The sequence below is a fragment of the Centruroides vittatus genome, unplaced genomic scaffold (genome assembly GCF_030686945.1).
Source record: "Centruroides vittatus isolate TY-2023 unplaced genomic scaffold, ASM3068694v2 contig_885, whole genome shotgun sequence".
In the NCBI taxonomy this organism is placed as follows: Eukaryota; Metazoa; Arthropoda; class Arachnida; order Scorpiones; family Buthidae; genus Centruroides; species Centruroides vittatus.
The window spans coordinates 349,255-610,390 of NW_027122577.1; the positions used below are offsets into that span (position 1 = coordinate 349,255).

General features: G+C 29.6%; 9 protein-coding genes and 1 long non-coding RNA gene across 21 annotated transcripts in view; 4 read left to right on the forward strand and 6 right to left on the reverse strand.

Moving 5' to 3' along the window:
• LOC136983724 (phospholipase A2, membrane associated-like) overlaps positions 1-5,893 on the reverse strand; it is a 9,705-nt gene extending 3,812 nt beyond the window's left edge. The window contains exons 1-2 of the mRNA XM_067280550.1: positions 5,710-5,893; positions 2,511-2,661 (exon numbers count right to left, since the gene is read on the reverse strand). Of these exons, the coding sequence (XP_067136651.1) occupies positions 2,511-2,661; positions 5,710-5,776 (218 nt within the window). The 5' untranslated portion in view covers positions 5,777-5,893. The remainder of the gene's footprint in view (positions 1-2,510; positions 2,662-5,709) is intronic.
• A 3,900-nt stretch (positions 5,894-9,793) lies between these two features.
• On the reverse strand, positions 9,794-143,749 carry LOC136983738 (myosin heavy chain, muscle-like). 11 transcript variants are annotated; one of them, XM_067280572.1, is made up of 42 exons: positions 34,701-34,785; positions 33,731-34,023; positions 33,345-33,488; positions 33,108-33,264; positions 30,122-30,149; positions 29,686-29,794; positions 28,739-28,831; positions 27,520-27,583; positions 27,325-27,423; positions 26,409-26,512; positions 25,147-25,404; positions 24,907-25,056; positions 23,924-24,094; positions 22,974-23,153; positions 22,741-22,900; positions 22,379-22,431; positions 21,400-21,487; positions 20,548-20,665; positions 20,070-20,190; positions 18,890-19,026; positions 18,443-18,524; positions 18,106-18,360; positions 16,856-16,984; positions 16,655-16,777; positions 16,483-16,569; positions 16,263-16,408; positions 16,101-16,191; positions 14,580-14,636; positions 14,410-14,496; positions 14,156-14,322; positions 13,740-13,818; positions 13,418-13,663; positions 13,134-13,330; positions 12,925-13,057; positions 12,628-12,844; positions 12,278-12,518; positions 11,871-12,192; positions 11,660-11,791; positions 11,323-11,562; positions 10,885-11,241; positions 10,577-10,648; positions 9,794-10,392 (listed from the first exon to the last, which is right to left on the reverse strand). In XM_067280572.1, exons 2-41 carry the CDS (start codon positions 33,935-33,937, stop codon positions 10,607-10,609), a joined length of 5,871 nt encoding a protein of 1,956 aa, XP_067136673.1. In that variant the 5' UTR covers positions 33,938-34,023; positions 34,701-34,785; the 3' UTR covers positions 9,794-10,392; positions 10,577-10,606. The 11 variants fall into 11 exon arrangements, with proteins under 11 accessions (XP_067136673.1, XP_067136672.1, XP_067136669.1 ...); XM_067280571.1 differs by lacking the exons at positions 23,924-24,094; positions 26,409-26,512 and adding exons at positions 23,550-23,720; positions 25,795-25,898 and having other exon boundaries at positions 34,701-34,782; XM_067280568.1 differs by lacking the exons at positions 10,577-10,648; positions 21,400-21,487; positions 26,409-26,512 and adding exons at positions 21,088-21,175; positions 25,795-25,898 and having other exon boundaries at positions 34,701-34,787.
• On the reverse strand, positions 88,517-88,974 carry LOC136983778 (uncharacterized). The gene is made up of 2 exons (XM_067280625.1): positions 88,809-88,974; positions 88,517-88,743 (listed from the first exon to the last, which is right to left on the reverse strand). The coding sequence occupies exons 1-2, from the start codon at positions 88,972-88,974 to the stop codon at positions 88,517-88,519; spliced, it is 393 nt and encodes a 130-aa protein (XP_067136726.1).
• Positions 114,879-115,859, reverse strand: LOC136983780 (uncharacterized). The gene has a single exon (XM_067280626.1). It carries the CDS (start codon positions 115,857-115,859, stop codon positions 114,879-114,881), a length of 981 nt encoding a protein of 326 aa, XP_067136727.1.
• LOC136983781 (uncharacterized) lies at positions 117,021-118,001 on the forward strand. The gene has a single exon (XM_067280627.1). It carries the CDS (start codon positions 117,021-117,023, stop codon positions 117,999-118,001), a length of 981 nt encoding a protein of 326 aa, XP_067136728.1.
• LOC136983747 (uncharacterized) lies at positions 137,970-158,276 on the forward strand. Of its 2 annotated transcripts, XM_067280587.1 has the most exons (9): positions 137,974-138,475; positions 138,632-138,739; positions 144,705-144,812; positions 144,900-145,039; positions 149,212-149,451; positions 149,531-149,612; positions 157,534-157,637; positions 157,713-157,835; positions 157,902-158,276. In XM_067280587.1, exons 1-9 carry the CDS (start codon positions 138,448-138,450, stop codon positions 157,977-157,979), a joined length of 1,011 nt encoding a protein of 336 aa, XP_067136688.1. In that variant the 5' UTR covers positions 137,974-138,447; the 3' UTR covers positions 157,980-158,276. The 2 variants fall into 2 exon arrangements, with proteins under 2 accessions (XP_067136689.1, XP_067136688.1); XM_067280588.1 differs by lacking the exon at positions 144,705-144,812 and having other exon boundaries at positions 137,970-138,475.
• Positions 158,277-160,254: 1,978 nt separating this feature from the next.
• LOC136983737 (sphingosine kinase 1-like) lies at positions 160,255-203,937 on the reverse strand. The gene is made up of 6 exons (XM_067280562.1): positions 203,187-203,937; positions 173,995-174,150; positions 173,829-173,923; positions 171,411-171,526; positions 166,122-166,342; positions 160,255-161,166 (listed from the first exon to the last, which is right to left on the reverse strand). The coding sequence occupies exons 1-6, from the start codon at positions 203,620-203,622 to the stop codon at positions 160,343-160,345; spliced, it is 1,848 nt and encodes a 615-aa protein (XP_067136663.1). The 5' UTR covers positions 203,623-203,937; the 3' UTR covers positions 160,255-160,342.
• A 10,378-nt stretch (positions 203,938-214,315) lies between these two features.
• LOC136983786 (serine/threonine-protein kinase meng-po-like) lies at positions 214,316-225,398 on the forward strand. Its single transcript, XM_067280630.1, has 2 exons — positions 214,316-214,566; positions 223,275-225,398. The coding sequence occupies exon 2, from the start codon at positions 223,292-223,294 to the stop codon at positions 224,333-224,335; it is 1,044 nt and encodes a 347-aa protein (XP_067136731.1). The 5' UTR covers positions 214,316-214,566; positions 223,275-223,291; the 3' UTR covers positions 224,336-225,398.
• An 11,770-nt stretch (positions 225,399-237,168) lies between these two features.
• l(2)09851 (WD repeat-containing protein 1 l(2)09851) lies at positions 237,169-256,022 on the reverse strand. Its single transcript, XM_067280580.1, has 6 exons — positions 255,828-256,022; positions 253,560-253,840; positions 249,366-249,576; positions 241,775-241,917; positions 239,281-239,478; positions 237,169-237,517 (listed from the first exon to the last, which is right to left on the reverse strand). The coding sequence occupies exons 1-6, from the start codon at positions 256,003-256,005 to the stop codon at positions 237,206-237,208; spliced, it is 1,323 nt and encodes a 440-aa protein (XP_067136681.1). The 5' UTR covers positions 256,006-256,022; the 3' UTR covers positions 237,169-237,205.
• LOC136983727 (uncharacterized) lies at positions 244,063-247,260 on the forward strand. Its single transcript, XR_010882082.1, has 2 exons — positions 244,063-244,218; positions 246,953-247,260. It is a non-coding gene; the product is annotated as an uncharacterized lncRNA (long non-coding RNA).
• Positions 256,023-261,136: the final 5,114 nt, after the last annotated feature.

Genomic DNA, 261,136 nt, shown 5'->3' on the forward strand with positions numbered 1-261,136 from the left:
CATCATTAGTAGGACACATTAATATAGAATATTAATATAATCAATAATGAAAATAAATCGATTTACGTCATTTATGAACGTAAAACGTTCATAAATAACGAATTGTTCAATAAGGAATGTAATCTCCTTAGTTGTATGCAATAAATCCTTGCTAATCCCGATATCTTTCTAGAGATATATCTTACTCTACATCAAGTAAAGATTTATATCATATTTCAGAAGAATTTACAAAATTATCCACATTTCTTAAGCCAATTTTAAAATTATTGTAAATAAGAAAATAAGTGACTGTTATTAGGACAAATTTTTATTCTAATTATTAGAAAGGGACAAAGGTTAATAACTATTGATAAATTTCATCCAAGTTTTCCTTTTTAATTTTCATATACAAAAACAAATAAGGGCGTATACATACATATATACATTAAGAATCTGAAAAACATAATTACGTCTTTGATATATAACCTAACATTTTATATCTGATATGATCGAAAAATTATATTTATTTTTTTCTTTTCAGGTAATCTGTAAAGAAAGCGAATAAAATCAGATTATTACTAAAGCTTTTAATATAGATATTTCGCAACGAATGAATCAAATAAGGAAAAATTCTATTGAAGTAAGAAAAAATATGGAATAACTTTTTGGGATTTTTGCTTTGTGTTCCTAGAAAAACGCATACAAATTTTTCATCGTCATTTCTGGAAACCGTATGTGAAGGTCGACCGCCAATGGCGGAAAGCTGTTTCGGGTAATATAGAAAGGTAATATAAAAATAAAATAAAACCATATTTTTGAAACATGGACATTTTAATCAAGAGACTAAAACAAATATTCTATAATGCAATATCACAAGTAAAGTGTACCAAACAACAAATGAGATGATAAAATATAGTGGTCAACAAAAAATAAACGTATATATATATATATATAAAGCGCTTGAAATATAACCCAAGTTTCTCAATTTATGATTTTTCCAGAAGGATAATAATCAAATAAAAGATAGAATTATAACAAATGCTTCGAGATCAGTCGAGTTAGCGACTGTCTTGTCGTTTGATATTTTATTAGAAGTGAATGAGCATCAATCATCATAATTCAATATCTAATACCTGTTACGACTTTTCGTTATTTTTATTCTAGAAAATAATCTAAAATTTAAATTAATGTAATATTTTCATTTAATTTTATCATACGCTTGATATGCATCAAATCCTTTATATTTGATATTTAATTACTCTTTCTTTGATTTTCGCTACATGAACTATATCTGAACATTCATTTGGCAATAGTGTATTTAAGTTTTTTTTTTATTTAGAATGAAAAAGTTTAAATTATTCTGAGATTTCATTTTTTCAAGTAAAATTTTAACTTTTATTTAATATTTAAGTATATCTCTTTTTTCATACTACGCACTAAGAAACACATTACCTAAATAGAGTGGACGAAAGATTTTAAAAAGCTTAACGTATTCTTTGTTTATAAATTCTTTACAGTTAAAGGAAAATCCGATTCATTTCAATTAAAGAAAATACACAGATTTTAGGTACTATAGATTGTTTGTAAAGATATGGAATCTCGTACAATGTACTTAGTTACTTGAATTATCTAAATACAATACTTGTTTAATATACTTCTGATTAAGAAATTTAAAATTGTTTAAATATCATTTAGTTCAGTGATCCTCAACCCAAAATATATCGCGGACCGGCGAATTTTTCAAATGTTTACAGAGACGATAAAAAAAAACAATAAATTCAGTACATACTTTTATATAGAAATTCATTATCAAAATAAATACAGTAAGGGAACAAAATAAAAAATAGAATTTTGTAAATAAATAAATAAGGCAAATGAAGTAATGAGAAGACTTAGATCGGAACTAGCAACAAACCATATCTTTACTCGATCAATAAACATATTTATTTTTTCTAAAATGTTTATTTCCATCAACACTTTTCTTACGATTACATCAAACAATTTCATTGAATTGTAATTTTTGTAGTTTCAATTATTAAAAACACTGACCAGTTAACACTTTCGGTTACCATTAAAATCAATTATATATTAATATATATATATATACAATACACGTATCAATAAAACATTTTGAGAAAGTTGAAAATTTTCATTTATTTACCATTCAATAAAAGTTTATAAGTAATAATTCAAATGTGTTAAGCACGAAACATACTTCCAGCTTAACTTAAACTTACTCATTTGACCACACCTTTATTAAAAATAGAAATACGTGATAGTATTTAAAATGAACTTGGCAATTTTACACTAACTAAATTTAGCATTCATTTCGTTAATCTAAATGAGACATTTTAAAATTATGGGAAAGAAATTTGTACGAATCTAAATAGAAATCTTAAATTTGAGAAAGATTCCTGTAATGAATTTATTAAATTTCTTTCTTATTAGAAAATCTATTTATTATTTAAACAAGTGAGCATATTGATTGATGGTTTTAATGGTACCCGTTTTATATTATTTTGATCACTTACTCGTCAATAGCATCTAAAGCTTTTCCACTGCCTCCAATCCCGCACCAATTACCATAGGGAACGAAATCCGTTCCGTTTCTTCCTGTTGTGATTTTAACCATTTCTGCTAGATCAATGAGACTTCTTTCTTTTCTTCCCAAACTTCGAAATTCTAGAACAAAAAAGAAATTAATATTTATTCATAATTATAAAAAAATAGAGCAATTTATTAAAATTTCATTTGGTTAATGTTACCTTAGGTAGCCAAGATGGCGGCTCGTCTCTAATTCCAGCAAGGAAACAGTGGGACGCACGTTCTAACCTAACCTAGCCTAACCTATTCTAATAATTTGGTTGCTAATAATTATGGTAATTTATTAGAATAGGTTAGGTTAGAACGTGCGTCCCACTGTTTCCTTGCTGGAATTAGAGACGAGCCGCCATCTTGGCTACCTAAGGTAACATTAACCTTTCATTTTAAATGCTTTATTATTTGTATTACTTTACATTAAATGAATTAATCATATTACTGTACTTTTATAATTAAATTACAAATTCAACATCTCAAATTATGTATCAAATTTCAGTAAATATTTAATAATAACTAACAATTTTCCATCATTACCATGATTAAGATTCTATATAAATTTATCGTATATTTAACAAATTTCAAGAACGAATTAAAATTAAATTAGTAATATTAGAGATAAAAATATTATTATGTCAAGAACGAATACATTCTTGAAGGAGGAAACAATTTCCTGTAATTAGTCATAAGACCTTTAACGTAAATTCTTTTTATTTATTTATTTATTGATTTATTTAAAGAAATCTAATCGTTCGGGTCAAATACGAAATAGGAAATTGTATTTCTTTAGTTTATAATTTAGTTATAAAACAAAATATCTCGTAAGTTTCTTCACCTCGTGGCTATTTTTCCACAAATAACATCGGAGTGTTGCCAAAATATTATTTTTATTAGATATCTTATCTTAAAAATGTTTAACCGCATTGATATTAACGTATTTCACAATCATTTTGACTTTTATATATATGCCTTTATGTGTATAAAACTCAAATAACTCTATTTATTGTATGTAAATTTAATATTTGCAAAATTTTTATCTTGGTAATTAAGATTTAGGATAAGTTACAAAAAATCAATTTTAATTAATTAAAATATATAATATTAAATGTAGATATTTTTAAATAGCATTTTAATCTTTCGTAATGTCATATTCAGGTCAATTAAATTCCGCTGGTACATTTAAAAAACTGGTATTTTATTATCATTATTTTAGTATAAAATAAAATAGAAAAATGGAATAAAAGTCTGAAAAACTCTAGTTTACATTAATATAACAAAATTAAAATACAGTACATCACTTTTGTTATATTAAAGCAACAGGAAAAAATTTAGTTATCAACACAAAATTAGAAAATTAAAATAAAAATAAATTAGAAGACTTTTAAACTAATATTTATAAAAATTAAATTCTTTAAATTAGATTTGAAAATTAATTTTTTTTAAATAAAAAAAAACAATTTTTAATTACATAGTCAAACTATTAAATAATCAAAAATTAATTTTTTATTACACGTTTTAGTGTATTAAAACGATGAATCGAGATTCAATAAGTTCCTTTCGGAAATGGTAATTTTCTTATAATAAAAATATTTGTCAAATGTTTTATTAATTTACTAATAAACAAAAATTCAGCAACATAAAATTACATTTTTAATCTAAACGTATATAAGAATAATTTTTGCATCGAAATCCAACACACTAAAACAAATTATCGTAACAATCACTTGATCTAATTTTTATGAATCCTTGAGTCGACAAAAGCTAATTTTATTTCGAATGGATTGCTGACCTGAAATTTAAGTCTAGACCAAAAATTCAATCTTACAAGAACACTGAGAAAAAAACCTAATGTTTCTAGATTTATAGAAAATGTCGTAAATTACTTTTATGTTATCATTTATAAGCATTTATATTTTACGTTTTCTTTATATATAATTGAGTACATAATTAAAAATCCATAATCTAGTAATGTAGCAATAAAGTAGTTAGATTTTCAAGAGAAATCTAGAACTTTTCCTTTGAAATAATACGTCATTGCAATGTTTAGATATTCTGTGAATAGATATTAATCTATTGATATTATTCAGTATATTAAAAGTAATTGGGGAATTAAAGCTTTTCTTATAAAATGCGCAATAAATTTATAAAATGGATGTATTTAGAATATAAAAAATTTCATTTATGAGTAATTACAAATCAATAACAAAATTAAATAATAAATATTTTTATTACAATACTCAACGTACAATTTCAAACAAGTGATTATAATGCGTTAAATTTATTGTAATTAGATGTTGATTAGTAGAAGGAATACTTTTTGTAATTGTTAATTTAATATTTTTTATAATAATAATAATATTATTATTATAAAAAATTTAATATTTATATTTAAATAGAATCTTGAATTTTAACATAACCTTTACGAAATTCGAATTTACAGAGATAAAAATTTAAATAAACTGTGTTTACATAAAAAATGAAATGAAATGTATTTACATATATAATAATTATATTCTTTAATTTTTATAAATATATTTAAATTATTAATACAATAATTTAAAATAAAATAATATAATATATTTAAATATTTTTACTTTAAAATTTTAGTAATCAATATATTTTCATATTTTCGATTTCTTCTTTACATCATTGATTGACAATAGGAATAGTAAATTTATCCTGTAAAATCATTTTAAAACAATAAAATCACGTCTAGCGTAACTTATCGTAAAATCTTTTTAAAAAGCGCTAATGTATGTATTGTTTTTTTTATTTAATAATAAACTTTCCTACTTTTTATAAAAGAAAAAGATTTAGGCCACCCAAATTCACTCTTATTTAAAAGTTCAACATAGAATACTTTGCAAATTTAATCACAAAATTTTATTATTGAAATATTTTATATTAAATTTTAATAATTACTGTAAACTGTAGAATTTTTGAAATAATTGAATAATTTTGAAATTGTATAATAATTATTTTGATATATGTATTAATCTAATTACTATAATATTCTACTCATACAGATGTTACATTATAAAATTTTCACATGTTAATACGCAACTTTAGAAGTTCAAATCGGATGAGTTTTTAAAAACAAAACAAAAAAAAACGAAAAAAAAACGTTCTTACCGCATATCTGATGACAAGTGGACAGAAGAAGCACCACTAAAATGAAATTTTTTATAATGGATAGCATTGTTCCAACCTGACTTGTGAGGATTATCGTCCTTGGAAAATCTTTAAATTCGAGTAGTTGTTTTCTAATAAAAAGTTGGCACGATATCTAAACTCTGTTCGAAAGGGTAAGTGGATTGCGCCTATCGCTCCTGCGCAAACTGTTAAACCGGTTGAAGGAACACAAATGATTATTATATATTACAGAATAACATTAATTCACGTGGTAAAACGTAATGAAACATGAAACGTTAATATGTCAATTATTTGAGGACGTGACATAGTGTTTTTTTGCATTGTTGTAATTAGAATTTCAATTATTTGTTAGAAACTTATTGAAAATCATATCATAAAACCACTAAGTGGCTCCATCTGTTGCGCTAATCATGTGTATTGCAAATAGATTGTTTATCTATGTAAACAATTTGATCTCTTATGCTATAAGTGGGTTCAAAATTCAGGTAAATTTTAAAATTAATCAAAATTTCATGAATTATATGTCAAAAATTTTGATGTATTATTACAAATTGTTCTAATTTTTTTTTTTTTGTTAAAGACAAATAGTAATATGTAAAAAGTTAAAGGAAGTAATAAATATCAATTTAAAAGGTTTTTCTCTATTCTACTTACAATTTATAATTTATAATATATGCATAATTAAATAAAATGGACAATAATTTATAATAATCTCATTAAGTGACAGAAATTTAATTATATAATAATATTAAGCGAAATTAATTTATGACGTTTTAGTATATTTGATAGAAATTTTCAGTAAATATATGAATTATTTAAACAATTAAACAAAGTTTTGTGAAAGATAAAGTTTATTAAATTATTTAAAATGTTATGTTTGTACATTTCTTTTATCATTAGAATATTTTCCTAAATTATATAACAGGTAATTTTCGAGTGACTTATAAAATAAATGTTTAATTTCTATAATAAATTGTTATTTATTTTTAAATGTTACACTTTATAATAAAAAAAAGTCTTAATGATTTCACTGAACATTTTAACATGTTTCTGTTGTTCGATTTTTTAAATATCATTTAAAACTATATTAAGGAGTTTATAATTTTTATATCATATAACATTAATAAAATATTACAAAATTAGAGTGCGGAAAGCATTTTAAAGTTTTTTATAATGAGTTTTATTCAATTTTATTTTAATTTATCCTTAAGTCTTTTATTTTAAAAATTTATAAAAAAAACACTTTATATTTAGAATATTTATGATTATATCTACATTTTTTATTTTATTCAATTGTTTTAATACAGTTTCTAAATTAAACTATATAAAGATGCTTTAGATATTTAAAATTTAACAGTTAATACACTTAAAACGAATAAAATAAATCATGTTAATATAATGATGATTAATCATAACTTCTATCCAACTATTTAAATTGATGAAACTGACGAATGATGCCAATTTTAATTTCAATACTTCATTTAATTAGAATTAATAGAATTTTAATTTAATAATAATTTGACATTATTTATTTTAATTTCAGTTAAAGGTTTTAAATAATTAATAAAGTTAAAATTGAAACCACGAGAACGAAATTGGAAAAAAAAGTCAATTTTTTTTTTTAAATCCTGAATAGATAAAACTTGTAACTTGATAATTTTTTAAGGTTAATTTGTCCAAAACAAAAAAAAAATAAAAATAAAAAATCTTAAACGGCAGAGCCAACAAAAATATCAGTTTTTAGTGGTAAAACGTCAAAATGAAAATGTGTCATAGTACTCAAGGTAACTCTAATATGTCTTTAGATATCTTTAATGAAAGTTATTTTAAAAACTGTTTAAAGTTTTTTTATTTAAAGAAACCTAACAAAAAATATCAAGTTCAATTAATTTAAATAATGCACAATTATTTAATTTAAAAAAAAAGTTCTTATTGTTATGATTTATAAAATTTAAATTTAGGGGAAAAAATATTTTTCTCTCGTCAAATTGGAGTTGGTTTAAATTCTATTTTTAACACTATTCAGTAGGCTACTCTACACATAATTTAATTTATAAATGTCTAAAAAATGGAATGATTTTTAAAGTAATAAATTAAGATTGGTCTGATTGTTATTTTAATATTATACAATATGAAACATATATAAATTGTAAAGTATATAACATAAAATTATAATTATTTTTTTATAATAAAAATTATTACAATAAAATAAATAAATTATATATATAAATTCAATAAATAATAAAATTGGTTTTGTTTTAAAATGATAATTATCCTTAATATTGAGACTTCTCAAATATATTATTATTATTATTAGTTTTGGGTAGACCCTAAGGGTCTAGGGTCAAGGGTCTAGGCTAAAGAAGGGTAAGATGTATTAAAAGATCAGTAATGTCATTAATAACATCGCTCAAATTTTATATCACTATTATTATGGATTTTCTAAATATCTTAAGCTCTCTTAAATTCTATCGATACAAGAATACTCGAGTGTTTTTTAACCAAAGATCTTGATTTATGTGATATTTTCCATTCATACCAAGATATCATACAAAATGGATAAATGTATTAACTTATTATCCGATTAAGTAAACAACTTAAAATAATTTACATTGAATTGATTATTATAAATATTAAATAATTAAATATTTGCAATATTCTTATTTATTGCATCGCTGATGTATTAAGAGGATAAGAAAATTGGGACAATTTTGTACGCTAAAACAGTAAATGACGTCATGGCATCACTAAAAATTAACATCAAAGGAAGCATTTGTTTTTAGATGGGTGCTATGATGCTATTTCTGTCTCTCGTGACAACCAGGTTCGAAATGACGAAAGAGTGCCTTTTTGGCACAGAATTAAGGTGCGGTTTTACTCTCTGATTAAATATACTCGAACAGAATATTTTCTTAACCTTTTAAATTCAGTTTTTTTAGTGGAAAAGTATAATTTTAATGTCTGGAAAGTTAAAAATCTATTAGCGTTTTTTTACAACCCACGCAATTTAGAAGAAAGTAAAAGAAAACTAATAAAATAACTATCTTATGATACAACAAAGTGAAAAAGAATTTGATTATATCATCCTCTCATCATGCCAATTGAAATCAATTCAAAAATTTAAAAATTAACAGTATACAGACAGCAGACTTGTTTTTTACTACGAGAAATGTGAATAAATCATTCATTTTGGTCGCGATGTGGCTGGGAAAATGTTTTCAAGTTCTAATATTAGAAAAAAAAAATTATGTGAAAATGAGTAGAAAAGAATTTTATATATTGGATTACTGTGTAAGCTAATAAGCTAAACACTTTATATATTTATTGGGATTTATATTTTCAATAATTTAAATTCAAGATCCGTGTAGTTTTATGGATTAACGTCATGAATGTCATCATCAATCACTGTTCATTTGTAAAAGAGAAGTTGTAATGAAACATATATACGAAGGTTTTCATTTCACTTAACCCGTAATCGTTTCTAAAATGCGACTGGTTTAAAAATAACCGATCACGTAAGCATTAATGATATCAAGATTGTTTATTTTTTCAAACTTTACCGATAATATATATATTTTTTCACAAATATTGTCTCTCATTATCTTTATCTTTACTTTTTTTTCCAATATTTACAAATTTTCTTAAATATAAAATTATCAATAATTTGATAATTAATTTTTACGAAAAGATTTAATAATTTTATGTAAAAATATTAAAATGTTGGCTACATTTAAGTACACGCGCCATACTTAATTAAAATATTAATTTTTTCAACAGCGTTTACGCTTTTGTATACGTTTAAATGTATTTAATTTCGAAAGAGTGTAAATTTCACGAATTTCTTAAATATTCTAATTAAAATTATTTTTTCTTCCGTAAATTTATAACTGAAATATATGTTAATAATAATAATATTTTAATTTAGTTTAATTCATATTCTTTACTTTTAAAAATTTTTAAATGTGCTAAACTTAATTAAAGAATGATAATTGATTCCGAGTGTAATACGAAATGTGTTAAAAGCGATTTAAGAGAAGTGAAAAATGAAAAGAATAATAGAGAATTTATAATGTCCGCAGCCTTGTATTTATTTAAGGAAGTGTTCAAAAAGTACACAGGATTATCCAAACACCTCTGCTGGCATATTAATTGCTTCAACAGTATCGACGCGTTTGTTTTCTTTCATCTTCTATTGACAAAAAATGAAATAGAAGAGGGAAGAAATAAAATATCTATTCTAAAATAATACATAAAGCCGCTGGATCTTCTTCCAAAAGCACAATAGACAAGATTTTTCGTTAAAGTGTTATAATGTTGTTTTATTTCCAAATGCAAGAAAAAACAAATAACACAGTTTTCTTCCTTTTCACATCCGATATATATTTTTTTTAACTATTTAAATTATCGGAAGAAAAGCCACGAACGAGAGAAAAGAGGCTGATATTGTAGAATCCTTGTGTGTAGTCCAGCTTCTCATACATACGATATAAAAACAAACACAAGACACAGAAAAAATAGCTTCTTTGACGATGACACAATCTAATTGGCGTAAATGGAAGACGATTCTGCTTCTGCCAGCTGCTTTCCATGAGGTGTTATGGAGAGGAAAGGTGATATCCCGGCTGCAGTATTTAGGAGGGGACGGATGTCGATGTTGGCAGGCTGAAAAATATGAGCAAGTTAAAATCTAATTCATCAAATTAAACTGTAAGGTGTAAAACGGTCTTTTAAAATGTTAAATTATGTGTAAAATATTGTAATTAATAATATAATATCATTATCTCAAGTACATACATATTTTACAGGCGTTAGTTAGCAGATCTTAAATAATAAGGAAGCTGCTCACCTAAGAAATTTATATATGTTTTCGATCGATTTATTCTTCGGCGAGTTTGGATTTAGGACGTTTCATCATGGGCTGCACATAAAATGAGCAGGTAACCAAATCAGATATGATAATCGATAAAATATATAAAAAATATATGCAACACCAGGGAGTCCGAGAGTGGATAAAGACCAGTAGTAGGCAAGTTAACTCAGATGTTCCAATTATGTTTTGATAGGGACGTGTGGAATATTTGGTTTTTGGGAAATTGGATTTTCGGAATGGTGAGAGATGGAGAATCAGATGTTAGGCATTTAGGGTATACTTACACCTGGGCTCATTGCACGACCTACGGATGCTGAGCTGCGATTTCTGGCACGAAGTTTAGAAACAGCGTTCTCTGCCAAGTCTGCACGTTCTTCTGCATCTTCCAATTCTTGTTGTGCCTTACGGAATTTGGCGAGGTTGAGTGCAGCGATTTCTTCAGCTTCCTCGATCTGTCTCTTGTATGTTTTGATCTTTTGCTGCAATTTATCGACCAAGTCTTGCATGCGCTCGTTATTCTTACGGTCTTCGTCTCCTTGGAATTGCAATTCCTTAACTCTGCGTTCTGATTTCCTGGCATTCTTAGCAGCATCAGCGTGACGACGAGTTTCGTTTTCAAGTTCATTTTCCAATTCACGAACCTATGTTGAAAGTGTGAGAACTTCAGTACCGAGCATCTAATTGAACTATATCATTTTATAATTGAGCATTTATAAACAAACCTTCTGTTCGAGTTTCTGGATGATTTTCTTTCCACCTTTAAGAGCAGCTGCCTCAGCTTCGTCCAATCGAACTTGCAATTCTTTAATTTGTTGTTCCAAAGTCTTGCGCATCTTTTCCTGTTGTTGAGCGTGTTCTTGTTCAGCTCTAAGTTCATCAGCTAGACGAGCAGCATCAACCATAGCCTTCTTGGCCTTCTCTTCGCTCTGCTTGGCTTCATTCAACATTTCATCTAAATCAGCCTAAATAAATAAAATTAACATTTATTTTTAATATTGATTTTATAATCTTGTTTAATTGTTGTAAATTGTTTTATTAATTTCTGTCAGAAAATCTTACATGCAATGCTTGCATTTCGCCTTCTAACTTCCTCTTGGCCATAGAGAGAGATGAAGCTTGAGCAGAAGCGTCGTTAAGTTGTTCGTGAACTTCTCCAAGTTCGGTTTCAGCAGATCGTCTTGCTCTATCAGACTGTAATCAAAAATAATCAAAATTTAAGAATTGTTTATATATTGTTAATTAACATTACACAAAATTATTAAATGCTTACTTGTTCCAATAATTGTCTGCTCTCTTCTAATTCTCCATGCATAGCGTTGCATCGTCTCTCAGCCATATGGTATTGTTCACGCATGTCACTGCAAGCTCTTTGTTCATCTTCGAGAGCTGTCTGCATCTCCTTTAAGTTCTGTTGGTATTTCTTGATGTTCTTTTGGGCATCGGCATTAGCCTTATTGGCATGGTCCAAGGCAATTTCTAATTCATTGATGTCACTTTCAAGTTTCTTCTTCATTCGGAGAGCTTCAGCTTTGCCCTTAGCTTCGGCTTCAAGACTTGCTTGCATGGAATCAAGAGCGCGTTGATGGTTCTTCCTATAAAATTTACAAAATAATAACGTTTAATTGAACGTAAAATCAATGTACTAATTAAAGTGTTCTTTAGAATATCGCATTTTACCTGGTGTTGTCGAATTCTTCTTCTTTCTCTTGAAGTCGTCGGTCGATTTCTTGTCTAACCTGAGACAGTTCGAGTTGAGCACGGAGAACTTTGTTCTCTTCTTGTTCAAGAGCGGCTTCAGCTTCCTCTAAAGCGGCTTGGAGTTCTTCCTTCTCCATCTCCAATCGTTTTCGAGATTTTTCTAATTCGTGTACACTGCGACCACCCTCGCCAAGTTGGTCCACTAAGTCTTTTATTTCGTCTGGAAATGCAAATATTTATCATCAATTTCGAGATTTTAAGTGACTAATGATCGTTAAAATATTTTGAATAATATTAGAAGTATTTCTGTATGTAAAATAAAATCTTACCTTGAAGATTCTTATTTTCTCGTTTTAGAGCTTCGTAATGTTCTTGGCTCTCTTCGTATTGTGACCTCAGCTTGAACAATTCAGTGGAATAATTGCGACATTCTCGTTGAGAAGCATCCAATTCAGATGCTAAATCGTCAACTTTCTGTTTCCAGTCAGCAACAATTTTATCGAAGGATTTTTGTTTCTTCTCAAGAGAAGATGCAAGACCATTAGCCTAAAAACATGAATAGTAATTAGATTTATATAATAAATTCATTTTTAAATACTTTGAACAATTAAAATTAATTGTTATACCCTTTCAACTTCGATGGTCATATCTTCAACTTCACCTTGGAGACGAGATTTTGCTTTGTCGAGAGCATTGCATTTAGCATTCAACTGATCAATGGTTTCCATAGCTTCTGCTAATCTGGCATCGAGTTTCCTCCTAGTGTATAAAATATATAATGATAAATAAATCGATTATAATAAAACGCATTAATTTTTACAGAAAAATTATATACTTTGTTTCTTCTAATTCTTCCAGTCTAGCAAGACCTTCGCTCTCGTATTTGCTTCTCCACAATTGGGCTTCGGCATTAGCTTTGCTCATCTGCCTTTGCAGATCAGCTTTGGCTTCTTGTTCTTCCTCTAATTGTTCGCGGAGGCCATCAAGATCGTGTTCTAAGTTGCGGAATCTACCCATGATAGCAGATCGTTCCTGTATTACAAAAAATAAATAATATAGAAATGTAACTTTTAATTCCATAAAATAATTAGAATTTATTTATTTATTTTCTGTACTTACCCTACTCTCCTCATCGGCTGTTCTCCTTGCATCATCTAATTGTGATTGGAGAGATGATTTTAGTTTGCTAAGCTGGCTAACTTGAGATTCGGCATCTTCTAATTGTCTCTGCAATTCGGAATTCTCAACACTTAGTTTTTTCTTGGCGGCATCGTAATCAGATAAGGAACGGTTAGATTCGTCAAGTTTGCCTTGCATTTCTGACAATTGCATTTCTAATTGTTTAGCTTGTTTCTCAGCATTAGCCTGTAAATTATAAAATTGTAAATTATTCAATCATTTATTATTAATTTAACTATTTTCATAAAAATTTCAAATTTACCTTTTCCTTGCCTACGTGGTCCACGCTAGAACGTACATCGTCTAATTCTCCCTTCAGTTGAGCCTTTTCTTTCTCTAACCTATTAAGAAATTATTTCAATATTTCATTACATATTAAAATATCATATATGAGTCTAACTTCGATGTTTTATATAGATCTAATTTACAGTATTTTAAATATTGCTCAATATAGCTTTCTATATTATATTGAATAAGGTTTCTCTTAATCGGATAAACAGCACTACAATAAGATTAATTTAAGGCCAAGAAATGAGGATCGTAAGATAAAATAAAAATAATCTGAACTATGCATACTAGTTTACTCGATCAATTATAATTTTTAGATTTATTGTTACATTTAATTATTATTGGTAAAATAAACTCAATAGTCTATTTCTGAAAAATAAATTTATCTACCTAGCCTTCTGCTTGTTCATTTGGTCGATTTGGTCACTTAATTCAGCAACAACATCGTTATGTTTTTTCCTGAGATTGCCAAGGATTTGTTCGTGTTGCAGGTTAGATTCTTCCAAATCCCTCCTCAACTTGGCCATTTCGGCTTCACGTCTTTTGTTGAGATCGATCTATTTATTTTTTTAAAAAAAGTATTATTTCTAAGCTCCTATTTTAATTTCATAAATCGAAAGTGATTAATTTTTCAATTTAATTACCTGTGCAGATGTAGCACCTCCAGCCTCTTCCAAGCGCTCGCTGAGTTCATCAATCTCTCTTGCTAAGTCAGCACGTTGTTTCTCGGCCTAATTGTTAATAAACAGTTTTATTAACAAAAGGAATTATATTTAATTAAATTATAAAATTATTTAAAGAAGGGTGCAAATACCTTGGCGCGAGATTGTCTCTCAGCTTCAAGTTCTTCTTCGAGCTCTTCGATTCTAGCCTGTTAAAAATAATGACTATTATCAATAAATTATTTAATAGCTACTAATTCTTGAAATTATTCCTAAAAGTTTACAAGATCTTATTGTCAAATTTTCGAATTATTTTTAAGTATTTACAGAATAAATAAATTTTGTATAAATATATTTATCTGAAGAACTAATTACAGCAAAAATGGAATGCATAATACAATAAAAATATACAGAAAATAAATTAACTATGCAAAATTTAGAGAGAAATAGTATACCTATAGCTAAATATAAAAAATTGAAATCGAGATAAGTTTAGAATCAAGTGATATTTAAATTAATAAAATTTTATTTAGCTACTTTTTAATTATCGTATTTAGATTTAGATAAATAGCACTTCATATACATTTCAAATACGATATCAAGCCAAAGTCTCGGTTAACATTTGTTAATGAAAAGCAGTAAAGCTAAAAATAGAGTAACAAGAAGTGGAAAATTAGAACATAGTAGCGCTCCCTTGAAATTGTTACCTGCTATCCTTACTGCCAGACAATAAAGAAGAATGTTGCAAAGTGATGAGGCATGTTAGTCAGAAGACTTATTAACAAAGTTTCCCTACTTCGTAAAGAAAACGAACTGTACTAGTGCAAGTTGCCAACACAGGCTCTTGAGTCTTGCGAATTATTCGTTTACTTTCGGTGCTAAGTCGGTAACTAGGTGGACAGTAAGAAGATTTTTGAAAGGGATAAAAACTATCCTCGGGTGGTTTTAAGTTTGAAATGGTATCACTGTTAGATATTCCGTCCTCGATGGGTTGGGTATCACCATTAACTTGGATTGAGGGATCCATGTCGCAGGTTGGTACAAAAGCAGTAAAGTGACTCTCTTGTATACCGACAACGGATATAGTTGTTGAAATTCTATCCCAGTTAGAGATTCCATAAATGTTCTGCGAGAACCGAAGTGAGTCACATTCCACACACCCGTTTTTGGCAACAGACACAACACGTTAGGGAGGAAACATCGTCTAAATGGAATTCTCGAAAATTGCGGTTGGAAATTTTTTTCTTTCGCGTTATTTTCAGACATTATTACTAGACAGTTAAAAACTTCCCGTCCACTTTTTTTAAAGCAATGAGTTGGATATAAATTTTAAAAGGTTTAGAAGAACACGGCTATTGCATGCACTGCCTCCTGACTCATTGTATATCTGGCAACGGCACAGATGTTTCGACTCGTTCCGCATTCGATTTGAAAGTTTAAGATAAACTAACCGAAGACAGATCGTCTAAAGACTAAATCAATATTATAGGATGGTCTTTATAAGGTAAGTGACACTAATGAATGGACCAATGCCAATGGTAACAACTAAGACTTCCCGAAAATCGCCAAGAAAAAATTCCAAGTATGTTTTAAAAAAATATTTAAAGGAAACTTATTTTTCGTCACGTCAACACGTTTTAAACATAAAAGGCATTCCTCATTAGTTTATATACCTGAAGTTCTTTAATCTGTTTCTGCAGTTTAGCAACCAAACTCTGCTCGTCTTCTAATTTGGCACTAAGACTGGCCATTTCTTTGTCTTTCCTAAATATATTAAATTTTGTTTTAAACATTTACAGTTACAGATTAAATTTATTTATATTTTTCAAGACTACCTTTGGATTGTCTGTTCTAATTCTTTCTTATTCTTCTCTAAGTCAGCGATTGCTTCTTGAGCTAATTTCAGATCACCCTCGACTTTTCTCTTTGATTTTTCTACTTCACCTCGCAATTTCTTTTCTCTTTCAAGACTATCTTCGAGCTATTAGAATAAATGCTCAATTAAGTTTTTGAATATTGAGTAAATAATAATTTATCTAATCTTTTGTTACCTACCTCATCTAAGGTCTGTTCTAATTTAGCCTTGACTTTGTTCAAGTGGTTGACTTTGTCTTCTACAGCTTGCAAATCTTCGCCAGTTTTCTAGAATATAATATTATAATTAGTATAATATTAATAATTAAATAAATTTAAATTTATTTCTTAAATCTGATCTTTTGTAGCTTACCTGACTCATTTCCTGCAATTGTTTCTTTTCCTTGTTGAGCTTATTGATAAGTTCGTCTTGGTGTGCGATTTCATCGTTAAGGTTTCGGATTTGATGGTCCTTACTAGCTTTATCTTGTTCGGCCTATTTGTAATAATAAGTTTAAAATTCATATCTTCAAATAATATTTTTTTAATTAAATCCAACAGAAATTATTTCTACCTTTTGGATGGTCAGTTCCAAATCCTCCATATCCTTTTTCAAGCTTGAAATTTCACCTTCCAACTTCTTCTTGACACTGTTAAGGCTGGAATGAGCATCCTCTTCATGGCTCAACCTATCTTGCAATTCCTGTATATAGGATTCCATGGAATGAAGTACATCATTAGCGATTCCATTGGTCATTTTCTCAATAGGCAGACTAGTGTCGATTCCATCAACAATATCTGCCATTTCGATAGTATTCGAAAATAATTTGGACCGCTAAAATCACAGAACACTTTGAAAACACTGCACGTTCACTTGATTACAAAAACATCAAATTCGAATAATTTTCGAAGGACGAACTAGCGTCTCGGGATGTCCAAAGTCGAATGACTAAGACAATATTTTAAGACTCCGTATATTTCTATCAACATCATCACTTAGATGGGGAAGATGAACACCCACGCTCTGGATGGGAAGGGAGGAACAAAATAAACAGTCTGACGCATGCTCGGTAGAGAGATAAAAAGAGTAATGCGATACCCCATATGGTATTAGTAAGCGGTGTCTGCAGTGTAGCTTTCCGCATCACATACCAAGAATAGGAAAGAGTTGTACCATTGATGCCATTTGTGTCGGAATGATGCATGGATAAGGCACAGTAACAGGGATTCAATCCAAAAGGATTAAATTAGATAGCTCGACCTAATTATGCTGCTAAAACTATCCTCACTAGTTACCTATTAACTAAATGATTTCCTTGTTCACATAAAAATAGAATTTAATAAAATGGAATATATTATTTTAGAAATGAGTGACAGCTTTATTGACACATTTTGTAAATCTCGGATGAAATTCGGTATGAACAATATAAAAATTTAAATTCTGAAATAAATTTTGTAGACACATTTCAAATTCATTCCAATTTCCAAAACTGAAATATTCATTTTGGCAAGGTATGAGTAATTTTATACTTATATCTTACTGCCGTCATTACCTGAAAGTAATATCCAACTCTCCATATATAGAAGCGTCATCAAAACACGATTTTTATTTCCTAGTAATTTATTATTATTTATTTCTTTAAGAAGTTTATATTAGAAATAAATGTTTGCCGAATAACTGAAGATCGAAAGAGAAAATTCAAATATGAAAAAATTTATTGTTTATGACGAAAATACCCAACAGTAATTCTCAGTGTTTCTATTTGTGTGCTCGTTGGTGGTCCAAATATTTTCAAATCTTTTTAACTAAATAACAAAACTCACCTGAAGCTGAGCTTCTAAGTCAACTTTGATAGAAATAGTCTTTTGCAAACGTTCTTCAACGTCACCGCTACCGGCACGTTCGGATTCCAATTGCAAAAACATATCGTTCTTCTCCTGTAACAGTTTAACATTATGCATTTCCAGATCTTTCCTTAGTTTTTCTTCTTTTTGCAAGGCTTCTTCGGCTTTCTTTAATTTTTCTTCTAAAGCTTTTAATTCATCTTCTACTTTAGCCATAGTAAGCAAAGGCTTGACCTGTTCAATTGACACTTCGGCATCACAATCTTCATCCATAGCGAACAAATATCCAAATTTTTGACTTTACTAATATTTTTACCTTAGCGTACAATTTCCACCACAACCAGTTGCGGAGTGTAAGGAACCTTCGTAGATTGCGCTGGATAACCAAAAGGGCAACCCTATAAATGGAGAAATATGTATATCATAACTGTTGATCCATTGGTCCCGTGTTGACTGCTAATGTTTGTAAAACATCCAGTAAGAGTAACCCCATCCATAAGTAAAATAGACTTGAGGGCGGATCTGCACTCTACTAAAAATTAGTTCTCTGCCAAATAAGTAACTAACTACAGAAACTTGGCTTCATTCGCCATATTTCGTATTTAGGGAAATAAGTAATTACTAAAAAAGATACTAGGTCGACTAAAGGATTAAAAAATAAATCTGGGGTTTCTTACTCTTACTAAACGATACTCTTAAACGTTTACTGAACGATATTATTATCGTTTAATAAACTTTTATATTTTTTCTTACAAAAACTCACCTCTGTTCTTGAAGCCTCTTAAAGGTCTTGACGGCATTGTACCAACGGATCCAAGATTGCACCCAGGTGACAATTTTGCCAAGACGATCATCTCGCATTTCCTCAAGACGACCTAATACACCAGCTCTGAAGAATACCTGTTACATTCATGATAGATTAGTACGGTCGTTTTTATTACAGAAAAATTTACCATTCAAATGAAAATATAAAACATTTCACCTTTTTTCTTTCATCTCACGAGTTTCACGTGCCCTTTATAAATATAAGAAATGTTACCTGCCTTTGAACTACCGAATTTAAAATCATTTGGATCGAGCTGGATAGCTTCCAATATTTTTTCTGAGACATTTTTGGCATCCACAAAACCTTTAGGTATAGCATTAGGAGCAAGAATGGTGTATCTAGGAAAGGATATGGAAGAATAAGTAAAAGGAAGGGAAATTTTAGAGGATGGTTTCTTCAGGTCTTCATTCTTCAGATGGATAATGTTAATCATTGAAAAGAAAAGGATTATTTGTTTCTACTATTATTCGGAGGAAAATATTTCTTTTGAAGAAGTATAAAAGGATATTCTTGTAAAATTTCAAGTAGAATATTCTATTTTGGTTAAATATAGATCTATAAGGAAATAATGAAAATTTCTAAACTATTCGGCGAAGAGCATTGGCCATTTAGACGAAGGTATTACTAATAAAATTCTAGATGAAGTTGAAATAAAGGAAGTAAATGTTTCGTGCAATAGTATTGGATAGGAATAAGATTCGAAATAAGAATTCTAGCCGACTATTATGAGAGTATTCATGGAGAAGATAACATTATTATAATTGTGAAGGATTTGGGAAATAAATGATTATTTTTAATTCAGGAAATAAAAGAATAAGATAATACCTAATTGGATCTAATGGGCTTATTTCTATTATCTAGAAAATTGGGTTCTTAAATAAAATGTACTTTTCATATAGGAAATAGACTGGGATATTTTATTTAAACTTTTGATAATAGGATTTCTGAATAAGCAAGAGATAGGCTTCTAGATTTTTTTTCTAAAATTAGAGGAAATATTCATGGGAAAATGATCGAACAGGACTGGATGGGGTATGGACTTTTTTTCCTTACCATTTCTTGCATCAATATTAATTCAATCTAATACCCTATTGTGGGGAGAGGCTACAATACATGCCTTTGTTAAACCAAGACGATAATCATTTTCGTCGAGTTGGATGGTTTTCAATACACCTTCTGCAACTTGTTTGGCTTCAACGAATCCTTTGGGTACAGCATTGGGGGCTAAAATTGTGTATCTAGAGAATGCAAAATGTTATCAAAATACACGGTAATTAATATAAAATTTAAAATATGGGGAAAGAACTGTTGATGGAAAGTCAAAACTGGGTTCTAATGGTCTCAAGATTTGGGAAGTTGCTAAAAATTTCAGGAAAGATGTATGGTATCAAGAAATAATTCACATGGGTAAAATATTAAAGGAATCATGGAAATCATGGAATGTGAAAAATGGTATTCTGTATTAAACTGTTTCATTTACAACTTAGGATAAAAAGGGTAGGGTATAAAATTATACTAATATAAATTTAAAAAATTATGCTAACACAAATTAAAAATAAACTTTATTACAAATATTTTCAACCAGTAAAACTTACCTTTGTTTGAAATCAGGATACACGATTCTGTTGGGGAAACCTTTCCTGCAAATACGGATACCTTCTAGTACACCATTGCAAGTCAATTGATGCATTACCAAGTGAGCATCAATAAGACCTATTAACACAGCTTACTATTAGTCCGTAAATATTTATTACTTTAATTATTTTATCTAAAAGTTTTTATTAATTACTTTTGGCGTTTATTTACCATTATTTTACTTTTAAATATAATTTAATAACTGAATTAAAAATAATAAGCTATAAATCTATTCAAAGATTCAAAAACATATATAAATATATAACTGTCATATGAAACAGAAGGATATAAAAGGGGTAAAATAGAATAGAATAAATATGCATGCTAATTAGCTAACTTAGGATAATGCGGATAATCTGGAAAAATTTATCCCAGACTAATGATATTAAAACCAATTTATATATAGAAAAATAAAAGAAAAATTTTATGAAAATTTATTTTCTTAAATAAATCTTGATAAAAATTTCTTTTTAATTTTTCTTTTTTTAACACCAACTTACCTGGAGTTTTGGTTTCATTAGGGATGATGCATCTAACAAAGTGAGGACTTGTGGTATTAAGGGTACACATCAATTTGTTCAATTGTTCCTGTTATTAAATATTAAGGGAGAAAATGAGGAAGGTTGGAAAACCTCTGGGTAAGATCACAGGACTGAAGAATAGCATAGATGAGAATTATGAGCATCAAACTGCAGAGAAGGATCATGTTTGGTTTTAATTGAATAGTTAAAGAAAAGTGACATGTTTTGACCAGGAATATGAAGAAGTTCAGAAGAAATAGTAATGATAATTTTTGCTGCTTTTATAATTACCTGGTGTCTTCGTTTCATTGGGGATAATGCAACGAATAAAATGTGGTTGAGTGCTGTGTAAACTGGTCATCAGCCTATTTAATTGCTCCTATAAGCATATATATATAGCCAAAGCAAATTAAAACAAGCAAATAGCAAATAATAAATATAAAAAAATTATCTTCATTTTACGGTAATCATTTACATCTTCTCATTCATTCGTGTTATCATTTAAGACTAAAGCAGTTAATAAGATTAATCAGTAATAAGACTTTTAAGCAGAAAAACGACATTTAGATATGTCGAAGTGTAAATAAATATATGGATAAATATTAATTTCTATGGATAAAATAAAGGACTGTGTAATTGAAAAAGATGTTTGAAGGAAATTTTTAGGATATTTAGATCTATCGGGTTCGGTTTTGTTTTTAATTGGACAAAGAGAAGAGGGCCTCGAATAATATAGAATTCATATAGAAATGTTTTAGGTACAGATTCAAAGTATTTATGGAATGAATGTTTTTATTTTAAGGCAGATTAGGAGGTTATACAAATATTCAAACAAAGCAAATATAATAAAATAAAAAATAACTTATTTAATAAGCAACTATTCTACAAAATTAAAATAAAATTATAATTAGATAAAATTCAGATATTTTTAGTATATGTTTCATTATTCAATGTTTCAGAAGGATGTGAAATAATCAGTTGATTCGTCACTTTAATTATCCATAAACTTGGCGCTATTCATCTTTCCTGCTTTGCTTTATAAAAAGTGTCATTACAATTTAATTTAAAAATTAAAATTAAAATTCAAATAAAATTACAATTATTTGAAATTTAGAATTTTAATATTATCTTCAAAATCCTTTTACTTAAATATTTAAAATTTTACAATTAAACGTATTCTTTGATATACTGTAGTATGAAATTTCAAATAATATAGCTTTCAAAATATATAGATAAAATTGGCATTTAAGTTTTTATACTAAATTCTCACCTTGTATAAACCAGATACAGTCTGGAAAGCGGAACCCTTCTTTCTGCCACCACCTGAAATATATGCGAGTAAGAAAAAAAAAAATGTAATTTGAAAATTATTTCATCATTTCAGAAATACCCGATTTCCGAATTAAAAGGAAAAATTATTAACAATGACATTAGAGAGATAAAAATAATTTGGTGCAATTGATTTATCTTTTATTAATTTATACCAATTTATCCATAATTAACTCATGATAACAACGTATAAGGGCAATCAGCACGAAAGAATATATGATATCAGTTAGCTTAAAATTTAGTAATCGCTTAGATGAATGATTAATTTTTATATCTTTGCCTAATTTTAAATTCGAAACTCACCCTTGCCGCCGCCACCGGAGTCGGGAGCAGCACTTTGTCCTGGATGGTCCTCGAAGATCCAATTCACAAGTTGGTTAGAAGCATGTTTTAATTGATCAACGACAGTGTCGTTCAGAGGATCCTTGTTCTTTTCTAACCATCCAGTTAGATTGTATGGTACCTATAATAATTACATCATTTTACAATATCCATCTCCTCATTTTTTAAAATACTTTTGTTAAAATTATACGTACGGTTCCGGCATAATGGGCGATGGAGAAGTGAGCTTCAACCTGACCAGGCTTTGGTGGTTTTGGTTTCTGGAAGTTAGGAGACTTGCCCAAATGGTTGTTCTTCAATTTTTCCTCAAAGGACTTATCAGTAGCCTTTGGAAACATAGATTCTTCTTCAAGGATGGACAAGATACCCATGGGCTATTTTACGAAATTCTTATTTTAGTACAATCTAACTCGCCTTGTAGAGTTTCATTAAAATTAAGATTAATTTAATTATAAACATTTGCTGATTTTATTTTAAACAATTTTCATTGAAATTTAGTTTACAATTAATCGTAGTTTAATATTTAAAATCTTTATTTACTTTTGAAATAAGTAATTTTAAATTTACTTACAATTCGAAGTTACAAATGTTCTTAAATCGAAGAAGAAATTTATATTTCTAGTATTTTTAAATTAGTCACAACAAACAGTTTCTACGTTAACTATTCCAAAATCTACATTTAATATCTAATAGTAATAATTTGCACGAACTAATCTAATTTACATAGTATAAATAAGTGCAGGGAATTAAGTAACATGTAACATTTCTACCTTCTCAATTAATTCGATGCAGGCTTGCAGATCCATACCAAAGTCAATAAATGTCCAATTGATGCCTTCTCGTTTGTATTCTTCTTGTTCCAATACAAACATGTGATGGTTGAAAAATTGTTGCAATTTCTCATTGGTGAAATTAATGCAAAGCTGTTCAAAGCCGTTGAACTACAAGGTTTTAACAAAGGGTGAAACATTTATTTGGTAAAGGAGGGAACATATAAGGTATGATAAGGGAAGAAAAACAAAAATAACTTTTGTTAATAACACATATTCTACTCTAGTCATCACTGCATCTACTTCCACCTATGTTTAGCCACTATCCACTTTAGTCCACTCATGCTGTATTTATTCTCTCGCGAATATCATACCTTCTCGATTAACTCGATACAGGCTTGCAAGTCCAAACCAAAATCAATAAACACCCAATCTATTCCTTCACGTTTATATTCTTCTTGTTCCAAAACAAACATGTGATGATTGAAGAATTGTTGGAGTTTTTCGTTTGTGAAGTTGATGCAAAGCTGTTCAAAGCCATTATACTAGCAGAGGAATAGAGGAAAGGAAAATATAATAATAGGAAAAGCAAGATTGAAAGGGAAGCATTCGAAGAAAATTTTTTAAAACTCGTAAAAAATAAGAGAATTATAAAATAAAATAAAGATAGAATAAAGAAGTCTTGGTAATGTAAAATGAAATCATAAAACATTTTGTAATACTGGAAAAGTTGAGGAAAGTAATTACTCAGGCAGAATGAAATTAAATTTAAAATGTGATTCATTCGTAATAAAGTTGAGAAGGGTTAAAAATCTTACAGGAAAATAGAATTTAAAAAATGGATTGAACAGTTTATAAAAAAATAGATTCATAAAAATTGATTATTTCTTTTCTAAGATTCTATTAAAGAATAAATACAGCTGATATTTTTCAAAAAAGGTCTTAAAAAATATTTATTGAAATAATTTTCTAATATTATATAATTAATTTATATTAAAATATTTAAAACCCCACTAAAAATTTTGAGTTTTATAAAAATTCCAATAATTCAAAAAAAAATTATCAATAATCTATATTTAATTTAATAAGTTCAAGCAAAATAAATTAAAATTAGGCTTAATAAAAATTTAAAATATTGTATATTTATGATTGAAAAATAAAAAAAAACTTTAACAAAAATTTAATTTAAAAAAATTTCAGTTGTGTAATATTTAACTAAAAGATATACAAAGAAATATAATTTTTAAAATATTTCTACTAAAAATATGACATAAAATTTTAAAAGCAGTTTTTATATTTTAAATTTATAGAACAAATAACTTGAAATCTGTTTAAGTAAAAAATTATATGGACTTACGTCGAAGATCTCAAAACCGGCAATATCCAATACACCAATGAAATGTTGTCTCTTTTGCTTTGTATCCAGGGTTTCGTTCAATTTCTTTACCAACCATTTGAAGAGTCTGTCAAAGATAGCTTTAGCCATCGCACCAACAGAGGCAACTACCTGTAAATCGTAATTATAACAATTTAAACTCAATATTTATACATTTTATAATTTAAGATTAAACAGATTTTAATAATTAAAATTAAGTACCTGTGTAACGTTTCTTCCTTGTGTTACCATTTCGTTACCGACTTTGATTTTGGGTTTTACAATATTCTTGTAAAGATCAGCAGCATTGGTACCAAGCAAGTGAGCAATACGCTCACCTTCTTCTGTACCATCAGGTTCAGCCTGTTCTTCTCTGGGTCTTTGCTTAAATTTCATCTCACCAAAATGCATAACACTAGAAGTGATAGAATAAATATCTGCCTTTTCTTGTGGAGTAAAGCCCAATACATCAAAAGCTTCCTGTTTGTTAGAATTATGAATTAGTAATAAATCTTGAATATTTTGATTTTTAACATAATTTATTATGTTAAAAATCAAACCGTTTAATAAATATACTGCGATAAATATAAAGCGATTGAAAAAATAATAGCAATGAAGCAATTAAGTAAATAAAATTAGTGAGCGAATAAAGAGGAATTAGGTAGTTGGGTAGAATAAAAGCAAGGAAATTATAATAAATATAGAAAAATAAATTAATACCCCTAGATGCTACTTCATATACAAAGCTATAAATGCGTTTTTGCGTAAAGCAATTAAATGCGATTTTACTTATTTTATGCAAAATAAAAAAACCAAAAATAAAAATCAGCCAGGCAGCAAAATTGTGCAAAATTCTTTTTAAGTACTTACATCAGTAAGTCTGAATTCTTCAGCATCATCTACATTTGGAATTTCAGTCTTACCCTGAGACACGAAATGATAGTCATAGATATTATCGGAAAGTAGGATTTTCTCTGAGGTAAGGAGAAAGTGAAAAGGAAAGAAAATACTATTTAGTTTTATATTTATCAAGTAAGATATCATAGAATCTAGGATATTAATTAGTTCATGAAAAAGAAAATATAGCTACAGAAACTGTATTCATTGTTTTTAATAATATACATTATAGTGTATGGGTAAATTGGATAAGTGGATAAGACCTACGAAATGGAGTTTGGACATTTGGGTTCAGCATTATATCCAGAAAATATAATTATTGTAGATTGAAGGAAAGTCGTTTGGGGCAAAAGATGAGACTAAATCTGGCAACAGAGTATAAAATTTAGACCTAAAATTCCAAATGATCAAAAATGTGTAGACATTTATAAATCAGACGAAAATTGCATCTAGGCCATCTATCTTGGAATAATATAAAGAGATAAATTTGTAAGAAAGTAAAAGAAAAGTTCTTGAAGACAGTTGAATTTTGGGATATACATAGAGAGAATTCAAGGGGATTCGTGTTTTCTCTAACTTATACTCACATCTGTGAGTCTCAATTCTTCAGCATCATCTACATTTGGGATTTCAATCTTGCCTTGTGATACAAAGTGATAATCATAGATATTGTCGGATAGGAGATTTTTCTCTATTTGGGCAAATTAAATGAACAGGATATGTATAAATAATAAATAAACAAAATAAAAAAAGTATTTATGAAATAACTAAAAATAAATTAAATTAAAAAGAAAACTTAACAAAATAATTATTATATAAATAAATGAATGTTGTAAAACTGTGGAAATGTAGTAACCTATATGAAATAAAAATAAAATACATTTTTACTATTGGTTATGTTATTTAAATTCATGTTTTTTTTTAATTTTTGCAAAGTTGAATTTAATCTCAAAAATGTGATAATTGAAGAAAAATAAAACTTAATCTTTAACTTAAAAAAAATCTAACTCAAGTTTTTGTAGAAAGAAAATAATTTGAAAACTATAATACTTTGAAATACCTTATTATAATATTATTTTACTAAAAAGAAAAACTGTAAATAATCATTCTTAAAAAATATCATTGCGATAAAATTATAAATAAAAATAATATAAACAAAAATATTCCTTAAGAACAATAACAGTTAATAATAATACAGATAAAATCTTTGTGTGATAAATATTACTAATCTGATGAACAATAGCATTTACGATACTATAAGTTATTCGATTAATTTATTTTGACAAAATATAAAATAATAAAAAATGAAACAGTAAAAGTTTTTAAATGTTTGTTTTATATATATATATATATATATCGCAGTTAAGTTTTGTAATTATATTATATTTATATATATATATATATATATATATATAATATTAATCTAATTACAAAAACTTAAACCTGCGACTAATAACTAATCTACACATAACTATGAATTATTCAAATGTCACGAAATTATACCTCTTGTGCCTGGAATACCCTCGGACATTATCTGATAGAAAATATGGTATGATCTTTCCAAAGGCTGTTGAGAGATTACACGAGCCTTTTCTAATAGATCTGAAAATTAAACACACAATTATCAATTAACTAAAATGTATTATCACCATTATTATCATTATTATTTTTTAATCATAATATATTATCAATACTTACATGTTTCAATATCTGCACCGGCCAGTTTGCCCATGGGACCGAAATGAATACGGATAAATTTACCCTATTCGGGGAGAAAATAATTGTTAATCAAATGATATACATATGAAACTGCAGAGTAAATAATTTTAACACATATAATAGATTTAACGGTAACTATTTTTTGTACTAATTTTCGAAACATTAATGTAAACATTTAACGTAACGACATTGTCAATAAAACACTGTTTTTAGTGTATAGTATAGTAAAAAATACAGTATAAAGATAATATTCCTCTTAAATGCTTGAATGTATTAATTTTTCTAAATTATATGTTATATTTTATAAAATAATTTAACATTTTATATTAGAATTACATTATATGTATTAGAAGATATTAGAAAAATAATACTTTAATAAATTTTATTATTAAAGTGTTATCTTTTTAGCTCTTTATACTGTATCTTATATATAAGCCATATCGAATAATGTTAACTAAATGCAATGTTTTCAATGTTTCAAATTCATGTTTGATCAATTCCTATTCTGACAAATATATAATTGCCAGATTCGATAGTTATCATGATATATATTTTAATATAAGTGAGTGACAATTAAAAAAAATGCATAAAAACAATCGGAATAGGCTATAACAAATTATTTATAGTTTTAAAATAATTTAATTTATCTCATGATATCAATATGTGTCTAGTCGGTAAAGAAACACAAATCTTATTTTATTCAAGCATCCAAATAAACATTAGTTAGGCCTATATTAACCTGAACGTCATCTTAGTTTAAAAATTGAACAATGTTGAATAACATTCTGGTAAAAAAAAGAATAAAATAATTTTCAATATTTATTAAAATGAATTAGTTTAAATAATGAAATAGTAATTTATTTGCCAATTTCCTATAAATTTCAAAAATTATACACTTTTAATATTCAATATCCAAAACAAAACATCATCTATTATGCGTATCGTAATTCAATAAAACTATTTAAAATTTCTATATGAATCCTTTAGGATAATATCAATAACTTTTTTGTATCTATATTTCGTGATGTACACAAAGCATGTTAATATTGGTATTAGATATTAAGGATAAAGTGAAACTTTGCATTATTGTGTTTGTTACTTTTGTCTGTATGTGTTTATCTTATTCGTTATATTTTTAAATATTTTTTAAATGTTTAATATTTCTATAAATGATTATAAAATAAATATATATACTTACGAAACGTGAAGAGTTGTCATTTCTTACAGTCTTGGCGTTACCGAAAGCCTCTAGTACAGGATTAGTCTGAACGACTTGATCCTCCAAGTTGGCCTAAACAGAAACATTTAATGTTCAAACACATGACTAAAAATAAGTAAAAATCCTTTATAATCGCCTTCTGAAACGACGTCAAATATGTGTGCTCAACATGCATAAATAAAAGCAGCGATAAAATCCACATCTATTATTTTAAAATACAAAAAGCTACTTGAAGTTTTATTTTGTTGCCTGCCCTTCTAGCAAAATATTAAAATATATATACTAATGGTATTTTAATTTAATTTATAATAATCTTGCTAAAGAATGAGGCTAAAAAATTATAGCCTAATATTATTTTAAAAATTTTGCTTCTTTTCTGCCAGAATCATGCAGAGAAAATGTATGAAATTAAAAACTGCCACGAAATTAATCGTCAGCGATATCCACTTTTAAACTACTTTTGCCATTTATTTAGATAATAAAGGCAGTAAAGCTTGAATACATTTAAATATAAAGAGCACCAAGTTTGAATCGTCGTAACTATAAAATGATAAGTTAATTAGAAAGATGTATAATTTAGTTAGTTCTGTTAAATATTAAAAATAAAGGCTTTTAATTTGCATGCAAGCCATATTAGAATTGATGTATTAAAATTGTGTTTATTCACAAAGTATTTTAGGAAAATGAAAATTATATGATTATTATGAGTTCCAATTGAGGTTCCAATTATATATATTATGAATTCCAATTGGGTGAGGATTTCGAAGTCCTTAGGTATATGGTGTCATATCTGGAAACACTGTATTAAAGGGTAAAACGTAAAGTCTTCCAATTCTTCACTTAGGAAAATATGGTAATTCAACATGCTCAGTTGGGAAAGGGTGGATCTCCGTTCAGGACAACAAAACATTTCATCACAAGAATACCTTTTTCTCTTTTTTTTCTTCTCCTTTTTTGGGAGCGGAAGCACCGACGTTAGCAAAGTAAGCAAGTACTTTCTTCGTGTTTTCTGTCTTACCGGCTCCAGATTCACCGCTGAGTTAGAAAGAAACATTTTTGCATAAAACGCTTACATCCTAAAATAATATCTTAGGGTTTTGGACAGACAGGTGGGATTGGAAGGAAATGAGGTAGAAAATCCGGGAACGTTCTTGGATGTTGTTTGATTGGTTGAACCGGGTGTTATGTATGTAGGATAGATATCAATCGACAGTAAAGGCTGAATCGTTAATAAAAGGCTATACGTCTAAACAGTATCAATTAGCAACAATTTTCCTTTTCCAAATACAGATAATTTCTTACAACGTAAAATTTGGATTTCGTTACACCTTAAAAAATATTTTTATAAAGACATTTACTTACGTAATCAACATGGACTGGTTCTCACGGTCTGCAGAAAGATAAACATTTTATGAATGCGAGAATCATATTTTAAATGATAGTTTTAAAAACGATATTTTAAATTAGTAAAAATATTATTTTTAAAATATTTTCTCGAAAATATTTATTATAATATTAACAATTGGTTATTACATTTCAAGAATATAATTTAACATAAATAGTTAACTTTAAACTAATTAACAAATTGTTTTAAATCAACTTTAATTTAATAATATCCTAAACTTATACAAACTTAGTTCGTTGTTATACGAGTATTAAGGTTAATTTTCCTGATCGAATAATTCTACTATCCGGTTGTTTTGATTAAAAACACGCACGATCGTGTTTTTAATCCAAACAACAGGATAGTAGAATTGTTCGAATACTAAGTTTTGGTTTAAAATACGATCGTGTTTTAAGTGTTTTAAGACAAAAATTAGCTGAATAAATTAAATGTTTATAAAATCTAAAGATCTTTAATGTATTTTTTAAAACCGGATTAAGTAACTTAATTTAACGTATCTAGTCTTACAGATAGATCTATATCTATATATATATATATATAATTACCTATTTTAATTCTAAATGAATGAAATTTAATGCCTTATTCTGTTTTAAACTTTATAGATGTTATTTAAATTTTTTTTCTTTTAACATTTAAAATTGATACCAGAAAAAAAAACGAGCAATTATTCGTAAAGCATGAAGGTGTTGGTTTGATTATTTCAAATAAAAAAAAAATTACTCCATCGATTTACTACTGGTTATACGAAAAATCGTATAACCAGAGAGCGTATGATATTTCTACGAAAAAGCAGAGTATATGACGGTATGTCCTCTACTATTTTTCGAATTAAAGATATCATACCGCCGTATATCTTCCACTACAGCTCTGTCTATATTAAGCGCTCTTATTGTATAGGCTATTATTGCTATTTTTATTTATTTATGCTATCAATTATCTCAGAAATAATTAGCATTTAATAATATTCTTAAACAACGAGAAATTTCTTAACATTGATAATATTTAAAAAGTTACAATATATATATATTTGCTCCCGTTCAAATGTTAAAAATAAAACGCCTAAGTTACAGTATAGGCTAATCTGAAAATACTAAAATCTAAACAATTTGTTTATGTTGCAAAAATAAAAGCTTAGCTTAGCATATTTGTATGTAAATTTATCTTAAGTTATTTACAATCACCTGTTATATACATTTATCTCTAAATACATCATTTATTATTGCCAATTAAATTAATAATTTATGATTTTATGTAATGAAAGTTTAAATCATGAATTTGAAACCTGGTCTCAAACGACCGTCGAGGGGTCGATAAATTACTAGGAGTAGGTGAATAAATATATTTTTGTTATATTTAAAAATATAATAAAACAGCAGTGTATAATAATAGTAATCGTATATCTTTAAATTTTAGTAAAATACAAACGTTTGGATTTTGATTTAGGTTTAATAAAAATAAATACTATCAATTCCTATTTGATTTCTTTATCTCTTCCTATTTGTAATTTATTCATATGTTTTATTAGTATATTGTAGAAAGGGATCGACAAGCAAAGCCAGTTGAGAAGTCCTAATTTAAATTATGTTCTTCCTCTGAACAAATCTAATAAGAATTCCTAAATGTATCAGTGATATAATTTTAAATCTATGTAACCCTATTAATTTGCAAACGTAAATTCACCAGATCATTTGAGAAGATATTCTTTAAATTTTTCATAAAATTTAAAGAATAAAGAAATAAATTTTCTTTAATTATATAAAGATATGGTTTATTGTTTTAACTTTTCGAATGAAAAAAAAATCTTTATGAAATTGAAAATTTGATTTTATCAGAATGAAAATTACAGAAAAATCAAACACAAATTTCGGGGTTATAATAATAATAATAATAATACTGGTAAAAAAAGTAATTTTAAATTAGCCATGGCTCTAATGTATACTACAGTTAATTTAATTTATAGTTGTATTAAATTCTCTTTTCCTGACACCTGCGATCAAATATTTGTTAGGTTAATTCCAAATTTTTAATACAGAAAATATTAATGGAGATATTCTTAGAGTTTTAATAACAATACGTAAACAAATCAATTTTCTACTTTCGTAAAATAATTTCGAAAACTGAAAGTCACTTGTGACAATTAATACAAATTTTACAAAAAGTAAATAAATAAAATTTATTCTGTTTGCAAGTGTAATTAATTGCATTTTATAAATCAAAATAACAGGCTCTTGTAAGAAAGTTTCTTTGAGATTTAGTATTGTATTTTATTTGAAATTAATGTTAACTTTAGAAATTATTGGCCTTCTAAATTGCAATAGGGTAACATTAATATTGAAAATAATTTGAAATTGAAAGTAAAATGTTTAATCATACCAGATGATTTTCAATTTATGCGATAATTTGGAATAATAAGAAATTTAAAAATTTCTGTTTAAATTTAAAACAAAACGTTGAGTTACTATCAATTCTTAAAGAAAACTTATTTATAGTTCCTAGCAAGTATCTGCCAGGAAGCTGTAAAACAGATCTCCTACAACGGATTTTAGCGGAGGAGCGAGCCTATTGTAATGTTCAAGTAATGCAATAGTGTTGTACCTATAATTAACGATGTCTCCTAAAAATAAATGAAAGAGAAGATTACAGTGAAAGACTGTTGTTTAACTTGCCAAATATGGAGTGAAAGAAAGAAGAGACGAAGGGCGAGTCCAAATTTTTATCCGACATTCGCATACATTATGCCGTCCCAGTTGGCACAAGAACATTAGCTGACAACAGCATGTTATTTTCATACTTCTATTTTATGTTTATTCCTTTATATAGTAAATAGTTTACACGATTTATTTTGTTCTGTATTATTAAACTATAACATAACTGCTGATTTTTATGCTAATATTTTTATTTGTATATTTAGTGTAATAATTCTCTTTGATTCGAGTAACTTACTTGTCAACATGTTATTATAAGCACCATCAGCAATAGCAAAAAGATGGGGTGGTACTTCTGTACGCCTTCTGCCTTTGTAAATTTGAACAGCACGGTTTGTGTAAATGGGAAATCTCTTGTAAGGGTTGATAGCAACGCAAAACAAGCCAGAATAGGTCTGTAAAAATAAAATTACTTATCTATTTTTTTGTTTCGATGATATATCATACAGTTATAATCTTTCAGCGAAATACTTACGTAAATAAGCTGAGCAACGTATCGTTGTTTTAAATTATGCAATACACTGGCATCGTTCAGATATGTCAAGTTGGACATATCTTCGCATTTTTCGTATTTGGGAGGATTTACTTGTTGCAAAAGATCCTTCTTAACTTGACGGGTCTAATAAAATGTTTTAAACGTAATTTTAAAATGAATACATAGGTATATTAAGTCATTTAAAAACTGATATTTAATAATGTTAATTGACTTTTTACAAAAATGAGTATGAAACGATAATTTATTTTTAAACAAAAGATATTACTAATTGTAAATAATTTTCTACCAAATTAATTTTTGTTAAAATGCATTTAAAGCTTTTAAATTTATTTTTCTGTTTTATTAAATAAATCTCTTGCACTTACCTCACCGCCTTCAAGTTCAACGGTAACCATGTCTCCTTTTGTGCTTTGGATATTACCAAACAAATAGCACTCTTTTTCATCTGGGATCCATACCATCTTTTTGCCATCGTATGGCTTGGCCTGATCTTTCAATTTCTGTTCTCTAGAAATGAAGAGGTATGGTGTAGGATCAGGATCGTCCCCTACTTGCTCGACCTTTCTCGGCATCTTCCTTCTTGCAGAACTCTGCTTTCAGAAGCTAAAAGCTGGAACAGATTGTGGTACACACAAGGCAGAACAGCCCTCGATATCTCCTATTCAAAAATAATATTTGAGATTTTATAAAGAGTTTAATATTTTAGTATTATACGAGTATTAAAAGAAATTAATTTAATGATACACTATTAGTATAAAAATTCGAAAAATAAAATTTATCTTCTTAAAACATTATCTCTCTGATTAATTTTAAAGGCATCAACTAATTGTTACTCTTCAATATTGTAAGCTAACATCAAGATGTACAAAATAAAAATATATTTCCTGTAAAGTTATTAGTCCTGCTTTAGTTTAATAATTGAATTATTTTAACAGTTAATTTAGAAAGTTAAAATTAAATTATAATAAAAATAAAATAAGCTTAAGTATTCTTTAAGTAAGTCTATCTAAGCCTAAGTATTAATTAAGTCTATTTAAGCCTAACTATTAATTACTAAAAACTAAAACTTCAAAACTACAGAAATCAAACAAGGAGGATATGGACTACACAAGGAACAGATGAGAAAAATTTTGGATGAAGCCGCTCTAATTTGAAGTACGATCAAACTTCAATAGGTGAGTATGAAAAATAGCACAAGCTCTATCCACTATAGAATAGTAGCAGAAATCACTTAAAGTATCCCGGCAGAGGTAGCAGACAATCAACACATAATATAATTTCCGTACAACAATAGTAGGCTTAAAGACAATGCAAGCTACAAGAAGTTTCACTTACGTTCGAAAGCTATTCTGTAGTCACTCATACAAACAGTGGTTTATAAACCCCTGCAATCGGATATCAGCTAGCTTTCGGTAGATGAGTGAACCCATCCAGCTCTCTGATTGGCTGAAGGAATAAGAGGGTGGTATCATTAGAATTTGGTTCAGTCTACCAGTGAATACAATACAGTGGCAGAAATGACGTGACACTCATCATACCTTATAGGGAACAATGGTACGATAGTCACTCGTGGAATCTGCTATTAGCACATCTGACCCGTTCTTCTGTCTCTCTCTATTTCAGTATGGGATCCTCCAGCAGTAAAATAAGCTAAATATAACTATACAATAATTACTTGGACAAAATCTTTGCAATAAGTGTCTTCATTATTATCTACCGTGAATCATCAATGATTTTTTAAAAGCATAAAGCTAATTATTATAGCACTAAAAGTTTTAGCGATTAGTGTTTCCTAGCCCGACATAGCGAAAAGAAAAATATCGTTCATACATAAATTAAGATCACCTGCCGTCAGCCATTTGACTCATTGCCCAAGCAGGTCGTATACTTCTATACAACCGTAAGTTAATGAGTCACGCTCAAATTCATAACTTTTGAGAAGTTCCGAAATAATATCTACTTTATGAATTTAAAAGTTTGATTTACATTTTTAATTCTGTTTATATTTCTTCACGTATATATATATTGTATTAAGCATACTTAGTTTTTAACTTAAGCATCGTTGAGTCCCAAAATACTTTAAAAATTAACTACAGTATGCAGTTTTATTAACGGATTTTTATTCCTGTAAAATTGTTTCAACAGCCTAGCACGAAAGCTATGCAAGGAAATATGCTTTTTTTTATTATCTGTAAAGTGTTTTTTGTTATAAATCATGCTAATAATTTATAAAATAGCTTCGTTTCTTTGAAATTATTGACATATTTTCTTATTTAGATCACATCGTGTAAGCATTATATATGCCATTAAATTTTTAATCATATTTAATTTTTCAATTAAAATTAAGAAATAACCAAAACATAAATATTTAGCATAATAAATCACTTTAAAAAGTATCTTAGAAATAAATAATTGATTTCGTTCCTGCATAATCGTTTTTATCCCAAGGCCAATAATTTAAAAATAGACTGGGATAAAATTTTGAACTTAAACATAATAATAACATGGCTTAGAATAAAACATACCAACAGTTAGAATGTGATTCGTGAAATTCAATAGAAAATATTAAATAAAAAATTATGTTTATAATGGTCTGTTTAAATGTTTTTAATATGGAAATATTACTATTTTCATAGAACATTACATTAAAAATTTGTTTTATTTAAAAAATATTATATCAATATAATCCTAATATTAAATAGCTTATATTTAAACAGTAAATATTAAAATAAAATGACACAATTTCTTTAATTAGTTTTTCTCAATTGATAAATTCTAAAATCACGAAATTAAAATTATCTAAACAAACAATAATTTAACTATAATAAACTGATAAATTTATTACAGATTTCAGTAAACCTTTTTAGTGAATTTATCGTTATATTTTAAACGACGAAAAACAAAAAAATACAATAAAAATAAAACTATTTTTTAGGTCACTGAAGAAAGCAGCAATTAATTTAAAATATCTTATTTTACGATTATCTTAAAATAACTTCACGTAAGATTTATTCACAGAATAACATAAAAATAATTACTATTATATAAAGATGATACCTAATATTTATAAATATAAGATTTCTGAATACGAGAAATGTTTACAGAACACTTAAAAATAAATAAATTTCAAAGCAGTTGATTACCATTCTTTTAATAGAACAATAGCTATTTAATTCTCAAAATATGCTATGGAAAGTACAAAGGGTAATATATGTAAATTTAAATTTTAGATTTAAAGCATCTGGGAAAGAATGAGGTATGGAAGGTGAATACTGATCAGTTATTATTATTTTTTCTTCCTTTTAAGTATGAGAATTTCATTTTTTTCTCCATATCCATTGCTTAGTATAGATCATTTCCAATTATTTTTTTAATAATTAATATCTGAATTTTTATACAGAGAAATATAAAATATCATTATGATTATAATAAAAAGATTAAGTATAATTAAGTTATTTAACTTAATTACAATAAATTCCAAAATATTATAATTAGTGTGAGAAATATCTCTATTAATAGTTCCCATTAAGAATATGACTATATTATTTTATCTCAAAAAGAAGACTAAGAAAAATCTTAAATATTTTTTTTCAATTTGTTGCAATTTACAGAATTTTTCTTGTTTTATTTCTATTCATTGCCAATCTAAACAGAAAATTAAATTTCTATTAGCTTTAAGGGAAAGTTAGATATTTTGCAGATTCTACATATTACAGAAAATTTAAATTAATTGTTTTAATTGTTTAAAAATTAATAAAACGTTAATTATTTTCACAACAGCCATTACAAGAAATAATAATAATAATAATCTTAAATTATTAAAATCAGAATTATATATTGTGTTCTCTTCAGTCTGATAATTTCATCGCTAACAAATGGTCCTCATAGAAAATTGAAAATATATGCTTCAAATTAAATACAAATACCTCCAAATAAAATTTTATTTAAAAAATAATAATGATGTTAATATTATAGCAAAAAAATTTATACTGGAAATCATACAATAAAACTTCATATAATTTTCTGAAAAGTTAAAAGTATTATTTTACAAATAAAATAAATTTGAGTTATTTAAAGTCAAGTTTAATTACAGTAATTAAATATCTTTCTATTGTTTTGTTTCCATTGTTTAAATAAGTTTCTGTGTCATAAATTTTTTCAAACTTAAAATTTATCCTATTAGAGACTATAATAACTAAAAAGTGCCATAGTTAGCTATTTTAATAAATAAACTTTATCTAGTGTTATTTAGGGAATAATTAAATATGATTTTTCACAATATTAATTTTACATGTAAACATACAATTCTATTTAAAGATTATTACACCTCCAAATAGAATTTTGTTTAAAAAATAATAATGATGATAATATTGTAGTAAAATTTTTTATACTGGAAACCATACAATAAAAATAGAACTTATAAGCTCTATTTTTAGGTAGAGATGACCAGGTAAACGTATAGAAAGAACAGAATTTTATATCTGTAACTAGTGAAATTGATACAATTTGAATTTTGCTCTCTACATTAAAACTCTAAATTCTGTTCACATTCAGATATAAGATGGAATATATTTAGGTATGTGTATTTTGACTCAATACATTCTTTTAAATATACATTCCGAGGTTTGGTTAAAACTGAAAAGAAATTAAATTAAAATATATTTATGATATATTTAAATAGCTTAGTGCATAAGCATTTAAAATATATTTGAATTGCTTTTTCTATATAACGTCCAAAATATTGTAAATCTATTTTTAACAGCAAAACTTTATTTCACAGGATTTAAATAGCAAAATAAATAAGATTTTTCTCAAAATAATCCTTATATATCTTTTAAAAACAAATATCTAAGACTACAGGTTATGAAGGTAAATAGACATTATAATTTTAAACAAAACTGCAATTTATCTATTCTTGTTAGTAATGTGATTAATTATTTGGTTAAATATCAATTTAAAAATTTATAATTTAACTACAATACTTTTCAATTGCAGCCCAACAATGAATAGAAAAGAATGTAATTCTAAACTTCACAACTGTAATTTGAATTATTATTAATACCATGCACTATATATACTTAACACAAAACTATTAAGATTTTGATACTTTTTCCCCTATAATATTATTATTATTATTCTTATTATTATTAAATTTTTCTTAAAAACATATATTAAAATTTTTTTAATCCAAATAAATTTGGACAATATTGTGAATATATTTTAAATATTCATTAATTATAGTTAGTAATAATAGCAATTTTGCTATTCAATCCAATGCCACCATATAATTTTTATTTTGAGCAATGACCATTTGAAGGATTTGTAATCGAATAACTTAACATCTGCTTAACGATTTAAGATGTAAAAAAAAAAAAAAAAAAACATTAAAGTAAGCAAAAAAGTTCTAATTTGTTTTTAACATTTCCAGAACTACTGTACTTTAATTCACCGCTTTTAATTCGTACCAATTAAAACTGAATTAAATTGAAATTGAATACCAATTTAAACTGAATTGTAAGCGAAGGTTATTTTTTGGCTTGCTCTGAGGCAGAAATAGGCAAGATGTTTGATTGTCTGTTTTATGGTGTAGAACTGCAAACTGTGTATACATTTAAAAGTCTAAAAAAAGAAAGAAGATAATACTACCACAAATTATTTTAATTGATAGGTAACAACAGATTTATAAAAACTGGAAAATAATGTTTACTTAGCTTGATTATTCTAAACTGTCGACTAAATTTTGGTTGCCTAAATAAACTGTCGTTCGAATTTAAAATAGCCATAATAATGTAAACCAGATTGACATAAGCTTCGCTTCCGTTTGGTCCGTGACCTTTATGTGACGTAATAGTTGTGACATAATTGGACTACGTTCGAGACGACTAATTTGCATATATTTCCAAGCATCAGAATGGAACATTGCTATATTTTGAATGAATTTCGTATTCATTTTGAATAAAAAATACAATTTACCTACTATCGTGATAAATGGATCGTAATTATTTCGTTAAATATCAATTAAAATTTTTAAAATTTATTTTTTTAACAACGAATAGAAAGTAATATTGTAATTTGAAACGTTAAAATCGATGTGTTATCTGATATTTTTAACTAAAGAACAACATGCTGTGAGAAAGCAAATCTGTTTATTTTAAATCAAGCCTTTATTTCAGCATTTATTATTATTATTTTTTTTAACAAATGAAAGGAAAACGTGAGAGTATGGAGATAGTTCCTTTTCAATGAAATGCGGTTTCTACAGAAGATTTACGACTGCAGCATCCAAAACGTCTTATATCGTATTTGTCTGTTGAGAAGCAAAGAGGCGCCTATCAAACAAAAGTCATTTGTTACAATGAGCAGAATCAGTAGCTGATATACAATCGGTAGCTGATCTAGCCAAAAATTAGAGAACTGATATTTAATCCTTATATTTTATACATTTTAATAACGTTAATTTCAATTAAATATAGTAGAAAATTACGTCAATTTTTGAACGTTTTTTTACTTAATAATTTTGTCAAATAATGATAATTACCGTGGCTTGGAACCTATAGTTGACGTAAATTATTTTTAAAAATATCAGAAAAATTGATGTAGAATTTTTAAATTTTTCAATATTTTTAAATATCTAATTAAAATTTAAATAACAACAATAGACCAATATCAAAATATGGTCCAAATTATAACATATTTGAAGAAGAATAGGACAAAATATTTATTCTTATGCTATTTTACTTTGTAATTTCTGTTCGTAACAAATATATTGTATCAAGAAATAAATGTTAGAGGAGGCAAGGACGAAACTAAAATAATACGACTATCCAAAATCGTTTCAAAACTATAACTGCATCCAAAAGGTTTTCTATTACTATGGAAATAAAAAATGAATTATTGCTAGCCAAAAGCTTGTGTATCATGACTAATAAAAACAATTAAAAATAGTTTGAAGGAAAGTAATTATTCAAAATATAAAATTTCTTAAATTCAAAACCTACCCAGAAATAAATTTTGAACACTTAGAAGACTTAAAGAATCAAATATACTTAATAATAAATAATCGGAATCGTTGAATATGAAAGAAACGAAAATAACATTTTTTTTTTAAAAAAAAGCAAAATTTAAAATGTAAAATATAGGAAGATAATTCATTATATGTTAACTGTAGATTAACACACATTTAATTTTATTTTAATAAGACAATGAAGATTAATTTGATTTGTTTAATATATAGAAACTTGTATTCACTTTATCAGTATGTCCCAAACCATTTTCCTACAATATAACAATGCAGTGTTATAAAATGTAAAGAATTTAAAAGTTATCAATCATGCAACTGATAAACGAAAAGAGAAATTAGTACGCGTCCAAAGCACTTCTGACCTTGACAATTTTAGCAACACAAGAATGGCTATATATGGCGCGTGAACTTCCAAAAACATTGTAATTGACATACCTAGCTATTTGAAAACCATTTCGTGTTACCTTAGGGCTGTTCGTATTTTACATCATCAAAAAATGGATCGTTTCTTGCCCCTCTTCCCTTCTGTCACCAAGCATTATTATTGTAAATGTCCCTTTCCTAATATTAAAGATAATCAGCACAACCCACTTTATTAAATTAATAAAATAGATAGAATTAATTCGAATATGAATATGATCAATTCCATATTGCTACCGATATATTTTTTACACTTCTGTCTCACTTCAGTCGCTTATTCCGACTGTTTATGTCGCTAATTGGTAATTTGTCGACATGTTCAGTAATCTTGCAACGGGAGATACTTATCAACCTATTATATATCAGATACCATATTTCAGGACCGTAGGAAGAGGAAAAAGAGGTTCAGTCCATAAAGGAGAGCGGTTACCGTAATTACGACCACGTCTCGTAGTTTCTATATAAAGATTTTACTTTCAATATTAACCAAGTTTTTTCAACTTGGTTAATATTTAAATTTTCCTGGGTACAGACGTGTGTAGTGACGGGAAGGGGAAAACAATACTTTAGGGATAATCATTCTCTCCCTACACAAAAGTCTGATTGAAAAGGGAGAGTAACCTGTACGAAGACCTGAAGTCTAAAAAAAAAGGTTCCAAAATCAAGTAATGTAAAATTTCACGATACAATATATTGGTTGACAATAATATCAACTGTCTTTACAGGTTTGGGATTTTTTTTTTCCCCTTTTTTCGGCATGAGCCTTCGACAGCTATTATCCAATGTCTTTCGTGTGGGAAAGTATAAATTCAGTACTTTTCTTGTGATAGTCATTTTTTGTGATCTCTGAAGACCACAGTATCTCGGCTTTCCAAAAATTTTTAGTTCCAAAAGGACGTTCCCGGTTTTCCGCAATTAAGTTAATTTTATGACTTTTCAAAGCAGCAGCAGAAACTTTTCAGAAACATGATGTAACCATTTTCACTGATTAAATTCGTTTCACTGCGGTTTTCATCCAAAAGAATGTTTCGGGAATGAAATTCATCGGAAGGCTGATGAGATCCTCCACCAAGTCACATACTTCGTCAATATTAATTAATAACGACTTTCTAAGTGTCATGTTTTCTTGGAATAAAGAGGATTCGATTCTTAATAATTAATTATACGAGTTTGAGAACTAAATAATTAATTAACAATAATTTTCCAGAGTTAGAAGAGATGTTGGTTTGACAGTGTTGAACGCTAGCGGTTGATTTGAAATTATCAATACAATTATATTCCTAACATTGATGGGGGGCGCTTAAGTCTACGACGTTACTGACGTTTTTTTTCCTCTAGGCAGTTAAGTTTTAAAATAGATAATTTAACGGTTTTTGTTCTGTTAAATGTAATTAAAATGAACAAAAATAAGTTCATATTAATATTATAGTTAATTTGTGGGATTGAATCAAACTCAGCAAGGGGAGGAAGATCATCTTCAAATCGACATAAACAACATTCGGTTAAAGTGTACCTACGTAATCTCTATGGCGGCACTTCCAGAATCTCGATAGATTTTCCATTATAAATGCAAATTTTTAATGTTGTGGGCCCGAGGACGCACGTTCTAACCTAACCTAACCTAACCTAACCTATTCTAATAAATTACCAAATTATTAGTAATTCATTAGGGAATAGAATAGGTTATGTTAGGTTAGAACGTGTTCCCTGATTCCAGCAAACAGAAGAAAAGAATAATTTGGTAATTTATTAGAATAAGTTAGGTTAGAACGTGCGTCCTCGGGCCCACGAAATGCTATCGAGATTCCGGAAGTGCCGCCATAGTGGTTACCTAGGTACACTTTAACCCAACACTCTAGCAAAGCAATTTCTTCAAATTGGACACGAAATTAATTACCGAATTCACTGAAGTAAGGATATCTGATTCTCCTACTCAATTCCCAGGTGAGCAAACTAAGTTAAATTCCTCGCAAGACTTATTAATAGCGGATAGCGAAGACACCACAACTGCAGATTTATGGACAAAAATTGTTGAATTAATTACCTCTAGTAATGAAAAGTTGGTTAGTCAAATTTCATTAATTAGAGATGAACTTAATATAATACGAAATGATATTAAAGACTTTAAAAATCAACTACAAATAGTTAATGAAAGAAATGGAAAAATTAATCTAGAAATTAGAAAATTAAAAGTTGAAAAAGAATTAATTCAATATTTTAGTAAATAGTACTAATAGAAATAAAATAATATTATATTATTACCCAAGTACGTTTAAGGAAGGAACTAAAATAGCAATATTTAATGTTTTCACAAAAATTCTAAAATTAGAGAATATTTAATTGAAAGATATAGGGTATATGTATACTATACCTAATTAAAAAATTAATATTATATGTTTAGTGTTGCGGTCGGAACAACTAAGACTTAGAATTTTTTCTGCTTTTAACAAAATTAAACAGACTAAGGAAATAGGAGAATGACAACAGATGAACGTCTGCTGATCTAGTCAAAAATTCTCGTAAAAGAAATTATATTCCTAACGTTTGGAAGGAAATAATGGTTCGGCCATCCTACAGATTGACATTTACATTTAAATTGATGAGAAACTAAGTTACACTGCAGAATAATAATTAACTTCTCTTATGTTTACTTCTATTATCAACTTCATGCAACCACTCACTTGTCAGTGAATTCTTGGTTTAATTTATCTTTCTGTATTTTTCCATTTTATTTCTTTCTGTTTTGTGGACACTAAAAGTCTTTTTTTCGTAAATATCGTGGGTTCGACTATGTCCATAATGGGGACGGTCCTAACATCTGGCTGAGACAGACAGATTTTTGGTTAATTTTACCCTTGGTGCCAAGATGGCAGCTCGTCTCTGATTCCAGCAAGGAAACAGTGGGACGCACGTTCTAACCTAACCTAACCTAACCTATTCTAATAATTTGGTTGATAATAATTATGGTAATTTATTAGAATGGGTTAGGTTAGGTTAGAACGTGCGTTCCACTGTTTCCTTGCTGGAATCAGAGACGAGCCACCATCTTGGCACCAAGGGTAACATTAACCTACTCATATTGAAGCGCATTTAAAATGACTAATAACTAATAAGAAGTAAACTTTGTATTGTTATACCTTAAATTTTAAAACTTTAATGATTAGTTAAATTATTTAATTGATTTCCTCAAAATAAATTAAATTTATAAAATTAAAAGACCTTGTTAAAAAAACAAGGTCTTTTAATCATAAATTTAATTACCGAGTAATTAAGTATATTTATTTACCGAAAAATTTTTTAGAATACATAAAATGAGAGTTTAGATAAGCTTTTTATCTTAATTATTGGTAAGGAATCGAATAGAAAAATTTCTGTATAAAATACATAAAAGAAAGCTAGAAATATTTTAAAATAACAAGTAATCTTACTGATATATAATGCAACAATTCCAATCCATTCAATGGTAATCAGATAAAATATTAACAACATATTTATGAATAATTTTAGTCACTTCTATTTCTAAAATTTTCAAGTAATAAACAATAATAAATACATTTTTTATAACTTTTAAAGGTATATTTAAATGAACAATTCGGTGATAAAATTTATCTGGTATAATGAATTGTATAAGATAGTCTACTACAATGACTTTTCCTTTAAAGCAATTGAAAGTGATTTTAATTTCTTTCATAAAATCTTTATATAGTTGAGTCTCGCTCAATTTATAACCATGGTCATTTTTGATAAGCTTTTATATTTTTATTATTCTTAATATAAATATTTTACCATTATAAGCAAAATTATTAAAATGTCTCTTATTTCCTAGGAATAAACAAGAATCCAAATAATTAAATTTGGTACGACTAATATAGGCTATATATATTTATATATCTAGCCTATAAATTTTATTTTCAATTTTTGAAAGAATATTTGTATGAAATTAATATACTGATTTATCAGAAAAAGCATTTATCTTAACTGCACCTTTTGACTTAATGTTTCTTCAGTACTATTTACATAAAAGTATCATCAATATTATAATACTGATGATACTTTTATGTAAATAGTACTAGTTATATTAATTATATATATATATATTATATCCTATAATATATTATATGTAAAGATATCAAGATAAAAAGTACAGTATATTAACGTTTTTAAGATAAAATAATAAGATTATGTAGTGATAATGATTAAGGTAAATGCTTTTGCTAATGAATCAGTATATTAATTAATTTTATACAAATATTCTTTCAAAAAATTGCCGAATATCTCTCGCATTTTGTGTTTTAAATGCATCTTCAAATTATTTAATGGAGAAAAAAACATATGGAATTATCTCCTACGTAACTAGCGATTTAGCTTGAGGTTTTCAAGTGTGATAATCCTATCCATAAGTTCCTTTTTATGTAACTAACACCTTATGAAAACATAATATGCTATTATGAGCAAGACACTGACTCAATTGACTATTTTCTTAGGCGTTACTTTTAACTAACAAATAAAATAATAATTATAATAAAATGTTTCGATTAATCAAATTATTTAAAAAATAGTAATATTAATGATAAATTTTCAAACTTGTAAATTAATAATTTTAAAAAATAGCGGGCATAAAAGTAATTTATATCTGACGAAATAGGGAATTTTATTGATGAAAAAATTGATATACAGGATGTCCGAAAAAAACTGATAGATCACGAAAGGTATTTTGTGTTTAAGGAAACAGATCAACCCGTGATTTTCAGTTATCGTCAGCAAAACTTAAAAAGTTTTTCCCTCATTACAAAAACTCGGCGAACTTTTGAATGAAGTTTTTCCTAACCGATGAAAAGGCGAGATAGGATCAATTTAGTTTCCATCCCGATCTCTTTTCAAAGTATTCTTGAGCGGTTATGTGAAGGGCTTGGTTATTAAAGACCTGTTACAGATATTGAAACATTAAAAGGTTTCATAATAAACGAAATCGGACTGTCACTAAAGACATTATGTAACATCCGGAGATAGATTGAATATCATCTCGATATTGTGAAAGTAACATATGGTGTACTGTATGTATCAGATTTACTAAAAATGAGACATCTTTTTGAGTATTTGACGTATTTGCAGACACTCGTAGTTATTTAAGGAAAATATATCTATTTTCCTTAAATAAATACGAATGTCTGCAATCCGTCTAATTCGAACAAAATGCAGTATAACTGCAATCATCAGGATTTCCCTCCGATTTTGTTAAAAAATAAATAAAATAACAGGCATGTATGCATACGTACTGTATATGCATGAAAATTAATTTTCTTTCTAAATGTAGAAAATAAACTAGGGGAGAGCGAGGGAAGATGACAAGGGTAGAAGAGTAGACGAGGGCTTCTTTTTACAAGTTTTGAAGCAGCTAGCACCAGTTGTCTTAGTAGATAATGAACAGTTAAAAAAGAACAATTATGTAGTTAAATTCGTTTTCGAAATTGCAGTTTTATGCATTTTGGAAAGGAGTTATTTTGATAGCTAACGTTTTAAAGTGTCTGAATTTTTATGCAACTAGCGTAATATTTTCGATAAGTGTATTTATAAATAATAATAATAAGAAGAAAATTGTTGAGGAATTGTTGGTTGATCATAGCCAAGTTGTATTGTTCCACCATGTTTTGTACCGAAAAGTCAAGGTGCATCGTCTCTTCTCTATTCGGAAGAGATGACTTATTTAGAAGTGAGGAGAGAGAACACTGTTTTCATATATATTTTAATATGAGGAGAGTAACTACATACTGCTAACATTGGAGTGTACTGTACATAGTCCAATACTATTCTAGCTGTGTATTTTTATACTTATAGGATAGACTATCATTATGTTACATGTATAAATATTAAATATATTTTGTTTAGATTAAGAATAAAAATGCATTCATTTTCTGCTGACTTATTATCATCTATTTCGGTGCAATATCTACCACACTCATAAAAAACATAAAAATGAAAAAAAAAATTCTTTTAACGTATACGTTTCTAACGTGTTATTAGCGAGGTTGAGGCCGAAGTTTTAAACGCGAAAACGTGTACGTCGGACGTTCAGCGCCGCTTTCCTGTAAGCCTAGAAGTTTGAGAATGATGTTTGGAAAGTCAGTGGAATCATGCTCGACATTCCAAACGCCATTGTCAAACTTCTAGGCTTACAGGAAAGCGGCGCTGAACGTCCGACGTACACGTTTTCGCGTTTAAAACTTCGGCCTCAACCTCGCTATTATTTGTATTTATTTCTCCATACGCCAACTATCTATAATACGTTTTCTTATCAACCCTAGTGGGAGAGATAGAAAAGAAGTACCTAAGATATATTTGTTATAATTAATTTTCTATCATCATGATTTTAAAAATAACAATTTTCCTAAAGAGATTAACAATTATAGAATGTCGCACCATAATCTATTCTTCGTTCTGTATCCATATTATTGGATACAAAACGATTTTCCAAAATATGCGTCCTTTTCCCTCACTTTATCTTATATTCATTAGTAGGTACATTTCCACATTTAATATTTTACTTACACATAATTATGTACATACGTAAAGTACATAACGGGATATTCGGATTGAAAAAAACTATTTTAAGCAAAAATTCAATTATTTGTACAGAGCCGTTTTACCATTAGTCGAACCTAAGTGATCGCATAGAGGCGCCAAGATACGGGAGCTCCAGCCTTACTCGTAAACAAAGAAAAAATAAACTGTTAATTAGTGTTAATTAAGAAAATTTTTTTAAAATGTTCATAATAATATTACTTTTATAAATATCCACATGAATGAGTGTATGTGTGCTTGTATGAGTATGAAAATATATGTATATATACAGACAATGTATAGAGGCACCTAAATTTATTTTGCCTAGGGGAGTCAGATACTCTTGCGCGAGCCTGATATTCAGCATATCTGGACAGCCCAAAGTCCCAATTGATTCGGAAAATTGGAGTTTTACTATATAACGTTTTGACTTATTCTGAAATAAAATCAATGGAAAAAAAAAATAGAACAAAAAAGGAAGGAATTTCAATGTTTGACCCATTAACGTGGAGATTGCTTTTATGGAATTCAATAATAAATAATCACGTATACATTCAATCAATATCGTCATAGTAGAGTATTTCTCGCGTTATGATTTTACGCATAGTAGTATATTATGTATTTAATATATGCAATGCTTTTCAAAAAACACGCTACATTCAAATTTCATATATATATAAAGAAATAAAATTTCTTTATATATCAAGATTCACATATTTTTCTGTGTATAGTTTGTTTAATAAATTATATAGCTTTTTTAATAAATAATAATAAGGAAAGGAATAAACTCATCTTGAAAAGATATTGAATATAATGATCGATATTTACGATATTGTTTAAATATATTGGGCTAACAATAGTGATAATGCCCAATTTCCCAAGGTCTTTGAATTCATATTCACCAAATACGTAAACTATTAAAAAGTGGTTTCGATATCGTAATCAAGAAAACTAGAGCGACTTTTTAGAAAGATCTGTATAGTTACTTTTTATATTCAGTTCATAACTATTTTTTAAAACAAAAATATAGTTTTTAGTAATGATGCGGCTGGATGGTGAGAGGAGATCTGATTTATCTGGATCAAATCGTTTATGAAAATTCCCTGGGATTCTCTGCTCGAATTTGACCCGGATCCTCAAACGGCAAATTGATGCTTCTATCGTCCCAGTCTTTCAGTTGGAAATCATATATTCACAAATGTTTATTTAAAATATAGTATATTAAAAGTTTCCGAGATATAGGCAATATTAATGGTTATGCTTATTTTTTGGACATGAGTGTTCACAGCATATCTGTAAGTTATTTATCATGACTATCATATTAGTCGGCCAGATAGTACTTCTATTTCCATGAGAAATTGTAGTTCAAATCTATTTGATATTTCGTGTTTTTTCATGTATAGTTTGATTCCAGATACCATTTTCTATTCTTTATCATTCATGCTAATTGATCTAATTACAATTAGTCTTGACTCTCAATAAACGAAACTTAAGATGTATAGAGAATATCCAATCGCGAAAAAATTTCATATAATTCAATTTTATATGTTAATATAGTTATTATATATTAATAGTATAGTTACTATATATTACTAGTATAGCTACTACTTACACATCTGTAAAGTCACAGCTTAATTACAGCGTAATTAAAGAATTATATAAAATAAAAATCGAATATATACTTATGCTATTTTCATGTGATAAAGTGTTTTAATATTCAAATTAATACAATACTTTAAGCGGAATTTATTTCAGTTTTTTTTTATTAGAAACGAGCAATTATTTATTGTGAAATTGTCGCAACGCCGGGTTGCAATTTTCAATCATATTTTAAATTTATTTAATTGAAAATATACGCTCTCCATCTCAAATTAGTAATGGCTTACCCTGTACATAATACTTTTCCTTTAACAATAGAGTCGTCCGGTCAACTATCTACCTCTTATCTGTCAGGGGAAAATTTTTGAATTGAAATAACATAATTTTCGGTTTGCATCGGAAGTTCGTATATAGTTAATCGCGGCCTTCTGCCCCTAAAGTTTCCATACTTTTTCTCAGTTTTCATTTATCTAACTCCGTTCTCGAGATTAAGGAAAGACAGACATTGTAGCTCATAAAATCATATTTAACTTATACTTCTGTAGTATTTTGAATTATACAAGAAATGTGTTGTCTCTAATATAATTTTAAACGATCGTGTAGATTTCCTAATAAAACCACTTTCTTTGAATATTATTTATGAGTTATTTTTACTTTAGATCTCTTCAATATTTAGGTTAGTTGGTTAATATTGTGTATAAGGACTGTAACAGGCCAAAGAATACCAAACCAGGTTAGATGTAGTGGCAAGTTATAAATTCATTCATTTTTTAACAATAATTTGAAAATGTTGAAATATTAATTTAAAAAATTGATTAGTTATAATGTATATTATTGTTATTGTTATTTTTATTAAAATCATACAATAAAATAAGTTTTCAAAAAAAATCTGGGATAGAAAACTTATCGTTTTTAAATATTATTTTATTTAAAACTACAGAAATATACTTTTAATTATTTTTATAGATCATATATTATTGCAACTTTTTTACACGATATAGTATTTGTTAATAAAATATAGGTTGCTTTCAAAAGTATTCTTATCTTTCAAATCAATTATGGAACGTTTAAAGAAAGTAAAAGTAATTTTCTTAATTATTTTTTAATTAATTAATAAACTAATTCATAATTATTTTTGCTAATAAATTTTGCAATTATTATTCCATAAGAAGCTTAATAAAAATTTATTTGAGCATTTTTTTTAAATAACAGTAATTTATTACATCTTCTCTCTTACTTTTTCCAAAAACATTGGGAATTGCTCCAAATCTTGCACTTGTTTCAACACACTATTCTAAATCATCATATACTAAAAGAAATGTTAATTATTTTTAGATTTACCTGAAAATACAGATACGACAACAATAAGTTTTATCATGAAATCTCGTGCAGTTCTAAAATTAAAAGAAGTAAAATATAAATTGTTTTTACATTGAAATAATAAGTCAAATAAACTGTGATCAACTTCAATAAACTATTTTTAAATTATTAATAATTTAAAAATAGTTTACTTTTATAAAGGTAATTATAGAAAAGAATGTATACAATTCAATAAAGTTTATTATTAAGTTTTAATGTAAATATTTTACAATATGTATTGTACAGTACGTATATAATATCAGTAAATTTATATTCCAATAGCTTGAAGGAAAATAATGTTTTTCATACCTGAAGTTAATACCTGTACTTTTAATACATTATATTCCACCCACCCACCCATCATTGGCCTAGCCAGGGTTTTGTTATGGGGGGCCTAGTAGAGGCTGTAATTTTCTGGGGAGGGGCACCAGGTTAACTGGGGAGGGCCATGCCCACCCATGCCCTTTCCTGGCTACGCCCATGCCATCCATAGAAAACCATGTACTGTACATGCTACTTCTATATATATCCTTAATACGTATAGAGTTCATATATTGATGTGTTTGTCTGTGTATGTGTATAATCACACAAACACACCATTTATAAGAATGCTTTAAATTGTATTAAAGTATTAAATTATTTATAATTTTAAATTTACACACACACGCGATATTATATATAATATCAAGAAATTATTTTGATTTACAGCAATAAATTATTTTTGGCAAAAATAATTAGTCATATAATTTGTATATAATTTGATCTTTAATTACAATTTCAGGTTTTTTGTTTATTTAATAAGTAATTGTTTTTCCAAAACTTTTTATATCAAAATTACACAATTGATTGTTAATTAGACTTTTAATTATTGAATAAATTGTGTATTTTTTATTTTGAGTTTTCTATGATCAAAGATATTTATATTTAATATTCTTCTATGTTTAACAGAATACTTACCAATATAAAATAAAGTCTCGTGCAGTAAAAATGTCATAAAAATTATTACATAAACAGAATATAATCAATATATGATTTAATCAAAGTAATGTAATTATTTTTATCAAAGAAATAATTTTAATTAAAAAATACAGTAGAAGAAATGTTATATGAATATTTTCACAAAGTCAACGTAACAAAAATAATTAAATTGAATAATTTTACATTGAAATTTGTTAAAATTTAAATTACCAATGACGCGATTAAATCTGTTTGTTATAAATCAAACTATAAATAAATAAATAAAAATTGGATAAAGAAATTTTTGTAACAACTTCATGAATATGAAAAATAGTGTAAATAACCCGCTTTTTGATTATTCTTTTTGATATTCTCCTCTTGTAGCGAGAAAAAATTCTCTAATAAAGACAATAAAGACAGTTTCACTTGACTTAAAATAATTTTTAATCAAAAGTAAATAAAATGACGATATTTTATTAATAGACATCGATAAAATTTCATTATTTTCTATCTTTTAAAATATTTATATTTACTTTATAATTTTTTAAATTTATTTAAATCATACGAAATTATCTTTTCGACTTATTAATATCTTAAATCTTAAAAAAAATATTATTTGGATGAAAAATTAATTAAATTATATTATTCAGCCGATAATCGTAAGCAGACGATGTTTTATTAAAAGAAAAGAAAAGAAAAAAAAAAGCTAGGTGGCACTGAACATAAAAATAGCAGACGAACTTGGACATCGTAAGTTTGTATTAAAATTTATAATTGAAACATTTAGACAAAAAGAAAAAAAAAAAGTATTTAAATATTTCATCTAATTACCTGAGCACTATAAATAGCTGTTTTTAGGACTTATCACACACTCAGAGACTGATATTTTTATTTATCGCATGCAGGGGCGGGTTTAGGTTGTTCCGGGCCTAGGGCTTATTGAAGTCCAATGGAGCCCCATTTTTTGTTAGATCAAGAATCTTTAAATTGGGGTTTAAAATTCATTTTAACAGCATCAAAATCAGAGTTGAAATATATTTATTTATGGAATTAATAAAAACGTATTAAAAATTTATGATGATAATTCAATTTTTGTGAGCCCTCGATACTTGGGTGCCCAGGGCTTAAGCCTTATTAGTCCCTATGTAGATCCGCCCCTGATCGTACGCATGATGTCCTAAAAATAGACTTATGTTGAATAAAATGCTTTGTTACATATCACTAATTTATTGTTATTTTAATAATTTTTATCATCAGGATTTGAACGTATGTTTTCTATAAATAAATAATCCCAAAGAAAATGAAACTCTCAATTCACGTAATAACTTTAAAAATAACCAAAACTATACAAACCTACAGTAATTTTAACTAAGATATTTTTTGAAAGGAAAATACTGTACATGTTGGATTTTACCTTAGAATCTCATGTCCTACAAATATGTTTTTTCTTAAATAATATTTACTAAATTATGGGATAAATGTTATATCTCGGTGCGTCTTATATGGCAGGAAATGTGTAATTAAAATCATTATTTTTGGTTTTATCTAATATCATTATTATATTTTTCATATTATTATTATTATTAGTAGTAGTAGTAGTAGTACAGTATATCATATACTTTTGCTCGAAAAAGTTTATTATGAAATAAAATAATTATAAAATGTAAAATTAATAAATCATTAATAAGACAAAGTCATAGAGGAATAATACAATAGTATCTAAACAGTTTAAATTAATATAAATCTAAATAGTTTATTTTCATTCACGCTAATTTTATAAATCAAAATGAAACTTATTTAAGAATATTTTAATTCATAAATTGCTTTAAAAATACAGTAATAGATAAAGTGTTTAAGAATAGAATAGTAATTTATTTTTTCAATAGTCCATGATTTAACTGTATTTTTTCACATTGCTATGAAATAGGAAAGTAAATGTAATTTCTTACTTAAAAGAAAAAAAAATTCATATTTAATTGTAAATATGATTAGAATAAAACTTAACATATTTTTGAATTTTTAAATGAAATTCTTTTTCGGAAATGAAAAGTAAGTGTAATTAAATAATTTAAATAAACCTTTCTGTTGATTTTTGCTTTATTTTCTTTTCAAAAATAAAAAAAAATTAGATAACTTATTTAAATTTTAATCAAAAATTTGTCTCTTGTAGGACAATTAAATAGTTTTATGATAAATGGCGCAAGAAAATTTATTAATTACTATTGAACATCATACTCATGGTGACAGATGGATGCTGAATCATTCGAATCTTTCTTTATGCCTGGGTTGTTGTGTATTATTATTAGAAGATCCAAATATACCAAATATGAATAAAAAGTTTATCTTAACAGCTATAACAGAAAATCTGCGTGAAGAAAATCAAAATTTTACTCAAGTTATCGTTAAAGATGAAAATATTTGCCTTCGTGTAATGCAGATACTTTTAGGTAAGTCAGCGTTATCCATATTAGCATAAAACAAAATAAATATTAACATGTAGATTTTATAAGTATTGTAAAATATGGAATAACTGAAATAAATGAAAGAAATACAGTATAAATATGAAAATATAATTATAATAAACTATGCGTTCTCTATATTCTTTATCTTCTTTAGTTGCATTTCATCACGTCATTTTAGCTTATTATAATACATTCGCTTTGATAAAAATCATTAATCATAATTTCTTTTTAGTTGAGATGAACTTATGATATATTTTTTGCTCAAAATATATTTTGAGAATATTAATTTTTCGCAAACATCATATAAAACCTATATCTAATCTATTTAAGCATAAAAATGCTTAAATAGATTGCTTAAATCAGTGGTTTCCAACCTGTGGGGCGCGCCCCCTAGGGGGGCACGAGACTGTTGCAAGGGGGGCATGCAGCTGTTTCCAAAATATCATTTTCGAATACAAACCAAAAAAGTCGAATAGGTGTCAAAAAAATGAATCAGCAAAATAGGTATACGTAATCCACAATCCTCGCCGCGAATTTTTCGGGTACAAATGCTAAAACATCCATCCATACTCTTGCTGGAAAGAGAACATCTCGCTTTCGCGTTTGGAGCCGAGCGCGCTTTGAGTATTTATGAAATTAGATTGTTAGAAAAATTAAGGGGGCGCAACAATTTTTTTTAAAAGGGGGGCGCAGGTACAAAAAGGTTGGAAACCACTGGCTTAAATGATGCTTAAATGATTGCTTAAATGATTAGAAAATGCTTAAATGATATAATAAAAATTTCAGATAAAATTAAAATATTTCAATTTAAATTTTGGCTAAATAATTTTGTCAAAAAAATAATCAAACAAAATTATCTCTGCAGTTTATATCTCAATTCAAAAAAGTAAAAATATTATATAAAGTCGTGTAAAAGCATTTGTATATTCTGACAAACTTCAAGAGTAAACAACAACATAATTTTGTTTAAAATTAAACCAAATGCTAATTATTACAAATCGCCTTGATCAGTGAACAGCCAAATAACAAAAAGATTGTGCTTTGTTACTTTGCTGTTTAAATTCAAATTAATTTTTTTTATATATATAACGCTTTTTAATACTTTTTTTCAAGTACCGGTACATTTCAAGAGAGAATTTCTATATGATCGTCATAAATTGTAAAGTATCACTTTCTTCAATATTCGATATTAATATCTATAACAATCTTAAAAATTCTCTTTCCAAAAATGTTTGATTAATATTATTCTAAATGGATCATGTTTAAAATAGTAATTTCCTCTTATACTCGAATATTATAGAAACTCAAAATATAATGTACTGTACTTAAGCATAATGTTAATTTATCAATAGTGTTGAAGTTTTCAGAATTTCCACAGGCTTACCAGACTTCTACTAATTCCCGATTTTAAAAGTAAAAAATCAATTTAATAAAAAATTAAATTCTTAATTATTTATATCAAAATTAATGACAGATTTTTTAAATAAAAAACGTAATCAAAATCACACAATGTTTTTATTAATTATTAAATCTCATACAACTAAAAACTAATTGTTATTAATAGATTAAATAGAAAATTTTATTTAATTAGAATTAATTGGACAAGAAGAAAATATAGCTGCTCCATCAGCAGCTGAATGTAAGTATTTACAGTATTCATTTTCTATGTATTAATTTTACACAAACTTAATTTTAACTAATTATTTTACGAAAACAAGCAATTATATATTTATTATGTGTATATTCAAAGACGGAATTAAAACATAATAATTATTATTAACCGTCTTTTTATTTCCAATTTTTAATTTATAAAACAGACCAAAACAAGATTAATTCTGTAATATAAGTATTGTGTATATACAATTTCAAAACGCAAAAGTAAAATTAGCATTTTCATTTTTATTTTTAAAATTTTTTATCTTTTAATTACATCACATAAGTGCATTTAAATTTATGGCTATCTTGATCAAATCTCTTGGAATCTGATATCATTAGATATCTATATAATTGTATTTGTTTTTCATTAAATATCTTGCAAATTGAAATTACATCGATTATTTTGTTATATATCTACCGGTACCAGTTTTAAGTTAACATATAAGCTGCGACTATTTAACCAGATTGGATAAGGGCCTTCCTACCTGAAGGATCGGAGAATTCTTTCGGTAGCCCTCGAAACAGATGCCTGTAAAATTAGAATAATAATAATAATAATAGTAATAAAGAGGAGGCGATCTGCGTGCATTTTCAAATTGGAGAATTGTGCGAGTGCATCTGTTCTTGTCATTTTTTTTTTTCTTCTTTTTTTTGATGGAAACGCGAAATCACTCTGGTTAAAAGTAACCTTTGATAAATAATGTGAGTCTGCTAAGAGTTTATAAATTGTAAAATATTATTGAAATTTAAATACTGAACCTTAATAATTATCCGAATCTCAAGTATTATCTGAAAATGTTTTTCCAGATATGTTTTTTATTAATCCGGATGACGTAAAATTATAATTAGCATGTTCAGTGTGTTTTATGTTAATATAGTATTGTGTATAATAATAGCTTCTTTTTTTTTATCAAACAGCATTCAATGTAAGTTGTATTAATGTTGCCAGGTCGTGAGGCCTACTGGCAAGACTTTCATTCATCCAAATTATTATTAATGCGCATAAAACGCAGTATTAAAATAATTATGATATAAAACAAAAACTGGAAATACAAATATTTTCGTCCTTTTTAAATAAAAAAAGTAAATGTAAATGAAAGTAAGAGAATTCGACAGGTTTCAAAATTCAGATTTAAGTAGAAACAAATTCGTTTTTCTTATTTTGATTTGTAACTGAAGAATCCTCAAATAAAAAGTGAAGATACTTATATTTCAAGTTTATTAGTCTTTTGTTTGACGTTTGGTTTTTATTATTATAATCAATTGACACTGAGTTTTATGAACTCTAAGTTTGATTAATGACTTCAGCGTGGCAAGCTATAATTTTCGCTCTCAATGATATTAATATGTGTGTTTTGCGTTTTTGTTTTGATATTTAAATTGTGCGAATTACTAAATTTTCATACCAAATGCAATGATGAAGAATGATATAATACTAATTGATAACTAAATTACTGTAAATTACTATTACTTATTATAAATTACTTATTAAATTACACAAACTTTAAATATTTTTTTAATCTGTAGTTTAAGCTTAAATTCAAATTTATAACATAATATTTAGCGATAAGATAGATATTTGCTATCGAATTTGGCAACGATGTTATATTGAACAGTGCCAAACTCATTACACTTGACCTAGAGTAAAAATAAGATTTTTTCGGGAATGAACAATCACAGATTCTACTAGTTTTTTAAATAAAATACATAAGCTTCGCTAAACGTTTATTAAGAAATTACTTAATTGATTATATTGTGTCTAAAAATAACTTTCTAAAATATTTCAGGTCTTCGTACTTCCTAAGTTCTCTCTGTAAACACCTTTCTTCCTGCAACCATTTGGCAGCGTAATAGGTTATTGTATTGTGGTTTCACTAAACTTAGAACTGAAAGAATGACTTAATTTAATTTTTGCGTTCCACATCGACTTGATTTGAAAGGGTTGTGTTTCTTTCGATATCAAAATTGCGTTCTGAAATTGTAATTTTAACATAGCGACATAACTAGAATTGTGTATTTTTAATTTATAAATAATTTTATTTTAAGATAGATTTTTATATTTTACATAATAATTCATTTCGATCTTAATATCAAAAATTGATTTGCTATTTACTCTGTGTGTAATTTGCATTTATAAATTTAATAACAGTATTTATTCTATATTCATTTTCAGGTCTAACGCTTGCATTAGAAAAATTAACAATTAAGAAACTTGATGATTTAATTGTGCAAAATTTAATAAAACGTGTAAGTAGAACAGAAAAGAGTAGCTATTTTTACTTTTAAAGAGGGATAGTTTTGGCTGATGACCAAGTTGTGAACATCTTACAAAATCACGCTTGGCTGGCCATCTTAGAACTTTTATTTACACAATAATTCTTTCATAGAATTCGAAATTATTTAATAGCTTAACTAACAATGTAATTGAAAACTAGATAAAATAATTAACATTAATGATATTATTGCAAATTATTAAATATATATATATCATTATAAAATAAAATTTTCGGATGCTATGTAATAAAAATTTGTTATCGATTTGTCTTTTATTTGAACATATATTTGTATGTAAAATGCATTTTCTTTTTTAATAAAATATTCTCTAAAATAGAATAATTTATATTAGATTTTTATTAATAAAACATATATCGTGATGTGTATGCAAAACAGAAAATGTACTAAATTGCTAATAATATGTGTTTTTTTTTTTTTATTTATTTATTTATTTTTTTTTTTTTTGTTAATATACCAAATAATGTCTACAGGAAACTGTCTACCTTTAAGATTTTAATGTAGACATTTCCTGATTCACTTCACTTTTTCGATATCACTAACTAGCGAATGACAAGATAAGAAGTGACTATGTCAAAAGACAGAATGGCCCATTTTTTATTCGCTTACAAAACCAGACGTTACGATCCGGTAGTTGGTGACTGTGACCAAACATGGCAACCAATTGTAGAAGTTCTCTGACAACAACCAAGAACAAAAGGAGAGACGAGACGACCGAATGTCTCTCCCTTGGCCAAATAGAACATGAATCTGGTTAGATAGAATAAAAATAACTTTCTTTCTGACATCCTCTTGGCTTGGTTGATGTTACAATGTAGGCCTACGTGTCATTTGACTGAATCACCTTCAATTACCTATTCCGGTTTAGTTCAGTTACCGATGTGAAAGGTTTCACACAGGTCTAAATGAAATTTCTAATAATTGTTATTTTATTTTAAATTGCATATATTTTATTTTAAAAATTCAAATATTTTGAATTTTATATTAGTAAAATGTTAAATATATTAGGAATAAAATATTAATATTTAACGTGGACGTATCAGAGAGAGTTAAGATATGAAGATAATTTATATTATATTATTTTAATATATTTCATATTCATAATAAATATAAAAACCAAAGTTTGCATACCCACAATTATATCATTTAAAATAAAATTTAAAAACTTAAAAATTATTAATATTTTTATTTATTTAGTTTTGTTATCTATTCCTGTTATTTTAATTGCTTATTATTTTTAACTAAAATAATGAAATTATTAAAACGTTTTTATTTATTTTAAATCGAAGTTATAATAATTATAATTTTGATAATATTGCCATTTATTTAATGTAGAAAACAAGTAATGCTACGGGATTGTCGATATTTGTTAGTTCCTCATTAAGAAACGGAACATGATGCCAAAGGGTGATGCCATTTTCGTTTGGAAGACAAATATAGCGTATCAAATACGCCACATGATGGCTTTCTCTTCATCAATCAGTTTTCATATACGCATATAAAAAAATTAAAATAAATCATGTATTATATATTTTCGAGGAGAAAGAAAAATTAAACTAGATCTATGAAATAATATGGTTAGATATAAACAATTAGCCAATTTAACAAGAGTATAAAACACGAAAAACTAAGCCATTTTGTTCTGTCCTTGGAATTGAAAATTTGCCAAGACAAAGAGGAGACTTCCGTCCCTGAAATTGTCCATTTCGAAAAGAGGCATATAACCTTGAATGTTTACTTAAAACAAAATCAAATAATTTATTTTAAATGTTCCCTAATATATATTTATATATAAGACGTAAAAATGCAATTATTTTCATGTTTTTCCATTTTGCAGATCGAAAAAGAATGTAATTATGAACATTGTTTAATAAAATTGCATCTTCTTGGGAATCTTTGCATTCGCAGTAACGATATTGTAACATTTATTGTTAATCGAGGTAAGATTAAAATTAACATTCTAGGCAAATTTCATAATAAGTATTTTTGTATTATAAATTATATTAAACATTTAAAAAATATTATTTTAATATGCTGGTTTGTTTGAAACATAAGAAATATATTAGATCTTAATAATTTTTAAAAATTTGAAACGTAAATAAATATATAAAAATATAAATGAATTCACATAATTCGATTTATTAAATAAAACAATTAGAAAATGACTATAACGTTTAATAAAATTTATGTTGTAAGTAAGTAAGTATCAAAATAGTTATGTATATTCATTTTAACAAATCATTTTAATTAATAATCATATGTAAACGAAGATTCTGTCTCTAGTTTTGGACAAGCTTGTATCAATTTGGATCATTTTCAATTGCTCGGTCGCTGACACTAACCGAATGACACATGAAATTTTTGTTTGAAATATACATCTAAGATAAGAGTCAAATTTTGCATACATTTTCAAAAATCTTAGAGATATGTATTGAATGAAAGAAAAAATATCTCATTGATTATAATATAAAAGCTTTCGTAACTATTCAAATTACTTTTTGAGAAAGTAATCGTTTAATAAAAATAATTTCACTGTATTTGCAGATATTAATATGTTATATTTTCATTATATTTTAAATTTTTATTTAAAAATTATCTATTGTAAGCTTTTAGTATTTATATGAAGAAAATAATGGATAATTAAAAATATAATAAAATATAATTTTCTAGAGTAAATTTTTAGTTGACTATTACAATTATATTTTAGTTAAAGCTTTAATTATCCGTGATATTTTTTCAAAAGACATCGTCCCTATTTCTTTACAAATAACTGAAAATACTTATTGAAATCACTATATTTTATTTTGTGTCCTAATGATATTATGTGGTATTCGATACGTCACCATTTGTGGCACTGTGTCGACATATTGTACTACAACGCTAACCAACCCTGACTGGAACGAGAGGTTGGGTTATAAATGGAAAGCTTCTTCAAACCCATTGTAGGTTTATAACTATTAACAAACACATACTCACAAACGAAACAACTTCAATAGCATATCATTCTATAGTACTGTAGCAACGTATAATAAAATAATATTTTAAAATTAATTTTTAATAATAACTAATTATAGCCTAATATTTATAAATTAATTTGAAAAGAAATTCGAAATCATATTAATTCTTTGCGTAAAAATTGTACACAAATCTTAAATAGAATTTTGTATTAAACTTACTTAATTTATAATTTTGGATTTAAATAACTGAAAAATCAATAGCAATATCAATATCAATAATATTTGGTGCAGTTTTTTACATATTGATAAATGAATATTAATTATTTGTAATCTTGAAAATGTTAACTAATAATAAATTAACTAATTAATTTATACATTATAAAAAGTAAATTTGAATTAAAACAAAAAATTTAAAGTTTTCATTTATTATATAATATGAATTTTTTATTTGGTTAAAATCCACGAACAGCAACGACTGTTGTAAAAAAACATTCAAAATATTTTATCTTCTAAAGATGCTCATTATTTTATAATTATCGTGTCTTAATAAAATGTTTTAATTTCATCAGCTTTTATAAATTATAATTAAGTTTTTTATTATTAAATAGTTATGTATATTTAATGTGTCTATTAATAATAATCCCATTTATATATTTTCTAAATTTAGTGTTTTTTTTTTTGTTTTATGTCTCTTATTTGAGAGTTGTAAAATAAATTATGACAAAAAAGAGTGAGTGAGTGATTTAACTTAGATTTTTTAAAATCAAAGTTAAGATTAAATTAATTTAAATTTTTCTAAAAAAAATATTCAATTATAATTATTTCAATGAATACTATACAATGTACAAATTTAAATGTTAAAATTTATTTCTGAGCTTTTATAATAAACCTATATATCAAACTTTATTAACACAGCATGTAGAAGTGCTATGATATACTGTAGCCATGACTGTATAAAGAGCGACTGGATCATTTGAAATCAATTTCTATTAACGACATATATCCAAAATTATCTTAATGTTTTCTTTTTAATTTTAGGGTTTATGAAATAAAAACATTTATTTAAAATTAAAAATATTAAGAAACTAATTAATAAAAATTAAACTATTTATTTGAAATTGTATTGTTTTTTTAAACTAATAACTACATTTTTTAAAACAAAGCTAATATATTACCAAACTTTTTAAAAAATTATTGCCACTATACTTTTTAATTTTATTTATAAAATAACCAAGCAAAAATAAAACATCAAAATTTATTTTGATACTTTATTATTTTTTTATTTTCTAGTCTTATAAATTTCTCATTTGTATGTAATCAAATTGAAATAATAAATACAAACTTTCAAGCATTTTTATTATCATTAAATTTTGCTATAAAAATAATTACTTTTTAATTATGACATAAAATCAATATTTTATTTTAAATTATTATAAAATACTAATATTCTGTAAAAAAATTTAATTTAATAATTCAGTGATGTTTTTTAAAATAACATTAGTAAATCTTTAAGATAAATAAAAAAATAACAGATTCTCTTTATTTAAAAAATTAAAAATATAAACGTTTTCTTTCACAAAATTCCAATTATTATAATTAACAGACAAAAGATAAATTATACGCTTTAATACTATTTAAACATTTATATTTTCAGTTCGATGAAGTTACATAAATGTTTAGCTGAATACAGATACACAGGCACATATTTTCTGAAGGACATACTAGAAAAATAGAGAAGACATTCTCTCCCTATAGCCCTACAGGGTATGAAGGTCAAAGCATAAAAACTATAAGATAGATAAGCCATAATTTACTAGAAAGTTTTGTGTTGAAGTTACAAATGTGACATCATTGACTATCAACTCCAACGATTCATTACTAATGTGGCTGCTCCGCAAACGTCTCAAAACAGTTGTTAGAATTCATATTTTTCGAATTAATTTTATAAATTAAGGTATAAAAAATAAAACGAACAAAGTATGTTTTAATTATTTTAGCGTTAAGTAATCAATATTGTAATATTGATATCATTGAACGAATGAATTACAACAAGACCAACTTCTAATTTGACTAATAACATGATGATACTAAAAACATCTATATTGATAAATCTCATACTATTAATCCCACTTAATAGGGTATTCTATCTTTTGATTTTATGATGATTAGCTAGTATAGTAAATGCCTATTCTTAGTTGTTTTAGGGCATGATATTCTATCTCTAAACCTTCCACTAGAGGCGCTCATATTCGGGTATAGTTCGACGGCTCTTTAGTGACAAAACATTGGATAGGATAGGAAAAAAGAACGAAACAGACGTGCGATTTCTTATCTTTACGATGTCACGTTACTTTTTCATATTATTATAAAATAACTTTATAAGCCGTGAAAAGTAGGTTAAATTAATCAATTTTTTAATTGAAAAAATTGTTTCTCAGTAAACAATTTAAAATTATTTGCATAAAGATGCAAAAGCCAGGATCAATTAATCAGATACACATTTTAACATGAAGATGATTAGTTGAGATTTAGTATAAAATAAGTTTTCCTCAATTACTAAAAACGAAATATATTATTTAGATGTAAATCAGTACCAAGAAAATTATTTATTTTATTATATATTTATTATATATTATTTCTTATAGATATAAATGTATTTTTATACTTGGCTTATCAAAAAATTTCGGTTATTTTTCTGTTAGATACAGAATTATAATTATTTTTACTATTATACGGAAAGATTATAACTATAAGATTATCATTATAATCTTTTCGTATAGTCTACTGTATCTAACAGTATACTGCACTTATTCATATTCTGTATCTAACAACGTTATTAATTTCTATTATTTTTCACGCAAGAAATCAACTTTGACATTTTATAGAAATTAGCCATTCGATAAATACTTTTGATATTTATATTAAAATATCTATATTTATGGAATAGATTTTGTGCAAAAAATATGCAAAGATAAGTTCGTTACAAGGTTTATACATATAAAACTGAAATTCTGATAGTTTATATATAGTATTACTGTCCCTTTGACAACTCATGAAATTTTAACTTGTAAATGTTAATCCATAATAAATACTAATTCATACATTAACATAAAGAAAAATGTTAACATATTGAAAGTAAAATAGACTGCATTTTAAAACAAAACTATATCTTCATTTCAGATATATTTACATTGAGTTATTATAGAACTTAGAATAAAATATATTAAAAATTAAGCTTTTAAAATATTAAATATATTCAATTTATATTTAATATATTGATATTAAAAATTAAATAACAAATAATATCCACTATGATTTTTTAAATTTTTCTTCAATAAATATTTTAATAAGAATATGTTATATATATAACGTATACTTAATTTTTTATTATAATGTTTATTAACTAAAGACGAACATTTAAACATATAAAGATGAAAAGTACATATACAAATAATTGTGTGTGTGTGTGTGTGTATAAAATATATGTATTGAAATCCACCGTACTCATAGATAAGATTGTATAGGCCTAATATTTTTTTTCCCCACACATATAAATAAAAATTAAGTCTACTTTCTCAATAAACTTCATCTACACCTAAGAAGGATATCATTGATGTAAACTAGATAATATCAGATCATAAAAAATTGCATAGTTTTATTTATGCTATATATTGCAAAACAGATTTGGAACAGACTTTAATAAACATTTTAACTTAATGAAGAATATATTATAAAATAACACTAATATAGTTATTTTATGTTTTATTATTTTAGTAAACGTTTGTAAGTATTTATTTCTATTAATTGATCTTTATTAATGTTAATGCTCCAGCATATTGATAGCCATAAAATTAGATTAAATTTGTTTATCCAAATCGCTTTTTGTTCGTCGGACAGACAAACAAACGACAGTGAGAATGTATAAGTATGAAATTTGAAAATTAAAACCCAATAATAGTTATTAAGTTATCACCATTGCTGATAAAAATAAAGGAAAATGGAATATTTAATGCAAATAATATATTTAATTTATTTTTCGTACATTTGTCATTATATTTTACTTTTGTTCAAATAGTACAATACTTATTATGTTTCGTGCTAGTGCACTTGTTATGCAGGCGGACTTATCATACTGGACGGTCACGGAACAGAAAGAAATTGAGACACTTTTTTCATTTCCTAGGTATTTATTGCGAAATGCATTTCGGACCTATCAGGTCACTCATCAGTGTATAGTAACTGATGAAGGACCTAATAGGTCCAAAATGCATTTCGGACAGGGTCAAAGGGAAGTAACTGACGAAACGAAGAAAATGGCAAATTAAAGTAATAAAATCAAGGACACACTTTATAAGAAATTCCTATAACGTAATCTACAGTCAGGGGTCAAGAGGGAAAAGCTGGGGATTTGTCCCCGGTCCGGAGAAAACGTAAGGAGCGTATAATGATTCCAAACAGTATAAAATTAACGTTATTTTTACTAATAAAAATAAAATCTGTAAGACCGTTTATTAATAAAGAAACATTCTATTTCATTTGTTCAAAAAACTAAAGGCTAAATGAGCTCTCTCTAAGGTCTCCTCGGCTCTGTCTACAGTCTATTCCAGATGAATTGTTTCATTCCTTATAGTTTTAATAGTGCAATAGTGTTTTAAATTTTATGGAGACTCGAAATTTCTACAAAACATGAGATTAAAAATGTAAAACTTTTGGACGAGTTTATTTTTTTAAAATGTCGGTGATGTAACACGTTGCATTTTAAAGTTAATAATTTATGCGAAAAAATGTTTAATTTGAAAATATCTGAAAAAAAGAAAGTGCCAACACTGCATAGTAATTTTTGGGACATCTGTAGAATGCAATGCCAAATATGTACAGAATAAATTTAAAACATTTGAACAAAATAAACACATTAATATACCTTCAATTATGCCAGCAAAAATATTTTTATTAAAACAGTATCAGTCATCAGTTTAATTAACTGATGAATTATTGGACTACAATCTTCAAATTGCCGACCTATTGGAGTCCGTTCTCTGTTATTCCTTAATCTCATGAAATGAGTTAAATAAATAAAAGTCGAGACCAGATATAAAAAGTTTAGGCGTCGATTAACTATATACGAACTTCGGGTCTGGACCGGAAGTCTCGTTATTTCAATTCAAAAATTTTCTTCAGAACGGAGTTATATATATGACGGACATGACACTATTGCTAACAGGAATAGTATGATGTACAGGGGCAAGACACTACTAAAATCGAGAGAGAAAACTAAAATTGCAGCCCAGCATTGTGACTATGTCATAATAATTTTTCCTCGTTCTATTATAGCGAAAAATATCTTTATACTTTTCGAATTCTTTTAAAACTGAACTGAATCTTGAAAGTAAGATATAAATGTTTTTATAGTAAATAAAAATAAACTAGATAGTTTGTTTTATTTACTACAAAATTGATTTACCTGAAAATGAGCAATTATTTATTGTGAAATCGTCAGAATACCGAACTGCAATTTTTAATCGTTTTTTTAATTTTAAAAAATCACATGACTTCCGGTCTAGACCGGAAGTTCGTATACAGTTAGTCTGGTTTTCGGACCCTGGGCTTTTTATATCTGACCTCGATTTTCATCTAATTCTGTTTTCGAGATTAACGAAGGACAGACAAACAAACGACAGTGAGAATGTATAAGTATGAAATTTGAAAATTACAACCCAATAATAGTTGTTAAGTTACCACCGTTGCTGATAAAAATAAAGGAAAATGGAATATTTAATTCAAATAATATATTTAATTTATTTTTCGTACATTTGTCATTATATTTTACTTTAATCATTTTTTCAATAAAAATTATTTTATAGATTGAGAAAGTCTATTGTTCATGAGGGTTTTCAGAGTCAAAGCACAAAAATCCATCTATTGTTTTTAAAATATTTCAATTTGTTTTGATGGATTTCATATTTTTTGAAAAATATTAAAATTTATAACTATGCTTTAGGTTTAAAATATTTTGGGATAATAATGAGAAAAGAATGATCCAATTAATTTTCAAGAAAAATTATTATTTGAAACAGATCAGACTATATCTGAATTTAGCTCAGGCGATAATCACTGATAAATTATTAAAAATCATAGTATATACATTTGTATTTATTTTGCAATTTTAATGTTTTGTCTTCTCTTAATAGAATAAATATGATACTTGTATAAATATAAGTTTTCATATTTATATCTGTATAAATTTTAAATGTTTTCTGTCATGTTTTTTAAAATTCATTTTAATCCATATTTGAACTATGAATTAAGCGACTATTTTGTGTTGTGATATGTTAACAAACACTTGTTTTATACTTTTATCTTTATGTTTTTGACAAATAAAAAAGTACTGCAGTTTATGATATTGTTGTGTGAATAGATGGTTTACAAGCAGTGGCGTAGCGTGGGTGTCAGCCGCCCGGGGCGGAGGAAAATTTTGCCGCCCCCTTATTTAGGTATTATTATTATTTATTGTGAAATTTTGCCGCCCCCTTAAAGTGCCGCCCGGGGCGGGCCGTTCCTGCCGCCCCCATTACGCTACGCCACTGTTTACAAGTTTTACGTTATTCATTAGAAGTACAGTATATAACAAGTATGTGTTATCATATCACAATCCCAAAATAGTAATAATAATATACTAAATGATTCCAGAAGAAAGTAAGTAAATTTTTGTTATAGAGATGTTTAATCTATTCGTTTTTTGTTGAAAATAGTTTATTTAGTGTAAAATTAATCTGAAAATGATGAACCTAACTCGTAAGAAACATAACATTTATACTGAATTAATTTTTTATATTTTCCTCGACTAAAATTTCTCATGAACAATAAATATATGTAATCTATGCGAAATCTTAGCATAGGAAATGCCAAGCAAATGAAAGTTAAATATTTTCTAATGAAATCTGGACTCCTTCGGAGTTAATAGCAAAAAGTATTTTTGCAATTAAGTAGGGTAAACATTGGTAAATTCATGATGAAATTAATTATTCTTTGATTATCGGATATATATTTCGTAAATGGACATGTTAACTATACTATTAAAAGGACCATACTCTCAAGATAACAGTATGGCTTTTTATCATTATGAATATATTTATATCTTAGTTTTTAAAAGAATATATTTTTATGTTGCGCACAGGTGGTTATTTCGTGATATCATGGGTAATTTCGTGATAATACATTGCTAATTTCGTGAGAGGGCCCTTTAGCATATATATTTGTATTTGGCTGCAATTTTTAACAAAATGTAGACCTATAAATGCCCACTGTTGTTTGTCGGTATATCAGTCTATTTGTCTGTCCTTAATCTTCAGAACACAGTTGGATAGATAAAAGACGAGACCAGATATAGAAAGCTTCGGGGCAGGAGGCCTCGATTATTTATGTAATAACTTCCGATGCAAACTTGAAGTCATATTATTTCAATTCGAAATTTTTTCCTTGAAAGGAGTTAGATAGACGACTCAATTGCTAATAGGAAGAGTATAATGTACACAGGAGCAAGCCACTACTAATTTGAGGTGGAGAGCATATATTTTTAATTAATTTAAAATATGATTAAAAATTGCAGCCCGGCATGTGACGATGCCACAATAAATAATTATTCGTATAATAAATACTTTCCATCCTTGCGACTTTAAAAAATTTTTCTTTTTTACATTGACGATATTTTGATGGCATCTCGCTTAGTAATTTCGTGATATATTGGCTATTCTGTCGTACCTCATTTTGAACCTAGAAAGTATGGCAGATACTCAAGATATGTTCGATTAACATTATCTGTTAATTATACATATTATTATTTTATTTTTCTAATCGACGATAATTTATCATTAAATCGTCCTTGCGTTCGATATATCTAGAATTTCACAGCGAAAGCTAAGAATGTTGTATTTCATTTTAATTTATTTTATTTAATGCTAAGACTGTTGTCTAAATAACTAAGAAAATTTAAACGCATAATAAAATAAAATAATAACCGTGTGTTTAAATATATCTCCAGTTCTTAGTTTATTGAAATATCAAAGAATACTTCACTTGCCATCAATATTTTGTTTGTAAATTTAAGATAAAACTAGTCCCCTATAACGTTTTTCAAATTTCCAGTCTTCTTATTCTTACAATAGAGATTGTTTTTCTATCAGTTATAAAATGACAGTTTACTCAAACGAACAAAATTTTTTCAAATTTATTATATCCCACGCTATCTTCGAGCAAAATTTTAAATCTCATCTTACATTACGTATTAGATCAAGATGAATTTAAAAAGTATCACGAAATTACCAATGTTTACCCTACAGGATCACACGCAAGTTAAATTATTAACAGATGAATGAATATAACAAGTTACCTTTTCACTGTCCTGTGATTAGTTTCCTTGTTATAATGAAAGATCTTTTTGTATTTAACTCAATATCCTTTTCCCATTTTTAAATTATTACTCCCACTTTCCATTATTAATCAATGCCTCTAGTATAAAATATTTCATATTATCATATAGATGTTAACGCATTTCTAAAGTTTTATTAAATTTTTCAAAAATTAGTTTTGTTTTAATACAATTAGAATGTTTAAAATATTTTATAAATTGTTTTATACAACGAATTATTTTTTTTTCCAGAACAATTTATTCAATTTTTACTTATGGGTCTGAATTATCCAAATAATAAAGTGAAAATTGTTATCGTATCAATCTTTATTGAAATATACAAATCAAATTGCAGTCATATTGATAAAACAAAAATGATTCATACACAGGTTATAAATACAATTTTATCTGAGTTGAAAAATCATCAAACAAGAGATTTACAATTGAAGTCCTTAGGTAAGGTTACTAATAAAGTAATCATACATTTATAGACCTAATTATTATTTAAATTAATAATAATTAATTTAAATAATAATTATTATATTAAAGATTTCGTATTAAATTTAATTTAATATATAAAACAATTTAATCATTTTACTACATTGAAAAATGTTTCTGAAGTCATTGACAAAAGAATTTATTTAATTATAAAAAGTTAAATGCTAAAAATATAAACTCATTTTTAATAACTTTGTAGTATTACTAGTTTTGTACGTGTTACACAAAAACAATTATCATGGTTTATAATCTCATAATCAGATACGAGAAACAATAAGAATAATTATTAGTTTTGTACAAAATGCACAGAATATATTTAGTGAATAACTTGTTTAAAAAAAATAAACTTAGAGAAAACAAGTTATTCACTGAGTTTATTTTTTCTTGAATAAACAGTAGACATGTTCTTCTTTCTGAATTTGTTCGATTAAAATGTTTCTATTTATATCTTTTATAATTTTATTAAATCATTTTTATAGCATAATCTGCGTGTCTCATTCTAGATAGATTTAAAATTTTCATAAAAATAATCATATTCATTTTTCCACACCGTAGAAGTAGAATAGCAATTTTATACCAGTTAGGAATTTTAAATTGTTTTATTAGCGTTATTCTTCTTGATTTATCAGGTAACAATAATAGGAATAACCTAAAAGATTATTACATGATCAGATATAATGCTAACATTTGAATAAATAAATTTAAATGTTAGCATTGCAAAGCCAATATTACTACAGAAATACTTCACTTGAATTTACTTCAAAAATATATTTTTAGTTTAACAACAAAATTGAACATTAAAAAAATCAGAAAAAATTAACTGAATTTATAAGTTCAAAATAAAAAATAATGAGTAAAGTGGGAGAATTTCGATCACTTAAGGGAGAAATGTTAGCGAATGGAAAATTTATTCATTACAAGTGCAAAAGCTATATATAATTAGCAAGCTTAAATCTATATGACTACTTAAATGCTTACGAAATATCAGCTAAGAACATTGAAATTAACCTTTTTGTCAAATACACTTGATCGGATTTCCCCTGACGTGGGAAATTCCAATCATCTGTTTGTAACATATGAAAGTGCTTTTTTATTCCTCAAAATTAATAAAAATAAAAATAAATTAAAAAAGTTACTTCGTTTTACTCTTAATGTATATCACTGCAGAAGTCGCAGATATTCTCAGTTGATTTGAAGTCCGCGCATTCTGCATGAACATAATTTGAACAGGTATCATTGTACGCTCCTCGCCGCATTGGATACAAACATCATATGTATTGCGCATTGCAGGTTCGTTATCATCATATTTGTTGTGATCACAAAGTTCTTCGGGTGCAACATCCTTCTCTGCAATTCCGATCAGTGTTGATCGGTAATCGTACTTGCCCCAAAATGAAATGTTGGAAATTAGCATTGTTTTGGTATGTGGTTATGGTAGTAACCTCTGACATAGATGTAACTATTTAATAAAATCTATGCTTTCATATAATGTGACAATTATTGTTTACAAAATAAATAATATACCTCACAATAAATAATACACTTTTCTTACAGTAAAAATTCACTAAATATAAAAAGTTTGTTCCACTAATTTTATAATTCTTTTATTATATTCTCTTTTTGTGCTAAAGTGCTAAAGATGTCTTCATAACAGATCAATATAGAACAGGCGGCCAACTTTTTTAGATATAGGCTGATCGAAATTACTCCACTTTACCCTAATAATGGAAAATCGTCATTACAATAGAAACAATATACTGTATGAGTATAACGTCCAAACGTATTTTAAAATATGCTTAAAAGCTCTCGTGAAATAATTTAATTCTCCATTCTCATTAATTCTCTTATTGTTACAGAAAATGTTAGTATTTTACTACTAGGTTAATTTCTGCTACTTAAATTTAAAAAATCCTCATCATCTATATAAAATACAGTATGTTCAATTAAAAAAAATTCTGAAATAATACGAAATATATTCTATATAACAATCTTATTTAATAAATTAGCAAATCATAAAATAATTATGATAATTAAATAGTTAATAGTATAAAATAAATTATTATTAATTAATAAATACAACTTTATTTCGTTATAATATATTTAAATAACACATTATAAATAATTTTAGCTTTACTTCACTTAATAGTACGGATGGAAGATATGATGCAATTATTTTTTGAAAGAAATTTAAAAGAAATACTTGCTTTTGCCTTGAAAAAGCTATTATCATCACATGATTCATTAATTCAAGTGTCTGCTACACAGTTAATCTGTCGTTTAATAAAAGGATCTTTAAATTCTGAATGCGTTATTATTTTAATGGATGCTAATATACCAGGTAGAAATTTCATCGTTTTCTAATCAAATTACTTTATTGTTAATATCTTTTAATTTAAAAAGTGTATCAATTGCTACATACAAAAGTTTTAAGTATCCAATATAATTTTATTTTATTTATTAGTTTCTATGATCAAACTTACTACTAGAGATCAGTAATTGGTTTGTCAAAGCTAGTTAAAGCATATATTAGTTTTTCAACATTTATTATTTAATTAAAACACAGTAAAGCTTAGATATTACAGGAAATGTTAATATGTTTTCAATTTTTTAGATAAGATTATTATTTATACTTTTCTTTCTTTATTAAACTTACATATGTATTTTTAAATAAATTTTTTTGATTTTTTCTAGTTGTTATTCATTTCATACGTTAAAAATTTTTTATACGTTTTTAAAGTTTGCTTATTTTTCAGAATTATACATGTTATTAATTCTTTGTGTCTGTATGTCCTTAAATACATTAATTTTTGTTTATATGTTATCCAGTAGACATTGTTTATAAATAGAACTTATTATACTGGTGTAGTTTATAATTAGCAAAAACAGAGGAAAACAGTCAAAAACGAGCAACTATTTATTGACATCGTCACAATGCCGGGCTGCAATTTTTAATTATATTTTTAATTTATTTAATTTAAAATATATGCTTTCTACCTCAAATTAGTAGTGGCTTGACCCTGTACTGTACATCATACTTTTCCGTTAGCAATAGTTATGCTGGTCATCTATCTAACTCTCATCTATCAGGGGAAAATTTTTGAATTGAAATAACGTGAATTCTGATTTGCATCGGAATCGATCAGTTAATTGGGGCCTCCTGCCCCTAAGGTTTCTATATCTGGTCTCGAATTTCATGTATCTAACTCCGTTCTCGAGATTAAGGAAAGATTGACAGACGGACGACAGTGGGAATTTATAGATATACAATTTTTTCAAATTGTAGACCAATAAGACAAAATATCTTTATTTTCACTTGTACATTCTTTTTGTGTGTTTCAGACCTGTAGGTCCCTCCTCAGAAGGTTTACAATATTCTATAAACAAATTTTATAAAGCAGTTTTAAAAATATCTTATAGTATAATCGAGATGAGTTGATAATAATAAAGATAATAATAAGCGCAGAGCCCAAACGGTTAGGAGTTGAAAGTTTAAATTTGGTACACAGTTAGGGTACGTCATGAGAATGTACACTAAGAAGGGATTTTTGGAAATTCTCTCCCGCGGGGAGAGGGAGAGAGTCGAGTATTACTCTGAAGAACTGGGCTTCTACTGTACTATTTTAAATGCGGTTGTTTGCGTTTTTATGGAAAATCGAACATATTTTTAGATCCATCTAAAAATTTTCTAATTAGCCTCGGAATAGGGGAACATAATTCTTGCACCCGGTGAAAACCGGGTAAGATCGGCTATAATCTAATAATCTTAATCTTCGCTATCGTTACTTTTTTGCCCGAGAAATGCCGGGCTCATCTGCTAGTAATATTAAACACGACTGCTTTTTGCTAATTTGAAACTATACCAGTATAATAAGTCCCATTTATAAACAATGTCTACGTGGATAATATATAAACAAAAATTAACATGCAGGTTATTTTTTGAAATATTCTAATAAAACGTTAGAATTTTGTTTTGCAGTTTATAGTTTTTATATACCGGTACTTATTGAATATAAATAAGATAAATTTAATCAAAGAAATTTGCGAAGAATTGGAAAAATTTTTCATCAATTGATTTGAAAAATCGAGAGTACCTAGTATGATAAATTCTGATTCAAAATTCATCTTATAATATGCCTATATGTTGCCAAATTGCCTAATTCATCGTCAGAGAGCTTTTTTATACAAAATTGTGGAATAAATTTGCTCAATGTTTGGAAAATACAAAGTTTTAATTATATAAACAACTAACCATATAAATAATTCAAATAACAAAGGAACAGCCTTGAAAATTCTTTACAAGTAATTCCCCTAATGTTTAAATTATCTTTATATTCTGTAAAAAGACATATAGTAATTTACAATTTTTATATTTTGTTTAATATTTCAAAACATTGGAAAAAACTAATAATTAATTAAAAAGTCACAATTTACAAAATAAATAAATAAACAATTTTTAAAATATGAAATAAAACAAGACTAAAAATTTACTCTAAAATCACAGTTTAAATGAAATAAAATCCTGCTGTTCGTTTGATATTCAAAGTTTTAATTAGAAAAACGATTAATATTTTCATTCTTAATTGCATGTGCAGTGGGTGATCGGTTAACGAACATAATCCGTTCCAAGACTTTGTTCGCTATCCGAATTGTTCGTTAACCGATTATCCATTTACCATAGGTTTTATGGGAATTTGATTAATTTGTTCTGGAGACCCCCAAAAATAAAAAAAATATATAATATTTCTTACTACGTTTATTTATATGTAATAATAAAAATACATATATACACAGTTCGGCATTTTTATTAGTCATGTTTTTTCCATTTGTGGGGGTTAAAGAATCTGTCTAATGTCGATTGCTTTTCTCTCTTCAGGATTTTCAGAAGTAATTAATAGCATTATAATTGTAGAGATCCCCAAACCTATTAACTTCAACCTGGTTTGGATGCCATTCTAAGGCCATTATTCTGATATCCTCCCACTTCAAAAGATCTTTAATAGCAGATGTCGGCATTAATCCTCTTTTTCAGAAGAAAACACATCTCGCCGAGTTTCTTGGTGTTCTTCATTCAAGCGTTCTTGGCATACTTCTATCGTCAGATCAGTTTCATGTTCCATTATAAGCTCTTCAATGTTCTTTATTTTTCAGGTGTGACTTTTGTTACTCCGTAAGCTGCTCGAGTCTTCTTTATAACACAGTATCTTTCTTAAATAAGATTAAACTGCAGCCTACTGTAGACCTGTTTAAAGCCATACTGCCCAGCGACATCAGACATCTTCTGCTATTATACGCTCACCTTTCGAAAATAAAAACTGACGCAAAACTTAACGAGTGCCTACCCAACAGTCTTGCGAATACTATAAAAAAATAAAAATAAATAAAAATTGTTTCTGTCAGAAAAATAAAAGGCTGGAATTACAAGGGAGACTTTCAAAGTTCAGAGGAATACTATCCGATCAGTATATACCGGGTTGAGCGTCGCAGTCGACGTCTCCCGTGCTCCGAAAGGTTTCGAATTGTTGCCCGAAGACAAGGGAAGACCAATCGGTATTCATTATTTTACGTCACTTCTTCTTGTGTTTGTTCTGTGAGGTGTTCGTTGTCCGAACACAAAAATCTTTCGCGAAAGTGTTCGTTAACCGATCACCCACTGTATCTTTATATATAGGCTAATTCCTTAGTCACGAGTAATTGTACAGAAACCAATGGACGGATTTGTATGGTTGATGAACTGATGGAAAGATTTCAGCTCCAGGATAGTGGAAAAAATAAAATAATTTTGAAATTTTTCAAAAGAAATTGTGGAAAATCCATTTTTCATTTTTAAAATTAGTATTTTAACCCAACACGGTGCTATAGTAAAAACATTTTTTTTTTTTTTTTAGTTTGGGGAAGGGAACAATGAAGTAACAAAGGATACGTTTGTAAAGTCGAACAACTTAGACGAGAATGACATCATCGTTACTATTTCTTTCATCGAATATTGTGACCGATTCATTTACCACAAAATGGCTGTTTCTAAAATCGAAGTTGAAATGTTGCTAATATAATACATTCTTATCCGAAATATTTTTGTTAGATTGCTTAACGTGGGCGGTTATTAGTATCATTTCACCTTTTAATTTATACATTCGACCAGATTTAAAAACATCAATATCGCCAGACGCCATTTTCTTCGCGATTTAAACTCTTTCATATATAGTCGGCTTGCTGTATGGTATCACAATGTGGATTAGTCTCTGTAAATCTTGTAGACTGGTAGACTTATCTCACAGCAGGTTTGTGATTGTTAAACTCTCCCCTTTGTGAGAGTTGAGAGTGAGAGTTGCCAACCTTCTGTCATAAAAAAATCCCTAAACAGACCCAAAATTTCCTCTAAAATTAACAAAAACTGAAACAAGTTCCCCGTAAATAGTTTTGCTTCAGGGTGTAATGTATATCAGAAAAATATTAGTCTTTTGACAATCCTGCGAAAAAATTTTCATTGAACATACACATTAACTTTAATTTCATCTCTCTATACTTCAATAAAGAATTATACTAAATAGTCTACATCAGTGATTCTCAAAGTGGGGGTCGCGACCCCCAAGGGGGTTGTGAAAAATATTTGGGGGGTCGCTGAAAAATTGATTCTAGATCAATTTTTTTCAAATATTTTATAAATTTACTATGGATTCATGTTTAGAAATAATAGAAATAAAAACTATATAAAATAATTTTTACTTAAATAAATTGCACATATAAATAATAAAAAGAATACAAATATTTAAATACGAGCCTAACTTCCTCCCTCCGGGATGTTTTTCGACACATACTCATTCTTCGGGGGTCCTTTGAAATTTTTAAGTGCAGAAGGGGGGGCGCGGTCCAAAAAGTTTGAGAAACACTGGTCTACATGATCATGATCTTTATGATCAGCAGCATTAAGTTTCTGATTATACATGGTAGAAGTAAATTTTTTGAGCATTTCATCTGCTGTGATTTTCCCTAAATTTTCCAATCCTGCTGATTTTTCGTACGTTTAAAAGGAAAACCTCTAAATTGTCATCACTAGTTAGTTTCGTTGTAAATGTCATCAACACAAGTTTGTGCAGTGAGTGCAATTAATATTTAGGATAGACTCGTTAGTAATTCGTTTAACTTATTCAACTTTACGGTAGAAGTAGCTTTCGATCCTGGTATCAACAATAGAAGAATTAGTTTTAGGAAAGAAAATGCACCCTTAAAGAAAATGTTTATTAAAGTAAACCACCAGTATGTATATAATATATTTATTGTATATACATACATACTAATTATATAAAATGTTTACTTTGAAAATAAGTTCCGAAAATAAAAATGCTAAAATAATGAAATCAAATATATACAGTCGAGTCCGCATAAGTCGACACCCGGATAACTCGACACCATCGTTTAAGTAGACAGCTTTCTGTAGTCCCGGCCGACTTACATAGGCATTAATGTTAAAAAAAAACTCCGGTTTACTCGACACTACTGGATAAGTCGACATACTTTTGCTGTCCCACACACTGATAAGTCGTCACCCCCTCCTGAAAAAATGAATTCACTCCGCACATGTGGTACGAACTCATTTTTTTTTTTTTTTAGGAGGAGAAGTCGATTTATTTATTAATATATAATATATACATATTAATAAACATGCCTTAACATTTTATGTATTTTTATGTATAAAATAGTAACAGATAAACAAAAAGAAAATATACAATCCACATCAACGTCACACCAGAATCCAATTTTGCATTTTCTCATGCCAGAGGCATTAAAAGAATCCTTAGACGTTACTTGCCAACAGTTGGCAATTGCGAAGATGATGTTTTAAAGACATTCATGATCGTTGAAAAAGAAAGTCGAGACAGTCAAGTGCTTAAAACAAACAACACTAAACAAATTTTTCAGTTTTTCATCTACAGAGTAATTGTAAATGGTGGACACAATGTATTGTAAGCCTATACTACTGTATAACGCACTACTGTATTTTATTAATTGTAGTTTTGTGGTTTTTTTTCAACTTCGCTTTAGTCGTCACATCGGATAACTCGACACATTTCCACTTCCCCTTGGGGTGTCGACTTATGCGGAGTCGACTGTGTGTGTGTGTATATATATATATATATATTATTAAATATATCTAATTAATGAACATTATTATTATTAATATTTTGTATTTGTAGATAGTGTAAGCAGTAATTACAAGTGTATATATATATATATACAAAATTAATGTAAAAATTATTCATTATTTTTTTGATAAATTAAAAAAGTTCAGCTATTTGTTTTATAGGTTTATATATACACAGTATTATAAGACTAAATATATATATTGAATATAATTTTAATGCATTTAATATTATTTTTGAAATTAAAAATGTTTGCTTTAAAGATTTTTGTGTGCTTAAAAGTGAACGAATCAAATAAAAAATTAATTTAAAGTATTCTATAAATTGTATACACTTTTTTAATTTTTAAATTAAAATTATTTAATATTTTTAATTTAGAATTTTTATTTGAAGCACTTACTACACAAAATGAACTTTTGATAGAGTAAGTATAAAAAGTGTTTATTATATTTTATTACAATAAAAGTTTTAAAGCAAGTTAATTATGTCATCAATATTTTATAAATTTATTAAAGAAAAAAAAATCTCATAAACTATGATTCTTTTCTTCAGTCTATTTCATAACTATTATTCTATTCCTTCTTTGTTACAATTGACATAATTTCTGTTGTAATGGTAGGACTTTTATTTCTCTTTTAATTGTTCATTGTTCATTCATTGTTCTTTCACACCTATATATTCATAGAGCCAGTCATTTGATACATGATATTGTATAAATTCTGCACTCATTGATTAAAAAAAGTTACAGGATAAGATGTTGGAATCAAATATCTGTGTGAATATGATGATGATGGCAAAAGTGATTACTATATCATAGCAAAGGAACATTTTCCTGAGGAACAACAGTACAATTTAAAGGACCTTTTACCCTTTTAGTATCTTGTAGACAGTGCTGGATTAAGCCTTTAGTAGGTATTATACAAAATTTAAATTGGGGCCCCATTTAAATAAGTTGCTTCTTAATAAATCTTAAATAATGTCACTTAAAATTTTTATTATTAATAGAGAATACAAACACTAATACAATAATATTTGTACAACAAAAGAGTTTCTGGCACAATGAAAAATGTATATAATTTTAGCCAATTAATCAGCCTTTAAAATATTTAAATTTTTCGATTTTGGATTTTCATTTCAGAAAATTGATCAATCTAGCTGCTTGAGAGTGTCTCTTTCTTTAGTAAGCATTGTTAAAGACAGCTTTTCCTGTCCTATCGAATTTCTTAAATAATTTTTAACTTGTTTTAAAACAGAGAAAGATTCTGCACTGAAGCTGGGCCCCTCTGAATTATGGGCCCTAGACATTTGTCTAATTTGTCTATTGGTTAATCTGGCCCTGCTTGTAGACCTCTTTGCATAGATATATGCATCAATACTGTCAGTCATGGGGGTATACTAGTATAACAGGGAACCCGAGCCTCTCCCTTCATAATGAAAAAGTGAACAAAAATGCTAAATGTAGGAATAATAATTTAATTGTGGAGTTAACTACTGACGTCATAATTTATATATGTTTGTTATAGTCCTGTATGTAAGTATTAAAAGCAAGACTTTATTAAAATGTGTACTGATTCATATTAAATTTTAACTGAGTTTCCCCTTAGCTTCAGATCTGGTTATGCTACTGTCGGGGCTACAATGTGTTATCCTGCAACATATTTGCCAATAAATGTTGCAACTTCTGCTCCAGATCCCTTGAAGTTGTAGATGGCTGATATTTTATCTGATCTCACAAATGTTCATTGAGTAACAAATTTTGAGATTGGACAGGCCAAGGAAATGATAAGTTTCCAGGAAGACATTCATGGGAAATCCTAGCTGCATGCAATTCAGCAATATCTTGCTAGAAAATGGCTGTTTGCAGCTTTACAAACAGCCATCAACTTCATTGACTAGCCACATTTCTTTGCTTTTTACATTGGAATGCAAGACAATTACAAGCTAAACATGACCTATTCAGTAAACAAAGTGACTTTCTTTGTAGATATTCTCTGTATTCAGGAGATTTGGCTCACTACAGATGAGGTGAGATGAGATCACTTTCACACTGGTGGGATACACCATATTTCAGCAGAATCTCATGGATAGCTTAGGCAGGAGTGTCCAACTGCTGTATCCAGTGCCTGGCCAGCATCTCAGGAAGAGATCCCCATCATAGACCCTGAGCTTAAATGCTTGGGAATAAAGTTCCATGGCCACAATTCTACTTACACTATCCTAAATGTTTATACTTCTCATGTCACTTAGACCACTGTCATCCTCAGCTATTTAGACCATCCCTTTGTGGGGGAGTGATTGGAATGCTCATCAGCCCTGTGGGATTCAGGTTGCTCTTGTCTTGTCCTGACTGTCTTCTGACCTGTATTCACTCAATCACAAAGAGTCCATATTGTTCTGGCCCAGTGGCACTTCCACTGTGGAGATCTGTGTACTCTGGTCCTTTTAGAATCTATATCATGGGCAGTGAAAAGAGATGCTTTCAAGTAATCATGCCCCAATGTGCTCATCCTCCCATATTCTTCTGTCAGAAACCAAGTCAGCCTTGCTTGGGTCATCAGATCACTGATTGGAGTAGATACTCTACAATTCTTTGCCAGTTTTGGGGGTCCAAATCAAGCCTCTATCATACATGTGTAGAATTCATAGTCTACATTAAGGCAACCCAAGGTGCTTGCGTAGTCATTGGTTTGTCTGAGAACTCTCCCTTTCCATTTTGGTAGACTCCTAGATGCTACTGTCTGCATGTCCAAAAACATCAGGCATTCAAATTGGCCAGGTGCTTTGCTTCACAGTCTTGGTGGTGAACCTAATGATGGTTAGATGCTCTCTGATGCTAGATTCAACAGGAGCAATGGTACTGGTGAGGTCATTTCTGCTCTTTCTCTCCTACTGTATCTTCTCTCTGCATCTTCCTCTCTGCATCTTCGTCACCATTATGTCACCTGCATCCTAGTCTCTGGGAGTCAGAGACTAGGATGCAGATGACTCCCACCATGTCTTTCTTTCCTTTGACAGGGAACCCAAATAAAAGGAGTTTCCTTTGGTCCAAGGGCAAATCCCTTGAAGTAAGCATGGGCACCCACTGTACAGTACATTTTGGCTGCTTTTAGCTACTCAGCAACTTCACACTGCAGCTGATACCAGTGGTTGTGATAATGATTCTTTTCACCTTTCCAACCTTGAGGTGGTACTTTAATCTTTATGGCAAAACTTCTGTGGACCAGATAAAGGAACCAGCACTTCAAACACTCTGGGGAAGGTGTTTGAAGTGCTGCTCCAGCTTTTCAACACAATTTGAAAGTTGAGCAAGTCCCAGAAATATGGAAAACAGCAGTAGTTGTCCTGGTCTGAAAGCCCAAAGGAATCCCACCAGTTTACCATCTTCAGACCAATCTTCCACATAGTTCTTGCAAAGGCGTTTGAGAGCTTCATGCTGAAGGTGACTATAAGCCTTTTTAACTACTTGTCCTTTTCATCTCATGTACATCAGATTTTTTCTCTGTCAGGGATGATTGAAGCACTGATCACAATTTATCACCATACTATGATGGCCCATACCAGGTGACAATGGATCTAATTTTTGGTCTTAGATCAAGAGGGCAAAAATTAGACCATTATGACCAGTGCCATCTTAATGTATGGGCATGCAAGACATTGTCCAGGGCCCCATGCACAGACTAGAATTTAACACAAATTTTCCACTTACCTGCTAGTTACATAGGGAGGTTCAGATTCAGATTTTTATTAAAACGTACAAAGTACATATCTTAATGCCGCAAAAAGCACAATCAGGAGTAGGGAGGCCCAGTGCACTGCTTTACCAGGGGGCTATAATTCTGGTAAGATGTCTCTGCCTCTGACTGAGTGTTCCAACATGGCCTATTGTGCAGACCTAACAGTTAATGGAGACAAAGCTCATTTTTTCATAAAATTGTCGATTTTCTGGAGAAACTATATATGTTACTATAGTCAGTTCATTAGCTCCTATTCCAATCAGTGATAAAAAAAATGTAATTATATTATTTCATATATTTATTTAGTAATTTATGTATAATATATACACATATATAACTTTTATAAGGAAAGTATTTTGAAAATCATTGTTTTTTTCAAATAAATAGGTCTCTTCTGTGTTGCATTTCTCTTTTTATTAGATATGATGAATTTTTTAAGAGTTGTCATGCAATCTATGGTATGTATTATGAAGTTATTTCTTTGCCTATAATTGCATTTTAATAGATTAAAATACTAAATACAAAAATAAATTTATGTAATGAAACCTGAAATACAGTAGAGCCTGGTTAACTTGAACCTAGACAACTCAAAGTTGCATTTACTTGAAGTCATTTCTTTCCCCAATCATTTAGCATAACGTGTTAAATCATACTGGTTAACTTGATTTTTCAAAACGTTTTTAAAATATTTGACTTTGAATTTTTTTAATTCAAAGTCAAATTTTTTTCCTCAACTGATTCAAGTTAACCAGATTCCACTGTATTATATTTAAGAGCATTAAACTATTTTAATACTTCCTAAACTTTCTAGCTATATAAAATATAATTTATCTTTCCAATTGTTTATCAAAGTTTTAATGTATTAGTATTTCTTACTATCAAATAAATCTTTGAAAAGAACCTTTCTGAAACTTGTTTTAAAGAAATAAGATTATTTTAGATTCCAAAATCAGCATGAAGCAATAAAAAGTATACAATATACAGGGTGAGTCATAAGTCCCTCGCACCCTTTTCATTTCAAAAGTATTGAAAATATATTAATTTTGTTAATATAATTACATAGGAAATGTATGGAGAATTAGATGAGACTTTTTTGGTTGATCTTAAAAATCATTTTCAAAGTCACTTATGTTGTAAGTTTTTAGTGATTAATAATTACATAAAAATTCCAATGACAAAATTAAAAATCACCATTTAATTAGTCTAAATCAGGAATGTCCAACCCAGTCCCAGTCCACACTGCAGTCCGTTTAATATTTTTATGTGGCCCACTGCACCCTAAATTTTTTAGGTACATTTTCATTTATTTTGGTAAAATATGTCATAAACTGGATACACTTTGATGTCGTAATGCCATAATTGGTACTAGAAACTTGTACCACATGCATAGCATACTGTTATGAACAATTCTTTTTGTGCATGAAAAACATCAAAACTGCTGAAAGAAATAGGTTGCATGATTCCCAGGTAACTAACATTTTTAGAATTAAGGCTAGAACCATAAAAGCAAATATTGACAATATTGTAAAAGAAAGACAATGCCAAAAATCACATTGAATTTATTTTTATTTTGTGTGAGTATAATTTTTTTTTACTGTCAATAATATAGTATTTTTTGTAATTGTATATACAGTATTTGTTATTAAAATTTGATATTCACATTTTGAACTTTTTAAAAGCATATATTTATATAAAGTGCCTTTGTGGTCACTGAATATATGTAAATTTTTAATTTGACCCATTAGGAAAAAAGGTTGGACAACCCTGGTCTAAACCATTTTCTAGATTAAAATAAATACATGTAGGACTGCATAGTTGGTAACTTTAAATTCATGGGAGTAAAAGTGATTTCATTTGTGGCACAGGAAATGGTTTTAAGCCAATTAAATGGTGATCTTTAACTTTGTCATTGACATTTCTATATTTGCTCATTAAAAAGTTACAACATAAGTGACCTTGAAAGTCAAGTTCTTAGCAATTATGATAATTTGAGTACTGAGTACCAGTAAATAAAAATTCAATAATTACAGCATTGTTTACTAAAATAACATCTTGATAATTACATGCTTAAAGTCTAAATTTTACATTCCTTCATCTAGTATTTAAAAATAAGCAGGAAAATATTTACATTAAGAAGTAAAAATTATTTAATGTAAAATTTAAAAGAGAGTACAAAATTTAACATTAGAAACATTTAATAATCAGATTTTTTATTTATGAATACTGTATATACTATATGTTTTTGCCTTTTATTCTAGATTACATAAACTTAAATCTTGACTTTATAACAAAGAAATTTCAGAAATTTCTTTGTTATAAAGTCAAGCAATTATTTTATAGTGACATCATCACAATGCAGTAGAAGACAGAATAACAATATGTTGTTTCATATATAATAATCAACTTTTTATATAATACTTATCTACACAGAAAAAAATATAAAAATTAATTATTCCTTATAGCCAATAGACTAGAGCAGGGGTCTGCAACCTATGGCACACATGCCATAGGTTGCTGATTTCCAGTGGCAATCTGATTGAATAGAAATATAGTAAAAGTTATATTTTAATTATTAATTACACATTTAAGTAGAAACCATAAATCAGTGTAGACTAGTACATTAATAACAATCTCTTGCTTGTATATTTATATTACACTGAGTGTATTTACGCTCCATGTCGCCATCTATGTGCTGTGCATGCACCTCACAACTTAACTTCAAAATTATATATTTTTGAAGCCCAAATTAATCAGACCAATTTTGATACTGTAAAATATATAACAAAATTCGTAGAACCATGTCAGCACCCAGAATAGTGTTACCACTAGGGATTGCAATCCAGCAGTGTTTTCAATCCAGCTGGATTTTTGCTGGACCAACATGATTCCAGCTGGATCCAGCGTGGATCCAGTGCAGATGTATTTTTGGTGCAATAAAGTGTTATCTATCTATCTATCTATCCAGCAATTTATGGTTTTTTTTAAAAAAGAAATAAAACATTTTTTTTAAAATACTTAAGAAACTTTTATTATTTAGACTGGTCACTATAAATCAGTAAAACTTACACATTTAGGTAGTAAACTTAACTTTGGTTCGGTTTATCACTTGAGATAGAGATAATTAACTTTAAATGTTTAGTTAGATTATAATTATAATGTAATCTTTAACTTAAATAATAGCAAAAGTAATTCTACTAATAAATTTGTATTAATATATTATTATAATGTAAGGACGGATAATCAGTGGCTAAGTGGCTATCAGTCTTACTAGTTTTCTTATATAGGCTCTACATATCAGTCTGTAGTTATTTATAAGTAATTTAATTATTAGTGTTAGTAAAGTACTGAGTAAGTAATTAGTTATTATTATGACAATCATGAATCACATACATTAATATCATCATATATCTAAGATACTGATACTCATTAATTTAATTAACAATTTACCTAACTAGGTAGTCTCAGTTTCTCACTAATTTTCACAATAAAATTGCCTAGCCTAGTCCACTAACCACTTATAGAATTAAAGTTAAAAACTCTTACTTAATAGAATTAGAGTAGAAGTTATAAAATATTAGTCTTGTCTTGAATAAAATATTTTAAAGGATTAAATAAAATTAAATCAATCACTTCTGTTATTTTTTTGACTTTTCTGGAAGTAGGATCTCAAGAAACAAATGGTATTGATGGTGCTGTCTCCCAACCTACTTCTTAATGAATTGCATATATATCCCGCTGCGGAAAAGGCTCTTTCTGCCTCTGCGCTAGTTGATTTCAGGGTCATTAAATAATCATAAATCGTTCCATCACGTGATTCATTGACGTCACAACCAACCGTAAATTAGAATTATGCACCAGGACTAGTAGAGCGTTTACTTATTTTATTTAGCGCGAAGACACTTTATTTAGCGAGAGCGGAAAGTCAACTGGCAATTAGATCCGCAGAGGTAAAAGGGCGGGCGGTGCGGTGTAGTGAGGAGGTGTAGCACATGCTGCACTGAACGGCAACGTCACTCTCGCCGCCGAACGATAGCGCACGCAGTAAAGCAGCAACGCCGACAACGTAGACTTTTGCGCCATTATTTTAGAAAGTTAATTGAGTATTTGCAGATCCACAGCGCTGGATCCAGCACCTGGTGCTGGATTTAGCAGGCCGAAGAATGCGCTGGATCCAGCTGGATTGCTGGATGAGGGATCCAGCAATTGCAATCCCTAGTTACCACCCGGACAGTCCAGGAATTGACTCGCTGTCCAGGTGAACTATTAATTTTGTCCGGGAATTTCGTAGAAATTGTAAAATTACGATGAAACAAAGTTCTTGCAAATATTTTTATAAATTTACATCATTTGAACAGTGAAAGACCTCACACTCACTGAAACTCATTTGCCATTCTGCCATGTTACTCTGTTTACGCCAACATGTGACACAACCTGCCTCTCAACCTTTTTTTTTTTTTTTTTTTTTTTGCTTATAGGTCCGTACACATCTATGAAGCTAAATTATCTGTTCTTAATTTAGGTTACATACTTCTACGCAAGTCCCTAGTTCCTAACTGTAACTGATTTAGAACCAGCATGCACGTTCTTCACAATGTAAAATGACATTGCGCATGTGTCAGGAACTTCTGTTTGAACAAACCTGACCTGCTGTCCGGGTCAACAATTTTGTAAAGGTGACAACACTAACCCAGAATAATAATATAACGTAGGTTCGGCACAACACTGCTGAAAGGTTGCCAACCCCTGCCTTAGAGAATGTGACTTAGATTAACAAGAACTTTCAAATTGATTTTCTTGTACCAAAGAATGGAATATATGATACATATATCACATTTTGAGACAAAATTTCATATGCAGCAATTCTTTTCGAAAAAAATTTATTTTTTATAATTTACTCAGAAAATGTTCATTTTCATTGGTTCTGAAATGTCTCCAGTTGGATAGTAAATGGTACAGTATGATCTGTCTACCTAAAGTGTTTACAATAAGTGGATCCTACTGCATTAAACTATCTTCTTACCAAAGTTACTGGGATAAATCTCACACAATTAAGAACCTTTAAAGTCCAGTAACACAAATTTTAATAAAAACGAATGTTATTTACCTCTTAAAAAAATATAACTACCCCATATACAATAATACTTTCTATGATTTTTGTAATGTCTACTGTTCAAATTGATTTATATATATTTAGTGTTGTTGCAAATTTTTAAAAATAATTTTTCAAATATGTTTGTTCTACGCATTCTATTTTGGAATATTGATGGTTAAAAACCTGCTGTAGACTGTGGGTATGGTCAAAAACATTTGTTTTCACTAAAATTTATGTTACTGGACTTTAAAGGTTCTACTGCATGATTATTTTTAAAGCAAATTTTGAAAATAATATGCAGTTAGGTAATTATCATATTTTCTAAGTTTTTTTAATTTTAATTAAATGTTTTAGGTATAGATTCAATTTTGCAAAATATCAAACAAATGTTAGAATTAAAAAATTGGAGACTTTCTACAATTGGTTTAAATTTGACTTCATCAATATTAGATAAGTATGTTTAACTATTTGTAAATATATAAATATATATATATATTGGTTTAAGAAGTGTATAACTAAAAAATATTAATACAAGAATATTTTATTTAGGCAAACAATATCATTAAACTTTATGCCAAATAATTCATCATTTAAACTTATGTTAGAGGTTATTAGTAAAGCATTGAAATTTCATCATATTAGTATAAATATTGCAGGATCTAAAATATTGACAAATTTATTGCGGTAAGATATTTTTAATTCTATGGATTACTTTAGTGTATTAATTATTGATTTTATGATAAAAAGTTAAAATAGTTCTGTTAATAGTTTAAAGATATTGCAATTTTTTAAATGAAAAATTATATATATGTATGTATATATTATTATTATTTTTTTAATTTCACAAAACAATATTATTCATGATATTAAGTTCATCTGAATTATTATTAAAAAGATTCACTGAAAATGAATAAATAAATAATGAAAAACACAGTAGTAGGTGATTGTAATTAAAGTAGGCTCTATAGTAATCTCTCCATAAACATAGTTTTCAATCAAGACCTCACAAGAAATGGATGTGGTACAGAAATAAACATAAAAAAACTGGAAAACTTCAGAAATGCAGTCTCCATTTATGCAAATTCACTTTAATATGGTTGAACATTTTTTAAGTTTTAAATAACAACTTTATGGAAATAAATGATAAGATGACATTTCAGGACATACAGAAGACATTTCTGTAAAAAAAAAAAACAAAAATTAGTGCTAAAACTCATTGCTATGGTGCTTTTTAACTTTTTTTTAAATTTATGTAAATGAAAAAATATCCAAACACCATATAATTTTGTCAAAAAAATTTTCTAATTTTTTCATTTTATTTGAATATCATAAATTGAAACTGAATAGTTTGATTAAAATTTACTTGATACCAATGAAACCGTGTTGTGATTTATGTTGCTTTATACTGACACTATGAAGTGACTTTCTTTCAAACACTTGGTGGGTTATTTACTTGTTTCATTCTAGAATATTTTAGAAATGAATGTTAGACTTGGTGCTTATCAGAAAAATTGGTAAAAAGGCAGTTGGACTAGCGTAATTGGTTATGTAACAAAGGAACAAAGAGTGCACAAAGATTACACACAGTCTTGACTCACGGAAGGTCAGCGCTGGAAAAGGGGAGAGTGAAATGAGGTCACCTTCACTGAGGGTCAACAACGCCACCAACCTTTTATTACGTCAGAAGAACATCTACAAAACATTGTGATTGTTGATTCCAACACTCCCCCTCAACGATTGATCGTTAATACAATCCGATATCGCAAGTAAATTTATTAACCTTATTTGCGTCTAGCGGCTTTGTTAACAAGTCGGCCATTATCCATTCACTCGGACAATAAATTACAGTAATTTCTCCCAAATTCTTTAAATCACGTACAGAATGGTATTTTGTGTCGATATGTTTTGTGTGTTGTTGTGCTTTTCCTAATTCTAAAAGTCATATACAAGTTTGATTGTCTTTGAATATTTTGATAGGTGCTGTGATCTGTAGATTTATTTCTTCTAGAAAAAAAGTTTCATCCATACAGTTTCTTGAGTAGCTTCTGCCAAGGCTACATACTTTGCTTCGGTGGACAAAAGTGCTACACACTGTTGCTTTTTACTGACCCAGTGGATAGGACTTCTTTTTAGCAAGAGCAAATATCCTGTGTTTGATTTGCAGTCTATACGATTGCCTCCCAAGTTGGCGTCTACATAACATTTAAGTTCTAATTCTTCGTCGATATTTCCTAATTTAAGTTCTTTTTTGTTGAATTCAGATAATGAAAAATTCTTTTCACGTCCACCCAATCACTTTCCGAAGATTTTGTTACTTTTCTCGCTGATATCGATGTACTTATCGCAATATCTGGACGCGAGTTAGTTGCTAGATATAATAAAGATCCAATAGCACTTCTGTATACATTGTTGTTTTTGAACATATCAGGCATTTCATTTCTTCTTAAGTATCCTGTATCCATAGGAATATTAGATGGTCTTGAATCGGATAAGTTAAATTCTCGCAATTTGTTTTCGATATATCTTTCTTGGTGGAGTGAAAATATTTCGTTCCCGTCTCTTTCAAATTGTATTCCCAGATAATATTTTAAGTCACCTAAATTCTTGATTTTAAACATATCCTTTCATTTCGGTTTCAAATTCTGTTAATGTATGTTCGTCTGTGGCCATTGCTATTATGTCATCTACATGAATTGCTAAATACAAACATCTTTTATGGCCTCTGGTGTAAAGACAGGGATTGGCCATGCTTCTTCTAAATCCCTTAGATAGCAATGTTTCATTGAATTTTTTATTCCATTCATTTGCTCCTTGTTTCAAGCCATATATATTTTTCAATAATTTGCAAACCATGTCCGGTGATCCTTCTTCGTATCCTTCAGGTTGTTTCATGGTATACCTCATGTGATAAGTCTCCATTTAAGTAAGCCGTTTCGATGTCATAATGCTTAACTTTCATGTTCTTAATTCCGGCTATAGTTAGGAGTGTTCGAAGGGTGACAGTTTTGATCACGAGGGCATACATGTCATCGTAGTCGAAGCCATACTTTTGTGTGTATCCTTGAGCAACTAAACGAGCCTTAAAACGGTTAACTTTATTGTTTTCGTCTCTCTTAATTTTATATACCCATCTGCTTCATACTTCAGTTTTACCTGGAGGTAATTTTGTAATTTTCCATGTGCCGTTATTTTTCATGGCTGCTATTTCCTGATTCGTGGCTTCACTCCATTCTTTGGAATGTTTGCCTGCGATTGCCTTGCTATATTCTCTTGGTTCTACTGCATCCTCTGTCATTGATTTATTGATTGTTATTGATTTATTTTACAAATTTATTGTTTCAATTAACTTTATAGGAGATACTCCCTTATTAGTTCTTTCTGATCTCCTTAAATGTATGCCAGATTCTTCTATTTCTTGTTCCCTTGTTTTCGTTTCGCATTCTTCTTTTAAATTTGTATTATCAACTATTGTAACTTGTTTCGAATTTTCATTAGCATCGTGTATATCGATTTCGGAGTCTCTGTGCTTGACGTTTTCCAGAAAGTGAACATTTCTACTTATTATTATCTTATCAGTCTTCGTGTCAACTAATTGATAAGCTTTCAATGCTCTCTCGTATCCACAAAAATTAGTTTTGTGGCTTTAGGTTCTAGTTTCTTTCGATCTCTAGGTTTAATAACATAGGCTGAGCATCCAAAAATTCTTATATGCGAGAGGTTTGGCTTCTTTCCATGCCATTTTTCGTATGGAGTTGTTTCACTCACTTTAGTAGTTAATCTATTCTGTAGGTAATTTGCACTATTCACCGCTTCTCCCCAGTATTTGTTCGGTAATCGAGCATCAATTAACATGCATCTTGTCATTTCTGTCAGATATCTATTCTTCCTTTCTGCTACTCCATTTTGTTGCGGGGAATAAGGTGCCATAGTTTCCCATAGAATACCTTCATTTTTAAAGAACATCTTTAAGTTGGTACTTGAAAATTCACCTCCTTTGTCCGATCTGATTCATTGAGGAGTTCTTCCAAATTTTGTTTGTACATATTTAACATATTCCTTTATTTTATCGGGTACTTCACTTTTATGTTTAAGAAGATATATTTTGGTGTACTTACTGTAATCATCTATCATGGTTAAAATGTATTTGTTGCCTCTCGATGTTGCTGTTTGCATTGGTCCGCATACATCAGTGTGTATTAATTCAAGTAATTGATAGGTTTTGGTTTCCGATTTCCTTGGAAAACTTTTAACAGTCATCTTAGCTTCGATGCAATATTCACAAGGTTTGAATATGCGACATTTCTGAATATTTATTCCTGTAGCCAATTGTTTATTCTGCATCGAAATTATGGAGTTCATGTCACAGTGCCCTAATCTTCTATGCCATAAATGGATGCATTCCTTCATATCACTAACCACTGTAAGCGCCTTATGTGATTTATCAAGTTTATACAAACATGTGTTTGCTGTTGCTGATGCTACTGTTACTCCGTTTTTCTGGATAGAGCAAATGTTCCCTTCAAATTTTATGGTAAACCCTAATGTCATTAGTCTTCTGACTGAGATTAAATTTCCTTTAAGGTGTGGCACATATAGCACATCTTTCATATATATTTGACGTCGTTTGTTATTTTCATCCATTACATTGCCTTTGCCTTCAGTGTATAGGGCTTGACCATTGGCTAGTATTACTCTCTCACTATGTTTACTTTATGGTTTACTATTAATGGTTTACTATTAATGGTTGTGAATAAATACTTCTCACAACACATTGTACCATTGATGAATCTTGTTTTGTGTTCCTGTCTTAAAACATATATAGAATTCCTTTTCCGGGTGTTGTTTATCACTTTCCGCATAAATTTTGTTGATCTGATTTGGATGTTTTTCTTTCCATGTTGCATATTTCCTACATTCTTTCTTTACATGTCCCTGCTTTTTGCAAAAATAACAACTTTTGAGCAAATGCCTTTTCTGAGTTACTGGGTGTGCTCCCACTTTAAATGCTTTATCCACCTCACATTCTTCATTTGATGAGGTCTTTCTTCTTGAGTGTTCTTCAATTAATTTATTACGTACTAACTCCTGAGTTAAATCTTCTTCTGGACAAGTCTCTAGTGCTGTTATTAAAGTGCTATAGCTGTCTGACAAGCTACTAAGTAATAATGCTATCTTTAATTTCTCAGCTAGAGTTTCTCCCAGTGCCGTAAGACGATCAACCATTTCCTCCATTTTGGCCAAGTGTATCTCCATGTCGCCGTTTTCTTCTAGTTTTAAATTGCAAATTTTCTTCAATAGGTAAACTTTATTCAATAGTGTAGACTTAACATGGTGTTTCCTTATGGCTTCCCAAGTTCCTTAAGCTGCAGTTTCCTTTCTTACTAATGGCAATTGATTGTCTTCCATCAGGAGGCCTATCATGGCACGCGCCTTTCTGTCCTTTGTTAACCAAGATGAGTCAGGATCCGAGGGTATTTCCTTTTGTATTACATCCCATAACTCGTCTTTTATCAACAAGAATTCCATTTTATATTTCCAAATGTGATAATTGTTGTTGTTCAATTTAGTGATGGCAACGTAACTTTTATCCGCCATTGTGAAGTCTTTTGTTCTCGCCGAATATTCTTCTTACGTAAATATATTTAGTTTATATTATTCCTTGAATTTACCTTTATCTTTTCCTTATGCTTAATTAGTTGTTGCCATAACTGGGTTCATAACCTGTTAGACTTTGCGCTTATCGGAAAGATTGGTAAAAAGGCAGTTGGACTAGCGTAACCGGTTATGTAACAAAGGAACAAAGAGTGCACAAAGATTACACACAGTCTTGACTCACGGAAGGTCAGCGCTGGAAAAGGGGAGAGTGAAATGAGGTCACCTTCCTCGAGGGGTCAACGCCATCAACCTTTTATTACGTCAGAAGAACATCTACAAAACATCGCGATCGTTGGTTCCAACACTTGGCAGGTTATTTACTTGTTTCATTCTAGAATATTTTAGAAATGAGAAAAATAGAGAAATTAAACTAAAAGACTATATTTGTGCAATAAAATATAATTATTAAAATGATGTATTACATGTCATTTTAATTAATTATAATATTTAAAATCAGATCTAGCTTTAGACTTTTTGCCTTTCCAAGTAAACAATATTTTTTACTGCACTCCTTATCTTTAAATACATCACTCAGATAAATACAAATTATTTACATTTGTTTTAAATAGAAAAATGATTCTTTTTAAAAGTTGCATTTTATTGTTTATTTTACTATATGATGACAGTGTTTCTTGTTTTCTTGTATGTTAATTCTTCTGAAAGTTTTGTCAAATCCAACTTTCTTTCTACTTTGCTCTATAGATATTTAAATTAGATCATATTCTGAATGAGTCTGGAACACAGTAATTCTTAATCAATTGTTAATTAATATCAAATAGGCACTAACATTTTTGATATTAAATTTCTAAGATTACAAATCATTTTAATAATTTGTTTTTATTACAACAGATCAGAGACAGCTGGGTAAGATCAGTATTTGAATTATTGTTATTCTGTAGCAACTATAATCCAAATTGAACTCACATGATAGAGATAAAGAGTTCCTTATGATCACCCAATATGCAACTCAGCACGACTACTCCCCACACACCATTAAAGGTGTTATATGTTGTCTTTCCTCCACCACTTCTGCCTTGCAGATAAATTGCACCCAAGACATAGGTTATAGGACCGTCACTAACAACAGGAAGCTATCCACCCTTTACAAGGAAATATCCAGGAGAAATAACTTTTGTTTAGCATTTCATAGAAGTCTCTCAATTTGCTCCCTCCTCCACAATGCTAAAAACCATCCAGACATGCACCTTCAACCAGGCAGCTACACTATCCCTATCATCAATCATAGATCTAGCCACCACTTAGAATATATAGGTGCTACAACACATCCTTTAAACACCCATCTCAAAGAACATCAGACATTCATCACAAAAGGATTGGCCAACATGATGTTGGCTATCTACACCTCCAACCATGACAATGTCCTGACATGAACAATCCTGATGTGGAATTCTGCAAAGCACACCTCTTACATAGCTCTTCCGGACAACTCTTTCTCAAACATCTTGTGCAGGTGGAAATATATAAGACCACTTGCAATAACACCACTATTAATTTTTGCAATGTTGACTCCTTCTCCACAGCATGGAAGTCTTTCTTTGAACTATAAACCTTGCTATCCTATCCCTCCTCTTTCTCTTGCCATTTGTCACCTCCCCTTACACACATGTTCGGCAATTCTCTGTTTGTTTCAGCTTTTCAGGATTAGTTTGCCTGATGATGCCTGTTCAATATGGGCAAAAATGTTTGCACTTTTTATAAAAATCTGATGGTTTATAGGTTTAGTGTTTTTAATTATGTCATAGAAATATTGTCATAGAACTGATAAATGAAATTAATGGCAAAAATAAAAAACAGTTAATCTGCACTTACACAGAATGCTAACTGATTACAGTTTTTTATTATTTTAAAACATATCTAATTGAATCCTAAAATTAAAATTGTATGTTAAAGCTTAATTTATTTGTTTCAAAATTTCTAAGTTTGTCTTTTCACTTTTATCATTAATTTCTGTCTTCACAAAGTAGATGGTAGTATTGTTAAAATAAAATTATCAATAAAATCAAGAACTGAAACTTCGGGTATTATTTTGCTCCCAGTAGCTTCCAGTTTTCAGAAACTTGAATTAGTATCATATTAACTTGCTCTTAGCACACTATATATTTTATGTATTTTATAAATGGTGTAGTAAGATTTCAAAATTTAAAAAATGCATTTTAATTCCAAAATTGTTGAAATTTACCAGATTATAATTGTTTTAATTAAGCAAATTAGAAATTAGAGAGTTTGAATTATAGGTAGACAAAATTAATTTTAAGAGTGTTAAGAATTTTAGTTTAATAAATTAAATGACTATTTTTGTAATTAATATTGAGTATTTATCAAATTTTTCATTTCTTGTTTTCAGATACAATCATTTATCATATCCTATTCCAATATCTGTATTCTTTTCATTGATCATAATGGGTATTCAGACTATTCACAGAACTTTAAATACTTTTTTATCAAAGAAAGAAGTAAATCATTTTAAAATAAAATTTTCAAATATAAATAATAATAGAAAAATCTGCTTTGTAGAAAAACATATGTTGACAGGATTAGTCCTTCTAGATGCTGCTATCAAGTAAGTTTATAAAACCATATTTAAGTATAATTTTAAATGAATAATTTTAACAAAATAATTGACCATTGTTTAAAAATATATTTATTATAACAAAATTATAATAAATAAAATTAAAGACATTTATAATTGAAATATCTCAAAATTCTTCTACTCCTTTAATACAATATTCAAAACCAGTATTTGACTCAATAAAGTTAATTAGTTTTCAAAAATGTTTATTAAACTATTATCTGACTCAGGATCTGATAAATGCATCCTTAATATTCTGTTATGAACAGCCTATCATTTTGAATCTTTTTCAATATTTTTCAAAAACATAAAAGTTACAAAAATTTTTAAATATAATACTTATATAATGACTATGTACTCAGGTTTAAATAATGTAAAATTTAAATCTTGGGTCTTAACTTTTTTAATTACCATAATCATAGACCTAGATTATTGTTTTCTGTCCAAACACTTAAAACTTTAACAATCTATCACTTATTAATAATTTTTTCAATAATTTATATTAGTATTCTTTTTCTTTCTCATAAATTACTTTTGATCCATAATGTGTTGTGCTCCTTAATATTGTCTTTATCTTTTTAATCTCTTTAAACATCTACTACTAAAAACACCACTCTCACTAAAATTCTTATAGTATTCTTTATGTATTATACAAAATTGTGTCTTATATTATACAAATTTTGTATATAATATAATATTGTATATTATCAAATTAAATTATACAAAATTATAAAATAATTAATTAATTATACAAAATATTAAAAAATATTATACCAAAATTGTCTTTATATTGATATGAAAAATCACTAATATGAAAGTTTAGGATTCAGACCACTGCTTTAAAGTGAATCAAATCGTTTTTCATTAGACAATGCATATAAAAGCTTGAAAACATATTTACACTATTATTTATTAAATGTGCAATAGCACTAGATCTAATAAAACAATACAAAAGTAAAAATAATAAATAAAAGAAACCCATAAAAGTCCCTTAAAATCAGAGGTGAGATTCAAATAACTTAACAACTTCATTGCAATAAATTTAATTAAAATTATGTATAACAATACAATATATATTTATATGTGCAAGATTTATTCAGTTTTATGCCTTTCTTACAGCTAAATAAAAGTAACCTATTTTAACAGAATAATTTTTATATCCCTGTTATGGGTTCAGCCAGACATAGTGGGGTGGCCAGTGGTAAGAAATGGAACCTGATATATCCAGAAGAGACCAGCCATTAAAACTTCCAGATGTTCTCTGCCCATATTCAATCCTGAGTCCCCAGAGTGGTAGGCTGATGCCTTTACTCTCTCAGCTGTTTGTCCAGTCGATTTGAATATAATATAATGAATGATAAATAATAAAATAAATTATGAACATTTAATTTATTTTTATCTAAAACATTCCATAATAACTGTTTGAGAATTAAAAGATTTATTTATCTAATACTTTTGGGTGTTGTGCTCTCTTTGGGCTACAATGTTTAAACAAATGTACTGTAATGCAGTGGTTCTTAACCAGTGTTCTGTGGAACCAGGGCCGGATTATCGAATAGGCAAAGTAGACAAATGTCTAGGGCCCGTAATTTGGAGGGGCCCGGCTTCAGTGCAGAAGATTTCTCTGTTTCAAAACGAGTTAAAAATTATTTAAGAAATTCGATAGGACAGAAAAAAGTAATGTACACCATGAGATCTCTCGCACCATCTAGAAATATTCCTAGGGCCACCTCTCGTGGTAGTACTGATGTATGGTTATGATTTATTTTCTAAATCTAAACTTATACGTCGCGACATCGCATATTCGATATAGCGTTCAAGTTGCTCGAGTGTGAAGATATTACAATTCAATAGTGTTTTATAAAAGAGTTAAAAAGAGTGACACTACGGTGTGACTTGGGGATGACACCGCGATATCCGCACCGGGTGTCACCCATGCTAGCTACGCTAATGTCACATTATATAAGATTTGTTTAGAAGCAACTTATTTAAATGGGGCCCCAGTTTAAATTTTGTCTAGGGTCCGCTAGAGGCTTAATCCGGCGCTGTGTGGAACACAGGTGTTCTGCAAACTTACCTTGAGTGTTCCACAAAAGAAAATATTTTAAAGCTTTTATTCAAATTTATTCTCATTGCTATATTTGTAGCCAATTCCATGTTTCTATTTTATTAAATATATTAAAGTTTATTGCTTCATTGTTTCCTGAGAATAGTAAAAATGAAATTGCTTATCAATTTTTGAATATATTGATGCTAATACTCCATGTAATAAAAAGTGTATGAATGGTGTTCTGTGGCCTCAGAAAGGTTGAGAACCACTGCTGTAATGTCTCAACCTGTAATAGAAATAAGCATTTTTCACTCGAGTCACATCTGCTATTTATATCTGTGGTAAGAGTTAGTTGTTATTTCAGAAATTTAAGATCACATATATCACACCGTAAACACAAATGTAAAGAATAAAATGTTGGAAAACAACTAATTGTTGTTATTAGTTATTATTATTTTTGTACAAATTGTTTAAAAATTTCTGTAGTGTGCAAATAATTTTGTTTTTCCATAATGTTGCCATCATTTTATTATCTTTATTAGTGTTTGGGTTTTAAATTTCTGCTATAATAATCAACTCATAAATTCATATAATTCATATAAATAGCAGGTGTGGTTCTTAGGAGAAAATATTTATTTCTACTATAATTTGAAGCATTGCAATGTGTTTTGCTTAATTATTGCAGTTTGAAGATCGATGCAACAGCACTCAAAAATATTACATGAATAAAATTTTAAATTCCCAAAACTAATTATTGGGCTGCAATTTGAAAAAAATTGTAAACCTATAAATTCCTACAGTCTATCCTTAATCTCAAGAATGGAGTAAGATAGATGAAAGCTGAGACCAGATATGGAAAGATTGGGGGCAGTAGACCCCAATTAACTTTAAACAAAGTTTCGACACAAACTGGAAATCATGTTATTTCAATTCAAAAATTTTCCACTGAAAGGAATTACATAGATAACTAGCATGACTGAATTGCTAACAGGGAAAGTATGATGTACAGAGGAAATACACTACTAATTTGAGGCAGAGAGCATAAATTTTAAAAAATATGATTAAAACTTGCAGCCTGGCATCGTGATGATGTCACAATAAATAATTGCTCTATAGTGATTTAATTGTTAATATAAGGAATTGGGTAAATACATCATAACTTATCTATCATTTAATTCATTAAGTATATAATGCTTTATTCTTTACTGCTGAACTCCAAATTGTTTAATGTAAATATCATGTAATTTGCTTTCACTTAATTTACTTAAATCAGATGATCTACCATCTTTTATAAATCTCTATGTAATATTATTATTTCATAATTTGTTATCCTGAAAAACTGTACTATCTAAATCATAAAAATATAGATGAAGTTAAAAACCAAATTTTTGTTGTGGAGTCATGCAAGTTTGCTTTATTATATTATGAGATAATTGTGTCCTTTTAAAATACAGTAAAACCTCAATTTAATGAATAAAAATTTCCAGTCCATATGTCATATGTGAAAATTAACACCTTGTTATTTTCACATATGACATATGGACTGCTTTTTATATGTAATTCAATTAGCAGTATTTTTTTCAAATCCAAGACTCACTGCTCATAAGTTCATGCCACAATGGGAGTGTCTTGATATATCATCATCTGAATACAAATAAATAGGAAATTCTATTTTGTGTTTTTGTCAAATTTAAATTTTTTTCTTTTCATAAACATTATTCATTTAGTTAAATACAAATAAAGTGTATTTACCAGAAAATGTTTGTTTCTTTGTTTTGATTTAAATCATATTCTGTACTTGTTTAGTGCATTCTCAGGAACTACGGTGAGTGCATAAGTATTATTACATATAGAAAACTTTTCTGTGAAATTAAACTTCTCATACATGCTTAATTTTAATTACACAAATGTATCTACATAAGTAAAACATAAACTAATTAATTTTCAATTTTTTTAATGTATGTATTTAGAAAACCTACTTTATAATATAACAGACTTTCAGCTTTAATGAACACCTCCTTGCCTGAATTGGTCTGTTAAATTGAAATTTTACTGTAACAGTAATAAAAATTATTTGTAAATTATTTTTGAATTTGTCGAATTTTTTAATCTAGAAAGTAAAAGAGCAACTCCTACATTACAAACTATAAAAAATACACAGATTTTATTAGAAAAATAAACCATTAGTTACATTTGTATTTTCGTAGCTCAATAGTTTGTGAAAAAATCCTACAGTTTTTAGTTATAGTATTTGTATTTATTTTTTTACAGTCTATGATAAAATTAATATTGGGAAATTTATAGATACTTATATATATAAATCTATAAAAAATAGTATTCAAATAAATATCTTTGGAAATCAATCAAAAATGAATCATTTGCAAACTTTACAAAATGATTTAGAAATAGATATAAATAAATTAAATATATAAAGGATATAAATAAAATAATTTAGAAATAAATAACTTATTTCTAAAGTTTTTATTTATCTGGCAAGAAAATATTTATGCAACTTATTCATCTATTGAATGAAATTATTTTATCTTATATTTTTTTTCTTTTTGTTAATAGTCCTGGTTTTGAATAATTGAATTAAAATTAGAAAAAAATAAAATTTAAAATTGAATTTAAAATTTCAATTATTAGCTTGAAAAATTAGAAAGAAATAAAATTTGAAAAATTTTTCAAGCTATTTTTCAAGCTATTTAATTTTTTTGTAATTATTTTTCTCTGAATGATTGATTAACATTTATTTAGTCTATATGTAAAATAGTATAGTATCTTTGTTTATTTAATTTGATTGACAGTCTAAGTTCAAAAATGATAAAGAATGAAATAATACATTTTTAAAATTTATTTATGTATGCATTATATTTTCATGTAGTTAACACATAAGTAAAAATGTTAGAATAAGTTTAATTTTGTTGTTATTGTTAATATAACAGATTGCTTAATAAATATAATTCTGATTCCATCATTCAAGAAGAAACATTTAATGCTGTACAGTCTGACTTTAAAACAACTGAAATGACTCAATGTAAAACTCAAAATGATTTATTTGGAATTGTTGTTACTTCATTGAAAGAAATATTTTTGCCATTTTTAATGGTAAGCAATAAATTTTCTCAAATTAAATTTAAAAATTTTTTTATTAAAATTATTTAATTATTTTTCCTTTAAGATAAATATGTTTTGGATATCACTTTTAAAAATTAAAGATAATTAATTCTTACATTAATAGTGTGAAAATTTCTTTAAAAAATTATTTTAATTATTTTCATGTCATTTTAAAAATATAAATATATAGCTCTAGTATGTTTATAATTTTGGAGAGTTTTATTTATAGTAACACTGTAAAATCTCTATTTCTTAAATTTTGTGGTTAATATTTGTCCCTTCGCTATTAATGTGCATTGACTGTTCAGTATTCATATAGCACTTTTAAACTGCCAATTGATATTTACATCTTTATCTTTTTTAATATTATATTTATTTTTATATGTCTACTCAGATAATCCTAGAATCATTTGTTTGTAAACAGATTATGCTGTGTCTAATGTTTTTTCTGATAACAGAATATAATCTAGCAGGAAAGATTGATTTTATATATCTCTTCAAATAACTTCAGATACAATTTGTATCTCATTGATAAAATCAATAAGATACAAATTGTATCTGAAGTTACAGTAGAGCGTCGATAACTGGAACCAATTGGGGACTGGGGTCGTTCCAAGTAGTGATTTTTTTCCAATTTCCGATTATGTACGAAAAAATATATTAACCTGTCCGATGTTCAAATTTTTCTTTGTTGCGTATCGCTTCCTGTTGAATTTTTCTCCGTTGCGTGTCGCTTCGTGTTGAATTTTCGTCGATTTTAAGCCTAACGAAAATTTTTATAATAATAATCGAGGCTATCGTATCGTTAAAAATTATTTCTTTATTTTGTACAAACAAAATAAATATATTGAAGAATATAAAAAACATGAAAATTATACTTTAGAAGTAAATTTAGTATCAAAAACGTTCGATTCAGCACGACACAGTCCGACTGAAAATCGTTCCAGTTTCCGGCCATTTCAATTACCGACGTTCCAATTTTCGACGTTCTACTGTATTTGAAGTTACTATATTTACAATTATTATTTTACATAATATAATTGGAAAAAACTAATTAATATATTTATTTTAAATTTTAGATAATTATTTTTCATTTTGGGAATGCATCTATATTTTAAAAGTTATGTAAGTCATATAATAAGTAAATAAACAGACATAAAAGTTAACTACTTTGTGACATTTTTTTTTCTTAGAATCAATTAATCATGTAATGTTAGTTATCTTGTATATAGTATGTAATAATTTTTGTAAGTTTAGTATTGCTTTTATAATGTGCTATAATTTTGGAAAGAACCTAAATAAAATAATGCTTTGTTAAATTTTCATCTTGTTTTGATAGATTTTGAGATATATTATTATTATTATTAGAAATTCAGAAGTTAAAGTGACAAAAATGCAGATAAATGTCAATGTGATTAGATTAATATTTGTGATCATAATAATAAATCCATTATTTAAAATAGTAACTTTTTGTCTAGAATACAGGTAAAAACTAATGAGAGAAAATATATTTAATGATAGAAAAATTAGGGTCTTAATAATCATTATTTTCAGTTTGTTTAAAATAATTTTACTCAACTTCTATTACAATGTAGTTTGTGACATTTAAAGTAGAGAATATAATAATGGATATAAGGAGAGAGCAAGGATAAAATTCTCTACAATTAAACATTGGAATGTTGATTTACTAAGTTTATATTTTTCAGTTTGATTTTATTGATGATCAGCAATGTTTGGAAATTCCATCAATAAATCTCAACTAATCTTGTTTTTTGTAGGATCCATTTCAATAAATTAGTTTATGTTGCATTGGGTCTTTTTTATTTTCTGTCATATTTTTCTGCTTTTTATTTATGTTTTATTTTCCACCATTTAATTTTCTAGTCATTCACATCTGCCAGTTTATCTCTTAATGACTCTTATCTTAGTGCCTTTTTAAAACTAAATTCATCAATGTCAACCACAATATGAAGCAAGCAGATTGTTGTAAGTTGTGATCTTTTGTTGGCTGTTCTAACAGAAACTCATCTGAACGAATTAGCAATATTTTTTCTACTTATTAGATAAAAAGAGAATGACAGAAATATAAAAGATGTTACTACTTCATTCAATTTATTTCTTGATAATGATGATATCTATTTTTGTAATGAATTAATGTAAAAAATTAGGTATGAAAAATTAATATCTACATCTAGTTTAAGAGTAAAATTCAAGTTATATATTTAATATTATAATTTTGTTTTTGAATTACATGTATATTAAAATCTTTTGAAAAATATTGAACAACTATTTTATCTATTTCTTATTTTCAATAATTTTGTAATATCAATAAAAAATTCATCACAAATATTCATGTTATATTATCTTTTCAGCTTGCTATATAGTTATAATGGTAGCATTTGTTTCGAGCTATGAAAATGCCAATAATATTTTATTTTAATTCAATTTATAAAATGCTTGTAGTGAACAACAGATGTGATGATAATGCATAGAATACTTGCACCCTAAGATGTTTCCTCTCAAATAAGGAGAGCAAGAAAAAGTTTGGGACAGTTCCCTATAAGACATGGTACAATAAAAATTTGTTAACTCATTCATAATGAACACTACAATGCTGTAAATGGTATTATACCTTCATTTATCTATCTACATGACTATTGTTATATAATGAAATGATATATGTTATTTTAATATACGAGGGCAATTTTTTCAACCTCTGATGGTCCATAAAACAAAGACAAGTGTAAATAACAAAATGAATTTATTACCAAAAGTTAGGTACAAACATGGTTACTTTTTGACAATCACACATTAAAAAGTTTCAAGCTGGGTGAAAGTCTTCACCACCTTAACACCCAATGTATAGCCTGAATTTGGCACCTAGTGACTTCCACCTCTTTTCTGAACTGAAAACGTGGCTAAGAGGGCAGAGGTTTGAGACTAATGACAATCTTCAAAACAATGTTGTTAAGGCCATCTCAATTCACTAGCAGCAACATTCTATGAAGAGGGTATGGAAAAACTTGTCCACAGATATGATAAATGCCTCAATCTTCACAGTGATTATGTCAAAAAGTAACAATGTTTGTGCCTAACTTTTGGTAATAAATTCATTTTGTTATTTACACTTGTCTTTGTTTTATGGACCATCAGAGGTTGAAAAAAAAAACAGCCTATGTATATGTATAACATAATATAAAGATGTTGCTGTATTAATCAGTTTTTTTAAGATTAATGATATATGTTATAATAACATCTTCAATATCACGAATAATTCCAACATTTCCAGATAATAATCAAATTAAATGTGAATTATTGCAATTTCTATAATTTTTCTTTTATCTCTTTCAAAAGGTTAATTTTGGTACATAATGCTTATTTTCTACGGCAAATTACTATAAAAATCAGATGCATTAAAAGACTTTGGGTTTACATCTTATCTTCAGGAAACTAAGGAAGCAAAATTCAAAAGAATTTGAGTGTATCTGATTTTTGTATTTTGCTTCAGGAAAACTAAGTATTTTATATAAAATTATACATTTGAGGAGATTTTATGACAAGTGTTCAAAAAATAATCAAGTAATTTTTTAAATTGAAATTAATAATATAATTATTTATAATTTCAGATACAGAGAAATGAATTAAATGAACAAATTATTTTACAGTTATTTCAAACTATTATCACTATATATAATGTCAAATCTGTTACACAAGAAAATGTTTTAATTATATTTAATAAAAACCTTTTAGAGAGACAATTTATGAGTTTTATTTGGCATTGTAGAACTCTTTCAATGAATTTTCTTAAGTAAGTATATGAAATTTAAAACTGGCTGGAATAATTTTTCTGATTTGAAACAAAATAAAATTCAAACTATTGTTTTTATGGAATCATAGAATTATAATCTGATTAATTATTACTTTATTTTTTTTAATATTAAATGTATATTTGTTATGTTCTATAAAATAAAATAAAGGCAACCCATATTTAACACAGTGTACTTCTATAAAATTTTCTCTCTAATGAGGCTAGATAATTGCAGAAATTTTTGCCTAACACAGTATTTTTAAGCTTTTATGTGGGGATTCTCTGCTATTTTGTTTGATATAATTTTACATCTTTTTAATTTTTTTCTTGAATCTTGACATTATATTATGTATAATCTTAACACTCATTACATTAAAATATTGTTACATTGAATTTTGAAGAAAATTTATTCTGAATTTGTTGAGGTGGGAGGCATGGAAACATTTTTCAGTTGTTACAGTCTTGAAATCAGAGCTTTATTACTCAAAGAAGTACAGCCATCAACACTTAGAGTTGCATTAATGCATAGGCATGCTTAGCCATGGATGGGAGGCCCTTGCCTACTTAAAGATCTGATTGAAAATAAGTCTACATATATAGTGACAGTCATCCCATCCAATTTCAGCATTCCTTTCTTTTATACTTTTCTTGGAAAAACTACACAAATGGTGCTTTGCATACTGAAGTACACAAAATAATTTGAACTCACATATATCTACAGTAAACATTAAAATATCACTGGGATGATTTAGATACTGTGTGCGCCCACTTCAGGGTTAAGCAAAATAATTAATTACTAAAGCCAAATTACTAATTATTGCTATTAAAGAAAGCAGACAATACAGTCTTCTAAATAAGTGTGTGTGTGTGTATATATATATATATATATATATAATATACATACCTTATTTAATTTTCTGCAGTCTTTGACTTTCTAAATCTTACTCTCATGCATAATGTTTCAATACTTCAAAATCATTTTTCATATGCCAAATTTGCATTTTGTACTCTTTCAGCTAACTAACAAAAATTTTGAACTATGTAATGGTACTTTCTGCCAGTTTTAGTTTCAAGTAACATCAAACTCATTTTTGAAAATTTTTATTGTTTGTATAATCTGTAGTTTTAATATTTTAAATAACAACTTATGTATTGTGGCACATTTTTGCTATAAGAACAAAAACTTTTCTATCTTACGAGAGATAATTTTTCTTTTTAGTTCTCTGGGAACAGAACTCCCTTTTATCAAGTATAGCTCTATCATTCAATTTTAGTACATAGTTTTAGGAATGCATTAAATTCAAAAGTCAGGACTGCCTGTATGTATCACAGTTTCTATGTTTAGATCTTTGTTCAGTTATTACTATTGTTAATAAAAATTAAGTTTCTGATGCTTATGAAAATGTATATCTGAGTTAGTTTTTGGAATATAATCCTATCTGTTTGTACTGGTTCTTAATCTTGTATAACAGTTTTCACATTATATGAGATTTTATTGGAGTGTAGTTACTGTGTTATATGAGGGTTATCTGTGTATGTATTTATTATTTTAGATAAAATTTAGATAACATTAATTTATGATTTTATATTTAAAATTTTATTTAGTTTTTGTATTTTTATTTTGAAAGCTTTAAGAATATCAGAGATAAGAGCAATATTTTATTAAAGCATTTGTTACTTACTTTCCTCAAAGAAGATAGTGCTATGTTTGAACACTATTTTAAAGATGTTGAAATGGGAATTGATTATTTAGATGGTAGATATTAAGAGTAAACTTTAAATGTTTATATAATTTCAGTATTTATATTTTTAGTCAAAAACCTTTTATTCAAATTAATATTTTTATACTTATTTTTCAGATACATTTGATACTTGCCATTTTATTTTATCCCATTGTGCAATAACAGAAAATGATTCCACATTATTTGCAGCACAATCTACATATCTCTTAATATGTTACATTTGCTTTCTGCATGGTGACAAGTAAGAATTTATCTAAATAAATTCTCTAATTAAATTTTTATATATTTTTTTCATTTTAATGTTATAATAACTGATAGTGTCTTTCTTGATATATTCCATCATCAATTAATATAAACAATATGATCTTAAAAATATCTATTTATTTAAATTTTCTACTAAAAAATATATCTTAAACAGTATGTTTGTAATTTAGCCATGAGTTCTTACATGATTTCATCTTAGCTAATTACATCAATCTTAGCTAAATATAATTACATCTAATTTCATCAAATAAGAAATTTTTTTAAAACCAGTTTTATCAATTTTGAACAAAATTAAAATACTTTATTATAAAACCTTTCTAGAAGTCAGTTTGAAATAATATAACAAAGTTTTTTAAATTTTGTTCGATTATAAAAATATTTTTTAATAATTGAAGAGCAGTATATAAATTTTATCAATTTGATTATAATTTATTAATTTTATATATCCTGCACTAACATCAATAAAACTAAAAAATTTTGTGTTATGGAATTGACTGAGTCTATAGTCAATTGATGCCATTGGAAAGTATTCTCTTTCAATGTTCTCATTCAAATTAGTTAGATCAATGCAAATTCTTATTATGCCTGATTTCTTTGGAATCAGAACCATTGGAGTGCACCATTCTCTAGGTTCATCTACTGCCTCGATTATTCTCTTATTTACCATCTCATCCAAAGTTTTCTTGAGCTTACTTCTCAAGGGCAATGGTGCCTTTCAAGGAACTGCCAGGGCATAAAGATTTTCTTCCAGTTTAAGTTTAATGTGATAAGATTTCTGTACTTTCCCAATCCCTTGAAATGGATTTGGAAATTCTTCAAATGAATTGAAAGCAGAGTTTAGTTCATGTATTCTCTTAACAAGATTTAACTGTTTGCCTGCTTTACAACTCAACAAGGAGCAATTTCGTTTATCATTAAGAGCCATCGCAAACTACAGGAAGCAGGTGCTAGTGTACACTTGGTCACACTCTCAAGTCCCGCCTTTTTTCCCATGGGGCTATGAGCCAGTTTTGCTAGGTAAGCTATGTGGGCATGAAGCAGCCACAAACTACACAATGTTCGCTTGTGTGGCGTAGTCCACATGACGTGGATTCCATGGATGTGGATTGGCTATAGAACAAAGATTTTATTATAACCTATACTCGTAATCAGTCAGTTTACGGTCCGAACTTTGAAACAGCATAGTTTGAAACAGCATTCCCACAACATCCAGTGTTTTCTTTCCAGGGTTGTGTATAGATCTATTTGTTTCTTGTAATTTAACATGGGATAGCACTCTGTTGTATGTGTTGCATGGTATAACTGTGACATATGTACCTGTGTCGATCTTGAAGTTTAAAGGAATGTCTCTCACAAAAGTGTTTGCACTCCACTGATTAGGTTTAACTAGTACGCATGTTTTTCTAAACATGCGTACTAGTTAAACCTAACTAGGCTTAACTAGTAATAAATAGTTATATACAACGTTTATACTATTTTCAATACTTAATGTATTAATCATATAATTTATGTACATCGATAAAATTCTATTATTTGTTTGTCGACATGTAACATGTTCATGTGGTCATCCATCTTGCCCACTCTCTCTTGCTAGCGTGACTGCTCTCACAGTTGAATTCTGTGAACAGCGAGTGTACTCTCGTATTGCTGCACTAGCAAAAGAAAAATTGTTCAGGCAAGAAGAAAGGGGCAGAACTTTGGACGTCATCGGTTGTGCTAGCGCACGTATGCTAGTGTTTTGCTCTTGCAAAGCACTAGTTTGCGGCGGTCTAACATACATGTCTTCTTTGATGTGGAATCTCTTATTTCTTAGCTTCTCCATAAACATTCCCACAACATCCAGTGTTTTCTTTCCAGGGTTGTGTATAGATCTATTTGTTTCTTGTAATTTAACATGGGATAGCACTCTGTTGTATGTGTTGCATGGTATAACTGTGACATATGTACCTGTGTCGATCTTGAAGTTTAAAGGAATGTCTCTCACAAAAGTGTTTGCACTCCACTGATTAGGCTGTTTCTTAACACTACTGTTTATATTACCTAACCATTTAACATGTCCCAAAAATGAATTTTGATCAGGTTCTTTTATTTCATTTATACTCACTTTAGCTTTATAGACCTTTGAATAATGATTTACATTTTTGCATTTATTACACAGTCCCTTATGTGCAGGGCAATTTAGCTTAGTACGTTTTACATATTTTCCACACCAATAATAGGAATTTAAAGTTTTGTGTCTGGTAAATGAACTATCGGCAGCTTCTGGTTTTGAAAATACACTCTTCTACAAGCAGTTTTGCCTAATGCATATATGTTGTTCCCAGAATTGTTCGTAAAAGCTTCCTGCTGCTTTTCCACTATTTCAGTCTGTCTTACGGTGTTTATTGCTTTTTCCAGAGTTTGTTATGTTTCTAGTTGCAAGTGTTCCAAGACTTTTTATCTCTAATGCTGCAAACAATTTTGTCCCTAATCAGTTCATCTTGAAACGGAGCAGGGAAATTGCACATTTTAACAAGACTATATAATGAGGTAATGAAATTCTCCAATGTTTCTCCTTCTTCTTGAAACCAAGAATAGAATTTATATCTTTCATATATAACATTCTTAGTTGGAATTATTAATTTATCTAATTAATTTAGGTAGAGATATATGAAAGTAGTAGAGATATATGAAAGATATAAATTCTTAGTTGGAACAAAGTATTTTTTGAAAGCTGCCTTAACTTTGGAATAGTCATTTCTATCCTCTTCAGAGAGACTAAATGACACTAAAATTTTCTTGGCTTTCTGTCCCATTAAGTACACTAAAGAATTTACCTGGTCAGCAGTTTTATTATGGAGTCCAGATGCTATTTGAAATTATTCAAACATCCTATCCATACTTTCCAATCCTTGGGATAAAAATTAAACACTTCTGGCACTAGGATCTGATACATTATCCTCTACTCTGCCACCATATATTATAAATGACCAGATAACACAGCTAACTCTTTATTAAACATGAGCAGAACACTTGTACATCTCTGGTGCTACAACATGGCTGTTCCTTTCATGCCACAATCCTTTCAACTCATGTTGCCACTTCAGCACATATACAGTTAAATCTTCATTTAATTACAATTTAAATCTCTTCATATATTATATGAAGTAAAAGGTACTCTTACCAAATAACACATTTGATCATAGTGCTTAAACAGTATCACACGTTCTGTCATGTCAAAATTTTTTAGTCTACTGAACAAAGGTCAAAGTGGAAAGAAAAAAAAAGATGTCACTCCAAAAAAGTCTCCAATCTGGAAATGCTGAGTGGCACTGTATGAAAACTGCCTTTGATTCTCAATGTCACTTCCAGCTTTCTTGTCCGAACTTGCTACATGACATAATGACATGGTTAGGTGTGTGGGTGAACAAAACTCCCATCATACAGGAGCTTGATGGGCTGCTGTTTTTCCTGAAGCATGCTTTGTGATTCAATTTCATGCTGAATGTCAAAATAAGTGGACTAGTTTTTATCACCAGTATTATATTTTTATTGTCATTTTAATAAAAATATCACCAAATGGTAATTTTGACACTATGCAGTGTGATCCTTGGTTATGTGGCTAAACGCCATTATTGTAATGTATAGTTTTAATTAGTCTAACGTATTTTATTGTATATTAGAATATATTTTCCTTCCTCCTTCCTAGTACTATTATCTTCCCTTCTTGGTATTTTCTCCTGACCGGTGCATAACGGCTCCGGTCAGGTGGCCCCTTAGGACAATGAACGGTATGCGGCCCTCAGGCTATAACGGGGACGAAGGAGGTCATTCTTTGGCCAAGACTCGAGAAGGAAAGACGCGAGAGGTAGCTCTCCACTACATTTTTGGGACCACGTGGAGAGAACAAAGAAGTACGAAGGAACGTAGAAAAATTCGGATCGAAAGAAGAGAAGATCAAGAATATTTTTTTGTCCCCATCGGTCAAGGACTTTACGTTTTAGGGACGAAGTTACATCGTTCGTGATTAAGAAGAGGTCCACCAACCATTGTATATAACGCACCGTGATAATGTTGTAAAATTTGGGTACCATTTTCTCTTTCAGTCTATTCTTTTACTTTATTCGTCCTCATTGTCCCATTATCCTAATTTAGTTATAATTTAGTTATAATTAGTTATAAGTTTAGTTATAAGGTGTATATATTTATGTGTCGGGAAGAGATATTTTTTAGTATTGCTGGCATCCTATAAGTTCCTGTATATTATCACGCGAATTAAAGGTTCTGTTTTTTTTTTCAAAATCCAAGATTCTTTGTAATCGGTATTCGTGTAGCTCACAGTTAATAAACAAAGCACACAAAATCAATCTCCAGCAAAATTTACAAAGCCATGAGAAAAAATACAGCTATCAACTGTTGTGATGTAACTCCTTCCCTGAGTGGATTCTCTGAAGTCATTCTGCAGAGTTCAATCTTACAACCCTCTCCCCCTCCTCTCTTTCTCTTACATTCCCCTCTTTTAACACATGAATGGCAATCTCCTTGTTTTAACAGCTGCATTAAAACAGCAAAGTTTGAATGCAGATGTTAAATTTAGGTCAGTTAACCTGACGATGCCCATTAAACAGTCAAAAACATTTGCTTTCTTATAAAATTTTGATAGAGATTGGTTTCATGCACTTTATTTTTTTAAATATAAACCTTACATTTATATTTATGTAAAGTAGTTAGTGTTGTGAGTGTTGCAAAGTGTCTCATTTATGAGCAGATACATACTATATCTTTCATACAAGCAAAATTAAATCATTACCAATGGTTCTTGATAAAATACCATGGTCAATAAATCTGCTTGCCAAATATAAGTTTCAAGTGATTGGTATGCCTTCATCTGATCCAGTGTGGCAGCATTAGTTGTTAAAACAAATGATTCATAATGGTCCCATGTTCTATAGTGTGTCGTGTGGTTAGATCATTGGATGAAAAATCCATCAGTTGTATTTCATACAGATCCCAACTAATAAAAGAAATTTTCTCTCTATATTTTTTTGAATAATCATCTTTCAAACACTCACATAGCCAGGCAAGATTCCTTTCTTCTACATTGACATAGAAAATGAGTGAGGTAAAGCAAAATTAGCAACCAATATGGCAGATGATTATTTTGGGGGATTAAGATGTTGTATCATGTGACTGCACTCCTTTTATATTTGGGGCCCAAGGTAGAGTAGACCTCTTTTCCAGTTTTTTAACAAAATGAAGTACATGAAATTTTATTAATAAAAAAACAATCTTAAAGCTTTTATTTTTATTAGTAAAAAATAAAAAAAAACATTAATTTATAAGAGGCTAACCACTAAGGACCCCTAAGTTCATAGAAAACTTGATGGGTCTGGGAAAAATTCTCCTCTCAGTGATGCTATGAATTTGTAAGGATAATTATGAGTGTTAATCATAACTAGAGGAGATATTGCACATTACTCTGTCTTTTTGTAATGTTAATGGCTGATTAATATGGCTATGCATTGCATATATTTATATGGTATGAAAAAAATCTTGAATATTTAATTTAAAACTGATGCTTGTATACTGTTTTTTTCATATAGTTGAATCACTAATTTTCATGTAGATTTTATATAAGGTTTTCTTTTTGATTTTACTTAAAATTTGTTAATTACTTAATTATGAAAATATTAATAAGTATACATTTTTTTTTTAAATCTAGAATTTTATCAACATGTTCTCTTGAATTGCATCTAATTATTTTCATAAGAAATATTTCTGAAGTTTATGTAAATCCATTTCTTTGTAAACTTCTGTTATTCTTAATAGCAGTAAGTAATTTAAAAATAGTTAATAATTAATAAATTATTTGATATTGGGAAAAAAGTAAATATCATTATAAATTTTTGATATTTGCAATATAAAAAAATTCTTTACCTTTCTTAAATATGTTTTTCATTCAAAAATTTATAATGAAATTTTCTAGAATTAAGTTTTCATTATATTTACTTTTGTTTTTACTTTTACTTTTATATGATGATGATATGCTACATCTTTCAATGAATATTCAGTATTCAAAAAAGCACTATTTTTATGTTAGAAATATATGTAATATATATATTTATGTCATGGAGAAAATTACCATGATACAATTAATTAATAACTTTATATACAATGTGTGATCAGTTAACAAACATAATCCGTTCCAAGACTTTGTTCGCTATCCAAATTGTTCGTTAACTGATTATCAATTTACCATAGGTTTTTATGGGAATTTGATTAATTCATTTTGGAGACTCCAAAAAATAAAAAATATGTACTTTCTTACATGTTTATTTAAATGTAATAATAAAAGTACATATATACACAGTGTTGCATTTTTATTAATCATGTTTTTTCTGTTTGTGGGGGTTAAAGAATCTGTCCAATGTCGATTGCTTTTCTCTCTTCTTCAGGATTTTTCGGAAGTAATTAATAACACTGTGTGAAAGTCACGTGAGTGCACAATGGTCCACGAGAAGCAGTACACAGAAAAATATCCACGATTATTTATTTAATTCACATGATTAGTATTATACAGGTTCTTTTAGGATTCCAACTCTTAGCATTATACAATATCCTAAAACTGGGGCAAGGAATTGAGCATGTACAGGTCAATGGAACACGCTCACAACAAGTAAGAAAAGGCAGACTTGTAATCTTATAACTAATACTAACTCTAAATTATACACTAAAAAAAGGAAAGGAAGAATAACAAAAGGTTTTAGTAAGAAGGTGAAGGTTATAAAGGATATCTGGGTTCTGTTTGGTATCAATGCTCTTCTGGTGGGAAACCACTATAAATTGTTTTCCTTTTGATCTTTGTTTGGATCTCTTCGAAGATTCTCGCTATACAAGGGATGTTCTCTCTCTCTCCTTACATTATGAGGGTCCTTTCTTTCTTGTCGGCCACCTTCGTCTTCCTTAGTCTTTCTCAACGACGAGCAGTAGCGCATCTTTTACACATCTGTCTTCACCAAGAGTTCGACCCAAGAATAAACCTTTTTATCATTCTAGTAGCCTCAGGGCTTTCACTTTCCATTGTTAATGTGGTTTGTCGAAAGGGTTACCCCACCCACAGGAAGAAATGTTAGTAGAAAATTCAAGAAAACAAAAGGAAGAATAAAGAAAACTTAAAACTAAACTTATATCTAATATATACATAAATATGGTGTATTGCCACAATTGTAATTGTAGAGATCCCCAAGCCTATTAACCTCATTCTGGTTTGGATGCCATTTGAATGACCATTGTTCTGACATCCTCCCACTTCTTCAAAAGATCTTTAATAGCAGATGTTGGCATTGGTCCTCATTCGTCTTCCTCTTTTTCAAAAGAAAACACATCTCGCTGAGTTTCTTGGTGTTCTTCATGTAAAAGTTCTTGGAGTTCTTCTGTCATCACATCAGTTTCAGGTTCCATTATGAGCTCTTCAATGCTCTTTATTTCTCAGGTGTGATTTTCATTACTCCTTTAGCTGCTTGAGACTTCTTGATATATCTTTCATAGCTAAGATTGTGTCTATTCTAGATCTGTTTAAGCAATACTGCATAGCAACATCAGACATCTTCTGCCCACTCTCCACCTTTTGGCTATTATCTCTTGCTTGGTTTCTACAGCGAGCACAGTTCTTGACACTTCACTCTTTTCAGACTTCATAATATTATCAGTTTCTTTTTTAAATAAAAAGTTCAGAAAAACACTTACAAAAATTCAGAGAACAGAAATCAACTATTTAACAACTATTTAATGCACAAAAAATTATTTAAATGCAAGGCCCAGATGAAATTTTAAATTTGGATTAAAATGTTTATGAATATCTGATGGGACAGTTAAACTCTCGCCTTTCGTAAATAAAAACTGACTCAAAACTTAACGAGTACCCACCCGACAGTCTTGCAAAAACTATAAAAAATTATTTGTCAGAAAGGTAAATAAAAAGCTGGAATTACAAGGGAGGGTTTCAAAATTTGGAGGAATACTATCTGATTGGTATTGAATTGAATGACGATGTCAATGTCTTCAGATAGAACTCTGAAAGGTTTCAAATTGTCACCTGCACACAAGGGAGGACCAATCAGTATTCACTATTTTATGTCACTTCTGTGACGTGTTTGTTATCCGAACATAAAAATCTTTCGTGAAAGTGTTTGTTATCTGATTCGTTCATTGTCCAAATTGTTCATTAACCGATCAGCCACTGATATATATATATATAAAAAAATTACCATATTACAATTAATTAATAACTTTATATATATATATATAAAATTATTAATTAATTGTAATATGGTAATTTTTTCCATGACTAAAAGTTTTAGTTGTAGGTTTAAAATTAAGTAATGCCATATGGATCTAGAATGAGTTTGAAATTACTCCATTCCTTAAGAATTTGAGAATGCCTTAAATAGATTCTAATGTTTTTATGCAAATTATATTGGAGTGTCAAATCTACGTCTGTACTTAAAGATTTTGAACCTGTCTCATCTGATGAAGCATTCCTAGAAACCTGCTTTCATTAATGATAAGCAACTGCTCTAATAATCTCAATATATATTAAAATATGAAGTGATTCTTTCTTACCATGCTTTTTATGATTTCAAAATATAAAAAGATATTAAAAACAGAAAAATCTGTTAAAAATTAGGAATGTGAGAGAGAGACTATATATGATTAGTTATTGAAAATAAATTAAGCACTTAAAGCTGCTCAAATCCTGTTAAATAATATATACTCTTCAAAGACTGCGTAGATTTGCACTATAGACTCTAGTATACCTTTTAAACACAGCCGTTTATTGCTAATATTCAAACGTTTTCGGTTATTTTTAATAACCTTTCTCAAGAACAGTTACATTCGAATGCAGTCGTAAAAATTTGAACACGTCGCCAATCGTAAACGAGCTTTTGAAATGGTTCTATTCGCGATCTCCTAACGGGAGGTTTACAAGCCAAAAAAATTATAAAAATATATCCTTAACTGATTCCTCAGCTTGACCGTTGTTATACGTATTATATTAGTATAACACCCATAAGCAATTTCCTTGCCTGTTATAATGAATATCCCGTTCGTATATAAATCTGCTGTCGCCGGTTTTCTTATCTGGCGCTACCTTTCCTGCGCTACACCACGCTGTTTCTCCATGCTGATGAGATCTTGCTGGCTTCCCTAAAGTTAATAGCCTGTCCTTTGTAGCTGGTTTTGAAGATATTCCATGCTTTTGCATACTTTAGATGTTTTTTGCTGTAAACTTTTTGTATGAGCTTTGCTTTATCCCAATCTGCCTTTACTTCTTGTTGGTCTGCCAGAATATACGTTGCCAGGGCGGTGTTAGGATGTTCGAGTCTTATGTCTCTTTGGTGCTCGGTAAGTCTTTCTTTAAGGGATCTTCCTGTTGCTCCCACGTAGTATAATTCGTTTTGTCGTCTGTTATCTATTACCAGGATTTTGTACACCCCTGGAATGAGGTGTAGGTTCGGTACGTCTTTGTCGGCTCTTAGCAGTTGATATATTGTCGGGTTCCTTTTGTATACTATTTTTTTGTTTGTGGCTGCTCCTATTCTTTTGTATACATTATTTAGTTGTGCTCTGTATTCCATGATTGTACACTCGTCTGCTTTTCTTCTATTTGGCTCTTTGTTGTTAGGCGGTTTGAGGTTGGAGAAAGCCTTGCTGTTCACCCCGAATGACTTAGCTAACATGTTAATATATTTCAACTCTTCGTTTCTATCTTGCAGCTTGCTGCAGTGCGTGTACGCCCTTGTCACTAGTGCCCGGTAGGCTGCTAGCTTATATGATACCGGGTCGTGGGAGTTCCAAGGTATGAACCATGGGGTGTATGTCGGTTTTCTGTATACTTTAGTAACAACTCCATCTCTGGCATCTATTTGTATATCGATGTCCAAGAAATGTACATTTCTGTCGTTCATTTGTTCCAGCTCAATTTCTAGCCCGAAGTTGTTGCTGTTGATATCTTTTACGAAACCATCTATGTTTGGTTTATTCTTCCATATGACGAGAACATCGTCTACATATCTTGCATAGATGAGAATGTGCTGTGCGTATTTAGGTATGATGTTTTCCTCTAGTGTTCTAAGTACCATTTCGCATAATAGGCCAGAGATAGGGCTGCCCATCGCTACTCCTCTTTGCTGCTCATATGTGACGCCAATAATGAAATGCGTCACATGTGAGCCAACATGTGTTAGAAGACGCTAACAAACGGGTCCTAAACCTAGCGAACCAAGTCACTGAAAGGGCTACCATTAGATACAAGAAAAAAAATAGAATGGATTAAAAGGCACCAAGTAAAGAAACGAGAGCCGCAGCTCACGCCTAAAATTATATGCTGGGATGGCATTATACCTCCACCATGTATCAAAGAAGCCTACCAATATGGCCCTAAATACGCACCAAGACCAGCACTGTCGTATGAGAAAATAATACCGGAGGTCGAACATGCTATTGAAGGACTAAGCGAAACAAGAAAAGAAGCGTTCCGATGGGAAGTTGCACTCAAAATCAAACAGGAAAAACGAAAAAATAACGATGGCAGCCCAATATGGAACAGCATTGCAAACAGCAAAAAATGGCTAAAAGCTAATAACTATACCCTTACAAGAGCGGACAAATCTCAGAACTTGGTCATCATGAAAAAAGATACGTATGACGAAATGCTAAGTAAATACATAACGGATACAAACTGCGTAAGGGCGCACCCAAGAGCCCTAGAAAGGATGCAGGCAAGAGTAAAACGCTTTGCAGCTACACCCTTGGCGAAAGAACTAAAGATGAAGAACATAATAATATCCTCACCGGCAGTCCCCAAATTATTCGGCTTCGCCAAAACACACAAAAATGACAAAAGTATAAGACCAGTAGTAGACAAAGCATGTTCGCCCACAATACTACTAGAGAGATTTTTAAAAGGATACATAAGCGCACATAGCTCGCCGCATCAGTTCAACATAAAAAACCCCACTGAGCTTCTGCAAAAAATGAAAAACATGCATTTACAACAAGGGTGCGTTATGACAGTGCTAGACTTTAAAGCATTATACCCATCCATAAACCTGGAGCCGTGCTTCTGCCACCTAAGGGACTTCTTACTCAACAAGATTAGTAATGCAGAAAGGAAAAGGGAACAAATATTGGAACTAGCACATATCGCCACTTTTTCCTCAATTTTCAACTTTAATGGCGTCACATATGAGCAGCAAAGAGGAGTGGCGATGGGCAGCCCTATCTCTGGCCTATTATGCGAAATGGTACTTAGAACACTAGAGGAAAACATCATACCTAAATACGCACAGCACATTCTCATCTATGCAAGATATGTAGACGATGTTCTCGTCATATGGAAGAATAAACCAAACATAGATGGTTTCGTAAAAGATATCAACAGCAACAACTTCGGGCTAGAAATTGAGCTGGAACAAATGAACGACAGAAATGTACATTTCTTGGACATCGATATACAAATAGATGCCAGAGATGGAGTTGTTACTAAAGTATACAGAAAACCGACATACACCCCATGGTTCATACCTTGGAACTCCCACGACCCGGTATCATATAAGCTAGCAGCCTACCGGGCACTAGTGACAAGGGCGTACACGCACTGCAGCAAGCTGCAAGATAGAAACGAAGAGTTGAAATATATTAACATGTTAGCTAAGTCATTCGGGGTGAACAGCAAGGCTTTCTCCAACCTCAAACCGCCTAACAACAAAGAGCCAAATAGAAGAAAAGCAGACGAGTGTACAATCATGGAATACAGAGCACAACTAAATAATGTATACAAAAGAATAGGAGCGGCCACAAACAAAAAAATAGTATACAAAAGGAACCCGACAATATATCAACTGCTAAGAGCCGACAAAGACGTACCGAACCTACACCTCATTCCAGGGGTGTACAAAATCCCGGTAATAGATAACAGACGACAAAACGAATTATACTACGTGGGAGCAACAGGAAGATCCCTTAAAGAAAGACTTACCGAGCACCAAAGAGACATAAGACTCGAACATCCTAACACCGCCCTGGCAACGTATATTCTGGCAGACCAACAAGAAGTAAAGGCAGATTGGGATAAAGCAAAGCTCATACAAAAAGTTTACAGCAAAAAACATCTAAAGTATGCGAAAGCATGGAATATCTTCAAAACCAGCTACAAAGGACAGGCTATTAACTTTAGGGAAGCCAGCAAGATCTCATCAGCATGGAGAAACAGCGTGGTGTAGCGCAGGAAAGGTAGCGCCAGATAAGAAAACCGGCGACAGCAGATTTATATACGAACGGGATATTCATTATAACAGGCAAGGAAATTGCTTATGGGTGTTATACTAATATAATACGTATAACAACGGACAAGCTGAGGAATCAGTTAAGGATATATTTTTATAATTTTTTTGGCTTGTAAACCTCCCGTTAGGAGATCGCGAATAGAACCATTTCAAAAGCTCGTTTACGATTGGCGACGTGTTCAAATTTTTACGACCGCATTCGAATGTAACTGTTCTTGAGAAAGGTTATTAAAAATAACCGAAAACGTTTGAATATTAGCAATAAACGACTGTGTTTAAAAGGTATACTAGAGTCTATAGTTAAATAATATTGTTATATGCAAAAAAGTCAAGATACTCTTTGATTTTCATCCAATGGACCATTTATTTTGAAAGTGGTGTAAGTCCAGTTTTGGAAAAAATTGAGAAATCACATAATATACATACAATTTAGTGTAAACTTTTTATTTATAAATGAGTCACACTTAGCATTTTAAAATAACCATATGCTTTGATCAATTAAAAATTCATTGGTAAATGACATTGCATAATCATTGATTATGAAAGTGGTGTAAGTCCATTTTCTGCGGTGTAATTAAGCACTTGGGCTGTCCATAAATTACATCTGCATTTTCCTTGAACTTTTACTCCCCCCTCTTGTCCCAGTTTGTCCAAGTTTTTGTAACCCTTCCCCTGTTTGGATGTCCAACATAATGCAACCCCCATTAAAACCTTCATCACTTTATGAATGATAGATACCATAAGTGGAAATGAAACATACAAGAAACTTTGAAATAAATATAATAAAATGCATAAACTGTATAAAATTTAATGAAATAAATGGATGTCCACTAATGCTCAACCCCCCTTGTCCGATTTGTCTTAAGGGAGGGGGTTAATTCTCTCTTAAGACAAGTCGCTTCCAGTGTGGACATCATTTATGGATAGCCCTTTACAACAGAGGAATGAAACTATGAATTTTACCAACAAATGTACAATTTGATGGAATGGAAAAAAATTCATGTAATGAACCTAAATGAAAAGCAGTGTCTAATGGTAAGCTCATAATAATAATAAACTTATAAAATAGTTTAATGATAAGTAAATATTTTTAATATTCAGAATAAACAACACTATTTTATTTCTTGTTATTATATATAAACAAAATCAGAATAAAACGTAATGTGTTTCAAGTGAAATTGAGTTTTACATAATAGAAATTTAATGAATTTTACAGTTCAATAATTATGAAAGTGGTGTAAATCCATTTATGGCCCAGAAAGAATATATTAGTTTAGTTAAATTCACATAGAAGTCTTGGTTAATGTTACCTTAGGTAGCCAAGATGGCAGCTCGTCTCTGATTTCAGCAAGGAAACAGTGGGATGTGTTGGAATCAACGATTGCGATGTTTTGTAGACGTTCTGACGTAATAAAAGGTTGGTGGCGTTGTTGACCCCTCGGGGAAAGTGACCTCATTTCACTCTCCCCTTTCCAACGCTGACTTTTCGTGAGTTAAGACCGTGTGTAATCTTTGTGCAATCTTTGTTCTTTTGTTACATAACCGGTTACACTAGTCCAACTGCCTTTTTACTAATCTTTCCGATAAGCGCCAAGTCTAACAGGATGCACGTTCTAATCTAACCTAACCTATTCTAATAATTTGGTTGCTAATAATTATGGAAATTTATTAGAATAGTTAGGTTAGGTTAGAACGTGTTTCCCACTGTTTCCTTGCTGGAATCAGAGACAAGCCGCCGTCTTGGCTACCTAAGGTAACATTAACCGAAGTCTTTATGCAATCAACTTACATATTTCTAAAGTCATAGAAACATTGTCAAACTTAGTACACTTTATTTATATTTTTGAATCAACTAAAACGCAAATGTTTAAATATCTCGAAAGAAGAAGAAAAAATGGACTTACACCACTTTCAAAATAAATGGTCCATATGATGAAGTTGAAACAACATAATCTGCAATGTTGCATACATTGAATTTTCACATATATTGGCTTTCTAATTGAATAAATGGCAGATTATCAGACATCATTATTTTTACTAGTTGAATTAATTTTTAAAAATATATGATCTTAAAATTCTCAAGTGATTTATATTGAGTAAATTCTGAAAAAATTTATTTTCTGTTCATTTCAATAGTGTAATATAAAATAATTTTGTATTTCAATTACATTAACTAATTTTTCATTACTGTGTTACATATTGTTTATTCACAGTTCAGATTGTACTATTTATCTAAATTTTTCATTTATATTTACAGATAATTGTGAATGAAAAAATTAAAACTACAAATACGATAAGTATAGAAATTAAACAAGGTAAAGCATTCATCTAATATTCAATATTATATTATATATATATATGATCATGCATATGGCTAAATATATACTTATATATTTATCTTAATATCCATATAGTTTGTTTGATTTTAATAATAATAATAATAATAATAAGCAAACATTTTACCAAATTTAATAAATTTCTATACAGGGTGGGCCAGTGAAAACGAAACAGCAGAGTGTTCGTGTTCGTCCAAGCAAAGCGCTCGGACAGGTCGATTTTACTCTCGAGGGGACATCTTTTGCAATAAAGTTTTTGCGATTCTGAATACAACAGACAACAAAAAATTTTAAAAAGTCATTTATTTTGTATTAACTAAACAAGCATTTATTTCGAAAAAAAATGTTTGTTTAGTTAATATTCAGAATCGCAAAAACTTTATTGCAAAAGATGTCCCCTCGAGAGTAAAATCGACCTGTCCGAGCGCTTTGCTTGGACGAACACAAACACTCTGCCGTTTCGTTTTCGCTGGCCCACCCTGTATATTTCTGAAATATTCCTAAGTAAAAAAGTTGAAATGTCCAGAATTTTAAATAGAAGTACACATTTCCATTTAAAAATCTCAACTTAGTGTAAAACTTACCATCAAAAAATTTTCTATTTTTTTTAATTAAATATATATTATTCAGAAACTGAAAACATGGAAGAAGTTTCTTCATAGCATGAAGAGGAAAAAATAAAAAAATCAAGTTACATTTTAAAATATAATATAAGTTTAATAATATTTTCAAGATGTAGTTCATCTAAACAGGGACCACCATTTATTTTTCTGTGCTTTAGACAATACAATCCTGGTGACCAACCTTTCCTTGTAGGCTACTAGCCACCAAAACACTAAAAAGTCTGTAGTGCTCCACTACTAAATTTATTATATACTGTCAATGTTTCGTTTGTTTGTATCAGGTTTTGTTATTCTCTTTGTAATATTGTGGCGCTATCATCACGTACCGCCTTTTAGGCTGGTATGTTTTGTACACATTGATTGGCTGGTAGGAATCACGTGTTGACTATTTGCCCGGATGGTGGGAAAATATAAAAGGACACGACATTGTGTGAAAGGAACTTTTTTCTTTTTGGTTCTTCGAGTGTTCGTTGTACGGGCTAGAGGAGTGAGGTGGTCTCCCAAGTAAAGAACAAAGGGAAGGCGAGAGAGACAAAGAGACCACATGAGGATAAGAAAGACAAGAAGAATATTAAGTAGAAAGGCGAGTCAATTTTAACACGTGTTTCTTGTTCATTGGGAAGAGTGAGAGAAAGAGTGATAACCCTGATTGTAACCTTTATCATATATTGTTTCTGAAAGAGGTTCTGTAAATATATTGTAATTTATAACCTTACTTTAGTTAAGTTAGTAATTAAGTTTAAGTTTTGTGTATCCGATTAGGTTAAGTCTTAGTTTTATTAAAATAAGTTTGTGTTTAACTGTTAAATTGTGAAGTCCTCAATCCTTTTCTTATCCAAACTCAATTCGGGATTCGTTTCAACAATTCTCGACACTACAAGTCCATTAAAAAACACAAACTTTTTAACAGACGTTTTAGCGTTTTGATGGCTAGTAGCCTACAAGGAAAGGTCGGTCGCCAGGATTGTATTGTCTAAAGCAGTAATTCTCAAAGTGGGGGTTGTGAAAAATATTTGGGGGGTTGCTGAAAAATTGATGCCAGATCAATTTTTTTTCAAATATTTTATAAATTTACTATGGATTCATGTTTAGAAATAATAGAAATAAAACATATATAAAATAATTTTTACTTAAATAAATTGCACATATAAATAATAAAAACAATATAAATATTTAAATACGAGCCTAAATATAATATTCATCAATTTATGCGCTATTGGGGAATCCACCGAGTTCCACTCTGCCTAAACTATGATAGAACAGTATTGTCATTTGGAACAGTATTTGCTAGCAGCATTGTGTCTGTAGGCAAGTAAAGTTAGAAATACAGTAAAGCGTTGATTATCTGAAAACCGATCAACCAAAAGCGTTTCAGTCGGCAAATTCGAATTTTCGCTAGTTCTGTGGTGCTGCAATATTTGGCTATGTCTTGGGATACTCCAATATTATTTTAGTTGATATGCGTTTTTAACTGGCAGCACTGGCGCAACCATGAGAGGGTACTTAAGGACACGCCAGTATTTGAACGAGACTTTTTTCCCATCGTGAGTGGTAAGTTTTGCTTGTTTTTCTGAGGACTGTTGTGCTGAATCGGAATGTTTTGAGACTAGATTAACGTCCGAAATATAATGTTTTTTGTTTTTATATTTTTCAATATATTTATTTTGTTTGTGAAAAATAAAGAAATAATTTTTTAAAAAATTTCGTTAGTCTTAACATTGACAAAAATTCAATGCAAAGCGGCATGCAACAGAGAGAAATTTCAACATGGAATAGATTAATTAAACAAAAGAAATTAACTCCTCCTGAATTTAAATTAACCCTCTCCCTCCGGGATATTTTTCTACACATACTCATTCTTCAGGAGTCCTTTGAAATTTTTAAGTGCAAAAGGGAAGTTGTGGACCAAAAAGTTTGAGAAACACTGGTCTAAAGCACAGAAAAATAAATGGTGGTCCATCCCTGTTTGGACAAACTACATCTTGAAAATATTATTAAATTAAAAGAACCATCAGAAGAAAGAATTACAAAATATGATATAAGTATTGATGATTTTAGAAACTTGATAGAAAGAGCCTTTTTACTAAAAATTAAAAATATGTTTGAAGGCTGAAGCTTTGCCATGGCTGAAGAAGACTTTAGTATTATGAATAATACTGTTAATATAAAAATAATACCTTTTAACAGTAAAACAATTTATATATACATATTGTAGTAAAACATTTGGTAATATTTTTTAAATGGTACATCACTGCATAAATTTAATCTGGATCCATACATAAAATCTTTTTCCATAATCACTGCTCAGCTAAGAGCAATAACATAAATAGAAGATGATGTAGTAGCTTTTGTATGGAAATGTTTAAATTTTTTGAATATTTTGAAAGTAAAATATTTAAATTGCATTGTGTATACAAAAAATGTTTACTATTTTAAATTAAAACACAATAAACAATTAAAAAAATTATGTCCAAATTCTTAGGTTACAGCTAAAAATGCCACATGGCATTACAGATATAATTTTACATATCTTAAAACATGAGAGCTAGTGTTGGATTTATTACTATCCAAAATCATGTGTTTGAGGATATCACAGGGAAAGTGATAACCTTTCTTAGACACATTTTTCAGGACTGCAGCCAAATGGATTAGATTAAGGGAACCAGAGTTATTGATCTTAATCTGACTCTAATGAAAGTCCATTGCTAAAATATTTACAGATATTTCAATGATTTCACTAATGGTATAACAATAAGATATCTCATGTATCGTCTCAGTCCATATATTGGAACATAATTATAAATAATAGAAAAATTTACCCATTTTATTAATGCATATCAAAGATTTATAACAACTACAACATGGAAAATTAACAAATGCAAAAAAGAATATTGTGACTACAAGGTGATATTAAGGCTATAAATATTTGTGACCCATTGTACTGGAGGGACTGTAGGCTAAATGCACATTGACCTAAAAAGGCTGTTGTATACTATCACATTGTATATAAATTATATTACAGTATAACAGATAATTGTTGTAATTAACAATGGATTAGAAAAATCTGTATCCACTGTCACAGCACACACATTACTGGATATATGAAACTATATATTATTAGGAAATTTCATATCAATCCAGTGGCACACTCAAAGGATAGGCCAAGGGGCCTTGGCATCTCCTAAGGTAAAATGAGAAGAAACACTAGTAAATTTTCCAAAAATATTTTCCTAATCAAAATTCATTTTTTTAGTGAATGATTGTCTCTTTAATTTAAAAGAATTCACCTCAGTAGACTATTTTACAGCAAGTAACTCAGCCTGATGTACAGAACAGTATTTTCCAAGTTTAAAAGTGAAACTGTTGTCCCTGTTGTAAACACTATTACTGATAAACAGAACATTTGCCAAATGATACCATGAAGTCAATTAACATGATTTATTAAGTGACATCTAATGATATGATGTATTCTAAATTTACAAACGTGAAAACATTACAAAAATATTTGATAATTGATTGAAATATGAATTGTTAACATTTGCTTCTACAAAGCAAATGATTTCAAAGAATTTACCATTTGTTACAATTTAACATCATTTCATACCAATTGTCATTAATTTATATCATTTGAAATTATTTGCCATTAGCAAATGATTTCAATTCATTTTTTACTAGGAAAATGATATCTTATTTTGGGAATGTTTTCCTAGTATGACATAGTATTTGTCTTCATTCTGGATGGCTCTTTTAAATCCACAATTATCTAAGCATTGTCATAAAATTGAGTTCATATCAATATGTTGAATTGCACTTAGACAGAGTTTATTTGTAATAACATTTTCATTTTGAAACAAGTCTATATTACTATTATGCTTTATAAGAATATTAAAGAAGTGATTAATTTTAAAACATTTGTTGATATTTAAATTTAATATTTGCAAATTCTTAGTGATTATTTAAATAAATATTTTAATATTTTTAAAAGAATTTTTTTTATAACTCTAAATATATTAAGATTACAAATCTCATATTTCTACTGTATTTTCATATTTATAATCCATAGGTTATCTGTATTTAAAAAGAAATTTGAAAGGAAATTTTCTAATTGGATGGATTATATGCCGATTTTAAATTGTAATCACGAACCTTGTATTGTACCTAAAGAGTAATGACTACTTCCATAAATGCATGTGATGGTGGAATGGTTATCTAAAGGTTTTATTTTTGTTCTATAATTTTCTACATGTCATTCACCATCATGGATTATATGCATGAAAATGTGATAATATAAATACATTAATACTGTATAAACCAGTCTTATAAAATATTTTTCGAAATAAAACTGCAAATAATAAATACAAAAGTGAAGATAATTAATTTTTTTTAAATCTGATTATTCATATATAGTTAAACATATTTTTATTAAAAAGAGTTATACGATAAGATAAAGTATTCATTTCTTATAACTGATTTCGATTTCAAAATCATCATCATCATCAGTGGCTTAAGTTTAGACTACTTAATTGATGTTTTGTGAAGAGTCATGTTTCACAGCCATAGAAGACAGCAGACAGGATTATAGTTTTGTACATATGAAATATTGTATTAACCTGATGATACCCATTAAATAGGTCAAAAACGCTTGCTTTCTTATAAAACTGTGCTGGTTGAGATTGGTTTTATGCACTTTGTTTATTAAGTATATCCAGTTTTGAGTAGTTGAATATATTAATAATTTCTGGATAGTGCAGCATTGAGACATTACAATATTTACACACAAACTAAAATTTATATTTGACAAATATATTAAAAAGAAGTATAAGAAATATAAAATGTAATTATAGTATCAAAATAGAGTTAAAGCTTAGTTTTTTGTTTTTCATTAATTAGCTTATTGATGAAAAACAAGAATAAAATTAAATTTAAATATTTATTCTCTGCACTCAAAGCTAGAACTACTTAAAATCAGTAACACAAAAAACCTTTCACACTTTGTTTCTAGCAATTAAATCACAAAGTACAAACGTTCTCGGCCGTTTTGAATGGCCTTCTTCAGGTACAATAAGGTTGGTTGGAACGTCAGTTAGCAGATTTTACGTGATGACATTGTTTATGAAGGTTTCTTCTTACAAGTTATGTCATTGCTAAGAAAGTTTAAACGATATCTTTTGAGTTTAACCAAGATGTGAGAAGAACTGTTGTTGATATGATAATTGTTAAAATTGGAAATAAGAAACGAGATAAATTTAGAAACTGCACAAAAGATTGTAACAGGCTCGATGATGGTGGATTGGCATATTTAATTTAGGGAGTTATCGAGGAGTGATTGCCATGCGGGGGAGAGCGAGTCTGCATCTCTGCTGTTAATACAGTTTTCTTTGAGAGATTTCGTAAAGATTTCTATTGTTTCAATTGTTCTAAGCTGATTATAATCAAGCATAAGTATAATAATCTTAGCCTCTTCCCATTTGTCTGTTATATTTGGTTCATTTGCAAACTGGGCTAGGGTGGAATTAAACTTTTTGTTGCATGTGTTGTATTTATGCTCAACTATCCTTTTTGTAAGCAATCTGTTGGTTGAGCCTATGTATGTTAATTTTTTGTTTGGCTTAAATCTATTGTCCTCAAGCGGAACCGAGTAAATCCCTGGTTTTCTGGCTTCCCTGCATTTATCCTTTGTATTAGCTAGAAGTTTATAAATCGTAGGGTTGCGTTTGTATGTGAGACCAGCTTTGACGTTTTTGGTTATGATTTTATACGCTTGGCTCATTCTAGGGTCGAAATCAACTACAATTCGTTTACATTGCTGTTTAAGAGGTCTGGAATTGATCGCTTCTTTTTTTAAGAGACTGTATTTTTTGAGCTAGCCTATCTATAAATTTACCATTGTAACCATGGGCTATGGCGATGCTTTTGATATGTTGGATTTCATGAAGCACATCAGTAATGCTAGAGCAATGGGTAAAGGCTCTACAAATTAAAGCCCTGTAAGCGGATATTTTATAGGTAAATGGATCGTTCGAGGTTGAGGGGATGAAGAAAGATTGGAGATTAGGCTTATGGCATACATTAGTGGTTATACAACCATGATTCAGGTAAATATTGAGGTCAAGGAAATGGGCCATCTTATCATCCTGTTGGTCTAACTTTAACTTAAGCCTAAACGGATTGCTATTGACAGTCTGCAGTACTCTATCAATATCTGGCTTGGATCTCCAAACAATAAGAATAACATCGACATAACGTGTGTAAATTATGATTTCTGTGTTGAAGGAGTCCTCAACACCCTCCACCAATCCACCCTCATCGAGCCCGTTACAATCTTTCGTGCAGTTTCTAAATTTATCTCGTTTCTTATTTCCACTTTTAACAATTATCATATCAACAACAGTCCTTCACACATCTTGGTTAAACTCAAAAGATTATTTACAATGTCAATATCATTTAAACTTTTTTAGCAATGATGTCACTTGTAAGAAGAAACCTTCATAAACACTGACATCATGTAAATATCTGCTAACCGACGTTCCAACCGACCTTATTGTACCTGAAGAAGGCCATTCAAAATGGCCGAAAACGTTTGTACTTTGTGATTTAATTGCTAGAAACAAAGTGTGAAAGGTTTTTTGTGTTACTGTTTTTAAATATTTAATTTTTGTTATACGAATTAGTTTATTATTTTGTTATGAATTGCAAAGCATTTGGAATATTTGTTTTCAAAACATGATTTATATATCATGTTTTAAAAATAAAATATTTCAAAACAGTAAAAATAAAAGTAAGCATTAATAATTTTTATTCTTCATGTTCAATAGAAATAAATTTGAAATTTTTATGTAGAAATCCTATATTTTAAACATTAATTTATAAATTTTAGCATCATTAAAGCTTAAAAAGACCATACTGCAGCTTGAAAATCCAAGTCTTACTTATACTCATCATAAAGATGTACTTTTATGGACTATTTTATTTAAAGATGAAGATGATGATTTTTTAAAATTTATTGTAAGTTACATTGATACTAATTAGTCATTCTTTATTCAAAGAGAAAAATTATATTAGAAATTATTCCTAGAGTATTATTAAATTATTTATTAAGTATATCGTTAAGTTGTTATAATTTCATAATAATGAAAATATAAATAATAATAATAAATCTTAATTTCCTAGAATTTACACAAAACAAAAATATATATAAAATTAAACTATCCAAAAAAATGTATAAAACAAGCAAGTTACAGATAAACAAATCAATAAACTGGCTTACACTGAAACTTATTAGTTCATCTATTCACTTTTGAATTAATGCATTTGTTTTTGTTTTAAAAACAAACACATTTTTTAAAAGGTAATATTTAATTCATATTGCATGTTATTTATAACTTAACAATTAAGAAATAAAAATTAGCTGTAAAATTACAGTTTTAGAATATATTTTAGAGTATAATCAAAAAATCAAATGTAGACAATTAAATGTCTTTATGACATTTATATTAAAAACATTGTTATTCTGTATTTATTATTTACATATTGTTTTAAAAACTGATAAGTGATTTAATTAATATTTAAAAAATTCTAATTGGTTTAATTCAGATATATGAATGGCTAAAAAAGTGTAAAAGTTATAAAACAGCTGAAGATGAAGAAAATTCTGATATGGAATTTCTTTTTGAGAATATTTTTAAAGACACAAAACTACAAAAAAATTTTATAGTAAGTTTAGAAATTTATATTCTTGTTTCATGCTTAAATGAATTTCTTTTTAATAGTTTTTTTTTCATTTAGGAGTTATTTGCTATCAATTCCATTGAAGATTCAATTGATATAAGTAGTTTTTTGAAAATATACTTACAAAAATTGGTATGAAAGTTTTTTATACAATTTAGTCTAATATTGATAAATATTTTATCAAATTTAATTGAAAATTTAGAATAAAACTATCAGGAATGCACTAAAAATTTCAAAGGATCAACCTGTTTTTAGGCTTTTCAGATATTTTAAAACATGTCAGTGTTCGGAAAAGTCCCAAATAGAGCAAAAGAAGTACCTTCTTTTTCCAACCACTAAAAAATGTTAAAGCATAACCTGAATCATGAATAAAATGCAAAAAATATAAGTTCAATACTTGAATGCATGGAATGTGTTCCAATAATAAAGTAAAAACGGAAACATCTTTGTGGTATGCAAGATTTTTTCAAACAGTAGAATATTGTTAAAAATTGGCTGAGAAACCTAAAAAGAAAGGTTGTTGCTATTAAAGTATTTTAATACTTTTTGTTTTTCAATATTTTTATGGGTTTTTGTTTTAAATTTTAAAAGAATTTGCTTCTAAATAAAATTTTACTTTTGTCTAAATATTTTAGTCTTCTCATATATGGAAAGATTGTATTTATATGTCAAATTTTTATCATTAACTATTTATGATTGAAAATAGTTCTTTTGGAAAATGCCATCTCTGACTGCATTACTCTAATAAAAAAAAAATCATTTCATCATTTTGATATTTCAAATAAATATTTCTAATAAAAAAAATCATTTCACAATTGACAATCATTCATAATCAATTAACCAATCTCAAACTTTAAAAGTAAAAGGAAAAATTCTGTTACAGGAGGCATAGTTAAAGGCAATATTTAAATTACATATTGTATAAATACATTAATTTTATAAAATGAGTCAGTATTATTAAATTAAACAATTTATTGGTAATTTTTAAATATTTAGACAGAAAATTGTACATCTTGTACACTTCTACTCTAGAAATATCACTTAAAAAAGTTCCAAAATTGACATTCAGTAGATATATCAACCAATTTATCTAATTGTATATCAATTCTCAAGGTATGTAATTTATTACATTTACAAAAAATATGAGAGATTGAACAGCTGACAGGCATAATTCACATTTTTTTTAGGATACAGATATTTGATCTTCATGAAAATTTTTTTCTATTTGACCAAATCTGAGCCAAAAAAACTTTTAAATTTGTAAGGAATGAAAAGAACATCACCTTGTATTACTAGCTTTTCCAAGTGAAATCATCATATCCTGTATGATGAGTAGAAGCTTTTTTCTTTTTGTAAATTAGAAAGAATAAAATTATTAACCATATAGAAGAGATTGTTTAAAACCAAAATTTTAAACAATCCTTTATATAATGATTCTTAAACAAACAGGTGATAAACCATGGATAAAAGCAACTGGTGATAAACCATTTTTATGCAATATCTAAGACAAGTCATTTCCACAAACATTATTAGATCTCTATGCAAATTTTCATATTGTATGGTAAACATTACTGTGTTTATTAGATTTTTTCCTTAATGGTGTAAAGGAACTAAATACAGAGGGTGCAAAAGTAGGTATACAGTTGAGAATCTGAGAAATACAAATGTTTGATGTTCATTATTATTTTTTGTTTGTTCGTATTCCTTATTTCTGATTTTAATTTGTACATGAAAGTAAATGTTTTTTCTTCCTATTTTCTCCCTGTGCGCTTTTTTTCCCATAATAACAACTGTATACTACTTTTGCACTCCCCCGTATAACCTGATTCTGTGTTTGTGTGATAGTCTTCTTATGAACTTTACCACTCTGATTGTAGTAATTGTAAACATATTAAAATGGTTGAATTCTAACCATATTGCATAAGTAGGAATATCACATTTTAAATAATATAAATATCTGAAAAATTTATTTTGAATATACTTTAATTTATCAACTTATTTCATACTCCAAATCAAGATTGCATATAGTACTGAATTCAAAATCATCAAATTAAAAAGCATCAAATGCAAAGCATCAAAAATGCTTTGCATTTTCATTTTAGATTCTAATTCAATCAAATTAAACATCAAATTATTTGCTCTTTTTATAATAGCTTCAAAATATTTACCAAAACTGAATAATGATGATGACCAAACACCTAGATATTTTGTGTTCAGTCTGATCTGAAGTTTGGTTTTCACAGATAGCTTACCTCTGTTTCATAATACCATTGCAAAAGATGTGGATTTACCTTTAATCCCCATTTATCACTATAATTTTTAATTATATATATTTTCCTCCATAATGACACATTGGTAGGTACTAATAAAACATTGTCTGCACAAGCTATTGAGTAAATAACTTCATGTCCCACGTTAATAACATCATCTGGATAAAAAACTCTTTTGTAATTAAATATTAAAAAATTGAACAAATAAGCTGAAAGAGGATTATCTTGCAGTAGTCCATTTTTTATTAAAAACTGGGAATATTGTTTGTGTTATGCCTTCTCTAATTGAAATGAAATATGTTCCCAATAGTAACTCAGTTGTTTGAATTAATTTATCATCAGCCCTTTATTGTTGTAATTTTTCTCTCAATTTTAAAATAGGGACAGAATCAAGTCCATGAAAAATGCAAAAACTTTATGATGTTTACAAGATAATGTAAATTGGACATTTAACAAGAAAACAATGCTAACTCAGTACATAATCACAAACAAAACCTTTTTAACCAGTAATTGAACTCAGTACTACTATTGGGTAAAAATCAAACCAAGTTTTGGCTTTTAAATTATTTTGTTCAGCTCAGATAGTAAAAATGTGAATGATCCTTGATGTAAATAACTTTTTTACAATTTAGCTATAATTCTTCAGTCTAAATCTGTCATTCTTCTTATGTATAATCACCTTAGACCAATTTTCAGGATAAATGTTGCTTTTCTAAAAAAATTAAGTGTTCTTACTGTTAATTCATGTTTGACCAATAAAGGCTATCATTTCATTTGTAATAAGATTTAATCCTAGAGATGTATTAGTTTTAGATCATCTAATGATTTTGTGACAAAACCTCTACATCAAAAATATCTTCATAATCTAAAATATCTTGTTCAGCATGAGTTACATTTGATATATTACACTGTTTATACTCTGTACAATGCTTGGAAAAATATTCCTTTTACTCACTATAAGAAATTATTTGATTTTTTTTTCCTTTCTTCCATTTATTTCTAAACATACTCAGTAGTCTTCAAAATGATTGAGTATTTTTACATCCAGAAATTAGGGTATACATGTAATTTTTTTTTATTCTGGCTTTAATAAAATTGTAATAAATTCAGTTGTATTTTAAATATATGTTTAAGGATTCAACATCATTTCTAACTATAAACTATTTGAGAACTTTTTGTTTCAAATTTCTTAAATTATAACATTTTCTGACAATCCAAAATTTTTTTTATCTTCACTGAATAGTTCTATTTGAAAACATACTATGAAAAGACCACATAGATTTTATCATTTACTCATAATATATTTTTAAATTATTTTCATTTGACAAATTGATAGTAGATTTAAATCTTTGTTCAAAATTGTTTAAAAATCTATTTTTATTAAAGTTAATTTTTGGTACCATTTGCTATTTAGTTGTATCCAATATTATTGGCTCAAATTTATTATCAAACTCATTTTTCTGTATGACTAATAACACAGGAAAACAGTCATAATATAATCTCAATATACTTCCATTTATTATAATTAAATTTTTATGTTATGCAAGGTTTAACAAACCTCATCTGTTTCTATTTATCTTATCTTTATTCAGTCTATTATTTTGAATATTTAATATTATTACTTTGATAAAAGGAATCTGTTTCCTGAGCAATTCTTGAATTTAAATCTCCCAAAATATTCAGGTCTCTGTATATATTGACATTCTTTCTTCAAAGATTCCAATTCTTAAATGTTGTATCTGTTATCTTATCACTTGGCAAATAGATTGGCAATCATTGGGTCATACTGTTCAGTATGGTACTCTAGGTTAACATCCAACAGCAGAAATACTGAAGTTGAACTAGAATAAGAATAAACTATAGATCTTTCTTAACAAATAATATAGTGCCTTCTTTATGTCAACCTGACAGCCAATGTTTTTGGAGAATGTCCTCATCACTACATTATTTCCTTCCTTTATTTTATTACTTTGATATTATCTCATCTTTATTTAATCATGCTTCAATATGACAAGTAGCTCAGAACTATTTACTAATGTAATAAAAGAATCATCATATAATTTAGATTTTAAACTTTGACAATTTTAAATTATTATAGACCAATAACAGGTTTTAAGAATTTCCTTTAACTCTTCCAGGGAATCTATCTGATTCTCTTCTATAAAATTTGAACACTTACAACTTTATTCACAATAAAAGAAAATGTATATTTCTTATTTTCAAATATTACATAATCAGTACACAATATACTGTATATCTCGGCGGATAAGATGACTTTCAGATAAGACGAGGTATAAGTTTTCATCGAAGTTTTTTAGTTTTAGCATATATCTGTCCTATAAGACGACCCCCAAACTATCAACGGCCTATGAATTTAGTTTAGATCGGCGATCATCTTCTAAATAATAATACTGTATAGCATATACGGAATTATGTCCTGTTTGTAATTTTTTGAATAAACAAATTTTATTTTCTGCCTTGCTATTGTTGCAAACATTCGCACTGATTCGGGCATTCGGGTAATGACCTTGACTATTCACAAAACGTCATATGGGTTATTTTATTCTGTGGACATGCCCTACTCTCTACTAGTAAATAATTACGTTTTGTCCATTTTACTATAATTGTTTTAATTTATATAAATTTCAATCTAATTTTTTTTGTATCTGTCCTATAAGACGACCCTGAATTTTTGGGGCCTTTTTTTATAATTCAACTATCGTCTTATCCGCCGAGATATATGGTAATTTAAATTCCCTTAGTTCAAGCAGCTTGATATAATGACAGCAATTTTTGTCTATGTTGTCAAGATAATGGAGTCAAATCTTATGAAATCAGTAATGAAAAGTTTATTATATTTTGACTCAGGAAAATTTTGTCAATACTTAGCCACATATTCTTTAAACATGAAACTCAAATTAACACTTTCAAGAGTTATCTAATAATTATTGAATTAAGCCCAATCTTCTGATTAAAAAAATTTATCATAGATATAAAATCCATTTTTGATTTGCTTTTTCATAAACATAAAAACTTCTTTTTTAATTTTGGAACTATCTGTCAACTTATTCATATTTGATTGATTAATTTGATTTATTTAAAGAAAATTCTAAAGCTTAATTTTTTAAGTTTAGTATCTTTAGTTCCTTCCATTCTATATTTTATTCTTTTTAATTGCAAGGAAAATTCATCAATTTTATTATTAGTAACAGATATTTTTAAGTTCAATTTTACTCATTTGGGACATTAATCAAGAATAAATTAATTGTATCTTTTGGAATAATTTTCAATGTCCTTTGAGTTTAAAATTTTATCATTAGAATTAATGTTAAATTGAGACAAAGCTTGAGAAAATTTTTTTCCACATTGCTTACATTTTCTAAGTTTAATACATATAATTGCTACTCTTCAGTCAGTGATGGATTAAGCCTCTAGCAAGCCCTAGACAAAATTTAAATTGGGGCCTCATTTAAATAAGTTGCTTTTAAAGAAATCTTAATGCCACTTAAAATTTTTATTAATAATAAAGAATACAAACACTAATACAATAATAATTGTACTGTATAATAAAAGAGTTTCTGGTATAACAAAAAATCTATAAAAATATATATAATTATAGTCATTAATCAGCCTTTAAAAGATTTAAATTTTTCATTTTTTATTTCAGAAAATTAATTAATTAATATCTTCACAATCTAGCTGTTTGAGAGTTTCTTTTTTCTATAGCAAGCATTCCTGAAGACCTTAGCTTTTCATGTTCTATTGAATTTCTTAAATAATTTTTAACTGTTTTTAAAATAGAGAGAGATTTATAAAAAAAAAAATACATTGTAAAAATACAAAGTATTACAGACAATACGAATATGAATTCTTGTCTTCTCCTTCATTCTCTTTCAACATCATGGGAACATGATCCACACAGCAGAGTCAACCTTTCTTTTTAGGCTACTTTCAACCTATATTTATGTAAATCAGGTAAAAATTTCCTTGACTATGGATTCCATTGTAAAGAAAAGGTTTTTCTTTAAATAATTATATTACGTCCTAGAATTTTTGAATTTTTTCTTTACAAGAGAAAGATTTCTCTCCTGCTGCATTACTTACAGGCATGGTTAAGTAAATTCTTAACAAGATTTCAGTATTAGGAAAAGAGGTATGATGCATACTATACACTGGTGTGTTATATAGCATCAAATCTGATTTTATTACTTTATCAATTATTATGATGACATTTATTTGTATTATTTAAAAATAATAACATAAATATTTGATATTATTAAAGATGCATTTAAAAATATATTTTTTAAAATTTATTATTATTTATTATTATTTTTTCTGTACTGAAGCTGGGGCCCCTCCAAATTACATGCCTTATAAATTTGTCTTGTTTGTCTATTGGTTAATCCAGCACTGTCTTCAGTCATATTAGAATTTTACTTTCTTTATCAAAGTAAGATGAAATGGATGTTTCTCTTATACTCAATTCTTCATCTAGTTTTACCAATTCTTCCGTTTGGATGATACTTTTTTCCTAAAGTTCTTGATAAAGGTCCCAGGTTAGGTTCAATTCTGGCAATTAATAATAAAGTAAAGTGATATAATTTTCTCATAGTTATGCCTCAAACACCAAAAGCTCTCTCTCTCTTTCTCTCAAAAAAAAAAAAAAAAAAAAAGTGCACCAGTGTTGTCTCCAATCACAGTGCTTCCATTGACAATTCATATCACTTCAGTCATTTATGGTAACAATTTCTTATACAAAACAAATTATTATAAATTATCTTAAATAAACAAATGATAGGTTATCTATAACTTATCATTTGTTTATTTAACATTATTTCTTTCAGTTGGGTTAATTCATATAATTCCATGTTATTTAGTATTGAAAATTGATTTCAAATGATATTTTTAATAGAAAATACAGAAATGACTACACAATTCCATTGACATAACTGCATCAATTCCATTTTCATTAGAGCTTGAATTATAGAGTTTAAATTTTGATTATATTTATCAAAAACTTATGCAAAATTGTGTTATCTATAATTGCATTATCAAGTAACATAAATCTACAGTAGAGTCCTGTTAGTCAGAACACCACTAATCTAAACATTTGCCTAACCCAAACACGTTTCAGTTGGTGGAGAGGAAATTTTCTCTAACGAGGTCGACTTAGGGGTGTTCCCCTTTCTCTTTCCTGAGTGAACTATGTGAATAAGGCTTCATCAAGCTTGTCAAATGTTGAGGGCCTTGCTGTTTGTCGATTTTCAACTGATTTTTCTGAAGTAGAGGCACAAAACTACTCGATCTTTGCACAGTTTTTTCCCTGTTGGTTATTGTGGCTTTGCCCACTCCAAACTATACTGTCAATTTTGTTGCACTTTCACCCTTGTCCAGCCTTTTCAAAATGTCCAACTTATCTTTCAATGTACACATTGTGTGTTTCCATTTTGTGGCCATTGTAGCAGCAGACTAAACTAAACTAAACTAAAATAACATAGAGCAAAGAGTGCATTCAACATCCACAATTAAGCATGCTAACTTATACAGTAGCATCAGTCAACTGATTGGAATCCTGGACTGTGTATCAAAAACAACGTTTTTTTTACAGTTAAAATAATTTTAAGGTAAATAATGAAGACAGGTTGCCATTTCAAAATTACAAAACTTGTTTTTGTTTGCACCCTCTATTGAATACAAGTCAGATGAAATAAAGGGTGGGGCACTGATGTCATTGATGGTGTTGGATCTACATAAACCAGACCTATTTTACTGCTTGCTTCTGCATTATTTCAATTGTTCAGCTGATCCGAACAGGACTCGGTCCCAATTAGTTCGGACTAGCAGGACTCTACTGTACTTCTTTCACTGGGATGGAAAGTCTGAGTAGGCCATGAGCCACCCACTTTTACCCTGCTAAAAATCAAAGAAGATATCAAATAAGACTAATTTAATATCACTTTTAAGCTAGCACTGGTCCCACTAAAAGTCTCTTCCATAGCCCTTGTTTCAATTGGTATTATAATCAAGTGAATAAGCGTATTCTAAATCAAATGCACATTTGATGATAAACAACAATTTTGTAATTGAAAATCTAATCTCATCATTTATTATATAAAGAAGAAATTAGTGATTACATCATTAAAAATTTAAAAATGATAAAAGTATCATCCAATTTAAATTCACTAACTGAATAACTATAACGGGTGGACAAGCAAGAGTTCAGTGGGAGCCGAAATGTAGGTTTTGCAAAATGCATGGGAGCCACAGTTCTGTACTGTCATGGCAGATAGTATAGTAAGGCGTGTGATTTTATCATATAATATAAATATAATATAAAACAAATATTGAATTTTTTTGATAAACATATTTTCACAAAATTGTAAAAATAATAATAAAAAACAGAAATTAACACTTTCAGCAAGAGCTGCATTTGCCCATGTCTGAACTATAACAAAAATATCTTTTAAATTATTCAACAATTAAAATATAGAAATCATAAAAATATATACAAAAAGTTTGTAAAAGAGATTTAACTATAGTTAATTCCTACAAAACTTAAACAATAACAGAATATATTGAAATAAACTGCAATAAACTTGTATTTTATTACTTTTGATATTTTAAAAAATTGTGAACCACATATTCTATTTATTTCTCATATAAAAAATTAATTGACTGTTAGATCGGTTGTTTTTGCACCAGTTGTGAAAACCTAACGACCAGGGACCGATCAAGTTTTACCTACATGTGGGCGCGAGATTCGGGGTTGTCTTTTGTTCAGGTCAGATGAGCAGGACATGACCAGTCTCCAGTCCAAACCAAACCATTATAACCAATTTTTTGTTAGATATTAAACAGCAATTTTACGATTAGAGATCTTTACACTCTAAGATCTTAACATTGACTGTAATTGTTTTATATATGAAAGCTACCTAAATTGTATGCAATTCCTCAAAATAGAAGAATTTAGTATTTATGTACTTTTATAAAGATAAGTTATCTATTTCTCACTTACATTCTCATTTTAAGTATTATTTGTAAATAAATTTTAAATTTATAGCAACCTCAGAATGAATATTCTTATTGCTTATCTATAAATGTGTCCTTCTGTATATAGTTTGCTAACAAATTTGAAGTACCAAAAACAATAAAATAAAATTTTGTCACTAAAACCTTACTGTAGAATATTATAATGGAAAACAATTTTTTTTAAAAAACTAAGTGTTTTTATTAATTTTGAAATTAAGTTATTTAAAAATAATTAAATTAATTCAATTTTGTTTTAATTATATTATTATTTTTCTATCTACTGAAAAATTGTAAAACTTAGAAAATTCAAGAAGACAGAGACTGTGGAAATATTACACTGTTTAGAATAATTGAAATATTGATCAACAAATTACCTTACATTTTAGTGAAATGCTTTATGAATATTAATTCCAAAGAAAATATAGGTAATGTTAACCTTGTATAAAAATAAAACTGAAGTAAGCATTATTATTATTCTTTTTTTTTAAAGCTTTTTTCATTTATTTATTTTTTAAGCTTGCAGGTTTAAATTTTAATTGATTAAGAAAATGAATAAATTTTAATATTTTTATTTTTAACAGCTATAGAAATGAAGATAAAATCACTGTTAGGTTTACTAGTATGGTGTCAACAAAATAACAATTTAAGTCTATCTACATCTCAAGATGATTTAAAGCTTATTTTCCAAGGTAATTAATTAATTAAAATAGGAAACAAAGCTGTAAAACATTAATTTCAGATTTATTAAAAAATTTTAAATAAATATAATTATAATGGAATAGAATTTACTATTTACTATATAATTTGCTTATGTTTAATTTCATTCTTGATTTCTTTTATAAACAGTGGATATATGGCATAACTGTATAGTCAATAGAAACAATCAGTTCAATAAACAATAAAATTCAAATGCTTCTTTATTAAATTCTATAAGCAGAAAATTTTCTAATGATTACTTGAAAAAATAATTACTGAAATTAATTTAACTTTAAATATAAGTATATGATATAGTTAGGCATTTATGATTTTCATCTAGCTAAAGCTAATTACAACAAATTTTAGGTTTTTATTGTAATATATAGAATAACAGTCTTTCATTTAAATATAATTTTGTGAATTTATACAATTTGCAATTTAGCAAAACAATTTGGTTGTGATATAGTAGACCTATTTTAAGTGTGATTTATATTAGCAATAATAATTCCTTACAAATTTTAAAAATAGTCAGTATATGCCTTACTCCTTAGATAATTATGTTAATAACCTTTTCACATACTCGAACCTGAATTTTTGTGTTAATGATAATGAATATCTGGTGAGACAGTTAAACTCTCACCTTTCAAAAATAAAAACCGAAGTAAAATGTAAAGTCTCACAAAAACAATAAAGAGATTCTTTCTGTCAAAAAGGAAAACAAAAGGTAAAATTACAGAGGAAAATTTCAAAGTTCAGAGGAATTTAAACCAGTTGGGATTGGGTTGTGTTGATGATAACCTCTCACATGTCATGAAAGGTTTCGAATTGTCACCAGGAGACAAGGGAAGACCAATCGGAATGCGGAATAGAGGAGAGAAACCCTTTAAAAACTTGTGTTTCAAGGACACGATGTTCTTTGCTCCAAGATTTGTTCTTTTCTTTGAGATCTGTCATATTTTGGCTGGTCCAGGATCTATGGGAAAACACTAGATCCAAGTTCTATGTGTCGTGCGATCGAACATCCAGCTGCAACAGAATACACCATTCGACATCACATACCAGTTTTGATCTGAACTTACCAGTGTGCCCCGAGGCCATCAATTCTTTAGAAGACAATCAAATGTTTTTTACAGTGAAGTTAGTTGATTGCTGGTTTTGAAAGAGAGAACTGTGTCTGCATATATGTCTATGAAGTACTGTTTATGACTGCAACCAAAAATTAATTTTTGCAAATAAATGCAATATTTATTTTTTACATATTTTTTTTTAAGTGTTAGTGCTCACAGGGTGGAATGAGTTTTTGCAGGTCTACAATGAGGTGGCCGAGTAGTGAGGAATGAGCTAAACTGGGCTAAATTTCTGGGGTAATTTAACCACCTAGAATTTCATTCCTGGGTCCCCAGAGAAGAAGGATAAAGCTTTAACAGCTTCTGTGATTCAGTCTGCTCCTCTCGGGTGCATCTGATAAATATAAAGACATGAATAGATTTCCATATAAAAATCATTCACATGGAAAATTTTGCATATTTTATTTTATGTTTAGTTTATTTAAACCTTTAAAATCATATATATATATATAAAATAATTTATTAAGATAGAAAACAATTTGAAATAATTAGCTTAAAGTTGAGTGTCCGAAAAGTATAAAGGTAGGTTTATATTAATATTAACAGTGGCGTGCCGTCATTGGAAGCGATGGAAGCGCCGATTCCACCTTCCAATGACCTTCCCTTGAATTTTATAAAATATAAATTTTCATATTTTAACGTACTTTGCATTAATTAAAATTAATATTTTATTATAACTGCATTATGTATCTTTTACAAATTTCTATACTACATGTGAAAAAAAACGATAAGATTGCTATTGTATATTCGAATAATTCGGTGGAGGAAGGAATGTCGAAACCGGGTCAGTCTCCAATCAGCCAGATTATATAGGCATTAGCACATGCGGTTTACAGTGCACCAACCTCACCCGGTTTAGCTGGTAGAAGTGACACACTGCGTAAAGAGTATGCACTTTATATCCCGGAGCGGTTGTGGGCTGTTAGCCGCCTGCTAGATATTCGGCCACCCTCGCCCGATTATGTGAATCACGAGCAGACTAGATCAACGGCGGGCAACCCGCGGGCCAGCTACGGGTGGCGAAAAGTTTCTATCCAGCCCGCAAGATCTTTAATAGATTATTAAATTGGAAAAATAACTAATTAATAGTTATTTTTCCAATTCTTTGTAATTTTCGAAAACGATAAGAGAAATAAATGTGAAATAAATAAATAAAAAGTTAATTACTACATTTGCAGACTAAAAAAATTACGAGTCACAAGAAAGCGTCAATTAACTACTACGGCGTGGAAAAAAACGTAAAATTTATTTTGGTCCATGTTATAAAAAGGGTTGCCCACCCTAGACTAGATTTATAACAATCCAACCGATAGGAGTTTACTGGCACGTTTTTATGATAGTTCTGTATAGTTGACAGGAGTTTAAAAAAACTCCATTAAAATATTTGATATATTTATTCTGCGTTTATTCCGCTCTCCCATCTTATATTACTTACGGATTTCAATGTTAAACCGGTGATATTACGATTTAGTATGTCCCATCTGTAAGGGGATGCAGAAAAAACGTGTACAATTCTAGTACAGTGTTAAAAATTAACTGTTACTTTGGCAGCATCATTTACAACCAAATTTAATGAATGAGACATACAGTACATACAATGGTACAAAAAAAAAGCTCTAGAATTTATTTTCCTTAAATTTACGATTTATATATCCGTTGTCATAAAAATTTGTCTTTACACTGTTTTCCCAAGACTACAAATATTCAGGTATAAAGTAACTGGTTTCGACTTATTTCTACTTAAGAAGTGACTAAATAATTAAGAGATTAGGGAATGGGGACATAAATAAAACCCTGTTGAAAGAGCCAGAATTTTACTTCAACAAAAGCCTAACAGAGCCAATCACTCGCTCAGTACAGTGGGAAACTGATTTCCGTGTACACCTGGTATTAAAACGAATTAGTTAGAAAACGAATGACTATTAAGTTTAACATAGTTAGATTTTTACAGCTACGGTGAGAAACGTTTAAAATTTACAACAGCCCTGTGGCGTCCTTTGAGATATACTATTGATGCGACAAAAGAGGCATTTGACATTGACCGGTATCGGCACCCTCGGGATTTGGCACGCACACACTCACTACACACCTACCTGGACCGTCACTAGTTCCATCCATTAGCTACTCGTATCAAGATATTTGACTAAGTGGATTGTTTTAAGATTTAAAAAGTAAAGACTATTTTATGTTATTTTTATGTACGTTTCTTTACAAAGCTATATTTTAATTATAATTTTCTTTAAAAGTATATTAATACAATCGAACAATACATTGTACCAGGTATGTATATCCATCGCACATTTTATTTCACCGAGTAAGTTTTTATAATTTATTTTTAATTTTAGCCCTTATATCGTGGCTAGCGATTCAGAATGTAATTGTGATATTAAAAATACATTTAGAGAAGTCTACAGTTTTTACTGGCTTATCGAACAAATGAATACGAATGGACCCTAGACCAGTGATTCTTAACGGGGTAGCCGCGGCCCCTGGGGGTCCATAAGAAGTTTGCCGGGGGCCGCCAAATTATGCAAAATTTCCTTCAGAATATAATAAAAAGAAAATTGATGTATAATCCAAATATCGTATTGAAAAGTGAAATAAGAAAGATAAAGTTTTCCTATTTAGTTTTTATTTATTTATTTTGTATTTCTTCCTACATACAACTTTGTTAGTACAGAAGAAATAAATGTAAATATGCTACTTACACCACAGTATTTACTTCTTTTATTCCAAAGCAATTTTAAGAAACTATTAATGCTTGGAATTTTAAAAATAATTAGGAAAAATAGTAGGCTTTGAAAATTTAAATATTTTTGCAAAAGTTATGCAAAATCCTTACGACAAGTGGGCGTTTTAGTTTTAGTTTAGTTTTAGCATCGACATTAAATTGATTTATCGACATGTTTTTATTTTATTTTCTGTTAAAAATTAATGAGTTTTCATGTTTAATTGTGAAGTTTGAATGTTATTTAAATAGATAATGAAATAATAAAGTTATGATTTACATTTATTATATAAAAAATAAAGCAATAATAAAAAAATCAATTTATTATAGATAAATTATCAAATTATAAATTAATTCAGTAGAGCGTCGATAAGTGGAACGTCGGTAAGTGGAATGGCCGGAAAGTGGAACGATTTTCAGTCGGACTGTATCGTGCTGAATCGAATGTTTTTGATACTAAATTTACTTCTAAAGTATAATTTTCATGTTTTTTATATTCTTTAATATATTTATTTTCTTTGTACAAAATGCAGAAATAATTTTTAACGATACGATAGCCTCGATGATTATTATAAAAATTTTTGTTAGGCTTAAAATCATGAAAATTCAACACGAAGCGACACGCAATGGAGAAAAATTCAACAGGAAGCGATACGCAACGGAGAAAAATTTGAACATTGGACAGGTTAATGTATTTTTTCGTACAAAGTCGGAAACTGGAACAAATCATTAACTGGAAGGACCCCAGTCCCCAATTGGTTCCACTTATCGACGCTCTACTGTATTATTAAAAATGGGGGTCACAAAAAAATTATGAAATATTTGGTGGGCCGCGAGTATAAAAAGGTTAAGAACCACTGCCCTAGACCATCACTGATGCGCAATTAACTGATTGCCCATGGAAGTCAGCTTCTTACAGAAACACAGCTTCCCTGTCATCAAATGTCACGGCACGCCACTGAATATTAAGATACCAGAAGTCAATATGAATCAGTAGATACTACTAAAAATAACTAGTTGGTTAGAATCACTAATTTTACAATAATCCAAGGCACAGACTTAGGAGGAAGGTGAAATTCTTGCTCTTAGAGGTAAAAATTACTCTGCAAGAGCAATTACTAAAAAATTAAATAGGTCATCCACTGTGATCAACAACTTTATTAAAATAGGAGATCAATATGGTCAAAATAAATCAACAAGATGCCCTTCAAAACTTACAGAGAACAAGTCATTGTTTGCCAGATTGCCATCAACAAAACATCATTCCAGAAGTTAGCAGTAACAATTCCAGGATTCCAGATTTTTTTTGTAATGTTAGAAACATTATACTCTATTGTTGAGTATAATGTTTCTAACATTACAAAAAAAATCACATTAGAAAAGCAAATGATTATCAATACATATTGGCAAGCAATTTCTTGCCTTTTGTATAATGTACTGATGGGAATCGATGAGTCTTTCAGCAGGACAATGCTCCCATTCACATAGCAAACTCTACATATGAATGGTTTTTAGCTAATGAGGTGACTATTATTGATTGGCCAGCTCTATCTCCTGATCTTAATCTATGGGAAAATCTTTAGGAATTCTAGCTAGAGCTGTATCCTCAAATAGGCAGCAATATACTAGTTTGGAAGAACTAAAGTAAGCCACAATTCGTCACTGTGAAGAAATAAAACTTCATCTGTCTTCTAAAACTTCATACAGTCAGATCACATTTACAAAGTTATTTTAGCCAAAGGAGGTTTCATTGGATATTAGGTTATTGTTAAATATAATTTATTAACATGTCATTAATTGTTTTAGTTAATTTTGTTATGTGCCTTTAAATTTTTGGGACAGTCAGATTGTAATTCTTCAAAATTATTAATTATTTTTTCCTGTCTCAATAAATTGTTATCAATTTTATATGTGCATTTGTGAAAGTCCAAAGCAAGCCAAAACTAAATTCTTTTTGCACAGTTTTCAGTGTGAATGATTTTATACAGAAATCTATTAATGTCTATATATTTATGAGATGCACCTTATATTTATATGCTTAGTTTAAACTTTACTACTTATTTTTATTTAGTTCAATTACTGTAATTTTAATTTTTTTTCCAGTATTGAATTACTTATCTTTTAATCATCCAAGCAAGCATTCCCTTTCAATCATCTGGCAATATTTGCATTCTACAACTACTAACTTATTAGATTTCAAGGATATGAAGTGTAATAAAATTTTTAAAATTATTTTTCTGTTCTTTTTTTCTTAGTAATTCATTTAAAATACTACTAATATTCATTATCTGATTTCAGCATTATTTTCAAAAATTGTATGTCAGCCTATAATATCCCAATTGGAAGAAAGTATTAACATGAATGATGATGTTTGTACTACTGCAGCTCTTGCTTTCTTATCTGGTTTAATTATGTACTACTCAAAATATAATTTAAAGGTATGAGTTTTCAGTTTTTAATTCTTTCTAATGATCATTGGAATTGATGTTTCTCTTTTATGATATTTTCACCAAATTGAAATATACTTTTTAATAATAAAGAAAATTATAAATTTTTTGGAATATACTATTTTCTCATCATTAAGACCCAGATTTTTATGCAGTTAAAACTGTCATTTTATGTGCATATATATGACACAAAAATAACCAAAATATTCACTTAAGTAACTAGTTTTTAGAAAATATTTATCATTTATTAAACATTTATCTATATAATATACAGGCCTCGAAACAGATCACTATTCATACTATTTTTAAATTAGTCACTTTCTCTCAACTAAGTCAGCGATATATCACTATTTTACACTTTTTCTGCCATTATGGGCAACGACATTTTTGTGACGCTAAGCTGTCATATGTGACTTCATTAATGTTTAAATACTTGAACGTATTGCATGCTAATGCGTCCATGTAATAAAAAGTATATGAATGTAAAAAGTTCTGCAGCCTCAGAAAGGTTGAGAACCACTGCTGTATGTCTTTGAAAGTACTTACAATTTTTATGGTGTTGAACATCAGACTGTTGTGGCTATTTCTATCAAGTATGATGCTTTCCCACAGTGTGTTTATTCTTTGTTGCTCTCACATGGAGCAGAATCTTTCACTGCTGAATGTTAAGTACACTCTGTCTGATGACATTTTGAAATGTCAAAAGTACTTGTAGTTAGAAACTTTTCAAGTAAACAATTCTAAAGCCAAAAAACAGTATAGTTTATTCTTAATCTAAGTTTGGTATCATTAGTGAGCACATTTTTATGATCTATAAATATGTTATTACAAAGATTTAGATAATTAATAGGAGCACCATTGTAATATAGTGTGGCCGTCAGCCATATTATTCGCGTATTTATATTTTTATATGTAATATAAGTTAGTTTTAGTAATTCTTTTGTCTCTTTGTCTTGCCTATCCTCTAAAACTTTCCTTTCCACTTCCTGTACCCTCTGGGTGGGATTATCGTTTCGAAGAAGTAAACAACAGAAACAATAGAAGAGCAAGACCCTGAGGGCTTCGGAGAGAGTGGGGGAGTCACTTTTTGGACTGGATGGCGGAGAGAGAGAGGGCAGAGAAAAGGTTTGAGCTCGAACGGCGTGCATAGGGTAAGAGCAGAAAGAAAAGTAAAGAAGACTACGAGCAAAAAAGGTCAGGCCTAAGAAAGGAAGGGAATTTTTGAGGCTATCGTAGGGAGAGCTAAAGTGAACGACGAAAGAACGAGAAGTTCACCGAGAGAATGGAAGATTCATAGTAATCAAGCAGGACTCAAGAGCAGTGTCCCACCAAAGTAGAGACACTGAGAAAAGAAAATCCCGGGTATTTCCTTCTTCTATTTCTACCTCCACCTAATTTCACTTTTCTTCTCTTCTAGTTATAAGTAGGATAAGCTTAGTTTTAAGGTCTTCACACGTCGGACTTTGTCGGGTTCTGTTTTGAATGTGTCCTTTGTTGTATATTGAGGGACAGAACGCCTGTACGATGTTTTACTTTGTGAAGTGGGGATCCGTAAAGAACCTGTTTTGTTCTTTTCTGGCAAAAATAAAAAATCATATCTTGTTAAAAGTATAATCTAATTCGTTTATTTTGTATCGGTCTGTTCGCGGAACATATTACCTCGCCACGAATCACCACAATAGAGATAAAAGATTTCTAATTCTTATAATGCTGTTCTTAATATTAGAAACTACAGTATGGAACAGAATTATATGACAGTGTAAATTTTTAAAAAATTTTTTGACTTATTTAGAGTAGATGAATAAAATTTTATGTATCTTTTCAGCACCATCATCTAATGACATACACCAAATATCATCCTGATTTTTGCCTTTGCATAACTTATATACATTGAAATGACTAATTTAAACATAAGTTAAATAAAACAATTGTTTAACTTCCTTCTAGAAATAAAAAATGATTATTATTCTTAAAAATTTTAACAGTACAAACCTTCTTAACTTTTTAAACATTTAGGAAGAAATTTGAATTGCTTAATTTTTTCAGAAAGTTAAATTTAACAGACTATAAATTAACAAAGGTCTTTTTTTGTCAACTTTAATATTCTCAGAAAATATTTATAATGCAGAATACATGTTTTTATATATTTTACTATATATTTTAACTGTATTAATGTAAATTTAATCTCAAATTTTGATCTTATTAATTTAATATAGCTTTGGAAAGTATTTTATATTTATTTTAAAAATAGAAATGTATATATTTGGTAATCATTTTTATTATCATAGACTAAATTGTTAGTTTGATGATGATGATGAAAAACATCATTGTGCCACAAGCCTTAAAAATTTTTGAAAGTTTATGAAGAAAAATCATTTCATTTGATTTATAATTGTTATTTCTGATGACAAAAACAAATAGCTTTATGTAAAATTTAGAAAAAATAATAATTAAACTTTTTAATCTAATTTATAGTTTTCCATCTTTTTACTATACATTAACTTTCCAATTTCTATAAAGTAAAGTTATTAAACTATTATATAAGGATTATTATTTATTATTAAAATATACTAAAATTAATATTGCAATTGCCTGAAAATTCAATATTAGAATATGTTAAAAAGTAACACGGTCAAACCTTTTTAAAACAATACCCATTATAAATAAACAACAACTAACTTGTTACATATAAAGATCAACAACTGCCGAATTATCGGGCTAGCAAATGGCTATAGTAATATTAATAATTAAAGTTAATTTGCTACTAGAGTTAGGCGCCATCTCTTGCTAAATTTAATAATTAGAATTTTAATTAAATAATTTAAATAAATTTAGGCCTAACTGGAAGAAAAGAATCGGCCCGAAGCGGGATTTGAACCCGCAACTTCTGCTATCCGTGCAGACACGTTACCAGTTACGCTACCCGGATGCCGGCATTGTAATGTGTTAATTAATGTGTCCCCAGCCGGCATTGTAATGACCGTCGATGGTGGTACGGTAATCTTATATCAACTGGAGAGGAAGATTGGACTGAAGGTCCGGGTAGCATAACTGGTAACGTGTCTGCACGGATAGCAGAAGTTGCGGGTTCGAATCCTGCTTCAGGCCGATTCTTTTCTTCCAGTTAGGCCTAAATTTATTTAAATTATTTAATTAAAATTCTAATTATTAAATTTAGCAAGAGATGGCGCCTAACGCCTAACTCTAGTAGCAAATTAACTTTAATTATTAATATTACTATAGCCATTTGCTAGCCCGATAATTCGGCAGTTGTTGATCTTTAATACCCATTATAATGATAAATCCCAGTACAATAATAGAATTTTGATGGTCCTGGCCAAAGTCCCATTAAATACTGTAATTTATCACCTGCTACAACAATAGTAAAAATCCTGATATAATTATACAACTATTGGGATGTGTTGGCACAACCCCCAGCCAACTCAAATGACCAGTGCAGGAACCACATGGTGAAGAGCTAGGAGTGCCTACTCACTAATCATGATACCTATGGATCCTCCCTGCACTCCAGAATGGTTTGCCCATACCTAGCTAATTAGTGTCATTGCGACTGACATCACTGCCTCAATGAATCATTACAATGAACTGTAAATGCCTGACCAATCATGAAGCATTTTCCTTTTCCCTCCAGACAAGAGCTCCAACAAGTGGCCAAGAAGAAGGTAGCAGTACTAGCATGTAATGGTAAAAATTGTGAAAGTATTAAAACAGATAAGTTTGGAAATGAAGCTAGAAACTTTCAAAAATAGTGAAATGAAACAAATAGAAGTTGCAAAGAAGTATGACTTTGTTCAGTCAACCCTAGCAATGTTTTTAAAGAAACAGAAGAAATCAAGTATAGTGCAGTGAGCAGAAACTTAGATCCATCTCAGAAACATCTGAAGACATCTAATTGTATGATGTCAACAGGGCACCATTCCATTAGTTCACTGAGATGCAAGCATAGAATGTATTTAAACAAATCTTCACTTTCTTAATATCAGTTCTTAAATTTTTAAGATCTCAATAACCCCCAGTATAACACTATTATTTTCCTGGTCTTCAAAATATCATTGTAGTGAGGTTTGTGTGTGTGTGTCTTAAATAAAATTGAAATAGATAACATATATTTTTGAAATTGTAAATTTTTTTTTTGTTTTCAGATAAGACAACACAGAGTGGTAATAACAATGAATCAAATGTTACATTGGTTACAGGACAATACATTGAACAGTCACTTATATATTTTGCAGATTTTGAAAGAACTTATACATTATAATTTTGAACATCCAATTATATTTCTAAAAAAAGATTATATTTTGGCTAATGATGATAATTCACTATTTTTGAAAACAGATGACTTTAGATTATTTTCTCTAGCAATATTAAATGTTATTGTAAAGGTAAATTATAGTTTAAATATCACAAGTAAATTGATTTAAATATTTGAAATCTAATAACTGTTTTTTTTTTTTTTTTGAGATGAATGACATTGTAAGTCTCGAAGCAGTACATTGTCTCAAAAAATTATTGGAGTATTTAAAAAACAAAAATTCTTTTCTTGGTATGTTATGAAAATTATTAAAGTTTGTTTAAAAAATTATGATCTTAAAATTACACAAAATATAACATCTTTGAAAATATTAAAATCTGTAATTTACAGTATAATAAATTTTAGTATAATTATATGTCTAAAAACATCTCAAAAGTCTTAATTTCTGTCACTGTGGATCACTATAATCTTATCAACATATGCTTTTATTTCAATCTTTACAAAAATAATCTGTGACCTAAAGTTAAATAAAGCAGGAATTTCTAATCAATTAATGATGGTTTTAATTATATATAATATAATCTAATATAAAACTGTAACAGTTATCTGTAAGAATTACTGAAATATCTTACATATGTTTAATATTTGTTCCCTTTAATGTAGACGATTCTGCATTGATTTTTCCAAATATATTGGTGGATCCTTAGTAACCCTGAACTAATTTTAGTATTTATCAAAGTTTTAATTTACATTATATATTTGTAAAATATATTTCAATATGCAGTGTAAAAGTTTATGTCTATAGAAGCTTCTCACTTGATAAGGCACATGCGTAATTATATATTTTAATTCAATCAGACTCATTTTCTGGGAGGATATCAAAGGAATATTAACAACTGGCTGACTTGCATAAAGTAAAGGTAACCATCAAGAAGTCTTCTAAACAGCATTTACCAGGAACAAGTCTTGTAAATGCAGTGATATTTTAAACAAATTGTTATGCTATAAAAATTTATTTACCTGCTTCTGTAAACAAGAAGTCATTATTTCCTTGTGCATGTGATTCTTGGATGTCCAGGAGTCTGTCTTACAGATACATCTAAGTTTGTTTGCAACTTTGACTTTCAATGCTATAATTAATACTTAGCCATTTGACTATCCTGATTTTTGAGCCATAGTTTAAAACTTTAAATTGCAAAATTTTCCAGCTGTAGTTTAAAGTGAAACCTTAAAAATTTTATTGCACCAAATCTGAGAATTTTGGGTTAATATTTTGGGTACTATAGAAGAAAGATGGTTTTTTTCATGCTGAATAAGTTTGCATCTGAGCATGGGAGTATCCACAGAGGGGAAGGAGTAAAAAATTCAAGAAATAATGATTGTAAAAGTGAGATACTTATCACTACACCCTCAACCATGGGACACTTTGATGCAATACTGTACTCTATAATGTACTTGTGAAAAAACTGCCAAAAAATTACAAACAAAAATTTATTGATGTAATTATTTGACTCCAAGGTTTGCTTTCCCATCGGAAAATTTTCTGTGGATTCCCATGTATCTGAGAATATGTAATATGCAGATTTGAACTCAGATTTTTTTTTCTTTTCTCTGTAAACTTTCAGGTGAGTTTGAGAATTTCGAAACAGCACTTCTAACATCCAAAGGTTTCCCTTGACAATGATGTTATTGTTAAATGTTAAACACTGTGAATATGGGAGTTGTTTTTAACAAGTTTTTGAAAGTATTTGATCTGGAGGTAGATGAATTTTAAAACTTGTTTGGAACTATTACTTTTTAATCTAAATATCACTGAAGAGGGAACAAAAGTATACATTAAGCAAATAAGCGAATAGTCATCACCAAGTGAGAATTTTGAAACAGCACTGCTAACATCCAAACTCATCTGAAAGTTTACAGAGAAAAGAAAGTAAGAATTTCAGCACCCCTTATCCACATCAGCATAGATTATTATGTAAGCAAACTCACTTTTGATATTCATTTCATTTATCTAATTAGATAAGCTACAAATGTAAAAATTATAACAACTTTGAATCTCAGTGTAATTTAATCAGATTAGATTATTTATTTAAAATAGTACAATACATAAGTGATCACTTATGTTTCAAAATTTTAATTTTTTTTTTATATCTATGTGTGAAGATAAGATTAAATTATTTTTAGTGATCTGAATATGTCATAAAAGAAAATAATTTCAATGATAAAATTTTATAGCTATTATTGAATGCACAAACTTTAAAAATTTACATATATATTTCATCAAAGTTAAATAGATGAAAATTGTAAAACAATATGTTAATTACAATTATATGTATTTTGAACAACAAATATTTCATTGAATACTGGAAAGTGTTGTTGAATTAATTAAATTGGCATAAATAGTTACTAGATATTCTATTATATCATAAGAACAGTATTGGTTAGCTTTGATCAAATGTATTTCTTGAATTGAGATATGAAGATGATGATAACTCTCCTGTGGTCACCACCTGATCGTGGTGGGAGAGCCCAGTAATTTTACTGATCCATAGGGCAATGCAGGCTAGAGCACAAGCTCCCGGTAGGGACACACATCCCAGTAAGGTCTATGGAGAGAAATGAAGCTAAGAGTGACCACACTCACATTCTGTGGAGATATTTATCATGGTAGTAACCAGATCTAAGTTTGATACCTGCTCGGATGTCTCCCGGGTTAACAAGGTCCACGTTTGTGGATTAGGCAGAGGCTCACGTTCGAAAAATAGGCCACAGTCTCACTTGGTTACTGGTGGCAAAAGCATCACTGGCCTAAGCATGGCTACTGCAATGTCCTCAACAGATGGGAGGAACCAACCTAGCCTTGGTGTTTCTGTGGCAATGCATCACAGACCACAAAGGCTAGAAAACCATGCCAACAGAAGAAATGCAGTAGAAATGAATGAATTTATCATCTGTACTTACTATATCATCACAAAACTTGAAACAAACATGACAGCATACAGAGAACAACCACACCATAGATTCACACAATAATATCCTCATCTCACTGTCACCGAACAAAGGGTTGTTAATCAAAGAAGAACAATTATACACAACAACCTCATCCCACAAACAACACTTGAACTTATCAAACAACAGGTTGCTGATCAAATACATCAACAGACAGAAACATTTAACATTAATGAAGATAAAATTACACTTCACTTTGACACCGGGGATGAAATATTAACTACTGAACCTGTTACCGGTGTAATTTTGCGTGAAAAAATCTTTCCACAAACGTTTTCGAGCTTTCCAAATAGCTCTTCTTCAGGTAGAGAAAAGTTCCAACGAAACAGTTCGAAAAAAGGAACGCAGACATTTAAATAAAAAACCGAATTTAAAAATAGAACGCAGATGTTTAAACAAAAAATACGGAACTCGCATAACGGACGAAGATTAAGATGGTCATGCACATTCGTGCACTGATGTTGCTATTTATAGATCGTCGTTTATGAGGGCCTGCCACGCTATAGAAAGATTAATTTCATCTTTCCGATTTATACATGCGGTCCGGTGGTTAGCCTTACAGATGGATATAGCTTCCCGCCATTTTAGCTTTTCTCTACCTGAAGAAGAGCTATTTGGAAAGCTCGAAAACGTTTGTGGAAAGATTTTTTCACGCAAAATTACACCGGTAACAGGTTCAGTAGTTAATATTAATGAAGATCATGTAACCTGTCAGGATAATCCAGCAACAAGTACTGATTAGAGCACGCACACAACAACTACCACTATTGATACTACAGACACTTCTTCATCCATCACTGATAACATGGACATATAAGTGAGAGCGTATTAACTAAATTTATTTCAGGAAATACTCACTAAATATACAGGCACAGATCCCACACAATGACCACGTATACCAAAAATCAACACGTCAAAGGAAGTAGGAAAAACACTAAATTATGTAAACACTCACTTCCTTACACTACATTCATTCAATTTCTACACTCGCAGATATTCATACATTAGTTTATGCTGGGGCAGTCACAGTAGTGACACACCATAGACTGAAAGTACAATTGCAGACAAACACAATTCTATCACAAGCCTGCCTGGCAGAGAAGACTAGAAACACAAATAAATGACATTAGACAGCAATTAGGCAGGCTAACACAATACACTAAAAACAACATAACACCCAAATTAAGGAAACAGCTCAAAAACATTTTCAAGAAAATAAAAACACACACAAAACATGAACATCACAACACACGCATTACAGAATACATTGATACACTAAAACAAAAACTTGCTGCCAAAGCACGTAGACTCAAACGATACAAAACATGTACAGTACACTACGAAAACAACAAAATAAATTATTTACAAACAATGAAAAACTCTTTTACAGACAAATTAATAACAAAGCAAACACTGATACACAGCACAGTGGCACACCAACAGAAGAAGAACTCACAACATATTGGTCTTCTCTTTGGTCCAGTGCTGTCACGCACAATGCTGATGCAGGCTGGATCGAGGAGGAGAACAGAAACTTGCACAACATACCAACTATGCCCTGTGTTGAAATAAACATACATGATTTCCAATACACTGTTAACAGAACACACAACTGGAAGACATCTGGTGTAGACAACATTCACAATTTCTGGTACAAAAAGTTTACATCACTGCACCAGGAACTAGCTAAACATCTAACACACATCATCATCAATCCACAAGACATGCCAAATTTTCTTACTCAGGGCATCACCTACATGAAACCTAAAAACAACAATACCACAGACCCCACACAATACAGACCAATTACATGTCTTCCAACACTCTACAAATTATTGACATCCTGTATTGCAAACAAAATATACAAACATGTTGAAGAACACGACATTCTAACAGAACAACAAAAAGGTTGTCGTAGAAACCACAGGGGATGCAAAGAACAGTTACTCTAGATTCAGTCATTCTACGGCAAGCACACAGACAACACAGAAACATACACATGGCATATATAGACTACAGAAAAGCATTCGACAGTGTTCCACACAGTTGGCTGCTACATATCCTACACATGTACAAAATACATCCATCACTCATTGCATTCTTTCAAAACACTATGCAGCACTGGAGAACAACACTACATCTCAGAGTTCATAACACTTCCATACAAACAAACCAAATTTTTATTAGGCGAGGAATTTTTCAAGGAGATTCCTTGAGTCCTCTCTGGTTCTGCTTAGCCTGAACCCATTATCCAACACGTTAAACAACACGCAATATGGTTACAATATCAGACATGAAAAAACAACACAGTATACACTGTCACATCTCATGTACATGGATGACATAAAACTTTATGCATCCACACAAAAACAACTTCATCAACTCCTACAAATCGCACATTCATACACCAAGGACATGGAGTTTGGCCTAGAGAAATGCAAAACACTTCACATAGAAAAAGGAATCCCAAAGAAAGAATATTTTGCACTTGGAAATGGAGATGTTATTGAATTCATGAAAGAGGGTGAGTTCTACAAGTATTTAGGATTCCAACAGGCCAAACTAACAGAACATACACAAATAAAGCTAATGTTCTGTTAGTTTGGCCTGTTGGAATCCTAAATACTTGTAGAACTCGCCCTCTTTCATGAATTCAATAACATCTCCATTTCCAAGTGCAAAATATTCTCAGAACACAGTTAAAGCAATAAACACATATGTCATCTCACATATTCTTTTGGAATTATACATTGGACTCACACAGATCTTGAGCAACTCTAAAGTAAAACAAGAACAACACTTACTAAGCATAAACAACATCATCCTAAATCCACCACATAAAGATGGTGGATGTGGCCTGATTGACATAGTTAACCTTCACTGCAGACAAATGCAGTCAATGCGAGAGTTTTTCTACAAAAAACAAGAAACATCAGTTACATAAAGCAGTAATTCTAGCAGACTCAAATAACACACCATTAAACTTACACTCACATCATATGGACACGACATAAAAAGCATAGACACCATTAAGCAATCATGGGCTCGAAAGGCACTCCATGGCAGGCATCCTTGTGATCTGGCCCAGGATTTTGTTGACGAAACTGCATCAAACAGCTCGTTAGCTCGGGGATGCCTCTTTGGGGAGACGGAAGGATTTATGATCGCCATACAGGATCAGGTCATAAATACTAAAAACTACAGAAAACACATACTTAAAGATGCAACACTCACAAATGACATTTTCTGCATGTGTCATATCATGCCAGAAACTATACAACACATCACTTCCCATTGCAAGCTCTTAGCACAGACAGATTATTTACACAGGCATAATCAAGTAGCAAATATAATATATCAAGAGCTTGCAAAGAAACACAAATTATTAAACATCCACGAACCATACTACAAATACATCCCACAGACAGTATTGGAAAACAATACGCACAAAATGTAATATGACAAATTGTTTTATCTGTGATTATGGCTCTATCACAAAAGACCAGACATCACACTCATTGACAAACACAATGAAATCACATATATTATAGACACATCCATTCCAAACACTCACAATATACAAAAAAAAAAATGCACTGAAAAAATTAGCAAGTACACAGAACTTGCCCAGGAAATAAGGCATCTGTGGAGGATGGATAGGGTGCTTATTGTACCTGTTGTTCTCTCCTCTATAGGTGTTACACCACACACACTATACAAAAGCCTGGGAACATTTCAATTGAATAGAAATACATAATACATCATACTACAGAAGGCCACAATATTGAATACGTGCCCACATTGTTAGGAAATTCCTGAATACTGACACTGACATACTTATTTAATTTTAGTTTTGTTTTAGTTGCTATGCCTTGACTCCGGTCCGGCATAGTACACAGCCACCTGTGTCAACCGAGTATAACCTACTAAACCCAACATATTATTAAGTGCAGACCCCAAACGGTTAGGAGTTGAAATTTGGTACAAAGTTAGTGTATGTTCTCATGACGTACCCTAAGAAGGGATTTTTCGAAATACCCCCCACAGGGGAGAGGGAGAAGATTAAAGCTTATCCTAAGAAACAGCTTCTACTGTACTATTTTAGATGTGATTTTTTATTTTTAACTGCAAAATGGCATGTTAATTAAAATTATACATGTGTGTTAATGCACTTTAGTAGGATATGTCATGAGAATGAACATTAAGAAGGGACTTTTGGAAATTCAACTCTCCCAGGGAAAAAGAGGAGAGAGTTAGTTTTAGTCAGTATAAAGTGTAAATAATAAAGAAGGAAAGTGAATAGTGGCACATATTGTATACATTTTGGAAATTAATAAATATATTAATCATTTCCACTGTTCAGGTAACCCAAAAACAATAAATCCAAATTAAACAAATTTGAACGAATATTTGAATTTGTTTATATTTTGAATTTTTTGAATTTGGATGTTCCAAACAAGTTTTCTTAGATGTTAGAATTTAAAATTAATTATTTTATTCGAGTAAGGTTATCATAGTTCTTGCACACGGTGAAAACGGGTAAGATCGGCTACAATCTAATAATCTTAATCTTTGCTACAGTTACTTTCTGCCTGAGCAATGCCAGGCTCATCTGCTAGTAAACTATATTTCAATATTTTGTAAAATTCCAAAACTTTAATAGTAATTTCTCAACATTTCTATGTTACAATTATTTATTTATAAATCATCATTTAATCATTTAAGTTCCCGATTGTAATGAACTCTAAAAATTTCTAGTTTCTAAATCTAATAATAATTGTTTTTTTAAAGCAGTTGTGAAATGATTCTACAGTGATTTGTGTGTGTTAGCATCTGTTGTTTTTAAGGAAAAAATGACTCCTGAATATTTTTGAGTTAGATGATAAATCTTACTATTTCTTTATTGCATTATATACTATTTATATAATAATTTTTCACATAATAAACGATTTACATTATTAGTTATGTATCACTAAAAGTATCATCGTATTTCATTGTTAATACACTGAATTAGCACCAATAAATGGTAAAGTATAACACTTAACATTAATTTTGAAAGCAAAATTCAATTAAAAATATAGCAATGCTTGGATTAATAGGTTTGACATCAAATACTTCAAATGAATTGTAACTTAGGATGTGTCTAATAATTAAATCTAAAAGATCTTAATATCCATAAATTTATTTTGTAATACTGTTTTAGGAGATCACTTAATGTCACTTCCTTGGCTGAAAATAGTTATTGAAACAAGATCCATAGATTCAAGAAAAGAAAATGATGAAATTAGTTGGAGGTTATTACTTTTGGTATGTAAATAAATAAATTAATTAAATATGAAAAGTAAAATATAGTATTTATATAGAATTTTATTTTTACCATAGTGTTTGAAATCCTCAGTGGTAAATCAATCATTAGTGAAGCATGTTGTTTATAATGCAATGCAACTTACATCAATAAATGTAAAAGAAGTGAATACATTTATTTTAAAGGAAATCATTCACGAGGTAAGTAATTACTAAAATCAAATTTTAGTGTTATCAAAATTGAATATATTCTATTATTTTTAATAGTTGTGCACAGGAACATATAATAAATTCTTACAATCTGATGTTAAATCAAAATTGGAAGAAATTTTTAAAAAAGTGTAGAAAATAACATAACAAATGTTATATATGTTCACATGTTCACAAAAATTACTTATACACATTGTGTGTGTGTGGTTTGTAAAAAAGAATTATTATTTTGAAAACAATTTTTCTGTGCTTTTTTTTTATTCTCATTTGCAATAAACAATAAAATAAACTTTATTATACATAATTCTCAAAGATAAGTATAACAGTTTATATTTAGTCATAGATGATATTTTAATAATAATTTCAAAAAAAGTAAAGTGAATTTTATTACTTTATTAACAATATTAACAAAGTTATACACCTACAAGAAAATACACTAGAATCATATTTTAAATGGTCCCCATATTAATCCCAATATGCTCATGTAACATTAGAATAATTTGGCAGTATAGAACAAATTTTATATTTATGGATTTTTCAGTTGAGCAAATTAGTTTTGTTGTTCCAAAAATAAATTTTATTAATAAAGCAATATATTTAGTTCAATAATTGCATATGCTATCTGTTATATAAAAATATACATTATATGACATTTAGCAGGTATTAAAATAAAAATATACATATATAATATATGACGTCGTGTCAATATATTTAAGCAATTTATACAAAGTTAAATTGTATCACTTAGTAAAACGATAGATGCGTTGCTAATAAGAATGGAAGCATAAAGCCAATTGTTAGTAAATAAATCTAAATAATCAGGTTTTATCACAGATATAAAGTAAATTAGAAAGCTTGGAATGTAATACTTCCAGTATTTACAGTCAAGAATTTTACACAAATTAAAAAAATTCAGACTAAGAAATTTTGTTATTTTTAAAAATATAAGAATAGATCAATCAATAATTTTAAACTGAAAATTATACAATTTTTTTTTTTTTTGATTTAATATTGAAAGAATCAAGTCATAGAAATATAAATTCTAAAAATCAATTACTAATATTAGAAATTTAAGTAACAGCCAATGTTCACATTAAAAGTTGTACTTTAAAATATTAAATAATAAAAAGCACCAAGTCAAAGAAGCAAAGAAATTTAATATTTGAAAGCACTCATGAGAAAACAAGTAAAAATCCTATATAAACAATATATAAATAATTTGCTTAAATAAAAATTTTTATATACAAGAATAGAATTTTAATGGAAATGTTCATTTATTTCAAAACAATCAAAATGGAATAAAAGCATGCCAGTTATAGTGTTATTTTTCATTATCATAAATTTAAAATTATTTATTTTTTTAATGTAATACAAAACAAAAGTCATATTTTAAAAAATGATATTTACTTTGATGCTGGTAACTAATTATACAATGGATCCCATTGATTTATGAAAAATGAGCAAATATAATACTGGATTAATATAACTCGAATAATGATTTGATTCTTCTTTTTACTAAGTTTTTCCAACTAATATATTAAAGATATAAAAATGTATCTGAATAATAATTTAACAAAATCTACATAAAAGAAATCTGCAACCAATATAATAAACCAAATATTCTGTTATAAATTTAATAAATTCAAGGATAATCCATCCAGTTAAGAATATCTACTACTGCATATTGCAGTTAAATAAACAATACAAAAAAAATCATTCTAAACTTCAACTGTACATCAAAACTATTTCTAACAAATTGAAAAATTTTATGTCTTTTACTGACACTTGATAAATGAAAATAAACCTAACTAGTTTTTTATATCACAACCAAATTTAATTAATGAAAAGCAAAGCTTTACTTTCATAGAAAATTTTAAATCTACTTTTTTACATAGTATAAAAAAGAAACTCTTCTTTAAAAACTTGAACGATTTTAGTAGATAACAGTTTAAATTAATAATCTGCCAATAAGGGATATAAAACTAGCAATCTGTATAAAGTTTTGTTCACTGAATACAAATTCTAAGTACCAATATGCATGATATATGTAGTAAATTTCAAAAAATAGTTTTTCTATTTTTTTTTAAAAAATGGCTTTTCATAGTAACAAGTATATCACAACATTACATAGGAATTTAGAAATGTTAATATAAATTTTTCATTTTGCACACAAGCAAAGTAATCGGTTACTTACAATGTCGTGCCGACATCACGTAAATCAAAATCCTTCCTACATAAATATATATCAATTAATAATAGACAACAATTTCAAAATGGGAAGATATTAGTGAAAGACAGGAAATTTTGCCAAAATTATAATCTCTTGTGACTAGAAAATAAAATAGTTCAAAAATAGCAAACAACATATTTACAAGAAACTTCTAGTTAAAAAAGATTAATTTTTGCTAGATTATTAATATTCCATTTTAAATTATGAAAGTTAAAATTCAAGTAAGTTTGAGGCACTAGTTCAGTTTTGTTAATACTGACAAGAAAAATTAAAGTGTCATTACCCTGGCAATTGAAGGTAATACTTCTGCTTGTATGGGACCAGATTTAATAACTTCACCATCTACAGTGAGAAAACCATCTGTAGAAAATGGTTCCAACCGAAATGCATATATAGGAATCATATCAACGTATGGATTATCAATGTGTGTTCCACTTTGTAAACAAGTGAGAAAGTTTATAACCTGAACTCTGGAGACGTCTGCTCTTATGATTAGCAGCCACATCACACCGTCATCCAATTTTGCATTTGGTGCAATAAATACATCCGAAGCAAGATGAGTTTGCAATGAAACATACACTAATACAAATTCCCCTTCTTCTACTATCCAATTTTCTGGTAGTGGAGCTGAAAGTGATGGAAGTTTTGAACAATACATATCAGCATTACTTGTTGAAGGTGTAGAACTTTGCTGGTCACTAATTGCAGACTGATTCTCATCCATATGATCATTTTCTTTTGTATTACATATGTTTTCATCTTTTGAGACTTCAAAAATAGGATTATATGTTTCCTCCAAATTATTGCTAGTATAATTATGTTTTTCAACTTGTGATACATTGTCTGCTTCTGGCAGAGTCACTTCTTCGGAATCGATCGCAATAAAGCTTTTAGATCGCCTTTCGATTTTTTTTCGTGACAAACCCGCATCACAAACTCCATTTTCTTTAGTATAATTTTTATGCCATTGAAAACCATCATCCATGGTTTTACTTCTTTCTATTTTCCATTTGGCCTGTTCATTTTTCTTACAATATCCTTCCATTCCGGCAACTGGTAGATAAGACAGTCTTCCTCTGTATTTTCTTAAACCTAAATAAACAATTTATATAAATGTATTTTATTTCTAAACATTGTCATTTGTCATAACAAATTTTGATTGTACATTAATTGAAGATAAAATTACAATCTTCCTGCAATGTCAACAATGTCTTTTATAATGTTCAGAGTGATAAAAGTTTAATGTTACACACTTAGAATGTGTTCTATTAAGGGCTCATCTTTCAGCTATATTCCAACTATTGATAATTTCTAACTTTTGAGTTTCCTCAAGTAGTCATTACTAATGATCATTTAGGAAAACTATCAAATGTTTCTATTGTTTGATTAGTGTGATGACGAGTTCCCGATGCATGAACTGCCCAGACATGTTTAAAGCTTATTCAAGTTTTCTATATATGCTATACCACTACTAAAAAATTTATATATATAATAAACATCTTAAAGCCCAATGAGTATACAATGAAATAACTAATGAAATAACCAATGATTGTTGGTTAAGAGATAGCACCTAATGCTTCCCTCTAGTTACAAATGACTTTATATTAATCATTTAATTAGCCAAATTCTAGCCTGGTCTTTCAGGTGATTGTTGGTTATTTCCAGGGCCGGATTTACATAGGGACACTTGGGGCCGGTGCCCAGGGCCCCCACAAAACTATGTTTAAAGATAATTTTTTTTTTTTTTCCTATTACTGCGACAGCCTAGTGAGGCCTAATCATGAGGACCACAGGCAAAGAAAACTAAACCCGGGAAAAAAGCTATGAAACGTCGGAAAATTTTGGAGAAAAAATTTTACATAGGTATTTTTCAATTAAATTAAAATAATTAGTTTTACACAATAAAATATATGTATGTTTGCAATAACCTTATTTTTAAACGAAATTTACAACTTCCTAGTTGAAAGTACAGTATTTTGTGTAAATTTTCTAAATCATTAAATTTGCTTACTCTTAAAGGGGGGCCCCACCGAATTTGTGCCCAGGGCCCCTGGATTGGTAAATCCGGCCCTGGTTATTTCATTATCTAAATTTATACTTCAGAAATTAGAAAGAAAAAAATGTTGTCTGTGAGAAAGCTTTTGTTAAATTATGCTCACATAAATAATTTTTATAGGATGTTTTTATTGATTCAGGGATGATCTGACATTCTGTACTGTACATATATCTGTGGGTAGCGCTTATGATCTGATCTTGTTTGTTAGTTATGTTTCCATCTCCTCAAAGAGACATCCTTAAGCGAGTCAGCAACTTATTACAATTTTATCAAAATAATCCTGATTACCATGTTCTCAATCCTGTGTCCACAACTGCTTAACATATTTTTATATAAAATATATTGTCCTGATTAGTTATGTGAGGGTTTAGTGGGATGATCCTTGCCTTAGTTTACAAAGATTCTTATAGTACTTGTACGTACAAAGTTTAGAGATTTGTTCCGTAACCAATAATCTAGGATTGTCCAATGATCTGGGTATGCTAGTATTCCATAAATTGGAATTTATTTGGACACAGGTGTACTAAAGATCCTAGGTGGAAATTGAGATTAAGTTTGAACTTGCACTGCTGCATTACACCTTAACATATCACAAGGTAAACTATGGGATTAAGAATATTCTTACAGCATCTTTGTTTGTGTTGGATTGAATGGTTTTACTGATGCTTTCTTGTGCCTAATTTGTCTTTACACCAAAATCACTGAATGAGTTGATTGTCATCTTTCAGTATCCGACTTGAAATGTCTCATCAAAACCTGCAAAGTCAGGATGATCTCAAAATCCTATGTAGTGAAATTCAGTAACTGATGCATAGTCTACATTGAACAAACATTGCTTTACTAGAGCTAGCACGTTTCATATTGAATAACAAGACTGTTATATTTTCTCCCACAGGACAATGTGAATGAAGACGGCAGACCTAAAAACAGGTTTCTCACCCTCAGAGCATGCCTGAAAAATGATGCCTATTTACAGTATACACACGTGAATCATTGGAGATTTCTCAAACACATTATTGTGCAAAACAAACAAAAACATTACAGATTAAACATGAATATACATGGTAACATTGTCTTCAGATTGTCTTCAGATTGATTAAAGAGTATGTATAAACAAATCATGAGATCAAAGCATTGTAAATGTGCAGCCATATTTACAATGCACTTTACAAAACATTTTGTATTTTCACAAAATTTGATATCTGGAATTTTAAATAATCAAGCACCACTGCTCCACTCTGAACTTTTTGAACACATTTTGTATTATGTTTTAAGAGAATAGGCACACAAAAAATTAATGAAATAGAATAAAGGGAATATTTGATGTTAGATTGATCTAAGATGCCAAAAAAACAAAATGTCTAATGTCATTTTGCAAAAATTGGCACTAGACAGAAATGAGACATTTTGTGATTGAACTTTTAGGCTATGAGGGTTCACCCAATGACTATAGTTATATGTGAGTCATCAGTATTCCTCACTAACAAAATTTGCAGGAATTGGACAATGATTAATTTTTAAATGTACAGTAGAGCATCGATTATCCGACTGCGTTCTAGTCGGCAAATTCAAATGTTCAGTAGTGATGTGGCACTACAATATTTGGTTACGTCTTGGCTACTTTAATATCATTTTTGTTAAATTTTTGCATGTTTTAGCTGGCAGCATTGGCTTGACCATGAAAGGGAGGCTAGTATTTAAACCGGGCCTAATACACTATACTAATAATGTATTTTTTCATACTTTTCGGTTATCCGACCAACCCCAGTCCCCAATTAAGTTGGATAATCAATGCTCTACTGTATAATATTTTGGAACAAATCACTTACTTGAAGTGCAACATACTTTGATGATTAGATGAATCAAATCAGAGAAAATGTTTTCAAATATTGTAAATACTCAATAAATTCTGTAACAACTTTGAATGAAGAAATACAATAGTAAAAAGCTATAGATTGATGAGGGATATATAATATGCTAACTGTATCCTATTTCTATAAAATTCCAACTAAATATAAGTGCAATGAAAATTTTTATGATATATGTATTAGAAACTATAACAATGTCATAATGCATCACAGTATATGTTTTATGAGCATATTTAAGTTTATAGTTAAATGCATCTTGGGAAGGAGATAACAGATTACATACTATACTCTTGTTATTTGAAGCTGTTGGAAATTTTGTTACTAAATGTTAGTTGTAAGTATGAGTTCTTACAACTAACATAAGTGTTTAACAATTGAAAATTAATATAGTTCTTATATATCAGATTTTAAATTTGAACCCTACTTAAAAGATTAAACAACAACATATTTTAGGAGGATATAACATATATATAAACTGAAATTGTAATTTATGACAAATACAGTTGAACTCTGTTAGAACAAGCATTAGGGGACTGGCATAACTGCTTTGGGTGCAAACATGTAGAGGGTGCTCTTGGGTGGTAAAATTTATAGCTATACCACTGATGATTAGTAAAATCTATCTTTTTAATCAACTTATTTAGAATAAAAAATTAAAACAAATGTAAATCCATCATATAACTATTAATAAAAATACAGTATAAACTACAATATAATTAATATTAAACAATTTACTTTTTTGTAATTAAAGGTAATATCAATATTAACTGAAAATGGGCATATTAATTAGTCTTTAAATCTTCAAATCTCAAAATTGACAATTGCTTTATTTTTCCATAATGCCGATACTGTCGAAGATGACAAAGAAAACTTTCTATGCTGATCTTTTTAGCACCACATCTTTTTAGCACCACTTTTTAGCACTCACAAATAATTTCTACTTTTTCATAAACAGAGAAATTTTCTGTTCTTCATAGACATCTTACTCATAGAAGAGTTTGTAAAATAACTCCATACTCTAGTTAGAAACAATCATAATGATGATTAGGTAAATTGGCAAAGTAGGGCTGGAAGCTAGTCAAGAAAGAGGGGGATGGTCTCCAAAAGAAAAGAAAAGTGATAAATAGGTCTGTAATTCACACAGGTTGTAAAACTAATTATTCAGTCATCATAAAACTAAGTAACCCTTTCAGTTTTCTCTTAAAAGAATTTGGTATCGCATTTCTTACTACTTGGACAATTAAAAATGGTTGTTTGTATAGCTACCGAAAATTTGCTCGGTAGTCTGTGGAGTACACTCGTTATAACCACGAGAAAATGTATGAAAATACGTGTAAATTAAAACTGTTGTGGCATTTTGCTTGTTATAACATGAACTCGTTATAACCTAGTTTGACCACGTATGTATGTTATAGAGTAATTAAAATATATAAATATTTTCTGTAATCAGAAATGGTTAAAATGATGTATATGCATAACATATAATGTTACATAGTAATAATCTCAGATCTGATTTTTTTGCAATAAAATTTAGTTGAAAAGCACATTGAAAATAAAAGCTTAATTTATTGTTAGATTAATAAATCAGAAATCATGAGTTTAAAAAATACAACAATGGGATGTGTAACTTTCCTGCCAAGAGTTGAAAATGTCATTTGTTATGATATTTTATTAAAGTTTTTTATATTAATTATTATAAAATGGCAAAATCTTAATTTTGAGGATAGAGATGAGTTTTATGAATTGTAAATACTAATAATGAGTAAGATCTTCATTAAAATATAACAAATGTCCACCCTCTATCTTTCCCATCCCTTGAACTTTAACCTCTAAAATTGATTAGGGGCTTATACAAACCTCCCTGCTAAATTTCATAAATTTTCGACAAAAGACACAAGTTATTAAGTTTCAAAGTGGGTGAACAAAATAATGTCACGTCCATACATACAGAAAAACCTCTACTTTTCAAGGTACCAAGTCCAAAATGTAAAAATTTTGGGGGGGTCATTTTTTGACCGATTGCCTTACTCTTCCTCTGTTATACATAACATTCAGGAAAGTAAAAAGTAACATAACATCCAAACAATTCAAGATGATTAATAATTGAGAGAAAATTTAAATACCTAATGCTCTAACCAGAGCCCACACTGTGAATCTAGCTTCTCCAATTGCTCGTAATTTTTCAGATTCTATATCGATATCTGCCATGATTCCCCAACCGACGGACAAGAATGCATACATATTGTCTTCCAAAGTTTGAACCCGAACTAAATCCATTGGAGATACTCTTCCGCATACAATGTTCAAAGTTGAAGAAATTACATTATTGGTATTGTAAGGCTCACTGGAAAAAAAAAAAAAATTATTACAGATCTACTTATTTCATTAAAATGAAAATAACATTCAAAAATTAATATATCTTAATATAAATTTTACTGTGAAATTCATTAAATAATGTTGCATTGAAAATATTCAGCTATTACAGATTTATTTTTAGTCTTTAATTCTTGATAAAAAAAATTTTCCTTTTGAAGATTTATGAAAAAAATATTTATAGTTAAGGGCATAGCTGCCAATTTAAATAACTAATACGAGCACAGACAAACTACAGTCCGGAAGTACTCGGCAAAGATAAATTACAAACTTACGGCACTTGTGCATTTTCTGAGAGAATTTTTTATTAACAAATGTTTTCGGCCTATTCCCGTAGGTCACGATCAAGTTTTTAAATTCGCTTTTAGAAAATGTTCCACAAATAGAACATTCCATTTAAATTTTAACTTTAAATTCGTATTCAGAATACTTCAAAAGTTAAAATTTAAATGGAATGTTCTATTTGTGGAACGTTTTCTAAAAGCGAATTTAAAAACTCGATCGTGGCCTACGGGAGTAGGCTGAAAATGTTTGCCGAGAGAAATTTTTTATTAACAAATTCACAAGTATTGTGGTAACACACAAAATGTTGGCAATATTTAGGTTCATCTCCCAAGAATAAACAAACATTTAAAAAAGAAATTTTTCAGTTAGTTTTTCTTCAAATTAAAAAAGTCACTAACAATCTTTTCTGATTTAATATGAAGTTTAATATTAATGCATGATTTTTTTTTATAGAATTTAAGATGAGAAAATGCATAGACTAACATCAATACATACAGAGAAAACCCCCCAGCTTTTTTTACATTTCTCGACATTTCAAGGTGCCGAGTCCAAAAATGTAAAAATCTTGGGAGGTCATTTTTTGACCGATTGCCGTACTTTTCCTCGGCTATATAGCAGTCAAGAAAGTAAAAATTTATTTATTTAATCAGGAATGATAAAGTCATCCATCTTCCAATGCTAAAATAAAAAATATCTCCTTAGCAGAATTTAGTTTCTAAAATAGTCATTTGGATGTAATGCTAATGTAGAGAAAAAAAGCTTGTCAGTGTAAATATTTTTCTTTGACTGAAACAATATTTACATTTTAAGTTTAAAACAAACAGATTATATATAATTTTGATAGTTTTTTTTTTAATGTTTTCTCTTAATATTCAATCATATTTGCTGTTTGATATATTTAAGATAAAATAATAGTCTGAAATGATGTATTTTTTCCTTTCAAGTAACAAAGTTGTATTTAATAACTTTACTCCATCAAATTTTAAAGTAGAAAATTACAAAATAAACTTTATAAATGCAGATGTTTTAATTATAAGTAGTAATAATTTATTTTTTGATAAATTTATGATTACAGCTTGAAAACTGATGGTTTATAAGTGATTAAAAATGTTTCTTACTGATGATAAAATATTTATAAAATATAGTTTTTATATTTCTGTAGAATGCTTTATCAGAATCAAAAATATGATAAATTAAAGTGTTTAGATTATTGCACAGATACACCTCTGCTCAAAAAAAAATTTTCTGGAATTTTATTGATTAGTTTTTATGCGAAGTAAATTTATTAATAAATCTGCATTGTTTGTTCCTTCTCTTGTAATCTTAAATTTTTATTTCGTTCTTAAAAATGAGAAATTTGGTCTCGTTAATAATTTTCAGTTTAAAGTAAAAATTAATATACAGTATACTCTCAATTATATGGGTTAATCACTAGTAATGGAGACACGGATAATCCACAAGTCTGTTTTAAAGAAAGCTAGTCAATTTTTCTTTTATTTAGTCTTAAATTTAATATGAAATTAAACATTTTATTTATGATATTAATACATAAACTATTATATGTTTTGAGAATGATTGATAAGCTCTAGATTGTGATCACAGTTGAATAAAACTTTTGATGTAAATGAGAAATTCAGAAAATTTTATTGAACTAGCACCTCGCAATATACTATCAGTTTCTTGTAACATTAACTGAGAATGACAAGCTGTACCAACTTTTAAGTAGCAAGAATTAAAAATGCAGATCTTTTTTTATTTTAATGCTAATACAGTGGAACCTTGCTTAACGAGCATAATTCGTTCCAGAATCTTACTTGTAATGCAAAACACTTGTTAAACAAAATTGTCATAAATTCATTAATTTTGTGATATTAATGATTTATTGATAAGGAAATGATTCAAAATATTTTCTTCAAATAATTTTACGACTTATTTAATGAAAAAAAAATACATGTATACGTGTAAGTAACCCTGTATTGTTCAAGAATCAACTGCACTTAATGTACTTGATAGGCCATTTAATTTATGCCTTGATGTTCTGCAAATAGTTCTGATGTTCAATATACAGTAGAGCGTCGATAAGTGGAATGGCCGGAAAGTGGAACGATTTTCAGCCGGACTGTGTCGTGCTGAATCAAATGTTTTTGATACTAAATTTACTTCTAAAGTATAATTTTCATGTTTTTTATATTCTTTAATATATTTATTTTGTTTGTACAAAATGCAGAAATAATTTTTAACGATACGATAGCCTCGATGATTATTATAAAAATTTTCGTTAGGCTTAAAATCGACGAAAATTCAACACGAAGCGACACGCAACGGAGAAAAATTCGAACATCGGACAGGTTAATGTATTTTTTCATACAAAGTTGGAAACTGGAACAAATCATTAACTGGAAGGACCCCAGTCCCCAATTGGTTCCACTTATCGACGCTCTACTGTACCAACTTTTAAGTAGCAAGAATTAAAAATGCAGATCTTTTTTTATTTTAATGCTAATACAGTGGAACCTTGCTTAACGAGCATAATTCGTTCCAGAATCTTACTTGTAATGCAAAACACTTGTTAAACAAAACAGTTTTCCCATATTAATTAATATGAGAAAACATAAATTAATGTAAGATACAATAATGTATTCCATGCCGAAAAAAATACAATATATTGGGTTGTTCGGAAAGTTCGTAGCGATTTTTAAGAGAAATAAAAGAAATTGTTTTAATACTAAAAATATACTTTTATTCCATTATGTATGCGCCATTGTTTTTAATGACGTGTTGCCATCTATGGGGCAGCTTCGTGATACCCTCTTCGTAGAACTTTCCAGTTTTTTCCGCGAAAAACTGATCCACGTGGTTTTTGCAAGCTTCCAAAGTATCAAAGTTTTTATCATGAAGGGAATTTTGTAGAGAACGGAACAAATGGTAGTCCGACGGGGCAAGGTCGGGTGAGTAAGGGGGTGGGGTAAAACATCCCAGCCTAGTTCCAATAATTTTTGGCGTGTTCGTAAAGACGTGTGAGGTCTGGCATTATCTTGGTGAAACACAATGCCTTTTCTATTGGCCAGTTCCGGACGTTTTTCTTTAATTGCCATGTTCAGCTTATCCAATTGGGAACAATACTTATCAGAATCAATTGTTTGATTCTGTGGAAGCAGCTCATAGTACAGGATTCCTTTCCAATCCCACCAGACAGTGAGCATGACCTTCTTTGGATGAAGACCGGCCTTTGGAGTTTTTAATGGTGATTCATTTTTCTTACCCCACGATCGTTTTCGGCTGATGTTGTTATAAATGATCCACTTTTCATCACCTGTCACTAAACGCTTCAGAAAAGGGTCATTTTCATTTCGTCTTTCAAGAGAATCACAAATGGAGATGCGATCCAGTAAGTTTTTTTCCGTTAAGTCGTGAGGTATCCAAATGTCATAACGATTCACGTATCCGAGCTTCTTTAGATGTTGAAATACAGTACTGTTTGATGACTTCACTATGTCTGCAATCTCTCGAGTTGTGTAATGAGGGTTTTCATCCAATAATGCTTTGATTTGGTCCTCTTCAATAACAGGAGGTCTTCCTGAGCGAGGAGCATCTTCAAGGCTGAAATTACCAGTTTTAAATTTTGCAAACCACTTTCGAACAGTTGATTCTGATACAGCACTCCCACCATAAACATCACATATCTTTTTTGCTGTTTGTACAGCATTTTTGCGTTTACGAAAAAAGAAAAGAAACAAGTGTCGATAATGCACGTTGTTCGCATCTATTTTTGCAATGAGCCAAATTAAACGCTATTTGAATAATCTTAACGGTTTTTTTGTAACGGACGCGTCTCAAGGTCATTTATCGTAATATTCATTGGTTTGTACAATTCTAATCATTTTTGCGTCAATCGGTGTCTCAACTGTTGGCTATCAAAAATCGCTACGAACTTTCCGAACAACCCAATACATTGTTAAGGACTGTGAATCATCATCATCTTTTCTTCTAGCATGGAATGCAAATTTGATTTGCAGAAAACAAAAGAAAAAAAAAATCACAGATAATATGTCTGATAAACACACCAAACAATATGCCAAATTCTTGTGCTATGTAAAGGCTATAAATAAATATTAGAAATTAATTAATTTGACTAGAGGTAGGCAGTTATGCTGCCATCTCGTATTAAATTTAATAATTATAAATAATTAAGAATTTGGAATATCGAAGAATGGCCCAAGAATTTGGCATATCGTTTGGCATGTTTATTACATAATAGTCGATGGTTGTTGATGTTTATATGTAATATGTCTGAACACAAGTTTGAAAAAATGTTTGATCACAAGCAACATTAAGATGCTAGCAGAACGAGTGCTAAACACAGACTGATGGAGCATGTGCACAATCCAGGACTTCCCCTCTCCTCATCACTCATTATGCAAAATATCGCTCCTTAAGCGAGTCATTTTTTCACAATTTGTTTTACTTGTTATGCAAAATACTCATTATGCGAGGTGCTCGTTAAGCAAGGTTACACTGTATTTGTATTCGTGATGTAAATTTTTATTGAGACTTAAGCATGCACAAATAATCCACACACGGATAATTGAGAGTATACTGTACTATTATTAAACAAAGTGTAATTTAGTTTTGCATGAAAAATAGTTGAAAAGAACAATATAGTTAATATTTTGATTTCAGTTTAAACTTGTTAGCAGATTATTAAGAAAACTAAAAGTTATAAGAAAACAGCAATCAATAAATATCCAACTCACCCAACAGCATGAGAGATTGCTTTTGCCAATCCATTTCCAGATCCTCCAGGTATAATACCAACAGGAATTTTTATCGCTTTTTTCCAATCATCTCTCTCCATAAGACCATTAAATACCTGAATTAAATTATATAATTAATACTTTATAAAATTAAATATTTTTATCATGAATAAAATATAAATTGAATATAATATCCCAAATATTTAATACATATCAGCAATTCTTCTAGAATAATAGAAAATATAAATAAAAAATTTATTTTTGAGTACTTTCATCTTTATTCAAATAAAGATATTTTCAAGCATACTGAACCTTTTAAACATTCTACTGGTAATTTTAAATTCATACCAAATTTTAAATTTTTCAGATAATGTAAAAATAACTTGCATTAAAAATATCATCAATATCAGTAAAACATTTTAATGAAAATCAAATAAAAGTCTGTACTATGAAATTCGAAAGTATACCTTGTAGATGTAAGAGTTTAAGGTTTTAACAACGGTACCTCAGTACTCAAACTTAATTTGTTCCAGAAGGCTGTTTAAGTGCTGATCTGTTCAGTTACTGAACAGATTTTTCCAATAAGGAATAATGTAAATTAGATTAATCCATTCCAGACCCCCAAAAATACACTTATAAACTTGTGTTAAATTCTAGTTAAAATGCTTTTATAAGCCTAGCATGCATAAATCATTAAAAAAGAACAAAAAAATCCATAAGCAATACAGAGTGACAAAATATGCCTATTAATTTTATTGGGTTATACTGTGACAATCACTCATCGTCTTTTTGTATTATTCAATTGACAGACACAAAGCCTTTTGTTTGTAAGTTTCCCAAATCACCCGTTAGGCCTGGAGGGGCATTAAATCCAGTGGGAGAACAGGAGGTGTATAAGGAATAACGGTCGACAGTAGAGCTCTTTTTTTCTCGGCACATTTGGAGAAACAGACGAAGGTGATCGGCTACAGCTGGATCTTATAATGGAAACGTCAGAAGCCGACGGATGGGACCGAGATCGACCCGACGGTTAGAAGACGACGGCAAATGAGCGACAAGCCTCCGAGGAACCCTTCCCCATATTCTAATTGTATATGGTAAAGTAATCTTGTAAATAATTTCATGGATTGGAAAAATATATAATTGTCAGAAAAACCAAACAAGCGATTGTCACCAAAACGAAGAATCGGATTTATGTTAACCCAACTTCGTGTTGAGGAAATAAATAAAACCTACAAAACAATGTTTTTGCTTACTTTTCACAGGTGTCCTTACTTAATATAGATGTGTGATTTAATTATCACATTTGTGAAATTTACACATTATTACTAATGTGGGATTGTATTCTTTATTTAGAAGCTTATTTTAATATTTTTACTACATATTTATAACTTGATTTTATTCAAACAAATGTCTTTGGATAAAATGCATATTCATGCTTTTTGAGTTTCAGAAAGGATATAATGCTGTACAAACCATTAAAAAAAATATTTAGAATAGTGTGTGAAGAAGATGCACCTAAACTTCAAACACATCAAACGTGGTTTTCACAAGTTTCACTCTGGAAATTTTGAACCAAAGGATTCACAATGAAAGGGCAATCAAAACTTGCAGGAAGAAATTGTTAAGAATTGATGAATAACAACTCGTGAATTTAATAGATTTTAATGTGTCGCAAACATTTATTATTGACACACTTCATCGACTGGAATGGTTGCAAAACATAATGATTGTTTTTTCATTTAATGCATATGGTACCCAAACTGTCAGATAAAATTATGTTTAAATTAAAGATAGAAAACTCTAAAATTTCATTTTTCTCATAGAATAGAAGTTAAAATAAAAATATTTGTAACTGAAAATTTATTCTAGCAGGTTGCGTTTATTCCGTCCAGTACCAGGTGATTTCCCCCAAACGTGTTCGAATACTGAGTACTTATTCAAAGCAGTTTGAGTACCAAGGTACCACTGTATTTTATTTTATAAATTCTTTCTTACATAAGTGTTTTAAACTAAGTTCCTTGAAATAAAAATACATAATGGTGGAAAAATTTGTTGGTAGTCCTAAATTTGTGTATATGACATTCAACATTAATCATTCAGTCACTGACTCCACACAGGAAAAACCATAATTGCTTCATTCCAGAAGCTTCTTAAAAATAAACAAGTGCTGAATTTCATTCTATTTTTGGATTTAATTTTTTAATCTATGAATGAAATATTCATTATATTGTTTAACTTAAAATACCAGAAATTATAAAGTTTTGATGGTGATAGGCTACAGAGAGATAGAGATTCCTTGATAGATTCTTCAGGTTTTTTAGGTTCCACGTGTTAAAATAAATTGAGAATCACTGTCTTATATAATCAGTTTCTGAATTTGATTTACTGATGAAACCGAAAAGTTATTAAACTTACTTCAAATAATAATCCATCTCCTGAAATGACAACAATACCACTCCAATGACTAAGATCTGCAGTGTTCACAAAATCTCTAGCATGATTGGCCCTGGCTATCAAATTAAAAATAATGATTAAGATTTTTGATGATATAATCATTAATAAAAGAAAAAAAAATCAGCACCAGTTATAATTAAATCATGTTCGATATCACTTTCTGCCAGAAGAGCAACCACTCTTTCTCGATATATCTGGTATGCTTTTCCCGTTCCTCCGAAAGGATTGATGAAAACTAATAGTCTTCGTGTCGAGGGAGGTACGGATGGAAACCTTGATAATTCTAAAAAAATGAACAGTTCTGTGATTTACACTAATGACATACAATGAATAATTTCAATAATAGTCAAAGCTAGAACTTAAGTATATCAAAATGCCATTCACACTTTTCCAGCAACTAAATTTTCTGGTCTGATTAAAAACCTGACAAAGGCATATCAATCAGGCCGGAAACATTTGTTTTGATTAAATTGAGTTGCTGAAAAAGTGTGAAAGGTGTCTTTTGTGTCTTGATATAAATAATTTCAAAAAAGTCTTTCCTAGTAACTTTATTTCTATAGCATAAAAATTATATACAATTATAATTTGCAGCTAAACTTACAGGTGTTTAACTACAATTTTCCCGCTAATGACGCCAGAAGAAAATTTGCAGACAATTATTATTCTAGAAATCTTCCCAATGGAGAAAAAATTAACAGAGAATGGCTTGTTTATTCTATTTCAAAAGATTCAGTCTATTGTTTTTGTTGTAAAATATTTGGTAAAATTGTAAGTAGTTTGTTTGCTTTGAATGGTTTTTCTGATTGGCAGCATTTATCATTAACATTGAAAAGACACGAAACAAGCGTTTCCCACAGTGAAAATGTGAAATCGTGGGAACAATTGAATAATGTGTTAAAAAATAAAACTACTGTAAATCAAATGCAACTGAGACTATTAGAATTAGAAAAAAAACAATGGTGTGATGTATTAGAAAGAATCATAGTCACTATCAAGTTTTTATCTCATCGGTGACTGGCTTTTCGGGGCTCATCAAAAACATTATATGAGCCTGATAATGGTAATTTTCTAAAAGCAATCGAAATGATAGCATCCTTTGATTCGGTCATGCGGGAACATATTCACAGAATTCAATCCTCGAAATCTGATTCGAGTCGTATGACTCGCTATTTAGGAGATCAAATTCAGAATGAAATCGTTGATTGACTCGGCACAACCATAAAAAATTTGATTCTCTGACTTTGTCCGGTATATAAATATTTCTCCATTACATCTGAGGTGCAATTTAATATAAGTCACACACAACAAATTACAGTTGTACTCAGGCATGTTCTTTTAAACAATGAAACTAAAAATGTTGCAATACGCAAAAATTTTATTGGTTTCCGTCCGATCATCAGCTCCACGGATGAAGGTCTATTAAATTTTCTTTTGGATTTATTTTCACAATTAAATCTCAACATTCAAAACTTACACGGTCAATGTTACGATAATGGTTGTAATATGCATGGAAACACAATGGATTGCAAAAAAAAATTTTGGAAATCAATAATCGCACATTTTACATTCCATGCTTGGCTCATAGTCTCAATTTAGTATCCAAACACAGTGATAGCACTAAGAATATTACTTACATTGCCAGTTTCAGTTGCATTTGGTGAAAGGTCCTTTTCAAAGTTAAAAATTATAAAAAACTATTTAAGATCAACAATGCACCAGCAAAGACTAAGTAATTTAGCTATAGTTTCAATTGAACATGAAATCTTAGACAGCTTGGATACAAGAAAATTGATAGCAGATTTCGCAAACATAAAGACAAGAAGAGTTCAAATTTCTGTAGATAAGTGTAAAACCATATAAATATTTAAGTAAACAAAACTAACTTTACAAAGAAAAACTATTTATTTTCTTTTTTCACACTCTTATGAGACAACACTAAAGAGCCTTTCTGGCAAGCCAGCATAGGTAGTCGTAGTTAAACAGGGGCGGCATAATCGGCATTGCATACGGGCGTTCAAACAGCTAGCGGCGCCTTTGCACCTACCATAATCTTAACAGAAAATTCTTACATCCTAATCTGAATATAAAGATGTTTAATTTATACTTACTTGAATGTAAAGAAAATAAAACAGGCACTGTTAATGAGTGATCTTATAAAAAAAATTTTAAAGAAGTTTTTAATTTACGTTTCCACCAGCCGTGGAAAGATATATGCCAAAAATGCAATCTATTAAACATTAAAGTTAAGGCAAAAAAATAATGGTGAAGAAAAGGAGGCAAATCTTATGGAATAACACGATATTTATTTTAGATGAGCAGAACTGGCTAAAAAATCATTAAACAAGACCGAGATCTAGCATTACATAATCCAGATCACTATTTTGCTTTTTCTTTCAACTTTCAGGAAAGCACTGCTTACCCAAAGTTGACTACTTCAGTTGCATATTATAAGCACAGTATGTATGTTTTAAATATGGTTTCTCATAATTTCCACGATAATAATGTTTACATGTATCTCTGGGATGAAACTGTTGCATCCACAGGTGCATAGGAAGTAACATCATGTATTCTGAAACATTAAAATATCTTAGAAATGAAAAACAAATGATAGTTTACAGCAATATGTGTGCAGGACAAAATAGGAATATAAAATTAGCTTTAACATGGTTAAATGTTGTCCAATCTGCCAAATGTAAGGTAGATGTCATTGATCATAGATTTTTATTATCATGGCAATCATTTCTACTGAATGATAGATTGCAGAGTGTAAAGCTCCGCGACTATTGATTATATTTCGTTTATTTTAAATTTTATTTATGTAATCTCATTCTGTTGTTAAGAGATATGTATTGGGTTTTAGTTGTAACGCACAGCCGTTTTGTCGCATGTCCCATACCGCCTTTTGTTGTCGTGTCTGTATCGTGGCTTTGGGTTCGCTATGCGAAGGACCACATGGGTGGACGAAGCCCCCGGATGGTGGGAATTATAAACGGGAGCACTTCCATGTGTGAGCATCTTTTCGCACTTGCATTTTGAGCCGTTGTCAGACAAGAGGAAGAATTTCGAAGGGAAGAAGGAACAATCGATCAGGAAGAAAGGAAGAAGAATCATTTAGGAAACAATCCAATTCCATCCAGCAGTAGTTCTACCCGTCAAGTTATACAGATATTGAAGAAGAGTCTAAGATCACCTGGTTCACAAATAAGATAGTTATTACATTAAATTTTAACATATCTACGCGACAGGACAAGTTAAGAACCACGTGTGACTAACAAAAGGAATCGTATTTCGTAACAATGTATAACATGAAATACGGCTACTGTACGTAAATAATTGTATAGTTTTCTATTTTAATCGCATATTAGTTTATTATCGTTAGTAATTACTAGTGTAATTGCAGAATTGCTGTCATTCTTATAATTGATAAGAACATTGTTTGTCTGTCTGAATCAGGCAATCAAGTCATTCCTTTCTGTATAATTAATAAACTATTGGAGGAAGATTAGTCTGTCCGAATTGTTCTGTACATTGTAAGGTCCTCAGTACATTCCCCCCTCTTTAAAACAAAATATATTCGGTATTTCACAGTTAATACAAGAGTTTTAGAAATGGCATTAAGAAAAAATAATTTATTGTTAGTCCCAGGATTATTACGAAGTCATAAAAAAGTGTTGAAAAAGTAAAAACTTTATTCCGAATGAAATGAAACATAAGGATTCCATTTCAACTAAACCTCTAAAGGACACAGGTTTTAAAAGGTTAATAACAAAATCCAAATTATTAAATATGCAATTTAATTAAGCTGTATAATTCTTAATACATATAAAAAAGTTTACAAATGATGTAATCACTAATACAGTGAAAACTGCTTAGGCGACCACTGGCATTCGATGGGCACCTGTCAAAATGGGCAAAAATTTCCAGCATGGAATCGTTTATACATAGAGTCTTTGTATAAGTTACCCGTATTAAACGACCATCTGTGTAACGCAACCGCGGACATCGATTTTTGGTCCGAAACAACATAGAACAACTGCAATAAGCAACCACTCCCGCGAATATATCTAGTCTAAACTCTTGTTCGAACCCACTCGGGCACTTCTCCCACCCTTGAAATTAGGTGCATGTATTAATGAATTAGTCTAGCAACAAAGGAAATCCATTTCAGTTTGTTTGAAATTGTCGGAAAAATGAAAGAAATGCAAAGTGCTGTCATTAGAATATTGTGTTAAAGTTATCACACAAAGTGAAAATGGTTTATCACAACGGCAATTAGCGGCGAAGTTTAACTGTGGGAAAACAAAATTTATTTTAACGTAGATCTACAGTATTTTCCTTAGGGGTATAAAATATTGTACACGATGCAGTTAATCGGCTAATCTCATCGTTTGATAAAATTTATTTTATCAAAAAAAAAAAAAAAAAACGCATTAATGCAAAAATCAGTTTTACAGGCAACCTTCCTTTTTTGATTCCGCCATTGTCATTGGATAATCACAGAAAGTAATGAAATTGTATTATGAGAAAAAATAATAAAATCGTTTTATTATTAATTAATAATTTTTCTTATTGTACTTAAGAAAATACTAAATATTAAAAAAAAAACACAGTATTTTTAAAGTTACTAATCTCTGTACACAAAGCTAGAACTAATTCAAAATCGTAGGCACAAAAAACCTTTCACACTATTTCTAGCAGACAATTTGTGCTCATTAATTTGTCTGCTAGAAATAGTGTGTGAAAGGTTTTTTGTGCCTACGATTTTTAAAGTTAAAATAAGATTAAACTAACGAAACCAAAACCAAAGTGATGGAGAGATACGACGCGCTTGTATATCGAAGACGTAATACACGTAACTGAGAAGCGAACGAAAAGAACAGAGTTGAATTAAGTCAGAAAAAAGAAAGTGTACATTATAATCGAGAAAATGCGAGTATTGTATTAATCTTTAAAATATTGGTATTAAATCTGTCTTATAAAATCACCACGTCTCCTGTAAATTGAGTTATTCGATAAGAATAAAATACAATACCAATATAGCCCTATTGTTGAAAAATTTGCTTATTTTTGCTCACCTCGAGTTTTGCTCAGTAGAAATGGCTAAAAAGTGCTCAAAATACGTACGAAAATACGGTATTACAGCACCACCTGTCTAAAAGACCACTTTTTGAAGGAACCGTGGGTGGTCGCCATAGACAGGTTTTACTGTTTACAAAATCAATATCAAAGGATTATACAGTAGAACCTCTATTATCCAGACTAACTGGGGATGAAGGTAGTCTGGATAAGGAAAAATCCAGATAATCGAAAAAATAATAATAATTGACAGTTAAAGACATGTACATACAGTATGAATAATTTTTTTTTGTCTAGATTTATACATAGCTTAAATATTAAATTATTTTTTATTAAGAAATTCAATTATCGATTTTTGTTTAAAGCAAGCTGTTCATTTTGAAGCTGCTAAATCGTGAATACTTTTAAGACATATAAGTTGTCCCGAGTTACACTCTTCTTAGCTCTCAAACCACTTCATGGCGACATCTAAGAGCCACCGCAAACTAGCAGTTTGCGAGAGCAAAATGCTAGCAAACGTGCCCTAGCACAACCGATGACGTCAAAGGCTCTGCCCCTCTCTTCTTGCTCACGTGGTTTTTCCTTTGCTAGAGCAGCGATACGAGAGTACTCTCGCTGTTCACAGAATTCAACAACGAGAGCATTACGCTAGCAAGAGAGAACAGCGGAAAATAGATGACTACATAAACATGCCACACGTCGAAAAAGAAATAATAGAATTTTATCGATGTACGTAAATTACATGATTAATACATTCAGTATTGAAAAGAAAATGGTATAAACATTGTATATTAAAATAGTTATTTATAAATAGGCTTAAGCCTAGTTAGGCTTAACTAATAAGCATATTTTTCCCATTCTGTTTCAAAGTTCGGAACGAAAACTGACAGATAGGTTCCGCTATAATAACTGACGGAAAGAAAACTGACAAGTATAGGTTATAATAAAATCTTTGTTCTATAGCCAATCCACATCTGGATTCCACGTCATGTGGACTAGTTACGCGAGCAAACGTTGTGTAGTTTGCGGCTGCTTCGTGCTCGAGTAGCTTACCTAGCAAAAATGGCCAATAGCATCATGGGAAAAAAGGCGGGGCTTAGGAGCGCGACCGAGAGTACGCTAGCTCTTGCTTCCTGTAGTTTGTGGCGGCTCTAAGCACTGAAAAGTTTCAGAATGTGTAGGACCAATATCTCTTACTTCGCAAATCTCTTCTTCGTCTTCTCGATCTTGTTCATCTGAGGCAGATACTTCTTTAATTATTTCCTCATCATTCAAAATTTGGAATCCAGGATCGTTCGCATCGCAATTTAACCACTCGGTTACATCTTCGTCACATTCGGCACATATTAAATTTGTGCTATTGCTTCCGCAATGTCTCCTATACCACTTTCTACTTACTAATGGTCTTTTCAAAATTTTGTTTCATGCATTCCATCACATACGTACAACAGTGTCGCAATTCGCCAAGTGCAAATCAGCAAATTCGTATAATTTTTGTTTATTTTGAACAATCCGGATAATCGAAAATCCAGATAATCGAGGTCTGGATAATTGAGGTTCTACTGTAGTTTCAAAAAAACAATACCAAATGTCAAAGTTGAAATTTAAATAGAATCGTTACAATTTCTTTGATATTTGTGATTCAATATTAATATATTGATCGATATCAACCAATTAATACTACTACATTAATTGGATGATATGGTAAACAAAACGATCAAACGATTTTACTAAAATAATTTGTTTTATAACATTATCGATCATTTACAAACCTTATTACTTTATATAATTAAAGATGAAATGATTTACAAAATAAAAAAGAAATAACAAAAGTATTAAAAATTTTTAAATTAAAGTTATATGGATTTAAAAATAATAATGCAAGTAATTTTATTAAATTTAAAATCAGTTTTTTGGATAGAATTTCTTTCCCAAGTATTATATCCTAAAATCCTTAATATAATATTTACCTTATTACATAACACGTGTCTACAATCGAAATTGATTAAAATTATATCAATAAATATAAAATTATAATTAATTTAAAGTAGGAAAACAATTTTGAAATAAACCGCTTTCGTTCTATTTAATAAACAACGATAAATTATCCATGAAATAATTTGTTTGCCTAGCAACAATTATCAACAAATATAGTATCTGTTACTTTACATAAATAACAATCTTTAATGTAACGATAATGTTTAAATATGAGTTTAATAAGAAAACAAATTTAAAAAATAGTTCTTTTAATATTTAAAATTATACGTAAAATCCTATTCTTTTACTCGAGAGAAAATTCATATTAAAACATTCCTAATTATACCAATTGTAATATAATTGAATACATTTTTAATGCAAATTATAACTATAACTTACACAAAAGTTTAGTTTAATTGTTTTTATGTGAAATTCCCATTAAATAAAAGGATCATTAAAACAATAACTACAATTATAAAATCAAAAGACGTTTAATTTTCAACAAAGAAAAAATTGATACTGTATTTAAAAAATGTTTAATTTGACATCAAATAAATTATTTCTATTTGCAAAATTAAAAGGATACTCAGAAAAAAGAAAGGGAAGTATTTTATAAAAATATTTCAAAAATAAAAATATTAAATATTGATATAGCAGCTTTATAAATGATAACTACAAAACTTCTGATTTAAAATTAGCTAATAAAATATATACTTTTTAATTAAACAAAACCAAATTAAAATTCTGTCTTTGTATTCTTTCAATTAGTCTTGAAAGAAGTATCAATTTTTGAAATAAAACATATTTTCAATAGTAGTTAATGTATAAAAATCAAAGTTTTAATCATTCTACAATCCATCCAATATTAAATTTAAAGTTATTTATACTTGGTTCAGTCAAAAAGATGCTGGAATTATTTTGTAAAAACAAGGCATTCGCACAGGAAAAACAGAATTTGGCGGGTACTTAGAAGCATTGGCTATTAATATTTTGCATACATTGACAGCACTGCTATTGGACAGAATGTGGGAAAGCTATTGCAGAAAATGATGTCCACCAGTGTAAGCCTGTCCAAAGAGGACAGCATTCAGTAATTGAATTTTTGACATTAGAGAAAGTTAAACCCAGTAAAATTCATTGTCAATTGGTATCTGTTTATGACAAGAATGCATTGTCAAAAACAATTCTTTGAATGGAGTGCTTAAACTTCTCATCAAGTACCAAGAAGGAGAGTAAATGGCAATGCACCTCCAACACCTGCAGTGTCATGAGGGAGAGATCTTGGACTGAATTGTGACTGTAGATGAAACAGTATGCACTCAGTATGTGTCCCAACATAAGCAGTAAACCAAAGAGTGAAAACATACTGGATCCCTATGAAGTAGAAAAGCAGAATGACTCGTTTTCAGACAAAGCCATCATGATGTTCTTTTTTGAGCATCAAGGTCCACCCTTGTCCACTTCTTGAAGAAAGATGAGAAGGTCACCTTGCAGTCTTACACAGAGATCTTGAAAATCAACTGTGCAAGGCCATCAAATCCAAAGGACTTTTGAGTAAAGGCATAATTAGCATTTTCTCTTGCCAATACGTCAGGGCCCAAAAAGAATAACAAGTTTTTGATATCAATGAACTCTTTGAGCTTAGAGAAAATTTGCTTTCTGGTTGCCCTACTAGCCCTGTTGAGGCACAATAGCCTTACTGTGCCTTACTTGTAAGGCATAATTTTTCTTCAAGACAATGCTAGATCTTGTAGCCAAACACAACGTAAGCATCTTAAAGAAGAAATGATAGAAGTCCTCAAATACCTACCATAGATCTGATTTGTTGCCCTGTGACTACCATATCTTTGGCAGAATGAAGGATGCACTTGGCAGGTGTACTTTTAAATCAAACGATGATATGTGAAAGGTGGTCATGGAATGGGTTTGCAAGCAGCCAAGCTATTTTTATGAGAAGAGAATAAAAAATCTTGTAAAGCAGTGAGATCTTGCCTTAACTGTAGGGGGAAATATTTTGAAAAATATTAAATGACCTGCTTAAAAAAATAATTCCAGTTTCTTTTTGATTGAAGTATTAAATAACAATCAAAGCAAACAACTGTAGTACGTATATTTTTTTTTCCATGATGCCTGAATATTGCCATCTGTATCATAGATTATCAGAGAATTTATTGTGATTTAATTTTAAAATAAAATAGTTTATTGATAAAATATTTTTAAATATATGCATGTAGTACATTTTAAAAATATGAGCAATTAGTTTTCATATAAAAACAATTATAATTTTATTCTGAATTTCAATTTCATACAATAATTTCATAATTACTTTTAAACAATAACTCAAAATTCCAATACACAACTTGATAATCACTGTATTCTTTTAGGAACTTTGTTTTGAACAATTAATTTTTTTTGATATGTGATAATTTGAAAGAGATATCTCATGTCACAAAAAATTTATTTTTAATGGATTTTAACCAAAACACACTTGAACAAAACAAGTAAAATAAATATGTGAAAAATAAAACTTTCCAGATACTTTTGGATAATAAATATCTATCAAAAAATTTAATAATAATATTCTATTAATATAAAGTTTCGGTTAATGTTACCTATGGTAGCGAACATGGCGGCTCGTCTCTGAAACAGTGGGGACGCACGTTCTAACCTAACCTATTCTAATAAATTACTTCTATTCTAATAATTTGGTTGGCAATAATTATGGTAATTTATTAGAATAGGTTAGGTTAGGTTCAAGGGCGTCGCCAGAGGGGCAGTTGCCCCTCCCTAGACATGCGAAAAAAATTATTTAAATGCTGTCATTTATTGCCCGATTTATAATCCCCGCGCGAAAAACCCAAGATTATTTTTTAATTAAAATAATCTTCTTAAGCTTCTTAAAATTTAAGAATTGTTTTTATTTTACCTACATACAATTCATATCCTCTATCAATTTATATCATCTTGCCCCCCCTGGCCCATTGGCTGGCGATGCCCTTGGTTAGGTTAGAACGTGCGTCCCCACTGTTTCAGAGACGAGCCACCACGTTCTCTACCATAGGTAACATTAACCAAAGTTTCTATTAAGTTTCTAATCAAAATCTATAGTTGCATAATAGGAAGTTTTGTATTAATTAAATTTTATCATTATATTCTTATTTGAATTTATTTTACTAAAAACAATAATATGTGTTACGTGAGGCGTTATAGTCAGATGATATTAAACACTGGACATATAACCAATACACACAGCAAGAAAAACTACAAGAAAGTTTTCATTTGTGTTGAACAGGTCATCAGCAAACAATTGTAGTAAATATATATTTTTTTCACATATTTTAGATATTATTTTAATAACACAGTATTTTTAATAAAAATACACGTCTTTTCCAGGATTATTTTAAATATTTTATTATTCTAAGAGTGGGTGATCAGCCTGACGATCTGTTCAACACAGATAAAAAAGTTTGCTTTCTTGTTGTTTTTCTTGCTGGATATTGGTTATATATGCAGTGTTTATTTACATATATCTGGTTTGAATAGTTAAATTCAAGTTAGATGATATTTGTTGTAATCATTCTTAAACAATAGTCTATGCAAACCTCAATAATTAATAATATGATGTAGTTTGAAAGACTGCATGTTGTGGGATCGAGACAAAGAAATAACTCTATTACAATGACAATTATTTATTGTAACATTGTCACAATGCTGAGCTGCAATTTTTAATCATACTTTTAATTAATTTAATTTAAAATATATGCTCTCCACCTCAAATTAGCACTGTAGTGTCTTGCCTCTGTGTATCATACTTTTCCATTAGCAATGAATTTGTGCCAGTCATCTAACTCCTTTCCAGGAAAAATTTTTGAATTCAAATAACGTGACTTCCAGTTTGCATCGGAAGTTCATGTATAGTTAATTGGGGCCTCCTGCTCCTAAGCTTTACACATCCGGTCTTGAATTTCATGTATCTAACACTTCTCAAGATTAAGGAAAGACAGACAGATAGACAGTCAGATGACAATGGGAACTTATAGTTCAACAATTTTTTCAAATTGCAGCCCAACAAACCAGCAAAAACACATTCTTTTTTTCTACGTAGATTGTTAATACATAAATAGAATAGTTTAATCAATATACATAGAGATTTCTCACTTGGCTCCAATTCTTTTATTGCAAACAAATATCTCTAGATGAAGATTGGAGATATAGTTCAAACACAGCATACTGAATATACACAAGTGGAAAGATTTTCTGAGAGTTCAAAAATCGTCAATTGTAGGGATCGCAAAAACGCGTAAAAATGGTGAATAATTATAAAGTTCCGAAGTCGGAAAGTTTCGAGAGTCAAATCGTGTCAGGAACATGTGTTGGTGATGTAAACCAGACACGAAAGAAACTCTCCCAAACTTATCCTAAAACAAACGCGACACGATAATGAACGACCGAGGGGATGTCAACCGAGAGAGAGGGAGCTTTGTCCAGGTGCTCGTGTACGAGTGTCGGAAACGGGAAACAGAGGGGGGTAAATGGCCACCGAAGCATCTGGCGGACCGCGTGAGGTCAAAAACGTCAAAGAGAGGGCCATAACGGCCGGAATATACGAGCACGAAACAAAGACTCCGTCAACACCTCTCGGAACTCTCCCGACCCAGATCGGTCTCCAGTTTCGCCTAGAAACAAAAGAAATGACCAATCGGGGTAAGGGAGAGGAAGAATAGAACCAATCAAAACGGTGAAATTCAGGGGGGAAACTCCTATAAAACTCCCGAGTCGCAAGGTCAAGGGTGTGGACCCTCCTTCCGTCGTTCTTGGAAGAAGTGCGGCAGTTCTCCTCTGGACCAGTGTTACCTCATAGACGCCAGAACCTACGTCCGCCAGCTGGTGACCCCCGTCCAAGCCACACGTCCAGTGCAATAGACAGTTCGTCATCCCAGCCCCGGGCACGCATCTTCGGAAGACGGACCGCATCCGACTACCGACAACTGGAGATCTCTATCACCACAAGAGTCGATCTAGATCGCAATTTGTACCAATAATATGTAAGTTAACTTAGTAGTTAGAATAAACGGTTTTGTGTAAGACACTTGTCATCTTTGTCTCCTACCGCCACCACCCACATACGTTTTCGACCCTAGGTTTTCCTGACGCGGGATTAACTGTTTTCCCCTGGAAGTCGGCGGCCTTACACAATAATCAAAAGGATAATCACAAAACCAAAGAGTTGACATGACAGTGGACCATTAGAAATTCACAAAAATATTTTTCCTGACTGATTTCAATAATTTTGTGAATCTATGTCCTCCTTTTTTGTGTATTAGCCAGTAAAGAGGATCAGTCCTTTTTCATTTGTTCATTGGGACCAATCTTTAATTTTGAAATACTTGTTCCAGGTACAAAGGGAAGAAGGATGGCATAATGTTGTTTTCACATAACAAATGTGATAACAAATAAAAATTCTCTCAATTGAGAAAAATAAATTAAACTTAAGATAGTTGCATTTCCATATTTATTATATTAATCTGTCACATTTTACTAGCTCCAATAAAGTATTTCTTTTCCTTATAGATTGTTTACTCCGACTATTCAATAGTGCGTGATAAGTGCTCATAGTTTCATAAAGTATTTTTTGTTGAGGTTGAATTACATATACCATGTAACCCCAATTTACAAGCATATCTTGTTCCTGAAAAATCTGTTGTAAATCAGGACAAGCTTTATTAGTATTTCTTATAGTTTAAATTTGTACTTTGTTCTGGTATAAGCTACCCTATCCATATTCTCAAATATTACTAAACATCTATATACATATCAACTAAAGATGGTATTTTTTAAAATTCATTTACAAATAAATGTTAGTGTTGCTTAGATTATTCACTGATATAAAAGGAACTACAGTGGTACCTTGGTATTTGAACTTAATCTGATACAGAAGGCTGTTTGAGTGTCAATCCATTCGGGTACTGAATGAATTTTTCCCATAAGAAATAACGTCAATCAGATTAATCCATTCCATACCCCCAAAAATATATTTATAATAGCATTTTAACTGAGTTTAACACATATTTAACAAGTTTACAAGTATAGCATGCACAATTCATAAAAAAACCTAAACACAATAAAACAGATGAAATAAATGCAAATTTATTCTCACTTAACCTGTAACTTCAGAGTTAATGGCATATGTGAAAGGTAGTAGGAAGGGTGTAGAGGAAAAGAGATGTTATTGTTTGGAAGATTGACACATTTCCTTTGTTTCAGCTGGGAATACCAATATGCAATACAGAGTGGAAAAATATGCCTATTAATTTTAGCAATAATATTGTCTAACAAAGTTAGGCAACTGTAAGGTTTCATTTTATTTTTCAATTAGTTACTCAATTTTAACATAAAAATTTAAATTAAAGTTAAAATAAAAATATTTATTATTAATTGAAAATTTGTTCTCTCGGGTCATGTTTGTTTGGCCAAGTGCCAAGCAAACAGTTGACTACAGAGCAATTTTTTTCTTTAACATGCATTCAAATACTGAATTGTTCAAGTTCGAAGCAGTTCAAGTACTGAGGTACCATAATAATACAAAATAAGAGGAGCAAATATGATATTACATAAGAGATGTAAACATGCAAATTATCAGACGTCTCTTTATTTAATGGTAAAGAAACTAAAATTACTTAAGACAATAAGCAAGCAGAAAACAAATAAAATAGAATAAAATAATTGTTTTTCAATTAATGAAATTATAATCACCAATAAAAAGATCTGTAATGTAGAGAGTTATAATGTAACGTTCATTATATTGCAACATTAAAATGAATAGCATTACACTAGCAAATGACAATGTGAATAAAACAAAGAAAATTGAGACTAGAATTTATAAGCAATCTAATTTTGTGTATGTGAATTTCAGTCCTGATTAGAATATTTTGTCCTTGTAAATATTGGTTGGTGCTGATCATACCAAGTATTTTCTCATGTAAACTGGGAAGAGAACTAAAAAAAAGCAGCTCATTTTTTCAAATTTTTGTATATCAAGTACAGTAGAACTTCATACTTCAAATGACTAACTTTAAACATTCAAGTTCAAATGCTAAATCCATGAGAAATTTAATCTGGAGTTCAAATGATGCTTCTATATTTGAATTATACACTCAGTGAAAATGCATTCACTGTGTAAATACTATCTGTCGCACACACCAGTCATCTCTCACTCTTGCTATGAAAGCAAATATTGCATTACATCTCACATTATCATTGCATTGAAGTATGAGACACCATTGCACTTGTAAAACAGACATCATATTGTAATTGAATTGCATATACATTTAAAGAACTGAGTATTGAATAAATAACCAGCAGAGCTAACTTGCTCTTAAACATTTTTAGTCTACTTCATATACCATCAGGATTTTTAATTCTACAGCAACAGATTCAACATAACAAAATTAATTTTGTCAAACTTAACAATCTCCTAAGAAATTATAATCTGTTGTTCTAAGAATTAAAAGTATTGATGATGGTCTAGGAAGCAGATTGAAAATGTTTGAGGAAAAATTAACCCTGCTATTATGTTGTTCTGTTGTAACAGGACTTATATCATTTTGAAACTGACTATCTGCAACATCCTAACTTCCAAGAGACTGTTTAACACTGTTTGTTGAAAACAAAGTATGGCATTTATTTTTAATAAAAAATTCATATTAAAATTAAGTTTTTATAAAACTCAATCTCTAAAATTTTATCCAATTAATATGAACCTCACTATAAATATTTTGTTAATAGATTACTTTTAATTGGTAACAGGTTGCTTATATTTTCTGCAATTTATTGATATATTACTATAAACAGGAACATTGAGAGGGGGAGCCATGGGTTTTCCCTAGACTTGAAGACAACTTAGGAGCCAGTAGTGGTTTCTACCTCTATAAAACTACCAGTAATGTTATTTTTATTAACAGAGAAAGTCTAAGACTACTTTTTATTAATAAAGAAACCTTTTACATATTTCATTTGTTAAAAAAATAGGCTAAATGGGCTTGCTTCTTTCTTCTTTTTCTTTCTTTGATCCCTAATTAGCATTTGGTTGGAGTGTCCGCGCAACCAGTATGCTGCTGTGGGTGCCGCAGGAAATTGAGCCTTCTCCTCAATGCTCCTCCATTGCCCTCAAATCCATGGCTGATGCTTTCACCTGCTTCAGATCAAGCTGTTGGTTCTTGAGGTCTTCTTCAATTTGTTTGGTCCATGTTTTCTTAGGTGCGATGTGTTAGATTTTCCACAGGGTAGGTCGCCGTCGAAAGAGCAGTTGGTGAGGTATTCGGTTAGTATCCATTTGGCACACATGGCCAAACCATCTCAGCCATTGCTGTTGATGGGCTTGCTAAGAGGTAAAAGGGGCTCACTCTATTCCAGACCCCATACGAGGTCTTGACATCTCTAACCATTAACTAGCAGTTTTCAAAATTTTTATAGTAGTGCTTCCTTTCTTGTGAAAAATTCTTTGTTCCTGTTTAATAGAATAATCTAAGTTTCCAAACCTTTTATAAGTATGACCCTAGAATACCTAATGATTTGTGAACATAGGAAATAGCAGTCATTGATTTTCAAATAAATGAACTAATATTAATCGTCTTTTCTTGAACGCTACATAACACTTGCCATTTATTTTTAAAAAAATTCAATTTTTAGTGTTATTTGTCAAATCTAATATTTTTGCGACAATATTAAATACACAAAAATGTAAATCTAAAATTCCTCTTTTTAGTACATTTAAATTCATCACTAAAGTACTAATGAGTATGTCTTAATTAGGTTAATAAATTGTGATTGTAATGCCATAACACTGTTGTGTTAATTATTTTAAATTTAAATTTATTCCCTGTCTCAACATTATTGCAACATGGAATGAAGATTAGAAATTCTATGGTTTTAAGTGTAACTTTGTTGTACTATACATGATGATGATAAAGTGTGTTCATTAGTTATTTAAAATTCAATTGCTTCAGTATGTTTAAAATTAATAAACACAGATTCTGATCTCTCTCTTACTCTTAGACAGATTTATCAAGATGTGATCAAAGAACAGTTAGAAAAGGAATTATAAACAAAAACTTAGTTTCTTTTTAAGCTAAAATTAGTAAATGTTGGCAATAACAAAATGATGCTACTATACTTCTGCATTGTGAAATTATCAAATCACTATATTTGTTCATTTAAAATACACAATAAAATTTGACCTTAAATAAAGTATACTTTTTGGACCATACAATTTAATATGCATTAGAGTAAAAATCTCAGTAATTTAGACTAGGCTTTCCTCCAATTTGTACAAATAGTGTTACTGTAAAAGTTTTTCAAAATAAATAAATACAGTCAACCTGTTTTTATGCGGGGATAGGGACCGCATTAAAAAAACGCATTAAAAAAAATCTCACGAAACTTCACGAATGGCTGTAAATAATAGTTTTCGCAACACAATTAAAAAAATAATTTTTTTATGCGGTCAACAGGGACCGCATAAAAAAAGTCTCACATAGAAAATAACTCAAAACCGTACGAAATAGAATTTATTGACAACAGATGTCAGCACTTGACTGCATCGTCTGGTCTATCGTCTGTTTTACATATTTTTGTCCACGGTGGTGTTTTGTTGACTTAAAAAGTAAATTATTTCATTTTTCGCATATTCATGCAATAATATTACTATAATAAGTGCATTTATGCTATAATAAGTTTATTTAGCTATAATAAGTCAACGTGAGACATGACGAATCGCACGAGACTAGTCGCCAACTATACCGCACAAATTAAAAATTCGCATTAAAAAAATCGCACAAATAAAAATCGCACATAAAAGGAGCGCATAAAAACAGGTTTGACTGTATTTATTTTAACAAAATATTTACAAATGTTGAAATGCCATATATATATTTATATTATAATATGATAAATATAAAAGTGTATTTTAAACAGAATTAAAAAACAAATGAAAATATACACTTTCAAATTTAAGATAACTGGCATTCATGCTTAATAGTATAATATTTTTTGTTTATTATTATGTAAGAATATATGTACAGTCTTGATAGTTTAAAGTTCTGTTTAGTTCAAGACACCTTACACTAAAATTGTAAGTACACTGAAAAGACTAACATCAGCTTTCAATTTATTGTATTGTGAAATAATTTGGTTGCCAGATACTTCCTGATATGATTGCCACTTGCTCCATATTGTACAGAGTATCATGTATCTTAAGCATAATATGTTATCATTATCATCATTTTATAATTTGTTCTATTTCTTAGCCTGTGGTTATGAAGTATGTAGCATGTAGTTCATAACCATATACAGTGGGTGATCGGTTAACGAACACTTTCGCGAAAGATTTTTATGTTTGGACAACAAACACCTCACAGAACAAACACAAGAAGTGATGTTAAATAATGAATACCGATTGGTCTTCCCCCGTCTTCAGGCAACAATTCGAAACTTTTTGGAGTGCAGGAGACGTCAACATTGACGCTCAACCCAGTATATACTGATCGGATAGTATTCCTCCAAACTTTAAAACTCTCCCTTGTAATTCCAGCCTTTTATCTTTCTGACAGAAACAATTCTTTTATAGTATTCCCGAGACTGTCAGACGGGGACTCATTAAGTTTTGCATCGGTTTTTATTTTCGAAAGGTGAGAGTATAATAGCAAAGGTAGAGAGTGGACAGATGTCTGATGTTGCTGGGCAGTATGGCTTGTACAGGTCTACAGTAGGCCGTAGTTCAATCTTATCTAAGAAAGATACAGTATAATCAAGTAGGTTCAAGCAGCTTAAGTAGTAACAAAAATCACATCTGAGAAATAAACAACATTGAAGAGCTCATAACGGAACCTGAAATGGATCTGACAACAGAAGAACGCCAAGAACTCTTGAATGAAGAACACCAAGAAACTTGGCAAGATATGTTTTCTTCTTAAAAAGAGGATTAATGCTGATATCTGCTATTAAAGATCTTTTTGAAATGGGAGGATGTCAGAACAATCCGAACAACAGTCTTAGAATGGCATCCAAACCAGGTTAATAGGCTTGGGAATCTCTACAATTACAATGCTTCTAAAAAATCCTGAAGAAGAGAGAAAAGCAATTGACATTAGACAGATTCTTTAACCCCCACAAACAGAAAAAACGTGACTAATAAAAATGCAAGACTGTGTATAGGCTATATGTATTTTTATTATTATTATATAAATAAATGCAGTAAGAAATTATATATATTTTTTTGTTTTTTGGGGTCTCCAGAACAAATTAATCAAATTCCTATATAAACCTATGGTAAATTTAAAATCAGTTAATGAACAATTCGGATAGCGAACAGTCTTGGAACGGATTATGTTCGTTAACCGATCACCCACTGTATATATACCATATCTTATTTCCTAATCAACTCAAACTATGAAGACTATTAGCATAGAATAGTCTTCATAGGCAATAGCATAGGCAGGGAAAGATATTTTTTCCCTGTTTCATTGGAGTTTATTCAGTAATATATGTAATATTTATATAAGACACTTTTTCAAGTTTTAGTATCTCCAAAAATATGGTGCATCTTAAAATGTCATAATTAGCAACTCTAATACCATGCATCTCATTTTTCTCTCTAAAAGTCCACTAATTCCATTGCATCATTTGAATGATTTTATTAGGACGATATTCATAATAGTAAATATTTCCAAGGTCAACTTAGCTCAATCTCATTAGTCTGTTACAGTAATATTACAAAATTTTGATGAAATTCCAGAAAAAGTTGCATAGCACTCTTTCAAGAAATGCTGAATTTCCAATGATTTAAGTACACTTACTTGTAAGATAAAAATATTACCTATTTCTCAGAAATAAAGATAGCAAGATAACTAGCCAATGCTATAAATGAAATACTTACATTTATGATAAAGTAAAATCCTATAGTAGTTGTAAAAATAAACAACATTTTATCCATAAATTATTTCAACAGATTAAATAAAAAACATGTTAAATTTTAAAATTCATTTAATAATTTTGTGTCTTCGTAAATTTAACAATAATCAATTAATGAATAGGTTTTTATGGATTGAAAGAAATGTTAAAGTAAACAATATCAATATAAATTATAAATAAATTTTTTGAGAATATAAACAATAATCACTATTCACTTGATGAGGTCAATACAAAGCATAAACATATCAATAGCAAGTATGTAGCACTAACAGTCGCTCAGTAAGAAAATTCTATATGTTCAGGCAAAAAGTTTGGTGTCTGGTGTGATAAAAACAAATGAAACAAACATCAGCCACAACAAATGCCATAAGCTGATTGGAGCCGACATAAAAGCTGTGTGCACCCTGTCATGAATCACCCAGCTGTCATGAACTGGGCGCAGGGTGCCCAGTTCATGACAGCTGGGTAATTCACAATGGGTAATAGTCAAGTGGGTGATAGAAACTTAAAAATTTTTGTACACTTAGCAAACATACAATTCGGCAGATATTTTTCTTTTCTTTTTTTGTTGTAAATATTGGTAAAATATATATTAATATAAATATGGTTAAGACTTATGAGGTATAAGTTATGAACTATGAATTATGAATTATTTTCAACTTAGGAAAAGGAAATGTTTTGGAACAATGTACTGTAGCATCATCGTTAATTCCTGTACGTCAGAAGTGGTTAATGACATCTTGAAAGGGAAGATACACCCATGGTCACTAAAAGAGAACCATTTTGTAACTGATATCAAATCCAAAACAGAAATAGTGAAGAAAATGCAAATGGAGATATACAAAAATTTGGAAAACAGCTACAATATTAATTTGTACATTTATATAGAAAAAATAAATAATCACAAATGCTAAATACAAGTTTTTAGTTATTGTTACATTTTTCCTAAAACAGAACTTTATTTTTAGTCACCATACATCTGTACTGGCTGTAAATTTTATTTAGAAAAAGAACTGTGTAAAACCATTTACAATCATTGCAATCATTAATCAATATATCCATAACCATAATCAATATCTGGAGTAAACATTCAAAACGTGTTTCGTGACAAAAAAATCAAATATGAGTTAACTGTACAGTCTGCATTTACATGAAACATGAGTAAATCATTTATATTTAATGATTTATATTATGTAAAACATATTTTTATTTAAAAATAAATACACAATATTAAGGATTAATCGAATAGTGATTCATCCACTCCACAGATTCATTTATTTTGCCCAACCAGCCAACCAGAACAGCTGTAGTACGGTGAAAAGAGTCATACTGCACAATGTAATTTTTACATTATGTTACTTGTGTTATTATTTTAAAGTAACTAGTTTATTGCGCCTATGTAACATAAACCCCATAAACTATCTCATCTTGAGTGACATAATTAAGTGAGAGTATTCTTGGATAGAAAATGAAACATACAGATGGAACAGTTAGGCCCAGTTAAGCTCTACTGGAAACTAAAGCTTACAGATCTGTCACTGTCAACATATCCATCAAAATTAATGACTGTGCATGCCTATAACATTGAGAGAGCAAGGACAGAATAGATTGCAAGTCTATTCGAATGTCGATCGAAACCAACATCACTGTTTGTCAGCCAATCACGGTTGTCCTGTCGACTACACATAATTGATTAGTTTCAAAAAAGAAATCATTTCAAAGATGGCCAGTGTCAAACAACATATCAAAGTCTTATGATAGAACTCTTGTTTATGGGACAAAATTGTATATAAATACAGAGACAAACTAAAAGAAGAAGACTTATGGATGTCCATTCAAACAGACTTTGCATTTTCAATATTTCATTGGTTGCATGAACTGATGTATTGTTTATTTATATGAGAACAATTTGATGGATACAGATATGTACATGGATGGTAATAAAACATAGCTCTAGTAGATACTGAATTTTAATGTAGAATAGGTTTCAATTACTATTTATTCCTTTCTAAATTGCACATTTATAAAATACTTGCCCAAAAACATTAGAATAAAGTTATATACACTGCATTAACAGGTTTTCGAGTGAATATTTTAGAATAGATTTCCCAATGAGTCAGTATTAATTCCTTAGGAGTTGAAAAAATTTTGCAAGTATTAAAAACTTCACATAATTTTTCATTCTCAAATAATTTAGAAAGATGCCTTTTAAAAATAATGTATATCACTTGCATATACAACATATAATATACATATATTATGAAGAGGAAATTGATGAGAAAAAGTTTTCTTAAAAAGAATGGTCAGTTCACAAAAAAGTTTGAAAATCCCTAGTATAGAAGGAAATGTGGAAAGTAGAAAGTCACAAGTTTCTAGAGGACAAAGAAAATGGAAGAAACAGACGATCAGTTTGAACGGTACCATAATGTACTTTTTACAGAAGTTTATGATAAACATGACTGAAGAATCTGAAATTTATTTTGATTCCATAAAACAAGAAATATTCAACTTACACATCCAAACACTTGCAAACATTTTTTCTTTACAATATTTTGTCCATCATCTACTCATTCAAAAGACAATTTGTACACCAGATTCATTCAAAACATGTTTTGTCCAACATAAAAAAAAAAAATCATCTTTCAAACAGTTTTCTCATCTCAGTATTTCTAAATTATTATTAAAAAGAGTTTTAAAACACAGAAAGGGTAATGTTCTATTCTCACTTAAAGGAAACTTGTAAGCAGTTTTGTGTATTATTAATTTTCAATTACTATGACACACACACACACACACATAAATATATATATATATATATATATTATATATATATATATATATATATTTACAGAACATAAAAGTCACAATTAAACTTATTCACTATGCAATTTATTTATTGATATTTCTTAATTAACATCTAGTTGTCACAATGGAGATCAGACAAAACAAATTATAGTGAGATGTATATTTTATTAATATCTTTATAATGTAAAAAATATCTCTGAAAAATTTGCTGACTCATACCCTTGTATTTAAAATTTATTAATCTATAAAAACAAATATGTATGAAGAGCAACCTGATAAACTGGATGTATGTATATTTCTTGCTGGATTTTGGTGCTTAGTGTTTTATTTACAAATACTTATTAAAATTCACATCAATGTCATTCTATTTTTCATTTTAAACTGGTATATTAATGCAAGCTATTATTAATTCAACTTTTTTAGATTTATTAAATATAAAAAAATACAGTAGAAACCAGTTAATGTAATCACTTTGGAATTGGCTTACTGATTTGATACCATTAAATGAGGTGGTAAGTAAATACGAGTACAATTACTGGTAGTGAAAATTTGGTTTTTTTAACTCTATTAAAACATTTGAAAATTATCTTGAAAATTTGTTAATTATAATTCATCCACTATTATTTGCTTGCTATCATTTTTAATATTAACAGACAGCATATAATTGAAGTAAGAAATTCCAGCAATTTAAACTATTATATTGTGAGCAAATAATTATTAAAACAATTAACTACTGCTTTAAACATTAAAAATTAATTGTTTTAATCATTATTTGCTCACAATATAATAGTTTAAATTGCTGGAATTTTTTATTTCAATGGGCTGCAATTTGAAAAAATTTTAGACCTATAAATTCCCACTGTCATTTGTCTTTCCTTAATCACAAAACAGAGTTAAAGAGATAAAAGCTGAGACCAGATATGGAAACCATAGGGGCAGGGGGACCTCGATTAACTACATACAAACTTCCAATCAGACCAGAAGTCACATTATTTTAATTCAAAAATTTTCCCCCAAAAGAAGTTAGATCAGGGGTCGATTGAAAAATTGAAACTAAACATCACAAATATAACTATACATATTATTATGTTTTTGAATATTGTTTCAATGAATTTAATAGTACAGCTACCCATCAACACGTACAGTGGCTACGGACCAAGTCGCACGAGACAGACAGAAATTGCCGAATCCATGCTGTGGTTCTTACTTACATAGTATATGTCAAGCATTCGTAAGCTTGTATCTGATACACAGCATGCTGACATTAGCATCTCTATAACTGTTTTTAAGCCGCTGCTCGTTTAATTTTAGCGTTTCACATATATACAATAAATGTAAAAATGTAAAATTAAAAAGAAATGTATTAAAACAGTAAGAGCTTTTTTTTTTTTTTGCTTGTAACACAAACTTTTGGTAGGAGTCAATGTGAGGTTTCAAAAAGTTGTAGGGGGTCAGTGATCAAAAATTTTGGCAACCCCCAAGTTAGATGACCAGCATGATTCTATTGCTAAAGGAAAAGTATGATGTACAGGGGCAATACACTACTAATTTGAGGTGGAGAGCATATATTTTAGATTAAATAAATTAAAAATTGCAGCCTGGCATTGTGATGTCACAATAAATAATTGCTCATTTTACTACTATCAATTTATTAATATCAGTTAAATTAGCATCAGTTTTGAATTGTTCTCAAATTTAACTTGTAAAAATACAGTATATTGTATTGTATTGTTCAAACTAAAATATATATATTATATATTAGAGTTTGAATAATACAATACAAAAAGCCTCATATGAAAAACTTTTATACTATATTTTCAATTCAGTATTTTGTGTAGAATCACCACCTTCCTGACTGTACAACTAGTTACAAAATACTAAAATAATTATAGGTCTATACATATAGTGTTTTATAACTGGTTGTACAAACAGAAGGTGGTAATTCTACACAAAATACTGAATTGAAAATATAAAATAAAAGTTTTTCATAGGAGGATTTGTTTCCAAGAAGAATGGCTTTGAAAGTTTATCAAGTACATATGTACAGTACTTGATCAAGATTCAACTAAATTCATGTAGATTATCTCTACTAATGTTCAAGTTAAATAAAAAAAGTCAAATTACTAAAATTCAAGTTGACTCATCAGATGCAACTCCACATCAATGAAATGGTTTAAAAGAACAGTGTTCTGTGAGAGTTCCTCTCCTATTCGGATGTCAACGATCAGTCTTTGTAATAATTAGCTGCAGCAGAAGCATTGCCACCACATGAATTCAATGCAAGAATCACGTCTTTATTGTGCTTGATTTGATAAACATAAAAGAAGGGTGATACAAAAAAATAAAAAACAACATTGACAGTGTTTACAAACATATCAAATAACACAGCAATGTTTTCAAAACACATTATAGTATAAATAACAAACAGCAACATCCAACAAGTTGAATCTTTCTCAAGTGCATGCAACTTGATAACCTTTCAAAGCCATTTTTTTTAAAAATAAAGCTTCATATGAAAAAATTTTGATTTTATATTTTTGATTTGATATTTCATGCAAAATTACTATCTTCCTTCTTGTACCACCAGTTACATAACATCCTGTATATGTAGTCTACACATATACATATTTAATTTACTATGTCTACACATATACATTTTTAATTTACTATGTTATGACTACTCTGTCATAACATAGTAAATTATACACACAGTCATAGCTAGCAAAATAGGACTGTAATTATGCAAGTAAATTTGTTTAGCCTTACACTTACAAAATAATAAGAGCAATGACCAAAATTTATTGGCATTCAATTGATGTGAGCTCTTATAAAGCAGATTTTTTATCTTTATTTAAAGAATTTGAAGTTTTTTTTATTATTTAATAAGATTAAATACTTAAAATAATAATAAATAATCAACTAGTTATTTTATATTTTAAAAAATATGTGTTAAAATATTTAAAACAAAATTTTAAAATAGGGAAGACCCTTACATATACACTACTCAACATAAAAATAGACACTTTTGCAAAATGCACATTACAAGTAGACTAGGCATATTGAACCACTAATAACAAATTGTCAATAATACAACTAAAATGGGAAACAAATTACATAAGTATCATTTAAAAAAATATCAAATTATGCTTATTTTAATCATAAATTGATTTTTTATAACAATATAAATGTAGACACCTTAAAATAGACTTAGGGTGTCTATAGATTTTCAAAATTAGAAAAAAATAAGTAAAACGGCGAAGCCATTTTTGGGACGAGACTATGTCTCGAGAGCACAAGCAATGCATGCACAATTCTCGCACACACGCCTGTTTGTAGAAACCGTCTCAGCATTTCGTATTTTCTTTTGACCCAGTTCTTGGTCCCCTGACTACCTACAAGTCTGGTTTATTTTATGTGCGCATGATTTGGGCACCAAATACTCTGTGCCAAATTGCAACTCCTGACATGTGTGCAGCCGTTGACAGCAGTTCACATAGTCTCGTCAAAACGTACATATGACAGTCATGAAATATTTGTATTAATAACTGATTAGATATTTGTTTTTATTTATTAATTGAAATATTGTTAGACATACTCTAAACAAGATTCTGTAAGGTCTTCGCACCCACCTATTCCTAGACGTGCAGAATCACATTTTTAGATGTTCAACTGACATAAAAGAATGGTTAATTCTTATGAGAATTCCCTGGAGATTTTCCATTGGATTGAAGTCTGGAGAGTATGTTCACCTATCCAGAACCTCAATATCATTATTCTGAAATCATTGATATATATTGCAACTAGAATAGACATTTGCATTCTCTTGCTGAAATGTAAAGAGAATGTGCTGGTTTTGTTGAAGAAATAGCAATGATAATTGGTAAACAATTAATTTTTAATCTGAGCAGTTCATTCTTGATGAAACAAAAGCTAATGATAATTTTCCTGCAATGCTAAATGCCACAAAACCATCACATTATCTCTACAAAGCTACGCTTAGAAAAATACTGAGGTTATTTTCTTAAATCATGCCAATATCAAATTCAATCCATTTGGACAGTCAAAGTTACTACTGTGATGACTTGAATGACAGTCGTACTCCAACAGAATATTTTAATCTATATAAATAAAAATGTAAATGTTTGTTTGTTTAAAATCTTAAATCTTTGAAAGTTCTTCACCAATTGCTTTCAAATTTTGATACAATGTTGCATTCGAATATGCGCATGTTTTTATATACCTCCTATTATTAGATGTCGAAACTCCTCGCAGGGGAGAGAACAGGATTAAGGCTTACTGTGAAGAATTCGGCTTCTATTATACTATTTTAGATGCAGTTTTTTGCGTTTTAATAGGGTACAACAAGAGAATGTACACTAAGAAGGGATTTTTCAAAATTCCCCCTGTGAGGGAGAGAGAAAGGATTAAGGCTTATCCTAAAGAACTCTGCATCTAAAATAGTACAGTAGAAGCTATTTTTTATTTTTTAACTGCATTTTAGTAGGGTACCACATGGGGATGAAAGAAATGTATTCCTTAACAATGGAAGTGTTAAGAATGGAAGTGTTAAGAGGAAGTGACATGCAAACATTTACAGGTGCAGATGCGGTTTTTTGCATTTTTGCGGGAAATCGAACATATATTTAGACCCATCTAAAAATTCTTTAATTAGCCTGGACAACAGGGGGGACCTAATTCTTGCATTCTGTAAAAACAGGTAAGATTGGCTATAATGTAATAATCTTAATCTTTACTATCATTACTTTTTGCCCAAGCAACACCAGGCTTATCTGCTAGTTAATAAATAAAAATGGATGCCTCACCAATTATTAATACTAATGTTTCATAATTTTTATTTCTTTTTTTTTCTAATGTTGAAAATAGATTTGGGACATCTAAATTTATGTGACTGTAAAAAAACCAATTTGTAATTAAAATAAGTAAGCAATTTGATATTTTTTATGATACTTACATGACTTGTTTATCGTTTTAGTTATTGACAACTAGTTATCAGCAGTTTAATATGCCTAATCATCTTGTAATGCACATTTTACAAAGGTATCTATATTTAGGTGGAGCATTGTATAAATGATAATGTTTATAGAAGTAATAAAATAATCTGTCATTGAAGTTGTCCCAAAAAATACTTAATCCTAGATATTATAATTCAAATATTTTTAAACAAACCAAAAGATTTGAATAAACAAATGGGAACTTACAAAAACTTGAGAATAGTTTTCCAATATATTCATGACAAAAGAAATACAGGATTACAACAGAAATATTACAAACTTACAACAACACCTATGCATTTTTTGAGAGAATTTTTTATTAACAGATATTATTATTAAAAATGTACATTCTCTAACCATTGCTATGAATATGGAAAAAATAGACATATACAAGAGCAAGATCAAAGATCAGTGCCTAAACGCAATGGATGTAAATGCATTACCTTCAACTTAGAAATACATCATTGGATAAAAGATTACAACATAAAAACCCCAAATTATGTGTCCCCCTATAATCATACTTGGCTCTTGTGTTATATTTTATATTTTTCTTCATTTCATTTTTATTTGTATTTTGTTAACCTTATATATTTTCTTAAGTTTATTTTTATTTATTGTTAACAACCTTATATTTTTCATAATTTGTTTAACTTTAAATACTTCAAAAGTTAAAATTTAAATGGAATATTCTATTTGTGAAACATTTTCTAAACACGGATTTAAAAACTTGATAACCTAATGGAGTAGGCTGAAAACATTTGCTTATAAAAAATTCTCTCATCAAATGCACAGGTGTTGTAGTAAGTTTGTAAGTCCCTTTACTCAAAATTTGTGAATTTTTTTACAGAATTGGAGCATCCTCTGCAAAGCATTGGTGCTACAGCACAAATATAACAACATTGGAGAATTCACCTGCACCCATGCACGACCTTAATTTAGGTACATGGTGGGAAATCGCACGTTTCTAACCGACAGTGCAGAATGAGTCACAATCGGGTCTTAATCGGGATCGTACTGCTCGGCATATTTTCGGTATTCTCACTACTGGTTTCAGCAAGGCCGACCGACACGTCACACAGCAACAGAAATTATGGCCATGCTACACAATTATTTTGGAATCATCTCATTTCCAAAGATTTGTACCATCTCACTCTCCATACTTAACACTACCCGATTTTTTTCTTAGGGGCTAATTAAAGGAACGAGTTTAAAAGAACCAACCCCCGTACAATGGATAGTGGCCATAAATGAAAATTCCCCACAAGTGCTAAAATGCATAGCACAGAATATGTAAATACTCTTACGTGTATGCTGAAATTGTATGAACAATTAAAATTTATATAGGCTACTTGTAATCTGGTTTTTGTAATTATTTTTCATATTTTTGTATAAAGGGACTTTCATATTTTGTTCTAAGTGAGTTGCACTTTTTATAGAAGATGCTACTGAGTAACATGTGTCAATATGTAACTGTAATCTAATTTGCATATACCAGTCAAACATGTACTACAGATGTATATGTACAGATTTAGAAACTAAGGTACTCTTACACAGACAATATTATCAAATACTTACAATTATTAAATTGATACAAATATACCATTGTAAAAAATTTTTGTAGAATATGAACCAACATATAAAGAAAAGCAATTTTAATTTTGGCTTTAGAACAGGCAGATAGAAAAAGAAAGTCTGTCAAATTTTATTACTTAAGACGTTTCATTATAAAGACTATTATTCGTAGAAATAATTTCGGATAAGACACATTTTATATGCAATATTACATAAAATATTGTGCCGTCATTTAAAGCATTTATGTTTTTCACTTTATATTTATTCTCATTATAAAAAAAAACAAAAAAAGCAAGATTTTTTCACTTTTATATAAAAAAAGACAAAATTAAGTTATCCTTAATTATATTTTCCTCGAATTCAAGTATATAAACTTAAATTGATATCAGAAAAAAGAAGATAACACGATCTAACAAAATAAAATATTTTTGATAAATTAATCATTACGAAAAACAAAATAGGAATGTAGATAACATTTACACAATATTTTTTCATTTCTAGATAAAAATAAAAGACTAACAAACATTAAAGATTAAAATGTAAAAATTAAATTAGTAAATTTGATATACATTATTACATACGAAATATATAATCGCATTCGAGCACAGATTACTCTACCTTAACGATATAAAAATAAATAAAATCGACATTAACCGAGGTTAACGAAATTTTATAAAAATAACCGACCGGATAGCTGGATAATCATATTTCGCAACCGATTTTAAACGAATGCGGGAAAACCCGGGTCTTATCGACAAATTGTATTTAAATATCCTCGTACATTTGACTCGTTCTCCAATTAGTACATATCAAATTGGAGAATCATATAAAACAAATAGATTGTACATTTCTCATCAATTTTTATTTAGGTTTTATATTTAAAATGTATATAAATTTAAAGGCATATTACCTTTAGCACATGGTAAACTACTCTGTCTTAGCATCCAGAGAATGGCCACTCTCCAATGATGTGCAATTGCTAGATTGTCTTGTTGGCGAGAGCTCTTGAGGATACGAAAGGTCAAAACGTATCTTTCTCTTCTCTGCTGTTTGTTCAAGAACGTACCTCTGTAGGTTAGAGGATAGGTGTAAATGGCAATATAAGCAGACGGATCACCGATATCGGGGCGAATATCGGAATGATTGTAATAACCGTCCGTCCTACCGCGCATAACGTGACAACCTATAACATCTTTAAGGCTAACCGAATCGTATTTGACAACTTTAATGTGTCCGGCGGTGGCACGGACAGTCAGCTTATCTTCCAACAATCTGACAATGCATTGTATAGATCGCGAAGGATATAAATAAAATACGTCCTCCAACAGGGCACTTTCTTCATCCATATTTTAAGCGATCTTTCTCTTTCGCGCACAGAATTCCATTCGTGTGAATAGCCAGCCGCACACACTCGCTGAAGCCAAACAAACAATCGCCGACTTCTTTTGTGTCGACTCCGCGTGCGTAGTTTGTGACGTAATGGCGAGAGTGCATACGAAAGTTTCCAGTCTATTTCGGAAACGGCTGATTTATGACGACTTCCGCGTGTTACTACTACTTTACTTTTCCCTCTGACCTATTAACTGATTGATACAACTATCCGCAATTGGTTTATTTTGACAACCGACGGCCGGTTTTATTGTGACGTCAGACGATTACTGTGATATTTCTTTTTCTTTTTTTTGCGGACGAGATAAACAATACAAAACGGAAAAATCTCTGTTAAACCGTAATGACGTCACCTGTCGGGAGATTCGTGCAGTTTTTATTTTATTTTATTTTAATGCAGTAATTATCTGGTTGGTCAATGTCACAGTTATATTAATTTCGCCGTTGTAGCTAAAAATAGGTAAATGTCATTTAGTAAACCGATTTACTCTTTTAAAAGGGTAGTCTCCAATTTGATCACCTTGTTCATGTCCTCTAGAATGCGTTTAAGAGTTATGAAATGGTTTTTTTTCTTTTTTGTAAACAAGATCGAATCTCTCGGATTGTTTGTATAACGTTCGTGTAGACAAAATATATCCGATACAGAACTTTGATTATTTGAACTTGAAAATAAATTCGGATGACTAAAAAAGTCCTTGAATCGGATGGAAGATGTCCTTGGCGATTCTTTTCCTTATCCGTTACAAAGCACGTGCTACGAAAACTGAGCTTTTGTTCTGTGTTTTTTTATTCATTAATGTATATGTCTGTTTGAATTCTAAACTTTTCAGATATTCTAAGTTTCAATTATTAAAAAAAAAAAAAAAAAAAAAAAAATGCGCTTTCGGCCGTAAGTTTAACTCGATCATAACATTTCTGTTCAGATAATTAAACAAATTATGAAATTTATTGAATTGGAAACGTTTAAAAATTACACAAGTTAAAAGTTTTGCCACCCTAAATAAGCTTATATATATATATATATGTATACATAGGCCTATATTTTTCTCGTAAATTAAATAGAATTGTCGAATTTTGTATTCGGTTAAGAATTATAAGTATTGCTTGAACAATATATAAACGAGATAAGCATCGAAACATTAAATTTTGGCAAAACTTCGATAAAACTTGGACCCTTTCCAGTTTCTTTTGTAAACATTAAAGAAAATTTTCTTTAATAAATAAACTTAAAATTTAATCTATTTTGAAAGATTAGCCTATATTATAAGATTCGTAATTTAAATGCGAGATAAACCAATAAATACCATTTCTGTATCGAACGTGTACAAAATGTATAGGCCTACATATGTACAGTACGTATACATTTGTATATATTACAGCCTACGGTAATCAATAAAGACGGCACTTTTCAGAATAAAAGTGTTTTACCAACTTGGAATTTATTCTAGGTTCGAGCTCCATTACATTAATACAATACAATACAATACAATACAATCTAATACAATACAAATTAAAAATCCAAATTTTGATCATTCGGATTTGGGCACACGTGTTAAAATTATATCGGGGCCCATTATTAATTAACTATAATCAGCGGTGGTTGATCTATCGAAGAAAACTCGATTCGTATTTTCGTGGAGTCTACGATGAGTTTTAAGTTTGGTACATTTTCGTGCATAGGATTATTGGAGTTACGTAAGAGGAGAGAAGATTCTTCTAAGACTTATTAAAATAGCTCCGTACGATTTCGTGACCAGAATAAGTGGGCAGTAAATTTACTTTGGATTATTGCCAAGCCCTCGAGGGAATAAGTCGCGATAGTACAGTGTGATTTTTCTAACCTTAAGCACAACACTTCAAAGTTTTTTGGCCATCATTCTGTAATCGTAAAAATAAAATACGCGCTTTACATTAGTCGCAACAAAATGGCCAGGCTCGTCGATTAGTATAATTCATATATGTTTTTCGTTTTTCAAAATATATAAGTTTATATTTTAGGTCTTATAAAACTTTTATAGAATTTTTTTGTATTTAATTTGCCAAAGTCAAGATACTGCTGGGTAATAATGATCTGTGCCAAGAAACATTTATCTGCGACTTACTTCCAGTTTGCAATTTCATATTCAAATTAAATATTGAGACACTTCGAGATTACACGTGACATTTAAATAATAATAATAATAAAAATTATTATTTAAAGAATATTAAAAAATTTCCTATATTTAAGTTTTGTTTTGTATATATATAGATATATTTTTTCTACTACTAATCTAAAAATTACTTTTACTGGTTTTCAGCATCCAGATTTAATGAGGAAGATTCCGTGGACACTGAAAATTAGAAATTTTTTCTTTATATAAAATTTCAAACTTTCAACAAAAATGAAAATAGAAAGACATACGTCATAGTTTCAAATTATGGTATTGGATGTTACAACATGTTATAAATTACGAAAAAATAAATGACATTTTTAACAGTAAAATAGAAAGTAGCCTAAATACAATTTACGAAACAAAAAAATACAATTATTATTAATGTGAAAGTTGTAAAAGTTCTAAAATTATCATCAGTAAACAATAATATCTAACTAAAACTTTATTATACAGTACAGTATATGTGTATATATATACACACACACACGTGCAAAGTTTATATACTCTTTAAAAACTATTTACCAGATAGGATATGATTAATTTTGTTTAATAGTTTGCCATAAATTTAGAAAGTACTTTTAAATTCTCCTGTATACATATATACATAATATATTCAGTTTTGTACCGAACAGTTACCGGTACCAAGGGCACGTACCCCACTCGCCCCCCTTAGTTATACCTCTGAATATATTATATATATATAACATAAATTACATATGTAAACAATATAGTCGATTTCCTATACCTAATAAAAATTTATTTTATTATAATAGGCTAATTTACATTTCGCAATAAGAATAACTCGACCTATTTGAAGTGTTGATTTTCATATTTTGATCCTGTTTACAAAAGAGTGAATAAGAATTTTGCGTAATTATGTTTTTGCAATTTTATATATAAATTTTCCATAACACATAGGCCTGTGTGCTGTATAAATTTTATTGATAAATTATGCGTAAACTGTATTTATAAAAATACAAATTATTTATTTGTTTTCCTGGAAATCTAAGAAAGTAAACATCCATTATACATTATAGTCTACTATATAATATGAAAATAATTTATATATTAATTAGCAACCATTCAATTTCTTATACTACAAACTTTCATTTTTAATTTTTATTACACTTGCATTGTCATTTCGATTTAATGGGCAAGAATATAAGCTACGTGTACAGTACATGTTCACGGAAAATTTTTCTTGATCCGGTTGAGTAGAATAAATTTGTAGTTGATATATTTTTAAAACAAGTTATTTGAAAAAGGGTCGTTGAATTTGTTGTGTTACCATATGGTCGAATTAATTAAACAGTGTGCTTCTTCGTAAGTTTTATTTTCATTGGAAAATTAAAAATTATAATTGCCACGATTACGGAATTTAATATCAATAGACCGTGTAATATTCTACATTTGTACAGGTGTCGGTGACGTAATTAAGCATCATTGTGAAAACGGGGGGTACGAAAGATAATAATAAGTTAGTTAGATTTTCCTGATTTGAATTTGCAATCAGATAATGAATTAATTAATTTTAATATAATAAAATTATAATTCAACTTCCTTTAATATCTTATTAGACACAATGAAAGACAATTTATGTCGAATATAAATAGTTTCTGTTTTGGGTAACTTTATGAAATAAAGGCAAACTTCGATGTTTATACGTCGTCGTGTACAAATAAATCTTTCGATTTTCCGTGATAAATTTCGGAAAGACTATTCTAACGTCAAATTTCAAGAGTGTAAATTAAAGGAACAAGGAAATAATTGGAAAACAATAAAATAAACACATTCCTTTTCTTAATTATAATTAATTGATCTTAATAATAAAATAATAAGTCTAAATTTTCATTCGATTTTATCATAATTATGTATTGAGAGGGTTTACTAATTAGCCTAAACATTGGCTTACTTAAAATTTAAATTCGGGAATCGTCTAATTACTGCATATTATGAAACTTTTATCAAAATATCTACACTATATCATTGTTATTTTTAATACATTTTAACGTCAACAATATAAGCTTAACAGAATAACATAATTATGTTCTTTTATCTAAAAACAAGTGATAAGTACGCAGTTGCTAGCCTAAAAAATGTACATTTAATAGGTCTGTATGACAGTAGTGTTATTGAACCTTAACTATAAAGTCGTCCGTTCATTACTCTCTGTAAAATAAGTGTAATTAAGTTAGTCTTCTGCGAAATAAACGAGATTAATTAATTGCTATACAATTTTGACATTGAGAGAACGCTCCGGCATTCGTTCTGCTTATTAAAAGTGTACTTAGAGCTGCCATAAATAAAGAAATCAAGTCTGGAAATAGTCTAACATTAAGATTACACTACCAACGCGCACCAGACTTTGTTTCTGTTTTGGGTAACAACAACGCACGTGTTTATTGATTAGAATATAGAAAGCAACTTGATGCATTCGCAACCAGTAAGGTCTTCTGTACTTTAGAACTGTAATCTGCCATTATCACCTCGCGATTAATATGTCGTCTTGTTTATTTAAAAACTTGATATTTTGTTATCTGAATTGTATAAGTTATCTATGACTTAATACAAGTTCGTTTGTACTAATTCGTAATTAATAAACAATATATTCGGTAGTTATATTATTAAATTACAGACCGAAAAAAGTACTTAGCATTATAACAATATACTGTATTTTACATTAGCCAACCGATCAAATAGCAGGAAATATATAATTTAGTATCTCCTATTTGACAATAATAGTAGACATTCAGTCGTCATGGACCTGAATAAATAAATAAAAAATACATAATTCAAATTGACATTACGAATGAACGAACGTATTGTTCGTGATCGTACAGTTTCACGCACGACATAAGCTTTCGGGAAAAATACACATTACCTAGTTTTAAAGTGAACGTATTTAGTAATAACACTCGAAAGTTATTTATCTTTTATTTTATTTTTTATTTTTTTTAAATACAAACTTAAACGTAAACTTTATAAGAAAATAAACATTAACAAATTGACATTAACTAGCTTTAAGTGTTTAATACAACACGAATAAATTATTGTGCAATTTCTTTCTCGTCCTTGAAGCGTTAAATATTATCTAAACGGTCCTATTTTTATGTCGTTGCTATTCAAAATATGCCTTTGACATTCGATACCCGATTGCTACACTGCTAGCATTTTTTTTTTTTTTTTTTTTTTTTTAATTTTATAATAACGATAATAATGAATATCGATCTTTTTTATGAGAGTTTCATCAAGTGACGCTGATAAGACACCTTCAATAAATAACAGCTGAGTAATGGTCCTGCGAAACAATAGTTTAACGATCGAACGATTAGAAATCAAAGTTTATCAGCAATTCTTCTGATTATAACTGAATTGTTGATATGTAGATACAAGGATTAATGTATATTAAAATCGAAAATACAAGAGGATATTTTTGCGTTTTCTTCTAAAAATTGACATAAAAGCAACGCGTAATAATATGTTTTCGTGACAATAGATGGAGGCACTATCTGTTTTTACTTTCAACAATAGTGACGTATTTGGACGAATTTTTTAAATTTAATTTCGTCATTTTTTTTTCTTGTGTGACGAAAGAGTGAAAGGAAAATTTTAAAAAGAGAAATGTTGTATGTGATGCACGCTTTATGTAACCTCGATTTACTAGAATTTCCTTTCATTTATAAAATGGACTGGGATTTGCCGCAAGATAAGAAAAATTTTTCTTCCATAGAAACTTGTAATAATTTAAAATAAAATTTTCTTACCTACATACATGGCAGGTAAGAGGAACTAGAAATTAAAAAAAAAAAAAAACAGGTTTTATATCCTCTTTAATCAGTTTATAATCTCAACGTTTGATCTAATACGTAAATGCTAAAACCTAGTTTTGTATGAGAATTTTTAGATGTATTTTAAGTTTTGGGGGTCGAATCGATAGAGATAAAAATTTTCTAAAAGCCTCGGGCGCCACATTACGTATTTTAATATTAAAATCACGCAGTAAACGTGTCGGCCTTCTTACGACTGCTTACGCTTTTCATTTATTTTGACTGGATAGAATGAAAATTATTAAAAATGCCGTTTAAATATTAAAAAAAAAAAAAAAAAACTATTCTGAGAATAAAATTTTTAAAATAATAATAATAATATTTCCAAATAAAATTTAGAAATAACTAAATAAAGTTTGGATAAAAACCTCACAAACACAGCGTAGTCGAGAGGAAGGAGGTTAATTCCCGCTTAAGACACTGTTCTCAATTGAAAAAAAACTTTTAAAAATTGATATATAAATATGAATGATAAAGTCGATTATCCGAAACGAAATTCAATATATCTTTGAGAAATCGTATATTTTATAAATGGTTAATCGTCTCATTTAAAATATTGCTTCTTAATGTCAAGGTAAATAGCCTAATATCTTTTACGGAAGCTCTTAATAAATATTTTATTATTATTATTATTTAATGCTTCATAAATTTTATTTTAATAATAAATACAAAACTCACTGACGTTTATCGTGCGGGGACATATTAGCGAAGTTGTGGCCGAAGTTTTAAACGCGAAAACGTGTACGTCGGACGTTCGGCGCCGCTTTCCCGTAAGCCTAGAAGTTTGGCAATGGCGTTTGGAATGTCGAGCACGATTCCACTGACTTTCCAAACGCCATTGTCAAACTTCTAGGCTTACGGGAAAGCGGCACCGAACGTCCGACGTACACGTTTTCGCGTCGAAAACTTCGGCCTCAACCTCGCTATTTTTAAAGAATAAACTTATCCCACGATTATTAAAAACGAAACTACTTACAGATGAAACAAACTTAAGAATAATTTCGGTTTGAATTTCTTGTGTTTAACTATTTCCTTGACATATTCTAAATATCTAGTGCATAGTTTATAATAGATGATAAACGTTAAAACTGTAGAGAAACAAGAGTTAATCCAAGTACAATAAAGTGGGCGAAGTAATAGAAAGATGCGACTATTTGTCTTAATTGGCAACAAGTTCGATTGTAGAGAGGCGATACTCGATGGCGAAAATGACCGATGGCATTTGCTTAGGCCGAGATATTGAATATTTCGGGCGTGGCTGCCGAGATCGCTTCTGACATTTACAGGTAATTGCCGAGAGAAAAGCCGAAGGTAAACTTTCACAAAGAACATCCAAAACGTGTTCCATTTTTATCGTCATCCGGCCAATAGGATCGCCGTTACTAAAACCATTAAACGGCGTTAATCACCACAAAGACAAATATTTTCTTAAAGGTGGTGATTTGAATTTAATAGTTACGTTCGAGTAATTCTTTTCGAAGACTAAAAATCTATTCATTTGCTTCGGGGATCTCGCTTCCAGCGCTACATTTTTATCTTTAAATAATTCTCATTGCGAAACTTTAACATTTTAAAAACTAATTAGTTATTTTTTTTTTAATATAAATTAACGAGAAATTTCAAAATGGATATTTAAAATGGTCGTATAATATCGACTCGTCTTTCTTTTTTTAACTCAAAATCATTGTCACAAAGGGGGGATGAATGTAAACGGTAGTAATCTCTAAGGAAAATAAGTAATGAGGGATTTATGACTTTTAATAGATGGATGTTAGAATATTTTTACATAAATTATTTCTCTAATAAGAAATTTTGTTCGAAACAATCGCGTTTTAATGAAATTCTTATACGAATAATTCTTCGGGTTAATGTTACCTTAGGTAGCCAAGATGGCGGCTCGTCTCTGATTCCAGCAAGGAAACAGTGGGACGCACGTTCTAACTTAACCTATTCTAATAATTTGGTTGCTAATAATTATGGTAATTTATTAGAATAGGTTAAGTTAGGTTAGAACGTGCGTCCCACTGTTTCCTTGCTGGAATTAGAGACGAGCCGCCGCCATCTTGGCTACCTAAGGTAACATTAACCGTTCTTGGTAGATCTGCAATACCCTTCACTTCTTCGTGAAGTACTTTTCGATGTAGCACTCTGCTACAGGTATATCCTTTAGTGGCAACTTTGCCGTTGAAATGGTTCGATACGAAAGAAACCCAATCATCACGTGCTTATCGAATAATTTAGTTTTTTTTAATACGTGGTCACGCGTGGCAATTCGGTTGTCGGCGTTAATTCGAGGTAGATTGATGTGGAAAATCTGACGTTAAAATGGCTAAAAATAGCCGAGTTGGATCCGAAACGAAGATGGATGAAAGATAAACAAAACAAGATAACGTTGTAGTGTCACACGACACTTTTCTTACCCGTTCGGTGCCAAGGACTCGTGTTTTGGTTGTTAACGACATCAAAGATACCGGTGTTCGACACAAACTACTTTCTACATTAGTTTCGATCACGTAACAATTCGGTACACGTTCGAGTAACTATAACAGGGAATTTTTAACAACGATCAATCGTGTGATCGAGCGGTATCGAGTTTACGTTGCGAATAAACAAAACGAAATACAGTATTATTAATTGCATTCACGTGTGAAAAAAAAACATTTCAAAATTATTAAAAAATGAACGTAGTAATTCTACTTTCGTGTCAAGGCTGATGTCAATTTATTGGTTATTTCTAGAAATATTCTACTGATGAATGATCAATAAAGCTTCCCCCTTATTGATTTCTTACCTGTAATATCTTCCACCTACTTTAATCGTCTTTCGACTAAACATGGCAGCAAAAAAACGGAAAAAATCTTCATATTAAAGTGTTGAATATTAAGGAGAATAACTGCAAATGTGTACAAATTGACTGAAGAAGTTATTTCGAACTGCAATTAGTCCTCCAGTATTGTTAAGATATAAGTTATATGCAGATTAATATATCTTTATAACTAATAATATTATATACATAATTTTATTGATATAGAATCGGTTAAATGAGCACTAAAATATAAGTTGTAGAGATAAATAAGTCCATGGGAAAAAGTCCCTGGGAAAAACTGTGAGTTTGAAAAACATTTATCTGATTGATATTCGGATCAATGACTAATGATATTCAGACTGTATTTTATATGATCCTATTCCATACAGGATGATAAAGATACCCTGTAATGGGTGCACTATTTCGGGGTATCTCTACGATCCCTAGAACACAAAACAATGGAAAATGTGTTTATGAAATCCTAGAGATACCCTGGAATAGGTGCTCTATTCTAGGGTATCTCTAGGATTTCATGAAATACATCTTCAATATAGTTAGCCCATATATTTTTCCAGTTGAAACATGAACTATCAGTGGCGCACTCGGGATTTAATTTTGGGGAACCGAGTCAAACAGATTAAGAATAATAATAATGCGAATTCAATAAAATTCCCACCTTACGTGACTGCTAATTCACAAGTAGTAAAGAAGTAGAAGACACCATCGAATATAAATACAAAAAAAGAATTTTAATTAGGAAGAGATTTGCTTGTTTTCCCTTTTCTTTGGGGGTGCAAGGCCTCTTGGCTTCCTCTGAGTGTGCCACTGACTTCTACGTTGTTAACGATAAAATTAAATATAGAATTGAATCGAATTGAGATTTTGTTGGTCCTTCTAAAAAAGAATTTGAAACATTGTGATCAATCGACTTTAGAAACACAAGGAAATATGAATAAATTCGGAGAGAAAATATATATCGAGAAGTAGGTCTATCAATATACGTATTTATGTTGTGAATATCGATATATTTGGTAACGAAGAGTAAACTGTCCAACGATTAGGATAGATCGAGACGAGTCACTTTATTTATTTACAGAATGACAAGACGTTACGAGAACCACCCAAACTGTTGGTATTTATGGTTGGCGGCGATAAAATAAGCACCGTGTTTTTATTCGAGTGGACTTATTTTTAGTTGATTTACTGTTATTCTCCGGCATTCTCTATCAAAAATTTCATTTTCATTTCAATCTTTGGCGAATTACACCATCGAATAGTTTTCTTTAAACGTTGGCTCGCTTCATCTACGCATTGTAAGTTATATTTTTTCCTTATTTTGCACGAAATAACGCGATTGTATCTGATTTCTTTCGGTCGTAATCGGGCTAATGTCAACAGTTAGGACCTATTACAAATGTTTGTAAGAGAAAATAGAAGGTTAACACGAAGAAATGATAATTATCGTCATTAAGAAAATGGCGATATCATTTTGTTGGTAATTATAACGCGAGGTTTTCTCTCTTTAAAGATCGAACAAAAAGACGATAAAACTCCGAAGACGAGTAAAAAACGAGGGGGTAAAAACATATTTTTGCTGTTTCTCGTTGATAAGCCCGGTAAGAATCATAAAGAATGAACGGACGCTTTCATTTTTCAAGTCACATTATTGGAAATTATAAATATTTCGAGTGTCGGCGGTTTCTTTGCTCGAGAAAACTACTTTTTTGGGCATTGGCAACTGGAACGAACTCTCCGGGGAGGTGCGACTTTCTTGACGTCCCCGGCACGCGACCGACGTCACCATCGACCGGGGATCACGTGACGTGGGCCCGAGGAACTGCGTCTAAATTAGAGAATCAAAAGAGAAGAGCGAGAGAAAAAAAATCGAGCAAAAGTGATCGAAATGTTGCTGCACTATACATTGTGCGGCAACATTCGATGGATCGATACCGCGCAGGTGACGTCACCAGTCGATTACGTCAGGCCGACGTCATCGTTTCTGGTCGGGTCCAAAGCGAGAGCGAGTCTGCCTCTGGAACGATGATCGTCGCAGTGGTTTCATCCACTCTTCTCCGGTTTCCGTCTACCCGTTTTCCAGCACAAAAAACTTCTCAGGTAAGTCGACGTCATTTCCCTAAATAAAGCGGGAAAGACGGCTTTTCGGGGGGGATTTCCCCCACCGACGGGGACCGTCCCGGACGCAATCGGTGGCGTCTGTCCGTAAGTTTTGTTTGTTAGCACCGCACGTGCGTCAATCGATTATATATGGGCTAAATATAGTAACTCGCGCGCTCTCCCGATGCTATTTATATCCGGGTCACTTCCAAAAATAGAATGTCAAGGGATTGACCTAGGTAAAGGTCGCGCCGGGTCGTCGGTGCGTCACGGTGCCACTTGTTCCCAATGTCGTTTGGGACACGCCGCGCATCTCGCTCAAAACGCCCGTTTCTCCTTGGCACGTATTGTCATCCTGTCCAGGAATGCTCCGGATATATATTTTTTCATTCGATATTAAAGAATTCATATCTTAAAATTTCAATTGCATCCTGTCTCTTCTCCTACGACGAGGCTCTTAAGATGGAAAATGTCGTTAAGACGTAACGGAAAAGTTAACTTAAATGACACCAACACGTACGAGCTCCGTGATAAATTTATAGGGGCCATTTCCGTAATGTTATTTTCAAATTTTATTTAAAAAAATAACATAGAAATATTTACGAAATCGGTGAGAATATTCTTTAATTGTTTCCCGGGTAGCATAAGATGGCAAATATTTTATTGTCCAAGTTAACTGTTAGAAGTCCGTTGCAGTGTTTCGTCAATACTGTCGTCTTAAATTCGATAATTCCTTTAATCGTCCTTACAGCTTATTAAAAATTAATGGAGGATTTAAAAAGATATTCGTTAATTACCTCTCAAATTATAAAAATGGAATAATAATAATAATAATAATAATAAAGGAAATTTGTATTATTTTAATGATATTTTTCATCATTGCTTCTATCGTAATAATTAGAAAAATTAAGCCAATTTCTTCGTCGTACCAGGCGAAATTGCACAAATTTATAATTGTTATTTCTTTAACCCCACTCGAAAATACTATTAAATTAATGTAGCAGAAGGTAAATTAAGTTACAGGTCGGACATTCTAAGTGATAATTAGCTTTTAAGTGTTCGAGATCGTTCTCCTCCCCGTAGACACGAAGAGGGTCTTTTCTAGCCAAGCCTATTTTGGGTTGGACCGGACCCGCTATGGGGCGGTGAGAGGGACGGGGCCCGAAACATCCGGACGGGCCAACCCCGGTAACGAACGATAGCGAGAAGTAATTTGGTTGCCCCTGTAAATATTTCTTTTCCCTTCGTCTTTCTTGCTTTACGAAAAGATGTCGAGAAGAGAAAATTTTGGGGTTTTAAGATAATTGCTTTGTTAATGTCAACTTTTGACATTTTACCAAAATCGGAAAGTGAAAATTCTGCTTGACGAGTAAAGTGAAAAATCTCATTTTGTTTCCCCCATTCTTTTGCCGGGAAATAAATCGAATAGAAAGAAAAAGGAAAACAAAAAAACAGGAGAGAAATGATTAATTTCATTTACTTCACAAGGACAACTTTTAAATATCGTTCCAAATGGGCTACCGTCACGTGATAGATTTTCCTTTAATTTTTAATGTCTTTAGCTTTCGAGTTTTAAGCCATTTCCTAATGCTAGAGAATGTAATTCGTGTATTCTTTTTCAAACAATTTAATATATATATAAAAGGAGATAATCTCAGAATGTCAAATAAAAAGAGAAAGAAGATTTACCGATAAGTCTGCATTCGATTAAATCGTTTGATTATTCTTCGTCAAAAAATATTACGTCGATCGTTGTTGTTCCCGAAGTATTTACACGTGTTTCTTACACGAATATACAGATCTACCGAATTTAAAGAAGTCAAAACTTGCTATATAACGATTGGAAATGTGCGGTTTTCCATAAATCACAATGTAGCTTTTTTCAGGCATCAAACAGGGTGACAGAACAAACGGGCATACTCGACTATGGGAGAAGGCCTCGTCATCTTAAAGGCCTCATCTCACCGCTCATTAGTAATATTTTTGTAAAAAGGTTGTAAAAAAAAATTGATCGGGAGCCTCAAAAGTTCTTAAAACGGCCCGCAAACAAAAGCGAAACGTGATTTCAATGGAGCGTAGCTTCTTAATGAATAAATTTACTGATTTATTTTATATTCTATATAATAATTGTTTTTACTGTCTAAAATATCTTGGATATCGTTAATTTTTCTTAAACATTTAATTCTCTGCCTCCTTTAATAATATAAATTTCTAATGTCGTTTTCCCATAATGTCTAATTAAAGACGACATTAAAGTTTCTATATATAATTTAATTTGTAACTTTATTGTATATATTTCTCGGTTATTTTTACATTTTAACAACAACTTTTTCCTTTCGGTCCGGAAATTATCGAGATTGTTATCGTTTGTCGCACGTAAAATAAGTTACAAATTGACGGCGATATAAAACACATCGTACATTTTACGAGTTATAACATAGAAAATTCTATATATTTCTGCATAATTTTTATTCGTCCGCAGTATTCTGAGGTGTAATAAGACGACTTTCGGCATTTTAATCGTACGAATTCTCTCGTTTTATTATATCTAAACGAGTAGGACCACACTCGACGAACTTTAACCTTTATATTCGATAGTGTCCGCAACAATAAAACAAAATTCTGACACCCGCTAAGTGATTCATTAAAAATCCTCATAGGCGTACCTAAAATTTATCGGCTATAGTGCTTCATCGATCATGTTTTTTTTTTTCTATACGGCACTTCGTATGAAGAAGAAAAGAAAAAAGAAAACGAGTAATTTAAATTGTCTAGGTAATAAGCCGCACGTAAAAATGACAGAAGTTGGATCTAATTGTCTTAAGCGACCGGGCGAAACTCTTTAATTATAATTTAGATTTCTAGCAAAATTGCTTTCGATTGCACCTTCTTACTCTACGATATTAGTTTAGCACAATTTGATATCGAAGACGATAGGGACGGAGTGAAGATACTCTACATTTATCGCTTTAGGATCGAGTAGAAAGGACGGACGATCGCCCATTTTCGTATTAGCAAAATTTCTGCTTTGTTGACATTTCTGTCTGGATGTCCTACTAAACTAATGGATCTAAAATGGATCTCTGTTAATTGCTAATCAATACATAGATTGAATATTTAAATCGATTATGTCTAAAGTATGAATGCACCCCCATATGTCTTCTATATAGGCTACTTACTAGCTTATGTATTGTTTGAAAACTAATGTGTTCTTTTCGTAATTATATATCGTTCTTCCGCGATCACTAATATAATATAAGCTCCTCGTAGAATGTTAAATTAAAAAAAAAGAAACTTTATCTTTATTTTTATTTATTAAAACTATTGTTTTTTTGGAAAGATACAGCCCTTAGTTCCTACGCCAGTGAATCGAACGTAATCGGATAATATTAGTGTTTTTTTTTTTTACTATTATATTATTAATAATTATCTCTAAATGAATATTCTTGCATGCAATTTTTTCAATCTAAAAGCATTACATAATATTCACACCGGGCATTATAGAGTAAACGTTAAACCATTCTATTAATATGTATGTGATTACACTAAGTGAATTTATGGAATCCGATGATATTGAACGGCTCCAATACCACATAATTTATTATTAATTAAGATAATTAAGTAGATAGAATCAGTGATATTTCCTAGAAGCTATTATTTCCTATATCATCAGGGGAAGAAATAAATAAATAAAAACAGATTTGTCAATTATTCATTTAAAAATTACATAACTGCGTCAAAACGGACGTCTCTGACCTCTGGCATTTTTGTGATTTTCTACTTTGCCATGGAGATTTGCCAAAAATTTAGGACGGGAACCGTAAACATTATACTTATTTTACATGATTCGTACGTCTACCACTTGTCAATCAATCGCTTCTACGCTTAATTATCCCGTAATGAAGGATCGAAACAAGTTCATTCTGAAACGGGTATTAAAAATACACGAGACATACGACGTAAACTGAGAAGTAAAAGTAAAAAAGTGAATGATACGAAGATAATTACATCTCTAAGGAGGACACGAGAAAAAGTAAATAAGAAACTGATTGGTGATTTAATGGCGCAAATAACTTCTATGAAGAATTGCTCGAATTATATAACACGGTTTCTCTTTCAATTCCATATAAAATTAGTAGGTTTTCATTCTTAATATAACTATTATAAAAATCGATATATACAGTATAAACTCTACATCATTCAAAATCTTCATATCAATTTTCTAAATTTACAAGAGGAAAAAAAAACGAATTGATATTTTCTCGGAGTTATTAGAAGCTGAATGTTGTACTGGGGAATAAAAAACATTAATATATATTATATAATCGGAGGTTAACGGAAATCTGAAGCAGATTGGATACAAGAAGAGAGAACAGGAAAGGACCATTCGCATACTTCTTTCCGTTACAACTAATCTCTTTCTATTTATATCCAGACTTTCTATTTATTGTCTTTATAGTATTTTATTTTCTGTACAAATCGATAGAAGATGCTAGAAACTTTGACCGACTGACAATAAGATAAAAAATTCTCTTAGCGGTTCCGAATTTAAGACTCGCCTTGTAAGGAGTCACCTTCGGAAGTCGCGCGATTAAGATAGAAGAAAGCCAAGTTTATGGACTAAAAGATTACCGATAACAAGTCGAGAGAGAAAAGAGAACTGACTCAGCACAAATTCCAATTAGAGTGCATAATTCTTCGGTAAGGAACAAGTGGCAATAAATAAATATCTGTTACCAAAATTAGCATCTTCGTACCAATCGGGATATCTAAAGTTAATAGAACTCCGCAGAGGTTAAGTAGTCTTTACTCGATAAATAAACACGAAGTTAGCAGTTGATAAATTTCGCCATTTTTGTTTTCGTTTCTGTTCTAATTTAGCTAGAAATGTTTATGAAACCGACTAAGTTTATGCGAATTTTCGTATAAAATCGCTTTGTTGAGCCGTCTCTACCTTCTTCTTTACAGAAGCTATAACTTATTATAACGTATTGGTTACTCTTTAAAGCGGAACTAACGTTCCGCCGGAGTTTCTACTCCTATATCGAGATTTATGTTTGTGCTACCGAAACGTAAAAGTGTAATAAATAACACAGAATTCTACAGTTTGAAAATACAGTCGACTCCGCGTGAGTCGACACCGTAGGTTAATTAGTCAATTTTCTGTGGTCCCGGCCCACTCGCGTAGGCAATAATGTTATTAATGTTAAAAAAAAAACTCGGTTTAATCGACTACTTTTTCTGTTTCACGCTGATAAGTCGATTCCCCTGCTGAAAAAATGAGTTCACACCGTACAATAAGCTGTGTGTCGACTGTAATTATAAACAGTTGTAGCGAATAATTGACTCAAAATCCACTATAAAATCCTCAAATTGTAATTAGTATAGTAAGCGTGATAAAATTTACAATATATATATATATATATATTTAAATGGGGACATCCTTTTCTAAAGAAAAACGTGTTCTTAATCTTCGTTTACTTCTATATTAAGATAAACGTATTGGAATTTATACTTACGTTCAGTAATATTTTAGTAAGAAGACACAAGACATGATGGGCGGGTCGCTCAAATACGAGTCTTAAATTTCTACCTCACTCTTAAATTTAATTTTATTTAATTTAAGAGTACGGTAGAGATGTAAATTTTATACTGGATTTAATTAAATTTTATATTACTCTCTCTCTAGGAAAGATTTTCCTTATTCTTTAGATCTAAATGAGATAAGTTATCGAAGTTGATCTTCTTCTATCGCGATTAAGAATCGATCGAAATGATTTTATAACACCGAAATAGCAAATATATTATTTTAATTACCGTTATTCTGATGTAAATGCGAGTAGTCGACGATAGTCGATGAATAAACACGATAGTGGCGATTCGTCCGTATTGTCCAGATTGTTATTGATGTCCATTTAACGAATTTAAATAATCGTTGATAATGTACGAAAATACATTTATTACCCATTATACGGACGTAAATATGAGCCGTCGTCGATATTTGATAAATAAACGTAACAAATTCTGCTAATTACGCTTCGGATCAGTAGCGAATAATAAAACAGAGAATTAAAAAAAAGGGGACGTTTTCGTTAAATTAGAAGCGTAAATTCCGAATAACGAAAGTCCTATAAGTCGAGCACCTATTTGCCCTATGACCTTTTCCAAACTTCTTGTTCTGCCCTCTTCGATTATCTAATATCTGCCCATGTAAAACAAACTCGCGATTAATATCTTCCAAGATAATTGTATCGTTTAATTAAATTACCTAATTAAAAGGTAATCGATAAACTATTCGATTTGATCTCGTTATCTTACGGCGCCATTTCCAGGTATTTTCTCTTTAAAATCCGAACATTTTGGCTACTCGCCGTCTTTTTCTTTTAATCTCATTGTGATAATTGGAGAGGATAATTGTTTATATTCAACATACGTTTAACATAGTAAAGATTATCTTTATTAGGCGTATTCGTTAATTATTTATAATTGTTAGTGTTATAATTATCATCATCGAGTCTGGTTTGTCAATATATATATATATATATATATATATAGCTTAAACAATCTAGGCTTTTAATCTGTAAAAGAAGGACTTTAAAAGTTTTTATTTGTGGAATTATTCCAGTGATTAGATAATCGTGGAGATAATAAGAATTTAAAAACATCTTGGCTTTATTTAGCATCGAATATCGGTTGCTTAATGTTCAACGAACCCCTAAATTGTTTTATTTGTTCCAGACGTCTAAATATTTACGATACTAGTTGTAAAAATGGCTAATAACGTGAAGTTTGGGGCAACATATTACGAGTTTTACTCGAATCAAAGAGCGAGTGGGTGTTTTCCTCCCACTCTTTCCCCGATCAACAGGACAAATGGAAAGAAAAGCTCCTAAACCGTTACCACGGCAACCGGAAAGTATCCATTGACGTCATCAACCATTGACGTCACAGCCGCTCTCCCCCTTCCCGATTATCCGAGCTTTCAGACAAAGAGAAGAAAAAGATGTCGAATATTTTTGGTTGCAAACAATCAAAAACATTTAAGATGTTCGTCTTTTTATAGAATGATTGTTTCTTTCGAATATAATAATAAAATTTTTTCGTTTAATTACTCGTATAAAAACAACTCGGAGTAGTCAAATAGCGTTGAAATGGCGAACACGACTAATGCAGAATCGAATTTAAGTTAATAAAAAAAAAGTAACATTAGGACACGAGCGGAAAAAAATCCTCCAAGTCCTTTACAGATCACCGGTCTCATCGTTAATTTTCCATCACATCCGGAAAGATTCGGACCGATAGAGATTCCTAATCTTTGTGGTTTCTAAAGATTAATCTACGAAGCTTTCTTTATTTTTGCCCTTAATTCTTCCAATTAAGACTAAAAGCAAAATATAAAAAAACATTTTTAATCGATAAAAACTTAAATTTGATTACTTTACATTATTTCATAGTAACGAATTGCTGATGTTCCGTTATGTAACCTAATTACCGAAAGTGAAATCTTATTTATTTCTTAAGATTTTAAAACTATTAGTATACAATAAGCAAATAACCTAATCGTAGTATGAATAAGATACATCACTCTAACGATATATATATATATATATATTTAAACAATGTAACAAGTGATTAAAACGAATTTAATAAAACAAAATAAGGGTAATGTAACCCTCGGTGCCAAGATGGCGGCTCGTCTCTGATTCCAGCAAGGAAACAGTGGGACGCGCGTTCTAACCTAACCTATTCTAATAATTTGGTTGCTAATAATTATGGTAATTTATTAGAATAGGTTAGGTTAGAACGTGCGTCCCACTGTTTCCTTGCTGGAATCAGAGACGAGCCGCCATCTTGGCACCGAGGGTTACATTAACAAAAAATGGATAAAGAATTTTTGAATCAAAGTCCATATAATTGATTTAAAGCCCTCGTTAAACCTTTTGATTCGATCTTCGAAGCGTGGATTAAAATTCAAAAACATTTTGGCAAGAGAAATAATCCTGATTTGACCTTCAACTTTAGGAGGACTTATTCCAAATTTGGAAAACTGGCAAATGCTCTGATAAACTTTACAAATTAAATATAGTACGAAACTGTAATAAATAATGCCATAACGCTATAAATAATGGCATAAATAATGCCATAAAATAGGGTGAATATTTTATATAATTGTATATAATACAAAATATATTATATAGGCTAATATATAGTGTACCGCACGCATATGAGATAAATACGTTACAAGAATAACACAGACAAAAAAAGAAATTGAATATATATTTCCATTATTATTTGTTGGAGGGTGAAGGAGACTCTTATAGCACAGTAACCTTAGAGCTTTAACGAGTGTAAATCCGCCTTTCAGACAAACAAATACATTACGTTTAATACAACCACTCGATATATAACTTTTCCTCGCTGTTCTTTATAAATTAGGCTACATTCCTATTCAGTTTACACAAAATTTGATTAAATCTACATAAAATAAAATCCTAGTTCGTCCCGTGTTTAAGATCTGTATTTTACTATTTAGGCTTTCAAATATTATAAATTCTGGTTGTTATATGCCATATTTAATATTACGGACGTTTAAACTTGTAAAAAATCCTTACTAGTTTATTATAATTTTATTGTTTATTGTTAAAATGAAGATGTTTTATAATGATAGACGAAGAGTATTTACTATTATTCTTTTTTCTATCCTTTAGTGAACGGCCGGAGCATAATGTCTTCCAAGAGAAAAAGTAGCATCCACAAAATCCGCGATATTCAACTGAATGCCGTAAACTTAGAAGAACAATACGAACTCATCAAAGTAATTTCTTCGGGTGAATTCGGGAAGATTCTCCTGGCCGTACACAAAAATACGGAGATGCAAATAGTGTTGAAGGGAGTTCGTAAAAACGCTACGTCTATTAAGGATTTTCTAGCGGAGTTTCACTACAGCTACTTCTTGTCTCCTCATAACAATGTTCTGGACACTTACGACGTAACTTTCGAAAGCAAAGATCATTATTATTTCGCACAAGAGGCGGCCCCTCTGGGGGATTTAAGACAGTACGTGGAGAATACGGGAGGCATCAACGAAAAAGAAGTGAAATCGGTGGTGCAGCAAGTGTGTTCCGCTCTGGATTTTATGCACAGTAAAGACTTAGTTCATAGAGACGTCAGGGCAGAAAATATCCTCATTTTTCAACCCGACTTTAGTCGGATCAAATTAACAGACTTTGCTATGACTAGAAGAGCAGGTACTCTGGTGAAGAAAAGGAGCAGATGTTTGCCGACCTGTCCTCCAGAAATCTGGGAAGCCGTTCATTTAGAAGGTTACAGTATCGAGATTGGATCCGACGTGTGGCAAGTCGGGATGTTGATTTATTTTACACTGACGGGGAAATTTCCCTGGCAGAAAGCAGACATTACAGATTCGCACTTTACCGAGTTCATTCATTGGCAGAAGAGGAAGACCACTAGAACTCCTAAAGATTTCAGGCGCTTTACGGCCAGATTACACAGGTTGTTTCGTCGCTTGATGGATGCCAAACCTTCTAAAAGATATCCCGTCACCGAGACAAACAAGTACTTACAGGATAAATGGGTCATGTGTCGAAGTCCTAGGACATCGAAAATCGCGGACTGCGATAACAAAGACGATAGACTAGGAGAGCTTCTGTCTAATTTCGGACTGGAAACTAGAATTAATAAAGACGTTAAGGAGCAAAGAATACAGGAATGGATCATGTCTAGCGGGCAAGAACCTCATTCGTGCTGAATCTTCTATTTTACAACAGGGTACAACTGATAAAGCACTCGTCATAACCCATCCGGGATTTTATGTGAAAAATATCAACTAAGCACCGCTCTTTCGATTTTCTTTAATGGCGCTTGGCCTAAATACGCCTTAATGCTTGCGTAACATCAAAACAGACGAAAAATTAAGGCAGGGTTAGGGATATAATCCATGCAAAATTTTCAAAAAAAAACTTTTATATTTATGTGCAAGATCCCGGAGAGTTGCGTTATAGTCGCTATTGCAGGAAATATTCGGGGATCTCTTTTATATTCAGGTCTAAAGTCATGGAGAGATTGATATACAAATTTACGTGTGGTTTTACATTCCAATCGTGCCTAGCTCTGTCAAAGACATTTAATATGTGATTATCGATACATTTTATATTTAAAATAGAAAGGAGTGACGTTCGTTTTAAGTTTTGTTATGTTGCTCAAAAACGAATCGGTTTTTTAAAAAGATAAAGCAATAAAATAAGCAATAAATAATTTTAACCTGAGTATCGATGGACGAGGGAAGTTGGCTCGGTTGCACAAAATCTTTTAAAATGCGGCCTGGAAATTTTCTTCTTTAGTGGAACTTGTCCAAAGCACGCTCCGGTTATAAAAGACCCTTCATTCTCGAAAACGATTACCTCGAATTTATCAACCCGTAAGATGTTAAAATAATACTCAACCGACACAAGTACACTTCTATTCAACTTAATCCACTAGGAAAGCGTTGGAAAAATTCCTCGATTAGGAAAATTCTCCGCATTTCTTTCGAGAACCGTGTCAAAATTTAACCAAGACATTCGACAAATTTCTCACCTTCCACCTTCAAACTTAATATTAGACATTTCCACGCAAATTATACCGATCTGAACCCAGTCGATATCTAACATTGTCGTCTTCTGGTAGACCACATTATAATTTGTCTACCTTCCCTTCGGATTAAAGCAATAACCAATTTCCAATCGAAAAATAGTTTGGCCATTGCTAAATAATATTCTCCACTTTTAACTACGTACCGGCAGACTTTAAATTACGCATTAATATCTATGAGTTTACGAATACGCCCAATCTATTCCGTTTAAATTGGCAACGGATATTGATACAGGTTTATAATTCGGGATGTATTTTACATTAGACACGCTTCACCTATTTATTTGCATTATTTACCTCGGGATAAGACTAGACTAAATCGAAATTTAACCACAATAAAGTTTTTTTTTTATTTTTATTTTTTATTTTTCTAAATGCACCATAAGATTATCCATTTAAAATAGTTTAACTATCATTAATCAGCTTGCTTAATTCGATTTTTATCTCATAAAAGGAAGTGTCCGTCGGCAATAAACTCATCGTTAAAAAACCATTTTTTGTAATTAATGATCATAAAAATTAGCGAAAGTATCCTTGTTAAGATCCCGGTCGCTCGATGATCATTTGATATAGCAAATTAGACAACCCGAAAAATTGTCTTTAAACTTTAATTTTGTAAATTTTACTGATTTTTATTTGACTTAATACGCTCTCCATTATACATACACACACACACATATATATATGTATGTATATTCACAATTTTATCCAAGACCAATAACATTCGTGCAAAAGATGTTGACTTATCCGGATCGTTTGAAGGATTCAATATACAGTAAGTTCTATATTTGTTGTACAGTAGAACTAGGGCAACTGTATTTGTCGCTATAATTCTCATAATGTTAGAGACAATTTTATATTGTGTCTAATTTGTCAAAGATTGTTTATTCCGAGGCTCGTCCTTTCGGTCGGGATGCATTTGCCTACAATCAAATATATATGTATATATATATATATATATATATATATATATTGGCTTTATCTTCAAACTAAGAAAAAGCCTGTTATAGCATATATATATATATATATGTATGTATATATAAATGTATGTATGTCTCTTTTCTATAGGAGATTAAGAAAACACTTCTTAGAACTTCGCACAAGTACAATATTTTCTAAAAAGAAAAGAAGTTTATTCTTTTATGGAGTAGACCATTTCTAATAGAAGATTCGTAATTTTTTCAGTTGTAGAATTAGTGAACGTTATGTCGATATTATAAAAAGAAAAGCTTATTAAATAATTCTTATACGAATGAATACGAATGCGACCGTCGAATGTTTCGATGCCAAAAAAATAAATAAAAACTGAACTATACCATGTATTTTCACTCAAAACTGCAATAAAACTATTTGTAATTCATCACTAAAACGATTTAAATAAAATAAAATGTATAAAGAAGTGGTTTTTTTTCCCTACATTACTTTAACATTTATCTATCATTCGTTTCGTTTATCCATTCAGTAAGTAGATGCTACGCGTAAAAAGCCCGAAAATCACGAAAGTAGGATAAACTACAACGAAAAATAAGGGGGTGGACATATAAAATTATGTTAGGCTTTGTAAATGACGACACTTCAAAGGAGAGAGAATAAAAAAAAAAAAAGACAAGTGTACAATAGCAGAGACAGATCAATATGAAAATTTAAAAATTTTAAGTTCGAATCTGTGCAAAGTTTCCTCGTTTTTCAACCGCACCAATGCATCAAAAGAGAAGAAGAAGGGGGTAAAAAGAGTTATAAATCAATCTTTCAACGTATAAAAACGAGGAATAGCTTATAAAGGATTTTAGAACGAATCCGGATTTATGACACGGCCATATTTACAGAAATTGGTCTACTTTTTAGGTTCCTCCATTCTCTTCATTCCACTTCCTCCCCCCTTTAAGTTATTCTTTAATAACGTAATTAATTATACAAGCACATTTTAATACCAGAAAATATTGTTCATTAGATCCGCACGCATATTTTGAGCAAATATAATTAACTTTATGCTAATAAGTCTGAAACACTTAGGAAGAGAAGAAGTAAATCTTTTAAAAGTAAAACTTTAATTATAAATTTAGATATCGATTTTAATTTAAAATAAAAACATATTATTTCGTTTGATTAAAATTAATTTCCGACCAAAAAAACTTATAACAATTCGGAAACAGTTAATTACGTATTTTAATTATTAAAAATTAATATACAGTCTCAATAAGTAGAGTAAATTATAATTAAATTTTAATAGAAATAATTATTTTTGATTTACGAAATCTCGACTTAACATTTCTGTAGGGATTTTTCCCTACAATATTCAATAATAGTAATTACAGGAATAAAAATATTTCTGCAATAACACTACAGTACTAACTTGTCCCAGACAATACTTTTCATACAATAAAAAAAAAATTTAATATTTTTCTCACAAATTACTTTCTCTATTTTTTTAAAATAATTTAAATAATAATAAATGAATTAAAATAAAATTTAAGTAGAAAAATTTTAATATAAATTTTTGGAAAAGAATTTTATTTTATTTCTTTTAAAGTAATTTATATTCTACAACACTTCTCACAACAATTAATCAGTCTCGAAGTTTATTAAATCCATCAAATACGATTTACCAAAAGTATTTATAGTTCGACACTATTTAATTTATTCAGGAATTAATTTTACCGAGAAAATTCTCTGTTCATTTCTTTTTTACGTCGGACAATAGTTACGTGAGACTCTTCCTCTCTCTTTTTTCCAAATTTTTTCGTCGAAGAGTCTGGTATTTGTATGATGAAATTCCTTACAGTTTCTTGGTACATATTCAAAATCGATTTCAAAAAAAGTAAACGACGTCAATAAATTATGCAAGTTTGGAAGTTAAAGGTCGAATGTTTGTCATTTTTGCAGTCGTAGTCTAAATGACTCCAGATTCTTCTTCCTTTTTTTCTTTTTCTAATGCTAATTCGAGGTTATTAAACCGTCGAATTAGCATAGAAAAATTAAATAGACGAGTAAAATGGCCGAAAAGAAACAAATTCTAACCGTAAAATTGATAAATTAGTTAAAATAGATCATTTCTTTGCGGGTCGATGTCTCTAGTTTGATAGATTTTTGTGCTGATGCCGAAATGTTTGAAATGAATTTATAAAATTAAATAAACTTACTTTTGAAGAATTATCATACCCGAGTATAATATTACAAAATTTCTATTCTGTAATAAAAGTTCTTACGTTATGCATTAAATGTTAAGAGAGCTCAAACGCCCTTATTTATTCGCAAAGAAAATTCGCCCGATTTCCCTCCAAATTAATAAAATTCCTATTTATAAAACTACATTCTATTGAAAACGATTAACATTTTGGAATTAATATTAATTTAATTTAAAAATTTTAAACATATATTTACTAGTTTATAAAATAAAATAGGTTGGAATCAATTATTATTTAGTCGAGTTAGTTACTGTTTTGTGATGCTAACAGCTCATAACGGGTTAAATTGCGCCAGGAGTCGGTGAAAAGTTAAATAAATAAATATAAAAACGTGAAAATAAAAAGGGGTTAATGACAAACGGGATACAAAATTAATACATTCGGTGTACAAACGTACGAGGCTAGCGCAGTCGATCAATTAAAGTAATCCGACAGACAGCCTTTGTTAATCATCGGACTATTTCCACAGACGTAAAAGATCTTTAGACGAATAAATAATTATATCAGATTCCCAACAGCTTTTACAAAGCCAAAAAACATCTTCTTTTACCATTGTTTTTATGGTGTTATTGTATAAGGGATTGTATCTTTCCACGTAATGTTTTACACGTATAGAGTAAAACGAATGATTTTTAGACAGACGTTAGAAGTACGCGTATATTTGTACAAACGTTAACGAAACTAAAATATTTTTTCGCATATTTTATGATATCCTTTATAAATATCGATCATATATAAAAAGATCGTAATAAGAATTGATTATTTCTCTGTAAATTCAAAAGACGTTACAGAAATGATTCCGATCGAAATCGGCTCAAATATTATTATTTTTCAACGTAGAACTGCGAAGAAAAAGCTGTGTTTATTCAATAGTCAAACAGAAACTATTAATCTGGAAAAGTTTTGACAGACGAAGAAAAATTCGATTAAGTGAAATTTGAGATAGGCGACAAAGCCAACTCGGTACTTTTACCTTCAATTTAATGTTCGGATTGGAAGATATTTATAGGCCATATTGGTTATCTCAAAAATTCTTCTTCATCTGTGAAATTTCAAAGAAGAAACTTTCCTATTTAAAGTCTTTTGTATAATTTTCATATTATCATACAATCGAAAAGGGAACTTCAATCATTTTCTCTTCCTTAATCTCACTTGACACAATATGACTTTTCGGTAATATATTATGTATCAACCATCGAGAAAATAACGCATCTTATTAATCTGTAACACTATACATTGATTTTTTTATTGTGGCTTGTAATTTATTAATAAACATTGAGATTTTTTTTGCACTGTAAATAGGCCTATATATATATATATCAATAAGAGAAATAGGTTCAATCTTACTGATGTTAGACAGTAACTTGTTTATCTTAGTAATTACTGAAATTTATTACAATTGAGAGAAAGTAGTGTGGAAGACAATTGTCTAGTTACTAGACTATTTCGTTATTATATCTTGGGCATTTAATCTGATCGCTGATCCAGAAATGTGCTAATAATAATGACAAATTACTTGCAACATGTTTTAAAATTTTATCAAAATTGACTCTAACATTAGTTTAAATTATTATTATTATTATTATTATTATTATTATTTATTCCAAATCGCATTGTAAATTCTAAGTCAGTAAAGCCATTCAGTCTGGGTCTTAAATTCACGTTACAGACCATTAATTTTATATTTCTTGCGCTTTATAAAAAAATTAAAATATTTACTTTTGTTACAATATACTTTTTAAATAGTAAAATTTAATTTAAATGTTTTTTTAGTATATTGGCACCTCAAAGATTAATAGGTTTGGCTTTTCTGGACATCCGAAAGGGTCCGATACCACCTGGTTTTAAGTGGAGATATTAAATGTTTAAATACTTATATTAATCTTTTAAAACGAGAGAATATATCGCGAATCATTATAAACGTTCTCTTTTGCAGCGATTATAATTTTAGGTTAATGTTACCTTAGGTGCCAAGATGGCGGCTCGTCTCTGATTCCAGCAAGGAAACAGTGGGACGCACGTTCTAACCTATTCCAATAATTTGGTTGCTAATAATTATGGTAATTTATTAGAATGGGTTAGGTTAGGTTAGAACGTGCGTCCCACTGTTTCCTTGCAGGAATCAGAGACGAGCCGCCATCTTGGCACCTAGGGTAACATTAACCTAATTTGACGTAAATTTATATAACAATAAACATAATCAGAGCCGAATTTAGAATTACTGTGGCACTAAGTTACAACATATAGTTCTTTCATCAAATAATAATAATAATAATAATAATACGCAATATACTAAAACTAGATTAGATTTCGCGAGTGGCGGTTCCCATCACCAGATTTCCTTTAAATAAAACTATACAAATCCATTCCCAATTAGTGTTAAATTATATCAAACCTATTTAAACGTTTAACAGAAATAATGTTTGTTGTATAATATACTATAGAATTTATATATGAATTTTAAATCTGTATAAGAGGAAAATACTATGACATAAGACTTTGCCAAATGCAGGAAAGTTTGATAACTTTCCTGTATTATGAATATAAATGTAGTCTCTATTATCATATCTACAACCGAGTGAAATAAATTTTGATAAAGTGTTATTATCCGAACTGTAATATAAATTCTCACTTCCAAACTAGTTGATTTTCCAATTCCTCCGCGGTTAGAAAAAAAAAAAATTGCATTTTTCTTTAAAGGGACTATCCATAAACCACGTAACTCAATTATAGGTGTACAGGTAGTCATTAAGGTAAAGTACAAGGAAGTAGAATGCTTAAATCTATTTAGTGTATTTCAAAACAGATGTAATGATATCTGATTTAGTGTCTAAGGAAACTCGATTCCTTTCAAACTTTGTTTCGAACGACTTAATTCAGTTCGTATCGTATACAATAGGTTTCGAATTTGTTCGTGTTGCCAGTCAGCCACGTTTACGGATAAGCTGGATTTGTCACATTTAGTTGTTTAATGTCGAGCAAAAATTGAGTGAAGTGTGTTTGTTTACGTTTGTAAACAAAACTTAACAGCTGCACGAGCTTTGTAAGCATCCAAAATCCCAGCTTAAGTCTATGGCAGAGTTTTCCCATGATATTCTTCAAGGACACGATCTGATCGTGATTCCAAATAGTTTATGACATTCACTGACCTAGACTTGACGTCCATACCAAATTATTTAGTCGAGATAGGTCAAGCGTTTACTTAAATCCAATGCCATTTGAGTGTAAAGAAATGAGCTTCGCTCGCTTGGCTCAAGAAAAAAAATCCAGCAACGAGTTGCTTAACTTTCCGGCAACATTTGGTGGCGCCATCTAGTATGATATTTTATTTAAAAACTTTTTATATATTTTTTTAACTATTATAAAATGGCAAAAAGCTTAATTTTGAGGTGGGATAAGTTTTACAATAAATTCTAAATGCTAATAACCAGTAAAATGGTCATTAAGTTCGACCCTACTCGAGATACGACACACGACTCTTTATCTCCCCATCCCCTTAACCTTTAATCATCAAAATTTAATAGCATCAATCACCTAATAAACAAATCTCCCTGCAAAAAAGCATAGAAGTTATTAAGCTTCAAAGAGGATAAACAAAATCGTGCCCCACACATACACGCTAACATCCATACATAATGAAAAAAAAGCCTGAATTTTTTTTAACTTTCTCGACGTTTCAAGGTAACGAGTCGAAAAATGTAAAAATCTAGCGGGTCATTTTTTGACCGATCGCCATACTTTCCCCTCTGTTATATATAACAGAGCCGGAAAAGTAAAAAGTACATAGTACAGTCGCAATTTTAGAAACCACTGCTAGGATTAGCGTTAAGAAATGTACATAATACACAATGCACATACCAAAGATGGATCAATGAGATAAAATAAGATACAAAAATACAATCTACAGAATATGAAATACATCAAAATACACAGGTATATAGAAATATAAAATATGATAAAGTAAATAAAATGAATAAAAATATGTTTACAATTAAAGTATCTACTGTATTTTCAAAAAAGTTACATTATAACTTCATCAGTTTCTTTGAATTATAATCATCTCAGATGCTTAAAAATACTTCACCAATACAGTTGATAAATATTGATGTAAAATTTAAATCATCTTTCATTAAAATTAAAATGTTAAATTCAAGAAAATTAAGTTTCTATTTGCTGAAAATTTCTACAGGAATATTTATAACAATTCAAAATTAAAGTTTAAAAAAAATTAATTTAATTGGTTATAAAAGAAATTCATTTATTCAAATTTATATTCATAATCAAATTCAGTTTATTCATTTCATTTAAAACAAGGCTTTTCAATTGCTTAAAAAAATATTTTATATCTTAAACATTCATAATTCAAAATATTTTCTTTGATAATATAGAAAATGACAATTTTTCCTTTTTAATTCTTTCCACTGTAATGTGGAATTAAAGAATCAAAAATGGGCCTAAGATGGCCTTTATTCCATATCTATCAGGTTTTGACAGGCCCACAATGGGAATGGCTTGATAGTGAAAGATATGGCCCAGTGGTGTAGCGAACATAACTGGTGCCCGACAGTTTATTGGTGCCCCTCTCCCCCTCCAGAAACACATGTTTGTCTTGGAGATCATTTGGGCACCCCTCTGCGAGTGGCGCCCGGTGCACGATACACCTCCTTGCACCCCCCTCGCTATGCCACTGATGTGGCCCAAAATAACTGAGATAGAGCACACAAAAATTTCCTGGGATTGTTTGCCCAAATTTGATCTCAGGTCCTCCAGAGCAATAAGCTAACAGTAATTGTTTAGGTCATCCAGTTTGGTATATTGACTTTATATAAGTAATGTCAAAAAAAAACCTAATTAGGTTCAAATTTCTCATTATTATTATTAATTAATGAAATAAAAAGAATTCAAATTTATTAATATATAAGGAATGAAAATATATTCATCTATTAAGTTTATATTGTATGGTAATTTTATTTCTAATCTTTTTCTCATAACAAAAGTATAGAAACTGCATGTAATATAACATAAGATATTGCATTCTTATAAATTAATAAGTAATTTAAACTATAATTAGAAAAGCCTTACTGTCCTTAAAATTTATTATTATTTAAAGTCGTCTACGTGGACGTTATTTATTAATAGGACCTTGTACTGGTGTATTGGCACAGTAATGAGAGTTAATTCAGGAAAATTTCTTTATTTTATCACCTGTAGTAGCAATATTCGTACGATATTGCTACTACAGGTGATAAAATAAAGAAATTTTCCTGAATTAACTCTCATTACTGTGCCAATACACCAGTACAAGGTCCTATTAATAAATAACGTCCACGTAGACGACTTTAAATAATAATTTAAACTATATTTTGCTTTATTTCGAACAATTTATAATTGCTTAAAATTTCCTTAAACAATGTCAAACCATAAAGTAAAAACAAAAATATCTGTTCAAATTAAAATTAATCAATTTGGAAAGTTTTTATTACATTATTTATGAAACTAAATATTAATTACAATCATTAAAATATGTATTATAATGAATATTTAATTGAAAATCTTAATTCTAAAATATTGCTACTTCCGTTAAGTTTATAATCTTTGTATTGCTTTGATGTTTTTGTTTTGAAGTAATTTTTAAATTATAAAACTTTCAATTATTTATGATCAGCCTTAATTTTATCTATGAGAAATCAAAGGTGGTGATGAAATTTGTAAGATGTTTACGTAAATCATACAAATGACACTCCAAGAAATTAAACTTAAAAACATATCCTTTGAATACACACACAGATTCCACATTGTAGCATTTAAGTGTGTTTTTATTTATTGATAAACAATTATAATTTTACATTAAAATTTAAAATGTATGTAATTGTTTTATTAGCGAGGTTGAGGCCAAAGTTTTAAACGCGAAAATGTGCACGTCGGACATTCGGTGCCGCCTTCCCGTAAGCCTAGAAGTTTGACGATGGCGTTTGGAAAGTCGGTGGAACCGTGCTCGACATTCCAAACGCCATCGTCAAACTTCTAGACTTGTGGGAAGGCGGCGCCGAACGTCCGACGTACACATTTTCACGTTTAAAACTTCGGCCTCAACCTTGCTATTAACTTATTATTTTTACTTAAATTACTTTACTTGCAATCATATTTATACTTGTAAAACATTCATTGGTTTCATCACAGAAATAGTTGATTTAAATTATTTAAAAGTAAGATAGTACAGACTAGTGATGGCAAACTTTTTGAGCCTGTGTGTCAGTGCCATTAGTAAGCATATGTAGTTTTAAAGATGTTTACGAGTGTCAAAATTTCAGACTTCAAATAATATTTAAAGAAATTAAACAAATATCCTTTAATTAAAATAAATTGAAAAAAAGATAAGTTAATAAACCAAAAGGATTGAAAAAGACAGATGATAAATCAAAATAAAAAGTGGCACACAAAGAGATCATCTGGCATGTAATGTATAGTATGATACATTATATGTCAGATGATTTCTCTTATTGTGCCACTTTATAGGTTCATTGCCCACGGTATAGACCAAATACAAAGATTCAAGTTTTTATAGTTTAAGCTTATTTCCGAGTTACTAAATTCTTGATTTTTGTTAAGAAATTTGTCTATTTTAACTATTGCCAGACAATCAAAACCCAGACAGAAATAAATCCAATCACTGATCTTATTTCTGTTCGAAACTAACAAATTTTAAGTAAATTTAAATTTTAATTAATTAAATATTTTATATATTATTATAATTGTTTATCAATGCAAGTTGTTGTTATTTTGGATTATATTCTCTTTACAAAGACAATAATATTTCTTACTGTTTGATATAATTTAAATAGGGAAACAAGTAATAATTGCAACAAATCAGCTTATTTTTTGATGTTAATAAAAACAAATGAATGAGTTAAAAAAATATATCTCATTTAAATATATTATACCGCTTCTTTCAAATACCAACAATTATTTATTAAAAACTGTTTTCAGCTCTATTCTATCAGTTAAAAGTTACAAATTTACATTTAAACTGATGACTCGACTAGAGCTGAAAACATTTTTTAAATAAATAATCATTTGTATCCAAAAGAAGCCATTACAGTCTATTTAAATGTCAACATGGTACCAAATTTCGTTAATTTTAAAGAATATCTCATTACATTCCTAATAAAATCTTAGTTTATAAAGTTTAGAATCTTAACAAAGAATGATTTTAGATTACAAAAAATATTTTATACAATAAAAATATAAAATATGAAAAATTATTAACAAATTTTACTATAGCTGAAAAACAAAAAAAATTACTAAATGCAACATAGAACTAAGAGCCATAGAATAATAGGAAGAAAACAAAGCTTATGAAGAACACATTAAATATTTATTAAAACATTTTTGAAATGATTATGAGGAAGAACATAAATGTTTCTTTGTGGCCATTAAATTTCATAACTATAGAAAATTATTTATTTTATAATAATAATAATAATCTTTACACAAACTATTATTCAATTTAGGAATTCTTCTGTCAAAATGAAAATGTAAAGACACTATGTCAAAAAACTTAACTGTAATAATAATAATTCATACAGAAACACACCGATAAAGCACCGCATTTATTATTTCAGTCAATTTCTCTCACTAATTTCAACCAATTTTGTTCATTTTTTGATAAACGTAACAGCCAGAACTAAAAAGAAATCTTAGCTTATTTTTTAAAACAATAAATTTGTAAAATTAATATAAACTACACATTTTAACATAAATACAGTTTATGTGCACTTATATTTATACAATACACTATATATATATATATATATATATATATATATATATATATATTACAGGGTGGGCCAGTGAAAACGAAACGGCAGAGTGTTCGTGTTTGTCCAAGCAAAGCGCTCGGACAGGTCGATCTTTTGCTCGAGGGACATCTTTTGCAATAAAGTTTTTGCGATTCTGAATACAACAGAGAACAAAAAATTTTAAAAAGTCATTTATTTTGTATTAACTAAACAAACATTTATTTCGAAAAAAATGTTTGTTTAGTTAATATTCAGAATCGCAAAAACTTTATTGCAAAAGATGTCCCCTGGAGCAAAAGATCGACCTGTCCGAGCGCTTTGCTTGGACGAACACGAACACTCTGCCGTTTCGTTTTCGCTGGCCCACCCTGTATATATATATATATTGGGCTGCAATCTGAAAAAATGTTAGACCTATAAATTCCCACTGTCATCTGTCTTTCCCTAATCTTGAGAACAGAGTCTGATAGATGAAAGCCGAGACCAAATATGGAAACGTTAGGGGCAGGAGGGCCCGATTAACTATATATGAAATTCTAATGCATACTGGAAGTCATGTTATTTCAATTTAAAAATTTCCCTCAAAAGGAGTTAAATAGATGACCGGCATGATTCTATTGCTAAAGGAAAAGTACGATATACAGGGCAAGACACTACTAATTTGAGGCAGACAGCATATATTTTAAATGAAATTAAAAACATGATTAAAAATTACAGTCTGGCATTGTGACCATGTCACAATAAATAACTGCTCATTTGTATTTAGTCCTATTTGACTTTCTTCTCCTTAAAAGTAACTCCTTGAAGATTCTTGAGATGTACATCATTTTTTATATTATATGCAACACCCTTCAAAATATGTTTTAAATTTTTTTATTGTTTATTATAGCTTATATTAGCAAAACTTCAAAAATTTTCATTTACAATGTAAATATTTACTTTAAGAAAGTAATAACTGAAATCAGATATATCATAAAATATAAATTTATTAACAATATGCCGCATTTATACACTAATCGTCCTGAAAATATTAAAACCATTTTGAGCTGTACTGATCACAATTCCAGGCATTTGTGAATGCCAATGCAATTCTTTTACATCTTTTTGGCCTTGATGAATAAATAAAAGTTGAGGAGGAAGATTCTTGAGATGTACATCATTTACTGATTCATCATCTCCTCTTTCCACAGCCAAATCCCATAATGTTAACTGATTGTCAAAACCAGATGCAGCAAATACTGAACTGTCAGTTGGATGCCATTCCACAGATGTAATTGGAGCAGTGTGATGCTTAAATACAGCCACTGGTTGACCCTTCTGCAATTATTTAAATATATTATATTATTACTTTTAACAGTTTAAAATAATTTTTTTTTATCAATTATTAATATATATATATATGTATTTTAACAAACAAATGCATTTTTATTTTCAAGTTTATTAAACAATAAATTTACAACAGAACTTTTAGATTTATTGTATTTCAAATTTCATTTGTTTTAAAATTTCAACAAGAAAAAATTATCTACAAATAATTTTTTAAATGTTACAACTTCTCATATTTAATTTAATTAAGGATGGTCAACTTTATTTTTTTCTGTACGTTAACTTCTAAAATCTGAATTACCAGTAACTGGTTTTATTTATTTATTTAGTTAATTAAACCTAAATTAAATATGACTATAGTAAATTCAATCCTTTGTTTTGTAATATTTGAAATACAAAATGTATGATATACACCTTGATTGATTGATTATGGTGTATATATTATTTAACTACATCTTGTTTATTATTTAATAATACTTATGAAGTATTACCATTATTTAAAATTTTTATAAACTTTTCATAAAGACGTTATCACATTGAGATCCCATCATCAAAAGTAATTTGGTTATAAATTTTGTACTTTTAGATTGGAAGTAGCTGAAGTAGTCATGAGAATCAGAAACTTACCTTTAAAAAAACATTTTTTGTAACAATCATTAAATAAATCGACAACATAATTTTTTTCACAGAACTGTTTTTCACAGCAGTTCTCAAAAAATTAACAATTAAAAATGCCCTTGATGGCTGGCAGCAAATACTCTTGACAATGAAATGATTAGCTGACTATCAAGCAAGACAGTCAGTAAATCAAATTACGAAAATTTAAATCAAAAGACGTAATTATAAAAGTTATTTATCAAAACTTATAAAATGCTTTGTATATAATTTAAAATTAATTGTACAGATAGAAAAATAATCCTCGAATCAAGACATATCATATATATAATAATATTTTATATTATTATTATTATATACAGTATACGATACGTTAGAATTATGCTAACTAACAAAGGAATGTTGTGTGTCATTATAAACATTGAATTAATGTTCTGGTGCAGGGATGGCGAACCTGTGGCACGTATAGAGAATTCATCTGACACGTGACATATCATACGATTTCGATTGATCGTCTGTCTTTTTCAATAAGCTTTTTGTACATTTATTCTAATTAAAGCATATTTGTTTAATTTCTTAAATATCGTTATTCAAAGTCTAAAACTTTGGCGCACATAAACATCTTTAAAGCTAAGTGTATTTACTATATGGCACGCGGACTCAGAAAGGTTCGCCAACTCTGTTCTAGTGAATACATCAAGAATACAAAAAGCCAGACATTAGATTAACTATAATATTTGTTTTTCCAATATCATTTTTTTGATATATAGGCTATAAAGTCTGTATAACTTTAGAGACGCATATAAATTGTTAATTCAACAGTAAAACATTTGACATTTTTTTTAAATGTTAAATTATTGGTAACTTAAAAGAATTATTTATATTATAATAAGTTTATTGTTTTATTAAACAAATACTTATTATTTCAAAATAAAATTGCTTAGCTTGAATGAATTACATTACAAATAGATTTTAAATTTATGACAAAGATTATTTTAATAATTCAAGAATTTTGATTAATGTAAAGAATTTGATCGAAACTTAATATCGGAATTCTATTTCATATCTTTAGTCTTACATTGCAGAAAAAACAAAATAAATTACGAAATTAATAGAAATTTTTAACATTTAACAAATACCTGAAATTGTCTTAAATCCCAAACTTTAATTGCACCATCATCTCCACCTGATAATATAAAAGGTTCAAGACGGTTCCAACTGATAACATTAACATCATTCTCATGTGCATTTTCTGTTGTCAATATACATGCTTCTGATGGATGTGCACGCATATCCCATATCCTAATGCTACGATCAACAGAACAGGATGCCAATACCTAAAATATTTTAATATTTAACCATCATATTTTATATAATATTTTTCATTGAAACTCTTAATTTTTCAAAATATTCTACAGAAAATAGATGTAAATAAACAATATTTTGTGAACCAATTAAATAAACAATAATTTGACTAAAGGTAGGCAGTTAGGCCTACCTCTAGTCAAATTATTCTTTATTTAATTATTGTTGTTATTATTGTTTATTTAATTATTAAAATTAGCTTAAAATAAGCTAATAATCCATTATAATTGCTGGTAGATCCAGCAGTAGCTTTTAATTAAAAAAAAAACAGATTAGTGGATGCTTATACATATAAATATCATTATTTATATACTGTTGTCATTTCAAAATTTAATAAAGTTGTCATCTCTGAATAATTCAATTAGTCAGTATAATTACATTAAAAATAATACTCAAAACAAATAATTTAAATTCAAAACAGGATTAAAAATTCTATTTGAGTAACTTCATTTACACTTTGGTAAAAGTTACTGGTAATAATAATTTATACAGGGTGTTTGGAAATTCCCGTTACAAACTTCTAGGACTTGTAGAGGAAAGTGAGCACATAATATTTTGATTAGAAACCCATGAGGAACCCAGCTTGAGGAATTTGAATTAGCCGTGATGCAGTGCAATTACTAGGAAATTTAATTATTTTTACACGTCATCTTGTCTACCCTATTGCATATCAGGACAAGCAACTCGGAGACTTTTCTCTTTCCCTCAGCAGAAGTGGAAGAGTTAAACATTTGAATTGAAACCGTCATAGAACGGAAATGGTATGTTTCTGGACATGGGTTCCTAATCAAAATATTATGTACTCACTCCCCTCTACAAGTCCTAGAAGTTTGTAACAGGAATTTCCGAACACCCTGTATATACTATACATCCTATGAACCGTATAAAAACTTGGAAACAGTTATAATTCTTCAGTTAAATTATATGTAAATTATGTATATTGTAAACTGAAAATTTAAGTATTTAGTTATTTCATTTTTAATTATTTCAATGGCTTGAGTTACTAAGATAATCAATTACTAAAACAATCAACGATCCAAATAATTCAATACTGGTATTAAATCCAAATAAATGCATGGAATAAATTTTCATATCCAAACAAAATCAAATTTCCTACATAAAAATTTCTTTGCTCACCTTTCATGAATGCATTAATGAGGGTAATATTTATGCAATCAATATAAAAGCTGAGTATAGCAAACTGAATAATATTAAGTAGCTTTTATTATTTGATACTATTTTCTTGATTCTCGTACTTGTCTCAACAAGCACATTTCATAATTACAATATTTTTAATGCCATAGCTCCTCAATTCTAATGTGCACTGAGATTTTCAATTTTAATTTTAAGATATTTTTTGTGGAGATAAAAACTTGTAAATGATTTTATTAAGTTTTGTTAGGCAACAAGTTAAAAAAAAAACAGAAACATCATGAAATAAGTAACATTAAACAGCCCTATTTCCATGTTCTGCATATACAAAAACTTGTCATTTTAATACTGTATCATAACATTGCCTTAAAGACATTTTAAACATTAAACATTAAATTAAACACTCATTTACCAATAAAGTTTATTTGAACTAACGTGACTTAAGCAATACAGTGACCTTCGTTATAGCTCTGCTCACTATACCGTGCACTGGTTATAGAGCGGGCAATGTTTGCGACACAATAAGCTCAAACATGTTTATACAGGTCTGTGCGGCATTAGTGAGTAGCACATTTTATTGTTACTGCATATTGAGTAATTGTGTATGTATTGAGTTCCTGAATGTATTTTGAATAGTGTTTAATTATTGTATGCATGATGAGTAAAAGAAAAGCTTGACATTGTTGCTAAAGTAAAGAAGTGAACCGCGTTACACCGTGCCGCTCGGTATGACGCGGGTGTTGTTTCCCGCCCGACATGCACGTTATATCGGAGTTCACTGTATATCTAAAAATGTTATTGGTGCATAAGGAATCACATACTCTGCTTGTAATGATTTCTGATTGTTGTTTTGGACTGTAAATGTAGATTATCATATGTCATCAAATCTAAAGTGCATTTCTATTCCAGATAAATGAAACTGGATAAAAAAGTGTACCTTAGAATGAAGGAAATACATGTATATAAAATAATCTGATAATCAAATGAACTGCAAAAATCTACGAACAGCTTATTTTTTTTCTGTTCAAGTAACAAAACCAATTTTTACTGATTAAATTAATAAAAAATATATACTTTAAATGTGAATATAAATATTTAAGTTTCAAAAAAGCTTACATTTGCTTCATTGGGAGCCCATTGAAGATCTTCAACAGATTGTGAATGTGCTGAATAAGCTCTTTGATCCACATGCCACTGCCCACCTTCTAGCGGTTTCCACAAATGAATGTTTTTATTACAATCACCTGTTGCCAATACACCTAACAAAAAATACTGTATATTTTAATCAATTGCATTCAGAATATAACAATATCATTTCTCAAAAATACTTATTCCTAGCGGAATGTTAGTACTAATTTGATTATATCTTAATTTCATTAAATTCTTTTAACAAATCTGACAATTCAAAATATTGCTAATTCTGAAATTATGCAATTGTTTTTATGTATTTTAGAATTCCAAGAATCTATTTCAAATATATTGTCTTAATATTAACAAATTTTAAAATAAAATTAAATTAAATAGCTTTTTCATTTTTGATACAAGTACGTTAGTGTATCATCTGTCAAGTGACGGATATAAATAATCTTAGAATAAGCATCTCTCTTACTAAAAGTTTTGCAAGGAAATATTTTTTTGAACTGTTTCTAGAGAAATTCTTGCTAACACATTACTAATATCGATTGTTCTTGATCTTATTGATCATATTGATCATGTGGATCATATTCATGTGCATCATATTGATTCCACATTATAATTCATTGATTCAGGAGTATTTTGAATCTCAAAAATAAAATGATTAATAAAATGAACACTGTATAAAATGATAGAAATTAAACATTGTGATAAAACACTAAAAAAGAAACAGCAATGTTAAATCAGTGATTGACTAAAGTTTGAAAGCAAACAACAAACAATCAAGTCAGAAGTAAAAAAAAAAAAAAATGATTGATAATAAACATAAAATACTATTAATAATTTTAAGAAAATGTATATTTAATGTACAGTCTTCAGTGAATTTGTAAAAGAACTTGTAACCTGAAAAGATTCTGCTTTAAACTGATAAGCAACCAAAATGCATATTTAATAAAACAGAAAAGCCACAAAAAGGTCTCTTGTTATCCAAGTGAAAACATTTCAAAAAGTGTAATAAGTCCTCAGAGTAAAAGCAAACCTAAACACTTTATCACCATTAAATTATAAAACAAAGACAAGCTATTATTTATTATGACATCACAATGCCAGGCTGTAATTTTTAATCATATTTTTAATTTTTTTAAAATATATGCTCTCCACCTCAAATTAGTAGTGGCTTGCTCTTGTACATTATACTTTTTCTTTTAGATTCTGATCTCTGTTTTACTTTTTTCATTGTGTTTCTATTGACTGCATTAAGACCAAATTATGTTATACAGTATAGTCATTATACTTTCCCTCTTGAGTCGTCTATCTAACTTTTTTCAAGGAAAAAATTTTGAATTGAAATAATGTAACTTCTGGTTTGCATCAGAAGTTCATATATAGTTAATCAGGGCCTCTTACCCCTAAGGTTTCCATATCTGGTCATGGATTTCATTTATCTCTGTTCTTGAGAATAAGGAAACAGATAGATGGATGGACAGATGAACGACAGAGGGAATTTATAGATCTACAATACACATAACTTCTATCACACTTTGTTCGTGCATTTATCAGTTAATTCTTGCCAAGCAAAGTCAATATTGCCTATGGCATCCACGATGTTATATTTTTTTCCAAAATTGCACAAAACAAACATAGATTTAAGGAAAATACAGTGCTACTATGACGAATTGCCACCCTTTACTGATTGGTCCATGTTCGTAAATAATTTTATTATATACAAATCAATGAAATGCCATGATAATTTGAGTCAGTGTAAATTTTGAGCTTTTTTTTGGTCTTCGAGCAGACCACATTGTGTTGAATCAGCGTTAATCAAGGCAGAGTTAAGTAGCGTCTTACTGTACGAGGGAAACCCCCCCAAAAAAAAAAAAAAAAAAAAAAATCAAACTGAGAGCATGCTGCCATTCGTAGACGTAGTAGAGAGTTCTCCCACTATATGCGGTTAGTAGAGACCTTCACGAAACAGCTGTGCAGATGGCATCAGTTTGTAGATTTACGTTTGAGCATAGTGTTGTGTTTCTCTTACTGTTATTTTGTTCCACCTACAAAGTCAGAACTGAAAAAAAGAAACTGAAAGTGATCCAAACTTTTTGACCAAAGTCATTACAGGTGATGAGAGTTGGTATTATGGGTATGACCCAGAAACTAAGCAAGCGTCAAGCCAGTGGAAGACTCCCAACTCTCCCAAACCAAAAAAAGCAAGTCAAGATGAGGTCAAATGTGAAGACGATGATCATTGTCTTTTTTAATGTTCGTGGAATTGTGCATCAGGAATTTGTTCCCCCGGCCAGACTGTTAACCAGCACTTTTATTTGGAAGTTTTAAGACGTCTGTGAGAGGATGTGCAAAGGAAACGCCCAGAACTTTGGCGATCAGGTGACTGGTTCCTTCATCATGACAATGCCCCTACACCAGGGGTGGGCAAATACTTTAAAGCGCGGGCCAAAATGAAATTTTCAAAATGTCTCCCGGGCCGGAGGACTATACCGCGTATGCTTTGCACAAGCGGATGTTTTGGATGGAGTTTTTTCCCTGCCCAATTTTTTTTTTTTTTTTGACAAAAACACTAAGTATCATTTCAATTTGAATAAAATATGTCACGTAATTTTTAAAGAAATATTATTATAAATAAATGGCTATTAGATAAACCAGTCAATGAAAGATTTTATTTTGTTACTTATTTATGTCTTAACGATACAAATTATTTTATATTGACACACAGTTATTACAATTTAACATTTATATTGCATTTCGTAAATATAATAGTAAATAGAATTCAAAAAAGAAAAGAAAAACATCAAATGTTAAAATAAATATTTAAAGTTAATGCGAAACGTGAAATCTCGAATGTTCATCTGACATTATTTCTTCAAAATTGGGTTCCAAATCACTTGTAGCAATCCTTAATACCGAGTGTAGATTTTCGTCAGTAATTTGTGATCGATATTTATTTTTCGTGGAAACCATTAAAGAAAAAGTTCTTTCACAAATATATGTCGAACCAAATAAAACAAGGTATTTTTGAACATAGTTCAAAAAATGTTTGAAATGTTCGTTATTCAAAGCGCCATAGAAAGCACTCAATTCGTTTGAGTGAAAATTTTCTTTTAGTAAATTATTTGATTGTAAGTCAATTAGTTCTAGTTGAATTTCAACAGGAGCTTCTTGCACATCGAAATTGAAAGGTTGGCTAATTAATGATAAAGGTTTTTCAATAGCTTTGAAATCTTGAAATCTTCTTTGGAATTCAGAATGCAGGTCTTGTGTTATTGCACTATATTTAAAAAAATCTGTATTTTTCAATGATTCTCGCCGTGCTTGCAATGAGGGGAAATGATTTAATAATTTATTATTAAAGTTTTCAGCAAATAAATTGAGTTTTGTCATAAATGCTTTGACGTTTGAGTGTATATTGAAAGCGAATTGGTTTTTCCCTTGTAGATTTATATTTAGTTCATTCAAATATTTTACGATATCTACTGAAAACGAGAAATCGTTTAGCCAAGCCTTATTTTGCAATTCAGGAAAATCATGTAGTTTTTCTTTTATCGACAAGAAGGATACTATTTCATCAAGCAAATATTGAAATCTGTCCAAAACTTTACCAATGCTAAGCCATCTCACTTCAGTGTAATAAGGAATTTTGTAGAAGTCACTTTCAATTTCTTTCAAAAATTCAACAAACTGTCGATGATTTACGGCACGTCCTCGGATAAAATTCACAACTTTGGTCACAACAGTAACGACGTGATTCAATTTCAAAACTTTTCTGCATAGCACTTCTTGATGAATAATGCAGTGCAAAAATAATATATCGTGTTCTGGTTGTAACTCTTTTACTTTGTCGCGAATTCGTTTAAGTAAGCCTACATTTTTCCCTGTTAAACTAGGACAACCATCCGTAGTGACACTTACTATTTTATTCCAAGTTAAACTTACTTTAACTAAACACTCTTCAACAGCGAGAAAGAAGTCTTCACCAGTAGTTGTATCTTTCATTGGATGCACACTAAGAAGTTCCTCGCTAATTTCACATTTCTTGTTAATGCCGCGAATAAATATTAATAATTGACTTGTATCAGTAATATCGCAGGACTCATCTAAAGCCAGAGAACAATAGGTAAAATCAGCAATTTTTGTTCTTAGCTGGTCAAGTAAGTTTCCTGAAATATTTTCAATCCGTCGTACTATTGTTCTTCTCGAAAGGCTTACATTTTCAAAAATATGTTTCTTTTCAGGACAACATATCTCCGACACTTGTACCATGCAATGTTTAACAAATTCTGCTTCAGAAAACGGCTTACAGAACTTAGCAATTTTGTGTGCGACAACATAACTTGCTTTTGTGGTAGATTTCTCTATATTACTTTGTTTGGTAAAAATATTTTGTTTCTTATTCAAGTTTTTTGCTAAGTTTTCTGCTACAGTTTGAAGTTCTTTTAAAGAAAGTGATGCATATTTTGGATGTTTTGTTGTAAAGTGCCTGTTTAAATTGTATTCTTTGAAAACAGCAATTGTTTCCTGACAAACTAAACAAATTGCTTTCTTATTAATGTTTGTAAAAAGATATTTTACCGTCCAAGCTTCATTGAAGTTTCTGCATTCCAAATCAACTTTTCTTTTTTTAGATTGACTCATTTTACAAAGGTCTACAAATAAATAATTTAATTAATACAATAAAATAAAACCAATGTTTTAAAATTTTACTTACAAAAAGTCCACTTTTTCAATTTTATATTTGCAAACTAATATTAGACTCGAACAAAAAAGAGTATGCGATCAGTGCTAAATCAAAATTAACAATACGCGTGGTGCGACCTGTCGTCCCTCGAAAAGTGAGAGGAGTGCAGCATATGCCGTCCACACATGCATTTCGAACCTAGCGCGATCTCCTTTGTGTTCGACGAAAAAACCGCCCTGAGAGCGATCGTCGCGACATCGTCCACACTAGTGTAGTCAGCCGACCGCCCATTTTATTACACCTATTATATATACAGTACGCACACTAATAATGTTGATGTCAACAAAATCTCATAAAAGAGTTTAAAAAAATTTGCGTGCGGAATTTTTCAACGGGCCGGATAAAATTAGCAAAAGGGCCGGATCCGGCCCGCAGGCCGGCTTTTGCCCACCCCTGCCCTACACACACAGCCTTACAAGTGACCCACTATTTGGCCTCTCAGGGATGGCCTGTTGTTCCCCACCCTCTGTATTCACCAGACCTAGCCCCATGCGACTTTTTTCTGTTTCCAAGAATGAAGAAAAATCTAAAAGAGAAGCGTTTTGATGATGTGGAGGCGATAAAAACAGCTTCGCTAAGGGCACTAGACGATATTAAGGTTAAAGAGTTCCAGAGATGCTTCAAACAGTGGGGAAAAAGACTTGACAAGTGCATCGCATCTAATGGTGAGTACTTTGAAGGTGACTAAAGAAATTTTGTAAAAAAGTTAATAAATAAAGTTTTTATACTAAAAATTGTTTTGGGTCCCCCCACATACATAAGTCATTAGTTTTTGAATGTTGTAAATTTAAAATAAGCTATTAGAACACAGTTTCTCTTTTCTTTAATTTGTAATTTATGTTTTTAACCTGAGGCAAACCTCTGAACAGAGTCAAAAACATTTGTTTTAATTAAAATATTGGTGGAAAAGTATATAAGGTGCAGAGTTATTTATATATTGATTTCCAGTTTTTGCAAGTGTTTTTCTGTTGTCATTTATCACTTGATCAAATGAAAACAATGATAACAATGTACTTTTTTTACTTTCCATTTCAATCAACATACACAATTAATTCAAATTCAAAATAATAACTAATACACTTTTTATAATGCTACTCCATTAAATAAACAATAAATAATGCTAAAATGACATATTTGTAATTTATCAAAAACTTGACAAAAAACAAAACAAAACTTTCTAGACCCAATATATATATTGGGTTGTCTAGAAAGTTTTTTTTGTTATATATATATTTATTTATTTAATAATCTAGTATAAAAAAATAAATAAAATCAAGAAAAATAGAAATTTGGATAGTTCTAAAAAAATATAATTAAACAAAAAACTAGAATGGGAATGGGCTTTATTTCAACATGAAAGATACTATCTATTATTATTTTTTAATAAATATATAATATAATAGTGTTATATCTTCTCTGTGAAGTTGAACAAGATATTTACCTTTATTTAAAAAAGGAAAAATTTAGTATAATGAGAAGCAAAACTTACATTTTTAAACAGTATAAATAAATAATTACCGTATTTACTCGAATATAAGACGACTTCGCATATAGGACGAGGTGTGACTTTAAAGATCAAAATAAAGAAAATTAGATTTATTAATAAAATTCTAATTTTATTTCGTTTAATCACAAGTAAAACATCAAATGAACGTAAATGCACACATTGTCCCGCAAAAATTACTAGCATTTTAAACTTTAAGGTAAAATCTTGTAAAATCAACAACATACTTTGTTCATGTAAAGCTGGACAATCGGGAACCTTTTTCTGACAATTCTTAACAGTCGAATCCCCTCTCCGTCGATTACACTTATGAGTTTCTCCGAATTCTGATTTCTGAATAATCATCTGTTTTCACGTGGGAATGGATTAAAACTTATATTGTGCTCCCGTGTGATTTTGGAATTTCAATCTGGAATGCAATTCAAATGCTTTGCTTTTTCTATTGCTATTCATCTTTACTCCTGACAATATACAAGAATGATTCAAATGACCCAGATAAAATATTTATGTTTTCAAATACAAGAGAGTAAGCTTCCGGTAAAAAATGAGAATACACGATTCACAAAAATTATTTGCAAAAACGCAAAGAATCTTTCGCTTGCGTGTATAGGACGACCTAGGAATTTGAAGCTGTGATAAATGAATAAAAACCTCATCTTATATGAGAGTAAATACGGTATTAAAGAATAAAAAATATAACTAATTCATTTTCACTTAAAAGAAATGAGTTATGTTTTCAAGTATATCATATGATCGATAACTTATTATCTATACCAGTGACGAGCAATCTTTTCTCAATGAAAGCTGCAAGTGAACTTTGCAGACTTCCATCAAGTTTTATGCATTGTTTCTTACAGGCTTTAAGCCTGCTGAGTACCAACATACTCTTAATTAAGGTTGTGTGATGGTTTGAGTCATAAAACGAAGAAATAAAATTATGTTGCCAAAGTCTAGAAATACACATTATAACTTTACGAGATGCAAGTTACTCTAATAAAACTTTATATGCTTAATAATGTAAGTTTACAAAACTATTTTGTTTTTATTTATAAAATAATAATAATATAATTAGTGTAATCAACAATAAATAGTTAATATTATATATTATTATAATACAGTAACAAACTAATATATAAAAACTTAAAATATTCCTTGAGTTATCACATACAAGACAAAAAAACTTTTGTCATGTCCTTAAGATTTTTATGGGAATTATTTATGAAAAAGAAATAAACATGAATATTTAAAAAAATAAAAAAAGCTTCAATCTCAAAATATATTAATTTCACATATTTGTAAATACAATATCATTAACGAACCTGGTTTTACTGAAGACCAATCCATAGCAAATCCTTCCGACTGATGACCAGGGAAAGCAAATATAGGTTTTGGAGATTCTCGATTTCTAACGTAACTTGTCATTGCAATATGATTATTAACAGCCGTCAGTGGATGAGAAAGATTCCAAATAAAGACTTTTCCAGTTTCTGACCACGAAGCTGCAATAGGTGTCTCGCCAATTGAAGTAACCTATAAAAGTTTGCAGAAATGAAAGTAATAAAATTTTTATCTAAATAATAATAACCAATACTAAATTATACAGTATTTTTTATTAAATAAATAACTCAATATAATTTGATAATCAATAAAGTTTGGCATTAATAGCAATTAAGGGGAATCACAACCTTATAATATGTATTTGTTATGATCTAGTCCAAGTACTTTCAAGTCACAAAATCCATCTTCAGGTGAACCACATCAAATTTTGATAAATAGAAAACAGATGAATAATGTTCATATATCTTTATGTTTTTTCTTGAATTTCAAAACTCCAAACGAAAAATTGTTTCTAATTGGAATAATATAAACAACAATTAAATTGATAAGAATATTTTTTAATGTTTAGAAATGTACTAATTTAATATTGACATTGTGCAGAATGGACCTTCAAGTCTATATGCTTTAGAGTCTTGCTCCTACTTATATTTGCACAATCAATATTAACATTGGAACTCTGTGAATATGATCTAAAAAGAGTGCAAGACTCTTTAAAAGGAGACAAAATAATGACAAAATTAGTGAATGATTTCTAAAACTTTGCTAAGTCTTCCAATTTATCTAAATAATGAAAATTTTATAATCATTGAGCTGCAATTTGAAAAAATTTTAGAATTAAAATTCCTACTGTCGTCCACCTGTCCATCTTTCCTTAATCTCGAGAATGGAGTTACACATGAAATTCGAGACCAGATATGGAGAGCTTAGGGCAGGAGGCCCCAATTAACTATATATGGACTTCTGATTTAAACTGGAAGTCACGTTATTTCAATTCAAAACTTTTCCCCCGAAAGCAGTTAGATAGATGACTGGCACGACTCCATTGCTAACGGAAAAGTATGATGCACAGGGGCAAGACACTACAGTACTAATTTGAGGTGGAGAGCATATATTTTACGTTAAATAAATTAAAAATTGTAGCCTGGCATTGTGACAATGTCACGATAAATATTTGCTCATTTGCAATATGTTTCTATGAAGCAGAATTTTTCTTATAGTTGTAATAAAGACAAAATACTGAGCATGATTTATAAAAGAAAAAAAATCTGAGTGATTATATCATTAATTACATCACATTTTAGTAATGTCAGTTTGATCAATTGTTCAATCATATCAACAATTTTTATTTTTATCATCATTGCACGTTCTACAGTCTGTACAAGATGATGTTTAATTCTTTAAGCCGTTTAGAAGATTTCACTCTTTACGGGAAAGTTGCATTATAAAAGTGATTTGAGTGTAAAATGTTATATTTAAAATCCAATTTATCATATTTTTGTTAATGTTTCTGCAGAATAAAATTATTATTAGCTTTATAAAATAATGATAGAAACAGTAATAGAAAATAGTCCAGTAATGATAAAACGTTTCTAGAGAAAAGCCTGTTTCTATTTTTACCCGATATTACATTAGTTGTATCCTACTTTATTGCTTTGAATCTTTTCATTATAATTGTTTTTTGTCATGAAGATTTACTTGATTTGCAAAGTAATGAATATTGATGCTTTGCCTTTTCTAATAAACAATCTGTTATTTTGTTTACGTTGTATAATACCAAAACATCAAATAAATAAGTCCATTTGACCTCCCTGTACAAGCTTATTTACTACTTCATAAAAATATACAATAAATTCTTTGCAGAAACACACTTGATCTTTTGTTTTCAAAGTTTCAGTTAAGTTTCACATAACTGAAACTTTGAAAACAGTACAACTATACAAAAACATGTCTCTAAATTACATCACATTCTAATAAGCCAAATGAATCGGGCTACTTTACTATTAATATCTTACAGTAATCATTTGGCTTACAGTAATCTTACAATTTCACAACAGTAATCTGTTGTGAAATTGTAAGATGTGCTCATATGGAAACAGAAGATGGAACAACAAAATGACATCACTTTTGCTGTTAAAGCTGATGGAATGTCAACAGAATAGAGTTGAAAATTTTTAACTTTTGCTGTTGTGGAAAGAGAAACAGTAAAAATTAGACCATTTAGGAAGGTCATTTAGCAATGATGTAATTCATCAATGGCAGTCAGCATAGCTAAAAAGAATGCTATGTTCAATGATGAATATTTTGCTTATATATACAGTCAAACCTGTCTATAACAGAACTGCAAGAGATCAAATAACTCTTCCATAGTAGACAGGTTTCCAATATATACAGGTTACCTACAATAGATATTCCTTGATTAATTAACGTGATTAATAAATTTCTCAATGTGTACCATGTATATCAAATTGTGTTAATCAAATAGAGTGGAACCTCGGTACTCAAACAAACAATCACCACCTGCTAGAACAAATTTTCAGTTAATAACAAATATTTTTATCCTAGCTTTGTCAGACAAAATTATACTCAATTCAGTTCTTTTCTTCATAAGTGAAAAAACAAAAAAACTGTATGCGGAACACAATCAGCATATTTTACAACCATTTCAAGGGAATGAAGTGTTTAAACAATACACGTCTGTGTCACACTAAGATTTGTTGCAAATTTATGAATTGTTATTTGTCAATCTTTAACAATTTCTTCCCACAATTTCTCTTCAACAGCTTTTGAGAGCCCATATATTTTGTATCCTTTAGTTCAAAATTCCCCGAACAAAAACTTTCAAAACCATGTTTGACATATTTGGAGTTTAGAAGCATTTTCCACAAGCACAGTATGAATATCTTTTAGTTTGTAAAGTGTGATATCCTTTACAAAACTTAAAAATCATACATAATATGCCCGATATGCATTTTAGCTGCAGACATTTCAGCCTGACTTTCCTTTCCATTTCTGTGTTAGACAGGTTATATACAGGTTAACTTACATTAGTTTTTTGCAAAAATTCAATAATTAAAGAAATTTTCCATTAATGACAGGTTTTCACTATATACAGATTCTGTTATAGACAGGTTTGGTTGTATAGTGCTTTTGTGGCTTTTTTTATTTGTGATAAGATTGTAAGCAAACTTACAAAGTTTAATTGATAAAACAAAGCAATCCTTACTACTTTCAACTACTCTTGGTAACTGTTTATATTTACGGTTGGCAGATTGTGTGCATTCCAATTATACAGTAATTTCCACATATGAGTACAGTACATGCAATATGGAAAGAAGCTGAAATCGCCACTTCCATCAACGGATTCTGTTGTCATTTCTGCATGTGAGTACTATGCTTAAGACTAATAACTCCCATATTCCCAAATGCAAAACTTTTTGCACACCACAAAAGCTATGGTATAAATTATCATCCTTTCTCAACCAATCTAATATCTAGGTTTAAAGATGGTTGCAACCATGCTCATTAAATAGGATATATTCTTTTTGAAGCCATATTATTTTAATTGAAAATCAAAACACTTAACTACCTCATTAAAAGTGAAACGTCTCTCTACTATATTGACTTAAAGAACTAAGAGTCTTTATATTATTTCATAAAGTACAAGTACCGAAAGATTTTTCCCAATGTAGAGAGATGTTATAACAACAAATTTGGAAACCATTATTTTAGATTATCAGAAGATTCATTGAAGTTTAGAAAAGCACTTCCCTAACTTCATCATACCTCATAGTGTATCTCTCTCCAGAGCCACACTCCCACATTTTGGGAAACCTTGCTTTATACAAAATCCAAGAAGTAAGCAAATATAATGTGTTATGGTTTTTAATATGTAACTCTTTGTGATAAAATTTTTATAAAATTGTTTTAGTATTAAATAGATGATGATAAACAACTTTATAAATGGGAAAAACGGTTTAATTAGGTAAATTTAAGTCAAATTATAACTATTATGACTCTCATATTTACATCAATTTTAATCATATAAATCTAAACTTTAAAATGGTAAACAATACTTTTATAAAAAAAATTATGCAAGAAAATATTTGGTTATTTTGCAGTACCTTATATACAAATATTTCTAAATACAAATTTAACAATAAAAATCAATTTCTCACCCTAATCCTATTTACACATCCTTGATGAGGAATCATTGCACATTCAAGTTCTGGCTTATCGTCTTCACATTCTTCATCACTTTCACTATCACTTTCATCCTCCGAAGTATTCTTTTTACTTTTTATTCTATGTAAATTGCACATTTTCATAACTATGACATTATTTGTGTGTAATCTTTGGGCTTGTGTACCTGCAGCTAAATATGCTGTTAGTGGAAATGCATCGGCTCGATTGTCGCCAAGACTGTCTTTAATAATATCAAAGCTCAAACATGGAGCACCTAAAAAATTTATAAATAAAAATAGTTAAACTACCATAAACGTAAAAGTTTCAGTTAATAAATGACGAATTTATATTAACATAACTAATATTTTAAAAGATTAATTATAGTAATAAGTTATCAATACATCAATTTGCTATGTGGTGGCTGGAACATTTGAATAATAAATCACATCTTCCACATGAATACCTGAACTTTCATTTAGACATAGTATTATATTTAGACATTTGATTTCCGAATGTTAAAACCTGAAGCAGGCCACTTAATGTAGTGGTAGATTGCCCCAGCCGGAATCTGAGGTGTGAGACCAAAGCACACAACTACATGTGGAGAAGTCACTCACCTTAATCAACATTAAGCGTGAAGAATAGGCAGTAATACTAATTCAAGGTAGAAACTGTTTTCAGCCAGAAGTTACTTTATTTATTATTTGTTATTGGCACTGGTTGCCATTATGGCATCCATTGCTACATGCAAATATGATGTCAGCAAGCAAGATGATGACTGGAACTGCCACCTTTGGGATTCCACAGTAGTGGCAGTTCCAGTCATCACCAATAGGAGGATGAATAGCTTGCGAAGAGTCACATGTAAAGGTATGGTTGCTTTGACTTTTGCTCCTATGGATATGATTTACAGCTCTGGGGTGTACTATAGATTACCACCTATGGAATTTCAGGACTTTGAGTATATATTTGAACTCAAGGGACCGAGACGAGTTCAATTGTACCCTACTTTTGGGATGGAGGCAAAAAATAAGAAAGTTATCATACTTTTTTCGGCGATCGCGCGATGATTGGGAGTTGCGTCGTTCTCTCTGCTAAGTGTGTTTAATAGGCAGTCCGGCAAGTCAGCCATATATACCTTCAACAGAGGCAGATGTTGATCCACAAGCACACTGATCGTCTGTAGTTCGAGTTAAGTACTTTTTGCACACCCTTGCGTGTCGACCTCGGGGGCTATGGCCCCTCAGTCTCGCTATCGCTCGCGGTTGGCTAGTACTACGAGCCGACCACGCTATCGTGATCGGAAGTCGCAATGTTTGAACAAAAGGAACTGGTGTTCGACTGTTCGTGCTTCTGACAAACTCCCCCCAGGAGAAGAGGCGCTGGCAGGCCGCCAATTGTTTAACGTCACTAATTTGTCACTAACGTCACTAATGTCACTAATTGATTCACAGTAGTTCTTGAACAAAAGGAAAAAAAGGAAGTGGCGTTCGACTGTTCATGCAATTTCTTGCCTTTCAGAGTGCTTTTTTTAAATTTGTTTGCAGACTTTACCGCGAGATGGCAGCACTAGCAATTACGGTGCCACCTGCATGAAAGCATTAAAAAAGTATGATAACTTAAAAACTATGATAACTTTCTTATTTTTCATCTCCGGTCCAAAAGTAGGGTATCGTTGAACTCGTCTCGGTCCCCTCAGTTCAGATATATACTCAAAGTCCCAAAATTCCATAGGTGGTAATCTATTAGTATCCCCAGCTCTGTTCAGGTCCCAACATTGTCATTCAAATCTGCAATGTTACCACAAACCGTCTCGGTTGTAAATGCCAATGATTGAAATGAAGAAATCATAGTTTCGACGAAGAAATCATTCTCATTTTAGAATTAGCGGTTAATGTTACCCTAGGTATCGAGATGGTGGCTCGTCTCCGATCCCAGCAATCAGAAGAAAGAAAACAGTGGGAACGCATGTTCTAACCTAACCTAACCTAACCTATTCTAATAATTATGGTAATTTATTAGAATAGGTTAGGTTAGGTTAGAACGTGTGTCCCCACGTTTCCTTGCTTCTGTTTTTCTGGAATCGGAGACGAGCCGCCATCTCGATACCTAGGGTAACATTAATCGAATTAGCATTGTTTAACAACGTTAGTTTACTCTGAAAATTGTAATTTAATGATCACAGAAGATTATTTATTTTTTGACATACTTAATGCAGCCTTATGATTATTTACTTATAATTTCTATGCTTTGAAACTTACCTGTCTGAGCATGATGGTACAGCACATAAGCCGTTTCATCGTATTCCAAATCATCGTCATCATCAGTTTTTCCGGGAAGATATGTTTCTAATTCATTATTCAAATTAGAATTTCCATCTTCATTACCCATTTCTTCCGATTCATCACCGGAACTCATGACAATCTCATCGTCCTCCATCTTGAATGAATCTAAAACACGTGGTAACAAAATTACAATAAAACGCCCTCTAATATTTAAAATATAATTCATAATTTATGAATGTAATTTGTTAATTTGTTTTTGTTTTTTCACAAATTTATTTTATTTTCTTAATAAAATAAAAATGAAAGAAATGACATTTAAAAAACTTTTAAAAGTGTTTTACGAATTATTTTTGAACAATTAAAACCAATAGTAGAATTAAAGAAAATAAAATCGATGTATTACGATAAAACTAAAAATAGCGAGGTTGCGGCCGAAGTTTTCATCTCTAAAACGTAAACGTCGAACGTCGAGCGGCGTTCACGTTTAGAGATTGAAAACTTCGGCCGCAACCTCGCTAGTATGTCGAATCTCTAGAGTTTTTGTGGCAATAATTACATGTAATCGATTTTAACTATCTTTTCTAATCTCACAAAGGTGGCAGCCTACCGCTCTGGGGGACCCGGGATCGAATCCGAACGGGTCGAATAATCCCCAGGAATTTTTCGGGGGTGGTCCGTTCGGATATGTCGGGCCCCGTCCCTCACCACCCGGTCGCCCCATTGTGGGCCTGGCCGAACCCATAATGGACCTTCTAAAAGAGGCCCTCTTAGTGCCCACAGGGCGGAAAGAGTTAAAAAAAAAAAAAAATCTCACAAAGAAGACGACAAAACGATCGAGGAGAACTAAACCGAAAAGAAATTTGCTTGCCTGCCGTTCTGAGGGACAAACCATTTTGACATTGTTTCGTGCTGTTTTTGGAATATAGAGCCAGAGAGTTGCTTCATATTTTTGCTGAGTTTGGTGAATTTAGAGACTAAGAATTGAACCATTGAAAAGTTGTCCGAGTTCAAAGAAAAAGGAACCATGCTTACGTCCTGTGTGGACGGCCGCCACGTGCTCGACTTACTCTCGCTGTTACAGCGGCTATAGTGGCAGTATTACTGTCTCATCTCCACTAGATGGCACCTTTCACTAGCTCTAATAAAGGGAGAATTTTCCACAATTTTCTCCAATCAAATTATTCTGGAACTTTCTGGAATATCTCGCAAGCAGTTTGTGGTAGTGGCATTGTTCTGGAACCTTCTGGAACTGGAGCACCTGTCCAGGATTGTCGAAAATTGAGGGAGACAAAAAAAACGCAGTTCTCTCAGTCGAGACTGGACAAAATCTGAAATGCGGCTGGTTTTAACAACCGACTCCAATTTATCGACGCCTGTGATCGCTTAAATGTGAAATAATTTTATTATTATTATTTTTGAATTTAGTTTAGTTTTGTTCAGTTTAGCTTACTTTAATGTTTTTAGTATTACACTTTTCCTTTTTATCTGTACTTTTCATCATATTTTTTTCTTTTATCAACAATAAATCTTATAATCTTTTATTTCTGACATATTACTACTCAAACTGCTCGCCCAGGCTAACTACATCGAGAAACATCGATTCCAGTTTCTAGACGTAACTTACTTTACTACTTTATATTGTTACTTCTATGAAAATCTATCAAACATGGCCGAAACATGAAGCACAAACGCGCGCCGCCTTTGAGTCTACGGCGCATGCTCCTTTCTCGCAAACTTTCAAATGCGCATGCGCGTAGTCGTACGCCGCTCGGAGAAACAAACTTATTGAATTCTAGAGGCGTCGAACAGACTGCCTACTTTCCATCAAAGGATATGACATAGAGTGACGTTGAGTCAATGACTGGCAATCGATAGCCATCAAATGGGCGAAAATGGAACTAAATTGCTTCGATATTGCATAGTTTGAGCCGGTCTTAACGCAGCGACGTGTAGCGATAGCTGCTCGTGACGTCATTTTCGCTACACTCTCGCTACGTAATGAAACGCGGCCTTTATAAATAATGGAGACCGATTTATTGGTAACAGTTCGGTCGTGAGTTCACGCCTCGCCAGGACGTAGAGTTTTTTGGGTTTTCTCCACGTCTGTAACGCCTGAATAAGGGCAGTTACCCTTTAAAAGACCTCTCGAAAGGCATTATTCCCCGCTCCCCTCGTAGAGATTCGGCTTCGTCGGATACTAACACCATCGCTCTATCGTAGAAATAAAGCCGGAAAGGCTGATACTCCATATAAACTGAAACAGAAAAATTGTAAGAGAATTATTGGAAACAGAACGAATCGAAATCGAGATGTAATGTTTGATAAGGTAATGGAAACCATAAAAATAGTAACACACGAACTAAAGCTAGAAAATCATTCAAAAAATCAGTCTTAAAAAGGATCCAGCATATATGTAAATAATTTAACATACAACTGTTTAAATCTGTATTTAAAAGCAAAATGTTGTCGCCACTGCACACAAATAACGTAAATTTAAAAATAAATTTGATTTACAATTTGAAAATTTCAAAACAACTTTTAAAAGATTTTTAAAAAAATTGTTTTAATTTTCAATTGGCTTTTGATTTCAATTTTAATTAATTAGTTTCGATTTTATTTTTAATTGTAATTTTATTTTCGGTTTCTGTGTAAAGTGGCTACCTTGTATGCTTTAACTCGTTGATAGTTGCAGAGTTGCAACATTTTTTTTTTTTTTTTTTATTAAGGTGAAAAAAATTCTGTGATAAAAATAAGTTGGAAACCTCTGCTCTAAAGTTATAATGTCGTGGCGAGGTCAAATGTCGTTTGCTTGGCCTTTCTAATTACATTATTACTGGTCAGTGACTTATTAATAGACGAGTGACTGTGCCCTAAGAAACTAAACGAAAATGACCTCAATTGACTTAAATGTAGGGAGAGAAGGAAAAGAGCACGCACCTTATGTTATTTTTTGCATTACTCAGATGTGTATTGTTTAATTAGAATACATTTTTGTCTGAATATACGTCATTTATACATCTAGCTATGTTAGAAAGAAAAAACAAGTAAAGTTTTGACAAGAAATTTTAAAAAAAAGGAGAAGATTCCAATGCATAATCTTAACCTGCGCTGGAGATTAAGAGTACGCAACTTATCGCAACTTATCACAACCAGTGGCGTAGCGTAGTGGGGGCGGCAGGGGCGGCACTTTTAGGGAGCGGCAAAATTTCACAATAAATAATAATATCTTGTAAAAATTTTTGTAATAAAAATGTGTGATTATCATATTGCAAAACATATATATGTTACACATGACTTTTTTATTTGTAACCTGTACAATACACAATAATGATGATTGTTCTTGCCGAAATGTTCTTTAGAATTACTGTATATTTTAGTCTTTTAAATTGAGACACCTAAATAAGGGGGCGGAAAAATTTTCCTCCGCCCCGGGCGGCTGATTTCCACGCTACGCCACTGATCACAACTTATCATAAATAAAACCTCCTGTGTCTTTATAGTCTGAACATTGCTCGTGCTATCACTGTACACATTGTCCACATTGCACCCAGTCATCATCGAAAGATTCTTCACAGCCAGGAGAGAAAACGCCTTCATCACTAGCCTATCAACTCGCGAAGTAAAAGTTTGCTGGTAATTTTTCACGAATCCGAGTATTTTTTGCGCCCACACCATTTTCATCTGTTTTATTTTTCGGTTTTCTCCTTTTCCTTCTGCTCTAAGATGTTCTTGAAAGAATCTCTGACTTGAATACTGTCCGGCACTGTTATGAGTACTCTTACTATCCGAAGCAAAATTCCACAAACTTGCCTATAGTGTGCAACTCCGGACAGACGCGGACACGAAAGGTACCCCATACTTTAGCTTCGACCTCTAACTTTATCCCTTCAAACACTTTACTTTCAAAACCCAGATAACAAACTGAGAAAGCTTGTGGTTCTCAGTTGTAGAGTTACTTCCAGAAACACAAAAAAACGTTTACTAAGATATCAATGCCATGGCGAATCACAGACCAAGAAAAGTTTGTTCCGACACACTTTGGCATCAACAGTAAAATATGTGCACGGGAAACTCCTCAGTCATGTTGCCAAATTTGAGAAACACGTAATGCGTATTCTTAATTTCCTCTCCTCTATATTTTAGACAAAAAGAATAAACGTGTTTTCTGCTTATTACAATTCAATAATTTTGTTCTTTCTCGTTTAAATGTTTATAATAAAGTAACGAGTTTGTTTAGTATTCATACGATCAAAATAGAATACAATGTTACGTTAATTTGACGTTATTTCACAATTTCCCATTACAAAAAAAAAAAAAAATAGTAGGAATTACGTCAAACAAACGTATTATAAATGTCAAAATTATGTAAATTACTTAACGTTTAATATACTGTTATTAGATTTGAATCAGTGACGTAGCGTGGGTGTCAACCGCCCGGGTCGGTGGAAAATTTCGCCGCCCCCTTATTTAGGTGTAAGTAATGAAAAATTCCGTACTCATTTCAATCGGTCCGAATCGTAGGTGCGACAAAAATATGAAATGAAATGGTTCAAATTTTTACAAGATATTATTATTATTTATTGTGAAATTTTGCCGCCCCCACTACCCTACGCCACTGATTTGAATGTTTATATTTGTACTTATTTCAGTAGCGTAGCGAGGGGGGTGCGAGGGACTGTATTATGCACCGGGCGCCAGTTATGTTCGCTACGCCACTGATTTATTTCAACTTAAGATTGGTTATTTCTGACATTATATCACTGAATTGTTTTCTATTACTGGTATATTTTACAATATTTTTTTCTGTATTGCGATCACTTTCAGCTTACAGTACGTTTCTATATTCAACAATTGACTCGACGGTGAGAAATATACGTTTCTAAATATACTATCGGTTTCTCTTTTGAGATCGGTGACGTTTTCCATACGTCATTTTTTCTAGATATACAAGTTGTGAGAATTTAATGAAATTAAAAATTTCTTTGTAAAATAGGGCTGGCGGAAATTCAGTAAAAGCACGTAAACAGATAATGAAAATCTTCTTTACTCGCCATGTCCAATCACCAGGAACAAACTATTCTCCACAGCAGAGACGACCTTTCTTTAGAGGCTGACGCCTCTGCCTCTAAGAAAGGTCGTCTCTGCTGTGGAGAATAGTTTGTTCCTGGTGATTGGACATGGCGAGTAAAGAAGATTTTCATTATCTGTTTACGTGTTTTTACTGAAATTAAAAATATTAAAATACCAACAGAAAGTGAAATCACTAATTTAAAAGAAATCCTTTT

Coding starts and splice junctions, on each gene's coding strand:
- LOC136983747 (XM_067280587.1), top strand. CDS start 138,448: ATGAATATTAATTCCAAAGAAAATATAG. Junction 149,452..149,530: donor TATTAAATGTTATTGTAAAG/GTAAATTATAGT, acceptor TTTTTTTTTGAG/ATGAATGACATTGTAAGTCT. Junction 157,638..157,712: donor GTTGGAGGTTATTACTTTTG/GTATGTAAATAA, acceptor TTTTTACCATAG/TGTTTGAAATCCTCAGTGGT.
- LOC136983781 (XM_067280627.1), top strand. CDS start 117,021: ATGGTACTTAGAACACTAGAGGAAAACATCATACCTAAATACGCACAG.
- LOC136983778 (XM_067280625.1), bottom strand. CDS start 88,974: ATGGATACAGGATACTTAAGAAGAAATGAAATGCCTGATATGTTCAAA. Junction 88,744..88,808: donor AGTAACAAAATCTTCGGAAA/GTGATTGGGTGG, acceptor AACTTAAATTAG/GAAATATCGACGAAGAATTA.
- LOC136983786 (XM_067280630.1), top strand. CDS start 223,292: ATGTCTTCCAAGAGAAAAAGTAGCATCCACAAAATCCGCGATATTCAA.
- LOC136983737 (XM_067280562.1), bottom strand. CDS start 203,622: ATGGATGAAGAAAGTGCCCTGTTGGAGGACGTATTTTATTTATATCCT. Junction 166,343..171,410: donor GCAATCTCTCATGCTGTTGG/GTGAGTTGGATA, acceptor TTTTTTTTCCAG/TGAGCCTTACAATACCAATA. Junction 161,167..166,121: donor GGCTCTGGTTAGAGCATTAG/GTATTTAAATTT, acceptor TTGTTTATTTAG/GTTTAAGAAAATACAGAGGA.
- LOC136983738 (XM_067280568.1), bottom strand. CDS start 33,937: ATGCCGAGAAAGGTCGAGCAAGTAGGGGACGATCCTGATCCTACACCA. Junction 22,901..22,973: donor TCGCCCATTATGCCGGAACC/GTACGTATAATT, acceptor TAATTATTATAG/GTACCATACAATCTAACTGG. Junction 11,792..11,870: donor GCAGACAATTATTGGAACAA/GTAAGCATTTAA, acceptor TTTTGATTACAG/TCTGATAGAGCAAGACGATC.
- LOC136983780 (XM_067280626.1), bottom strand. CDS start 115,859: ATGGTACTTAGAACACTAGAGGAAAACATCATACCTAAATACGCACAG.